The sequence below is a fragment of the Sphaeramia orbicularis genome, chromosome 1 (assembly GCF_902148855.1).
Source record: "Sphaeramia orbicularis chromosome 1, fSphaOr1.1, whole genome shotgun sequence".
Classification (NCBI taxonomy): Eukaryota; Metazoa; Chordata; class Actinopteri; order Kurtiformes; family Apogonidae; genus Sphaeramia; species Sphaeramia orbicularis.
This window is the reverse complement of record NC_043957.1, coordinates 29,865,575-30,094,908: the sequence shown is the minus strand read 5'-3', so window position 1 is coordinate 30,094,908 and position 229,334 is coordinate 29,865,575. Positions and strand designations below refer to the sequence as shown.

The window sequence follows — 229,334 nt, the reverse complement described above, 5'->3', positions numbered from 1 at the left end:
CCAACAAGAACAACCAGAAAGGATAAATAATATTTTGACAACATTGCATTACGACTTACTGATTACAGTGGATCTACAAAGGCACAAAACGTTTAGTAACAGGCATCTGGAACCGAGAAATATAGCATTTAACTTTATCAAAGCAACTTTCCAAGACTCATTGACAGAATTGACTCGTGTAATTTTTGCACTGCAAATTCATCCTTTGGGCTGGATCGAACCCTTTGGAGGCCCTGTTTTGGTCTGCTGGCTGTATGTGTGACACCCCTGGAATGGAGAAAAATATCAAAAGTGATGTGGGACAGAAGAGCCTCTGCAAGAGTTTAAGGGGTCCTATTTTGTTAAACCCACTTCAAAAAGTTTGAATTTGAACCCTCCATGTGTTGGAAAGCTACTGTATCTTTATACTCATTTTGGAAAAATCGAGCGGATTTCTACGACTTGTTCTAATTCCTGCTTAATTTGTTACATCTGTAGCTAGTTACATCACAACATTTCCACATATAAGGTCAAGACGTCCAATGAACATTTCTCAGAGTACGGCATAATTGTTTGTCAGCAGCAGCGGTTGTAGTCTGTACTGAAAATACGTCCAAACTTTGAGCTGATTACCTAAATGTTCAGTTGTTGGTTGTATTAATGAACACAAGTGGCTAAACAGGACAGAAAGCACAGCCAACAACCTGAAGGGGGTGCGGTGTGAAGTGGCTCATTTGCATTTAAAGGGCCAGCGCTCAAAATGACCTTTCTGGTGTCATTACTCAGAAATAGGCTTGAAGATGGACCTGTGGAGTTGAATTAATGAAGAAGGCAGACCCAAGCATAGCATTTACAGTTTATGTCAATCACAGGGAAATGTTTTAAAATGCATAATTCCATTTAAAAAGGCAAAATATCACTTCTTTAAAGTAAATGTTACAACTGGTTTTTTTTTCAACCTTTCTTCTTCCAAGGCCCCCCTGTGTCAAGTAAAAGGTTATTTTATACAAATGAAACACTACCCGTGCAAGGTTATAATAGTTTTGGATTTTTCACTATAGTTTAGTTTTAGTTTTGACTTTTTTTTTCTCTAATTCAGTTAGTTTTAATTAGTTTTTAGAGCAGGTTTGCTAGTTTTTATTAGTTTTCATTCCCTTCTAAATGCTTAGTTTTAGTTTAGTTCTAGTATTAGTTTTAGTTTCGTCGTATCTTTTCTCTTCCTTGCCGTCAAATTCAGATAAATCCCATACAAGGCTCTGCTGCTTTCTCCCAACTTTAGTCTCCATGTTTCCAGGTAGAGTGGGGACCAGAAGATGACTCTAAACCACAAGTGATCACAAGTGACAGATCGTGAAGTGTCAAACTAGCTAAAGTTGCTCAAGTGAAATAAATCGATTTCATATCAATCGAACATTGACAACGACGAAAACGAAGGGAATTTTATCCCTAATTTTGATCCGTTTTAGTTAGTTTTGTAAGCACACAATACAGTTTCAGTTAGTTATCATTTTTTATTTTAATTATAGTTTTTTATTTATTTGAGTTAATGAAAATGTTTTTACAGTTCTAGTTTTCGTCATTTCGTTAGTTTTCGTTAACGATAAAGACCTTGTACCCGTGGACTATTTGTTCAGTTAGATTTGGTTTCTTTCACTATTTTGTTATTAGAGTATTTTTCTGGTTTTTTTTTTTTTTTTTTTTTGAAACATCCACAGCCATCTCAGGGCCCCCTATTAGCTCTCTGAGGCCCCCTAATGGCCAGTGGCCCCCCGTTGAGAACTGCTGGTGTACAGGGTGGTACTAAGACATGTTATGTTGAACAGTTTAGAGACGGCTGCACTGATGAAAAGACAGGAGGCAGAGATGGAGGTGGGAGAGCTGAAGATATTGATGTTTTCTTTGGCAGTGATGAGGATGGACTGGATTAGGAACAAGCTCATCAGAGGGACAGCTTAGGTTGGACGATTTGGGACAAAGTGAGAGACTCCAGACTGAGATGGTTCGAACATGTGCAGAGGAGGGATGATGAATATATTGGTAGAAGGATGATGAAGATGGAGTTACCAGGCAGGAGGCAAAGAGGAAGACCAAAGAGGAGATTTATGGATGTGGTGAAGGAGGATATGCAGGTAGAAGATACAGGAGACAGGGTCAGATGGTAGTAGACGATTTGCTGTGGTGACAGTTAAAGGGAGCAACCCAAAGTAGTAGCAGTACACAGTGGTGGAATAAGTATTAAGAAGACAGATGGCTAAACACTGCTTCCATAACTCTATGAGTACTCTAAAAGTACGTTAAAGGCCCTGTGTGATAGATTCAAGGGAATTTAAGAAACTCTAACTGCAAAAATAGAAAATTATATTAATAATTATGTATTTATTGCTGTTTCATTGTGTTAAAATAGGAATCTATGGTTGTGTTAAATAAGAATGAGCTGTTTATATCAGTAGTGGGAGCAGACCACTGTGTTGTATGCCATGTTTCTATAGCAACTTGTCTCCTTTCTCTGTTTGATGGTAGGTGATAACGCTGTCACTTTCTATTGATGAGTTTATAACAGAATTAACACTTCCTTAATTTGTTTTTGTTTCTTCCTTTATGTACAGTCATATGTATAATGTAGTCTTAATCCAGCCACTGGTTCCAGTTTTAGGTCTAGTTGTAGTTCTAGTTCTGGTCTCTACTGCCAGTCACATGCCCAAATAAATGGAGATGCTTGCACCAGAAAGGGCATCCAGTATAAAATATCTGCTAAACTTAATGTGTAAATATTTATATAGACTTCAGTTAAGTTTTATGTGTGCTCTACTTCAATACTGTGAAATTTGTACATGACAGTTGAAGCCTAGTCTCAAGATGATTTCCCTATTCTGTCATACACTGTATACAGTTAAAGTTACCTTTATATTGTGTGACAGAGTGAATATGAGTGTGAAAGTGTAGCCCACATGCAGACTGTGGACAACACATGGATGTCAAGATTTAGCTCTAAATATTTGTTTTCAGTTGTCATATTGTGATATTTTGATTAAATAAACACAGGAAGCAGGGATGTTCTGTCGCCTTCACTTTTATTGTAACAAATGTGCATGAATTATTTATTATTATTATTTGTTTATTAGTTTTTGCAAAGCAACAGTTGGAAGAGTTATATACAACTTATTGTATGATTAGGAGTTCCTCTTTTCATGTAGAGTACAGGATGGATTACTTTATGTTTATGAATTATCAAATATACCAGCTGAATTATTGTTATTAATTATTGGTTGAAAAAAACTAACCTTAAAATACATTTTTTTAAAAACTGATTCTGAAGAAAAAACTTAGTCCAGTGACTTTCTCCCTGAAAATTGAGGAAAAAAGAAAAAAAATGACTTCACTGTAATCAATGTTAGCTTAAAATCAGATTGTGATTCTACTCACAGGTGATCGGTCCAATGGTCAGAGGTTGTATTGGGATGGAGTTGGCAACAGAGCGAGCATTCCTCCCTCTGCAAAACTGCAAAGTGGAACAAACATTTTAAAACTCAGTGTTTTAACTAGTATTAACTATGGGCTGAGGGTGTTGTGGTAAATGTGAAATGAGTGACTCACTGGAACACAACGGGAAATTCTGGGGTTACACAGACTGAGGTGGCAGTGAAGGTAAACAGGCCTGTATTCACCCTCTGGCAGGAAGAGCAGCGCAGAGAAACGAGCCTGGAGGGATAAGCCACTCTCAGTCAACACCACCTGTTGGGGGTCAGTGGGACACCTACAGCACAGAGGATGAAACGAGTTATTTTACACTGAAACTTTTCCCTTTTAGATTACAAACCATGTGCTGAAGCACTAGACGGACACATACTTGTTCTGGATCATATAGTATCGAAATGGGTCATTTAGGTTTGGTGTGTAAGTGCTGTAGCAGTCCTCCAGAACAGCCACAAACATTGGATCTCTCCTCGTCACAGTGACCTTCACATACATTGGTGAACCCACCGGCAGGCTGGTCAGGCCAGATGGGTAAGCGTTAATATAGTCAGGGTCACGGTACAGAGTCAGGAAGGCTACGGGTTCGCTACCCACACCTGAAATTCCACCTGAGAGCCTGTCAAGAAAACATATATTTGTATTAATAAGCCAATTCTGGTTTCCAGTTTTTGTGATTACTGTTCTTATATTCTTATATTATGGACACTTTTCAATCAAACAATTAGTCAGTTCAGTTTATACACAAAGCAAATGAAATATAAGTATGTACATTATCTGGAGCAGATAATAGGGATTTATTACCTCCGCCAAGGAGGTTATGTTTTTGCCAGGGTTTGTTTGTTTGTTTGTTTGTTTGTTTGTTTGTTTGTTTGTTTGTTTGTCTGTCCGTTAGTGTGCAACATAACTCAAAAAGTTATGGACAGATTTGGATGAAATTTTCAGGGTTTGTTGGAAATGGGATAAGGAAGAAATGATTAAATTTTGGTGGTGATCGGGGGGGGGGGGGGGGGGGGGGGGGGGGGGGGGGGGGGGCACTGATCAGCCTTGGCGGAGGGCTGCGCTCTCCGAGTGCTTCTAGTTAATATATTGTTTAGATTGGGAAAAAAATCCAATCTGAAAGATATTTAAAAAAAAAAACTCACAAAAGAAATTAAACCACCTAATCTGACCTACATACACAGTCCACACAGTGATTTGTCCTGTCACTCAAAACATCAGTTAACTCTGGATCTTTTTTTTTTTTTTTTTCAATAAATACAAACACTTGAGAAATGGCAGTAACAGGACGTTTTAATTGGACATCAAGGAGAGAAAGTTATTAGTGCCAGCTTTTTAAGATATTTAAGCTTGAATGTATTTTAGTCACAAATGCTGCCTTAAGATCTACTTGAAAACAGGCAAATATGTCGATTATGATTAATCTCATCAAAGGTCTGTTGTGGACTTCTATGAACTGCACTGAAACACTATATGTAAGTTTGCATTATAGTATCATAGTATGATGTGTTGTAGATAACTTACTCTAACGGCCTGACAGCTCCCCGCAGACTGGTGTCTACATCCAGGGAATAAGCACAGGAGAAGGGAAGACTCACAGGGATGCTGAAGGATGCATTGTTTTGAGGGTAGACAAATAGGCTGTTGGAATAGATGACGTGTGTGCTGTTGGTCTGGAAAAAAGATGATGATCAATGTGTTTACTTAATCTGTAGTTTTATCCTTTATGTATTGCTTTCATCACTGTATTTTTGAGTGAGAAATTCTCTTTCTGAGGTGAGTCAGAGCAACACTTGGAGTTTTTAAAAAACAAATGTACACACAATGTAGGGCAGTACAGGACAAACACAACACAATAAATGAAACAGTAAAGAAAAAACAGTTAATTCTTTACCATCTGTGAAGTTCCACAGTGTCCACTTCGGGCCGCCGTTTCATACCACACAATGTTACTTTGTTTTCTGGTCCAAGTGCAGTTGCGGTCCACCAGGTGTCCAGAAAGAGGGTTAAAACCATTCACTGTCACGCTAAGCAAATTCAGACCTACTTGGAGGTGATCATCAGCACAATTTATGTCGAAAATCTGGATTGGAGAGGTCTGGGCTATTGAAAGACATAAAAGAGAGAAGGGAAAAGAAAACATTTCACCCCTCCATAGTAAATTAATCACAACTTTGTGTTAAGATCTACAAATATACTCACGTTCACAAACAACGCCAGCATCTTCAACATGACCACAGTTGTGGACTCCAAATCCTGGATGTCTGCAGTCTGTTACTGATGGTTCATTTCCACGACAGGCAACATCGTCCAACCAGATGGGTCCAGTGCCCTGTCCAAAAGCTGCATTTGAAAGTGCTGAACGAGCCCGACCACAGCCCAGCTGTCTGCACACCACATTAGCATCATTTAGGTCCCAGCCATCATCACACACTGTCCCCCACTGTCTTTGATGGTAGAGCTCCACTCTGCCAGAGCAGCGGTTGTCAGAGTTGACCAGCCTCACTGGTGAATAAGCTAACAGGAAAACATGCACCACAGGGATTGTTAATGGAAGATACACATGAAAGGCTGATGTTATGACAAGTCAGTGGAAAAAATCTAATGTTAAACAAGTTAACACATGTATTTCACATTTTTTGGTGCATGTAAAAAATCAAGACTTTGTTGGCACATATGTGCATAAATTTGTGTTTACCTTCACAAACGACACCAGCATCTTCTCCGTGGTTGCAGTTGTGACTCCCAAACCCTCTGTGTCGACACTGTGTGAGTTCTGACTCGCTGCCTGAGCACACGACATCATCTAACCAAATAGGCCCGGTGCCCTGTCCAAAATGTGCAACTGATGGAGCTGACAGCACCCTGCCACAGCCCAGCTGTCTACACACCACCTGACCATTAGCCATATTCCAGCCATCGTCACAAACTGTCCCCCATCGTCCACTGTGGAAGATCTCCACTCTGCCAGAGCAGGAACCGTTCCCTCCATTGACCAGACGGACATCCCCCTCCACTGCAGTGCTGTTGGCCACTGGTGTTGTGGCTTGTGTTGGTGGATCAGGGGTGGTTGGTGCAACTGTGCTGTTAATTTGTGGATGATCTGAAAGAAAATGATATGTGAATCCACAGGACAAATGTATTTATCACAATATAAAAATACCACCCACATCTAGGCCAAAGAAAGTAATCACCTGGATTTCTTTCAACCAAATAGTTAAGATCCTTCCTTTGGATATTTTCTACAGGGATTAATGCATCAATTCTAAGTTCTTTACACCTTAAGTGATGCAGTGAGTAGCTTGTCATTTCTTCAACAACCATCAGTTTACTAGTGAGCACAAGTTTAGACAACAATCACTGAGTTCATCTGGCTTGTGAAAAAGTAGTTCAGGGACCATGAGAAATCATTTTCTCACATGGACTGGCCACTACGGACGTCAGACCTAAACTTTGTCTGTGTGCTGTGATGGTGAAAACTTTATGCAGTCATTTAACTCTCCCATCATCAATACTACAGCCTGGCCAAGTATTATTACAGCTATGGACAGAAATGAATGTTATGATATTGCATAACATTATTATGCCATAGTGAATATATGGTATAATAAAAGCAAAGTGAGGTCCAGTGAAATATTAGAGTGTGGAACTTTTTTTACCCAAGCAGTGCAGATCACAACAATAATAATAACAGTCAGATCCACCAGACTGTGTAATAGTAGTTCATTAAAGTAAAGGATCCAGTACTTCTTGGACTGCTGAAAAACTACACCCTGCTTTGTTACCAGCACTAATGAGGAGCAGTGTAGTATTCTCATCTTAATTCAAACTAAATGTATTATTATTACATTCATGACTGATAGATTTGATTTTGTTCAACTCTTTCTGTAGTATATGGTCAAAGCTGGGATTCATCATTAAATTGATTTCTGTAGTTAAATAGGACATAAATGACTACTTTAAACATATTTTAACTAGCTATGACTTACAATCACAGACAACACCAGCATCTTCATTATGACCGCAATTGTGGACTCCAAATCCTGGATGTCTGCAGTCTGTTACTGATGATTCATTTCCACTACAGGTAACATCGTCCAACCAGATGGGTCCAGTGCCCTGTCCAAAAGCTGCATTTGAAAGTGCTGAACGAGCCCGACCACAGCCCAGCTGTCTGCACACCACATTAGCATCATTTAGACCCCAGCCATCATCACACACTGTCCCCCACTGTCTTTGATGGTAGATCTCCACTCTGCCAGAGCAGCGGTTGTCAGAGTTGACCAGTCTCACTGGTGAATAAGCTAACAGAAAAACATGCATCAGAGGGATTGTTAATGGAAGATACACATGAAAGATTGATGTTTTGACAAGTCAATGGAAAAAATGTTATGTTAAACAAGCTAAAGCATGTATTTTACATTTTTTGGTGCATGTAAAAAATCAAGACTTTGTTGGCACATATCTGCATGAATTTGTGTTTACCTTCACAAACGACACCAGCATCTTCTCCGTGGTTGCAGTTGTGACTCCCAAACCCTCTGTGTCGACACTGTGTGAGTTCTGACTCGCTGCCTGAGCACACGACATCATCTAACCAAATAGGCCCGGTGCCCTGTCCAAAATGTGCAACTGATGGAGCTGACAGCACCCTGCCACAGCCCAGCTGTCTACACACCACCTGACCATTAGCCATATTCCAGCCATCGTCACACACCGTCCCCCACTGTCCACTGTGGAAGATCTCCACTCTGCCAGAGCAGGAACCGTTCCCTCCATTGACCAGACGGACATCCCCCTCCACTGCAGTGCTGTTGGCCACTGGTGTTGTGGTTTGTGTTAGTGGATCTGAGGGGGTTGGTGTCACTAGTGTTGTGGTTTGTTGGGGTGGATCTGAGGGGGTTGGTGCAACTGTGCTGTTAATTTGTGGATGATCTGAAAGAAATTGATATGTGAATCCACAGGACAAATCTAATTTTCACAATATAAAAATACCACCCACATCTAGGCCAAAGAAAGTAATCACCTGGATTTCTTTCAAGCAAATAGTTAAGATCCTTCCTTTGGAGTTCTTTACACCTTAAAGTTCTTTACACCTTAAGTGATGCAGTGAGTAGCTTGTCATTTCTTAAACAACCATCAGTTTACTAGAAAGCATAAAGTTTGGACAACAGTCACTGAGTTCATCCGGCTTGTGAAAAAGTAGTTCAGGGACCATGAGAAATCATTTTCTCACATGGACTGGCCACTACGGACTTCAGACCTAAACTTTGTCTTTGTGATGCGATGGTGAAGACTTTATGCAGTCATTTAACTCTCCCATCATCAAAACTAGAGCCTGGCCAAATATCATTGCAGCTATGAACAGAAATGAATGTTATGATATTGCATAACATTATTATGCCATAGTGAAAATGTGGCAAAATAAAAGCAAAGTGAGGTCCAATGAAATATTACAGTGTCGGACTTTTTTCCCCAAGCAGTGCAGATCACAACAATAATAATAACAGTCAGATCCACCAGACTGTGTAATAGTAGTTCATTAAAGTAAAGGATCCAGTACTTCTTGGACTGCTGAAAAACTACACCCTGCTTTGTTACCAGCACTAATGAGGAGCAGTGTAGTATTCTCATTTTAATTCAAACTAAATGTATTATTATTACATTCATGACTGATAGATTTGATTCTGTTCAACTCTTTCTGTGGTATATGGTCAAAGCTGGGATTCATCATTAAATTTATTTCTGTAGTTAAATATGAAATAAATGACTACTTCAAACTAGGGATGCACTGATACCACTTTTTTCCAGACCGAGTACAAATACAAGTACTTACATTTGAGAACTTGCCGATACGAGTACCGATATGAATACTTAATAATACTATTACAGTTCTTAGCTGCTTTTGTAAATGTGCTTTACTGTTGTTGTTATTAGTCTGACTGGAACAAAGTACTGATACTGACATTTAATGTGTTGGAATGAGCGTTTCTCAATAAATCCACCAGGGGGCGCCGCTCTTAATTAACCACAGTGGACAAATACCAGGAGAAAAGTGAAGTTTTTTGAGAAGAAGATAGTCAGTAATAATAAACATGGAGATGACAGAAGTAACACTATTGTGGATACTAATGTTTATATTGACACTGATGAAGGTAGTTGTCATAAATATGTCAGTAGTTTTTTACTAACTCACACAGTCACTCTTTGAACAGATCCTCTACCTTCACGGTTCCCAGTGGTATTCTCTGTCTGGGTACGCATCCGAGAGCACCTGGAAAACGTATGGAATGTACGCAGAGGACGGACAGAACGCTCAGCGTTACTTTTGTCACTGTCATTTATTTTGAAAAATTTTCACACTGCTGACATTACTCCTCTGTCACATACCTGCTGCACTTAGCTGCGAATCTCACACTACCGTAAATGGTATCGGTGTGGTTGTATTGGAGTACGAGTACGAGTACAAGTACACACACTGAGTATTGGACCCGATACCAGTACTGGTATTGGTATCGGTGCATCCCTACTTCAAACTTATTATAATTTGTTACAACTTACAGTCACAGACAACACCAGCATCTTCAACATGACCACAGTCGTGGACTCCAAATCCTCGATGTCTGCAGTATGCTATTGATGGTTCATTTCCACTACAGCCAACTTCGTCCAACCAGATGGGTCCAGTGCCCTGTCCAAAAGCTGCATTTGAAAGTGCTGAACGAGCCCGACCACAGCCCAGCTGTCTGCACACCACATTAGCATCATTTAGGTCCCAGCCATCATCACACACTGTCCCCCACTGTCTTTGATGGTAGAGCTCCACTCTGCCAGAGCAGCGGTTGTCAGAGTTGACCAGCCTCACTGGTGAATAAGCTAACAGAAAAACATGCACCACAGGGATTGTTAATGGAAGATACACATGAAAGACTGATGTCATGACAAGTCAATGGAAAAAATGTTATGTTAAACAAGTTAAAGCATGTATTTTACATTTTTTAGTGCATGTAAAAAATCAAGACTTTGTTGGCACATATCTGCATGAATTTGTGTTTACCTTCACAAACGACACCAGCATCTTCTCGGTGGCTGCAGTCGTGACTCCCAAACCCTCTGTGTCGACACTGTGTGAGTTCTGACTCGCTGCCTGAGCACACGACATCATCTAACCAAATAGGCCCGGTGCCCTGTCCAAAATGTGCAACTGATGGAGCTGACAGCACCCTGCCACAGCCCAGCTGTCTACACACCACCTGACCATTAGCCATATTCCAGCCATCGTCACACACCGTCCCCCACTGTCCACTGTGGAAGATCTCCACTCTGCCAGAGCAGGAACCATTAATTCCATTGACCAGACGGACATCCCCCTCCACTGCAGTGGGTGGTGTAGGGGTGGGTGGTGGAACTTGTCCTGGAAGCTCTGTTTCCAGTAAAAAATAAAATAAAAGTAAAATAACATATGCATGTATTTATGCTTACTGATATCTGTATTTGGTCATAAAATATTTTTTCCTTTTAAAGAGGTAAATGGATCACATGACAAATACTGTTGGAATGAAGCAATATAATGCAATACCTGCACAGTATGCAAGATGGCAGGCGGATGGTGCAACAAGTTTGTAGACGTAGTACTGTCCATAGCACTTCTTTACATGGATTGTGTGTGAGCTAAAATAGCAGCAATCGGAATTCCATGTGTTGCATACATGGCGGGTAACAATACTCTCTGACTGGTGAGGATGCGGTTCCGCTAGCCACATAGGAGCATGTGTTCCACATGAGTATGCTTCTATACACCTCTCTGGAATACTTGCACTGATGCCTCCTAAATACATGCGATACCAGCCTTGCCAGTTAACATGCTGGTCACAATGTACAGTCACATTATTATTTACTGAACGCCAGGCATCATCCACCACAGTGTAGTGCTCACAGGGATCAGCACAGTAGCTAGTGCCATTAAGAGTGATGCAGTCCCAACCTGTGGGACATCTAGTGCCTCCACAGTAGAACTGGACAGATTGAGAAGAGTTCCCTGATCTGGAGCTGGATGAAGGTGCCAGACATTCAAATGAGCCTGGTGTGTTTCTGCAAACCTGAGGTGATACACAGGGTGATTTGGGGAGAGAGCACTCATCAGTGTCAACACAGCCTTTCTCTGGTGACCAGTGATAGCCTGAGCTGCAGCAAGACGAGTCACTACAGAGTTTTGTATCATAACAGCTGACACCATCACCCACAAAGCCTTCTTTACAGACACAGGATAAGGCCCTGCTGGTGAGGGTATCGCCTCGCTGTTGTAACTCCTGGCAGGTGGCTTCATTATGACAGGAATCACAGCTAGTCACAAGTGTACCTGTGAAGAGTAAGCAATATCTTAAACCTTATACATCTATGTAAAGTATTCAGGAGAAACATTCATATTTAACAGGTTGTAAAATCTTTAATAATAATAATAATAATAATAATAATAATAATAATAATAATAATAATAATAAATTGCATTTATAAAGCACTTTTCATTCAGCAGAATATCAAAGTGCTACAGAGAGAAAACAGTCCAATAAAAAATAAAAATACTGTATCAGGAATAAAAGACTAGGCGAATAAAACAGAGCATCATGGTGGCTCATAAAAAGCCTGTCTAAACTGGAATGTTTTTAGCCCCTTTTTGAAGGAGTCCAGTGACTGAGGAGCTCTGAGGTGGTCAGGGAGGGAGTTCCAGATACGGGGGGTGGGAGAGGAGAAGGCCCAGTCACCCATGGTCCGAAGTTTAGTTCTGGGGGGAGGAGGAGGTTGGTGCTGTGGGGCCGGAGACTACGGGTGGAGGTGTGAGGAGGTTCTTGAGGTAGTCGAGGGTGTGATTATGGAGGCACTTGAAGGTGATGAGGCCGGCCTTATAAGTAATTCTGAAGGGGATTGGTAGCCAGTGGAGGTTATGGAGAATGGGAGTGATATGTTCTTGTTTATGGGTCCGTTTGAGGATTCTGGCAGGACTGTTTTGAATGGACTTTCCTAATGGTTTGGACAGTAGCAGGACTAAAAAACAACTTAGGACATTGCTTTTCATTTACTTAAATATCTATTGATCAATGAGCGATTATTTTTATGTTTTATATATACTGACATCATTTTTACATGTTCTATATGTAAAGCTGGTAGTTATAAACTTGTGGGAAATACAGTGAAATTTAATAAATACATACGCTATAGGGGTCACCAATTCTGGTCCTCGAGGGCCGTTATCCTGCATGTTTTAGATGTAACCCTCTTCCAACACACCTGATTCAAATGATAAGCCTATCGTCAAGCTCTGCAGAAGACTGATAATGACTGTCAGGTGTGCTGGAAGAAGGAAACATCTAAAACATGTAGGAGACCGGCCCTCGAGGACCAGGATTGGTGACCCCCGTGCTATATGGTCAAAATATTGGGACACATCGGAGCAGTTTGTTGTTTCTTCCCATTCCTGGTGATTTGGAATATTATCATGATAAAACTTTTCATATCAACTGTTGTCATTGTTTATCATGATGAATGTCAAATCAATATTTCTTTTAAAATAAATATTGCATCTTATTTATTGTCATTAACTCATTAATTTCCGGATGGAGATTCAATGTCCCCAAATCTAGGACCACACGCTACAGGAACAGCTTTGTTCCTGCTGCTATTTCTCTTTTAAATAAGCCTTGATGCACTTCACTTGATTTCAGTTCTTGGGGTCTGGCTTATTTTAACGTGGTCTTAACTTATTTATCATTTATTTATTTATTGTCCCTTGTATTATATCATTATATCATGTCTGTATTATGCTTTTTAGAGGTTTTATATTGTCATTTTTAGTGATATCTGATGACTTTTATTAACTTTCGTCAGTTTTAAAAAAAAATCTGTTTATTTTTAGTGTGTTTTAAACCATGATCAGTGAGCTGCTGGGAGTACCTGTCCATGTCATTTGTCTCTGCTGTTTTTAATCTGTTCCCTGTATGTGTCCTGTAGTTTTAATGTTTTTGTGTTTAACGTTTGAGATGCCCTTTGCAGACTGCAGAACAAATCTACCCACAGATATCAATAAAGTCACCTTGAACATTGAACCTTGATTAATTTTCTGAATTTCTTAGTCCACGAAAGGGTGATATTCCAGTTACCAGTGGCTGAGGGCGGGGTACACCCTGAATGTGACACCCACTTATCACAGGGCCGACATATAAAGAGACAAACAACCATTCCCTCTCACACTTACACCCATAGGCAATTTAGATTGACCAATTAACAATTAAGACATTAGTGCACCTCTTTGGATGGTGGGAGGAAGCTGGGGTACCCGGAGGGAACCCATGCAGATATAGGGGAGAACATGCAAACATCACACAGAAAGCCCCCACCCACCCACACATGAAATTTCAATGTCAAGTAAAATTATGTAAAAATACATTCTTAGATATTTTGTAAGTGGTTTACATGATATTGTAAATACAATCAACATTGAAGATGAAATAATAATTATCAATCTGGTTTTGTAGCCCAGCCCACTGTAGCTATGAAACGCCTGAATTCAATGTGTCCCAGTACTTTTGTCCATATAATGTATTTATCAGGTTGGAAAGCTTCATCCTTTATTTTGAGTATCAGAATTTTTAATAAAAAATGTTTAGACTGGTTATTCTGGTCTATTCACTGATGCTCACTGTGGCACAAAATAGAGAATTTTTTTTTTTCTTGGAATAAGATGAAAAAAATGTTTCTAAAAATGTCTAAATAAACTCTAGAACAAGTTAACAAATGGCTTACCTGATGTGCTTCCTGTAAAAATGTGGAAGATTAGGAGCAGTGAGAAACCCCTCCACACCCCCATGATTAGTCAGTCCAAGATGCAAACTTCCTTAAAAAAAAAATTCAAGACACAAAGTGACATAAAATGCTTCTTCAGAAATGACCAGTTGTAACGCCTCATTTTAAAAATGATCCCTCCAAGCATAAAACACATAAACTATGTTCTTTTGTTGCACTTATTTTTGTACTTACTTTGCAGAGCTGTTGTAGAAATCTAGGTGTTCACATAAAGATGCCTGAAAGAATCCAGTGGAGAGTGAGGTTCAGGGAATTTATACACTTGCATTTGTGTAATGAAGACTGTAAAACATCATGATTGGTTAAACAAAGTAGGTCAGAGAGAGCAATGATTAATATGACATCAAGAGAGTTACTTATTAGTCAAAATAATACAAAAGAGTTCCAGTCAAACAAAACTTATGATCGAACAATGTCTCCTGCCAATAGAAAGGATTTTATACTAGTGCAATAAATCTTGAACTGATGTCGAAAGACAAAATATGTTTATGTCCTCATATGTTTGCACAATGAACTAATATAAATGAGCGGCTCATTTAGAAACAGTGCCTTTACTGTGCATTTTAATGTACAGTACATTGCTTATGACATAAGGTGAAATGTTTTTATAAATCAAAAAGTTGTGTTTAAATTTTTTGTATCTCACAACAGTGCACTAAATTAGCTGACCTTAACCTTTCAACCAGTTTATGACAGATGAGGTATATTGTTTCCAACTGTTATCATTGGGGAATTTCTTGAAGGCTTTCCTGTAAATTTGAAGCATCATATTTCACAACACTCACTCTTTTATGTGTTTATTGTTCAGAGGTAAATGGTTGACTAGACGTTTTGTTCCACTGTACACTTTACTTTTATAAGAGTGCACTAATAAGATTTTTACATCACAATCCTGGGGAGGTCTAATGAAGACTGAAAGCTTTCATTATTCATTGTCAGCTGGAGCTCAGAAAGTATTTTGAACTTTGTTGAACGTGGTAAACCTTAGCAAAACATAAGTGCACCTAACATCGAAAAGTAGATATTTTAATTTTATCGGAAAGGGATAAGGGCAGCACAGTGATACAGGCACTTTCACCTCACAGGTCATGGGTTCAATTTCAGCGCCAAGGCCTTTCTATGTGGAGTTTGTGTGTTCTTTTCATGTCTGTGTGGGTTTGCTCCAGGTATTTCGGCTTCCTTCCACCGACAAGCAGAAATATCTTAATTGGTCTGTCTAACCCATGAGTGTCAAACTCATTTTCGTTCAGGGGTCAAATTCAGCCACATTTAGTCTGAAGTGGGCCGGATCAGTAAAATGAAAACATGATTATATATAAATAATGTCAACTTCAAACTTTCTTTACATGATGAAAATGTTCACATCTACAAACTGTCATTTAAAACAATGCGAATAACATGAATAACCTAAAATTTCTTAAAATAAGTGCAATTTTACAATATTATGCTTCAGTTTATCATTTTCACATGTAAATTACAACTTACGGATCACGGTGGATCTGCAAATACACAAAACATTTAGTAACAGGCAGCATATTGTTAAAATTACACTGACTTTTCTTAAGACATTTCAGGTTTTTCATATTTGTTCAGGATATTTATGTTTTTTGTAAAATGATAGTTTGTTTTAGTGTAAATACAGAAAAATTACATAAAAATATTTACATTTAAAAGAGAAAAATTTGGAGTTGTGAGTATTTAAAGGTTATTATGATAATACTATTATGATATACAAAATGTGGCTCATAATGTTGCCTTGTAGTTGTCATATTTTCATGTTTTTTCTGAAATAAAGACAGATGAGAATAGGAGAAGCTCTGATGCTTTTGATTCAAATTTTTATTACATGCTCATTTATCCATTTATTTCAACAATGGAAAATACAATTCAGTGCAGTGACTTTCCCCCTGTAAACCAAGAAAGAAAAGGAAAAAAATGAGTTCACTGTAATCAATGTTAGCTCAAAATCAGATTGTGATTACTACTCACAGGTGATCGGTCCAATGGTCAGAGGTTTTGTTGGGATGGAGCTGGAAACAGAGCGAGAGTTCCTCCCTCTGCAAAACTGCAAAGTGGAACAAACATTTTAAAACCCAGTGTTTTAACTAGTATTAACTATGGGCTGAGGGTGTTGTGGTAAATGTGAAATGAGTGACTCACTGGAACACAATGGGAGCTTCTGGGGTTACACAGACTGAGGTGGCAGTGAAGGTAAACAGGCCTGTATTCACCCTGTGGCAGGAAGAGCAGCGCAGAGAAACGAGCCTGGAGGGATAAGCCGCTCTCGGTCAACGCTACCTGTTGGGGGTCAGTGGGACACCTACAGCGCAGAGGATGAAACGAGTTATTTTACACTGAAACTTTTCCCTTTTAGATTACAAACCATGTGCTGAAGCTCTAGACGGACACATACTTGTTCTGGATCAGATAGAACTGCACTGTGTCATCAGGGTTTGGTGTGTAAGTGCTGTAGCAGTCCTCCAGAACAGCCACAAACACTGGATCTGTTTCCTCCACAGTAACACCCACATACAGTGGTGAACCCACTGGCAGGTTAACTAAGCCTGCTGGGTAAGCACTGGTGTACTCCGAGTCACGGTACAGAGACATGGAGGCTCTGGCTTTGTGACCCAAACCTGAAATTCCACCTGAGGGCCTGTGAAGAAAACATGCATTTATATGATTTAAACTAGACTTCTGTCCGTATTTTGTAGCTAGTTTTCTTTTATGACACCACTTTACAAATAGATGTGTCTTTGTCCACACATAAGTCCAAATCTACAGCACATTTTGACAGGAAAGGTTGATCTATAGATGCAGACACACAATTTTTCATTTTTCATTCTGCATGAGGACAACCTGTTTTTCAGATTTTCTCCGAAATAAAGGGAGCTATTGTTCTGAAAAAAAAAAAAAAAAGAAAAGAAACAAGTGGTGTCAGTCACAACAAACCTCGCCCCTTGCACATATTGTAACTTATTTTGGCATCGATCCAGCTGATGTCATCATGTCTATGCATGTGCTGATGTCAACATATCAGTTGCCTCTATACATGTGCCATGCGTGAAGTGAATTGAATCAAAATTTATGTTTTTATTGATATTTGAAATTTCACCCATTAAAAGTAAATGGGAGAGGAAAAAAGATTTAACAGAATTCATAAAAATTTTTAACTTTGACCTTTATTGCCAAAACGTAACCACATGTATTGTGGGTCATTGGCCGTCTATAAACCAAATTTGGTATGAATCGAACCCATAGTTTTGCTGCTAGAGTGTTAACAATCAAAGAAAGAAAAAAACTGAAACAAAAACAGTACCACTTGCCTCCCCTTCGGGGGGCGGGGTAAAAATAACATATATGCTGTATGACAACACCTGTCAACATGATCACTTTCTAGAAGACAATGCAAAACTGGCAGAATCTTTTCATTCAGTTTTATCCACTGTGTTGAATGGCTGTTTTAAACATTGTAACTTCACATTTGGTATTTACTCCTGGTGTTCATTCTTTTTTTTTTTTTTAAAGAAAGGAATATGAGATCAGATCCTGGGAGAAAGGTTTAAGGGTCAATAAACTGATTCATGACGTATGTTTCTTTAAGTGTCCCCACAACATATTGGAATCATTGGTGGTAGACATGACATGTAAGGTCCAGTTGAAAGCTTGATTGTAATTGGTCATAATAAGTTGCTGGTGACTACTTAGTCATTCTACCTTTAAAATATGCCATTTGAATGTATATTCTGCTGCTTTGACACAGATTTTGACACTGATAGAGTAATTGAATTCATTCCACACACAAGGAGCTCTGTAAATCATACATTTAAGTTTGTGTCTTTTTACCCTTAATTAGGTGCTTTTCCTGGTCTTGTATATTGAATAGTATGATGTGTTGTAGACTACTTACTGTAATGGTTTGATGGCTCCATCCAGACTGGTGTCTAAATCCAGGGGATAGGCACAGGAGAAAGGAAGACTCACAGGAATGATGAAGGATGCATTGTTTTGAGGGTAGACAAATAAACTGTTGGAATAGATGGCGTGTGTGCTGTTGGTCTGGAAAAAAGATAATGATCAATGTGTTTACTTAATCTGCAGTTTTATCCTGTGTCATATAATGCACCTTTATGATCATGCTTTTCTTTGAGTGTGTTTAGTTTGCCATCTTTGTGGCTATGTCTTTTTAGGGTGTGTGGTACTACCGGAAAGAGCATGTAAAAACAATATCAGAAACAGTCAAGTCATTACCTTCAGTGTGGTTCCACAGGCTCCGATTTGTGGCTTTACTTCATACCACACTAAGTTATTTTGTTTTCTGGCCCAAGTGCAGTTGCGGTCCACCAGGTGTCCAGAAAAAGGATTAAAACCATTCGATGTCATGCTGGGAAAATTCAGAGCTACTTGGAGCTTATCACGGTTACAAAGTAACTGGAAGATCTGGATTACAGGGGGCTGGACCACTAGAAAAATGAAAAGACAGAAGAGAGAGGAAAGAAAAAAGAAAACAATGCTTACCTATATTGTATCTTTAATTGTAATTTTGTAGAAAGAGTTCCAAATTAAAGAATACCTACATTCACAAACAACATGCAGAAAAACATGTACCACAGGGATTGTTAATGGAAGACACACTTGAAAGATTGATGTCATGACAAGTCAATGGAAAAAAATGTAATTTTAAACAAGTTAAAGCATGTATTTTACATTTTATAGTGCATGAATCTGTGTTTACCTTCACAAACGACACCAGCATCTTCTCGGTGGTTGCAGTTGTGACTCCCAAACCCTCTGTGTCGACACTGTGTGAGTTCTGACTCGCTGCCTGAGCACACGACATCATCTAACCAAATGGGCCCGGTGCCCTGTCCAAAATGTGCAAATGATGGAGCTGACAGCACCCTGCCACAGCCCAACTGTCTACACACCACCTGACCATTAGCCACATTCCAGCCATCGTCACACACCGTCCCCCATCGTCCACTGTGGAAGATCTCCACTCTGCCAGAGCAGGAACCGTTCCTTCCATTGACCAGACGGACCTCCCCCTCCACTGCAGTGCTGTTGGCCACTGGTGTTGTCGCTGTAAGGTCAGTTTGTCTTGGATCAGATGTGGTTCCTGAAAATGCCACTGTTTTGCTTGTTAATTCAGTTTGTCTTGGATCAGATGTGGTTCCTGAAAATGCCACTGTTTTGCTTGTTAATTCAGTTGGTCTTGGATCAGGTGTGGTTCTTGAAAATGCCACTGTTTTGCTTGTTAATTCAGTTGTTTTGCTTGTGAGGCCAGTTGGTTGTGGACGAGAAGTTTGTCTTGCTGGACCAGGTGTAGTTGAAGGACGTTGTCCTGTTTTGCTAACCTCTGTTTAGAATGGAGAAACAGAAACCTTATATTTAATATACTGTAATAATTAATTTATTCATTTTTAAGAGGTCAACAGCATTTATGAATTCATCACATTAACCAGATGAATGTGTTTCTGGAATGCTAGTGAGATAACAGAATACAGTACCTGTGCAGTATGCAAGATCACACATAGATGGTTTCTTAAGTCCGTAGATGAAGAAGTGTCCTCCAGTCTGCCGCTCATAGCAGCGCTTCACATAGATCTTATGTGAGTCATAATAACAGCACCTGTCAACCCACGTGTTGCACACAGAACGTTGTACAACAATACCTGACTGACTGGGATGTGGTTCTGTTAGCCACATAGGAGCATATGTTCCACACATGTATTTTTTTATACATTTCTCTGGAATTTGAGCATTGAGGCCCCCTAGATACATGCGATACCAGCCTTCCCAGGAAACCATTTTATCACAGTGTCGAGTCCCATCATATCTGTAATCTATTGCACGCCAGGCATCATCCACCACAGTGTAGTGCTCACAGGGATCAGCACAGTGGCTAGTGCCATTACGAATGATGCAGTCCCAACCTGTGGGACATCTAGTGCCTCCACAGAAGAACTGGACAGATCGAGAAGAGGCCCCTGATCTGGAGCTGGACGAAGGTGCCAGACATTCAAATGAGCCTGGTGTGTTTCTGCAAACCTGAGGTGATGCACAGGGTGATTTGGGGAGAGAGCACTCATCAATGTCAACACAGCCTTTCTCTGGTGACCAATGATAGCCTGAGCTGCAGCAAGACGAGTCGCTGCAGAGTTTTGTATCATAACAGCTGACACCATCACCCACAAAGCCTTCTTTACAGACACAGGATAAGGCCCTGCTGGTGAGGGTATCACCTCGCTGTTGTAGCTCCAGGCAGGTGGCTTCATTATGACAGGAATCACAGCTAGTCACAAGTGTACCTGTGAAAAGTAAATGCACATGTAGTTGCATTTAGCTTCATGAACAAATAAAGCATGCAAGTTCCATACAGTCATGTCCATAAGTAGTTGGACAGTGACACAAACTGTGTAGTTTTGCCTCTGTACACCCCCATATTGAATTTGAAACAAAGCAATCAAGATGTGACTGTTGTGTGGACTTTGAACAAATATTGCGTGAACCATTTAGGAATCATGACCATTTTAAACACAATCCCCCACTTTCAGAGGCTCAAAAGTAATTGGATAAACTATCCTTGGACAAATCCTTGTAAAATACAGCTTTTACTGTATTTTATGTGTGTGAAATGCTGTTAAGGAGAAACATTCATATTTAACAAATTGTGAAGTGTATCCTGACAGTTTGAGTGTAAATAGTTAGAATTAAAAAAATATATATGACACTAGTTGCCCTTAATATTTGTTACTTGAAGCCATTTTTTTTAGTGGAATCAGAAAAAGTAATGGTTCAAAGTGTCAAAACAAAAATCATAAGATGTCAGGTTGCTTACCTGAGGTACTTCCTGTAAAAATCTGCAAGATTAGAAGCAGTAAGAAATCTCTCCACATCCCCATTATTCACCACATCCAGGATACACACTACCTGAAAACAGAAAAAAAAAAATATATATATGTATGCACATTACACATTTGTACACAAATGCTCAGTTTAAAACCACATTTTCCAGTTTTCTTCATTGTATAAAACACAGCACACCCCCAACAGCCTGTACTACCTGACTTAGATGAGGCGCTGTGAGAATAGACCAGTGAGTGAGGATTGGACAATTTATATGTTGGCGTTACAAAGGCTCTACATGTTATTATTAACACAAAGCTTGTCATTGATTAGCAATGTGACTTGAAACAAGTTACTTATTAAAATGATACAAAAGGATGAAAACCAAAAAGAACTGTCACAAAAACAATGTCCTTGGTCAACAGAAGGATTTTATGATATCATCAATCTCCGACTGATGATAAAAGACAAGAAACAGTCTGTGTCTTCATACATTTACACATTCCAGTGTAAAAATGCATCTACAGAGCAACTCATTTAAGAACACCTTCTGTCAACAGCAGTGATTGAAAACAGTGCCTACAGGAAACATGTATGAATGAGACATGTATGAATGACTCTCAGTTCTGAGCTGATGGTAGTGATGTTTGGAAATGGATTCATTTGGGTTGGGTGCAAAAGTGACAAAGCAGTGTTTCAAGTTATATAATTTACGCAATGATGATTACATAATTATGCTTGCACACTCTGTTGCTGTGTCATTGATACCCCCCAATTATCAGACTGAAAATGCTTAATTATAAGGACTTACACATCCAAAAGTCATGCCTGTAAGTGAGTGGCATACAGTACATCGCATGAGACAAGAGAGGCAGTCCACTAAACTACATCTGCTGCTATCACTTATTTTTGTAATGGATTAATCTATTGATTATTTTCTTAAATTTGATTCAATTAAACAATTATTTGAATAAGCAAAATAAAAAAATGTAGAAATGTCCAAAAATTACGAACAATTTGTCCCTTTTTCCAGAACCAGCTGAAACAACAACCCCAAAAGGTATGAAAGTAAATGGATATAAAAACAAATATCTATACAGATATAACAGCAAGAACAGTATAAAAGCACATATAAAAATATTTGCAGATATATAGAAATAACAATAACATAATAGTTTATGAGTATATATACTGTATGTATATATAAACAACAAACAAGTCTTCGACAAATTTGTTTCCAACTTACTAACAACTTAAGATGGAACTAACATACAACTTTGTGTTGATCCTGGTGTCATGTGTGTCACAATAAGCATCCTTGTGAAACACAGTGCTGTATTTGGCAGCAGTGAAATTAAGGAGAATTGTAGTCCAAAAAAAAGTTTTTAATTGAATTGAGTTGATTAATCGATTAATCATTTCAGCTCTACAATAACCCATTTCATGAAACAATAAGAGACCAACAAACCACAACTTTTTTCACTTTCAAAATAATCTTAAATTGACAAAGATCATGCAAGGTGTAACTGATGGCATAATTAATATGGGATTAAAAAAAATGTTTGTGTTTCATCACTGACTGTAATACATATATTTTTTTTTAAAGTATGGTTCATGGACAGGACTTAAACACACTATTCTATCTGTGAGATCTTTAATTAGTCCATTCAAAATGAGTTCAGGCTTGGAGAACTTGGCAGTGATTCTGCACAGAATTCATATAGTTCTTCCTTCTTGTGAAGCACAGTTTCAGGCTGCCTTTTCAATATGTAATGGTGGTTTGTGTTGTGGTGTCCTCATGGAAACCCTACTGGGGATTTGTAAGACAAAATGCAATCTCCTTCAGGATGTGAAGGATCATTGGTGTGTGCTGCTACTCTACAATAAACAGATTACACTATAATTACAGGTAAAAATCTGATTATTTAGTGGTTAACTGGTTTTAGAAATCATTTTAATAAATGTTGAGGTCCCATGTTTTTATTAAGGTTTAAAGAGTTTGGTTTGAATTTTCAAATACCTAGGAGTGCACTATGTTAGATTTTACCCTTTCATGCAGTTTTTGACAGTTTAGATATGAGGCTATAAATGTCATTTCTTATCTTTACTTACAGTAACTTGCTGCAGCCCTTCCTGTTAATTATGATCGTTATATTTCCACACTCATTCTCACTCGTATTTAGGTAAATGGTTAACTAACAGCTTTGTTTCATTACATAAGGAGTGCACCAAGAAGATTTTTACTCACCAGTTCTTGTAGCATTAAATGATATATGGTACTTAATGTTTACCAGAAAGTGCAGTTGTAAATAAGACTGTGTTCTTGTCTGGTTTAATAAAGGTGAAATAAATAAAAACACAATTTTCTTCATAAACATCTCACAGTGTACTTTCACTCAAACATTCACAGGCAGTGGGTAATCAAACCAAAAGTAAACTCTACTTACATATTCAAACAGAAAGCAAAATGTAATGACAATGAACTTAGACTTGTAAGCTTTTTGAGACAAATCGGAATTGCTCCTCTCCAATGGTAGATACTTGGACCCTCAGAGAATGTAGTGGTCCACAAAAGTCAATAGGCCACTGTTTTTATTCCTCCACAATATTAGCCTATTAAACCACAAATAAACCACAGTTTTTTTTCTGTCAGTTGGTGCTTGACTGTTACAAAGGTCTTAGTTCTGATTTGTCAGTTGGTAACAAGATTGTTTATTTAAGGAAGAGTTATTATTTAACTCTTCGTTAAGTTCTCTGTTGGCCTTTAGTTCTCCAGCTATGCAGTGTCTGTTCCTTTTTTATGGTGTTTTCCCTCAGTGCAGTGGCTGTTGTTAGATCTGGAATGTATCTATCTTGTATTCAACATTGCCATGACCTTACTAAGCTGATATTCTGAGAGAAAATTATAGCTAATTTGGGACTAAATTGAGTCATAAATTAAACTTCCGAAGGTGGCAGGTTTAACTTTTGGTTTACCAATTGAATACAATTATTAGACAAGCCACTTTGTTTTGCTTTGTCAGACGGGATTATTTCTAACAGACGTCCATGCACAGGGCTTTTTTGATTTCTGTCAGTTTAACCTGTAGCGATCCAAATATTCATCGGTGACCAAAATTATTCACTGATATAAAGTGTTTAATACCTGTTGATCTAATAATCCTATCAATCCGTGTAAATAATTGGTGTAAAATACAGTTTGTCATCTTTTCATGGTCATCAGATATGACCCATTCGGAAGTTCAGAGGCTCCGTAGTGAACGTGGAAACACTGTCATCTTCTACAACATTGATTCATCCTTAAAACCCATGGAGTTGGATCAATGACAGTGGATGGAGACACTGTTTTATGATCAGTTAATGATGTATTTTGCACAAAAATTGTTCTTTTTCTTCAGTTTTCTCTGTTTTGGATATAATAACCCTCAACTTTAATCTGAGCTTTAATTAACGTCTACATGATCAGTACATTAAACATAGGAAAATACTTGATTTTCACTTAAAAATGTAAAATAAAGAGCGTAATGTTTTAGTAAACAGTGATAAATCACTTAAGAAAAGTTAAAAATAGACAAAAATTAATTTGGGAACTGTCGCAAAATCAGTACTGGGTCTTTGTGTGTTAAGTAGAGACATTTGATATCATGTACCCTTTCATCCCTCTGCTTGGATCAGATTTTCACATGCACTGGGCACTGTTAGATTTTGTTAGACAAGTGTTACAGACATAGCTATGACATCCAAGATAATTTAATACAACATATTCATGTATTGACATTTGACAGAATTGTACCTATCCGTTGTGTGCTCTTCATTTTCAGTTCTACCTGCCTTATACTCACATTCAATTTTATTTCATCCATTCATTTACAGAACCCTCTGGAGAGTTGCATGGCTGGAGCCTGAGAATGTCACCTGACATATACAGATGAACAACTATTCACTCTCACATTCACACCTTTGGATAATTTAGACTGACCAGTTAACATAACTTGACTAATTAAATCACTGAACTTTATGTCTAGAGCACCCACAGAGATACGCCATGTTGGAATTTCATTTCATGCATCTCATTAATTTACTTAAAAAAAAAAGAGAGAGAGAGAGAGAAATATACTAGTCAGCCTTTTGTGGAGAGTGAAACTTTTCTTTTGATCAATAGTACTGAAAGATTGTGCCATCCTGCTGACAATTCTTATCTGAAAACACAGTTGTTGTTTTTTTTTTTTTGGAAATGTATGTTTCTTTGCACAAATCTACAAAACAAAATATTTAGACTTTTGTTTCAGTGATGGGCAGTCTGGGATTTTTTTTAGTCACATCTTTTTATATAATATACATTACATGTTCTGTGTCGTGTTTCACAAATATGGCCCAAATACATCTGCATACACATTATCTCCACACAAGCAACACAACCAAGCACATGCAAACCAAAGGTGAGCAAAAAGTGAGTGGCAAGGTACATTTCAGCCGCTGTAAAACACATCAGATTCAGCAGACGGGAATAAATACACAAGGACTAAAGTAAATATAGGAGAAAAGTGTTGCAACATTTTGAGCCATGACTGTGAAAGCACCATCACCTCTGAATTCTAGGTTGAATTCAGAGGTATACACAGAGATAATATATTGTATGTATTACATCTAAGTATACTGTTCTAGACTGAAGTGGGCAAAACTGCCTTTGAACATACTGTCATTTGAGGGGTCTGAGAGATACCGGTGTTTTCATGCTGTAGAAAATGCACCATTTGATGCCCAGATATTGTGTAATCACAGGTGTTGTCAGATAGGTGGGAGGGTTACACACTGTACATGATTGTCAGCTGTAACTGTTACAGCTGTTACTAATTGCTGATCAGATTTGTCAGATCTGGCCTGAAATAACTCTGGTGGCATTTTTGCATAACAGCATGAAACAACATCATCTATATTTAGTGTTTTGTTTCAGACTGAGAGCAAACAGCTGCAGATGTAATGTGTGTATTTTTAAATTCTAGCATTTTTGTCCCTGATTTGATCTCCAGCAGCATTAAGGCATATGACTGACTGTGATTAAACTAGTGTGGTAAACGGCTCCATCATGTTTAAGAACGTCAGTATGTAGACCAAAGGTCAGACTGAACCACAGCTGAAATATACTATTTTTAAAAGTGCATTCTCCCAGGCTTGTCATTCAGAACTGATGACTATTTACATTTTGATTGTGTAACACCTCGTGGTTGATAAAGTTGTCAGGATGATGGATGAAGAACACAATCATCAAACCTAAAACTGTGACAACACTTGGTCCTTACATACATTTGACACAAGTCTGTGGAACGTTGAAAGATTAATAATGACTGTTGGACATTCTGACCCAAAGGGCAGATGCATTTTTCCTCACTCTGACGAACAGCTTTCAAGAAAGTAATGTTTGCTATTTATTTTTGAGGACTGAATACTTCACCTTTGAGCTCTGTAAGAGAATGTAGACTTGTGTGGAGAGTCAGCTGAATTGTAATTAATTACTCCTCTTAATTTGTGGCAGTTAGCTAGCATGAATGTTATCATCATCTTAAACACAATGTTCTTTTCTATTTCTGTTACATTCAGTCAGTTAATGTTTTACACTTTCACGCAAATACCTTTATGTTGCAGAAAAAACCTCTAAACAAATGAAATCTGAAACATTTTATTCTGTAAAAACCCCACTATATATGTGATAATTTGTCATTTAGAGCATCGTTAATATTAATAAATTAAAATAATTTTCCCTCTCTCCTAGAAACAACATAAAAACTAGATAAATCCATCTCCTCACCCTTATCTATACTTGTACAGAGATAAATGAATGATACATTTTATTTGCCGGTAAAGCTTTGCTCTCACACACAAATGTTGACATTTGGCAGCCAGACTTCATGTCACAGCCAAACTTTTACCTTTGATCCTCAAAACATAGCAGAGTAAAGTAGTAAAAAAAAAAAAAACTGGGGCAACATTATTTCTTCATTTATATAAAAGACAAAATATCCATAAAAACATGAACAATGCTATAATAAATCTGGTCCAACATTGTGCAAAGGTAATGCAGTGCTGTAATTCCACCACAAGTCAAGTTTACAGACAAGATAAAGATCTTCAAAGGTCCTTTCACTGAAAAAAGGTCATGCCTTGGCCACTTGAAACAGGTAGCAGTCAGTTGGTGGAGGTAGTTTTATCACTTCCCTGTTTCAGATCAGAAACATCATTTGCCTTTTTGTTGCATTGTTGCTTTTGCAGCCTCATCACCTCAAGTTTGCTGGTGTTCATTTCATTCATGAAGGAGAATTTCTGACTCCTGCAGTGCAGCCTCAACACTGTCTGTATGTCTGAAACCCTGCAGCTCAGCAGCAAATAGGACCTCCAAAACAGAGGGCTAAAAAGAAATGAAAGATGAAACAGAGACACAGTTTCACAGTTGTATTTTGTCATATTATATAGCAACTGGATTCTCAGACAAAACAAACAAAAGGCAAAAGGTTGTACCTGCAGCCTCGCAAAGACAAGACACACTCCTCGTAGTTTAAACTGACTGAGCAAATCTCTGATTTCACTGATGATGGTGTAATCTATGACGCTGACATGATGGCAATCCAGAACCACTGATCGTGGAGGAGAGACTGGGGACAGACACATTAAAGTGTCAGGAAAGTAAATGGAGAAATAAAAAAGAAATGGGATAGTGGTAAACAGAACATGTCATATAAAGGCTTTAACGTGTCATTAACAAAGCCTTACCCTGCAGAGCCTGAGTGTGTATGATGTGGCTGAGATACTCAGTGGCAGGGAAGCTGAGTCCACTGCCCAGCTCCATCACCAATATCCCATGATCAGACACCTGAACACAACAGACACATATTACTAAACCCAGTACAGCTTAGGGGAACATAGCAGGTTATACATGTTGAGGGGAAAAACAAGGAGGAGAATCTGCTGATGGTCCTATCTGTGATGGATGTGTCTTCTAAGTCCATTTCCAATGACAAAGGGTGTCTCTATATTGGGTATATTATATTATCTATTGAAAGGCCACCCAGCTCATTTAAATCAGGCCTGAAAACATTACTGTTTACTGCAGCTTTCCCTTAAACTCTTAAATAATGTCTTTTAAATGAATTTTAAAATCACATTTTATTGCTGATGATTTTAATGTCTGTTTTAATTTTAATGTTTTTATATTTTAACTTTCTCTCATCTTAAATGTATTTTTATGCCTCTCCTGTGATGCTTTTATGTTTTATTTAAAGCACTTTGAATTGTCCTGTACATGAAATGTGCAATACAAATAAAGTTGTCTTGCCTTGCCTTGCTTGTGTTATTCATACACTAAGATTTCACATCTGAATTTTACTATCAATCACCACATCTCCATATAATAACACAAAAGGGGAAGAAAAGAAAACATGTTCAAACAGTGTGATACTAATATTTTAACTTTGTGAAGAGTTCAGTATTGCTTTCATGCACCTTGACATGTTTTCCATCTGTCTTTCACAATACTGTTGCGTATTTTATGTCACCTCTGGCACCTAAATGCAACCTGTCCTGCCCTGTTTTACAGCTTGGGGACAGTTATTTTCATATAGATCACAGCTCAAAGGTTTTCAATGTGATACAAGTATGCAAATATAATAATACAATAGTGACAAGCATATTTTGTATTAGTTTTGAAATGTAATAACGACTGTTTTTACTCCTGCTCAATACTTTTGAGCCATTTTTGAAAACAATACGATTAGAAGGCGAATGCACAGACAATTACAGTACCTTTACTCGGGGTCTGGCCATGTTGTACAGTAGCAGGACTCCAGACATAGCAACACCACCTATGATGCCGTACTGCACCTGCCAGAAACTCATCAGGAATGTCACAGCAAAGGGCAGCAGGTCCAACTCTGTAAAACACAAGTATGACACTGACGGAAAACAAGCAAATGCATTTCTTAGACATATGTAATATCTGCATACAGAGGAGAAACCTACTGCGTATCCTCCACATTTTGGCCACAACGCGGTAATCCACCATAGGAGCTACTGCACAGATGATCACAGCCGCTAAAGAAGCTTTGGGGATGTAGTAGAAGGCTGGCATGAGGTAGGCCAGAGAAAGCAACACTATTGCACCTGCAAAACAGATTACTAATAGAGTCAGACACACCCTTTTATAATGAGATTTCAATTGCCATCATTTTTATATACCATTTTATTTTCCTTAATTTTGTGTTGTCCATAACTTTGCAAATCTAATCATGAGCTTTGAGTCTCTCCTGTCACTGTATATTATATATGTCTGTCATTTTAGTCTACAGTAAACTGCCCAAAAATGAATGCAAAAACAAATAAACAAAAGACAGAGAGACTAAAGGGACCACACAAAAGAAATGTTACGAGATAAAGGTAAAAAAGTGCCAGGTTTTGTTTCATATCTGTAAAATCTGCTTTTGTAAACAGTAATATGCCAACTCTGGGAGGTCTCAAAAAACAAGACGACCACAAGAGGGCATAAGAGAGCTGTTAATATAACATGTGGAACTGGACTCACTGGTGACAATCCCTCCAGCTGGAGTGTACACCCCTGTCTGGGAGTTCACCGCTGTCCTGGATGTGAACAGAGCAACATAATATTACCTCAATATGAAAGTGCTGCTGTTAAAATCTAGTGTTCTTTTACTAAGTGCACACACCTGCCAAAGCTGCCAGTAACAGGATAGGCTGATACGAAGGAGCCCATAATGTTGGTCACACCAATTGCTAACAGCTCCTGGTTGGCATCGATCCTGTAGTTGTTTTGACTGGCTGAAACAGGAAGTCAGCCATTACTGTCATGTCGAATAAAATAACAGATTACACTGAAAGATGTAAAGTAACAGACCTAATGAGGTTTAGATGTTCTAATGCTCAAGTGTTACATATCATCATTTAAATTAAGTTTTAAAAAGTGCACTGAAAAATATGTGAAAAATGTTTTAAATGAGCTGAAAACAATGGAACAGAAAAATGCCTCACCAAAAGCTTTAGCAATAGCAATGCTCTCCAGCAGACCCATGAAAGGAATCACTGCAAGCCCTCCTCCAAAGCCCTGCACAGGAAAGACACAGAGGAGGAACACTTCTCAGGAACTGCAGGGGTTTTAGGAAGTGAAAACTTCTATTTAAGCTGTTTCCACATATGAACTCCAAACAGTGTGAGAGCTGAACTTGGTCTGGAGTTGCCGCGTGATATGAGCTGTGATTAGTGAGAAAGGAAACTCTGACAACGAAAAACATATAAACATGATAAGGTAAAGGATCACTAGGAGAACACAAGGTTTTCCATGACATTGTGCAATGCTGTGAGTAAACATTTACAAAGTACCTGCAATATCTTCAAAGGAATAGAAAGCAACATACAGGCAAACAGAACAGAATACAAACCAGCTAAACTCCTCCACTCAACATCAACATGTTTATTTACTTAGTGCAGTAACTTTCTCTGCACACAGTCAGATCATTGAACACTGCACAGACTATCTACTAGTGGGTATAGCCTGTTGAAAGTCCAGGCTGATGCAGACATCTGCATTCATACCTAACAGTTTAGTTAGCTAAAATACATGTTTTCACCTTATACGCAATGATGTTCCTTTCTTTTTCTGTTACATTTGGTCAGCTAATGTTTTACGCTTCTGCACAAATATCTTTATGTTACAGAAAAACACTTTTTCCTAAATGAAATCTGAAGCACTTTATTCTGTAAAAACTCCACTATAGGATAATTTGGGTTAATAATATAATTTAGAAGCATCATTAATATGAATAAATTAACAGATTTTTCCCTCCGTTTTAGAAATGTATTTTACTAAAAACATAAAAACTAGACAAATCCATCACCTGATCCTTATCTATACTTGTACAGTGATAAATGAACCAACTCATAATGTTACATTTTAATTGGTGTTATAGCTTTGATCTCTTCTGTTTATTCACACACACACACATATTAACGTTTGGCAGCCAGGCTTCATGTCGCAGCCAAACTTTTATCTTTCGCCCTAAAAACAAGGCAGAATAAAGTAGTAAAAAAAACTGGGCCAACATAATTTCTTCATTCATACAACATATAAAATATCCATAAAAACATGAACAATACTGTAATGCACACGTACACCACAGACCCACTTGGTGATTTCTGGACATGTTCAGGACAACAATGTGTGAGTGTGGAAGAGAAGATAAACTGATTCTCTCTGCTTCTTACCTCTACAATCTCTCCAAAGGTGACGACAGTGCCATTGTCTGTGGTGTCTGATGTGGGCGGGGGGCTGAAAGCAGGGAGCCCCTGGGAAGTCTTCCCGGTAATTGTGAACACGTGATGACCATAAGCATCCCAGGAAAATGCTACAATGGAGGCTGCCACAACCACAAGGGCATTACGCACTGAACAAAAAACAAAAACGAGATGAAATTAAGGCCAGAGGAGTTTTCAGTTATGAAGTTAATAAGTTAAAGTGCTAATAACATACTGTGAAAATAATCCAATACAGTTAAAGTGCATTCAACACCAGTAAGAGGTATTTATAGGGTCTGTCCGTGCTATCTGCATTACATTTTGGTGTCCCCATTACGCGGCAACATGTGGAAGGCCTATGACAAAATACATGTTACCGCGTAACAGGGACACCAAAATGTAATGCAGATAGCACGGACAGACCCTATAGTAAAAGTAGTAGTGAAAAATAAAGAAAAGATTGTGGAGTTAAAAATTTTTGGTATTACATATATTTTGATTTGATATTACTCCTGAACTCATGAGTTTGTTGCACTTTACTGCTGTACGTGTTTATCACAAACCTAGAAAATCAACACATTTTTAGATACATGGTTTTCACTGCACAGAAAGGGGAGGAAAACTGTAATCTGTAAGGCGACTAAAGCTGTCAGACAAGTAAGGTGGAGTGAAAAGTATATTAGCCTTTGAGTATGACGCTGCAGAATATGGAAATACTCTACTAAATACTTTACTAATGTAAAGTAACCAGCTTCAAGAATACGGACCCATATAGACTCACACAAAATAAGACAATTAATCACACATCATCTCATACACAGTACTGACTGGTGGCAACAGTCCACACTAGTTTCTGTGCAAATCTGGAGTAGGTGGGCGCGTCATCAGAGCCCAGGTTCGTCTTCATGAGCATGAGCATGACCAGAAGAGCAAGACAGAGCACACCCAGGACCACGTCACCAACCCTGGCCTCTGGGATCTTGGCGAAGGTGTAGTAAACCTCCAAGACGAACGCCTGGGGAATGCCTTGAAGTCCCAGAATATTCTAAACACAGAAACAACTGCCATCAGCTGCAACCAGTGATGCCTCTTCACTTTTGAGCCTCTGAAAATGGATTTTATTCAAAAAGATTCTAATTCCTAAAAAGTTAATGCTACATTTTTGTTAAACCCCATGATCTAAAGCTGAAAGTCGACACTTCAGTCACATCTTGATTGTTTCATTTCAGATCCACTGTGGTGGTATAAAAAGGCAAAACAACAATATTTGCATCACTGTCCACATACTTATGGACTTGACTGTAAACTGACAACTGGTTTTATTTTTTATCCCCCTGTTGAAACATAATGTCATTTAACCCCAAAAAAATGTTCCTCCTTTTTGTCAGTTTTTGTTACAGGTCACTTTAACTATTATTACCATGGCAATAAAACTCTTAGTTCAAAGTTTATCTTTAAGCCTAAAACAAGCCTGTCTTTATCTTTGTGATTTATTCTGTTTTTAATCTACTTAGACTAATCGAAGAACTAAACTGAAAGTCAAAAGTCTGAAGCACCTTTATTGAATTTGTTCATGAATGATCTCACAATGACTTACATTTTTACTTGTTGGCAGTACCTGTATAACCTGTAGAGCAGATTTTGAGATAATGCTGGAGTTACAGGAGTTACTGTCAACTCAAAACTTCCACAGTATCAAAACATGATGAGTACAGGAACTGGTATCTAGTGATTTTGGAGTTGTGTGCATCTGTTGTTGCCTTCATTTCTGTTTTATGTGTGTGTGCGTGTGTGTGTGTGTGTGTCATGTGTTTATGCATATGTGTTTAACTTGCACCTTGACCTGGCCAAAGCCTATCGTCACTGCAGCAGAACATGTGAAGCCTTTTATAACAGGATAAGAAATGAAGTCCAGAAGGAAGCCTGAAGAGGAAAAACACAATGTAAGGATTTACAGACTTTACACCAAATCCAACATGTTTTTTCCGACCAAAAAGATATAGTGTTTATTAGTAGTCGAACAAAAATGTGATGTTCAGAGCTGATACACATTTGCTGTGAAAAAGGAGAATCTTTATGTCAAATTTTAAAGCCTCAGTAACAGAAAAACCTGTTGAAAGGCTTTTAAGCAGACTATGAAATCACATTAAAATGTACAGATAACAAATGTTTCAACAATAGTTTCCATACTGAAATGGGGTATATTAATGTTATGCTAATAGGCTGTGACTCCTGACATGTAATCAAGTCAGACAGTGCTATGGACAGGCTGCATCAGAGCTGAATGACTGTTTTAATTCAGTTATTTTATTTGTTCCGATATTTAGTTTTAAAAAATGTCAGTTGTCATACAGATAATGTGCAGTTGAAGCATATATACGCATTAGTTTATACCTTCTTTACGCCATGACAGAAGTAAAGGTCTGGATGAGAGCCATTTTTTGTTGAGGGACAGTGAAACTGTCTCAGAAACTGTGTGGCTAAACAGACCTGAAGGATGGCCGTCTGTCTTGGCCATCCTTCAGGAGTCTGGGTCTGCTCGAGGTTTCTGCTGTTAAAGGGAAGTTTTTCCTCGACACTGTCACCAGTCACAAGTGTTTGCTCCTGGAGGATTCTGTTGGGTTTCTGTAAATTGGCTTAAGATTTGATTTGATTGATTTGATCTATCTCTCCTTTATGTGAAGCACTTTGTAACATGTTGTTTTAAAAAGTGCTATATAAAAAAAGCTTTACTTACTTACTTACAGAGGAAGTCATGTATGTGCCTCTATCGCTCACAAATCTCTTAAAAATTACTGCAGTTCTTCCCTTTGTGACTAGAGTTTTCAGATATATCACATGAAAAGAATTTACAGTAAATGACAAAAAACCAAAAACAAATAATTACTATGATTGCTGAAAATGCAATGAATCTATATTTCTCTCATAAGGTCAAATGTTTTTCTTTCTTTCTTACTTTTTTTTTTTTTTTTACTAATTTAGGAAAAGCACCATAATTGGTGTCACAAGGTTTTCACATGATGACAGCAGTGCCATGACCTCCCCTTACCTAATCTGAGTAAAGCCATCACAGCCTGGATGAGTCCACACAGCAGGCTAAGCAGCACGGCTCGGTGGGGCTGACCCCCCACCACCGAGAAACACAGGAGGGACATGATGGCTGTGGGACCCAGCGTCACATCTTTAGAGGTCCCCAGGAGGGTGTAGATGAAGCCCCCCATAAAGGCAGAGTACAGTCCATACTGTGGACAGACATGTTTTTAGCAAAATTATCAATTGGTTCGTAGTACTTCTTTAATTATGTGTTTATTAAATTGGACAAGAAAATGTCAGGAGAAAATTAAAAAACACTGACAAATGACCAAAGTCTGAGACAATGTCACTTGAAAACTAGTTAAGAAACAAACGAGGCTACATTTATCAGATTAAATGACTAAACATCTAAAAAGAGCTGTAACTCATCACTTATGTTTCTTTGCTTTAAAATTAACTGACTTGTTACCTTAAAATATCAACTAAATTAAATCATTGCAAATAAAGCTTTCTGAGAATTAAAAAAAATTCCATTGTGACTTAGAAGATGCTTTGTGAGTCAATGTGGACTTTCTGTTTCAGTTTAGTTTCCCAGACCTTCAGCGTCATTTCCTCACATTTGAGAAGCTAAAAACCAGCTGACTAAAAAATGAGCCAAAATCAGCTGAAAAGCACGCTTGCTCAATTCTTTAGTCATTCTTTTTTTAATCTTGTGTTTTATTGTAATTAACCAAGTCACAATTATTACATAAACACCTTTGTGTGATTATTGTGAAGAATTGTGAAAATTATCTACACTGACTTGTGGAAAAACAAGTGGATGAAAATAATAGAAATATCATATTTCATCACCATTTCCACAGTTTAACATTAACTGGCCCTTTTTCCATGAGGTCATCTTGTTGCACTCAGTGCATCTTCAGGTGCTTAACTTTTACTATTACTTGTCATTATGAGTTTGTGGTTTGTTGTTATATATCAATAATTACGTTGGCACTTAAATTTCATAAATTGTACTGTATGTGTACAAAAAAAGCTATTGTTAGATAGACAGACAGACAGACAGACAGACAGACAGACAGATAGATAGATAGATAGATAGATAGATTTTTATCGATCCCTAAACTGGGAAATTGTAGTGCAACAACAGCATGACAGGCAGCAATAATAGAATATAACATCAGTATAGAATAATAATATTATATTAGAGACTTAAAATGAAAGAAACAATTTAAATTGTTGACAGGTAAATGTCCCCAAGCTTGATGACTGAAGCAGCTGGGACTCACCTGCACAGGAAGACCAGCTACTTCAGCGTAAGCCAGTGCCTGTGGAACAGTCGTCAGCCCAACGGTGAGACCTGCCAGGACGTCCATCCGAAGCCACTTCAGGTTGTACTTTGGCAGCCAGGAGAGAATCGGCAGCCAGGACTTTAAGGTGCTGAAGGAGCAGCACGCCCTGACAGATCCAGAGACACCACTCAGCAGAGGCTCATCCATTGCGCACAAAGGGACAGAGCTGAGGAGGGAAAACCTGGGATTCTGAAAGACAAGGGTAAAATGACTCAAGGGACAGATACAAGTGCATAATATCCAGTTATATACTTCTTTACATATTCAAATATGTATATGAGGTGATGAAAAACCTTACACAAAGCTGTCAAATATGCTCCTTCTTTAAATGATCAGTCATCAGCTTTATTTTTTGATGAGCTTCTTCTCTTTCAAAGCACAACAAAGATGTGCTCTGTGTGCACAAACGTATCAGTTGGATGTCTGTTTTCTTCAACACACCAAAGTGACCAAATGCCATGACTCCAGACACACTGTGATCTATGTATGGCAGAAGAAATAACAGCAAAGGGTTATTGGTCAAATAACTGCTATTGCACTTGAACTTGAGTCTATAAATTCCGACAGTACACAAATAATCAGTTATTACATTATACCTGTTCACAAGTTTCCTGCATTATGTAATTAAGGTGATGTAAGGAAGTCACTGTCTATTTTTTGCAGGCTTTCACTCATATGACTATCATGAGACAGGTAAGGCCTTTCATACCTGTGAGGGTTTTGCAACAGCAAGGCAGCAGAAGCCTTATGAATCATAAAACACCCTGACAAAAAAGAAATATATTCCCCTGTTTGCCTTTTGTGTGAACATGTACGAGTGTTTTATTTATCTCCTGTCTGATATGCATTTGTCATGATTAAATAATAAATAAAAATGTAAGTAAAATGTATGTGACATAAGGGCAAAAGCAGAAGAAAAGCGAACACATAATTCTGATATAAAACACATGGAGAATATATAACATTGCGTCAGATATCTTTGAAGAGAAAAATACAGTAGTTTAATAAACAAAGAAAAACAATAAAACATATCAGAAGAGCAAAACAGCAGAATAGTAAATAGCAGAATATCTTACCGAAGCAGTTTCCGTCATAGTCTGCATTATTTAGTGGCTCAGCAGTGATTTTTGGTCTTTTTTTTTTTTGAAGTTCTCGTTCCTTGTACCACTTCCTAAAAATATCTGTCGGTTCTCGGACAGACTCCCGTTTGACTGTCTATTCACGTGACCTCTGTCATATGACTGCCGGTGGGCGTGGCTCTAGTTGTTTCAGGAAGTGGCTTAGTTTTTCAGTCACGTATTGTTGTGATAGCTGGTATACACATTCCATTGCATGTTATTTGTTCTGAAGGGAATTTGTTTGTTTGTTTATCTTATGTGACGCGTATTAGAAGTAGATGAACCAATAGTATCAGTCATTTAGTCCTCAGACTGAGGAAGAAGGAGAGGTGAGCTGCTCTCCTCCTCTTCATCATGCTGCTTCAGGTGGTTTTTCTTATTCTGACATTATGTTACACCGGGGAGACAAAGAGGAGAAATGTCCTACTAATAATCGGTGAGTGTATAGTCTTATCCTACTGAGATCCAGGAAAGTGAAAGTGTTCCTTTTTTCTTTTTTCTTTTCTTTTTTTTTCACATTAAACAATTGTCTTGATTGGAAACTGCATAATGCAACATTTTTTTCAGATACATTTTTAAAATTATTTTTATTTAGTTATTTTTTAATGGAATGTCCTTTGCAGTTGACATCATTTTTTAAGTAAAACTGTGAAACTTTTGTCCCCTAGACAGGACAACAATGCATTGCTGGGTTTCAGGAGGTTATATTATGACAAGTGTCACTATTTCGCAGCCCACTGATCGAAAAAAAATCACCTACTAGAAAATACAGAGCTGTTTGTGTCCTTAGAGAGAAGTCTCTTTTCTAACTGTATTTTAGAGAACTGCTATTTAATAGTAATAGTAGTAGTAGTAGTAGTAGTAGTAGTAGTAGTAGTAGTAGTAGTTAGTTTAGTACTTGAAACTTGGTAAGAAAAAAAACTTTCCCTTTATCAGCTTAAATGACCCTACTGACACTGTTTGGTTTATTCTGCTGTGGTCTATTTGCTTGTGTCTTGCTTTATTTAACTATCTTTTATTGTTATTTTCCTGTAATTCTTATGCTTTTTTTTATGTATTTAGGGTGTTTTAGTTTGTAAAACTGTTTTCTGTGTGAAACTGTTTGTTGTTGCCATTTTGACAAGGATTCCATGGAAGAAAAGATCATGTATCTCACTGGTACCTTCCTAGATTAATAAATGCTAAATTAATTGGTTAATCAGTTAGGTGTTTGGTCTACAAAGTGTCAGAAACCCATAGGTTGTCATCTTGAAATTTATGGTTTGGCCCACACCCCAGAGATATTCGGTTTACTGTTACAGGGGAGGAAAGAAACACAGAAATAATTTACGAGGATGAAATCACACCCTACATTTTTTCTTCAAAAACACTTGAATTGATTCATTGCCTTGATGGAACAGTGGATTAATTTATTAACTCACAGTCAGTTAATCATTGCAGTTGTATGCAGCACAAGTCTTAAACAGAAAGTCGCTGACCAAAATAATTTTGTGTTGTAAAATGTCATTACACAGTGGATAGAGTATAAAGTATGAAATGCAGCTGCCAATGTGTGCTCGTTCATTCTTTCTGTATACTTGTGTTATTTGTTTACACTTAAGATAGTCATAGTATGTACCGATCAAAAGACAAGCAATGAGGTGACACAAATCCTCCATGTAATATATCGTACATCAGATTTTTAGGTTTCACATGGAATTTTATGTAGGCTATTAAACCACAAAAATGTTCCCAAACCCTATGCTTCCCATGTCACCACATGTATTTTGCACATTTTGTATTTTGTGTTTTTTTTCTGAGTGCTGGTTCCACAGAAGATGGGTTTAGTCCCTAAATGATCTGCCTCCTATTGTACTGAAGGAACAAGAAGCACTTGCATGTGAAGGATACTAAAATAGTAGACAAATAAGTTGTTTGGTTAATTTCAATACAAACACACAGTACAGGCCAAAAGTTTGGACACACCTTCTCATTCTTTGCATTTTCTTTATTTTCATGACTATTTACATTGTAGATTCTCACTGAAGGCAACAAAACTATGAATGAACACATGTGGAATTATGTACGTAACAAAAAAGTGTGAAATAACTGAAAACATATCTTATATTCTAGTTTCTTCAAAGTAGCCACCCTTAGCTCTGATGACTGCTTTGCACACTCTTGGCATTCTCTTGATGAGCTTCAAGAGGTAGTCACCTGAAATGGTTTCCTAACAGTCTTGAAGAAGTTCCCAGAGATGCTTAGCACTTGTTGGCCCTTTTGCCTTCACTCTGCGGTCCAGCTTACCCCAAACCATCTCGATTGGGTTCAGGTCCGGTGACTGTGGAGGCCAGGTCATCTGGCGCAGCACTCCATCACTCTCCTTCTTGGTCAAATATCCCCCACACAGCCTGGAGGTGTGTTTGGGGTCATTGTCCTGTTGAAACATAAATGATGGTCCAACTAAACGCAAACCGGATGGAATGGCATGTCACTTCAGGATGCTGTGGTAGCCATGCTGATTCAGGTTGCCTTCAATCTTGAATAAATCCCCAACAGCGTCACCAGCAAAGCACCCCCACACCATCACACCTCCCCCTCCATGCTTCACGGTGGGAACCAGGCATGTAGCATCCATCCGTTCACCTTTTCTGTGTCGCACAAAGACACGGCGGTTGGATCCAAAGATCTCAAATTTGGACTCATCAGACCAAAGCACAGATTTCCACTGGTCTAATGTCCATTCCTTGGGTTTCTTGGCCCAAATAAATCTCTTCTGTTTGTTGTCTCTCCTTAGCAGTGGTTTCCTAGCAGCTATTTGACCATGAAGGCCTGATTCACGCAGTCTCCTCTTAACAGTTGTTGTAGAGATGTGTCTGCTGCTAGAGCTCTGTGTGGTATTCATCTGGTCTCTAATCTGAGCTGCTGTTAATTTGCGATTTCTGAGGCTGGTGACTCAGATGAACTTATCTTCAGCATCAGAGGTGACTCTTGGTCTTCCTTTCCTGGGGCGGTCCTCATGTGAGCCAGTTTCGTTGGAGCGCTTGATGGTTTTTGCGACTGCACTTGGGGACACATTCAAAGTTTTTGAAATTTTCTAGACTGACTGACCTACATTTCTTAAAGTAATGATGGCCACTCGTTTGTCTTTACTTAGCTGATTGGTTCTCGCCATAATATGCATTCTAACAGTTGTCCAATAGGGCTGTCAGCTGTGCATCAACCTGACTTCTGCACAACACAACTGATGGTCCCAACCCCATCAATAAGGCAAGAAATTCCACTAAGTAACCCTGACAAGGCACAGCTATGAAGTGAAAACCATTTCAGGTGACTACCTCTTGATGCTCATCAAGAGAATGCCAAGGGTGTGCAAGGCAGTCATCAGAGCTAAGGGTGGCTACTTTGAAGAAACTAGAATATAAGAGATGTTTTCAGTTATTTCACACTTTTTTGTTAAGTACATAATTCCACATGTGTTCATTCATAGTTTTGATGCCTTCAGTGAGAATCTACAATGTAAATAGTCATGAAAATAAAGAAAATGCGAAGAATGAGAAGGTGTGTCCAAACTTTTGGCCTGTACTGTACATGCTCCATCATGACTCCTTGTGTTTGTCTTCGTCCAGCTGATGATGCAGGTTTTGAGACTGAAGTTTACAACAACTCTGTGGTCCACACCCCAAATCTACGTGCTCTGGCCCAGCGCAGCCTGGTGTTCAACAATGCCTTCACCTCCGTAAGCAGCTGCTCCCCCAGCCGCTCCACCATCCTCACCGGCCTGCCACAGGTTATACACACACAATGCAACACACAAATACATTTTCTCATTTGTTCATAGAAAGGACTGTGTATTGTTTGAGTGTTCTTCTAACACTAGAGGCAGAGTATTCATAATTAAAGCACACTGATACAAAAAAAAAAAAAATCAGAAAATGATGGTCAACATCATTTGATGTACCATTAAAGAAAATTAAGAAAATATTTTATATATACAATATAATGTATTTAAGTATACTTTAAAGTGTTAACAGATTATAGCATACTTAGGCATATAAATGTAAATAAATACAATTCACATAACACATAATAAATAAAACCCAAAAAGTATATGCCATATTTTGACAGATGCTTCATCAAATTTGTTGCACATTCCCTTTAAATAAATATATTCAACAGTTTAGGCATCTGGTAGATATGGTACTAGACAGTGCAGAAGAACTTTAATCATGGATGCAGAAGAATGATGTGTTTGTCCTGTGTTCTCAGCATCAGAACGGCATGTATGGCCTTCATCAAGGAGTCCATCACTTTAACTCGTTTGATGGAGTACAAAGTCTGCCACTGCTCCTCAGTCAGGCCAACATACATACAGGTAATGAACACAGTGTTTATTTTAATCCCATATTCACACATATGAACTAATTTAAACTTGCCTCCTATCAGGTATTATTGGTAAGAAACATGTTGGTCCCGGGTCCGTGTACCCTTTTGACTTCGCCTACACAGAGGAAAACAACTCTGTGCTTCAGGTGGGGAGGAACATCACCCGGATCAAACTCCTTGTCCGCAAGTTTTTCAAAACACACAAAGAGGAAGACTCTGAACAAAGGAGGAAGAGAAGAGATGAAAGCAACAGAGACTATGAAAAAGATGATGAGAGGCCATTTTTCCTGTATGTTGCCTTTCATGACACTCACAGATGTGGACATTCACAGCCTCAGTATGGAGCGTTCTGTGAGAAATTTGGGAATGGTCAAATGGGGATGGGTCGGATTCCTGACTGGACACCCGTGTATTACAAACCAGAACAAGTAAAGGTCAGTGGTTTGGTCTTCAGAGCTATGTTTTAGCTTTACTGACTCATTAATTGTTCATTTTTCATAGGATTGAATCAGAATGTGTGGTGAACCTCCAAGAGATCCTTAGATTATAATGTAAGATATAGTCTTAAATACATGTAAACAGTTGGTGCTAAAATTAAACTGATAAACTGAATGAGAAATCAATTATTTTTATTGTCCAGAATTAATATGTCCATTCGTTATCATTTCCAAATATCAATTCTGTGTGGTTTTTATGTAGTTCTACAAGTTGTTTTGTCCTGCATAAAAAAACTGACCACAGATCTGTGGAAGACCCTGCGTCTTAACTGCATAAATTGCAAACGAGCTGCATATGAATTAGACAGATTATGTGTATTTTTTCGCATCACACTGTCTCCACCTGTGTAATGTAATAGATGTGAGAAGTGTTTCTTTAATTATTTATTTTTCTCATGAAAGATTATTTGAATTTCCTTGATTGTTTTTTTTTTTTTTTATAGGAAAATGTTATCACTGATGGCAAAAAAAAAATTAATGTTGTTTTATTACACCATCATTTAAATTTTTTTTAAAATTGTTCATTTGTACAGTTAGCTACTTATTATTGTCATGAAATACAGAGACGCAGACGTAGGACACATGCAACAGGTTAATATGGGTTCATTTTTTTTTTTTTTTTGCATACATACAGGTTCCCCCTTTTGTTCCAGACACGCCTGCAGCACGAGCCGACTTGGCTGCCCAGTACACCACAGTGAGCAGACTTGACCAGGGTAAGTAACACAACCCTCGGATGTGCACTAATAATGCACACCAGATTTTAACGGTGTAAGTTTCCTCTGCAGGTATTGGTTTGGTTCTCCAGGAGCTCAGGGATGCAGGTTATGAGAATGACACTCTGGTCATCTACAGCTCAGATAACGGCATCCCCTTCCCTAACGGCAGAACAAACCTGTATCACTCTGGGACAGCAGAGCCTATGCTGGTGTCATCTCCAGAGCACAGGGAGCGATGGGGGGACACCAGTCAGGCCTACGTTAGCCTGTTGGGTAAGAGAAAAGAGGATAAAACAGAGAATTCACCCTGAATACCATGACATTATTGCATAGTATCACTTTAATCCTGAAGAAGTTTTTCCATGAAGGCTCTGTTTCTGAAGATATTCATGGCCCCAAACTGTACAAATGAGCCAAATTTTATGCTTTTATACAGTAATTATAATTAAATTAATTACAAAATAGTAGTCATGATATTGTGTAGCTGATTTAATCATGATTTAATCTTGTTACAATATAGATTTCTTAAACTAGTGGCTAATAAAAAATAAACAGAGGGTTTGTCTGATGTTCTTAATGCAGCCACAAGAGGGAGACTCGACAATGATGTATTAACACGAGCTTCTCAGGTCAAACATAACATGACAAACTGAAAGGATTAATTTAGTGTAAATATGTAATCAGTCAATAAGTCATAATAGCATAGAACAAACTATTGGAGTGAAATAAATAAATGGATTAAGATGATAAATACAAAACAACATTAAAACAATAACATTAGAAAATTAAATATATGCCCATCAGTAAGATAACTGTCTATAAAACACCAAAGAGAAATTGTAACAAGTTACCACAAACATAATGTACAAGAATGCAAATATACTTTAGATATTTTAGTGTCTGAATAAGTGAGTTTCCTGTCTTTTCTCCCACAGACATAACTCCCACCATTCTGGACTGGTTTTCCATTCCCTACCCGTCCTACAGTCTCCCTGGCAGCCCGTCCTCTCTGGTCCACCTCACCGGCCGTTCTTTACTTCCTGCTCTGGTGGCAGAGCCTGGTGGCTGGTCCACGGTCTATGCCAGTCAGTCACTGCATGAGGTCAGTTTCGAGCACCCACATTATATAATAAGCTGCTGCTTTTTTGTAAAATGCAGCTTTAACGCAATATGCAACAGATTTCCTCACATTTTGTGTTGATATATTATGATGTTTTTACAAAATTTGAGGGTTTTACTTTTTTAATGATAAAAATCAAATAACACAGTGCATTATGTAATAACTTTGTCTGTCCCATTTAACCCCCGAGACCTTCTCGAGGATAAAGCGGTTCAGAAGATGGATGGATGAATGTCTGATTTAACGCTTAAGCTTGATTAATTCTCCATAAGTATCAAATTAGACCAATGGTACTTTTATCTGATCATGTTCTAAAATGACTGCAAAAAACTGTGACTACTATAATTTACTTTTTCAGCACTTAAAACAACAATTTACTTGTCAATAATAAATTAATGACTTTTTAATATATCATTTTGTTGTACATACATAACTATGCATTGACCTACTTGTGAAATAAACTTCCCTGGGAGCTAAATGCATTGTATTTCATTAGCAGTAACAAGATGAGCTTTTTATCATATTTTGCTTTGCATAAACAGCCAAATTCAGGGATTTCATATCAAAAACTGACCTGGAAAAACTTTATTTCAAGCTTTGTTTAGTTCAACAGTGTTTTTTTTTTTTTTTTTTTTTTTTTTTTTGAGAAGGATTCCCGAAAGATCCTCAGAAATCTTCAGCGTACTCAAAATGCAGCTCCTAAAAATGTAGCTCCTCTGTTTTGTAATATCCTGTACAATATAAACTAATTTTGTTGAAGAATGCAGGGATTTTTTTTACATATTGCTTTTAAAATGTGTGTGACACACACAGTGAATTTAAAATATATTATGTTTTGTCAAGGTTTCACTTATTGCTGTGTTTTTACATAATGTGATGTTACAGTACAGGATGTTCTCTACTACAGAGCTTCACCTGTGTCCCTTTGTTTCTCCTTTCAGGTGACTATGTTCTACCCCATCCGCTCTGTCCACCAGGGGCCATTCCACCTCCTTCACAACCTGCACTTCCTCATGCCCTTCCCCATTGACCAGGACCTGTATGTGTCTCCGACCTTCCAGGACCTGTTGAACCGCACCAGGCTGAGTCAGCCAACGCACTGGTTCAAAAGCCTGCAGCAGTATTACTACAGGGAGCGCTGGGAGCTGTACGACACCAGGTCTGCTCCAGCTGCTACTCACTGTTTAACATTTTATTTCAGCATACTGTGAATGTGTATGAAGATTGATACAGGCAGAAAAATAATCATACTTAATCAGCCTATTCAGCTATAAAGACCCAGACTCCCAGATGAATTTTTCTCTACATTTAACTATTACCAAGTGATTTATCACCAATTATTATATTATCTTTTGAAATTAGGATTCTTTCCGTGAAAACTATGTGTTTTCCTATATTTGATTTACTGATGATATAGGTGTTGATAAGACCTTAGAGTAAATTCAAAGGTTGTTGTATCTAAACAGAGAAAACTGAAGAAAGCATGACTTTTGCAGCAAACTGTATCATTAATTCTACATAAAACAAGTGTCTCCGTCACTGTTATCTAATAAACTACATGGGCTTTACTGGTGAATCAGTTTTGTAGAAGATGACAGTGTTTCCACATTCACTACAGAGCCTCTGAACGTGCAATTGGGTCATATCTGATAACCATGAAAAGACAACAAACCGCATTTTATCTCAAATATTTACATGTATTGATAGGATTACGTTATTAAACATTTAAGATCAGTAGATGTTTTGAGTCTTTTAAGGGTTCAAATTAATTGAAGCTGCTGCTGTGAAAAGGAAATAACAGTAAAACAGGAGATAAAAGTACAGAAACGCTTTTATATTTTACTTGTATCTTATTAGACTCACTAAATTATATAATTAATTGTATAAATTATATCCTCTGTGACTATTAATAGAGGGGCATTTGAATCCCTGTAGTATAATAAGGACCATCATGCATCTGGAACCTCATGTGACCCTTAATCCCAGGGTCGTCCATCCCATGGGACAACAGTCACATGAAAACATCATTACTCAGAGTTAAATCACAAACATGGCCTTTTTGGCCCAAAGTGGAGTCGTATCTTCAGAATCACAAGTCTGTTCTGTTTTTACAAGCTGCACTTTGACTTTTCTGCTACTCAGATATCTTCTTCAGATATGTTTTATGAAGATTATAAAGCTCTCTCTATTTCTGAAACCATAATATTCAATTAATCTCAGTTTTATTTATATGGGACCAATCCTAATACACAACTATTATGAAGCGCTTCATGAATTTAGGTCAGTTTGTCTGGTACATGTACTGGTATCGATCATATGTTTTCATTTATGCCAGTTCTTTCTGTCAAAACATAAGTTGCTTAAGTAACAATTGTAGATATTGTGTAATGAAAATGTCCAGCTGCAGTAATGTGATATAATATTCATTCAAGTGTGTTTTCATAAGTTTATAATGACCTGAAATTAAGAATCATGCATTCATCACTTCAGTTATCTACAGAGAGAGCAGGTCCTTTTCCAAGTAGTTTGTGTGTGGAACAGAATTAATGTCACATTTACTAAGAACCAAAACAGACCAGACAGACCACTGGCTGTAACAAAGGCCTTTTACGTTTTTTGGACACAGTTGGGGAGGGTGAGGTGAGGGGTATCGCATCAGTGCCAATCTGCTCCACCAGTCCTGCTCACACTAATGTCTAAGCTTAAAAAGAAGAATAAAAGTGTTTTATTACACTTTGTTTACATCTACTTAATCATTCATTGAGGCAAAAATTAGGTCAAAGTCATTAAAGTTAGAGATTACACTATATAAAATCATTTCTCCTCAGGTTTTGAGGTTTATGTACTAACAAACCCTTCACCAACAGGTCAGACCCACTGGAAACTCAAAACCTGGTGTCAGAGCCTTCGTACAGCGCTGTGCTGGAGAGCCTCAGGCAGAGTCTGCAGAAATGGCAATGGGAGACGGGTGATCCATGGGTCTGTGGACCTGACTATGTCCTGGAGGACAAACTAGAGCCCCACTGCAGACCACTCTTCAATGGACTCTAATGGACTCTAATGGTACTTTTATTCACTCTGACTGTCACGATGTCTCCATACATGCACACATTCTTCTTACAGGATAAATGACTGATTTTATATGTATATTTTTGTATTTCAGAGCTGCATTAATGCTTCAAATAAACAAAGTCTTAAGAGTGTAATCAGTTTAGTATCATTATGTTTCTGGATCATTTCATTGTTTAGTCAGTGGTCTTTCTAATCCATTTCTATATATTTCAGCTACATTTTGCCATCATCCAGACCCTCCTAACCCTGTTTCACTGAAAGCAAACATGGTTACCAATAATTTAGCTGTTTTTAAACCATTTATTTGAGCAAATGAAGGTGCACTTCTCTTTGTGTTAGTCCCCACCATCCCATTGTTTTTAGAGGAGTAATGCATCCACTAATTGCACAGGCGGTGCAATCCATGATGCATGACCGGTGACCTCTGTAAGTCAATTGGGAAAAGCAGTTGTATTGATAAAGGTCTGTTTTTCCTCCCAACTCCACTTTGAAGTGTTTCAGAACTCGTTCATATAGAAGACTGTTGAAATTCAGCCCAGTTTGGATGTGTCAATTGCTCGTTGATGTTTATTGACTTTCTCATCTTTTTTTTATCCTAATCTGTTAATGTGAATCTTGTGAAAACATATACTAATCCGGTTTGGTTGTAATGAACAGAAACTGAACAACTTTTTAATTTAATGAGACAAAAAAGGAGGTTTTTATATATGTACAGCAGCAACAAATTATAAATTTCATTGTCAATTAATCTGCTGATCATTTTCTTGATTTATTTATTAGCTGGTTGATAAAATGTTGGAAAATGGTGAAAAATCGGAATCAGTGTTACACAAAAACCTAACAAGATGTCCCCAAATGTCATATTTGGTAAAAAACCAAATATACTCAGTTTAGTGTAACAGAGGAGGAAAGAAACCCAAACATATACAATGAAACTGGAATCAGCGAATGTCAAAAAAACAAACAAACCTATGATTAATTGTTGAACAGATACTGATTAATTAACTTACTACTAATAGTCAAGTATAGTCATGGTCAAAAGCTTTGGTAGTGACACAAATTGACTCTTTGCAATTGTAATTTATTTTCCAGTCTTTGAAACTTATACGATGTTTATAGTTTCCCTTCAGTGTATTTTAGAAACATGTAGAAAAAGCAATCTTTAAAAAAAAAAAAAAAACTGAAGCTACAATACTTGCAAAAACAAACATTTGCGTCACTGCCAAAACATCTGGCCATGACTGTAAACTTATCTCCATTTGTGATTACCAGGTTTCAGCCCAAGAACCAAAAACTCAATTTTATGTCTCCAGACACACAGTAATATGGAGGACTGACCTTGTCATATTTAATAATATATACAGAAATATAAAAATGGCTTGATAAATTAATTCATGTGCCAATACATGATCCAAAAAACGAAAATTAAAAGACATTTTCTATGAAGTTATCTGTAAAATGTGACAAAAATGCTTATTTGTATTGTGTCATTTTTAACCGTTTTAATTTAATTTTGTGTTAAAAACCCTAGTTATTTACTTTAACATTTCATTTTCCATACCATTTATTTGTTTCTTTATTTAGTTCTTTTTTAAAATATTTTTCCTTCTATAATTTTTATCCCTGGATTTATTTTTGCGTTGTTTTCTATTTACATTTTCTTTATCTCTTTATGGCCCAAAATTATTTATTTCTATATTTTATTTTCATTTGACATTTTATTAAATTATTGGCATTTTTTTTAATTCATAGTCATACTCCCCCCACTCCTCTATTTATTTCTCCAAGTCTATTTATTCCTGCATCTCCATTTTACATTTCTGCATGTCCTTTTAAAATTTCTGAACACATTTTCAGTTCGTTAGATAAATGAGGGGGGTGGTCTTCAATTGCGTGTCATGGGATCAGCTCCTCGGCTATTGGTCAATTTGTATTATGCTGTTTTTCATAGGCCCAAAGTGCAGAATCGACTTGTCATGCCTGGTTCTCCCGCTAGGTAAAGATAATAATTATGGTATGATTCCAGGGCCTTGGGAGGCAGCAAATGAGGAGGTCTGCCAAATATCCTGGTATGGTTAACAGATTTGTGCAGTAGACAAGCCACCTCCTCCAAATTATGCATCACCACAGGTTCAACCTCTGAGTCCATATGTGAAGCCAACTGAAACACTCTGACTATGAATTTAAAAAATGTCAATAAAGTAATTAAATGTCAGGTGAAAATAAAACATAGAAATAAAGAATTTTGCGGCCATAAAGAGATAAAGAAAATGTAAATAGATTTTTTTTTTAGAAATAAATGCAGGGATATAAATAAATAAATAAATAAACAAACACAAAATTAAATTAAAACAGTTAAAAATGACAATATAAATAACCATTTTTGTCACATTTTAAAAATAACTTCATAGAAAATGCCTTTATAATTTTTTTGGTATCATGTATTGGTACATGAATTAATTTATCAAGCCATTTTTGTATTTCTGTAGATGCTATTAAATACAACAAAGCTGGTACTCCGTAGACTACTATCCATACTGTAACACATTAAATGAACACTTCCAATGCTAACATGAACAGGTCTATAAGTCCTCATGCCTCTTCACATCATTTTCACGTCATTGTCTTTTATATATTTTTTGTTTGTTAAAATTTGTACCTCATTTATGTTTTTTTAGTCTGTTACAATGTTTTTGTCTTTGTCATTGTTACACTTTTCACACATGACATATGTTGGTGCTGCCAACATTTAGAAGACAGAGGAATCTGTTTTATTTTAGAAAATTAATTTGCCTTCCAAATAATTGCTCATACATAAAAACAGTTCTGTGACCAAATCCTAGTCTGACCCTGAGTCTGGTAAAGGTGCATCTGCAGTCAACAAAAATATAAACACAAAACTTTTGTTTTTGCTCCCATTTTTCATGAGCTGAACACAAAGATCTAAGACTTTTTCAATGTACACAAAAGGCCTATTTCTGTCAAATATTGTTCATAAATCTGTCTACATCTGTGTTAGTGAGCACTTCTCCTTTGCTGAGATCCACCTCACAGGTGTGGCATATCAAGATGCTGATTAGACAACATGATGATTTGAACAGGCGTGTGCCTTAGGCTGGCCACAATAAAAGGCCACTCTAAAATGTGCAGTTTTAGTGTATTGGGGGGGGTGGGGTCAGAAAAACCGTCAGTGTCTGGTGTGACCACCATTTGCCTCACACTGTACAACACATCTCCTTCACATAGAGTTGATCAGGTTGTTGATTGTGGCCTGTGGAATGTTGGTCCACTCCTCTTCAATGGCTGTTGCTGGATATTGGCAGGAACTGGAACATGCTGTCATATACGCTGATCCAGAGCATCCCAAACATGCTCAGTGGGTGACATGTCCAGTGAGTATGCTGGCCATGCAAGAACTGGGATGTTTTCAGCTTCCAGGTACTGTGTCCAGATCCTTCAACATGGGACTGTGCATTATCATGGTCAGTGTGAGGTGATGGTCGTGGATGATTGGCACAACAATGGGCCTCAGGATGTCGTCACGGTACCTCTGTGCATTCAAAATGCCATCAAGAAAATGCACCTGTGTTCGTTGTCCATAACATACACCTGTCCATGCCATAACCTCACCACCACCACGGGCCAATCCATTGACAACATTGACATCAGCAAACCGCTCACCCACATGATATCATACATGCTGTCTGCCATCTGCCCTGGACAGGGAAATCTGGGATTCATCCATGAAGAGAAAACCTCTCCAAAGTGCCAGATGCCATCGAATGTGAGCATTTACCCACTCGAGTTGGTTACGATGACAAACTGCAGTCAGGTCCAGACCCCGATGAGAACGATGAGCATGCAGATGAGTTTCCCTGAGATGGTTTCTGACAGTTTGTGCAGAAATTCTTTGGTTATGTAAACCAATTGTTGCAGCAGCTGTCTGGGTGGCTGGTCTCAGATGATGTTGGAGGTGAAGATGCTAGATGTGGAGGTCCTGGGCTGGTGTGGTTACACGTGGTCTGCGATTGTGAGGCTGGTTGGATGTACTGACAAATTCTCTGAAACGCCTTTGGAGACAGCTTATGGTAGAGAAATGAACATTCAGTTCATGGGCAACAGCTCTGGAGCACAGTCCTGCAATCAACACACCAATTGCACGCTGCCTCAAAACTTGTGTCATCTGTGTCATTGTGCTGTGTGATAAAACTGCACATTTTAGAGTGGCCTTTTATTGTGGCCAGCCTAAGGCACACCTGTGTAATAATCCTGCTGTCTAATCAGCATCTTGATATGCCACACCTGTGAGGTGGATGGATTATCTTGGTCAAAGGAGAAGTGCTCAGTAACACAGATTTAGACAGATTTGTGTACAATATTTGAGAGAAACAGGCCTTTTGTGTTCAGCTCATGAAAAATGGGAGCAAAAAAAGAAGTGTTGCATTTATATTTTTGTTGAGTGTATATTCATCCTTCTGTCTCCACATAGTTCCTCTAAATCTACCAGATCCGACAACTTGAAGCTCAGAGTATTTTTTTGCTGAAAACACGCTCTCCTTTTTAAATCAAGTGTATGAGATGCTGTTTGTCTTTCTGGTAATGTTCTATGAGCCTGTCAAGTTACAGAGATGCAAATAGTCCCTCTTCATTAAAACATAACTTATTTGGACATCTGTTTGTCTCTGTTTGAACCCATACATGAGTCTGACACGGTCCACTGATGTTAATCCATTTCACTTTTACCTCAGTGAACGTCAGAGATGGTCTGACGTTCCTATATGTTATATACACACACACACACGCACACACACACACGCACACGCACACACCTCCCCTGGCCCCGCCAAACCATCACAAACGGATCAATTTGGATCGGTGTGTTTTTTTCCTGTGCCGGAACATCATCCGCCCACCTCAGTCTTGATTTGACGAACGTCCTGGGTCACGATAACGTCGTTCATCCAGCCTATATAAGCAGCAGAAAGTTTTTCAAACCTGCACCAAAACATCAAGTCAGCCTCTGCAGAGCCAGACCACATCAGAGAATCCACCGCTTTTCCTGCGCGTAAAAAGAGTCTAGAGACGGTTCCAGACATGGAGAGGTCAGTCCGTTTTGCTGTGGTGTGCGTCGGTGTGTCTCTGCTCATCTCATGCCATCCCGTCGAAGCCTGGTACAAGCAGTCCACCGGGCCCAGCTACTACTCAGTGGGCCGCGCCTCCGGTTTACTGTCCGGCATCAGGAGGTCGCCGTACGTCCGGAGGTCCGAGTCCGAAGAGACGCTGATGGAAAGCGGAGAGACGGCAGGAAACAGCGTGATCCCAGAGGGTAACAAGCAGATCTCCATCCTCAAAAACATGGTGAGTGAAGGTTACGCACAGTTACTCAAACTGGTAGGCTGTTATTTAGTCCATTACATTTGTACCAATAATTTTAACTTTGTTGGTTTTAAAGTTTATAAACTAAATATACAAATACAAATAAAGTAAATTTCTTTCTAGTCATCACTATGTCCAGGTAAAATGTAGGCTAAATAAATAAACCTTACACAGAAATAATGCTGTATTTCTTTTGAACACCGTACAGAAGACGGAATCAACAGCTGGACTGTGCGTAAAAGGGCGCATTTTTAAGCGCAAGTGCACAGTGAATAATTGGCAAAGACTATTCATCAGATTAACTTTTTAATCATTACCTACGGAAAACAAGTGAATGAAATGTTAGAGAAAAATATAGAAATGTAATGTTTTGCTGAACCACTTCTAGTAAGTTTTGCAAACACCGTCGTTAGTCTGAGGAGGAGCACATCTGAGTGTAAAACCTGGACAAGATGAGAAAGAGCAGCTTAAGTTCATCTGTAAATTAATCTTCATCTGTAAATTTAATTTTTTTTTTTTTTCGCTACCCACAGGCCATCTGCGTAAAGGACATCTCTCCAAACCTGAAGAGCTGCGAGCTGCTGCGGGACGGGACGGGCACATTCCAGTGCAAAGCGGACGTCTTCCTCACCCTGGACTCCCTGGACTGTCTGTCCGCATGAGTCCCGCTCGGACCAGCGGGGACGGTCCCGGTCCTCCACAGATCCCCGATCTGGAAAAGAAGATGAGGGAGGAGTGAGGGATGGATGCGCCAGTGGGTTTGGGAGGAAACCCCGATCACTGTCGATGGTGGACCACTGCAGACTCTGAATGTTCTTATTTAAAACACAAACATTATTTTTGCTTTGGTTGTAGACAGGAATAGAAAAGAAAAAAAAAAATACAGCGCGAGACATGTTTGTTGAAACCCGGATGACTTTCCATCTTTATTATTAATCCCTGACATATGCCCATTCTGCCAAAATGTGTTACATGTCCAGAAAGTTGACTGCAGAGCAGATTTCCTGGAAAGTACTTTTATTTATTTTATCTATTAAAATGAACAAACACTGGTAACTTGTGTGGCCAATTTGTCTTTTGGTTTCCTTAACAGATAACTGAAATGTGTCAAAAAATAACATCAACACATGCTCATATTTATACATTTGTATTGTCGTTTGGTACAATACACTCAAAACAATAAAACCACAGCATGAGAACATGGTCTGTAAGAATTCAAGAGCAGAAAAGAACAAAAAAGAAACACTCTACATTTGGGAAGAGTATGACTGAAAAAAAAAAGAAATACAGACAAGGAAGCACTGGCTATATAAACATTAGATCAGAAGGCACTTGGGGGTGTTTTTCTCTTTTCTTTCACCTTGAACACCCATATCAGACTGTATCAACCATCACTGTATCATGTTTATTACTGAAGAACCAACACTGTGCTGTGATAAGTCAGCTGCTCAGGGGAGCCTTCAGACTCCAGCTAAGTTAATGCCATGCAAAGACATGTAGAAGATGGAGAAATGAGGCTTTATGAGTGCATTGTGTTTTAAATGTTGAAGCAAAAATCATTGGAGATAAATGGAGGGGAATTAACCAGTAAAGCTGGAACCTTCGGGGATATGATTTGGCAGCATCCATACAAACATTCTTCCCATTTTATAATGGGATATTACAGTTTTCCAGGATCATCGTTTACATGTGAGAGTCAGGGGAAGAGTGAAGGCGCTGACTGAAATGAACGGATCGTGGGTGATTTCAGCTCCTGGTGAGTAAACAAACTGAGGTGCTTTTAAGGTGATCAAGGCTTCATTAGAAGGGGGTGACGCACATAATGTGCTTGGGCTCAGCAGAGACAAAGTGATGGATGAGGGGAAAACACATGATGGTATGCATGAGTGAACACCGCTTAGAGGAACTAACGAACAAACAGTAAATCCTCACTTCCTCTGTGTCCTGCCCACATACTTGCACAGGCGGAGGTGGGCAAATAAACAGCATAAATCGAGTGTTGAAATGAGCAAAGTCAATGTTTAAAGTCTAATTGGGTTTTATAGTACAGTACAAAAATGCCCTTTATTGTAAACACAAAGCCAAGTGGTTCTTTTCCTTCGATGTGTTTTGTTATAGTTTTCAAGAGTCAGGGACAAGCAGCTTCGCAGGGGATGAAATGCAACAGTAGTGAAGAGCATTCGAGCTCCCCATTCACACTTCATGAGATAAAACAGTAGATTTAGAGATGCTGGAAATGGTTTTCATCTTCATGTTTGAGTTTTAGTCATCCAAAAAAGTATTTGATTCCATGTGCCCAGACCTCCACTGGCTGTCACAGCAGCGACACAGCCTCCAGGTTCTCTTTAATTATCGTGTCCATCACAACCTGGAAGACCACCTGGATGTTGGAGGTGTCTGTCGCCGTGGTGAAGTGGTGGTAGATGAGTTTGCTGGGCGTGTCGTTGAGTGACACGAAAGTGGCGGCGATGAAGCGAGCGGCCGAGTCGACATCACAGTCTGCACCTGGAAGAAAAATGAAGGAGATGAGACGTCAACACACACACACACACACACACACACACACACACACACACACACACACACACCCACACACACACACACACACACACACACACACACACACACACACAGGAATGAAAAAATGTGTGTAGGTCTGTATTAGTTCATTCATCATATCTGAGGTCAGTGTGAAATGGAGGCTTCTTCTGCTGGCCGACCTCAATCTCCGGAGTTTTAACATTTATATTGACATTTGCATGAGAGCAGAGGGGGCTTCTATTGAGCCCGTTGAAGGGAAAGGGGGGCGGGGGGGGGCAAAAATACCATATAACATAATGAATGCGTCTGCAGTTTGAGTTAGATATTTTTGTATAAAATACTGGATAAAGAAGTCTTGAAGACCTTAAATAAAAAAAAAAAATACCAACACAGTGATGTAAACATACTCCAAGTCCTGCATGAAAAATCCTATATAAATAACAGTATATATTAGCAACAAAATGAAGTTATAAAAGAATGGTTTGGCTCGTTTGACAGATGTGTCAGTCTATCATACAGTCATGGCCAAAAACAAAGGCATCCTTGCTATTCTGTCAGAAAACGCAACACTTCTCCCAGAAAATTGCTGCAGTTGCAAATGTTTTGATATTTTGGCCATGAGTGTAAAAATATAAGTTTTGGTGGAACCACTTCATGTCCAGTTTTATTCTGATGGACAACACAGAAATATGAACCTTCATCACAAGATTAATGAGAGAAAAGGGAAAAAGGAAGACATAAAATGTAATAGTTTCACTTAATTAGGTTATAGCTCACAGATTCTGTAAGAGAGTAATCATTACAACATTTGGAATTTTGCAGTTTTTTTTTTGATTAAATTGTAATAAAACAGTGAATTCAGTTTTGGTTTTTGGGCTACTTCTTTATATAGAATTTTAGCCTTGTCCTGAATTTGTGAAGAATCTTGAGTTAATTGTTTTTTACGGTTGGCGCTGTATGAATAAAACTGAACTGAACAAAAGGTAATTGACAACCAACATGGATGTTTTCATTTGTGTAAATTTGGTTTCCTGAGTGGATGACTGATCTCAGTACAATCCTAATCCTAACCTAATCCTCAAAATGTTCAAGAATCAAGACTAAAACCAAACTGTTCATGGATACTTTTAGTTAAATTGAGTTATGTGACTTCTTCAAAACTGCTAAATCTTCCTTTTATTTAACCAAAACATTTATTTATTATATTGTGCTTCATTGTCTTTGTAAAGAACCTTGAAGCTCTATTGTTTATGTAAAATACATTCTACATTAAAAACTGACTTGGAAAAAAAGAAAAATAAGTTGTACTTTTAACAGCCATTAGTTTGTTAATGTGTGCTACATCAGTGTTTTTCTTTCATTTCAGGGGGTTGTAGGTGCTGTCATGTTATACTCATACATAATATTCTTGATGCAACCAGCAAAGTGTGGTAGAAAACCAGAGAAAGGAAATCCCTGTATAAATTGTAAACAGTTTATGGTACAAATCTACATCCACAATGGTGAAATGCATTCAATCTGTCGGTCTGTTAGCTTTGTTAAGTGCTTATTCACTAACTTTGTTTTTTGATAAAATTTCAAAATAACATTTTTATTACTTCAGCTTTTATTCATTTATCATAATTTTCCAGATTGTTAAAGGTATAAAAATATTTTGTTAATGTTTTGTAAAAGGACTTTGTTGCATTCAATCAGTGGTCTTTATGGTCTCACCTTTAAACTGTGGCAGGTACAAACGCAGGTGCCTTCCAGAGTGTAAGATCTTGTCCTGAAAGAGGTCTATCTTGTTCATGAATAAAATCTGCAATGAAAAAAAGGGAAACAAACAGCTATGAGCACAGAAATGAGTTTGTCAGAAATAAAAGACTTCCTCTCATGTGGAAAAGAAAAATCAATCCAAAAGATCATGAGAGAAAGAAGACAATTTAATCTGGTGACTCAACCTCCACAGCACAATAACTAACAAAACAATGAAAGTAATAAATCAGTTTTTAAATTATTACCACATTTGTTTAGGGATATTTAAGTAAAAGTGCAGAATCAATATTGGTGATACCAGCGTGAGGCAATGATGGCAGATCAATCGTCGTGCTCCAGTGTGTAATCAATCATACACAGTCTCCAGGCACTCAGTCATCTCAGCTTCTACTTTACTATATCTCCCTTTCGGCTTTTTTTGTTGATGCCTCTAAAAACTAAATCTGATGCATTTCACACATACTTTTGTCTTTGTAGTTGACCAATTAAAACTAGGACCAACTTCTCTCTTCTGGTCTGTTTGATCACAACAACAAACACATTAAATGAAGCCCTGATAATAAGGAGGGAGGGATGAGCTGGAGCAGATTTTCAATGAAGAGGATCCAGAGCTTCACCTAGGTGTGTAATTATCACTGATCAGCCACAGTGAAGAGTTAATTGAGGTGGAGGTTAGAAATTCCCTCCCACGTAAAAAGGTATCATTAAACACTTTTGTTTAATGAGCCTGTTAGCCATGTTAACATGCAGGCCCACACACAAATGTGCACATAAACACGTCACACACAGACATTTAATTGCCCATTTGGCTTTAATGAATCCTTAAATAAAATGCTGTTATGGTTGAAAAGTATTTGGTGCAATATTACACATAAAAACAATTTTTAGGGGAATGGTTAATGTACTTTTATATGTGTGATTTTTCAGGCTTGAATCCCCATGAAATGTACAATTCAACACACTGGTGTATTTAAAAAGGCAAGTTTTTAACTTTAAGGTCGAATCAAGAACATCCAAAACATCAGACGCCATCAGAAAGTCCTGCAGAGTTAACAGCCGTCGACGTCTCTATCGACACACAGTGATTTGTGTTTAAAGTGGCCTTTAAATGCGAGTTAAGTGGGATAAGTTGAACAGAGTCGTTACGCGGTTGTTTTAATGTGATCATTTACCGGAAACAGGAATGGAGAAACATAGAGGGGAAAATGTCACCTCTCCAAAGCTGACACTAATTACAACTTGCCGTTTAATTATGACTGACAGAGAACGCAGAGACAAAGGGAAGATCTTTGTGTGTTTGCAGAAACTGCATTTATCAAACACTGTTATTTTTGTTTCATCGTGTCATAGACTTAAAGTGGAGTGCCAAACCATCACACTACAAAAAGACTTCTCTGCCACTCACTTGTTACTTTAATACTTAAAGCCAAAGTATCTAACATTCCTGGTTTGTGAACAGAAACATCTGTGATGTCACCCATTGGTTTTTAATGTGATAGTCACCATGTTGGTTTCATGTGTACAAGTAGGTGTAACTCGAACATACTGAAAACACTGACTATCATCAAATAACAGCCTAATAATTAATACTATAATGTAAAGTCAACTCCTTAATAAACACATACAAAAATGTCAAAATCAGTTGTAGTTAAAGCTGGAAGTAACTGTTGTTGTCATTGATGATTTATCAATCGATCATTTTAGTTTTTATTTAATTATTCCGCACCCCTAAGGGGAGGCAAGGGGTATTGTTTTTGGTTCAGTTTGTTTGTTTGTTTGTTTGTTTGTTTGTTAACACTCTAGCAGCAAAATTATTGGTTGAATTCAAATTGGGTTTATGGATTACCAGTGACCCAGAATAGATCTGATTACATTTTGGGAAAAATAGGTCAAAGTTCAAATTTTTTATGAATTTTTAAAATCTTTTTTACCCTCATTTACTTATATAAGGTGAAAATTCAAATGTCTGTAGCAGCAAAACAATTGGTTGAATTCATAGCAAATTGGGTTTATAGATTGCCAGTGACCCAGAATAGATGTCATTACATTTTGGGGAAAGTAGGTCAAAGTTCAAATTTGTCATGAATTTTTTTAATCTTTTTTTTTCCTTCCATTTACTTATAATGTGCGACATTTCAAATGTCTATAAAAACATCAATTTTGTTTCAATTTACTTCATACTTGGCACATATATAGAGGCAATTGATATGCTGACGTCAGCACATGCATAGACATGATGACATCAGCTGGATCGATGCCAAAATAAGCTACAATACGGGCGAGGGGCGGGGTTTGTTGGGCCTGGCACCACTTGTTTTTATTTTTAATTGTTACGTCTATGCTAGGAATTGCAGAAAAATGTCTCACAGTCTTGTTTGGTAACACAACCCAAATATATTGTGTCATAGAAGAGAAATCTGAAAATATTTATAGTTAATAAGCTAGAATCAAAAATGTATTAACTGTTTATGAAAATAGTTGGCCATTATTTTAACAGTTGCAAATGAATTGATTAATCATAAAATTGCTCCAAATAAACTTGACTATTATTCATAAATGACAATCAGCAATTATACTCTATATAGATAATTTAATTGGACCTAAGATAATGAGAAGATCTTAATATCGCTGTCTCGTAAATGAAATGTGTGATTAGTTTTACTATGTGGATCTTTGCTATTGAAGTGATGGACATCTCACCATGGATGTGCTGCGGAAGAAAATGTTGTTGCAGATGGAGGAGAAGAGCTTCATGCTCTCCTGCAAACGGTTCTGAGGAGAAACGACAAAAACCAATGAAGACAGAGAGCCGAGGAGCACACAGTGTGTCGTGACGTGTCTGGGAGAGACTTAGTGAGCGCTCCCTCCGTCTGCAGAGGAGCTTTGAGGCAGTGACTGGGTGCAGTTTGTACCATTGAAGGGTCTTCCACCAGGGTCATGTCGTAACCACTGAGAGACACCACAAACAACACCGCCCTGACATCCTCGAAACAACCGATCCACTTCCTCCGTTCAGTTCTCTGGCCTCCGACGTCGTACATCCTGCAAAATGAGAGAAAAAACAGAAAAGGATGAGGATCTGAGCTGAAAAGAGGAAAGACAGAGAAAAAAGAGGAAATAACATCCCTGCTGGAGTTTTACAAATACACATTTAGATGAATTTAGATAACATCCATTTCTGAACTGAGAGTCACACTATAAACCATCTACATAGAAGTCAACTATCAGTGGGTTATGATAATCTACTATTGTGCTTATTGTCATATGCATAGTGAGGAAACATGTTCCTTGTACAGTGAAATTCTTGACTTGTTGTCCACTGAATGCCAGTATATAACCCACAGTACAAATACATAAATAAACAAGTGATACCAGGCACAACAAACCCCACCCCTTGCACATATTTTGCCCATTATAAGTAAATGGGAAGGTTTTAAAAATTCCAAAAAAACTTTTAACTTTGACCTACTGTTCCCAAAATGTAATCACATCTATTCTGGGTCACTGGCAATCTAAAACCCCAATTTGGTATGAATTCAACCAATAGTTTTGCTGCTGGAGTGCTAAAACAAACAGCCAAATAAACCAAGCCAAAAACAATACCCCTTGCCTCCCCTACAGGGGGCGGGATAATAAAACCAGATAGATAAAAAAAATAGTGCACAAATATACAGTGTAAATGTAAAGGATCTAATTCTGTCTGTGTCACTCTTCTTGAGGAATTTTCTAAGGTTTTGTTAAAGTTGTGGGAGGGGGTATGTCTGTTGGCCAAAACACAAACCATTTTCACCAGGTTCAGCTTTTTACGTTACACATAGTTGCACGGAAACAGCATTACCTGTAAAATTACACATTTTAAGCAGAGACTTTGTAACAATTGCATTAAATGACATAGAAAAATTAGCAAATAGGAGTGTTGGAAGATTCTTCTACTATTTTACAAACTGACGACGTCATTATTTCTGTAAAATCCCATTTCAGTAAGGACCATTTTCATTAAAATAAAGTACTTTATACATTATATTTGGTGGTGTGGTTCTGTTCCAGGAGTTTGTTGTCCTTACATCTGCAGATGTGGAAAGTGCACACCTTCCTGCTCTTCCATGAACACATGGATGCCAGGGTACGGAAGAGCAGCAACAAGAGCAGAGCAGGCATCAACGACAACAAATGAGATTAAGTCCAATACAAAATGAAAAATAGGACCAATGGCCCTGTAGCTTACCGGCCAAATTAAAAGCTTTGGGAAATGTATCCAGATGGCATTTATTATCACCCAGTTATGTGTATTTATTATATTACAGAAATAGTCCATGTTTTGGTCATATTCCAATCAGATCTGTAAAAAAATCAAATTCCAACTTGGTATCATTGTACAGATTCAATCCACTTCCTATCTCTTATAATGGGAACATTTTTCAAAGTTGCACCAAATCCAGAATCAGATCCGGATCGAAATAATTTGAATACCTTGTGTTGACATCATCATAAAGAAGCTGTATACCAAGTTTGAAATCAACCAGAACTGGAGTTTTGGAGAAGAAGATGATTGAAATGTTTTCCCCATAAGAGCCCATGTTAAATTTTCCGTAAGTTCCCGGATCCAGAAGAAGATCCTGATCAGCATGTGGCCATTATGTTTTGGTCATCTCCCCATCAGGGCTGGACTGTAGAAATTTACACTGGATATCATTTATATTTACTGAGTTATTGCATTGATCCACTTCCCATCTCTTATAATGAGGAAATTTTTCAAAGTGGCACCAAATCCAGAATCAGATCCGGATCCAAATAATTTCACTAACTTTTGTTGACATCATCAAGAAGCTGTATACCAAGTTTGAAGTCAATTGGAATTGTAGTTTTGGAGAGGAAGACGATTGAAATTTTTGTAAAGGACGACGGACGCCGCCGGAGGCCGCATGACGACAGTAGTTTACAGCCTGTGGGCCGGTAAGCTAAAAAGTGGAACTGGGGTGGAGGTGGGTTGTGAAGAAGAACAGCAAAGCCAACAAGCTGGAGCAGCAGAGAAAATTTAGCACCTGCATGAAATTAGCCAGCCAGTAAGATGTGCAGAATAGAATCAGCTGATATGGGAGGGATTTGAGTTCAGCTGCTGTCAATCATGTACTGAACTAATGCTATATGGTATGTGCTAATGCTATGTGTGTATTTTACATGTTTTCCTGAACATTAAATGATAAATGCAAGGAAAAAAAACCTTCAATCATTTCGTAGGTGCAAGACAAACATGTTGCTTTAAAATGGAACAACACCCAATGTCAGTGAACTGAAGAGAAGTCTTGTTATTTATCTGGCACATTTGAAGATTTTCATAAAAGATGGTCTCTGTTTTTGCTCTCCATTAGTCATTTGGAAGTTAAGGACATGACTTGGTGAATGCTGTTTCACTGGGAGGGGAGACTAAAGTGTTTTGGGAGTGTTGTGTTGTGATCTGCTTAGTTAATTTCTTACTTTAAATAATTAAAAACCAATTAAATATATAATGGGGGAAAAGATAAATAGCTAGGCTGCAAGAAAGTTAGATTAAACTCAGATTCATCCACTTCATACCCAGGGTCTGTCTTACCTTCTCTTTCTTTTTTTCATTCATATCAAGATTGCTTATCATCACAAAGATACTTAAAATAATCACACAATATTATATTTTGATCAACTAAAACTAAGTTGTATGACTAGAGAACATAAATGAGGGTCAGACCAGCACCTCACTGATCATGAATCAGCTGGGACCATACATAAAGTGGGCCAGGTATTTTAACAACAGTTACAAATTAAAATGTTGGTGATAAAGAACTTACATCAGACAATATTCATCTGGGTCAAAAGCTTATATATAAAGTATAGCATTCATTCTGTTTCTTGTATCTTTTGGCATATTTGTTTGGGTGAAATATGTTTAGAGGTAGACTGAAGAAAAAGCCAACATATATATCAGCCCTGCCCTTCCCACCAAAAATGGTGACAATGTAAACACATTATAAACATTATGTCTGAAAATGTCTTTCGCTGTATTAGAAACTAGATAACTGCTGAAATGAACATCTATATCAAAGTAGTTCATCAGTGTGGAACTAACAACATCTGACAAAATCTTAGAAATGTGGGAACGATGGAATGAACCATTAGGAAGGAAAAACTCAACTACATGAGTTAAATGATGGCAGAAATGCAAACTTAACTCCAACCTTAACCCTTAAACATGTTTCTGGTCTTGTTTATTTATCATCCTGACATAGAAAGCTGCACTGTGCTTTTTTGAGTGTTTTTATATGAAATGAGATCTCATTGTGACTGACATGTCCTTTAGCAGGATTCAATTTCAGGTAGAACAGAGTACAGGTGTGCTGTGTGTGTGTTCATGACCTTACATACTGATGGTATAGCCTACTGTGGAACCGGAGGGCAACTCTAATCAATGGCAGATCGTATTGGTTTGGGATAAGGTCAGGTATTCCTCAAATATGCAATTTACACATACATACACACACACGCGCACACACACACACACACACACACACACACACACACACACACACACACACACACAAAGGAATGTGTCACGCATGTGCAGCCTGGGTCCCTGCTATTTCAATTTCCAACATCCACAACAGTTTCTCTGAGAATATCACAACACAGCAGCACAAAGAGCGTAAAGGTCACTGTTCTCCAAACGACGAGAGAGAGGACAGAAGCACATACACAGAGACAGGGATCAGTTTATCCCACTTCATCTGTTTTCAAAGCCAGATGTGTCAACTCCCACCTTCCATTTGAGCATCTATCAGCTTAATGCAGCCCTCTATTGAGAGAGGAAATGAACATGTGGAAACACAGACACACAAAGAGGGAAACAAACAGGCCAGCCACTTCAACGTAAAGCTGAGATAAGATTTCCAACGGGAATTTTCCATGGAAATTGAGGCCTGACACAGGACATGTCAGTGGAGCTGGTGCTTCATTACACAAAGCTGCTAGAAACACATGCCCACAGTGTCACCAATAATAACACACACTCTCAAAGGAAAGACAGCAGACACAGATACAGACACATACATTATGACCACAATCCCTGTGCTGTTTCCAAGCTCCTTTAGTCAGTGTTTTCATTTAGTCAAGATATCTGATTTCTGAAAGGATAGAAAAAGTGGGAAAAATGCTTAAATTAGATGAAAAATGCTTTCTTTGTACAGTTTTATGTACCTTAAAGACTTAAGGTTATCACTTGTGCATAAGTGTCTAGTAGTGTACATTTTAATTTTGAGAAGTCTCATAAGAGGTGTTTCTATTAGCTCTCTTTTTCATCTTTCACAGTATGTTTTCAAGATTTTATCATTAACAGGAAATTACTGGCTTCAAGAAGAGAGAAAAAACAGTCTTTGTTGTTTGTGCTGACAGAAGCAGTGTCTTCATTTGATTTTTCAGTCATTACACAGAAGATACTCAAACCCAGCTTAGACCCTAAAGGCTACGGTTCTCTGTAAATCAATAATTTCACACTTAATGGTGATACACACTTGCAAAACAATGACCTCCATCGATGCAAATATTCATTCAAAACAGAAACTGAAACTACAGTGGCCCACTCATCTGCTCCTTCCATACGATTAGTAAATCACAAATTATGAGCAAAGTTTTCCTCATTTCTGCCCACTGTGGCCACTGAGTATTTTACCTGTTGATGGTGATAAGATACTTAGTCTTAATTCTTCAGCTGGTGGTTAATTTATTCAGCAATTCATCTCCTGCTGCCGATCAGGGTCCACAGCCTTTCATCGCTGCATCACTTATGAACAAAACCCAGAGATACCTGAAACTCTCCACTTGGAGCTGCAACTCATCCACCACAACAGGACCATGTAGGCTACAAAAGGCAAAAATACTTAGTCAGGCCTGTGGGATGAATTTGTGAAATGTAAAAATTACACTAAAAATAACAATTAAGGGTGTTAAAATTATTTAAATTCAGCGGCCACATACAGACCAATTCAATCTCTAGTGGGTCGGACCAGTAAAATACCATCATAAAAACGTATAAATGATGACAACTCTTTGTTTTAGTGTAAAAAAAGTAAAATTACATAAAAATGTTGACATTTACAAACTATCTTTTTGCAAAAAAATGTGAATAACCTGAACAAATATGAACAGCCTGAAATGTCTTAAGGGAAGTAAGTGTAATTTTAACAATATTATGCCTGTTACTAAATGTTTTGTGTATTTGCAGATCTGCTTGTAATGCACATGTAAATGATAAGATAAAACATTATGTTATTAAAATTGCACTTATTTTTCCTGAGAAATTTCAGGTTGTTCATGATTATTCATGTTATAGTTTGTACATGTAAACACTTCATATATAATGTAACTTTTTTTCTCTGACCCATAGAGATAGAAAAGTTTGAAGTTGATTTCATATACAGGGTGGGGAAGCAAAATTTACAATGAACATTTAGTTGTTATTTCTCAGCAGGGACTACGTCAATTGTTTTGAAACCAAACATATATTGATGTCATAATCATACCTAACACTATTATCCATACCTTTTCAGAAACTTTTGCCCATATGAGTAATCAGGAAAGCAAACGTCAAAGAGTGTGTGATTTGCTGAATGCACTCATCACACCAAAGGAGATTTCAAAAATAGTTGGAGTGTCCATAAAGACTGTTTATAATGTAAAGAAGAGAATGACTATGAGCAAAACTATTACGAGAAAGTCTGGAAGATACTATTAAAGAAGAATGGGAGAAGTTGTCACCCGAATATTTGAGGAACACTTGCGCAAGTTTCAGGAAGCGTGTGAAGGCAGTTATTGAGAAAGAAGGAGGACACATAGAATAAAAACATTTTCTATTATGTCAATTTTCTTGTGGCAAATAAATTCTCATGACTTTCAATAAACTAATTGGTCATACACTGTCTTTCAATCCCTGCCTCAAAATATTGTAAATTTTGCTTCCCCACCCTGTATATGTTGTTATTTTAATGGTCCAGCCCACTTCACATCACATTGGGCTGAATGTGGCCCCTGAACTAAAATGAGTTTGACACCCCTGTTTTTAGATGTTGTCACTGTCACATGCCCTACCCTTTGTGAAAACTAGGGTAGTAGTTTTTGTGTAATCCTGCTGCTGGATGGATGAATGCATTACCAGGATTGATCACCTCACAGTTCAGTTTAAAGTTTATTGCCAGGGTAAATTCAGTTTAAGAGGACATATACCTGTGCGTACAGTCTACTGTGTTTTGGTCATTTTCCTAACTAACAGGATACAAGGAGCATACAAACCCCCGACCTTTTCAGTGTAAAAACATCATCCTTAGAGACAGCCTCTCAGTACGTCACCTTCTGTTCCCTGCTCTCCTCCGTCCACGCCTTCTTGCCCCATAATATTCACCCTCATCTGCAGAGCACTAATTATAATTATCAGAACAATTTATGTTAACGATGCAGGAGAGAATCCAAATCCTTATTACACAGTGAGTTCAGAGGTCAAGGAGGATGCCTGCATGCAAAACAGGTTATGTCGGGGTGTAAAGTTATGACACGGCAGACGATTACACACGAGCATTCATGTGTATTGAAACAGAAAAGCTCTAGACTGGTTCATAACACAAATGATGAGATAATTAAACCTAGAAAGTCCATATTTTTAAAACGGAGGTGTCAAACTCATTTTAGTTCAGGGGCTACATACAGTTCATTTTGATCTCAAGTGGGCTGGACCAGTAAAATAATAACAAAAATACAAATAAATAATGACAACACCAAATTTGACTCTTTGTTTTAGAGCAAAAAAGTCAAATTGCATTATGAAAATGTTATTATGAAAATGTGAATAGCCTGAATAACTATGATCCACCTGAAAAATAAGCGAATTTTAACAATATTAAACTTCAGCTCATCATTTACACATGTACATTACAACTTACAGATCATAGTGGCTCTACAACGGCACAAAACATTTAGTAACAGGCATCTGGAACTATAGCATGAAAAATATAGTATGCAATTTTATGATCAAAACAACGTGTCAAGACTCAGTGACACCCTTGACTGTTGGCGTCTTCTGTCTAATTTTTGTACCTCACAAAGTCACCTCATGGGCTGGATTTGACCCATTTTTGGCCATATGTTTGACACCTGTTTTAGAAGATTCAGGTGACAAGATTATTATAAATTTATAAAGGACTGGAATTCATATTATTTTCGTATAGACTTAGACCCTTAAGATCTTCAGATATTTTCATGTCAAGATGAGGTGAAAAGGAAAGCCTTTATTATTCTATAACTGAGGATCTGTTTTTCCGACAGACATTCACAGGAGGTGATCAGTCAGATCTAAGCATCCTATAAGACTGTACAGCTCGTCTATTTTACCAGCCCACACACTGAAGACATGCTCACAAAACATGACATGAGAGTGAAAAAGAAAAGTGAAAGAGAAAGGAAGAGAAACACAGATGAATAGTCAGTTTAGTTTTCTTATGGTAGAATCAAATGTGTCTTTAATTTATAGTTTTTGGGAAATGTTTGTTTAACCCATAAAGACCCAGCACAACTTTTATGGCCATTCCCAAATGAATTTTTCTCTATATATCTAACCTTTCTTAAGTGATTTTTCACCATTTATTATAATATTATCCTCTGTATTATGCATTTTTTCCGGTGAAAATCATGTATCCTCCTATATTTAATTTACTGATTATGTAGATGTTCATAAAAGCTCAGATTAAAGTTGAGGGTTATTATATCAGAAACAGAGAAAAATGAAGAAAAAGTTACTTTTTTAGTCAAATATATCATTAACTGATTATAAACCCAGTGTGTCCATCCACTGTTATTGATCCAACTCCATGGGTTTTACTGGTGAATCAATGTTGTAGAAGATGACAGTGTTTCCATGGTAACTACAGAGCCTCTGAACATCCAAATGGGTCACATCTGATGACCATGAAAAGATGAATAACTGTACATTACACCAATTATTTACATGGATTGATAGGATTTGTTAATCAATATGTATTAAACAGTTTAAATCAGTAGATGGTTTTGTTCGATAGTGGATGTTTGGGTCTTTATGGGTTAATTGTCTTGTAGAAACCAAGGGGTTGTCCACATGGAGATGAGTTTATGAGTATCTGCAAAAGGGTTGTGTTTATCATATGGGAATTTCATCCACATGGACCCAGCATTTTGGGAACCAGAATATGCACATTTTCGAAACCTGCTCCCAAAGTGAACAATCTTAAAACATCACCCTTGCATTTCTATGTTTACAACCAATACACGTTTTCTGATACAATGGTGTCGTAGTCCCACCGCTCCCTTAACCAACTTGCGCCACACTAATGTCTCTTTCCTTGCTCATTCATCCATATTCGCTGCCCTCTTCTTCTTTTTATTTTGTTTCCATTGTGCAAGTTCTTTGCACATGGTCTTTGTCATCTTCTCTGTTTTTGGCATATATTTGTGGAGGCGTTACACCACCACTAACAGCACTACTTACATTTCTTGAGATTTGTTTTTGGAAAACTTTTTTGAAATGAAAAAGAAATATATTGTTTTCATCTCTATGTGTACAAGGTCTTAGAGAATGATTATACCAATAATGTGCCTCCAGCATGAGCTGCATATTAGGGCTTAGCTTGTTAGCTTAGCACAAAGATTGAGGCAGCTAAGGATGGCAGGCTCCATTCAAAGTTAACAAAACTCACTCAAATACATAAAGGTAGCATATGAACACATGCTTGATTTGTAGAATCTATTCATAAACAGTAGTCAAACTGACCTTTTGCATTTTAGAGAAAGATATACTGTGGCTGACTCTTCATTCTCAGATCTGTATCTGTTTCTGTGACAGCTGATCTTTACTAATAAATTATTTACTTTTTGTAGGATATTCACTTTTATCTGGTTCATTTAAAGGCACTTTTTTTAAACATTTGTTTTGTTTGAGAATGAATGAATTAATGAGGAAAAGAAATACTGGATAATGTTTAGACCTAAATACATCCACTATGGAGAATGTAAATGTTTAAATAAGACCTATTATTTACCACTGTAAATAATAGGGGTTTCTGTAAATTGGCTTAGAGACTGGTTTTGACCAACTCTATATATAAAGTGTCATGAGATAACTTTTTTGTTGTGATGTGGCGCTATATAAATAAAATTTGATTGATTGAGTGATTTGATTGGTTTTCCCCTGTAAGTCGCTTTGGAAAAAAGCGTCTGCCAAATGCATAAACATAAACATAAACCACTGAAAAGCTGAGAACCTCCATTTTACCTGACTTTATAGAGTATATGGGTAAGATTAGTGAACACTTCCATATAAAATATGCCATCTTAACATATATGCTGGAGTATTTTTTCACTACAATAAACTACTGTACATTTTCCACAGAGTTTTTTCTAGTTTTACCAATTTTAACTATTGACTGTCTCCCTCCTATTTCTAGAGTAAGGTTATGGTTTCTATCATTGGTCTATGTACTTTTCTCTGATTACATTTCATGGCAACTTATGACTTCAGTGCAACAGAAAACAGCGAGAGCAGGAATAGAGGATGAGAACAAGCAACTAAGATCCCAATGCAACAAGTAGCAACCACTCAACACACAGCAATTCCACCCTGCAATAATATCCAAGTAAAAAAGATCATTTTAAAGCAGACATTGTGCACCTGCTGTTAAGAGACACAGTCCAATAAAACCCACATCCAGACTTGTTCATGTCAAGTCCAGCACATGAGTGTTGGGTGCAGATGCTGGCGCAGATGAGAAATCTCAAGTATCAGCCCATCAATCACTGAACTGAAAGAGAAAGTTTCACACTGTGTTATATGAAAGTGAATGCTTAATATTTACAAAATGAGACCATGCTGGAACTGAAATCTCCCTCTGCTGCTTCTAAACCTCTGTTAAGAAAATGTCTTTATATGTATCTTTCAAAAGCAGGAAATGAATACAGGATTTAACCCATAAAGACCCAAACATCCACCACTGACTAAAAGCATCTACTGATCTGAACTGTTGATCTACTAATACTATCAATCCATTTCAATAACTGGTGTAAAATACAGTTATTCATCTTTTCATGGTCATCAAATATGACCCATTTGGATGTTCAGAGGCTCCGTAATTACTGTGGAAACACCATCATCTTCTACAACATTGATTCACCAGTAAAACCCATGGAGTTGGACCAATGACAGTGGATGGAGACACTGGGTTTATGATCAGTTAATGACAGATTTGAATGGAAAAGTCATTTTTTTCTAAATTTTTTTTTAGCCTTTGACTTTACTCTGAGCCTTTATGAACAGCTACATGATCAGTCAATTAAACATAGAAAAATAGATGATTTTCACTGGGGAAAAAAAATGCAAAATTCAGAGGGTAACATTATAACAAATGGTGATAAACCACTTAGGAAAGGTTAAATATAGAGAAAAGTTCATTTGGGAACTGACACAAAAGTCACACTGGGTCCTTATGGGTTAAGTCAATATCCAGTGTCTTTGCTTATAATTAAAAACAGTCATTATTAGTTCATCAACACATTATATGGTTTGCCTGTACTGTCGTAGAAAACTGTTTTCCTCCCTCTTCCTTTTTCTGATGATGAAAACACAAACCACCTACTTCTCCAAATCTCTTTAATATCCTTTCTAGGTTCAAAATAATTACATGAAGTTATGCAAAGCTCCTCATCAACCCCAATGGCTTGATCTCTTTAAGTCCCAAATATTCTCACACACACACACACATTCATGTGATGCCTGTGTTAATTACATAAACTAAATTATTTATCTCCTTTAAGAATTCAGGCAGATAAGCAGAGGCTGTGTGAAAGTCATGGGAGGTGGGTCCCAGTCCTGCAGCCCCACGTGGGACTTAGATCTGACACCTGGAGAAAATGACATTGCCACAATGTCTTAAAGGGGGAAAAAAAGGCACTAACTCAACAATGACGCAAACAGAATGACTGCAAGGAAAGAGCTGCATTTATTTGTACAGATGCAGTTATGATCAAAGTGTTTCTCTGTTGGCAAAACTTCCTGATATGAGATACTTCAGCTCAAGTCAAATGTACATTTATGTGTGAGATCAGCGTTCATAAGCTCATAGACACCACATGCATAGCAATCACTGGCATCCAGAGATTTACATGAAGCGTTTAGATGTGACACAAATGCACAGACTGAGGACACCTGCTGACAAATAATGTTTTCAAACTAACAGAGATTTAATGAAAAACTGACATCTTACCATTTCCTTTCCATATGAGCTATAACATCAGTCTGGAGCGATTGTTATTGTGGGAAGAAGAAGGAGGTGCTCCTCAGGTAGACATTACTAAGAAAGAGCTGCAAAGTAATGTGATTATCAGCCACAAAAATGTATGAGGAGAAAATGTGAGTCTTATTGAATTTATTCCTGTCATCCTAGGATTACCAGTGGTGTATGAATCTAACGCCCCTTTTTTACTCAGCACTTCTATTGCGGGAATATTTCGCCTTCATTCTGGAATGACATCTGTGTAAACACAATGGTGGGATCATTTGGTCCCACTTTTATCGCAGCTCTATAATGCCTTGGGAGGTAGTAACAGAGCCGTGATAAAGGTGGAATCATGACTGCGGAACACTATGTAAAAGAGTCTGTCCTTTTGTCCAAATCTGTCCTCATCTATCAAAACTAAAACTAAATAAACTTTACATACTCTGCCAGCTCGGAACCACACCTTTAAAATTGGATTTTCTTCTTCACTTTGAATAGAAACATGCCCTGGAATGGTGTTAGGACTGAAGGGACACATGTCCACCACCTGTCGGTGGGAGGTGGTGACAAGATTGGGCAACTCCATCTGGAGCAATGGTCGGTTTCATTCAGTTATGTTGCCTGTCACAATATTGCAACTTTGACGCTTAAAGGGTTAATATTATTAGTGTTTGTCCTTCAACATCGACGCTGGTATCAACGCTCAGTGCTGCATCACCACAGCAGCAGAGAAACCGAGTTCATTAGTATCTATCAGCCTGTCAGAACCATCAGCAGTTTCAGGAAATGAGTTCAGCCATTGAAGGATGATAAACTATGTGTATTATGTGACACTGCCTCATTGATCAGAGATAAATATGGTCATTTGACATCAGCCCCCTGAGCTCTGATACCTGCCCTCTGCTGCTCCACTGATAAGACCGAGCCACTGATGCCTCTGAATGTGTGTGTGTGGTCTGCAGATGAACATAAAGCCAAATGATAGGTGACATATTGACGTATTGCCCACCTCATCTCCATCTCGCATCTTGGGCCTATCAGACTGAACTGGAGACAGAGATAAAAGTGTCAAAGCTGAAAAAGTTAAGTTAAGTTGGTTTGACAGGCGGTCTAGAAGACGTCTGTGTGCATGAAGTGTAGATGTGACAGCAGCAGCACGTCATGGGGTTTAACATCCTCATTCTGCAGAACTACATCTGAGTAAAAATCCAAATGAAACATCTCCAGCCCATTGATTCTTGTGTGGAGATGAGATTTGACAAAAATAATAAACCGTATCATAATATACAGTAAGTCTACATGCATTTGTTAAGAGGTAAAAAATTACCAAACAAAATTACAAATGGATATCATGCTTATATTTAAGATGCTGCAACTGAGAGTAGACAAAAATGAGGTAACTAGCTACTACTTCAGAACTTGCTATTCTAAACACTCAGATCATTTTAAAGCTTTGAAAGTAGAAACACTAACTATAAACCCTTTGAGAACATAGATGACAGAGCAAGAGGAAAACCAGAATGTAATTTGGTCAAGGATTGTGTTTGAGTAGAGGAGACTAAGATTTATCAGTTGGGAACTGCTGATGTGGATGTTTAAAAATCCGCCATTAATCATCCTCTAAATCAGAAGAAATATATACAACCTTGACACTTCTGCATAAGTATTAGCGTTAAAAATGTATTTTCTGTCCCTATAAGTAGATTGAAATGAATCGATAACTGGACGCACCGGAGGACAGTGGTTGGGAACCAACCTGAATATGAGGTGGTTGACTTTAAACTGCGTCTCAATCACGCCAGTCGTCCTCAGTCGTACTCGCAGAACGTCTGTCTCTGTGGGCACGTAGTCTGAAGACGTGATACGGGTCATGTTCTCAAAGAAACTACAGTTGAGGAAGGGGAGAGGACAAAAAGGTGAAAGAGAAGGAGAGAAGAGGGAAACATTTAATAACCTGGAGTAAAACTTGAGATCAAAAGAGAATGAAATCAGGTGTTTGTGGGTGTAGGTTTATATTTTGAGCGTGTGTTTGTGTGTGCCATGGTTGTGTCAGATGCCAGGCGGCAAGTGGGGTGTGCAGTGATAAGGGAGGGGCCCCAGGGGTCACAGCGGCTGATCAGGATGAATATTCACACGGCGGTTTACCAAAAAAACACACCGAGGCTAAGCTTTCAACCACAGATTAGCTATTACCAAAGCAATGTAATCAACTGGATCATGTGTGTGTGTGTGTGTGTGTGTAATAAGATGAGGCACACACATGCAGACACACACACACACACACACACACTAACACACACAGTGACGTCTTTGCCTCGCTGAACTGACTGTGACATTCTCAACTAGTCATCCTGAATCAGTTTCTTAGACAGCGACACACATCCTGCTGCTTAAAAAACACACTGCCTGTCACATGTTGCACGATGCAGACAATAAGTACGAGACTGTGTTTCTGTACCCCTGTCTTTGTGAGAACCGACTGCTCTTTTTACACCTGAAGAGAGAAGCTTCTTAACGCTTGTACATCCTTCTAATTTACTACCCTCTGGGGACCGTCGAGCCAAAAATATACACGCACAAAAAACTATAACTATATTATAAAATCATCATACACCGATAATTTTTTCAGGTTTTTTTCTGCATTAACCTCTTAAACCACTTCAGCTCTTGTTAAAACCACCAAATGCTAAATAATTTTCAGGATTTTAACCTTTAAATACCAGTTTGAATCCATGATGCTACTGTTATTTTTTTGTATTTTTTTTTTTCCACAAATGAGATATTTTTTATATAATGAGTGGGTTGATGGGGTTTTGCTGGTGATTAGAGTCTTGGATATGTCAAAAGTAGCAACAACACTGATTTCACTGCATTAGCATTTTTTATGTGAAAAATGTAAACAAGGCATTTTTTTTTGGCATAAGGGTCCTACACGATAGAAAAACTACTAATGTAATGAAGTCTGTGTAGATTCTCATTTGCCCAGGTCATCGTTCTTCTTGGTAGTTCTTTTCAGTGCAACTGGACTGGTTTAGCTCTTTTGAAAACATTTAATCTCTCATCCAAGAGACTTCTTCAATTCAGTTCTACTCGTGCAATGAATAATGCTTTGACATGTCCAAGACTCTGATATAAAAAATCTACATCCCTCCACCATGTAGTCTATGGAAAATATCTCACATTTTGTGGTTTGTTTGGGTTTTTTTTTTAAATAAAACAAATGGCATCATATATTCAAATTGGCATTTAATATGCTAGAATCCTGAAAATTATTGAACATTTGGTAGTTTTGAACAGAACTGAAGATTTATGCAGAAAAAATATTGATATATGATGATTTTATTTTTAAAAAATTGTTTTGGGTGTACATTTTTGACTTGAGGTTCCTGAGGTTGCAAAAAATGTCTGTAGTGTATAATAGACCTGTAAGAGTATGTGATATTAGATTTCCCCCCAAAAAAAGTGCAAAAACAAAGGTTCATGCAGACATTCATTCCATAAGCTGTAACACAGCCATAATGATCAACAAATTAAAAAAATAAAAATTATAAAAAACGGTACAAAAACGGTCTGAGGGTCCCTAAGGGTTGAAGGCCACTCCTCCTTTTTCACAAGGTTATTTGGAGCTGAACTATCTGAGACAGAGAGATCACAAAAAATTATATTTATCAAGAAAATTGAAATGTACATTTTGTTAACCTTGAAGGTGTGTGCACAATGTAGAGGAAAACGGATAAATCACTTTGACCAGTTCATTTGTACTAAAACTATATAATCTATATCATAATACTGGAAGGTCTCAGAGCGTTTGTGTGTGTATCTGCACAGTTCTGAGAAATTCAGATGCCTTTAACAGTCCAATTTGGCACCTACGGTTGAGGAAAAGTCCCATCTCCTCATTAATCATCTTGGCAAGTTGATACGACCAATATTTTGGGAGTCATTAATAATTTTGGAATACAATTGCCTTACAATCACGTTGCATTGCCCACAACAGTTGACGGGAAGCGCGGTACCACGCTACATGATGGGAAATGAAGTTAAAAACAGGAACAACGCATTTACTAACTTCAGTCCCTAGATATCGGTATTAATATGACCCGTGGTTCCCCACAGGTCAATGCACTGGTATAATATAATAAGCAAGATGTAAAAATCACTCATTTTGCTTAAGAACACACATATGTTTTCAGTGTCAAAGGTTTACAGGTAAACTCCAAACTATCATTATTGTATATGCCATAATCTCTTTTTATTCAGCAAAACTATGTAAAGGCACAACTTCAGTATGTAAACTGTGTTTGTGATTTACATGTGACACCAGATCCTTGTTACTGCCTTTGTTTTCTCCTCTTCTAACCCTACTCAGTGCTTCTCTTTCCTTCTCTGCAAATGTGGTGATATACACAATATATATTCATATATACAAAGGCATTTCCGTGTGCATTAAGTGTTCCTGAAAAATGTAATTAAATGAAACATTAACCATTAATCTTTCAAGTTATTAAAGAAGCTGGAAGTTAAATGCAGGTTGAAAACACGTCTCTCTCCATATGTGACGTTTATCTTTAACACATTGCACTGCAACTACAGAGTGAATTGGATTAATCACTATGGTTATTTGCTTTAATTATATTTTTCAGTATTTCATTATATCCTACCATTTAAGCTTTGTTTTCATTTAACTCTTAACACTGAAATGCCTTCGTGTATGAAATGTACTATATATTATCACATTCACAGATATTAAGAGATAAATTGTTCTAGTCTCTATAGGGAAGACTGGTCTAAATTAACAAAAAAAGATTTATTTAATAAATAAAAAAAACAAGACTTTCCCTTCAGTTTTTTAGTCTCATTTGCTCAATAAGGGTCCTCACAAGCATAGAGATAAGATCCTGTGTGTGTGTGTCAGAGGAGAGCAGATGATGAAGGTGATGAACGGGGGATCTCAGTGGGATCCAGGGGGGCCTGTCGGTGTCGATAACCCCAGAGTCGACGCCTCTCGCTGGGTAAGAGGATGAGAACAGACGGCCTCCTGGAGGGTCCCAGCTCTGTCCTACTCCTGTGCCTTCACACGCCACATCCCTGAACTTCACCCTCACCATTCTATCTTACATCAAAATTTATTTATCTATTTATTTATTTTTTACAATATGCAGTTTTTTTAAACTCTGTGTGGTTACATTTATGTGATGAATCCTCCATTGTGATTGGTCAGTGGTGACATTCTACTGTCTATTATTTCAGCCATTCCTATAAACATGAAGTTCCACCTAAACAAATAAATGCTTTTATTTAGCAAAATTAAGTATTATTTTTTTCAGTCGAATAATCTTATATACAACTGTGTAAGAGAGACAATGTTAACCCCATCTCCAAAAGTTGGGACAGTCTAACACACAATTAAAAAAAACAAGTTAATTGTTGAAACTTTATTTAACAGAGAAAAGGACATGTTCTGGTATTCTATCTGTTTTGCCCACTTTGGATTTATTTTAAAAATAGGTGTGTGTGGCTCAGTGAAATGCATAATTATGTCTAGAAAGTAATTATTTTGGACCATGTTCAGTGATGCATGACTCAGTTGCTGAAGCAAAACAACAATATCAAGCATCTCCAAAATTGATCCCTTTTAGCATGATAATGTCTATAATAGTAAGAAATAAGACCATGTATGGGGACAAAAATTAGATGTTACGTTTATTAAGCAACAAAATTATATTCTCTTCACATTTCTTTAGGACATGTTTAGGTGATCAGTTGGGATGTTACATTCACTTCTGCATGGAATGTATAATCTTTAAACCTTCTTAGTTTGCCTTAAAATTGAACATCATAGATTCTAAAGCCATATGTATTTTATGTATTAAGATAAGATAAGATAAGATAAGATAAGATAAGATAAGATAAGATAAGATAAGATAAGACAAGATAAGATAAGATAAGATAAGCCTTTATTAGTCCCACAAGGGGAAATTCCAGGTTTACAGCAGCAAAGTACAAACACACAAGAGCAAAGAAGTGCAAAAACAAGATATACACAATCAAGAATGCTATATACATTATTTACAGCTGTGTACATACTGATCATGTCACAGGTTTATTGCGCGGTTTACTGTATTGTTTATTGTACAGTTATTGCACAGAATTTATGGAGCAGTTCTTATTGTGGAGCCTGACAGCTGCACTATATACACACTACTAGTATAGTGTCTTTAACATATCTCAAGCAGTAGAATCTACAAGGTGGAAAAGAATGTTATTTTAGATTTTGAAAGTCAAACCTAATGATTTTGCTGTATTTTCCAACAAATGAGTTCAGGTCAAAGGTCACGTTTGGTCAATATATGGAGCTGGATATGTATTAAAGGCACTATTTAAGTATTATATGCATGAATGATATTTATTCATTCATTCATTATCTGAACCCGCTTTATCCTCACTAGGGTCACGGGGGTCACTTGGAGCCTATCCCAGCTACTTACGAGCAAAGGTGGGGTACACCCTGGACATTTCGCCAGTTCATCGCAGGGCTGACATACAGAGACAAACAATCACTCTCACATTCACACCTATGGGCAATTTACATTAACCAATTAACCTACCAGTGCATGTCTTTGGATGGTGGGAGGAAGCCAGAGTACCCGGAGAGAACCCACGCAGACACGGGGAGAACATGCAAACTCCACACAGAAAGGTCCCACCATGGACTGGTGTTGGAATCGAACCCAGGACCTACTTGCTGTGAGGCACAAGTGCTAACCACTGCACCACCGTGTCACCCTTTGAATGATATTTAAGTTAATAAAATTGCATAAGAGCTTTGATATGATTTTTAGGAAATATTGCTGGTGCAAAGTGATGACAAATGGGGTTGAGTTCAGCTGCTGCTGTAGCAGCATCTGGAGGTTTAGATAGTTGGAGAATATCAACATATGGCATCATAAGATGGATCCATCTTGGAATCAAAAATTCTACTATCTCTGAGGAAGTCTTAAAAAAGTAGGCCAGGTAGGGACAGAAAGGAGACAAACCCTTAGAGAAGATTTAAAATTTTTTTCACTCACCAACTTGGGTGGTCTTTATTGGTAAATTCACTGTTTCCCATAAATTTGGAAAAAAAATCATTTAACCTCTTCTCATGAAATGATTTGTTCTTGATAAACAATGTGTAACTGGGAATCAGTATGTAATAATAATCATTGCCCCTGGTTAAAGGTGATTACTGATACTAAGGTGATTACTGATTACTGTGTATAAATAAGAACAAAAAGAGGAACGTGTCTAAAAACAAAATTATTCCAACTTTATAGGCAACAGTATATAAACAAAAGATTCTGATGCCTGCAATGCACTCAAAAAGAGTGGGGCAGAGATATATTTACCACTCTGTTATAGCTCCATTATTTTTTATCCATCCATCTTCTGAACTGCTTTACTCTCGAGAAGGTCGCGGGGGTGCTGGAGCCTATCCCAGCTACCTATGGGCGAAGGCGGGGTACACCCTGGATGTGTCGCCGGTCTTTAATTTTTATTACAATTCTTAATCATTTGGAAATTGGGGACACTAATCGCTACACCCTTACAAGTATAATTTGTGTCCACTCTATGATTGTCCTCTCAATTTTCAATAGGAGACCGATGTGGACTGCATCTGTGATCATGAAGCAATGCTATTGGACCTGGTGCAGAGCGAGGCCTGGCATTGTCCTGATGAAATAACCACAGACTTCAGGGACAAGATGTCAACTTGATGGCAGCATAAACATCTGTATAATTCATTCTATATCTTCACACCAATGGTCTCTTCACACATTTTAAGGTCAGCCATGTGAACACTGATGCAATCCCAGACCATCACATATGATCTTCTGCACCTTAACCGTCTGGATGGTATTTTTCATCTTTGACAGAACGTCAGACATCTGTTTTCCTGAAAAGCTGATATGTGGACTAGTCATCCTTTCCAATTTCTTCCATCAAATATAAGCTCAAGTCCAGATGATTCAACAGTGTGTCCGCACAGAAATAATATTTTTCCCTCTGTAATCATTTCATATTGAAGTCCTGAATGCAGTCATGGACTTCATTAAGTGACATTGGTTTTCAAAAGTTCTTTTGAGCCCACGTTTCTATATTCATCATGATAGAACCCTGCCCGAGCGTCAAAGGTGACACAAATTCAGCAGCGGTTTCCGCCTTTTTCCTTTACACAATGAGACTTCAACAGGCTCCCTGACTCTTTTCACAATAATGTGTACTGTCGACGGTGGAAGATCGAAATTCTTTGGGGAAAAAAATTATTGTTTTTGACCTGACAGACAATTCTCTTACGTAGGTTGTAGCAAAGTGCTGAACCATGACCCATCATTGTAAGGACCAAGCCTTTGGCAGATCATTTTATGTCCAATCATGTTACCAATTCACCTGCTAACTGTGGAAGCTGTTACTTGTAGGTTCTATTCTCTGTCTCAACTTTTAAGTGTGTTGCAAGCATTGTGTTTACAAGGTGTGACAATTTAGTTTAGTTTAGTTTATTTCAGACACAAACATAATACAAAACACGGGGGGGGGGGGGGGGGGGATAAAACAAAATAAAAATAAAAAATAGAATAATAGAAAAAAGAACAACTGTTGTGCCTGAAAGGGAGTAGGAAGAAACCAATGCTTATCCAGTCCTACCCCTGGATTTCAGTTCTCTTATCTCTATGCTTTAGTCTGTTAAATAAAGGTTCAAACAAATTACTGAGTCAAAAAATGCGCAAATCTTTCTGGAAATGTGGATCATATATTTGTGTGCATTATCGCTTACTTATTGACATCATTACTCTTCATCATATGTCTCAGTGCTTGAACACTATCATCTAAAACTAAGAATTTAATTAACCTATAGCAGTGTTAAATATAATTACACTTTACAGGGGTCCTTCCCTCCCTCCCTCCTCCTCCTCTGCCCACCTGATTCACAGTGACAGCGAGCACATGGCCAAGCATCGTCTGCTAAGTGTAGTTAATTAGACCCCTGCATCTCCTCCACACAGCATGAGTGTGAGCTGGAACAGTACTCACTACAGTGCAGAGTCATTCAGCTCATACTCATATCCCCTGGTGGCAGCAGCCCGGACCCCCTGGTCGGCCCACAGACAGGACAGGGCGTGGCTCAGGAAAGGAAACAACACCTGTTCTTCATCAAAACACCGCCCACATGACAGGACAGAATGGGCGTGGACCTGCAGAAAGAAATGGAGACAGATATGTGGATGGATGGAGCACTGGTCAGGGAGGAGCGGAAAGAAAGGATGAACAGAAAAGTTATGGGTCTGTCTGTGATTTCTAGACTTGTTAATGAGTAGAGATGTACAAATGAATGTATCTACATGAACACACATACACTGGTGAGATCTAACAGAGGAAATACTTTGGTCATCATCTGCAGCCGGATGTGATGTGTAGGAGGAGCGCAGCCTATATGAGCTCTAATAACGTTGACAGTAAAGCTGGAATTAGATTGAATCTCACAATCAAACCACCCACTGACTGTTTAACTTTCTGGTCAAGCTCATGCATATTATCAGTGGTGTGTGTTTGTGATTTCAACTGTGGGTGAACTGTTGAAGTGCTGCTCTCTAGTGGCAAGATGGGTGTAATGCAGGTAAAGCAGGATGGGGATAAGAAAGATAAAACAGTGAGTATTAAGGGTTATTGTAGCTTTATAAATGTAGATGAGCCTAAAACCAAACCAGAAGTGATAAAATAATCTCATTAAATTAATTACAGCTACAATGAACAAAACAGACTAAGATTATATATATATATATATATATATATATATATATATATATATATATATATATAAGGGTAGAGACTGCGATCTGGTAGGATCGGCGATTCTACCAGTAGAGACTCCGATCGTAGTCTATCAGTAGAAACTCCGATCAGAGTCTCTACTGGTAGAAACTCCGATCCTGCCAGTAGAAGGGTTAGGGGTTAGGGTTAGGGTTCGGATCGGAGTCTCTACTGGTAGAATCGCCGATCCTACCAGATCGCAGTCTCTACCCTGACATATATATATATATATATATATATATATATACTTTATTTAACCAGGTAAAAAGCCTCAATGAGATTGCAAATCTTTTTCCCAGAATGACCTGGGCAAGAAAAATCAAATAGAACTGCAAGCAACATCAAGAATGGAATGGCTTTTATTGTTGTGGCAACTTTCAAATAAATGTTTTTACTAAATTTAACTTTCCTAAGTGATTTATCATCCTTTCTTATAATATTTTCCTCAGCATTTTACATCTTTCAGTGAAAATCAAGTATTTTCTTATATTTAATTTATTGATAATGTAGATAAGCTTAGAGTAAATTCAAAGGTTATTTTATCAAAAACAGAGAAGGAATAATTACTTGTTCCAGCAAAACATATGATTAAGTGAATGTAAAAACAAGTGTGTGTTACAGAAGATGACTGTGTTTTCACATTTACAATGGAGCTTCTGAACACCCAAATGAGTCATATCTGAAAATGATAAAAGCTTATAAATTGCATTTTACCTGAATTATTCTAATGTATTGATAGGATCAGTGTTTCAAAAGTTATTAAACATTTTAGGTCAGTGGATTTGTTTTGGTTGTTGATGGCTGTTTAGGTCTTCAGAGGTTAACAAGTGGTGGTTTTATAAATCATATTTGATGTCAAGCATTCTGTCACACTACTGTTCTTAGTTTTTGTAAATTAATGCTTTCCTAAAAATACCAACAAAGAGAAAAAAAAAAAAACACACAAAAAAAACTGGTCAGTTCCTCAAAATAAAAACCTAAAAAAAACCTTCACTTGTAAAACTGAAAACAAAAACTAAAACGGAGACTAAATTAAACACAAACGATAGTGAAAATGACACAGACACAAAACTCATTGATACAGACATAAATATAAGACACACCTTGTTCCTACTGTTGGCCAGGTTGATGCGGAGGACACCCATGCCATGGAGGACAAACTTCATGGAGGTCAAGAGGTTATCGAGCACTGCTGGCTGTTAAAGAACAAAAATCATGGATACTACGGCAAAGAGGCCACAACAAAAACAACAACAAAAACAGATGTCATTTTGTTTGTGGCAATACCTGCAATAAGTTATTTGAGGTTTATGATTTACTGCACTTTTGAAGGTGCAATTGATACTGATAAATCAAAATACAATATATGTCACACTCAAGGCTCCAAACCTCCTGGAAGAGGCCAACAGAATACAGTATAGGTGACAGAGAAAAACTAAGTCCAACATTAGGTTTATTGGTTGAGTTAAGTTCTAATGACCACACATGTGCATTTGTCAGTCTCTATCTTAAGATATATTCTGGGTATATGTGAATCAATCAATCAATCAAACTTTATTTCTATTGCACTTTTCATATATGGTACATGTATCACATAGTGCTTCACAACAAACCCCCCACTGTCTCGCAGTTGCAACTAAAAATAAAAGCAACAAAGTAAAGTAAAGTTTACGGTAAGAGTTTAATTAAAAGCTAGACTAAAAAGATTAGTTTTGAGTTTACTTTTAAAAATATGAACACTTGCAGCAGACCTCAGATCCTCAGGTAGGCTGTTCCATAGTTTGGGGCCATAAAAGCTGAATGAGGCCTCACCATGAGTTTTAGTGTGGACTCTAGGAACAGTTAAGTGATCACTACCCGAGCACCTGAGCATTGGAGAGGGCTCATATGTTAAAAGCAAGTTAAATAAATAAATAGGGCTAAGACCATTAAGAGTTTTAAAAACCAATAAAAGCACTTTAAAATCGATCCTGAAGCTCACAGGGAGCCAGTGCAGACACCTGAGCACTGGTGTAATATGCTCTCTCTTTCCGGTCCTCGTCAGCAGTCGGGCTGCAGAGCTCTGGAGCAGCTGCACCAGTGCAATGGTCTTCTTGGGAAGACCAGAAAGGAGAGTGTTACAATAATCAATTCGACTTGTGATAAATGCATGTATCAAAGTCTCTGCACTGGCTCGAGAGAGAATATACATACCTCACATGTACTGCTGTATATGTGAAGTATGTACAGCAGTAAAAACAAAGGTTTCAGGGAAAAACAGCCTCTATAAACCAAAGTGGTAGTAATTAGTGTGACCTCCCTTGGAACTTAACATGTCTTTAACTCTTTTGTTCAAACAATATGAGTTTGCCGCATTAATTTTCTGATGTTTTATACCAGGTTTCATTCAACTCATGTCAGATGTGTCTAACTGAGCTACTTCTTGTCATGGGGTCAGAGGTCACACTAAATAGTCTCTTTAACCTTTACAACCCATTTAGTTCAGTTTTTATGTGTCTTTTAAACGGCTGTACACATATTTCCTGTATTTTCTTGTTGTACCTGAAGAAAAGAGAATGATGAATAAATATTTATGCTAATTTCAACCCTTCAAAAACAACAAAGTGGATTTTCAAAGACTTCCACAGTAGTGTATATATGAATGTGTGTGAGTTTCAGTGTTTAATGGTAATAAGCCAAGTACCAAAATTATAAGTTAGTATAAGTAATTATAAGTATTAAGTATTATAATATTCTAAAAAATGGTGATAAATCAGTTAAGAAAGCTAGAAATAGAGAAAAATTAATTTGGGAACTGCCACAAAAGTAGCACTGGGTCTTTATGGGTTAAAGGTAGGAGTGGAGCTGAGGCTTACTTCAGTTTGCACAGCTGAAGTCCTGTACAAAAAACATTTTTGTCACTTCCTGAAAATGGTCTCAATGAAACTGTAATCTTTACTGGAAGTTCAGAAAGTACAGACAAATGGGGTGGAAAATACCTTTAGGGACACATAACAAAAAATAGAAAATGGAAAGACATAAAAATAGCTTCACTTTTAAATGTCCAACGAGGGGCAGTTTAGCCCCGTCTTTAACCTAATTCAAGAATACTCACAGGTTTTACATGTGACAGTTTATAGTTCATGTGGAAGTTGATCTGAAATTGAATGCATATATTAATAAAAAGGTGTGTGAAACATAAAGTAGCATTTCCAATGCTTGTCAGCTCACTTGAAATGACAAAAAATAGAATAATAATATAGAATTTCAACCATTTGTTACATATATGGGTTCATTTGAGAGAAAATATGAGTAAGTAAATCACAGGTACACAAAAGCCACAGTTTAACAGGAAAAGCTATTTCATTTGACATTAGTGTTAAACATTCAATGTGTGATACAGTCTTCAGTGCCATCTAGTGGTGAAGTTGCAGATTGTACTACTCTGCTTTGACCTACGGTGACCACAGAAGACAAGGACACAAAACAGGTGTATTACAGCAGCATAAAAGTTGTCTTGTAAAATTTTGTCACGAACTCCATTTCTCAACAAGATGTAGAGCCCATCCTGGAGGTTAAAAGTGATCAGCAGAAAGCTTCTTTTTTCCCCACTATGGATCCATTCATATGGGTCTGAAGTGGTCAGAGCATCAGCTGATCTGTCATTTACAGTTTCAGAGATCAGAGAAGGTGGATTTAGGAAGGTGGTGGGTAAACTACATACTAAACTATGTACTGTTAAAATAGTAATGCAGAAAAAGTCCTGCATACTGTTTTATTCTTAAAAATGATGCGTGTTAGTTTACAACCTTTAGTTGTAAATAATTTCTTCTATATTTCTTTCACATTACTATCGTAAAACAGTCAGAGTATATGATAGTGATTAGTTCATAACAATTCTGCTGCACTTTCCGTCTAAAAAATATCTATTATATATTAATATTAGGGAGTTAGGGGTAGGCTTGAACTGTAACCCAAGCCTGAAACAGTTTAAAAGCTGTATTGATAAGACTAGTATTATTAATAAAATCTTAATGAAACCCATCCCTTGTTGAGAGGATATAAACCCTGATCCACACTCAAACATCAAAATTGACACTAATGCACCTGAACACTGGATGCCTCCTGCTATAACACGAAAAAAAAAACAAAAAAAACATCAGGAAGTGTGTTCCAGGCTGCTGTAGAAACGTGGTAGTGCAACATCGGGGCTACTTCTTAGATAATGAGAAAGTTAAGACTCATATTGTCAGGAGACTATACACTAATGAAAACATAATTATGAATATTATATTCCATTTTTGCAGATAGAGCATCCTAAATCTTACACTCTGGACTCTTCTAATGTTATTCTCGTTAAAACATTAAACGATAATACAAAAACAAATTTTCAAAGATACTGGGAAAACAACAAATGGACTGAATATCTTCTCCACCATAGTGATACTTAAGGTACTATTATTATTAACTGCTCTGAGAGATAGCTGCCCAGTTATGAGTAAAAAAATTCAAATATTGTTGAAAGAAATATCAGTGCAAAAATATTAGTTAAAATCAGTTGAATATCAGAAAACAGTTATAAAACAAGTGGTGCCAGGCACAACAAACCCCGCCCCTTGCACGTATTGTAGCTTATTCTGGCATTGATCCAGCTGATGTCATCATGTCTATGCGTGTCAGCATGTCATTTGCCTCCATATATCTGCCAAGTTTGAAGTAAATTGAAACAAAATTGATATTTTATAGACATTTGAAATTTCACCCATGAGAAGTAAATGAGGAAAAAAAAAAGATTTTAAAAAATTCATAAAAAATTTTAACTTTGACCTGCTGTTCCCAAAATGTAGTCAAATCTATTCTGCATCACTGGCAATCTATAAACCCAATTTGGTATGAACTGAAACAATAGTTTTGCTGCTAGAGTGTTAACAAGCAACGAAACAAACAAACCAAACCAAACCAAACCAAAAACAATACTGGGGACAATATTGGGGAAAAATCTAGCACAGGCAAGAATGTGGAAAGGACAAAGTGGATCAGAATGTTAACATTACCAACCTGTTTTAGTGCTGAGAAACCTAACGGCTGCGTGTACTAGGATAAGTGTGTGATGGTGATTGTCTTCTACTCTCCATCAGCCTTCTGCATCAGTCCTCTGCCAGCTAAAGATAAGCTTCACATTCCATCACAATTCTATCACAGTCTGGTCGCTCTCTCCTCTGTGTGTGTTTCAGTGTCCAGATTAAGATGTGTTTCTCTCCAGGTAAAATGTGTGCTGGGAGATAAGTGTGTGAGGTGACAGGCCTTCATCTTATGAGCAGTGCTGGGCCAAGGTCTGTGACACCTCTGCATTAGGGACATGTTTGTATCCTATAAGAGAGACTCTCACAGTGATACAATGATTTATGTCCGAAATAGGATTCTTTCTGTGCCATCTCCCTCTGCATCTTCACACATGCATTTTATATCGTACCACATCTGATAGACTACATCACTTTAAAGCAACTTGATTAATAGACAGTATAGCAATAGTGGACCAGCTGTCTATGATGTCACACTTTGGTTTGTGAACTGCAATTATGAAGCCACAAGGACCATATGATTCCATGCTGCTTTTATGGAAACAAGTGGGTGGAGTTGTAGAAGAGCAAGGGATGAAAGTAGAACTTGCTACTGCTTGTCTTGATTAAGCATAAGTTTCACAACACAAGTTATGATTTTTATCATTTCAGCCTGAACTTAAGAAATTCAAGCTAAGAAAATTATTTATAATGGCATGACACAACATATTATCATATAACACATTTTTTGTTTTTTTTTAATCTGTGCTAAACTGAAGCTTCATATGTGTCACAAAGGTCACACTTGTGAGGTTTGTTTACTTCATCTGTCTTCCTTCCTGCTGTCTGTCCACCTTCAACCTCCTCAGGGAAAGAGGGGGAAACAAAAGAGGGGGAGGAGGAGGAGGCCATGGCTGAACTCATTCAACATCAGCTTTTTTTTTTTTTTTTTTTAGCTGTTTCCATAAATGACACCTAGTATGCACAGGGAAGTTTAACCTTTAAGTGACACCTGAATGACCAGCCTGTACTGGATTTTTCCAAGAAAAGCAGTTTCTAACAAATGGCAAAATAAAACCCAAAACCACTCTACATTTACACACACAACTAGTCTGGAGTTTGGAGCCACAGGTGTGTCACTGTAGGTAACCTGAATCCACCATCAGCTTTACCTCACCACTATGGACATGTAAGGAGTAAAAAGACACCCTGTTTTTACCTGCGCATGTGTGTGTGTTTGTGCACGCATTTACAAGGAAGAGAAATAGACAGAAATCCTGATACTCCTTCTCACACACCCTTGTCGTCTTTATTTCCTGGCTATTAATACTCCACTAGTACTGCCTCAGTTTTAAGCATTGTGGGAAACTCTGTGGGCACACAACGTCAGTGATATTACAACTGCCATTACAGCAATGTAATCTCTAAATCCATCCAGACACACTGCACTATTGTTCTTGTCCGAGTTACTGTTTGGATCAGCTCCCTGAACACAGAAAACTAACAGTCGTTAGCAGTTGTCTTGTGTCAGAGTATTTGCTACGAAAACACAAAAACAAAGAATGCAGCTGAACTGGCAGTGGCCCAATCATTAACTGCAGACCGTTCTGCTAACAATGTATAACTAAGTGTGTGTCTGTGGTTGTAGGTTTGCCCAACCTCACAGTCACTTGGTGAGAAATCCTCCACATTCAACACACTTTTCTCAATAATTATTGCACAAGAAACTGGTGCTTTTACACCTGAATCAACAAAGGGATTCCAGGCTGAGAAATACAAATTCAGTTCATAAAGGTTAACCACTGCAACGCCGACATGTGCACACACAGACACACACAGCATCTCCTCTGTTGACACAGAGTTGTGTGTGTTGGACGAGAATAAAAGAACAGGAAAAATCTCAGTCTATCTGCTGCAAAAACAACACCACAGCCTCAGGCTGCAAATAAAGGAGGGATGAGACACAGAGGAGCCCCCCTTCCTACTTTTCCTCCCCTTATTCCTCTGTAATGGACAGTCCTAGCGTCATCCTAATGCAAGACAAACCCCACTGGCTGGGACACAAAGAGACACAGACACAGAGAGAAGAGAGGGATGGGGGTTTGTCACTCTGCCTTCAGGGGGAATAGGAGAGTGGGGGATAACCTGCCCACTCCACAGCACAGTCGAGTTGTTTACCACAGCACTGCCTCGCAAGCATACAGGGTATTCCGAAAATGCCATGAAACTGACGTCTAAGTACTGTTTTTCACAATCACACACCCCATATTATAAGATGACAATTGACTACAGTGATTCCCTCCATTTCTTCTGACCCAGTAGCAGACACTGTTTCATTGCTTGTTGTCTCCATGTTTGTTGCTGCTGCGGCTGAATGGAACTCCCATTCCCACAATGCACTTTGCAAAACAAAGTTTCCGAAACGGCCGAAAAAAAGAGTGACATTTCGGTTTGGTATGTAAACAAACAGACTCCTTGTGATGGAGTCATCTTCAAAGTTGTTCACTGTGAAGGCAGTGATTTAGGTGTGTAAGGATGGAAAGACTAATGGATTAGTGATAATTACACTATCACTGGGTTTGACAATTTTTTTATGAAAGTCGTATGCTGCTTTAAATTCAAATCTTTCTAATTTCTTGGCATACCTCATCTTGTCCATTTATCAGTCAACACATTAAACTATTACCAATAGGATACATACGTATGACCTAAATGCTGAAAAGTGTGAAGCATCAAACACAATACTGCTGAAGATTTAGTGTATGAATATATATCATATCAAACTGTTGATGGTAGTTAAATTCTTGTAACTTATAATAATATTAGATGAAACTCACATGCTGCTGACTGAAAAGACAGAAACCACAGTGACCAAATGAAAGTGTATTAGTAAAGAAAACTATGCAGTTAATTTACTATACCGTATAACAGGTATACAATAGCTGACAAGCACACATCTCTGTACTGGAAAAGTAACAGTATTTTCCTCCTGAAGTCAGAAATAAATTGATGTTTTTAGGACTTTTCAGCTTTGTTGCCCATTTGCCAGAAATGTAATCAAAATGGTCTCACATGTAAGAAGTAACATTACTTTGATGCACTAACTTAACCTAATTACTTATTTCCTTTTAACAGAGTAACTTTGAAACTGTACCATATTGCTTTCATAAATAAAACTTCTAAACATTGTATATCAGGTAGGGTTTGAAGAAAGGAAACAGACTGATGTGTGAATCAGTGTGAATACAAGCCTGATAATGAACAATGAGCTCATGCGTGTGTGTGTGTGTGTGTGTGTGTTTGTGTGTGTGTGTGTGTGCGTGTGCGTGTGTCTGTGGACACAGGAGGGTGTGTCAGTATTTGCTGTGGGAGGCTGGTGGGATGGTCATGGAAGGGCAGGTTTCTGACTTAGTGTCATTTTTCCATTGGAAAATAAGGGCGTCCCCTGAGAGCATAGAAAAGCATAACTGTCAGCAGAAATTTGACAACTAGAATCAGTCGTATTATCAGTGTCTCATGCTGTTAGCCAGGAACTAAACTAAACCAAGCCACGATCAGCTTGAAAGTCTCAGAAGTTTTTGTTTATTTAGTCTTTCAGTTTGTTTTTGTTTTTTTTTTTTTACTACAGCTTAGATTTACAAATTAACAAGTGGTTTATATTTTGTCATTTTGAAGAATAGACTCTGTGACCAGCGGAGAAAAGCTGTGATTTATAGAAGCTGAAAGAGGGACAATGAAAGAATCCACATCACATATGATTTACAAAACCATTGTGTATTAATGGACTCATTGTGCATGTTGTATAAAATGAAAAATTATTGAGCAAATTATTCATGTCCAACATGAACCATTAGCATCAGAGGAAATCCAAGTAGATGAGTTTGTGTTGCATTGTTTATTGTAGTTTTTATTTAGTTTTCATGTTTTTTTTAAAATTAAAATTATATCACTTTTTCTCTGTTAGCTTTACTTTTTGTCTTAAGTTTCAATCCTACAACCCCTGAATTGTAGCTGTACACAAAACTAAACTGAAATTGTTCAAATTTGGACTAAATTGGGATGTATCCATGTGACATGACTCTGTGAGCACTGACCCTCTTAAGAAACAGGCCCAAGTGGCCATTTGAGGAACTAAAGGTTTTGTTTGCTTTTCAGCCCCGAAGGTTGTCACCAGGGATATGCATGGTTAAGATTTTCCTTCCAACTGTATTTTCCAAAACCACATTTAATGAAAAACAGTATGGGTAACATCACATGACAGAACAATCGGCATTTTTCAAATGAAGGTGAACCCTGAAACCATGAACTGCAAAGAAGGTGACTGTTAATGATCCATGAGAAGCAGCAGCAAGGGACAAGTGCAGAGAGAGAGAGAGCTGAGAAGCTTTTAATATCTAAGAATGCATTCAAACGTTGCAGCTGCCCATATAAACAACCGGGACCCTCATACGTTGTATCAGTGGAAATCCCAGCCAATGGGCAACTGCCAAAGGACACACAGTTGACTGTGTTTGCATATTTCTAGCACATAAATAATGCCTGGAGTACGATTACAGCCAGTTGGCTATCCAAATAATGGGTGCATCAATTAAAGATACTTCAGTTCAGATAAAACAATAATGTAGGTCATTTATTTAGTAAGTTACTATTAATGAACAAGATCATATATTGTATAGAGAAGCAAAAAAATGACAGGTCATAAGGTCAACAAAGTGCCAAACTACTTCATGAACTGCACCACAGGAGTATAAATGGTACAAACAGGACAAGAACAGCAAAAAATAAAAAAAATAAAATAAATTTTAAAAATTAAATAAAATAAAGACTGTTACAGTTGTAGACACTATTAGGTGCAGCAAAGGCCAGTTTGACTAAAAGGTCTCTAAAGTAACCATAAAGAGGTGTGAATCATATTTAGGAGGGCCTATCGCCACTGTGTTTCCCTTCAGTGTTTTCCAGTGATGAGGCTGTTGTTGGAAGGAGACAGAGCAGGTTTCTGAGGCATGAAGCAGAAAAAGAGTCTGTCTGTCAACACGTACTCATTATGTCTCTGGATAACAGAGAACGACAAGGAGAAAGTAAAAAGAGCAAAAATGGAATCAAGGGAGAGAAGAAGGGAAAGGGAGAAAAATGAAAATATAGTAAAAGGGTCAGAAGTATGAGGATGTGGATGAAGATAAGCCCTCAGTAAAAACAAGTGGATGGGGCTGAGTGCGTTGAAGCATTTCCATTCTCCCCACCCCATCTCAACCCCAAATAGATTGCAGGAATTTGGCTTTCAGTCATTCACACACACACACACACACACACACACACACACACACACACACACACACACAGAAGAAGAAGCAGACGTGAGCCAAACCACTGCGTACTAACTTGGATCTGACCCTGGATATCTGAGAAATCTCAGCCCCCCACAGGGACCGAGCTTCATTTTCCATCTCATCCCCTGTTCATCTCCATCTTTTCTCCCTCTTATCTTTAATACTACTCATTCTAATGCAGACCTCACCATGCCTGTGGTACAAACTGACCCCAATGCTGAAAAATGTTAACTCAGACCAGACTCAAACAAACAACCTGTTAGGCTTCTTTACTTCAAGTTGAATTTGTAAAGGAGAACATGTTGCTGTAACTAAGTCCACTATATGCTAATAGGGGTCATGTGATTGAAACTGGAGCTGGTTCTATAATGTGAATAATTACAAGTCCTTTTAAGTTTTGGCTCCATGAAATTCATATAACTCAATGTAAAGTCACTTAAGTCTGTGAAAACACTGTGTTTGCGTCCCACCTTGAAGCTGCTCAGCTCTTGTTTGGTGAATCCGTTGCTGTGGATGATCTTCATCTGTTTCACCAAAGTGCTTTTCCCACTTTCAGCTGCACCTGGATCAAAATGTGAACAGTGGTTAAAATCAGTATTTCTACAGGTCATTACAAATAAAAACTAGTATCTCTATAAGTCAGAGGAAGTTTGGTTAGTGTTTTATCTGAAGGTGCTGCAGAAGTGTTGAGAGGGTAAAAGATGATAACCATATTTTTATTATATTTCTAGCACATCAGTAATGCTTGTATTACGGCCATGTGGATATATGCTGTTCAGTTTAAACAATTATAGGTAGGAAGGTATATGTAGGTATATGTCGGTAAGTTATGTAATATATTACATGTCACAGTTAATGAATAAGATAATAAAAATTGTAAGAAGAAAAAAAAATATATAACAGACAGGGTCATAAGGTCAACAAAGTGCTGCCCAAGTGTGAAGAATGACCCATGAAGTGTGTCACATAGGTACGAATTAGTATAAACAGGACAAAAAAAGTAAAAGGATAACAAAATCAAAATGGTGGTTAAAATCCGTTCAGTCAATTCTGCAGCTCATTACAAAACATAACGTGCCCGCAATCGAAAACCCTCGGTCTTCAATCCACACCAAAGTTTTTGCACATACGGACGGACTAACAGACAGATGGACGAGGGTCATAAACACTATTGCTTTGATTGCTCAGAGGAAGTGTGGTCATTGTTTTATCTGCAGGGGCTGCACAAGTGGAAATAGATGATAGGTTTTTTTAGTTCACAAACAACATATTCACAGAAAATATGCAACTACACATGGAGGCAGATGAGTATTTAGCAGTACAGTAATAATATCTGGATGGAACGTGACTCAAACTTAGGTACATTTTTAAGTTATTTATAATTTACTTGAGTATTTCCAATTTCTGTAACTTCCCATTTCTACACTGTAAAAAAAATCCTGTTGTTTTTACAGGAAAAAAAATGGCAGCTGTAGTTACCAGAACAATACCATAAAAAACACATCAAACCATAAACATATTCATGGAGTAACATGTAGATTTAACATTTTAAACATATATATTTAAAATTGGATTTCTGTGATATTTACATGTTTATAATGTTGAATTGACTTTTCTATTTAAAAAAAAAAAAGCATGAACATAGGTTGTTATTTTAACATTATGGTCTTGCAATTTAAACGGCACCACATTGTTTTTCAATTCATGGTTTTATTTTCTCAAAACAATAGAAATACATAATTTCTACATACAAATCTGGTTTTGTTAACATGCTCTTCCTGTAAAAACTACAGCTATATTTGATTTAATCGTTAACACAAAAATATTTTCAAATAAACAACTCTGCATTGTATTTTTCACTTACAGTTTTTTTTTATGTTGCAATTTTACAACTTTTTGGTGTTAATCCTATGGCCATTTTTTTTTTTTTTTTACAGTGTACTTCACTACACCTCAAAGGCAAATATACTTTTTACTCCACTACAATGACCTAAACGCTTTAATTCCTTTTCAGATTGTTATTTGGAGTTTCAGTGTTTGCAATAATGTGAAGGATGGAGTGTTTATTTGCACATTGCGTTTACTTTTTAAACTTAATAAATTCTTGAATCTGCTGAAAAATGCATGGTCACTGTTTATTTTGCTCGTGGAAAGTTTATGTCTGAGTAATATGTGGTTCTCACAGGAGAGGGAACATAGGACATATGTAGAACATACAGCTGATGTACTGCTGGACATTAAACCAGCAACTCTAAACATTTACAACAGTAAAATGAATGCATAGATAAATAGTAGTAAAACATTTCAGACCATTTCACTGCACACTGAATACAGTGAGTGTCATACTTATTTGCACATAATACATAGGTTTGGATGCAAAAGCCTTCTTTGGTATTTGGTACTTTCACAGTACTTTTACTAAATTCAAACATGTAAGTACTTTCATGTCTCACCTAGCAGGAGTATTTTAACCACATTCATCTCCCGTTTGGCATACTCGTACAGGTCTCGGTCTATCTTGGCGCTGTGCGTCCTCGCCTTCTTCTCCTCCTCTGTAACTTCGGTACCGAGACACAGTCCCATCCTGAGAGCTCATCTCCTCCCCTGGCCCACCACGGAGGAAAAAATATACGCACGGTTGTTGACACGCTGCATGACCCAAGACTTTCCCAGCTATATTCCAAAAACTGCAGGAAAAAACGAGCAGGGAAGAAAACCGCAAACCGTTCCCTTCATCCTACGTGTCTCAAACCGTGCGCGTAAAAGGCCCAACTGGTTTTACGCATCACCGGTGATACTTTTCTGGTAAGTTTTCAAAGTGTCCACGCACAGCCGTGAAAAAAAAAACACACCGAAGTGTTATGTCAGAGTGCGCTGCAGCGGTTCAAACTCCGTCCTACCGCCTTGGCTCAGAGCCCACATAGTCCGGGTTTCCTCCTCCCACCGCAGGCTGCTGCCCAGATGGAAAAGTTTTGGACTTCCATGGGAAGTGACGCACCGAGGACAACCTGCTGACCGGGCAGCCCTGTTCAGTCTACCTGTGCACGCAGACAAAAACAAACAAACAGTTCTGGGGTGAGTAGATGTGACCCACAGTGGGTGTGCGCCCAGACATCCAAACCACCCACCCTTAAACAGAAGTTAACCCACTGGTTCCCCACCTTTTTTGGCTCCTGACCCCATTTTAACACCACACATTTCTGGCGACCCTAGACATTCAAAACGGAGACTTCCTTTTTTTTCTCTTTTTTTTTTTTTTCTAAAATTAATTTGTTTTTGATCATTTAATAGTTTGCTATACTATGTTGCACATAAACATTAATTTTAGACAACATTTAGTCTATATAATGTATATTATTCTGGACGGAGGCAGAAAAGCCAGGTGTAGATTACTGCACAAAGTGAGAATTTTATTTTCCTTGGTCAGGATATGTACAGTCAGTCCAACTTGGATTTACAAGGCTGACAATTAATACTGAACAAACAATAACTCAAACTATGAATTATGAAAGAGCTGCAGCATCTGAAACTGACCACAATGAACATTTGAAAGATAAACAGTACCACAGTGCTTCAGTTCCAGCTTCAGAGTTTGTCATTTCTATGGATTGTGACTGTCTCTCTTAACTCACCATATATTTTTTATTAGTAAGTTTTTATTTTTATCAATTACTAGAAATTTCAGGTGACCCTATTTGAATTCCAGGCGACCCCACGTGGGGTCTTGACCCCCAGGTTGAAAAACACTGAGTTAATCCATATCAATGCAGCTTTGGATCTGACTGAACAAATCGTACATTAGTAAATATTCAGCAACCATCCTCCTAAAAGTAGAGCAGAAAGAAATCACAGCCGAGATAGAAAACAGGAAATGTGCAGTATACTATATATTTAGAGTTATATGATTTATGTAGATATGTTTTTTAGTGGGCTAAATATATGTGGATCTTTATGGTTTCCACTGGACAGGAAGGAGATGAAAACTATAATCCAGCTGTGGATTTATCACATGTAACCATTCTAATAATTAATCTCCTTTCATCTGGCTTCTAATCATATTGCTTTTTATTATTTTTTTTTTAATCAGTTTTTTTTTTTTTGTTAAAACCTGCCCATTTTATGACTTGACTCTTATTTTTGTCTTTCATTCTGTGAAAGACAATTGATTTGTATTGGAGAACAAAATACAGTATAATCTTTATTCATGTAATTGAGGTATTTACTCTGTTTAGGAGTACTTCCACTTTGCGCTACTCTATACTTTCACATCACTATATTTGAAAGTGATTATTTCACTTTTTCCTCCACTACATTCATCTGACTGTTTTAGTTCCTTTTTGGATTATAGTTTTCATCTCCTTCCTTTCAAGTGAAACCATAAATCTCCATATATGTTGATATTTTATGTTTAAAAGTAAAAATGTCAGTATACTACACATAATAATTTTTCAAAGAGACCAGATTAGTATTTGTACTTCAACACGTGTTACTTTTTTTAAATTTTGCTGTCAACACTGGTGGGATTTGAATGACTTTTATTTTAGTGGAGTATTTTCCCTTTGTTGCATTGTTGGCTTTATGTGAGAAAAAGACCTAAAAACATCTTTTGGAACTGGAGTTTATCCAAGTAAAACAAGGAAAGTACAAAAAAAAAAAAAAACCTTTATATTAATCATATACTTCTAAACATACAGTATACTGCACATTTCATATTTTCTGTCTAGGCTGTGATTTCTATTAGAAACTTGGGAGAACAGGTTCAGAATATTTACTAATGTATGATCTGTTAATTCAGAGCCATGTGTTAACTTGTGTTTAAGGGACAATAGAAAAGCACAAGGAAAGGTAATATTACAGAACATATTGTAAATCTCTTGAGATTTGCTTGTATTAAGATACGTAATGTGGTGTAAACAGTGTTAACAGAAAACAACAGGCTCTGTGTTGACGAATTATCGGAGTAATATTAAATTCTGTATCTGTGATGACCCTAAGGCTTCTATTTACATGTGTAAGTGTGAATGGACAGGCCTGGTCTGATTTACATCTCCGTTATCAGTAAAACACACATAAGACACACGCTTTATCATATAAGAGATTTATTTAATGAAAGGGAATTTCACACGTTACAACAGGATTACTGAAAAGCTGTGAAAATTCCAACATCTAATTATTAGAAACTGATTAGATTTATTTCTCAGGCTGCCACCACTCAACCATCACACACACACACACACACAGACACACTGAAAACACATGCGCACACACACGCGCACACACACACACGCGCACACGCACACACACACACACACACACACTTGCGCACCATTTACACATCCCCTCTATGTTAAAATATCCCATATAATGTCAGAAAAGTAACAGCCTCCTCTGAGATATAACAGTCTGACAGTGAAAACGGGTCCCAAATGTTTTCAGATTGTCTCCTGAAGAAATAGAAAAGAGGACATTCTAGTTTTCTCCAACAGTTCTTCAAAGTCAACTAAAGAAGGACAAGATTGGAATCTTCACTTTAACACATACGGAGATACTCCAGTAGTTTACAGACTTTAAGATACAATTCACAGCCCTTATAATAGTTATATCTTTAGGAATGAGGCACTACTGTAATTTACAGTGCAAACACAGAGCAAATTCAGGTAGTTAGATCCCACAGTTAAAATCAGAATACTAGTCACACATAATTTTACATAGTAATGTTTTTAGTATGAACAATAGCAACTGTAATGTCCAGAAATAAACAAAAATCAGTTCTTTGCAGGTATATTAAAAATAGACCACTTTCAGATTCTGTAATGCTACTTTGAAACATTGATTTAATTTAAAAACTAATCTGGATTAAAATCATTACTGATAATGACATTAATATATTGTCAATAACTTATGGATAATTACAAAGTTAACATACCACATTTACACCTATATAGTAACACATAGTGAGTGATATAATGGACAAAAACATAAATACATGACTCAAAATTGAAAAGGTCACTGAGGAGGAGTAAAAGGGAGGAGATCTAAAGGGATTTGCAGGTTGAATGGTAGCTAGTGTTCAGATTCATTCTCATCAATTAGTATCTGTGTAGACAAAGGCTGAAACACGCTAACCCAGCAGACTGTCTCCTCTGACATGTAAAGCAGGGTTCTGCACCCACTGGACGTTTTGAGAGTGGGCTCGTAACCCCAGTCAGGTCCGTTTTAGGACAACACGGACCTTCCATCTGGGGTCAAAGCACTCCATCTTCTTAAAGCTGAATGTACCAGAATGAGCGGATCAGACAGAGATCCAGTATGATCTTTATTGTGTGGACGTTTCACTAGTGGGAAGACTCAGTCGCAGCCTCAGTCACATCCTGAGCTTCTCTCTTCTTCATGGCCTCAATCACTGCCATCTCCTTGGCCTCTTTCTTTTGGTTTCTGGCTTCAAACTGCAGCCTGAGAAATAATATTAACAAGGGATTAAAAAACAGCAAAACTATGAAGAAAAGTATCACATAGATACGAAACAAATGTAGCGACAGGGCATTTGAAGGTGCAGGTAAATAAGAAGTGGACCAGTGTGGTTTTTCAAGGCAAACACAGAGAATTAGTAACAAAGACGACTGATAACTGCTGTTTGGAATCAGTGTACATTTGTAGCAAATAAATCTTGCTGATCAGGGTTTTCTTTACCATTATAACAACTGTAGACAGCAACTAAGTGTTTTCACTGCAACTATGCCAGATAATGGGGAAAAACAATGCTGAGAGTGTTACCATTTTTTATGTTATAGTGATAATACTCTCATACATGTGAAAATGTACATGTCTCTAGTTAGAAAATAAATAAAATCCCCAAAATTACATGACCCCAACTCCAGCAGCAGCATCTAAAGCAGTCAGAAACCAAAGGAAATCCTTAACATTTTTCTTAAAATAAATGTTTTATATAATTATTATTACAGAAGTGCAGAGAACTCCCCTCGTAATTTCTGAATTGCTGTATGTTGTACAGTCCTGTCAATATAGGCATTGTTTATTTATTGTATTTAATTTTGCTTCTATGTAAAGTTTTTTTGAGGACTATGGCAAGCACCGTAGAAATAAGATGTATTATTATTAATGGGTTCTAGAGGTAAAAGTAAAATAACACCATCAATTTGTTGTCACGTTCCTGCACTACAGGATTGTAAAGAGCAAAGAGCAGCAAAAAGCAGAGCTGCTCAGTCACAGATTGTTAAAATATTTTATTACTAACAAAGAATACTGATAATTGTAAAAAATTCGGAATATTGGTTTCAATAATCGGTTGATGGGTTGCTGACCAGTCAATCCCTACTGTAGATTTAAGGCTGACTCCCACCTGTTTTCAATGATCCTCTGAACAATGTCGTCAGTAGTGAGGTTGTTTCCGCTGTCGATGGTCCTGAATACCCCGCGCTTCTTAGGCTCCTGAACACAGAACAACAATGTGGTGATAAGGCTTCTACCTCATAACCATGGATGTTTTATTACCATTTAATACAGAGGTGTCAAATATGTGGCCCGTGGGCCAAAACCAGCCCAGCAAATTGTCAAAAAACTGGCCCAAAGGATGAATTTGGGAAATGTCAAATTGGACTGAAATGTTAACAGTCACAGATGTCAAAATCCATATTATCCTATATTATAAAAGGGAAATGGACTCTGTGTGTCTCCGGCATCACATAAAATCTAGAAAGAGCTGACTGCTACAGTTTGGCATACTTTTGTATTTTTGGTCGAGGAAGAGACAAGTGAAAACAGTTGATAGGACCAATATTTTGGGAGATATTAGTAATTTTGGAATACAATGGTCTCCCAATGGCCAATCACACTGCTACATTATATTGCCGAAAGTATTGGCTCACCCATCCAAATAATCAGAATCAGGTGTTCCAATCCCTTCCATGGCCACAGGTGTATAAAATCAAGCACCTAGGCATGCAGACTGGTTTCACAAATATTTGTGAAAGAATGGGTCGCTCTCAGGAGCTCAGTGAATTCCAGCGTGGAACTGTGATAGGATGCCACCTGCGCAACAAATCCAGTTGTGAAATTTCCTCGCTCCTAAATATTCCACAGTCAACTGTCAGCTGTATTATAAGAAAGTGGAAGTGTTTGGGAACGACAGTAACTCAGCCACGAAGTGGTAGGCCACGTAAACTGACGGAGCGGGGTCAGCGGATGCTGAGGCGCATAGTGTGAAGAGGTCGCCAACTTTCTGCAGAGTCAATCGCTACAGACCTCCAAACTTCATGTGGCCTTCAGATTAGCTCAAGAACAGTGCACAGAGAGCTTCATGGAATGGGTTTCCGTGGCCGAGCAGCTGCATCCAAGCCATACATCACCAAGTGCAATGCAAAGCGCCGGATGCAGTGGTGTAAAGCACGCCGCCACTGGACTCTAGAGCAGTGGAGGCGTGTTCTCTGGAGTGACGAATCGCACTTCTCCATCTGGCAATCTGATGGACGGGTCTGGGTTTGGCGGTTGCCAGGACAACAATACTTGTCGGACCGCACTGTGCCAAGTGTAAAGTTTGGTGGAGGGGGGATTATGGTGTGGGGTTGTTTTTCAGGAGCTGGGCTTGGCCCCTTAGTTCCAGTGAAAGGAACTGTGAATGCTTCAGCATACCAAGACATTTTGGACAATTCCATGCTCCCAACTTTGTGGGAACAGTTTGGAGCTGGCCCCTTCCTCTTCCAACATGACTGTGCACCAGTGCACAAAGCAAGGTCCATAAAGACATGGATGACAGAGTCTGGTGTGGATGAACTGGACTGGCCTGCACAGAGTCCTGACCTCAACCCCATAGAACACCTTTGGGGTGAATTAGAGCGGAGACTGAGAGCCAGGCCTTCTGTCCAACATCAGTGTGTGACCTCACAAATGTGCTTCTGGAAGAATGGTCAAAAATTCCCATGAACACACTCCTAAACCTTGTGGACAGCCTTCCCAGAAGAGTTGAAGCTGTTATAGCTGCAAAGGGTGGACTGACATCATATTGAACCCCATAGACTAGGAATGGGATGTCACTTAAATTCATATGCGAGTCAAGGCAGGTGAGCAAATACTTTTGGCAATATAGTGTATGTTCAGAATCATAGATGAAGTGGGTTACCTTGCAACAGATAAACAATAGGGCCATGTTGCAATGGTGTCAAATTTCATGTGCAGAAACAGACATGCCAGCTGAGAGGTTATTCAACTGAAAATGTCAATGGAATTCATCAAGAAAGCAAAGAAAGTAAAGGAATGAATTGTATCAGAGGATCTAGAACCCGTGGTTCCCCATGGGTCAATGCTCTAGTTAAATCAATATTACAATATTATGCCTGTTACTAAATATTTTGTGCATTTGTAGATACACTGTGATCCGTAAGTTGTAATGCACATGTATAAATGATAAGCCGAGGCATAACGTTGTTAAATTTGCATGTATTTTCACATTTCAGGTTGTTCATATTTTTTTAGGTTATTCACATTTTATGTGAGAGGATAGTTTGTTGATGCAAACATTTTCAGATTGTAATGTTATGTTTTTCACTCTAAACATAGAGAAAAGCTTGGAGTTGACATTATTTATAGGTTATTATGCTGTTATTTTACTATCATATTGGGCTGCATGTGGCCCCTGAACTTAAACCTGTTTTTCATCATATAATAGAGTACATGGGTTATAAAATAGTCTCTTAAAATTCTGGCCAACCAAAGTGGAGCTAATGCACAAATATTTGAAAACGCATATCTGCTGCTTCAAAACTTGGCAGAAAATCGTTTGTCTTTAACGTCAGCAGTCTGACTGAGGGCCTGGAGCCAACTTTGAACTTGAAGTGAACTCATACACAAACACATTTAACACAGATATGACGACAGGTGTGCCACAGCTGTGGTTGTTGTGGTAACACCAGTGTACTCACATCATAGGGGTCTGAGCCATCCTTATCAGGAAACACCTCTGTCTTGCCGTGACACACCAGGTCCACCTGCATACACATGCGTGTGTGCACACACACACACATACACACACACACACACACACACACACACACACACACACACACACACACAACTGGTTAAATACTGTCACATGTAAAGAGCCATAATCTGTGATTTTGATCAAGTGGAGCATTAAAGAGTCTTGTTTCTCCTGGCTTTCTCACAGCAACTTTCTCTTTGTTATTTCGTCTGTAAACCACCGTCTCCTCTCAGTTATTTAAATATGCACTAACTCTCTCTTTGACTATAGTTACTACTATGATACACAAAGACAAAAAATTAAGTGAAACTACTTGCAAAACTTAATGCTAGAAAGACTAAATTAGGTGAGGATGAGTTTAAATGAGTTCGACAAAAGGCTCTGAAATGTTTTATGTTCTGTCCACAAGGGGGCGTCACATGGTTCACTTCTCAACCTACAACCTGCAGTCTAAGGACAGGTACATGGGACTCATCAAGACAAGTCTTATGAGTTCTGCTAGTCAACCAAAAAATGTAAGAAAAATCACAAACTTGAAGTCTCCTTAGATGATTCTAATTTAGGGTTACATGAGGTGCAGTAGACCTACTTAAAAGACTGTGTAACAAAGTGCAGACTGTCAGTGTTTACTTTTACCCATTGGGTCGTGCATATGCTCATGCACGCTGTGGTTTGACTTCCATAAGCCCAGTCTTGTTATTTACAAGCTACACCTTGTACCCTAATTTGTGAGATTTAATTTTGGCACCATTTGGAAGAGATTCCCGCAGCATTCATTTTCAGTCAGATTTCTTAGGTACTTGCACAAATAAATACAACAGAAACCACATGATCAAACTCAAAATGAAGCTTACCTTAAAATGATCCAGCAAGTCTTTGCCCACTGCATATGGTGCCCCAATTACCACCTCAGACACATACTAAAGAGAACAGCAAAGGAAATACAGGTTCATTAAGACCCATACGCTTTTGATTTTCCACAGCTCTGAAACAAACAACAAAGCACTCTAAATGTCTAAACCTGGAACCTACTGAAAACCTGAAGACTGTAATCCAGAAAAGCTGGATGGTCCAAAGGCAATGCTTGCAATTATACACCAGTAGTGGCACAAAATAGCCAAATATTCACCAAACCACCAATTCCATTAATCATATCACTAAATATTGATTTGCAAAGTCTTAAAATAATAGTATTTTGTTCTTAAAAAAGCAAGCATCATTCTAGATCTGAAAACCTTATTTTTTCCAGAGCTGAATGTATCTAGCATTACTTATCCATATCAAATCTGAATCAATAGGATACAAGAGGAGATCAAAGATGCAATTTACTTCTGCAGATAAATCTCATTCAGAGCACAAGTAATGGTTGGTTGGGTTCATGATTGCGTAACATGTTTGGTTTGTGTAATGTCCACATAACACACAGTGCAGATGGGGCACAGAGGCTCATTGTTTGCGAATGATAGCTGACCAGCAGGAATGGATGGCACACAGCCAAGTCCATCCTTGGCGCTGTGAGGGACACATCCCACCGAGTCGTACAGAATGTGTGTGAACTCACCCGACAGGCCAGGACGCTCAGTGTTCTCTCATGGATGTTCATGATTGGATAGTTCTTCCCCTTATAACGATTCACTTCCTGAGGAGAATTAAAATGTCACTGGTTACTTTTTTATGTTAGTTATCAGAAACACATGCTACAATTGGTGTCACCATAGGCCTTACATTCCTACACTACAAAATGAGGGGGTCTCAATCCATTCCCCCTTTTCTTTATGTAACTATAATTATTATATAAGCCCCAGCTTCCCTTTAGTTAAAATGGATCCAGATGCTTCTCTTTACAACCACTGACACAGCAGGGAGATGTGAAGTTGTCATTCTGGTGGGATTATGTTTGTCAGTATCTGTGGGACTCATTAGGTGTACCTGGTCAAAGTGCAGACCTACAATCACGTAGGGCCTCTCTGCCTGCTTATAGACCATTTCTAAGAAGTCCACATGTCCGATGTCTGTGAGGAGTGAGCAGTCAAGGAATCAATGGCACACACAACTGAAACACTGTTGCCTTATATTCATGATCAGTATGTTATTACAGCTTGACAAGGATACGGAAGAGGTCGAATGCCCCAGCCACATAGATGATTGTGTCTCCAGGCTGGGGCTCCTTTCCTGAGGCAAACTGAATGATTTTTTGAGACGTCTGGAGGAACTGAGACACTCCTGTCCACGGACTGCGGCCAGTAGGACCCTGAGATGCAACAAAATAGAGTTCAGTAAATAAGACATTTGTATATAATGGTATATAATCAGGATGAGATGTCATTATAGTCCTTCAGTTTTCTTGAGTGATTCTGAGTTTTGAAGCCTGACCTCACAGTTCCTATTTTCTTTCTTTATAAAACTCTAAATACCAGAATATATAAACTTTTGTGTAAGGTTTCTTTAATTGAAAATGTATATAAAACACTGTGTCTAAAGCAACTGTGACATTTTTCCTCTAAGATTCCACAAGGCTACAGAACCACAAGTAAATGGTAAAATAAAACCAAGGTTGTGGATGGAAAATTTTCTATGCAAACAAATTCCCAAATGAACTACTACTACTACATCAACTTTATCTCATGTTTACTTGTTGTTAGATTTAGCAGCCTGGCTCCACTACTGTTATGTTCGTTCATCGCTATACAATCTGGTTCTTTGTTTGTTCTTCACTCATGGTGCAGAACCTCTATGGCAATGACAATGTTAGTATGACAATTGTACCTACTGACTACCCACCAGTGGTGACTGATCAGGCTGAAAACCAGCCGATCCCAATCAAAAAATGATAAATCCGCAAATCTCTTGATTATAGGCAGTCTATTTGTACCACAAGATAAAGGTAAAACAAAAAAAAACGCACACACATCACTTACCTTTCCAAAGTTGTCTGTATGCTGCTGGTAATCAGGGTTACTCTGGAGAAATAACAAAGACAAAGATGAAGTCAATCACACACAATCTAACACACATTAGTATTCTATTCATCAAATATGCCAACTTACCATGTTGCTGTGATGAGCTTTGGTCATTAAAAGCATTCGTCCAACCAGGTCAGTGGTGGACACGCCCTGGGTGCGTTTACACTCCCGGTAACGGCCTGCATGCTTCACCTCTTCGTACGTGTCCTTTCCATCGACTGTAAGCGTGATGTCATCTGGTAACCAAACAGGAGACCAGTACGTTACACCAGCATCAACAGGATCAGACAACTGGATGTGTCAAGCAGGCCTAGTAAGACTCACCTCCATGCACACAGAAGTCACAGTTGTATTTGTCCAGAGTCTCCAGAGTGGTAACATAGGGTGCTCCTTCCACTATCTCATCCACCCACTTGATAGCCCGCACCATCTTATAGCGTTCCTCCTGAGTGAAGACAGGGGGACCCTTGTGCTTTGCAATCTCAGCTTTTAAGGAGGAAGCACAAGGGTATGAAGAGGTTAGCTACTTCATAATGACACATGACTAACATCTACCGTATGCAGTGTTTAATGAACAAAATGATATGGTTTTGTCTTCATGGTACAGCTGGCGATTTTAACTTTAATATTATATACTGATAGTATACCTTAATAAATGAAGAACAGCGCTATCAGTACAACAAAAATCAACCAGTTGAAGGATCAGCTTAAGATGAGAACTGAACAGGGAAGACAGAGTGCCCTCCCCTTAACCCCATGTACAAGAAAACTGTTGTCAGACATCAACATAAAATCCTCTAAGTCTCATCCCACATTCTACATTCAGAATATGAAATGTTTCCCTCAGGAGGATGCTACGGAACCAACAAACACAAAACATAACATAGCTAAGCTTTCTTGTCCACCATTATCTGTAGCACTATTAACCATACTATGTAACAAACAACCATCACTTTATTTATGTGTGTATGTATGTATGTGTGTATGTATTTGTTTATTACACTTTTACAACACAAAGTCCCTGCAACATTTGGTCTGGTAACTGCAGTGACAGGAAAGCAATGCCCTTGTAGCTCGTAACACAATGGCGCATTGATTCAAATGTATAAGGGAGGAAACAAAGAAAATGAGACTATGTTTACTCAGTAATCACTAATTTAAAGTGTCTAAACTAATTGCATATGTATTAATTGCATACTAATTGTGTATGTATGTGATTTTGAAGATAAATATGTGTGTTCAGCTGTGACATGCTCTTACCATCTGTATGCACTCCCGCTATGAGGTAATCTCCCATGCCTTTAGCCTGCCGCAGCTGGTTGGAGTGACCGTAGTGCACCATGTCATAACTATAGAGACACAAAAAGTGAAAGTAAGCAAACTGAGATACTACAACTGTTCAGCCAAAACAACACACGTCAGAGGAAAAGCAAAAAATAAATACTTAGCCACCCTGTTTTGTTTGCTTTATCTCTACTCCATCTTAACTTTGATCCTGAATAGTGGACTTTAATGATTAGCCTTTGTTATGAGAATATTGCCCATACATGAAACAGGTTGAGAGTGTCATTGACCTACCAGAGGACAAAGATTACTGGGTGAAAGGTAAAAACCCACACAACCTTTTACTTGTAATCATATTGTAACTTCTATGTTAGAATGTTTTTTTTCTTATCTGGCTTCTCTTTAAAAAAAAAAAAACAGGAAGTAAATGTGGGGTGAGAAATGTCATTTCACTGGATGTTGATCACTGGGTTTTGTGAAAAAACAAAACAAAAAAAAAAACAAAACAAAACACTGTGACATTGCTCAGACCTGGTTAAGTTTGTTCAGGTTTGGATTATAATGTGCTGTTGTTCAGCGCCCTGCAGGTATACATTCATAACCACAGACTCTGAGCAGTGTCATGAAAAGTACCAGGTCGACACAGACACCTGCAGTTGTGGAGACATTCTGACCTAGTCATCACTGTTACAATATGGACCTGGTCAAAGCCACTCAGTTACTTATGTTGTTCATTTTGCTGCTTCCAACACATCAGCTTCAAGGACTAAATGTTCACTTGCTGCCTTATATATCCAACCCACTGAAAGGTACCGTTATAAATAATAAATATTATTTACACTTCTCCTGTCAGAGGTCTTAATGTTAAGACTGATCAGTGTATTTAACTGGCTACTCAAGCATTTTATCTCAAGGACCTTAAAGACAAAAAGTCTCAGATTTAAAGATTTTCACATTTTTCATATACCTTGTCTCATAATATTTTGTTTATCACTACAGACAGCCTGGTGACAAATTAGAGGAAAAACCTGATAAATGTGGATGAGTCTAAGGATAAAACTACTCCCATCCATAGGACACACAGCCTCACAATATGGTGTGATACAACCATTCCAAGAGCTAGCAGAGTTGTAGAATCAATGCCAATGAATAGTGAAGCTTTTTTGGACCCCCCAGCCCCCCCAAAAAAGAGGACTGCCCAAAGCACACTGTTTAGACATCACACTGAATGACATGTTCACTATGTCAGTTATTTATAACAACACATGAGATGGGCCATGTTCACTAAGCTATCAGCAACCCAGTTACTTCTTGTGTAATGACTGAGTCCACCAAGGAATTCATGATGTGAGAGTAAATTGCCCGTCCAGCTGCAGCCAAATCATGTGAGGATCATGGTTTCTACTTCACAGTAATGTAGCTTGACACTAGAAGGTAAAACTAGACTTTCTGAGGATGCATACTACTAATAAAGGTCCAAAAGCATTGAAATCACATTAAAAGCCTTATCTCACATAATGTTGGAAAATGTGGGTGAAAAAATCCAAAATACACCCCATTTTCTGGAGCTTCTCCAAAATTTCATAGGTACTGTCTTGTCCCCAGCACTATTCTTCAACTTTTCATGAAAATCAGTACAGTAACTTTTGCATGATCCTGCTGATGGACAAACCAACGCATAGCAATGAGAACATGCCTTGGCAGGTCGTAACAACAATCATACAGAGATATGTCTTTGACTGACTCATCATCATGTTGTTTGGGTACCACACCCAAATTCCAGATATTGTGAAAGAATGAATTTATGTGCTCAAATAACCTCCCACATAATAAGAATAAACATGACCCCACCTTTATGGATCAAACTACCCATGTTGCTGAGATGTGCAGACTGTGACAGACCGGAAGGTTTGCAGATGAGATTTCAGAGTGAGATCTAGATACAGCAGATGTGATATGGACATCTTAATCATTTACACATTAAAGGTGCTTCTTCTATAAATAAAATTATAAGAAAATCAACAAAATCTATGAAAACCAATCAGAAACTATTTCACTGCAAGTTCTTTAAAAATGGTCAAAGATGAAAATACATTATTACTTTATAATTATGAACAGGAAATAAATGCTGCAAATGTTCAGTCTTTACAAGTTTCAACCAAGGAAGAGCTGAATAGTTTGCTTGACAAGTGGTTTAATGACTGCTGGCTTAATTTCTTGCATCTTTCATAGGCTGAAAGGCGAATTAATTTCCCCTAAGCAGAAATACAGGTAATGTAAATCTGAAGTATCCTCAACTATTTACAGCTTGTATCTCCCACTTGTTTGAGTCAGTATTTTATCATTGCAGGGTCACAATACAGTATAATTAAAGTTATCAGTTTATGGACCCCATTGGACCTTGGTCCCTGACACTTGTATAATTGCCGTAAAACAGATGATTAGTCTATGTGACAGCAGCCAGAGTAGGACGATAATGATTTCCAGATTGTTTTTACAATGAAAATACTTAAGGAACTGACTAGGTAATAAATCATTAATAGCCCATCCTCTTTAACGATGCCTGCCGAATTCGTGTGGGGCTGCAAGGGCACGTTACAATAAGACAAATACAAAAAGAGAAAATTGCTAACTTAGGTTATCTTCAGACAGATCAGCTTGAACAAACGGGAGTTATTTAAGGAGAAGGTTTAGCTCCAGTCACTGCTTAGGTTAAGTAACGCTAGCTAGTTAGCATCAGCATGCTAACCCACCAAAGGGTCACTATCAGGTGTGTCTTACATATCAGAACCACGACAGCTATGTTAGGAGATTATTTTAACAAAAAAGTATCACGTGTCAGTGGAAGAGACTCAACTCACCAGCCGTCACACCACAGCCGCACGACGCGCTTCCTTTTCTCCGGGCTACACACCGCACCACCCGGCTTGGTGCAGCCGGCTGCACCCTTCTGGTCGTCCGTAGCGTGGTGGCCGTTTTTGATCATTTCGACAGGTTAAGTCAAAAGTAATAGCTTCTACAAAATTAAAAAAAAAAACAATACAGAAGTAAAGTTAAGTTTTAAATAACTCAGTTACCGTAAAAGACGTTTTCCCAGAACAAATTAGTGACTGAACCAACCGGCGGACAACGCCTCCCGTTCGACGTCACATCGAACGAATCCGCTCAACTGACGTAGATTTGCGTAATGACGCACAACACGTGATATGACAGCGCTGATAAGCCAAGCAAGGACAACTATGTAAAGTATGTCTACGTTCATTCACTTCTCTACGTTACTATAGTTTGTACTCATCCTAAGTATTTTCATTTTTGACAACTATTACATGTATTTACACAGGTACAGTTTTTCTGCAACTCTGGGACACTATATTGTGCAGAATAAAGTCTATAGTAATTACTTGATTATATGTATCTTCATCATCATCATCATCATCATAATAATAATGATAATAATAATAATAACTTTGCATCAAAGTGTGTACAGTGAAGCAGATTTTAACATCATTTTAAATATATAGTATAATAACAATTTCCAAAAAACTGTATATCATTGTGATAGTATGCCCACCTCATGCATTCAGTACTGCAGAAGTCGTAGACCACTTGGTGTTTTTGCAAGGTTATAGTGATGTTTTCGTCAGATATAGGAAATATGTGCACTGTATTAAAAACCCACAAAAAAATCTAAATTAAAAGACTTTTACAGGCTGAAGTCATTATTTGGTGTGACCTGAGTTCCCATGACAAAAAGTGGCTGAAATGAGTAACATTTGACATGTGTTGAATAAAACTTGGTGTAAAACACCAGAAGATTAGTGCAGTAAATCTCATGTCATCCTATTGTTGTAAGTGAAGTCACACTCACGCTAAATACTTGATTCATTGGTCGACAAAGTTTTTTTTTTTTTTTGTCTAAAACTGTTGTACATATATTTTATTCATCCTGGTTGTGTCTGAATACAGAAACTGAGAACTGGGTGTGATCATTAACCCAGCAAACCTAATGGTGACCTGAGACATTTACACAGTACTGTAAAGGCTATAATTATAGTTTTGATGAGAATTTACAAATACTGTCTGTGGTAAACACAAAAACACAAGAGGGCAGTTGATTTAAATGTTCTATTTAACTATTGTTTGTATAGGTTCTTGTTATACGTAAATTTGTTTAGTTAATTCTATATATATAAATATCTATCCACCTCCTCATATGATTGTACTTCATACTCCACACACTTGTAATATAATCATTTTTACACTTTCTCCTATTTCTACATTGGAGTAAAATAGAAATGTACTGACAAGATATATTAATGTTTACATTTGTTTTAGTTATGGCGTCAGCAGCAATTTCTAGAAGTCAGCACAATTAACAAGAGTCAACATAGTTGTGTACTATTTACGACTATACCCTTTACAGTTGAATACAGAGCAGTAGAAAATAACATCATATCTCAGTGGCTCTGTTTCTCTTTACGTCTCCTAGATTTCCAGATACAAAAATATTTAAGCCTTACAAAAATGAAAAATGTCATTTGTCGACCTATGGTATAAAGTACAGCTCAAATACTGTAAATCACATCTGCTATATAAATACTGACATTAATGCACTGCCAAAGTAAAATGCTTTGCACTTAAATGCAGATGTAGGGACCATTTTATTGTCACAGCATCTTTTTTTTTTTTTTTCAAAATACAGAGGGAATCAATTAATCCACATCCACTTTCAGTACTGATGATCCTTTTTTTTTTTTTTTTAGAAATGCTGGCTCACTATGAGTAGACTTACATAACCCCTGACACGTTACAGACAGAATGTGAATATTAATACTGAATCTTCCTGAGAAAAAAAAAAAGAAACTATTTGGTCATTGTCTAACTAACACAACTTAGCATACAATAAACAAAACTGCAAGTCAAAATACAGGTTAAAATTTAAAATAAGCTCTCCTGTATGAAGGATTGAGAGCACCCAGGTCTCGGCATTGTCTTGAATAGTCGAGATCAAAATGTAAACAAATTCAGTGGATCAAGGTTATAGCTGCACATCAAGTAACAACCACAGTGCTGCGAACCTGAGGGTTGGTGACAGCAGAGTGAAGGTCAGCAGCGAGTACAGGACACAACTCAAGTACCTTTTAAAATAAACATCAACATAAACAGGCCATGTTGAAAAATGAACATTCAGCAATGCATGTTTTAAATGTATGAAACAAGGCTACAAAAATAATTAGAAAGTGACCTCTTTATAAATCTCATAGATTAAAAACTGCAGCAGCTTATACAAAATGTGTTTCCATACTGCTTTTTTCTGTACATTTAAGTGTCATGTCACTCAGCTACTTTACATGACAATATTCAGTATTAAACCATAATATTTCAGTGGCTACTTTCAGTGGCATGATACACATTCACTTAACTTGTGTAATGCACCTTCTACTGATTTGGTAACAAAAATAATCTAATACACAATGAATACGTCTGTGTCCCATTTACCTAAGCTTCAGATGTGGCTGGAAAAATGTTTCATGTTGCTGAAAATATCAGTGTTACTGACAGATTGAGCACACAAATGAAAAACAGACAATGGAGAAGCTGTAGGAGCACTTTACAATTTTTCTTTGTGCAAGTTTCCTTTTTTCCAGTCTGAACAATGACTGTAAATCATGATGACTGTCTGCACTAAAGCTAAACTTAAAAGTGATGAAGTAGGAGAAGGAAACTTTTACCAGCCACTTTTAAAGCCTATGGAGTGTGAGATACTTGAGACCACACTGAGCTGCACAGGCTACAGGTCATGGTTTTGAAGTCAATAAACCTTTTAAACTTTGTCTGACTGACTGTACTGGTTATATGATCCACACTCAGCAAACTTCAGCTCTGGCTGCCTTATTATGAATGTATCAGCATAAGGAAAAGCTGATACTGAAACCACAGTGGCTTATCAACAGCCACTTTTAGATTTTGCTGAATGTTGTATCAAATAATATGGTACATTCCATTCTCATATGGCAACTTATTTCCTCTTCAGACACACCACTGCATGTAATTATAACAAAAAAAACCTTCAATAGCACCTAAAGTCCAACTCGTCTTCACTGTGGAAACAGTGAAATCCTCACTGGGATCATCACTGGCAGCTTGCAACATAGCTTAACACAATATCAACTTAAGTCTATCAGGCTCTCTTGACTACGCGGCTTTTTTCCTTTAATTCTTCCTTTCCATAGCCACGTCCAAACCAGCCTCCCTGCACGACTGTGGCTTCTGTTTGACCCCCAGGATCAGCCGCGGAGACCTCCTGCCCAGAAGGGGGAGAGATGACCTCACGGGAATGACTGTTGACTTCTTCTGGCTGCAGAGGAGTGGCGATGCTGAAGATGGGATCCTCTGTCCTGATGAGGAGAAAAAAGAAAACATTTGTATGATTTTTAAGATATATTTATTTGTTACACATAAAAACAGATTATCAGAGACCAAAAAGCAGAGAGAAAGAAGACTGAAGTTCAGGTTAAGACTAAAAACCCCTATCTGATCCTCTCTTTGTCTAAAAGGAGAGATTAAAGAAAAGGAAAAATGTTTTGCTAAATTGTTTGTACATTGTACAATATAGAGATCTTTAACAACTACCACATTTGATCTAGACTTTCAAGCTTTTCAGTTTGATCCAAACCAAAACTGCAGTGAAAACAAAAATAAACCAACCAAATGTATAGGCTACAGTGCATTAAAAATCTGGTTAACACTTTCAGGTATGGAAAGTGCCTCATATCTCATGGCACTCACCTATCGTACGAGGGAATCTGAATATTCAGCTCCTCCATGAGAAGCTCCATAACATCATCACACTTGCCATTAATTTTCAGCACAGCTAGATCATCCTTTGGTGTCCACTAAAGTGAAGAGCACAACTGATTCTTTAGTATGGAATTCACAGGTTACTCAAAATTATTTTCTTTTTAATCACCTGAGAGATCAAAATCAAGAGTACCTGGAGGTTGACGATGTAGAGTTTAGGCCTCTTGGCTGCTGGCCTGTTCATGGACCATAGACAGGCATATTTTTTCAGCACCTACAGAGAGTAAGAAACAGAGCTCATTATACTGAAAAAGATGCAACAATCAAATTAACCGTCATCCACAACTCATCGTGCACACTGTGCCTTGTTAAACACTTTGGGAAAACAGTCAGTGTGATTTATGAAGCCTACCTTCAGACTAGAGCCCAAGCAGATGATAACATCTGCCATCTTGGCAGCCTCTGCAGCCCCTCTCCAGTTAAGAGGCTGTTCAAGAGTCCCACGTTCCCCAAAGTGCACTATGGTGTCCCTGAGTTCACTGCTACAGTGGCTGCATTTGCGGCCTGTCCCATGGCGATGCAGTGACGTCCGCTCCGTCACGTCAAATAAACGTACGTACTCCCTGACTGGTGAACAGATTGTGCACACCTGGGAAACCAAAACCTCAGGGTGAATTCTTCACCACCAAAACTAAAGAATATATGCTTGGATTGAAACAGTTAGACATAATATGACGACGACAGAAACAGGTCCATTAGAATTTATTATTATTAGCAGTTATTTTGTCATGCTGCAAATCACACTGTTTTTTCCAAGTTTTTATCACTTGGATGACACTGTTGGATACGTCTAAGGACAGGAAATATGCATGAAGACAACACAAACAAATATGGAGGAGAGTGAATATGACACAGAATGTGTAACCCCAAACAGGAGAAGGATTCTGACCAGCCGAGCCAAAACAAGGGGGTTGTACATAGAGGAGTAGTTTTGGGGTGGTGGATCAGAGAACTGTACTCTATAAATTATACCACAAAACAAAAAAATTACATGTGGATGTCATGTATTTTGTTACATGTAAAATTTTAAATGTGCACAAAAATTCTGAACAAACCTTTCCATGTGGTGATTTATATATGCTATAGATAAATTTACAACATAATATATGTCAGTGTGGATCATTATCTGTGTATCAGCTTGTAAATAAAATAACAAAAGTCAGACAATGAGTGCATCTTACCTCAATAAACATGTTTTCCATGGAGTTCAGATAGGCATGTCTCGGAAGACCACTACGTAAGTGAAGTCCCATCAACAGTTTGAGAAACAACATGTTGACCTTAGGATCACAACACACACAACACACACACACTCACACACACACACACCACACACACACAAATAATATCACCTTATCCCTACCAGTGTAACTAACAGTATCTCTCTAGACATCACATACATGTTTTCCTTATGCAGCATCCTTATGCACATGTGCGGAACGTCGGCTCTGCTTTAACTCAGGTCAGATGAACTGTTTGTAAAGAAAAACACATAGAGTTGTTTTTTCACTTCGAAAGGACTTGAGACTGAAATTCCATCAAGGTAAAGACAACACATGCCTGATTGTATGTCCCTTCTGTAGCTGTGTCCACACCCCATTAGGACCTCTGTAGTCAGGGATAGATGCTGCCTGAGGGGAAAAGATAATCATGAGTCATACAACTGTTTACAGAGGGAAAAGGTCACCTCAGATACAGAAGTTCACCTACCGTACTGATACCAGCTCCAGTGTAAACCACCAAGTTTTTAGCTTGTTTGACTGCTACAGCTAGCTGCCTGACTTTGCTTTTCAACTCATCAGTATCATCAAAAACCTGTAGACAGAACAGGGGAAAAATACATTTCATGTGTATTACTTATTTATTACTAAACACTTAAGTCCATTACTTTACTCATTACATTATTCTTAATCCCAGATCTGGATAAAATATTTATATCGATATCACAGTTACGAAGAATTTACTTTACTGATCTGACAGTGATGAAACAAAACCTGACTTGCTTGCTTATGTATGTGTAGATATATGAGGAAGTGACTATGGAACAAAGGCATGACGTAGGTTCTCCACCATGTAAGAGTCGGGTGTCTTTAAGTTTCAGCTCCTTCAATGAAAATATATATGACATAATCACAAAAGTTTCTGAGCACATTCATGCTAGCCACAAGATGTAGATTTCCTGTTGTCCATGCAGAAGCAGGCTAATGGTCTCTGACAGATGACCTCACACCTGCAGTGAATTTCGGGATCGTTCCGCCATATTAGTGGGTTAAAACAATTAATCGCAGACATAGACATACCTTAGCGTGGATCTTTCCTTCTTGCTTGAAAAATGGGTCACTAGTGTGTGTGAAAAGCTGTACACCAGTAATTGGAACGGTCGAAAATTCAACCATAGGATATGATTTTTCACTTTTCCCACCTGGAAAAGGGGTTATGGGCAGCAGATGGAGCACATATTAAAGAGACATCGGATTGCCTGAGTTGCTACAGTAAGATGGAAGGATGTCACTTTCAACAAAATATCTTCTTTTGTGCGAGTTTGCTCTTGGCATTTTCACAAAGGTAAATAAAAGTTTTTGTTTGTTTAAATAATGACTCCATGGGCCGATTGGGCAGAACAACTCCAATACAGTGCAAGTTTTTGACTCAACTGATTAGTTCTCTATCAGTTGGACAGACAACTCACTATGAAAAGTGAATGACAAATTAATTAAACTGATAATGCATTTAATTCAACCCTTTAAAAAATAAATAGTATTCTTTTTTTATACTCTTTTCATCAGAACAAGTTAGTGGCTAACCGAGAATTCTAAACATTGGCAGATGAGGAGAATCTTGTTTCATCAGGGTTCAGATCACAAGTCAGCAGTTGCCATAATTACTGAGTATGACTGTGGTTTTGAACTACAACTTGGCTGATTTATCTTACCTATAATCATAGATGTAGATTTCACGGTGGATTCAAGGCATGGAACCCCACCACCACCACCACCACCACCCACCCACGCACAAATACTTAAGATATTGACATGATTACGTCTGTACACACAGCATCTACTGGAGTGTCCATCCATCCTGGAGGATGGTTCCCTCAACTGTGGCTCTTCCTGAGGTGTCTACCATGTTTCCCAGTGAATATTCTTTGGATAACCTAGGTGGCTCTCGCTTCAGCAGAGGGTGTCATCTATTCTGCAGATTGTACAGCAAATCCCTGGTTTGTGATACTTTGATCAGTGTTGTATAATTGGTTATGGCTTATACGCTTGTATGTGGTGTGTCTACTTTTCAGTCAGTAATAGCATTTCCAGAATCAGGTCAAAGCAAAGAAATATGTATGGCATGTTTTGAATATGCAGAGTATTAAATATGGGCACAAAATCCAGCTGAACTCCACATGAGCAATGAAAGTCAATGGGTTTATGAATTTATGTCAATGAAATGGTCAGATTTTTTTGACCGGTCAGACTGACCAATACAGTCTTTCCTTGCAGTCTTGATGCTTATAGTTTATAATCTTGCACCGAACACTGTAAACATAACTACAAAATACTTATACTTCAGGATGCTTATATTTTCAGTTCTACTAATGTAAAACCTTTGTCGTTTCTCATTCGATCTTCCTCATTCTATTTTCACTCTTTTCATTTAAGAGACCTGCAGTGTTGTTTACTCTGTCTGGGCCTCACCTCCTCCTGCTTCCTCTTCAGGATATTTCTGCGGATCTGTCTCCTGCACAGCTCGTCCACGGTGTCCCTGTGCAGCTGCAGCACCGCGGCCTCCTCCTCGGACCGCTCTGCCTCTGGTTTCTTCAGGACCTGACCAACCTTCATGAACATGATGCACAACCTGTCAGCCTCACGGCTAATAAATGAACACGGCTAGTCTACTATGCTAGCTTAGCACGTTTAGCTCGTTACACCGGCTTTAAATGTAATGTTTTTCTTCGTTTACCTGTCTGAAGATCTTCCTCTCCCTTTCTCGTTGCAGTATTTAGCTTTTTCCAGAGCTTTTCTCTCCGACCGCGAAGAACCACCGGCATCCTCTGCCATTCTGTGTAAATCAGCTGAGAAGCAGCTACTAATTCAAAACAAAGCAGCAAACTACAACTGAGCGGATGTTTCACAACCAAAGACCTCACTAGCGCCCACTGCTGTTCGGAGGCTGCAGGGTCTTCAGCAGTTATAGCAGGGGTCACCAACCCTGGTCCTTGAGATCTACTATCCTTGCATGTTTTAGATGTATCCCTCTCCAACACACCTGATTCAAATGATAAGCCTTTCACCAAGCTCTGCAGAAGCCTGATAATGACCATTAGGTGTGCTGGAAGAGGGACACATCTAAAACATGCAGGAGAACCAGGGTTGGTGACCCCTGAGTTATAACGACAAACATCACAAGTGAGGAGAAAAATTTATTACAAACCACATACAAATAAATAACATACAAGTCATGACGTTTGTAGAACTAAAAAACATAGGTGTGCAAGTAATTCATTTATCAGACAGGGGCAGTCAAGCAGGTAAACAAACAACTGCCCCTGTCTGATATAAATGAATTACTTACACAGCTGTACTTGAAAGACAGTATGAACCTTTACTACAAGACTACAAAAACATAGGTCTTAATGTATTTTGGCTAGGGATTCAACATCCTAATACCCTACTTTAAGGCAACACTTGGGGTAACAGACTATTCAAGTTTAGATACACATAAGACCTGAGCATTAAGGTGTTTGTGATGCTGTAAATATTATACAAAACAGTTCAATATGTACGAACATGTGTTTTTGGTGGCAATGAACCAGGCACTTAAATCTTTAGGGATATCTAGGGGGGGAGTTACAGATGGCACCACCCTGCCTTCCCCTCACCCTCCACTACAATGGCCACAAAAACAGCTCTTTATTTAAGGTGATATTACCTCTGATCACTCATAGTAGGTCACAGTGATGCACAACACTGGAGCCACTTGCTGTAAAATGTTAAAGAAAAAGTCCATTCAGAAATACTGTAGAAACATGCTGCTACAATGTGCGCACTGACAAAGGGATTATGGTTTTCAGGTGTTTATACAATTACAAAAACATCACTATGCATACTATATATTCCATTTGTGTAATTAAACCCCCCTGCATCTTGCAAATTGGACTTTTAAAGCAGTGTAAGTATACTTTATAGCCGAAGTGTCACAAATCCGTTCGTCTTTCCGTGATTATGCACCTGAATCACTTCCCTCACGGTGAACAACTTCAAAGTTGACTCCATCACACGCAGTACATTTGTTTACATACCAAACTGTCACTTGAGCCTTTTCGGAATTCCACTCAGCAATTCCAACTTGTGGCCTCAATAATACCATTTCCTCCCATGCTGACTTGTTTAGAGGTGTTTCCTAGAAGCCTCCAGAGGTAAAATTATCAAGTTACTCAAAAAAAAAAAAAAAAAAAAAAAAAAAGCAAAGATTGAAAAGCTAATATTTGGTGCATTCTTATGCTAATCAGTCCAGACACCCTGGTTTAGTGGAATACCTGAAAGCATCATTAATTAGTGTTATTCATTTCAGTTGTGCGTCTCCTGCCTGTCATGTCCTAAGAGGAAAACAGTCTACAGCCATCTCTCAGGCTTCGTGTGCACAGGTTTCACTGTGCAGCTAAAGGATGTGAGATTCTTTTTTTTGCCAACTCGACATGTTCCCTGCTCAGATCTTCAGAAGTATACTAAGAAGTGGTAGAAAAGGGAGGAAGCAGACCCACTAAAGAATTCTGCTAAAGTCTGAGCAGCGACAGTGATGTTTTACCTGCAGCTCTGTGAATCTTATCACGTATGATGAAAAACCTCTAGAGAAAGAGTGTTAAAACTTGACAGTGACGCCCGATATAAATTACAGCGATACACTGGTAAGCAACAGGCATCACTTTGTGTCAAATTCAGGTTTTGAATGTTGAATTTTACTCTCAAATGTAAAGCTATTCATGTAATGGCTAGAGGTCTTATTAGGGTTCCTCAGTGGGGCCAATTAGAGAGGTGTCATCGGGGTCTGGAGGAGTAAGTGTTCTTGGGGACCCTCTGAGGATTTGCTCTGAACTGTCCTCGTTTGGTGTCTAGCGGCTGCTCAGCAGAAACTCCGCTCCTGTCCAGTCTCGGGTGATCTAATAAGACGTTACTGAAAACATGTGCTGACCAGCTTGGGCACATTTTTTATATTTTTAATGTCTCTTCTCCAGCAGAGTGCCAGTCTTACGGAAGAAGTCCATAATGGTGCTCGTTGCTAAAACAAGCTGCCCCTCCACTCTCAATGACTTTCAGCCAGTGGCCTTAACCTCTATGGTTATGAAACAACTTGAAAAACTAGTCAAAGAAGAGCTACTCTCAAAGACTGAGTGCCTGCTAGACCCTCTTCAATTTGCTTATAGAGCTAAGGGGGGTGTCCAAGATGCGACTGCCACTTTACTTAATCTTGTATATAAGCACTTGGAAGGTAGTAAGAATCATGCCAGGCTGTTTTTTTTTGTTGATTTCTCATCAGCTTTTAACACAATCCAGCCTCACGTTTTGGTGGAGAAGCTTGTTAATGTCTTTGGTGTCGATACGTGTCTTGTGAGTTGGATCCTTGATTTTCTTACAAATCCATCACAAGTCAGGGTCAACGGAGCACTGTCCAGCCTACTCCCCTCCTCCACCGGATCACTTCAATACTGTGCTTTACCTACCCTTTTATATACTTTCTACACAAATGACTGTGTCAGCCGCTACGCTGATGGTAATTATCAGCCTGCTTGATGATGAAGTTGGACATGGGCAGGTTCTTGATGATTTTATATTATGGTGCAAAGGAGCTTTCCTTCAGATCAATGTCACTAAAACAAATGAGATCTGCATTGATTTCAGACAGTCCCCCCCAGCTCCTCAGTGCCGTGTGATCCGTGACAAGCCAGTGGAACTGGTACCTAATTATAAGTATCTGGGTACTGTAATCGACAGTAAACTCAAGTTTGACATAAATTGTGAATTGCTGGTTAAAAAAGGTCAGCAACGATTATTCTGTCTGAGAAAACTCCCCAACTTTCAGACTGATAGGACCCTGATGAAGCTCTTCTACTGTTCCTTTACCCAGTCAATCATTTCCTTTTCCATCATATGCTGGTATGGTAACCTTGGCAACAAGGACAAGAACTCCCTCAGGAGGATAGTAAACGTGGCCTCTAAAGTAGCTAGGGTGTGTTTTAACAGTCTTAAAGACATTTTTAATGCACCAGGTAAAAGGAAAGCTCAGTCTATTCATATGGATGTTACTCATCCTCTTAATCCGAAGTATAAGTTGCTCCCCTCTGGCCTTCGTCTGGCAGTACCCCAGGCCACAAAAACAGGTACAAGTTCTCCTTTGTGCTTACCTCCATCTGAGCTATAAATGCTGAGGAGGAGGAGGTAATGCTCTGTGTTTTTGCTGTTGTACTTTATCACGTACTGTGCTGCACTCTATCCTGTTTGCTGCTCTACTTCTCTTTATTCTGTATTGATACTGCTGACTAAGCGACAGTTTGCACTGAATTACACCTGACTAAATGACCAAGATTGCTGCTAATGCCCCTGTCTATCTTATTTGTGTGATTTTTTTTACTGTTTTTACTGTGTTTTATTGTTTGTTTATTGTGAACACTACATTAAAAATCACCCTTCAAGGGACAAATAAAGTTGAAGTTCAAGTTGGAGTCTCTGTCGCAGCTCTCTTGTGTCTTTCTGCAGCCTTTTTCTGGATCCTGGTGGAAAAAGAGAACTGGTTTAAGTCAGTGACAAAGGTACTGCCAATGAAAAAACGATTCCTTAGCCTACGTTGCAAGAATTTTAATTCTGTGCTGACATTAAGCCGAACACTGCTACATTTTATCTGCTTCTAACACTACAGAGAATGGGCTTGAACTGAATTATAACATATCAGACAATATCTAAATAAAATTGGATGCAGATTTGTAATATTTTGATAAGCTTTGTGTACATATACGTTTTAATCAATTTACTAATCTGTCAATAACTGAGTATGTGGTTACATCTGGCATCATGGCACCATTACATTCATCTCCAGGTCCAAACAGTCTATTACTTATAACTGGGATAGTTTAAAATATCTTCTCTTTAGTGAGGCACAAGTTAGCATTCAGAGGGGGCTTACATTCAATTATTTATATCAAATATAGTTACTGGTGCAGATTTCCATGGTCACTTTTTACCTGCAGCAGATCAAGTGTCTTAAATACTGTTTAAGCTCTTGAAAGGCTTCATGCTTAGCTGTTTGCTGATATAAATTTTTTCATTAACCTTCCCCTGCACTCAAAAGTAGAGATAAAGGACTGACAAATGAAACATGAGGTGTAAAGATGTTACATACCACACAAAAGCCTTGTTCTGTATCAGGTTATTCCATACAGATCTGGTCTGACAGACGCGATGGAAACTAATGTTATTTAGCTAACATGCGAAGTTTATCAAACTTCATTTTCTCCTTTTATTTAGAATGCAACTTTACTTGTGGGCTTCATCCACTTCCCCTGCTCTAAGTGGTAGAATGACAACTGGATCTATTTTATGGACTAAAGGAGACAGTACTGCACCTGATTGAATACAGAGGAATGAAGAGGTTTGGAAATAGAAAGTGACATCATGACTTAACCAGGTAATAAACACAAGACGTTTTCCACCCACAGTAATAAGAAGTAAGAAAACTTACATTATTCCTCTTTTCCTCTCCAGTGTTTTTTGTGTTGCAGCTGACAAAAACCTCTTTCCTCTGGGATGACCTGTGAATCCACTCTAAACAAGCACATACACACCCACATGTATACACTTGATTATTCTCTTCACACTGGAACAGAATTAGGGGTTGACTGATTATTAGCCCAAGAAAATTAAAGATTAAATTCTCAGAAATATTACACAGGAAACAAAAAAATAAAATTTTCATCAATTTTTACCTTATAAATCTTTGGTGGGTTATTTTGTGTATTTATTAACAGCTAAAAGTTAACCTTATGAATCACTGCTCAGAGCCCCCTGCGCCTTTTAGTTTTGAGAAAATGCTGAAAAGTTTTTTTTTAATTAAACATATTCTTAAAAGATTCACTGAAATGTTTTTATGTTAGAGTTTGTGCTGTTCCCAGATTTCACATTCTGGCTTTACATATAATATTGGCCACACATCAGTCAACCCATAACCTGAATAACATAAAAAGTTAGAACGACGTGTATGATAACAAATATAAATCAGTGAACTGAGTGTTATTGCCATCCATAAAACTCATGAATAAATCCCAGTGGTCTTTCCTCTCCCCGCCAAACACATAACTGCTTTTTCAGTACAGACCGAGGTACTGAAAGGTTACCTGTCGTTTGAGCGCCCTCTCCCTGTTCAACTCTCTGTCCCAGCTGATCAGCTGCATCCTCTCTCCGTCTGACAGGCTGAAGAATATATCATAGACCTCATAACGCGCAGCACGTAGCTGGAAGAACATGCAGTTACAGAGCAGACAATGGTACATTATCACTCTTCTCTGTTGTCATAACTGCTAATATTCATGGTAAATGCTCATTGACCACGTGGAAGAGGAGAGAGGTTAACAGACGGATACAGCATGTGTTTGACATCATACCTGCAGAGTGACCCTCTCCTGTAACAAAAAGTCTTGTTTGTTGCACTGTTCTCCTCTCCTGAAGGCCAGCAAGAACTGCCATGTGTCCTTTAAACACACACAAAGCTGTATTCAGTGAACAAAAAGAGTATTTGCTCCTCTTATGACAACAACCGAGTCCTGCTATATAAAGATGTAACACTGCTGTCTCAAGAGCAAAGATTCAAGATTCACTTAATTGTTCCACATTGAAGCAAATTTGGCATGGGCTTCCACTTGTGCTGACAATTAAATTAAATGCAATTTCAGTGTCAGTCTGTGTGATTATATTCTCACAAAAGACTGCAATTTAAAGAGATCCAGTATTTGGTGATATTTTAGACAGAATTTCAATTTTTAAGGGCTTTGTATTTTTTTTAACACTAGCTAAGTTTCCATGTTTGACACATTGAAAAATGATCCATTACTTGAAAAAAAAAAAAGAAATCACAATATGACTTTTTCACAGAGTGCAGCCTTTGCTTCTACATGTGCTGAATCCCCAAAAATCATTAAAAAACAGTTAAGATGCATAAAGAATATAACAAGAAATCTATAGGGAAAAAGGAAAAATGCACCAATAAAATAATGAACAGAAAAAAAGATTAAATACAAACAATGTTGGGTAAATAGCTACAAAAAAACAAAACAAAACAAAACCACTCACTCTGATGGTGCGAACCAGCTGTGCCACTCGATCCGTCTTCAGGAGCCTCCGAGTTAGAAAACCCTTCACAGCTGCTACCAGTAGGGGGCGGTAACGCTCTGGGACTGAACTCAAGGATCGGGAAAGCGAAGCCTGCGAGCGATCAGAGGGGTGAATAATGAGGACCAGAGGGGAAGAGAGAGGAGAATGCTAATACCATCAATGACATCCAATTAATTTCCTGCAAAGATTCTCAAGGTCTTTTGGTTGGCATCTGTTTAGAGCATCAACTCATGCAGACTTACGGTTCATCATTGTAATAGGAAATAATAAGCTGAATAATAAGCAGGCAGTGTGCTGGCTGTCACTCACTTGTTGATTCTAACACGGCAAAGGGGCATGTTTGTTAGACAAATGTAGTAATGGAGTTCTTGTACTGGTTTAGTGCTGGCGTGGGTTATTGATAAGGATGAATGACTGATCACTTAGGTGTGTAAACCTACAGGTGATGAATAAAAATGCTACAAGCACATGGGATGAACTGGACAAGCTTTTTGCATCATAGACATCAGCAAACAAATGTGATCCTGATACCTGAGAGATGGTAGGAAAGGTCAGCGTGTTCCCAAGATGTGAGGTTGACATGGAGCAGGGGAAGGACACGCTCTGGAGGAGACGGCAACGCACAGCCAACGCCTGAGAGACAGAGACGGGACGGACAGATAGGAGGAAAGAGAAGGGGAGATGTGGATATGTGCACACGCAAGCGTGCATTTGGGAGCAGGCAAGGTTGGAAAATATTGAATTGGAAAGGACAGCAAATGAGGCAGGAGGAAGAAATTAATTGAGGGTAGAGAGAAAGAGACAGAAGGGGAGAGACGGGGCACAGGCAGACGCAGGAGGGATGAGATTGGGGGGGTGGGGGGGGGTGACGGGGACGAGGAGACAGGAGATGGAGGAAATTAATACAGCCAGGGAGCAAAAATGATGGTGGAAGAGGTATGAGACAAAACAAAGCAAGCGGGATGAGAGGAAGGGGGGAAAAAAAGAGAAGGAGAAGGGACCATTAGTGGTGGCACTCACCGGGACGATCTGGCACTTAACCACAGACGCTCATGAATTAAACAAATTATCCTTTCCTTTTCTGTGTCAATTCCCTCGACCCCCCCCCCCCCCCACTGAAGAGTCCAGGCTGCCCGCGCTCTCATCATATCACAAATGATGGAGGGGAGTCAAAAGAAAGTCTTTTTATTAAACAGCTTATGTTAATTATATTGTTGTTAAGGATACATTAATTAAACAGAGACAGCGATTAATAGGGCAAGGACACTGGCCAAGAACAAATACAGGCACGAGCTAAAGAAACAAGAACCAGTTGCCAAGGCACAGCTAGCGTCCTTGAAGTCTTGCACGTGCGCACGCGCACATACACACACGCACACACAAACACACACACACACACACACACACACAGAGAAACGAGCGACCGTGCCAGCTCGACTCTTAGGGATGTAATGAAACATTTATGGTCGAATCTCTGTGTTTTTCTTTCTCACAGGGGAGAGTCTGAAGGTCTCTTGTAATGAACAGATGTCTGTAGTCTGTCCACGACCCAGGTCTCAAAGCTCATTCAAACAGGTAGGTTGACCATATGTGCATGTATATACTCAGTGTGTGTGCATGTGTGTGGGCACGTATCTGCCGAATCTTTTTCGTCTCAAAACAACATTTACTGTGGGGTCAATGAAATCACTGCTTAGGATAAGAAACTCTTCGTTTATTCTGTCTGCAAAGGATCGAAACACTGGCCTCTACATTAATTTTTAATTTTTCATAGGTGACTTTGGGAGGAGTCAAAGCGATGGGGGGAGTGAATTATGGCTAAACCTGTACTGTAGCATGATGCAATCTAATGAAAAAGGGGACCAGCGGGACAGAGGACATATCAATGTGAACGCATTAGTACCATGTTGAGTGTTTTACTACATGTCTCATACATGTCTGACAACGTGTTTTATTCAACAACAAAAAGGGTGACCTATTTCATCTCAGCAGGTAAAAGCTGAAACCTGCCGGTATCAATAATTATTATAATAAATGTCAAATCATTTTTTCTTTTAGGTTTAATGGCATAAGAAGTTATGACTTTAGTGGAAGCTAATGACGCTAGATGTTATTTGTGGTTTAATATTTTTTGTAACTAGACGAAATTAGACAAAAATGACAAAAGAAATAATATGAAAACGATGTACAAAATAAGACAAATATAATGAGTGACATAAATGATATCAGACAAAACAAGACAAAATATGTGTCGTCACTGATTTTGTGATTTACTGCTTATTTTTTCATTCAATTTATGGGATATTAAATCAAAATAGGGGCAGAACATCCAAAATAATCATACATATCATGCACAGAGCTTTTTGCTTTGTTTCAGGTCACACTATCCACTTGAGCGGCCACTCTCTCACCTGTATTAGTTCCTCCTGTTGTCGTCTGTGCTCCTCCTGCAGGGCTCTGACCTGAGCGGCGTGGACCTGTTTTAGTTGTTCCTGCTTTTCCCTCCTACTGCCATGGCCTTCACGCCACCACACTGCAGCTACAAATCAGTAAACACAACAGTTCAGTGTTGTTGTTGATATCCTGAGGCATGATAACACTTTACAGAGGAGACGATAAAGGGCAAAGCTTTGCACACAGGCTTTCTGCAGGTTTCAACAAGTTAAATTTGACTCCTTTTGTTCAATTTAACTCTGAGATCTTTTAAGAGTGTTGACAATGCATTTTATGACCAATTTTACACACAATTACTCACAAAATACATGAATCTATTCACGTTCAGTAAGAACATGACCACACATAACTGTGTACATTGGGTAATCCGAAGCTCCCAACATGAATACATAACAATGTTTAAAGAGTGCATTCAGTGGTGTTTTTTTGTGGGGAATTTATGTTTTTTTTTTTGTTTTTTTTTACGTCCCATAATGACTTTGTATCTAAAGTTCCTCATTTGAACATTTTCTTGCACAAGGTGTAATATACTGTTTTGGGACTAAAATGAGCTTACACTCACCCGTATTAAATGAATGTCACAGTAAAATTTTTAGTTTTAGTGCAATTTCAGTTTGGGACTTTTTCCTTCACTGGGAAAAAATTAAATTATTACCTTTTAGTATAGTCTGACAAGAACCAAGGCTTCTGCACCTCTTCTCTTTTTACAGGCTGTACCAATCTGTGACGTAGGGTTTTTGAGAAGATTTTCTCTAATCACATACAGCTCTGGAAAAAATTAAGAAATCACTGCAATTTCCTCTGGAATCAGCATGTCTGCATGTATGACGGCCATTCCATTCCTGTCTGTTCAATTCCATCACAAGCACACCTTATTCTACTGAATAAACACCTGATCCATGTCTTATTTAAGGAGAAGTATAAACACCACTACTGTGGCCATCACTATCATCTTACATTAGGCAAAAATAGTGCCATTCGTACTGCAAAAGTAATTGGAATCAAAAAATAACTACTGAAAACTATTGGACTTCTGCTCTGACAATGTTCCCAAACTCTGAGGACTGGTTCTTCTATCACGACAATGCAGGTGTGGATCATGGACCACCAGATGAAGACACTGTCATGGCCAGCCCAATCTCCAGACCTGAACCCACTTTGAAAACTTCTGGAGGAAGATGAATGGTCACAAGCATTTCTGAGCTTCTTGAATTTCTCTGCCAGGAGCTGCATGAAGTCATCAAACAGCAATGGTGGAGAGCAAAGACACATGAAAGCTGTCATTGAAAATCAGGGTTATTCCACCAAATACTGATGTCTGAACTTTTCCCAAGTTACATTTGTATTGTGTTGTTTGGAAATGAATATGAATTGGTTTTCTTTGTATTATTTGAGGTCTGAAAACACCTGCATCTTTTTGTTATTTTGACCATGTATCATGTTCTGCAAATACGTGTTCTAAATAACAATATTTTTATTTGGAATTTGGGAGAAATGTTGTCAGTAGTTTAGAGAATAAAACAAAAATGTTCATTTTACTCAAACACATACCAATATTAGTAAAATCTGAGAAAGAGATAATTTTGCAGTGGTCTCTTTTTTCCAGAGCTGTATGTTTTCAGAGGTAGAGAGTTAAACATGTGATTGACAGCTTTAATTACCAATCACTGTTAAGTTCCTCTGATATGACTTTATTGCTCTAGTTTGTGGTTCATCACAGAAGAAATGTGGCATCTCCCAAAGTTGTAATATTTTGGTTTCGCTTTTCTACAATGACATTAATGGTGTCTTATCTGTTTTTATATTCGGTCATTTCACTTACAGAGAGAGCTGCAAAATGAAGGTGTCTATTCTTTCTCTTTCTCATTTACATTTGTTTAGCTGGAATGATTATTTGAAGCTCTTAATAGATGATATATATTTTGTGCATCAACTGTGTCATACCCTCACCTTTAGGAGTGCTGGAGGTGGGTCTGGGCACTGGACTAGCTTTTCTGCTGATATTTCCTCCTCGTTTCATTATGTCCTCAGACACGTGCATGAGCAGTTTACGTTTGACCTTAGATAGACCGCTCTGATCTTCGACCCCATTCTCTGGGGTCAGATGTTTTTCCGGAACCAGATGACCTTTTGAGTCTGATCCAGATCCCTCCTGAAGCCACAGCTGCGATGGTGTGTCAACATCGTATGACTGGTTGAGAGACGGCGAGCGGGTATAGTCATGATGTTCCACATCCACCTCATTCCTCTGTACTAGATGGTTACTAGTGTCCGACAGTACACAGAGATTATGTGGTGCTGTGGTTTCAGAGGGACGAGTTCTGAATATGTCGGGGACGCGCATCCGCTGTGCTGTAGAGAGGATATGTTTACCCGGTGGCTGCTGCTTTCTGCAATCGCCATCCTGTCCACAACTCTTTGTAAATCCTGTACCTGTACTACTTTCCTTTTCTCTCTCTGTTGTTAAGGTTTTAAACAGCCTTATCTCTCTTAAACTAATTGCCTCCGTTTGTATATCCTGCTCCACAACAGGAAGCTCATCTGTTTGATAAATACTCTTTTCCTCACACATGTTCTTACAACTGTCCAATGACTGTCTACTTAGGAACTCCCTGTCCTTGTGGTCTTTGTTGCTGCTATCATTATCATCATCATCCTCCCCATGGACAGAATCATTCTGACCCAGCTCTATACGCTGACCAGATTCACAGCAGGTGTTACTTTTTAGGCTGCTCTCAGTTTGGCTGCAGTTCTTGTCCATGTTCTCTGTAAGTGTTGTCTCCAAATCTGAGATCAGTACTTTCAGGCCGGACAGGTTGAACTCCAGCTGATCTAAGTGCTGTGAACGCTTTGCCAATATGCTTGTTACATCAGATTCAACTACAACATTCACAGTGGAAAGAGCTGCTGTAGGGCTGCTTTGTTGTCCACCATTACCATCTTTGACCTTTTGGTCTACATTTCTTTCACTAGTGATCAGAAGCTCCCTCTTAAAGGTATTGTCAATAGCTCCTTCTACAGATTTTGAAGAGCCTTTGACTTTACAGTGGACAGGACTCCTACAAAAAGTAGGGGCTGGGATAGTGTGAAATTTCCCTGCAACTTTAAAAGAAGGTGCGAGGCAGGTATTTTCTGTCCATGTAGGCTCTTGCTGAGGGAATGAATCAATACCATTAAACTCTGTTGCATTTAGCCTGTTATTTCTGGAGGCTGTTTCCTCCTCAACACTGGTTATAATATCAAAATGTTGTGTGCTTTCAAATGTGAAGCGTGGCTTTACAAGTATTTCCTCACTCTGACTCTTTTCCCAGGATTTTTTCAGTGACATTTCCACTCCTGTGGGGATAAAAGTGCCACATCTTTCTTTACTTTTCTTTTGCTCTGCAGTCACTGTCCCCATGTTAGAATACTCATCATTCTCCTTATCTGAGAGACTTTGCTCCTCCACCTTTCCTTTTGGCTGTTCTCGGGTTCTCTCCTGGATTTTAGTGTTTTTGGCTTGGATCCTAAGCATCTGCTGGCGCTTCCGATACTCCTGAGATTTTTTCAGCAAGGCCTGCAGGCTCAGACGATAAGGCTTCTTAGATAGCTTTGAGTCTGCTTCATCTACTGGGTTGTCTGCTGGTTTTGCTTCTCCAGGCTGAATGTGTAGTTCTGCCAGCGTATAGTTATCCATCTGTAGACTATTTGTAACCTCACTGTTTTTTAATGAAGGGCCTATGCTGTCATTTCTGTCCGAATCTTGATCAAGTACAGTGGAAAAAACTGTATTTTCCTTCGACTCAGCACCATCTAAAAAACTTGTGGTGGATTTTTCAAATGGCAAATGGGCACAAGTGACTGAATTATCCTGGAAAAAGGTGCTGCAAACATCTTCTACTGTGTCACCTGCTATTACATGATTACAGATGGATAATTCCAATCCACTTTTCTCCAATTCCTGTCCATCTACAGGAGGGTAGCTAATAATGTCTGGCATTTTTGCAATTGTGTCTGAAGTGTTATGTAGAAAGAAGCCTCCCATGCTCTCACTTCTTTCAGTAGAGACAAAGTCATGGCTGTCACTCCTTGTGTCAATCTGTCCAGAGACACTGATGGTGTTTTCGACATTCTCGTAGGTCATATAACCTGAGGATATTGATTGGTGGCTCGCATCATTAAGATGGGTTGGTAGTGATCCCTGCTGGTTGTCATGTTGGTTAATAAGGCTTCCTTCACAGTTACTCAGATGAGATTTTATATGAGAGGTGAAAAAGGCACTGCATGTAGTTGATGTCAGTGGAGGAAGAGACACAGCATCCATTTCTTTTTGTTCAGATGGTGGGGATGACACTAAACTATCCTTTGAAAAAACACTATGTGACACTGATCCACTGTTGCTCTTACAGGAAGATAATTTTGAGCAAATTTCTGATTCTTTAAGCAATTCCTCCAATGTTGGCATCTTTCTCAGCTGCAAATAAAAGAGCAAATAATAACAAACAAAAGATTATTACTGTCAGAAGATCAGAGTTTTTCATTCCATTTCATTTCCATATTGCAAATAAGCCACAGCTTGGCATGCATGTTCCAGACTTTGACTAACTGTATGAGAACATGATATGCAAATGGACAACACATTATCAAGAAGTAAATTATTTAAATGGTATCTGTAAAGAAATTACAGCATCCCAAAGTTTTTAATCCATATGTGGTTAATCATGTAAACTATACTGTAGATAGTAGTATGTGTTGTTTATTGTTTGGATTTTAGCATTTTCCATAGGTTTGTTGGTAATGCGTTTTCTTAAGTCTAAAGGTCCTACATATGCAATTGATCATTGAGAAAGCGTATGTGTGAAAAAAATGAGGAAACCTCCAAAACATAAAAAAAAAAAACTGGGCACTGCAATCATTACATCTTGTAAATCTCATTCATTTTGATGCTCTCCACAGTAATCTTACATGCATTTAGAGTAGCTTTAAAATAGTAGAGAAAAACTGCAATACATGTATGCAATAATAGGAGAGCTCAAATACAAGCATGTTAAGTTTGTCAAGTAGAGTAAATGTTAAAGCAGGACTATAGTTACCTGAACACTGTGCAGAATAGTTTGTACGGCAGCCATTCTTGGGTCCTCCTTTGACTTTGTGTGTTTAGCAGCCTTCTGTGCTTCATCTCTGTGTCGCTGCATCTCCTCTCTCTGCTTCCCTGACAGCTGTTGTCATCACACAGAAACACGAGGTTAATTTGTCTTAGCTTTTGTTCTCCTCTGTTTAAAATACCCGAGGTAGTATACTTCTATTATCAGACAAGTAGGCTAAATTCACACTGCATTACACTGCAGTAATTAAAAACAGAAAAAGCATCACAGTCTTATATATTAAAGCTGGAAATGTGTGCGTCTCTTGGCTTCACGTCTGATCAACTGTCACAATACTTTTTATAACCACTTCCAGCACCAGGGTGACGGTACACACACACATACAGATATATATATATATATGTATATATATATATATATATATATGTATATATATATATATATATATATATATATATATATATGTAGATATATATATATATATATATATATATATATGTATATATATATGTATAGATAGATAGATAGATAGATAGATAGATAGATAGATAGATAGATAAGGAATTTGAGATTTTAACAAAGAAATTACACATATCATCTCCTACCACGGGAGGAAGGATGGGCTTTCCATAGAACCGAATGATAGATGATGCAAATATGTGTCTGTTGCTGTTTTCTTCCTCTTTCTTTCTCATCTGGGAGAGATAATACTCCACGAATTTGTCGTAGTCCTCCATCTAGTTGCAACAGAATGAAAGGTTAGTAAAGCTGACCTAAGGCCCAACTGACGTCTATATGTTAAGGTTATCTAGCTAGTTGTCTTGTTGCTAATGCTAATTGTGTATTAACGCTAGCTGCTGAGCTGTAACACTAGCTTGCTAGCCAGCTAACGCCTTATCTGTCGTTGCTGATATTATTAACACCACAGTGGTGGGTGAATTAAAGACAAAAGACCAACATTAACCGAAGTTGATAATTTCAGCGGTGAAATACCTTGCTAAGACAGTAAAGGTATAATGTGTATCACACAATAACAGCCGGATAGATCAGTGTTTACATTTTTACCCGCCTCTCCTCCTGAAGCAACGGTGATGATGACAGTTCACAAACCGTCAGGACAGTCACAAAACCCGGGGTGGATTTACAACACAATACTGAAAATCCAGTTTTAATACTACCTAAAACACAACTTGAAACTTATAATAACATAAAAACTTCTCAACTTTTGCTGTTATTCTTCTCAAGCGCGTTATATGACCATCATCTGCTAAAGGTTTGTCTGACATATTGCAATTCCACTCTGTTGTAAATATGTATATAGTCTGTATAGTTGTATTTATTATTATTATTATTATTATTATTATTATTATTATTATTATTATTATTATTGCATGCACATTTTTCTTGCACTTTATTCTGTTGCTGTCGTGACCGATGAATTTCCCCGTTGTGGGATCGATAAAGTCTCGAATAAATATTATAGAATAAACTCTGAATCCGCTCCATACTAAAACTAACTCCGTTCCGGATCTTCCAGGGCGCGGCGGCTCATATCTCCACACCGCCACCTACAGACTGGACTGAACACAAAGGAACATATCTTTCGCCCCATAGGATGCTTGCCTAAGTCATATTTTTGGCAAAATTGTGATGTATGCGTAACTTACTTTCCTAACACTGCTTCATTTTATGTACATATCAGAATGTGGTCAAAAATATGACTTAGGCAATTATGTTATGAGGCTAACAATATGCAGGAAAGTCAGTGAGAGGATACTTTAACCTACATTTTGTACTCAAGTACAATTTTAAGCAGTTCCACTTCTCTTGATAATTTCATTTTCTTTATACTTTATGTTTTCACTCTATTACATCAAGTACAATACAGTACATTTTACTCCACTGTATTAACATGACAGTTTGAGCCACTTTTCTGATAGAATAGATCTTTATCACAAATTTTTCTACAAATTTGTAAAACCAAGCATGGAAAGACTAACGGATTAGTAGTAATTAGGCTATCACTGGGGTTTAACAAATCTAAAGAAAAATTTGTGATGAAAGTCATACGCTGCTTTAAAGAGTGTCAGCAAGAATGAGATGAAAGGTGTACAAGACAGTGGTGAGAACAGCCATGTTATATGGGTTAGAGACAGTGACACTGAGGAAAAGACAGGAGGTAGAGCTGGAGGTAGCAGAGGTTAAGATGCTGAGGTTCTCTTTGGCAGTGACCAGGATGGATCGGATCAGGAATGAGTACATCAGACGAGCACCACATGTTATTTCGGAGAAAAAGTCAGAGGCCAGACTCAGATGGTTTGGACATGTACAGAGGAGGGATAGTGAATATATTAGTAGAAGGATGCTGAGGTTGGAACTACCAGGCAGAACATCTAGAGCAGTGGTTCTTAACCTTGTTGGAGGTACTGAACCCCACCAGTTTCATATGCGCATTCACCGAACCCTTCTTTATTAAAAAATAAAATATGAGTTTTTTCAAATTCAGGACACAGGTATATGTTTTACTGGTGCACAAAATGAACCGTGCATTAACATCACTGTGTTCAAAGAACAAAACCAATACAGTGCATGAACTCACAACAAATTACATACCTTTTCACAAAGACATTACCTTTTTTAATACTACCACAATGAAATGGTTTTAATTTTTAACCTTATGTATTCCAATAATGAACTTATTGTATTTATGCTATTTATCATTTTTAACATTTTAACACACACCCATCACCTAATTTCCATCAGGCTACAATAATAATGAATATTTACTGCAAATCAGTGTGACATCTGCTGTTGTCGAGTGTGTGTCTTGACCTCTGCCGAACCCCTGAGACTGACTCACCGAACCCCTAGGGTTCGATCGAACCCAGGTTAAGAACCATTGATCTAGAGGAAGACCCAAGACCAGATTTATGGATGTAGTGAAAGAGGACATGAAGGTAGTTGGTGTGAGAGAAGAGGATGCAGAGGATAGAGTTAAATGGAGGAAGATGATTTGCTGTGGTGACCCCCGAAGGGAACAGCTGAAAGGAAAATAAGATTGTCATTGCTACAGGAACAATGAAAATTAATTTAGTAGTTCTGTCTCTGTTTATCAGCAAATGCTTAAAGTTCAAAAGAGACTGTCTCACAAAAGAAAGACATACCAATATACCAAAAACGCCAGAAATAAAATATTAAATATACAATTACTATTAAAATATACCAAAAGCTAACTCTATACTATAGAAAAGAAATATGTACAACATAAGGATAGTTACAAGGTAAAGTTTAAAACAAGATGCATAGGGATGATTATTGCACTGAAGTAGGGTGAGTATTGCACAGGCTGGGGGTGGTAGTTATTCAGTCAGTGGGAGGTGGGTGGCTACATTTAACCACTTGTGGGTCAAAACCACATGAGTCGGTTTGTTTTTGTTTTTAGTGTCCTATATCACCTTCCAGAGGGGAGGGGGTAGAAGAGAGGGGGGGATAATAGATAATAAGCTTCTGACTGTATCCTCTGATATTAGTTTTTCAGGTGTTTGTTGCATATTGCTCCATATGGTTAACTTTGCACACTTAAAGTAAAACAAACACACAGGTAAATGTACAATTAACATGTTCCAGCACTTATTGCCATGTAGTTACCACTAGTTTCACCTGTGTACAAGGTATATTTGTATTTTTGGCTGCGAAATATCACAAAAGTAAATATGAAACCAAAAAGTGAATTAAGTGCCTAATTTCTTGTATATAAATCTTATGTAAATAAAATGTACAAATATGTATGCTTCTTTATTACATAGGAGTACATAAAGCACTCATGAAAAAGTATTCCATTTTAAAACATGTTTATTGGTCATATACAAAATAAAGTAAGCTGTTATTAACAAACATACAGTATATACATCAATAAATTAAAAGATGCATCCGACCGATGATGAAACAGTTAATTTCATGATTACCAATACCTTATCATCATCACTTACATATCTACAAATTGCGAAAAAAAAAAAAAAAAAGAACATTAATTTAGTTGAAGATAAATACTTACAAAGACCGTCACATTTTAAGTATTTTCCCATAGAAAGTACTGTTGAAGAATAATTTATTACACCCCATACAGAAGTATTACAAAACACAGAATTTCCTATTACAAGGGCATTTCTGAATAGGCGACGCCATATTCACACAAACTCACTACTTTTCTATAGCTTTAAACTGACCATTATATGCTTTGGAAACACAAAATATCCCATCAGTGACCAGGTAGACCACATGCCAAATGACACATGGTTCAATCGGGGGGATTAGAGAAGGGGGGAAAAAAGGAAATAACTTCATGTGATATGTAGAATATGGATCTGTAACTGATGAAGGCAGGGCAGAAAAGAGAGAGAGAGAGATCGCAACAGATAAAGCAAACAGTATTATTGATGAAAACACCAAATGATCAAAAGAATCCCTGGTTCATTTACTCTTCAGCGAGGTGGGTGAAAGGGCTTTTAGAGTGTGGTGGCGTGATTCACTAGAAACACAAACAACTGCATGGCCGTGTTCTGATTGGCCGAGCATCAGGATGAGGGTTAATAATTTGCATCTTCTATGATCAGATGTTTTGAAAAAGGGCTTGGTCTTGGCTTGCTCTGCTGACTTAAGTTGCAAAACACTTTATGGATAAGTAACGAAACCGCTCTTTCCTGCTACTGTAAAATATTTATGGATGTGGTTCAGGAGTGGTTGCATATGGTTGTGATGAAAAGTCTTTTCATAAATGGGGATATAACCCTTGTACAGACACTGAGAAATAAGGTCAGTGTGTCTTTGAAGCTCATAAACTCTGCTAGGAAAAGCTCATGATGATCACAAAAAGTACTGTTATCAGCCAACTGTCTTGCGAGTAAAAACTAGGAGGAAAATATCTGCAACACTTCACCTAACTCTCACCTGCCCCAACACATGCATTACACGGGGGAAACACCCAACAACCACAACAAATCAAGTGTGGAAGACAGAATAGTTACATTTTCAAGTTTGACTGGAAGCCTTGCACTGATGCTACAATATGTTCTGCATCCTGTCTTCCTTTGAGTTAAGAAACGGATAGAAAAATTCACTGGAATACATTAACAGACACTGGGGGGAAAAAAAAGCAACACAGGCCACAACATATAAGCCAGATTTAAAGAGAGCAGCTGTTACTCTGTATAGAAGCTCTTTCACTACATCACGCTGCACCTGCAATTACAAATACAGACAACTTGAAACATCTATAGCATCACTGTTCCTGTGCGGCAGGAGTTTTGCCGGACACCTTTGCATAATTAGAGATATCTGTTTAACACTGCGTTGACACATTTTACACATTACGCACCCTTTTGGAAACCAGAGAAGCATAAAAATACAAACTAAACATGTTCTGACAGTGGCAGGTACTGTACATTAGGCTTATGTCTACGTTTCTGACGAGCACCAGGAAGTTTCGGGCCATTTTTGTACAACTGTCATACCTACATGACCATACAGGAGTGGTCAAAAACTGAGCAACATTGGTCAATGATCAAATATAAAGAGAGACAGGAAACAACGGAAAGAGTAAAAAGAAAAACTCCATTTGTACAATGTCACAGATCACAGATAAAAAAAAAAAAGAAAATGGATATTACTCTGCCCTTATGAAACAGGGAAAGTCTTTTAAAATGTATAAATAAGCGGGGTGTGATATCTATATTTGCTTTAAATACAACCACACATACTCCTGTGATAAGATATAAAAAATGTATTAGACATTTTCTTTTGACAGTTCTCTGGTTTCATGGTTGGATGAATGTGCAAATGGTTATTGGTGTAAAGATTATGGGGAAATACCATTTTAAAACCTCAACCCCTGTCCGCTCTTGTTATTCCCATTGGAATTTTATTTCAGAATAATGAAGTATGCAGATGAAGACGTACCTTTCTAATCTCAATAACCAAGCAGATATAGGCTTTCCTCACAGTGGAAAGTAGAATGTCATGTAAATGTATGAAATGTATGAAAATTACATGTATTTCTGTAAATTATTAAAATAAAATCTGGTTTCTGAATGTTTAACAAACAAACAAACAAACAAACAAAAAAATCACTTAATGGTAAACCTCACTCTTTGACAGATAACCCATTAAATAGCAAAACTGATATTTTCACTTCATAAAAACATCAAATACAATGACAAATTAGGTTCACTTCCCTGACACGTACAGAATAGCTCAAAAACAAAACAGGAACAACATTAAATATACATTATATAAAATATACACAGCAAAAACAAAATATCTTTATCACACACTACAAAAATAACTTATTAAAAGAGTAGAGGTGATGAAGCCAGGAAGGCCTGTTGTTGAGTTTCACATCTTTGTTACCTCGCCAGATGACCTGAATTCACAACATCATAAAGCTAGTGAGGTTAACCATAACACTTCCTCATCTCGTCGGCCAATTCATCTGTGATAATGAGCCTTGATCGCTACAAACACCTAAATGAAGCCACAAAGGCCTATTTGGAAAGATCTGGGTCAGCCAGAATGCAAACTTTTTTTTTTTAAACTAATCATAAGTGCAGATTCATGGGCAGATAAACGATATGCGAGCCAACATGTCTGTAGTGCTGGAGCTGGGGCGACAGACATTTTATGATTAGAGATAAAGAGTGCAGTTTCCCAGGGTGTCATCACCCACTTCGGCCTGAAATCAAGCACAGATCAAAAGTCATATCCATGAAATAGTGAACATTATAATTACCTCGTCACATAACCTACACAGCACACCACACGCTAGTTCACGGTTACACACACGTGCCTAGTCACTAGAGAAAAACAAAGCTATTCAGTAGTTAAGCCACTTTTGGTACAATTGCAAAATAGAGAGATACTGTATATCAAACAGATTTTGTTATACCTTTTTGTTTTTTTGTTGTTTTTTTTTTTTACAGGTCATTACAAACAATGCAAAGATAATTGTCTTTATAAAACTCCAGACTCTACCGTACATAGACAAAGATTCTTTGAGTATAGAACACCACAGAAGACTACTTTAATGGTAAAGCTTGTGTGAAATGACATCCCATTTATGTGACTGGATCTTCAGTGGAATACGTAAATATGTCAGTACAGTTCACGTCACAGTTGCATTTACACAGGCAGATTTGTAGTTAAAAGCAAGAGGAATGCAATAAAAACCCTTTTGACTTAAGGTAAAAAAAAAAACAACAACAAAAAAAACCAAAAACAAATACATATATATTTTTTTGTAGGTATAGTAACCTAGATTTTTGATCCATCAGCCAATCAGATTCATGAATGTAAACCATAAAAGGAAAGGTGGAGTTTTACATTTTCTAAAGGCTGCTTCTGTGCAAGGAAAACCATCTGGTAGATCACTGAAGAACTGCACATAAATGGATGTTATTGTTATTATTATTATCATTATTATTATTATTGTTATTAATAATAATCCTGATGGGTACTTCACAGCTCATACGACAAAGCACAGCGAGAGTTAAATGCTGCCACAAACTGATTCCTGATTGGTCAGTGTATCCCATTAAGCACAGGTACAAGCAATGAAATCTCCACTGTCCTTCCACAATTCCCCGTGTCCTCTTGACTTCATCTTGATGCATATCATAAGGAGACCAAGGCACTTGCCCTTCCAAATTTCTTGAATTGAATTTTGAGAGGAACTTACACAGACAATGGATAACTTAACTTAATATTAATTCAGCTCTGGTGTCCAAACAACCATTTCCCTGAAAATTACCACCAACTCACTGAAACTGAATAGCTTTATCTTCTTTATACTACAGCACTTTTTCAGCTTTTTTGGTAAATAATAATATTTACCCTTTTTCCTCTCAGTTAGTATCGTATGTAACAATGGAAGCCAGTTGGAGTTGAAAAATGGAAGGACAGAGAAATAGATTAGAGAAAAGTCAGACACAGAAATTGAAGGGACCGTAGAAAAAATACAGCTAACTAAATATAGCAATACCAAAACGAACACGCCTCACAGAATTTCACAGAATTCCTGATATATAACAATTCACACACAGAGAATACACTTTGGACCTCATGTGAATGACAACACAGTACAAAACAGTAGAAATACAGTTACCACCATTGTATAATATATATTTTCTATAGTACTTTTCGGAGAAAAAATGTTCTTGGCCTTGGGGAGCAAGATGAGAATTCTCTGCAGGTGCTAAAAACAGCTGGTCACATGAAATTTAGTTTGTTGCTTTGGAAGTCAGGGATCCAAAACCTTGTTTGTGAATCTAATCCGACAATTTCTCTCTGAAGAGTCCATACTATCCTGCTCAGTAACAATGTTCCATTTGTGTTATACATAAAGCTCTGCCAAAAACGAGTCCACTTTGCATTTATAATATTTCCATAGTATTACATATTAAATTATCTAAAGCTTTCCTTTGCAAAAAAAAATTACAGGTAGTCAAAAAAAATACTAGTCTTCTTTTATTTCCGTGAAATACTGTAAAGAAACCTATTTCATATTAATTTTAAAAACACAATACTGATGTTTTAACTTTGAGGTAAGTAATCCATATTTGGTGAATAACTATGCGATCCAGTCACAGTTTATGACTTTTGGCATGTGTCTTCACCAGTCTTTCACTTTGCTGTTTTTTACCTTCTGATATAAGCAGCTCAGCTTGATGACTTGTGATACATAAATTTCCTCTGGTCCCTTCATTTTTTCCAGAGCTTTATGTATATATTGTTACTTTAGCTAATTTAGATCTAAAACTTTGTTCAAGAAAATGTGTGAAGGGATTGCTATATACTGAAGACTCCTAAATCTGCTGGACTGATTAACACTGCAACTGAACAAAACTGCAAAGAGCTTTGGGTGTTGGTTTAGATTTTTTAAAAGAATAATGGTTTTGTGGGAATAAAACACATTTTATGACAAATTCAATGACTTCTCAGGCTTTCAGTGACCGTAGGAACCCTGTGTATCTTCCCTGTGCTAAATGACCACACTCTGACCAAAGGTGTCAAAGTCTTCTGCTGCTTCCATCCTTTCCTTTGCCTGCACTGATCTGATCTGGGACAGGTGACAGGAGGATGCTGAGGCGATGTGATCGATACTGCCCAGCTGTGAGTGTCAGTGCAGGTAGAGGAGAAGCGTTTGGCAGAGAAGACGCACCTGAACTCCATCCTGACACACCCTCATCCTTGTTTCCCCTCCCTCAAGACCGTGCATCTGTTTTTGACTTCACTATTGTGATCACGCTCGTAGCTGTTGCCACCTTCCCCGGTATGAGTGGACCAATGACTGATGATGCCACCCCTCCCCCTCCTCCTCCTCCCCCTCCAGCTCTGACCCCAACCCCGACGGTGGGGCTCCGTGCCACAGTCCTTGCGAAGGTCTGTAATGCCTCATACTTAGACCTCAGAGCGTCCAGCTCAACGCGCATTGACGCATTCTCATTGGCCAGTTTGTCCACCTCTTGCTGCAGCTGGGCCTTCTGCTTTTCCAGCTCCTCCTTCTGGGTGACTCGCTTCACCCGGCAGCTGGCAGCATAGCCCCTGTTCTTCAGGGTGCGCCGCCGCTGTTTCAGTTGTAGGATCTCTTCTTTGGTGAGTCCTCGGAGGTGCTGGTTCAGTTCCCGCACTGACATAGTCACCAGCTCCTCGTCTGTAAGGCTGGTGCCATTTTCTCCCGGCTCACGCTTCACCTAAAGGAATCGGGGGAAGGATGGGAGTGAGACAGACTCAGACCATATGCAAAGACAACTAAAACTGTGGCTCAGAAGATAGAGCAGTTTGTCCACCCCCCACTGGTAGGTGGTTTGACCCCTATTCACATGTTGAGGTGTCTTTGGGCAAGACATTGAACCCCATCTTGCCTCAATTATTATGTGTGAATGTGTGTATGATTTTGTGCACAAAATGGTTAATGTGTGGTGGATAGGAACTGGATACAACAATGTCATGTTAAAGTTGCATGTTTCTTTTTGTGCATTTGAAAACTGAAAATAAAAAAAAGACCCTGATCAAAAAAAAAGGTTAATGTGAAAAAGGGCTTTGGGTGCCATTAAAGGTACAAAATGTAACATTTGTGAAGACCTGCACATATAATTTTTTTGTCTACCGTGCTATCAGACCATAATCCGTCTTAAAAAACTGAGTACCTTCCCCAGTGCTCATAGTTAACGTACATCCACAATAGCAGGTCTACACTGGCTTCAATGTCCTGGGTGTGTTTTTCTGTGAAAATCATTATGCTGCCCCCAGTGTTCTTCAGTTTCATGTGCAGTGTGCTACTACTGCTACTGATAGCTTAGAAACGTATGGAATTTTTTTTGTGCCAATGTATTCAAACAAAAGTTTTTCATTCTTAAACAAAATATATGAATTTGAAAGAAAATAAAACTCACCCAAGCAAAAAAAAAAGTCATTGCAAAATCAAAACCTATAAATTGCAAACAAATTTTCTGTGTTATTGTGGAAAGTATTTGCATTTTGTTCATTTCACAACATGTCCTTTTGTTTACAGTTCTCTGTTTCTCGCTGCTAGTTTTGCAGTTATGCTCCCTGCTTTTTCGTTTGCACCTTGTGATTCTTTGTTTACAGTTTTGGCACAAACCTCTTGGGCGGGTGGGTTCTTTAAGAGATGTATCCTCATCGGCTAATATGTTTTTGAGGTCTCTGTGTTCGCGTGTCCACTGGATGGATAGTTCGGTGACGCCTGAACTCGATACACACAACTTCTGGGTCACCGAGTAGCTGCTCGATGGAGCTGTCACTCAAAAATGTATTAGCCAATGAGGATATATCGCTTAAAGAACCCACCCACCCAAGATGTTGGTGCCAAAACTGTAAACAAAGAATCATGGAGCGCAAACGAAAAACCGGGGAGCATAACCGCAAAGCCAGCAGCGAGAAACAAACAGAGACAAACAAAAGGACAAGTTGTGAAAAGAGCAAAATACCAATACTTTACACAATAACACAGACAATTTGTTTGCAACTTTTTTTTTTTTTCTTGGGTGAATTTTATTCTCTTTCAAATTCATATTTTTCTTTAAGAATTAAAAAGTTTTGTTTGAATATATTGGCAAAAAACAAAATTCCATAGAAATGCAGTTGGGTAACAACAGCAAACAGAATCCAACACAAAGCAAACCAGCATGCACAAATATCACAAAAACATTGAATAAATATAGTTCATTTACCATTTCAATGACATTATTTCATCTACACTGAGATACTGTATTGAAATGGTTTAAGGAAATTGCAAGAAATAAAATTTACAACCAAATTTATACATTTGCTAGAGGTGCTTTTTTGCCAATTAATGCACATAAGTGGAAATGTTCGACTCGCATGACTGATCAGGTGTCCCTCAGCATCTTGTGAAAACATGGCTGTTAATGGTACCAAGAAGTATAAACTAATGAGACCAAATTATTCCTTGTTTTCATCACCACTTAATAAAAACGTACCTTATTAGCATTTTGTTTTCGATCGTATTGTAGCATTTCAAAGGCCTGCTTCAAATTCACTTGACAGGATTGAGCAGGTCCATGGGTAAATCCTGCTGCTAACATGTTGAGGTGTCCTTGGGCAAGACACTGAACCACGTTGCTCCCAGTGGTATTGGTGGTGGGAGCATATGTGAATGGGAAACACTGTGTACCAGCAATGTAGAAAACGCTACACATGAATGAGTCTCATTTGAGCCTTCTTACCTTCAAGGCTTTGTTTCCTTTGTTAGTCGTCGTCATGCCACAAGAGCCTTGCTCTTCTGAACAGACCTGTGGACATGCAGGAAAGCAAAACATTAACGCGGAAATGACAGGAAAAAAACATCTTAAGTTCTGCATAAAGCTGTGATCGGAGCACTTAGAACCTATTAATGTCTTTCAAAGGGACACTAGTGCAGGTCATATCCCACCAGAAGCAGCCGAGACATGTTGCGTTCAATTTGCCTGTTTGAGCTCTGTTGCGTGAGCTTGTTATATTAAGAATCTGCATCAGGGTATATGAGTGAAAGTAACACCAGACTTTTCTTAGAATTTCCCTGACTTCCTGTTTCTTGGTGGTTACACTGACAGTGCCCACTACCTTTGTGTTGTTGAATTCTTATTGGTTGACTTTAAGCCAAAACCAAAGAAATTAGTGTAAAAGAAAAAAGAAGTGGTAAAAATGGTGGGAGAGACTGCAGGGGAAAACCAACTGTTCAAGATAAAACCTACATAACCCTTTCCAAAGAGTGTTGCTGCAGGTTTCAACCAGTTGACGTAAAGACATTTTAAGATGTTTTTACAACAACTAACACTGAACACCTATTTGACGTCAGCTCAAGCTTAAGTTGGACTTTGATGTGGATACAGAATTAGCTTTCAATGTGACTAATAATAGCTTTATATACAAAGTTCAGAAATTGAATGCATCTCGAATAAGGTGCAACTAATACAAGCCTTAAAGTGCTGTAGATCATATTAAAGACATTTTTAAGCCTAAAACTCAAATTATCTGATTTTAAACTTTTTATGGACCTGCAGAATTGCTACAGACAGCACGTATAAACCTTCGGTTACTAGGGTTAAATGTAAATACAAACAAGTTAAAGCAAATAAAACAATGCATACACAGCAGTGGAAACAAAAGACAAAAGGATGGAGAAACAACAGTGTGAATCAAAAGTCAAAGAGAGAGCAGGGAAGTGAAAAAGATGAGATCAGTCCTTAGAGCGCACAGCTCCACTGATGAGCATCTCCACTAGCTCTCAATGCAGTGCTTTGTGCAGTTGTGCGTTGGTCTGGCTCTCATCTCTCAGACCTGTGTGTGTGTGTGTGTGTGTTCAGTAAAGAGCAGCTATTGTTGCTGCTGCTGAGCGATCATCATGAGACCAGTCATGATGACTCAGCAGATTCCTGATCTCACTCTCTCACCACTCCCTCTCTCTCCTGCCGTGCAAATTTCTGCTCTCCTCCGTCACTTTTTATTCCCCCTCCCTCTTGGTTTTTACACCCCTTACAACCCTTTAACTACTTAAATGTTAGGATTTGTGCATCTGCAGCCTGAGGATGGCCTATAGAGTCCACACCACAATGTGCCAGTAAATGACTGGCTGTCTAACAGACAGTGAAATGCGGTTGTCCTCAAAGCATAAAACCTGCTTTTTAGCCAAACCTCACACCTGATACTGCTGAATCAGAAGTTCAGTTAAACCAATCTGCTGATTAAACACAGCCTGTTCTCTTACTGTACAGATTTTGACGAGTATGAATTTCACACCAGGGCCTGTTAAAAATGAGCAGTACAGGGAATTAACTACTTACGTGTAACATTATTTTATGGGTTTAAATAACCTAACTGTAAACACTATTAGTTATAAGTTCCAATTAACACATATATCATTGAAGTACGGTTACTTTATCAAAAATACTGGAGATTACAAATGGTTACTTCCAAATATCTCCAATCATATTCAGTAAAAAGCTTATACTGTTGAGAGAATATCACAGATGGCCATGTTGTTGGAAAAGAACACTACTCAACACTAGAAAATGGGTCTAAAGTTACTTACAGTAAGGGCGGACTCTAGTGCTTTGTCTGGAGAATAAAACCTCAAAATGTAGATTGTTTGTTGTAATATATTAATTATGAATATGTTTTTCCAGTCAGTGTGTCACACCATCATTCCTCACAGCCTTGAGGTGCAGGGTCCGATCCTTGTGTGTGGACTTTGCATGTTCTCCTGTGTCTATGCGGGTTTTCTCCAGGTACCCCAGCTTCTTCCCACCGTCCAAAGACATGCACCTTAATGGGTTAATGGATCTAAGTCACCCATAGTTGTGAATGTGACAGTGAATGACTCATCTCAAAATGTCTGCAATGGACTGGCGACACATCCGAGGTGTACCCCGCCTTCGCCCATGGGTTGCTGGGATAGGCTCCAGCATCCCTGAAATTCTCCAGTAGATTTGGAAAATGACTAAATGAATGAATGACTTTCAGATTATGTTTTATCTTGAGTTCATATAAACACAAAATACAATTAAAATCATGCATCATCTGAAAAACATGTATAATTATATTTCCCAGTTTAATATTTTTTTTTAGAGAAGTAATCAAAAATCAAAAAACTGTTACTGAATAATGTACCTGTTATTCCTAAAATGGATTTTCTTTCTTTCTGTCATATAGTCCCTCTCTGTTATTTTACACACATCTTTATCATGCTTGACTTTATGAATGTTGCATGGGCTGGTGTGCCTCTTGGGCAGGTCATCCTCAACATAGAAATTTAATTATCAGGGCATATCCTGGTTGAATAAAGGTTAAATAAATGTAATAGGTTAATTCAATGACTGCACATTGTTACATTACTTCCCAACACTGTACATAATTGAGATGTAAAGGCAAATTTTTAGCAGAGTTCTGTTTCTTCAGTCATTCACCACTTAAAAAGCTCTGTTGTTTGGGGAAGTGATGAAGTTCAGATGACATGAGGCAAATTCTCGTTTCATTCTTTTTCTTTTCTGTCAAAGGCACAGCATTAAGCAACTGTACCTCCCCCACAGTGCACCTCTGTCTGTCTGTGAGGGTTTCAGCGTGTGGTGCGCCTCCACAAATCCAACTGTTATAAATAGGTGCAGATCAAAGAAAAATGCACCTTACTCCTAATGTGTGTGCACAACTACCTCTGTGGAGCCAAGCACACAGAAAAAAATAAACAACTCATGATTTTTGTCAAGCATTCGAAGAAATAAGGGAAAAGATATATATATATATATATATATATATATATATATATATATATATATATATATATATATATATATATATATATATATATATATATATATATGTATGTGTGTGTGTGTGTGTGTGTTTTGTATTACTTGAGGCTAATGGCACTTCTTTAACAGCACTTCTTTACACTTACAGCTTTTTTAAGAGGTTTGTATGAGCCAATAATAAACAATTTTCCTCTTAAATGCGTTTAGTGCACATAGACCTTGCTGCTTTTTCCATGAGCTTCCTTTGTCATCTTCTGTTTTGTTGGGATGCGGCGTACCCTCCTACAGCTGGAGGTGCATCGTCGCACAATAGATGGATCAAAGACGCGAAGACTGAGGGGTTGTTGTTGGGGGTGGGGGTGAGTGAGAAGACAGAGGGGTAAAAAAAAGGAGGCTGTTTTCCTGCCAGGCATTGGTTTATTTCCCTGGTGCCCAAACCCCATCTACATACAAACAAAAAATGCGTGCACGCACACGCACACCCATACAGCACACATCCCCTGCTGCCATGCCAGCGGGGCACAATAAAACACACATGCAAAACGGTCCACTGCACATACACAAACGTGCAAATGTATTTATTTTTAAAGAGCTGAAAGACGCACAGGATGAGGGGAAATTTGTGAACACAGTAGAGATGTCTGGTTCCTTATTTCACAGCATGCTCTGAAAAATGAGGTAGAGATGTTTCTAGTTGATTCAAAGGCAGCTCACTTTTTTTCACTTTGTCAAAAACAACAGTTAGGTTGGCACCAAACAGGAAGCTCTAGATTTAGCTTTTATTCATCATTATTCCAATTAATAAAAGTATGAATGGTAACAATTGAAAAACAGATGAAAAGTAGCAGCTGCTGATTGTTTTTCAGCACCACAAAAGTGTGGAGAGCGACAAGGAAAGACTGCACTGTGCTACTATTATTTCAGCAAAATTAGTGTCACACTTAATTGCGGATACAAAAAATTTGCCCAGTAAAAGAAAAGATTCTTTGTTAATTTCTCTTTCATTCAATAATTAATTTAAAACATTTCATATGGTGCGTGATTCAGCTTTTATCTGGCAATACCCTTACATGTAAGAATATAAAGTGCAGTCAAGAAAGTTTGTTTTTTCTAATCTTTATGACTGTGGGTCTTGAATCACTCATATATTAATTATACATAAATAACAATTTAACACACAGTCATGATGAAGACGAAAACAATATATGGCAAAAGCAGAATATTTTCATTTGAGGTCATTAGATGATGGATTTTTAATGGCTGATATAATTTAAAGCCCCCAAACAATTCCAACATTATCTGAAATTCACTGTTTTTCACTTTATAAGAAAATAGCCATTAAACTAAACATCTAAATGTGATTTGAATCAATCAATCAATAAATCTGAAATTGAAAATCAAGTGGCAAAAATAAAGATGCTTTTAATTGATTTTGTTTTTTTTCCATCAGCATCCCCATTGGAGCCCAGTTCTGCTCATAAAAATATCTTACGGGTGCTGTTTAATTGTCCTACCTCTAATTGTTCATATTTTATAAACCTCCCAAATTCTCCCGTTTCCAGAGGAGTTCATATCTTAAGAGCTCCAACTGGCCCCTCTAGACTTTGTGATCAGAAGTGGATTTAAAATAGTTAGAAAATGTGAAAAATTACAGAAATTCACAGCACCCAAGGTCACATCTCATCTCACTTGGATGGACATCCAATCTAAAACCTAACCTATAGTATTGTGTGCAATGTCATGCAACAAGGAAAATAAGAACTACAATTTAAGGCAGCAGAAGTGGAACTGTAAGTTAAAATTAACTTATTATGGCCTCTTATCTGCATTAACATGCTTACATCTGTTTAATTTTTTTAGTAATAGTAGTAGAAAACACATTATCTTTGGATCCAATTCATCAAGGTTAGACATGCAGAAAAAAAAACAAAAACATGACCTATGCTGCAGGAGAAAACTGCAATAAACTAGTTAGTGGGTGTTCTCAGTGACCATGTGCAAATCACCAAGGTTAAGGATCATCTGCTGACCAAAGACATTGCCATTCATCTTGACCATGCACGCCCAGACACACACTCATACACACACACACACACTGCACGCAGCAGACGGCCAGAGGTGTCCTTCCCATAATGCTTGCGAGGTGGTCGTGGCGATGTGGTCAATGCCACAGCGGCTGTTGCTACAACAGACAGCTTTTTTTGCTGTTGCAGGCTGTATTTTTATGGAGCGACTGAAAGAACGCTGACAACTCAAGAGCAGAGCTGCTTACAGTTACAGTGGAGAGACAACACACACACACACACACACACACACAGAAGCAAGAGAATAGGACACAGGGACAGAAGATGAGGTGAGAAGCAGGGGACATTTACAGACAGAGGAGAAGAAATGATAAGAAAGAGAACAGAAAAAAGGGTGAGGAGTAAGGAAGCAAGACAGAGACAGACTAAGAAAGAAGAAGGACTGAAAGAATGCTGACGTCTCCAGAGCTGATTAGCGTTACAGCGGAGACATCACACCCACAGTCGAGAAAAATGCTGAGTATGGAGAGAGGGTGGGGTGGGATGGGATGGGGGGGGGGGGGGGGTTGCAAATGACAAGGGAGAAAGAAGAGAAGAAAAAGAGAGAGGCAAGTGAGTTGGGAGGAGGATAGAAGAGAGGAGGGGGACAGAGGTGGGCACGGAGGAACGGCGATCCGATGAGGAGGAACGGGACGGGGGAGGGTGCTGAAGGAGGAAGGAGAGGGGGTGGGAAAGCGTTTGGGTGAAAATGCATCCTCAACACATTTGTAAGAGCTTAGCTGCTGGGTACAGAGGAGGCGGAGGGAGGAGGGGGTAGGAAAGGGTGGAGGGAGCGGTGGGATGGAGGAATGGATGGAGGGGGATTGGGGTCGAAAAAAAAAGCCCTGATCTCAGCAACGACCACGACTAAAACCTCCAATTAGAAAAGTTCTGAAGCTGATCCAGAGCAATGAAACTACTGCTGACCGTCTCGCTCTCTCTCTGCACCTACTGCTGTCTCTCTCTCTCTCTCTCTCTCTCTCTCTCTCTCTCACACACACACACACACACACACACACACACACACACACACACACACACACACACACACACACACACACACACACACACACACACACACAGGAAAAAAGCCTCACGTCCTGTCTTGTTGACAAATCAGGTCCTGGAGAAAGGAATGAAAACCAGAGTAATAGTGTGGCAGAAGGTGAACACAGCGATCATGGGGCTTATAAAGATGGATCAAAGAGCACAAGAAACTGCTCTAGACATATAGCATGATCTCATTCTCCAGTGTAGCTCAGATGAACAGGAAGATGAGCTCAGTGTGTGTGTATGTGTGTGTGGCTGCAGACGGAGCGCTAATTAATCTTGTTTGAGAGAACCTTTTGCTCCGGCCACTACCGCCACACAGAGAGGAATTTCTTAGAAAGAGACTCGCTACTTAAAAGCCGGTGGCACACTCTACACACAAACACACACCAAGAGAAAGGGAAATAAATAGCCAGATTAGACGCTTCAGAAACAACCCGGGGGCTGGTTGTGTGTGGGGGCGTATACGTGAGTATAAACAAGCCCGAATATAGAGAAAGATCAAGAATAGATTGTCAGAGTCACAAGTCATTTGTGATACAGAAGCAAGTCTGTCTTTATCGAATAATCCTACCATAACAACTGCCTTAACTGTGCCTGCTCCCTCGGGCGACTATCCGAGCAATAATGGAGAGCAGGCAGCGGAGTGAGACAGTGTAGACACAGCAGGACATGATCAGAGGGGACGGAATGGAAAAGACACAGAGGGAGGAAAATGTAGAGAGCATGAATTAAAACTCATATTTCAATTTTGTTTTGTCCTTTAGGTTTGCTTGTATTGTCTAAAGCTAAAACAGAAAATGCTTCAACGTTTCCCTCTTGTTGACTAAGAGTGCAGATTGCATGAAATGTACTTTTCCGTCATTATTTTTTGTTGTGTTTCATCTCTTAAGTTGTTTTCTCCTCGTTTTACATCTCATTTGTCAACTTTTTTCATGCTTTGGTTCTTTTACTTCACCTTCATCTTGTTTTCATCTTATGTATTTTACATTATTTTAATTTTGTTTCACCTTTTACCCCCATATTTTATGTCATTTTCATCTCAGTTCCTAATTTTCATCCTGTTACATCCAGGTATTCATCATTTTTAATGCTAATAAGGATTTGTGGTTCTAATTGATCTTTTCTGGCTGCAAGAGCTAAAGATAAAACAAGATTCAGAAGTACGTTTTTTTTTTTTTTTTTTACTAAAACTACATGACTGGAGAAACACATTCACTAATATATAACAAAAAATAAACAGGCTGTATTGTGATTTTTTTTCGTTGAGCAAGAAAGTTTAACATCGATTTTGAGATTTAGGATTTTTTTTGGATTTACTTAAAGAAAACTTTGATTAATCAAATCAATTTGATATATTGCCCATGCTTTATTTCATTTTATTCCGTTCTGTTAATCTTTTATGCTGTTTTCATCTTATTACATCATTTTCATCTTCCATCTTTTATACCATCTTCATCTTCTTTCGTTTCATTACGTCATTTTCATCATTTCATCTTATACTCCATATGGCTTTTACACTGTTTGTCTTAAGTCGTGTAATGTTGTTCATGTTGGTTCTGCCTTGTTTCCTTTTCATGTCATTTCCGTGTTGTCCTGTCTTTTACAAATAATTTAATACCACCAACAACCTACTGACTTCATCAGCCATAGAACTTGAAAGAAACATTGACTTGTCAGTGTTTGTTTATTGTATTAAAAGTCATCAAATTTTTGATCATAGAAGCATTATTGCCCATTTTGCCCTTATAGCACAGCGGAATGGCAGCACACCTTGCCTGCACTTAAAAAAAAATTTAAATTGAGTAGTGCTCATTGATCCAGTGTGGGTTGAGGGTGTTGAGGGAGCTGGTAAATAATTAACAATGAGCACTGTGTGGAGGCTAATTGAGAATTAGGAATCAGATCAGCGATAATGGCAGCTTGTGTATAGAGAGGGAGCAGGCTCACAGCGAAGATATAGGGGTGAGGAGAGAAGACACTAGTTTGGGTTGTGTTTGTGTGCGGAGGAAGAGGAGGAAGCTATTAACTGAGAGGTATGCAGAGCGTGAAATAAGCATGATAACAGACAGAGAGGGCAGCCAAAGAGATGCAGAAAACTAAAGAAAAAGTGAAGGGAGAGACTTGCAAAAGAGCAGGAGTCAGTGTCCTCATATGCATATTATAATGTATGTAGAGAGAAGAGCGATCGCTTTCACACTTTTCAGAGTTCAAAGGGGGTATTGTGTGTGTGCGTACTGGTTAAGTGTGTGCAAGACTGTTTGTGCAAGTGTGTTATTAAAGGCGAGAAAAAGTCCTGGCGTCGACACGTTTTTCCCATTCCAGGTAGTAAGTCGGAGTGTGATGACAAATTTCCCAACACAAGCAAAAAAACTGCACTGTCAGGCAGTTGAGCTCTGGCTCCCTTTTTTTTTCATAAGTGCTTTTTTTTTGTGAAGAGGAGAGAAAGCATGTACTGTAGGTTAACTCGGTTCTCCCTTTGTGTGTGTGAGGGAGACAGCGATTTGTTAAATGACATGTTAGGTTTATTTCCCCCCCAGACACTGTACATCCACACGGTCAGCAGTACTAACTTAGGACAAAGAGAAAGTTTCAGTGCAGCAGCAGCAGCAAAGTAAGCACAGTGCGACTCGATGAGGATGCATTCATCATTATCAGTCACATAATGGGAAATTTCATCTAAAACTTCCAGGCAAAAACACATGAAGCACAATAAGCAGTTTGGTTTGTAATTCATAGGCTTTGTCCACCCTACAGAACTTAGTGCACATTTCAATTACTGCACAGGTACATTTTTTTCAGTTGTATAGATTATTCTTGTGGCCAATATCAGATTCCAGTGTAAAGTAAAGGTATACTTTATTGCCTTGCAGGAAAACTCATCTTGAGATCCAAGTCACAGCATGTTGCAACAAATACAAAAATCACATGTTGGGAGTGAGGCAGTGGTCTTATACTGAAAGCAGATAAACTTGTGGTTGTTTGAAAGGTCTACTGTGTGAGATTCGGAGGATTTAAGAGGATTAAACTGCCAAAATTATATATATAAATAAGATTCTTTTCTGGCTTCTGTGTGTTTAATATCATTTATTTCTTTAAAGGTTCAGTGAATGTTGACCTGCTGGTCATTTTAAAGTAATGCAAACACAAAGATTCTTATATTTATGTGATTTATACAATGCAGAAATCATGGTTGTTTAAAGGTTTGTTGTGTGAGATTTTGGGGATTTAGAAGGATGCAATTACAGAAATGAATATAATGTTAACAGTTACATTTTTCTTACTGTATAATAATGTAAAAAATAAGAATCTTTGTGTTTCCGTTACTTTAAAACGAGTCCACCATGTTGTAGTGCCATATTTCTACAGTAGCTAGGCATTGATAAATATCACATATTAAACCTTTAAAGTTATAAATCATAATAAGAACATAATAAGAGCCACAAAGTTTAGAAATGTTTTTTGGTGATAGTAAGAAAATAGTTAAGACAGTATTTTCAGATCATGCATGATCCAACCAGTAGTAGCTAATTGAGATGATAGACCTAATAACAATTCTGAACTGACCGACCAATAAAAACAAAACCAGGAAGTGTGTGTGTGCAGATGATGACAAGGACAAATAGAGCCAGACTTTTAATTAGGCTTTTAGTGGATCAGTTGCTTCCACAGTCACTCCCGCCTGCACATGATTGTGACAAGTGTCACTCTAGAGTAAAACAAACATCATATGAGATTAGATCTAAGGTCACATTGCAAAATCTGACCTGTATTGGTTTTAGAACCACATAGGGAAGGGACCTAAATCAGATGTAAAACAATCAGATTCCATTCAATTTGTGCTGTTCATACAGTCATAAACATCCCAGCCCGAGTCTGTGGCTCCGTTTAGTCTGATTAGAGATGTCATTGGGAGCAGTGGCCTTCTGTGCCGGAGTATTCCTGCTGCTGTCACTCATTCAAGAAGGTATGTCAGACACTGTACCACATACAGGCTTTAAAGTGCAAGTGCAGACTCCAACTTAGCAATTTTTTTTTAGTTTTTCCTTTTTTCCTTTTTATGTCATACACTGTTCATTCCACACAAGACTTCATTATATGAGGACCCACAAAAACTTTATTGTAAGAAAAATACATTACTAATAACATGACTTCTAAACTCATTTTATGTGTAAAATGTGTACAAAAGACATGGAACAAACCTAAGGTCAAGACTTTAATATTTTTTTTTAAATGTCCAACACCTTAAATAGACATAAAGTTAGTTTTTAACTTGCTTTGACTTCAAGGGCACAATTCTTCCAACTAGAACAACCTGAAATAAACCAATTTTCACTTTCTCTGAGATCCCACTGAATAAATCCACTTTTATGCTGTTATGCTGTGAAAGCTGACTCAGACAGAAGGGTAGAGAAAAAAGTTTCATAGTTTAAAGATCAACTGAAAGTGCTATGACACAAACATAAGAATCTGCTTAAAAGTTAAACCTGACTCCAGATCCAAACACATCATCGTCCATTCAGTAAAAACTGTTTATTGTCAAAGCTGGACAAGATGGTCCATAAAGGCACCATCTTTTTTCATCTTAAAACCAGACTTTTGAGGATTAAACACAGTTATGTCAGTATCACTGCAGAGAAATGATTTAATGCCAAAGGTGAAGACAAAGAGCTGGGACTACATTTGAGGTGAAAGACACTCATCTTTGTTTCCTGCCCCGCTGACACTGATGTGCCGTGTTTTAATTTTATTTCTGAAAAGGTTCAGAAATTCATAACACAATTCAGGGATCGTCACACTGCAGTTGAAAAATGCGGCAAGTTGGCGCATAAAGATGATGCAACTGGTAGACAACCACTGGTCCGGATACTCCTGTTACCACAGCCTTGCATCTCTACAGTTATACACGCCATTCTCAATATTTCATGCAAAACAAAATTATCACTATAAACTGCATGTGTGTGTATTTGTGTGTGTCTGTGGTGGGAGAGAGGAGACTTGTTTAGCTGGAGTCTTCTTAAAAATAAACTCAGACGGAGGGAAAACATGAGAACTCTACTCAAGGAGGACTGATTAGACTACAAGTATCGATACAGATAAGCGTGTCTGCTGTTTGATCACGCCATAATCATTTCAGGATGGACGGATGGATAGTTGGAGACACTTAAAAGTTTACATATAAATTTCATCTCCTAATCCTTTTTGACTTTCCATGTGTGTTGCAAAAAGATTTGTCTAGATTTCATACATTTTGCAGTTCTCAGAGAGGTTATGCAAATAGGACTTCATGGACACTTGTGGAGGAAGGGTACACTTAACACACACATAGAATTAAAAATAACGCAAGGACAAGCACACTCACACAGCGACGGGGAAAAAAAAAAAAAAAACAGTAGAGCACAGCAATGATTATGCACCAGATCTGCTTACACCATATTTCATCATTACTGTGGAGAAAAAACACTCGACTATTGATCTGCCCCACTGCTTCCCTTTCTCTCTCAGCCACTCTCTGATTCTGTCTTTTATTCCTGCTTTTACTTCTCTCTTTTTACTTCTCTCTCACTCTCAGAAATTTGCAAGCATAACAAGTCTTTCTTTTTTCCCCGAAACAGATCCCAGCAGTAAACAAGATCATAAACATGCAGACACTACTAAGAAATTATCTCCCCAATGCCAAAACTCTCATGCGCAACGCAGAAACAAACACATGTAACATACACAGGAGGAAGTGGACACAAAATTGTGAACACCTGTGCAATCTAATGCAATCCAGTACAATAGGCCTGCAATGAATACTGCCTTTGTGGAGCGTCCTCTTTGATCCAATACAAGAAAGTGGAGAGATATATAGCAATACATGAACATGTTACACTACATGCACCATCCCCAGTGGGTCATGAATCAAGAATCTTTAACCGTTTCTTGTTTAATGAGGCACTTCCTTATTTAAACTTTCTTTTTTTTTTTTTACTGAAGGAAACATTTTTACACAGTTGGCTATTACTGGAGTGTTTGCTCAATGACAGAAGAGGTTAACACTTTCACATTCTTCAGTTTTCACCAGCAGTGAAAACAAATACCGTTATCGAGTTGAGTTGTGTGCTTTGTTGTACTCCACTCTTGCTGCTGTAAATTTCGAATTTCCCCTTGTGGGACTAATAAAGGAATATCTTATCTTATCTTAGAACCATGTTGTTCTAAAAAGAAAGTTAGATGAAAGTTGAACGCTTCAAAGAATTATTAATGCTTTGACTCTCTTATAAGAACTTAATCAGACAAGATGTTTCAATTCATCACCAGAGATGATTATGTTGGTAGAAATTGTTCCTCCAAATGCCATACAAAAACACACAGTCAAATTCCTTGCCAATTAATTCTCTGTTGATCAAATAATCAATAAATCACAAGGTTTTCTAGTATTAGTGCCTTCTGATTCACTCAAAAGTTCCTGTTCCATCCGTCCTCTTCTCATATCTTGCTTAGAAGAGGCTTTGCACAGTGTTTCATCAACTTGGCTGGGGACATGGAGGGAATCAAACTACTTTATAAAAGCATACGCCCACTTTGATGTGCGATGATTGATGTTACACCTGCTAATAGGAGATTCAGCTCTTACAATGTGAAGGAATGGAAAGGAATGAGATGTATGCAAAATGTTGCAACATACATGAACTTCCTATTGTTTTATCTTCTTCATTAAGCAAATGCATCTATGAACTTAGTTGGTCCACAGTTTTTCAACCTTGTGCTACTCTGCTGCACTTTATAACAACCAGCTTGTGGCATCTTAAAGGTGTTTCATATCTCCTGCTCTCTTTGTTCACTCTCTCACATGCACGCACATACACATTGACACACATGCACACAACAAGGCAAAGAAACTAGCTGTGGTAAGTAACAAGTGAAAACGCCATCTGTCAAGCGAGAGCGCATTTGCTTTGCCTCAGCATTTTCAGGGGAATGCCTTGAAGACAAAAAGGTCCTTGTTCTCAATCTCTCCGCAAATCCCATCTCTCATTCTTCCTCCCTCTTCCTTCATCCCCCTTGCTCCGTGCGCCTTGCCGCTCCGCCACCATCAGCAAAGTTGCACACATAAGCATTGGTCAGCGTTCAATTACCGTGAACACCAGGGAAGGATGGGGAAAGTACTTGACAGAGAAATGCACTTCAAGCACTGATTAAATACTGATACCAAGTATAAAAAGCTTAGCCCCTAGGTTGTGTGTGCGTACACACATTGAGAAAAAGGAAATGGGAAAAATGTGTGTGTGTGTGTGTGTGTGTGTGTGTGTGTATATATGCGAGCGAGAAAAAGGGAGAGAGAAAGTAAGGGTGGTGGTGGTGGTGGTGGGGTGCTCCTCTCTCCAATACTGATACAACTGTTTCATCATTATGACCCTCTATTACAGTACTTGCCAACTTGCTTACTACATACTTTTGATACACTCCGCAGAGTGCTGACTCTAACTAAAGCTGCTGATATGGAGTCATTAGGGGGTGAAGTTTCTGTTTTTCTTGAGCCCTCAGAGCTTCCCTATTACTCTTCAGTGTTTAAGAGTTGCAATGCTCATAGGCTGTTACCAGGCAGCAGATAATGGGCCATTTACTAAAGATCAATCTGAAGATATTTGGTTGCAACCCATTACACTTCACTGGAGTTGTTTCCTTTTTTAGCTGCACATATGTTTGTCTGAGTTGGTGAACAGTCAGCGCTTAACATTAACTGTCATCATAATCCACCCCCCCCCCCCCCCCCCTTTACAGATTTCCTTTGTTTTGTCCAAATATTAACAATCATACTACACACAGCTGCAGTTTATGGAGAAGAAATTTCAATACAAGGGAGGTTTCTGCAAAGTGAGAAGCACTGATGCTTGTGATAGTGAAGCTGTTTTGTTCAAGTCAAGTACTGTGTTTCATAAATAAATGATGGGCTATACAGGCTATATTCTGCCCGTTGTCTTAAAGAATGTGAAGGGGTATTTTAGCTGCTGAATAACTAGACCTTAAATAAAAATGAGCAAATGTAATAACATCCTTCCTCGGCCCACATGAGCTGTAATTATCTCATAAACACGTCAACATCACTACATGAGCGGTTCTGTTCCTCTCACAACCCCAGTATAAACCGAGCTCTTCCTTCCCTCGCGCCAGACCTTTGTCCGCCCGCCTGCCGCCGGTGCCATGTTGCCATGGCTCCCTCATGCCTCCGCTCTGCTCGCGCAAACGTTGAGAAATAACAACGTTGTGATGAATCAGCATCTCTGCGGTGAGCCCAGCCGGTGTACGAGCAGGCAGGCCGGGATACAGGCTCAGTATGTCTATTTAACCCGCCGGAACAAGTCACTTCAGCGTTCAATGTATCCGTGAATGTGCATACAGACACATGAACTGAAGGCCTTTCGGAAGAACAGCGTCTGACACAAAGCAAATGTCATAACACAGTCTGTAGTCAGTAGCTAACCGCTGGACGCCTGACAGTCCCTGAACACACCACCGACACAGCTGGGCTGCTTTGTTGTCGCCTGCTTCTGCTTCCCCTTCTACGGTGTATGTGACTTACGACAAACCGCCCTGTAAGCAAGCAAGCCAGCGGTGGACGGCACACTGTAAAACGTGCCGCAACGCAAACAAAATAATTCCAGAACAGCTGACTGGTCGTCTTACCTGAAGGAAGCAACAGACGAGTCAGTTTGAAACGCGGTGGAGGGTCAGTGTCCACCGGTCAGTCCGACAGACTAACGGTAACGGTTACGTGTCTGCTGCCAAGGGTTCTGCGGTTGGAAGTTGTTAGAAAATGTTGTGTGTTTCCCTCGCTGCCCTTAGTTTACCTTTCTAAATATCAACCCATTTAGCGGCGTTAAAACGAGGGAATTCCCGGTCAACACATTGGAACGGAAGCCGACTAGCTCGAACTCCCTCACGGTCTTAATTCCGACACATGGCTTCTGTTTTCGGGTTGACAGCCGCCGTACGATGCCTACTCCCCCCTTTGTCTGTGTTATTATGAAATCGCCGGCGTGGCCGTGAAGCCGACCGACCCAGCCTCGGAGGAGCGTGTACACAGCTGGATGTCAACCGGATCGTGATGATTCAGCATTACGAGACCGGAGACCTTTAAACGGCTGCGTCGAACGGGACAGCGGCAGAAGCGGCAGCGGTAACGGCAACGGCGCGGCGGCGGTGCACACTCAGCAAAACAACGCGTCCACATTCAGCACTTTTTGAAGGAATTTTCAGTTTGTATACGATCGAAAGCTGACTCACCAGAAGTCGAACCGGCGCCTTTCTCCACCGTACCCACGAAGGCTGAGTTCACCGATGGCTGGTTGAGCCGGTTGTGGACAGACAGTTGGAGAAATGTTTGTTCCGCTCACGCCTCCTCGCAGGTCTCTAGATATATCCACTCCTTCCTTGCTTGTTTTAGTCTATGGTCGGAGGCGCCAGACGTCAAATGATGTTTAGATCACATGGTTTCATTCATGAAGCACCTACGCAACCCGCATTTAAAGAGACATGAGACGGTACTGCTTAGTGATGGACAACAGTCTGCGTGGAAACTGTGACAAGACAGCCCCACCTCTCTGCACACTTCTAAACTTAGAGCTAACATTTGAAGTACTGATAGGCTCCAACTCCACTAGAAAAAACTAAACAAAACAAAAAACTAAGCTGGAGGGCAGATGATGCAGTCATTCTTCATTCTTCTAATCCTGATGATGAAGTAGCCTAGTTAGGGATTTAATGCAGGGGTGTCAAACTCATTTAGTTCACACACACATACAGCCTAATATGATCTCAAGCGGGCCAGACCAGTAAAATAATAGTGTAAAAATCTATAAATATTGCCAAGTCCTATTTTATTCTTTGTTTTAATACAATACAGTAAAATTACATCATGAAAATGTTTCCAATTACAAACTATCCCTTCACAAAAAATGTGAATAACCTGAACAACCATGAACCTGAAGCTTCTAAGAACAATGTTAAGTCTTACCTGAGCATTTACACATGTGCATTATTACAACTCACAGATCACAGTAGATCTTCAAATACACAAAGCACTTAGGAACAGGCGTAATATTATTAAAATTGCATTTAGTTTTCATAAAAATTTTCAGGTTCATAGTTTATTCACATTTTTGGTGAAAGGAGAGTTTGTAAATTTTTCACATTAGAACAAAGGGGGTGGGGGAGTGTTGGACCCTTTGATGGGCCAGTTTTGTCTTAGGGGCTGTATGTTTGACACTCCTGGTATAGGATATAAAGTAAAGACGTAGACACACTGTTAAAAAAAACAACAAACAATCCTGTTGTTTTTACAGAAAAAAAACTGGCAGCTGTGGTTACCAGAACAATACTGTAAAAAACACATCCAACCGTAAACATATTTACAGAATAACATGTAGATTTAACATTTTAAACACATGAATTCAACATTGGATTTCGGTGATACATCTTTAAAATGTTAAATTTACTTTTTTATTACTTTTTTTTTTAAAAAGTATAATAGGCTGTTCAGCATTGTGGTCTTGCAATTTAAACGGCACCATATTGTTTTTCAGTTTACAGTTTTATTTTCTCAAAACAGTACAAATACATAATTTCTACATACAAATCTTTTTTTTTTCTTTTTTTTTTTTTAAACATACTCTTCCTGTAAAAACTACAGCTATATTTGATTTAATTGTTAACACAAAAATCTTTTCAATTAAACAACTTTGTATTGTATTGTTACTTACAGTTTTTTTGTGTTGCAATTTTACAACTTTTTGGTGTTAATTCTATAGCAATTTTTTTTACAGTGCAGAATGGCCTAAGAGTTATTTTGATCGCTGTTTGATTTAGTTCTGCCCCTGACTTGAAATATTTGCAATGTAAAGCATATAACACTGAAAATAATCCAACCCAAATAAAATAAATGTCTTAATACATGTTTTACACAAATAAACCAATCCTGTTTTTTATCTTTAAAATGCAAATGACTTACAGATAAATATCAAAACTTGTACTTCCTCTAAATGGATATCATGTAGCTTTTTCCAAAAAAAAAAAACTTTCTTCAACAAACAGCAAAAAGTGCCAGTTTTCACATTTACTACTACTTTTTCTCAGGTTTTGGACTTGTTTCATTTAATGTAAACCATGTAGTAGTCCAGTGGTTTTTATATGTTTCTGTACAAATATTAAATTAAGTTGAGAGTTATTGAGTAGAGATCAAACAAATACATTATGGCAACAAACTTTGTCAAAAAACAAATAGTATAATTGTTTAAGTGAATGTAACTAAATATTATATAAATTTTACAATTTACATTTAATTTTATTTCATAAAACAAAGCTGAACGTTTTCAGATGGTTGATAAATAGGGTAAACCTAAAAAACTAATTAATCAGTGTTCTAGGACGTAAAATTGACTGTGATATCGTGTCAGTTTGACCAATTTTCACATTTTTTATGCCTATAAGATTGGTAAAAATGTAAATTAAAGAGGGTGCATTGTGGTGTTCTACTGAGACAATCTTAGGTGTACATGATCAAGAAGAGCTCAGTCATTTGGTTATTGTGGATTTTACAGGCATCAATGAAGAGTAGATCATCTGGGAGAAATACAGTATGATCTCTTGTTTCCTTCAGTCCTCTCTGTACAGTGTTTTTGGATTAACCTGACATTTTTAAGGGCATTATCAGGACATCCAGGTAGTGACAAATTACACCAGCTCAACCTCAAACTAACAAATGCACGGTCCAATTTTTACTAATTTTGCCAATAATGAGCAGATTTGGGTTGATCGATCGAGCAGAAGATTGTTGCCAATTCTCCTCCTCCTCCATTCTGAGGAACATGAAAATTAATATAACAAAAGGAGGGACTGGGCTCAGTAAGACAAAACAAATGAATCTGATGGACAGATTTAGAGATCAACAGACATGATATTTACTAGTCCACCTTTTCATTGGGTTCTAATGAGTAACTCCTCCTGTGATCATTTTTGTTTTGTACAATTCAGAGAGACTGATTTTTAGGGAGGTAGTGGCTATATGTAAAATGCAGACTCTGCCTTCTGGATTGTATCTATCATTTAACAGTGGGCTATAGAATCAAAATCATTTTAAAGCTCTGCTATCCAATACAAACAGCGGTATTTTGTGAAATCTTAATTATGCGTCCATTTGTTGACTCTGCAAATGATTTCCAGTTGTAATGATTAGTCGACAACTTCAAAACGCCACTGTTGACGCTGACAGACAGATAAATAGTACCATCAACCTTTATAAACTAATCATAGACAATTACATATATCTATAATACACCATTCATCCTTATTTACAGTATCATTTAAGACAATACTAAACAATTAGGACCAATGTACGGCCATTTATCAATATTCCATTTCCATCTGGGAGCATCTAATGACTTCCCCTACATGAAAGCACTCAACCAGTATTAGCCACCCATTTCCAGATAATACCACTCAGTTTATAAAAACAAAACTGCTGGCAATAAATATTATCTACTGGTATTGGATCTGCTTGTTCACAAAAAGTTTGTATTCATTTAAAACTTTCACTTAACTTTGGCATGTGTTAGGTTTAAAATTGTGGACATTATATCGTCTCAAAACCTTTATTTTACATCTGAGGGATTTTCAGACATTTAATCACCACCTATTCACTCAGAGATGAAGCCATGTTTAACTGTATTAAAAAAGATGATGAAAACGTCCCAGCCAACATTGCTGATTAATGAAAGAATGTGTAAAATTTCACACTTGTGTAAAAGGTGTCGGTATAAATGTTCATTTTACCGGTGAACTGTAAATTATCATTTGACCTCAATACGTCAATCTGTCAGTGATGCTGATGCTGTAACATAAAGCATACATTATCCACCATTATGTAAAGCAGTTCACCTTGAGCAATACTTTGTAGGCTGGGCTTGTACGTGACAGAGGAATAACCTGTTTTTACATTGTTGTGCTGCTATTTTCATTTGCGTTTATTATGTGTCTGATCCATTGGCAGAATTGCGCAAAAAATAGTCTACTGCACCAATTTTTGGATAGTGGAAGTTCGTGGAAGGATAAGAAAATAGCAGGACACAAATTATTTATTTTCTGGAGCACATCCTTTAAAAGAGAAGGATCATGGAACTGTTTTGCACTTTTCTTAATTCTGAAGAGCACCAGACAAACATAAAAAAAAGAAAACTTTCAGGCACCCAGTTTGTTCTGTGCTACTTCCTGCTACCAGTAGAATATTATAAGTAATTTACATCAGTTTTTAATGACAATGGATAGAAGTATTAGCTTTGGTTTTAAGTTACAAAGTACATAATTTTTAATCAAATATACAACCTATATGTTTTATTTATTTACATCTACACATTAGCTAGTGAGCTAACTGAAGTTTTCCAGTTCAATCAAACAGAGCAGAAGCTAAAAAATAAAAATTATTATAAAAATCTAAAGATGTCTCTTAAATGTAAAAGATCTATGAATGGAGGCTGAACTTGCTTTATTCATGCTGATTTAATGATGTGACACTTATAACTGAATCAGCAAAATTAACAAAAACGAATTAAAGTAATTAAAAAAATGGAGAAATATGAACAAAACAATCAAGAGAACTAGTCAAAATGAATGACATAAATCAAGAAAACTAACAAAAAGTAATAAAATATTCAGGAAAATGAACAAAATAAATCTGAACATGAATGAAATAATCAAGAAAAAGACATAAAAATGAAAAACATAAATGGGCAACCCAATAAAAAACTGTCCACAACTATCCATGATCCATGATGATTTAATGCATGAATATAGGTGTTTTCGGTGTACTTGAGTCTCACTGCTCCTTAATTTCCTGAGAGCTCTACCCAAAGGATCTATAAAGTTCTATCTAAAGATTACTTTATTTATGGCATATCATCAAGATAATGATGCTGAACACTATAAGAGATCACAGATTATCCTTGTATGGAACAGACCTAATTTGGTTTAATAACAAAATGGACAGAAAAGAGTAGTCCACTGTTTTGATGGAGGTATGTGCTCTCTGATTGCACTTCTAATCCCTGAAGCAGTAACCCTTATACTACTTGTCCTGCTGCACAGAGGACAGTCAGTGTTCCCCCTATCACATACACCTGTGTTCATGACTTATTCCCAGATTACTGTCAGACAAACAGTCTCTGGAGCGGAGGAAGAGGAGTGTTCTGGATCTGTTCATTGCACATTGTCAACAGAGGGAAGCCCATACTGCAGATTCATTGACTGCATGTGGTAACTGTCAGAGCTTCCTCTTTTTATGACAGTTTCACCACGCAGCTGCATCGAGCTGATACTGTATCAGCACAGAGATCACATAAACACACTCATACAGACAACACAGCAGCACACAAACAGTCAAACAGAGGAACATGGAAGACCGACTGCCCACAAACACACAGGCACCTCTTCCTTAGCTCCACTCAAGGATTTTTATGTTAGAGGGGATTAGGTAGATGTTTGATGATGATGATGATGACAAATGAGTAGAGAAACAGAAAGAAAAAGCCCTTTCACCTGTTCAATCATCTTGCTTTCTAGCACTCCTATTTGCCTTTATACAATATGCAAACAACCATGTTACTGCAAAGGTCAGTGATTACATTGATTGAATGGAGATGACAGGTAGCATCTGGCCTACCTGTGGATAGAAATCCCATGCTGGGCTTGAGCGTGCGTGCACACACAAACACACACACACACACACACACACACAAGTGTAAACCTCTCTCTTTCTTACACACAGTCCCAACTTTCCACTCAGGATTATCCGCCACTGAACTGCCATCATAAACCTGCTGGCGGTGTCAAGATGATTGACATAGAGCACATCTCCTACACCTGAGGTGGAAGAGGCGCACAAAGCTCAACCTACGAAAGGTAACACAAGTCTAATAATGAGAGGCAAATGGAAGTCTCTCCAGGAATGGCTAATCTTAACGGACAGCGGCAGGAGCAAGCGGAGAATAACCTTTAGGAATAAAAGGGGGATTACCAAAACACTTCAGCGGTGGAGGAAAAACCATTGCACGCACAAATAAACAGCCTGGGAGCACTGAGAGCATGCAAGCTGCAATTTAATCAAGGGACACTGGTTGTGTGTATTGGTTTAAGGAAAATAAACTAATCCTACAACGGCTATAAATTGTTCAATTATAATGAGAACATGGCTCTTCACAAACCATCACTTTTCTTCCATCATTTTTACTCTACCATTATGCACCTGTGCACTGCCTGAATAGATGCACAGACCTATCTCAGTCTCACACAAAGTGGCATCTGTTAATCCAAAATGTAGCAACCTGAAGGGCCAGCATGGGCCCAAATAAAAAAAAAAGTACTTCAAGTTGAACTAAGAGTTTCTGTAGCTACTGCAATCTAATAACATGGCAAAATTCAACAACACTTTTCCTCGCACTATCACACTAACTCTGAAGTGTACGATGGCCTGGTGTTTCTCAACTTGTCAAGTAATAACTATACACACCTCTAAGACGAGGTGGTGGGGGTCAGAACTGTAGAGGTCTCTGATCTTGCTCTGTGGTCATATGTCCTGTTGACAAGAAAGCTTCTAAAATTGGACTGTTTCATCTCAGACCAGCCAATCAGAATTCACCTCCAGGACAGACATGTAAACACATTTATGTTATTGTCATTATTTATGTTGTATGAGTTTGTGAGATTGAGAGTAATAAGAAACTCAAGGTGCAGCAGAAGTGAAGGTGTAGATTAAGACTGTGGGTGTCAACAAGTGTCCAAAACATGCAACAGAAGAACTCCAGCTAATGCTGCTCACTAATAAGTCATGAGGTACAGTTATATTTGATGCTGGTCACTCAGTTGGCAGCGATGTGAAGAGTGGAATGTGATCCTCAGGGACATGTGCTAATGGGTCACATTGATCACAGAGCGCCATCTGCAGGCCAGGGGTATGTCAATTCTTAACGGGTAATAGAAAACTTGAGTAGCTCAACTGAATGAGGCCCACATTTGTACTATGAGGACATTAGATTTAACTTATATGACAGACAAAAAGGACATTCCTCATGTGGTGTTTGGCATGAATTTCCTGTTACCATGCAATTCTGGAAAAAAATGTAGGCCTTTAGCTTTATTGCCTAGTTTGCCAGTTTGTTTTTGCACAGCCATGTTCAAACACTGAAGATTTTTATGCTTTGTAAGCCACTGGTGACAACATACGTTACACAGCAAAACACTACCTTTGTCCACATACAAGAATACTTATTTTCCATAAGCTACTTCATTATCAAAGAAAATGCTTAGTTTTTATACTTTTAAGATTTTATCTATACTTATGAGGAATTAAAAACACACAGAAAACAAACGTCCAGGTATAAAATTGAAAACAGACTAAACAGATCTGAGGACACTAGTAGAGCTAAAGTAACAGGAGCACAACAGTACTGATCATTTACAGACAAACTGAACCTTTAATTAGGACTTTTTGAATAGTGTACCAACTTGGGTGTCGGTATACAAAAAAAAAAAAAAAAAAACCTGTAAAATTACAGACAAAATACACAAAACGATGTGGACGGACTGAATTCTAATGCAATGCTTTTATATTGCATCTACATGAATATTTTTATATTTGAAAAGAACTTTGTTGAAGCACTTTAAGGTAATAACATCATAACCCCATGAGAAGAAGGGTTCAAAGTGCTTCCATGGTATAAAACATCAAGATTTATGGTTTAAGATCCACAATGTCCTTAAAAAAAAACCAACAAAATGAGGAGGTGACATAATCATAAACGTTTGAACTGCCCTTGATATGTGAGCAAAGCTGCTATCTGAGAAACAGGGTCAAAAGGCATCAAGTTCTTCATGTACAACAAACCCCTTTGACTGTTTATACATAACACGCCTATTTTGTTCAGCTGTTCATCTTTGTTAGCAGTATAATATTGTGGTTCTAACAGTGCGAGTTTCTGTACAACAAAACAACTTTTTGGCTTGATTTGACCACTGAAGACATATATTAACAGCTTGACGGTATCCCAGCAGCCATCTGGTGCCTGGTATCCCATGATGGCCGACTGGGTCATTACAGTTTAACAGCCCTAGATAATGTAGAGCCCAAACACAGACTGACAACAGATTGTAAATGCACTTTTTCTCCTCATTGTGTATGTGTAGACAATAATCCTGCGTCAAACATAAGGCTATAAACCATTAGAAAAACAACCAGAATCCACCTGTGGTTGTGTGAAACACGGTGGTAACACCAACAGATCCATGATTCATTCCTGTATGAATAAATTATTTGTCAATGGAATTTGTTTGAGATTCCAGACAAGTCCTGAGTTGGAATTCAAAGTAAGTGTCTGAACAACTGTATAAGATGCATATATGTCCATATTTGTACGTCACTATACACATACACATGTCAACAGGTGCATGTGTGTGTGCGCCTGCCTCTCTGTGTGCTCAGTTCTTCTTCTTAATGCCAGGAGTGCGAGTGTTGAACAAGCTGAGCCCCGCTCTGCCGTTCCCGTTAGCCACTCCACTGACTGTGACTCCGGGCTGCTGCAGCACTTTATCCAGTGTGGTTTTCTTAATGGCCGCTGGAGAAATACGCTCCTGATCTGCAAGAAACTGCAGCTCCCTAGAAGAGGAAGAAACACCAGTGTGAGGTATATAGAGTGTGTGGGTCCTTAATACACTATTCAATCATGTGTTAAGACTGTAATGGATTCTTACACCCTGGGAACAGGAGGCCTGGATAACGTGCAAATATTCTTTGACACAGACACAATCCAAGGTCACACACAGTAGTTTGTTCAGTGCCATATTAAAATGAACAATAATACTTTTATTTTCAGCTCATTTACTGAACTCTGAATAAAAGTGTTAGTTCGAAATATCTAATCTACTTAAATATGTTGGAGAAATGACTGAACCCTTTCTTTGTCAAAAAATAAATAAATAAAAAAATTAAAATTTGATCATTGTCCTAAAGTATTTATTCAGCATAATTTCATCACTTGCATCATAAATAAAATACAAAGACCTGCTGATTTCTCAAAAGATCTCTCCACTTGGTAGATCCCTATAAATCTAATAATTCTGTACTGATCAGAAATTATCACCAATCTGAAGACATTACTTCATGATAATACTTCCATGTATGAGTGTTCAGACATTTCTAAGGCTGAAGAGACAACCTATTTTGCAGAGGGTAAAAGCTTTAAGCTCTATCTATCTATCAATCTATCTAGAAACATGACACACTGATCTCACCGTGTTCTGATGCATGAAGCCTCGACAGCATTAATCAAGAGGCTGCGGAAGCCACCGCTCTCCAGGACGTGTAGGGCGTGGATAGTGGCGCCCCCTGGGGAACACACATTATCTTTGAGCTGACCAGGGTGCTGCTCAGAGTCCAGGAGCATTTTAGCTGCTCCCTGAAAGTCAAGATGAGGAAGACAGAAATTAAGAAAGGGATAGATGGTAATTTGTATGAACGAAAATCATATCAGCAGTGCTGATACTTGACCAAATCTCAAGCGAGAAGTACATATCTGAATTACAAAAAATGTAAATACATATAACAATACTTTGCACAAAAATCATCACATTAAAGATTTTTCAGGCAGTTGTCTGATAACGAGTTAAGCTCTGACTACACATGCATTGACTCTTTAAGTTTCCACAAATAAAAAAGGCAAAGAAACATTCAGAACATGGCTATTTATGTCCCCAACACATAACAACATCTGAAAAGTCCACAGCAGGTAAATGACAAACGGAGAACATAATTTGTAAAACTGCAGGAAGGAGCTGCAGGAATACTGAGCAGATCAGATAACATGAAGCAGCTGCTACAGTTACAAAACAGTTTGTAAAGAGTTATTACCACTTACTTACATCATAAACAGGTTTAAGAAAATAAGTAACAGCAAAATATTATGCAGCTTAGAAAATACCAGATCTAAAATTTATGATTCTAACATTGTTTGTACAGGTGCTGTATTAAAAAAGATTTTTTTCCTTTTTTTGCAGTAGCTCAGGGGACCCAGCAGACTCACATTTTTCTGGGCTTTTGTCATTTTTATTGATTAGAAGCCAGACAGTAGAATATCTGGTGTAATGAAAGCAGCGCCCGTGTTTTCTGCCACCAGTGGATCAAAGAGGCTTAAATGTTAAGGGTAAGAAAAAAAAAAAAAAGAGACAAAAATTATCTCTCTCACACATACACATACACACACACACACACACACAAACTAACCAATAGGGCCTGAGCTCCGAGTCTGACAGCCAATCTCCTGGGCAGGCCCATCTTCACTCCTCCGTCTGCTAAAGCATCCAGGGCGGTGAACGCCTGTTGGAACACACAGTTTATACTTCATATCACCAGACAGATTTGTGCTGTCTGGAAATACTGTAAAAATTGACATTGAATGCAAGCTGACATTCAAAATGACAAAACTCAACTCAGCCTCACAAACAGCATCTCTGTGATGACTGACTGTCAAAACCACAGTTGTCAGGAACTTACATAAGCAGGTCCACTTCCACTCAGGCCAGTAACTGCATCAATGAGGTCCTCCTCCACCTCTGTGCAAAAACCAACACTGGCCATCAGCTGCTCCAATAATTTGCCATCCTCCACCTGCAAGGAGATGCAGTGGTTAGGTTTACATTTACAATATATTTTGTTTAATTTTTTCTGCATGTTCTATTGTCTAAACACAACCTTTCTTTCATTCCTTCAAACACCGTCTTGAAAAGGCTGTTCTATACTTGCTCATATCCAAAAACTGTCAATATAATTTATTACAGGGATTACAAGTAGGTGTGTTTTTCCATTCAACTACAAACACATTTTTCTTTGGAGTTTGCATCTCTATCAGAGAGGATCTTTGTCTCTACTTCAGTTGACTGTACACAGGAGGCTGTGTATAACAGCTTCCTGTTCACACATGATTGTTTTTATGTGAAAGCACACACTCTATAAACTGATTTATTTGTCTAACAGCCCAATTTTTGTATCTATCTTCCATCCTTTATGTTTACCTCTGCATGTGTTCCCGTGGCGTACACTGTAGCTCCCTCTCTCACCACCACTGGAGTGTTAGTCATACACCTCATGACTTTAGGAGCTGAGCGATACTGAAGCAGTTTCTATGATTGGAAGTACAGAAAAAGTGTTTAAAGGAGAATGCAGGAATGCTTAAAAAAAACAAAAAACAACCTTGATTAAATGCCTGCCACACCAGGAACGAGTCCATAACTTTGGCTGAAAGATCAGTGAATGAGGCTGACCTTCTCTATGGAGCTGATAGTAACACCTGCTGCACAGGAGACTATGAGGTGACGGTCCTCAATGTCTGGTCCGATCTCATCAAGAACAAAGGGGATGATGTGGGGCTTCACAGCCAGAAAAAGTACATCACTCTTATTAACTGTCTCTTTGTTACTAGTTGTCATGGTCACTCCCATTTTCTACAGGAGGAAAATAGAAAAAGAATAATGTGAACAGATTATAACCTCCCAGAACCACATACATACACCATATTCCCCACCACTTCCCATTTTCAAACACCATGCAGCCATAAACAAATTTGTTATCTCACCCTCAGTCCCGCGACAGTGGGCAGGTCTGTGTCTGGGGAGCTGGCTGTAATCCTCTGAGTAGCAATCACACCTAAAGGGTAAGAGGACAGGACTTGAGAGTGAGGTGTTTCTAATGAGTATGGGTATGAAAACACTTTGGAGGATTCCTACACATTTTCCAATTTCAAAATTCCACACTATTCAAGACTTAAATTTCCAGACTTTCCTCCACATTCCTCCATATCAGACTTCAAAGGAGTGAAATAGGTAGATGGTTGTGTAAATTATTACCTTTAAATTACAAGTAACACTGACTTTGTTACATTCTGACTGTATTTGCGACATAACTGCCAGGTGATTGTGGCTTGGCTGTGCTAGTTTTCTGCTCCATGGCTCAGAAAATACTGTAAGATTAAATTAATTTCTCAATTTTTCTAAAATTGACAGGAAAATTGAACATAACTATAGATGTTTTTGTCAGACTCAGTGTGGGACAAGGTTTGCACAGGAGGTTGTCTGGCCTCACCTGCAGCTGTGAAACCCTTCACAAGTGCATGAGCCAGCTGGCCCGCTCCAATGAATCCAACGCTCATCCTGTCAGATGATGTGGCCTCTATGTCCTGTAAAACAGCAAAGAAAAATACAGTGAGCTTTACATGTATTGCTTCTGAATGACTGCAGAGCCCTGTCTTCATTTGAATAAATCTGTTCTTAGATCAATCTGCAGAGACTTGGTGATGTAATCTGGAGACAATCCTGGATCTTGTCCATAGAAAGTAAATGATGATGAAACAACATGTCTGAAAATCTGACTGCACCCAGGAATAATTTTAAAAGGATAAGTACAAGTATTATGTATATGAAGTTCTATGTAAAGGTATATGTTCTACATTTAGATAGAGTTAAACTGAATCTATTCATCATACAAACAATCCAAGACTTTAATAAAAACACGAGCAGATTCAATCCAACGTTACTGTTAAAGGCTAAATGTTTGCATTATCACACTTTACATTGTGTTATGGCTCATTCAACGTCATAACACTGGGGTAATACTTGCTAACTACCTTGTTTATCCCTTGCTAACAGTAACATTACAGGTGATGTAAATCAGGATGATAGCATCTCCTAGCTAATAACCGCTCATCATCGGCTAGCCTCTGTTAGCAAGGTTTCACTGCCACAAAATCAATGACAAATACGACAACTTTATACAATGAGGAGATAGTTACCTTCCCCGATATGTTTCTGTTGATGTTCTTGGGTTCACAGATGTGACTTGCCTACTGATCGTTGTCTCCCGGGGAAGGAAAAAACCCAAAACACCACTTTTTGTGTCAACGTGGCTTCCCCAACTACCATGCATTGAGGAAACATAACAGACAATAACTATGTCCAATCACAGAGAGAAGCCTCGAGTTTCTAGCCAATGAAAATGTACATTTTTTCCAATAGGGCGGGGTTCTGAGCTCCGTCACGCCTTGTTGCATCAGTCCACCGGTTAAAGCGCGATGAGGCTCACGGGAAAGATGTAGGTCAAATACTACATAAGAAGCAGAATGTAGGTTCTGTACACACAAAGACTGTAGAGCCATTTTCAGACCAGCATGTTTGGTCAGTTTCATAAAGGTGTTATAGACTGCCAACATGGCATCTACTATTAAATCAGACTAATGCAGTAAATTTCCCCAAAATAAAGTCCTGCTTATTTTACACCAAAAGAGTTTGCAAACCTAATCCTGTGACAGCATCACCAACAAACAAAAAGGTCTAAAACATGGATCATAATTCATGCTTTAAAAATGCAATGATATGAGTCACATATGAGTCACTTATTTTCTTAATTATATGTAGGTGCATATATTTTAACAGTAGTGTGTTTATTTTATCCTTACCACAGTACTTTTTTTTTTTTTTTTTTTTTTTTACTTTATTTTGGCACCTGTCACCAAGATCATTTCCTTGTACTTTAAAAGTGCTCTTTACTTTACCTGGCAATAAAAGTGATATCTGGTTTTAATTCTGATGTAAGAAATGAGTAAATTTTATTTTTGAAACCACATTTTGCACTCATGTCTCTCTTTCACATGAGATCCTCACTGAATAAATAAATGATTGAATCAATGAATGCTGCTTTCATGTTTTGCAGGAAATACTTCCATATGACTTTTAAAAATATGTACTAAGTCAGTGTAATATACAGTTTAATATACAGGAAATTACACAATAATTAACAGCGCTGTAAATTAACCACTTTTCATCTCTTTCATGAGCCACTTTTCAGTTGATGTCTCGTAGCTAAGTTTATGAAGGTAGAGGTTGACAAATAGTCAATTTAAAGGCTGATTTAAAAAGAATAGTTAGGAGCAAAAAATACCAAGAGTTGAATATAAACCGATATCACTGCAGAAAATATACACTATCAGAATTTCTTCGACTGTATCAGAAAATGGAAAACTGCTGAAGTCAGAGAAATGTATGTGAAATAAATACATCTGGATCACTGAGCATCACAGTCAATACATTTAATCAGCAAGTGGTGCCAATGCCAGACACAACAAACCCCAAACCCTCACATGTATTCTGCCCAAGTAAATGGGAAGATTTCTTAAAAATCCTAAAAAATTTGAACTTGAAAATGTAATGACATCTATTCTGGGTCACTGGCAATCTATAAACCCAATCTGGTATGAACTGAACAAATAGATTTGCTGCTGAACTGTTAACTAACAAACTGGACCAAAAACTATACCCCCTCCTCCCCTTGAATATCAAGCTTTACTATAAATAAGGTGATTCCAGGTGTAGTTTTTTTTTTTTTTCTTTTTACATTTTTTGACTCACATGCGGATGGTTTTCAAGACATCCTATTGATGCTGATCAATCAGTCTATCACTAACAGTTAGCCAAAACAGCAAGTTACTACAGGAAAAGCAGATTTAAAAAAAAAATATATATATACAGGAATTAAACAAGTACCATACAAAGAAGAACATGTTTTGCACACAAGGTCCTATTAGGTAGTTATAAATTGTGTAATCCCATTAGCCACATGACTAGAAGCAAAGTTTGGAGATCACATGCAAAGGAATAAATAGCAAGAATCGCTGTATGTATTCTAGTATGTTATTGTGAAATTGCTTGGCTGTACTGAAAAGTAAATACGAATGACTCAATGTATTTCAGTCCACCCGAAGTGTGTAGTGATATTTGAGGGACCTGAATTTGAATGAAGGATTGTTATTCTAACAGGAGACTGCAGACCAGGGCTTTTTCTTTCCCCTTAGATTTGACAGAATTTGAAATAAAGCAGAGTCGGGTGCTGTGTACACTAATGAGCCATGGCATTTGAATACAGTTTCTTTTCATATCTCCTGGTAGTTCACTAATGCATATTCTCAAAATTAGCCATGAACTTGGCCTGCTACAGTCAGTTTGATAGTAAAATCTCTCCTGTGCAGATTTTAATAGGACTGACCCTGCTGTCCGTCAGCCTGTGCCTTCCTCGGCGTGCTTTTCATGCCATGCTGTCCTAAATTTACACTCCAGGCCAAGAGGTACTGTATGTCTCCTGTCGGGACCCCACTTATTTTCTCACAGTGCCGCCTGGCCTGGAATGCATAGTGACAGATTGCCTATGCTGCTGTCTATATATAAAGCAGAATGCATGGCCTGGTGATGTGCTCCAAAGTCACCAGCTGTTAGAGTGCTCTTCCTCTTCAGTCAGCTGGGCACAGTGATATAATATCAACACTTAATTCTCAACAGGTGTACAACCTCACCACTCCACTTAGATGTGGATTTTACACTGCTGCCAGATTTTTAAATAAGACGATTAGTAATTTAACATGGCATGTTCCGCCAGTTTATATGGAACCCCATTACTGTTACACATCTCATAATTATGACAATGTTCCTCAAACTTTGGCAATACCATTGTAGGTTTGCTGGTTTAGTAAACCTATAATAACCACAAATAACCATTTTTCAGTCTCTCTATTAACCCTTAAAGACCCATGACTATTTTTGTCACAACTTCCAAATGATTTCTTTTTGCCTTCCCAAGTGATTTATCACCATAAGCTATTTTCTTACATTTAATTTACTGACCATGTAAATGTTCATAAAACCTCAGAGTAAATTCAAAGGTTATTAGATAAAACCAAAAAAAAGAAAAAAAAAGTTACCTTTTCCACAAGATATATCATTAACTGAACATTTAAACAAGTGTCTGCAACCACTGTCGATTGTCAAGCTACATGGGTTTTATTAGTGAATCAATGTTGTAGAAGATGACGGTCATTCTACTTTCACTACAGAGCCTCTGAACGTCTAAATGGGTTATATCTGATGCCACTGAAAGATTGAGAAACTGCATTTTATCTTTATTTATATGCATTGAAAGGATTAGTGGTGGATCAACAGTTATTGAACATTTGAGATCAGTAGATGCTTTTGTTTGGCAGTGGATGTTTGAGTCTTTATGGGTTAAGATCCAATAGATATATGTGAACTATGTACAGCATTAAAAACAAAGTTTCAGGGAAAAACAGCTTCTATAAACCAAAGTGATAGCATTTAGTATGACCTCCCTTTTAATGTTTTTTTTTTTCTTTTACAGACAATGTGACATTTATTGCATTCATTTTCTGATGTTTTATACCAGGTTTCCTTCAACACATGTCAAATGTTTCTAACTGTTTGTGCTGCATCTTGTCATGGGGTCACACTAAATAATGACTTTAACCTTCAGAATTGATTTAGTTCAGGTTCTTGTGCATCTTTTAAGGCTGTATTTTCTTGCTGTAAAGAGATTAAGAAATAAATATGCATGTTTATTTCAACCCTGCAAAAACAACAAAGCTGGAGGTGGCCAAAGACTTTTGCACAGTACTATCATTCTGAGACAGTACAGTTTGAGATATTTTATAAGATATTTTGTCATCCCATCCGTCCATTACCTTCCATAAAACCAAGTCATAAGCATGGACCACCTCCTGTGTCTTTTCAGCTGAGAGACATATTCTGCTCAACTTGCCTTGACTTGACATGGCTTGGCTCAGTTTAACCACCAGCTCGCTGCATTTTAACTGAACGTTTAGTAGTACTATGTCAGCTGGAATGGCTGTTATAGTGAGACAGCATAAACTACTGTGACATTTCCTTCAATACAATTGTAGCTAGGCAACAATGGAGGAAGCAGAAACTTGGAATTATAAGTTATAGTTTCTGACATAAAACATTATTTTAAGATTTTTTTAGATGACAAAATAGTTGTTTAGACTCAAATCTGTGGTTAAGACAGTGCTTACATAAGAATCTACTCCTATACGTTTTAGAGATCCCCTGCTAGTGTAACCGATGTATTGTTGCATTTCATCAAATACATTTTTTTGCTTTTTTATATTTTGTTGTTTTTCTTTGTGGTTACACTTATTTCTTCAAGTTTGTTTCACTTCTGACATTTCATCCCCTGTAGTTTTGTATTATACCCCTCACTCAGTTTTCTAACCCAGTGAGAAGAGGCGTGCTTTTGAAAAACTGGTCATTAGAATTTGCTGTACTGATTTTGATGTATTTTCTACAGAGAATAAATCCCCCAGTTGGTAATGCAGGAGTTGTTCTTGTCTCATTCCTCATCATCTACATAAAAAACACAAAGCTACTACCAAACAAAGTGCCAGCCCACACCAACTGCATTAACCCATAAAGACCCAGCACTACTTTTATGGCAGTTCCCAAATGATTTTTCTCTGTTTTTAACTTTTCTTAAGTGATTTATAACCATTTATTGCAATATTGTCTTCTTTATTTTGCATTTCTTCAATGAAAATCATGTGTTTTCCCATTTTTAATTCACTCACCATATAGATGTTCACAAAAGGTCAGATTAAAGTTGAGGGTTATTGTATTAGAAACAGAGAAAACTGAAGGAAAAATGACTTTTTCAGCAAATATGTCATTAACTGAACATGAACCAAGTGTCTCCATCTACTGTCATAGATCAAACTCCATGGGTTTTACTGGTGAATCAATGCTGTAGAAGATGACAGTGTTTCCACGGTAACTATGGAGCCTCTGAACATCCAAATGGGTCATATCTGATGACCATGAAAAGATGATGAACTGTATTTACCACAAATTATTTAAATGGATCAACATATTAGTGGATATTAGTGGATCAACAGGTATTTAACAGTTTATATCAGTAGAGGGTTTTGGTCGATGGTGGATGTTTGGGTCTTTATGGGTTAAGTCCAACTAGTGTAGCAACATTTCAGCATGAGACCCAATGAAGCAATGATCACATATCAATCAGTCTGTGATCTGCAAGTTTTTACATCACATTTAGCACTGCTTTTGCTTGCGTGTGAATGTCCTGGGTCCTGAGGCATCTTAACCACATGCTCAAACCACTTCAGCTGGCACCTCTTGATGTGGAGCAGCGATGACTCTACTCCCAGATGAACTCTTCACTGTATCTCTGAAGAGGAGCCCAACCATTCCGCAGAAGAATCCCATTTCATCTTGTTCTTTCTGTCACTATCCACACCTCATGATTACAGATAAGACTAGGCATGTAGATCGACTGGCAATCGAGAGTTTTGCCTTTTGGCTCAGCTCCTGTTTCATCAAAACAAGCTGGCACAGTTTCTACAGTGTAATGCAGACACTCAATCTACAAATGCTGATTTCCAGCCAAGCAAAATATGGAGATTGTCTGTTTTTTGTTTTTTGTTTTTTTAACATTTGTCATTATGAAATAGCAAGTCATTATTTAGGCTAACATATTTTTTCATCACAATGGTGGGAAAGAGTCTCCAAAGCTTCGCCTGCCAGGACATAGTTCTTTACATGGGTTTGATTGTTTAACATTATAGTTTTAGTAGCCTTTAATACTAATACAATATTAGCATGACACAAAGATAGTTAGTCAGGATTATCACTGGTTGAGACAAACTTAAAACATTTGAAATTAACTTTTGCTAATTTATACATGACAAAATCCAATATGGAGATTAGAAATGAGTCACTATGGAAACATTCCCATTTGGACAGCTAAGGTAGTCATTGTATCAGCAGCTGAATGCAGCCACATGGCTTTGTGAGTGTGCTATTAACTTGTTTTTGTTATTTTCCTGCCTTGACATCAACTTTGACAGACGTACACCATAAGTTATTTCTTTGTGAAAACATCAGAAAACAGAGTCTGTACGAGAACAGAACACATTCAAATCAATTAAATGAGATGTTTGAGTGTAACTAAAATTCCCAAAGACAGCAAACATGTGTTGAAAGTTTTACTGTTGAAATCACCCAGTGTGTGTGAACAGTAAAACCTTCTGATCCTCCTGAAAAGTGTCCTAGACTAGTACAGTTTACAGGTGCAATTGTCTCTGTTTTTTGCGCAATTTCTCAAAAATTCTAAGCATAAGAAGTCAGAGGATTGTCTCACCTACTCTGTGAGTTGCTACTGAGGGATTATATGTTATAAATTATGAAACAAAGTGATGGTTTAGTCTCTTCTGGGCTTTCAAAGTACATGAAATCTGTATTTTATGAGTATATGAGCTGAAGACAACTTTGAACCCTAATGGACAATATTCTATTTTATGCAGTTCTACTTTAGTGTTTCCCAAGCCTGAAACAAGCTGAAAATTTTAAGTGATGCGCGCACACACACACACACACACACACACACACACACACACACACACACACACACGCACACACAAAGTCAATTTACCACCGCATGCCTCTGTTCTATCTATCACTCAGACTCTGCATGTGTGGTGAGGCGTGACAACACTCATTCGGTCTTTCTTTTTTTTTGACAAAACCCCAAGAGATTTATTAAAAATACCCAAGCACACAAATCTTTTTTTTTCCACATCCTTTTTTTTTTTTCCTTTTTTTTTTCCTTCTTGGTACGCAGCGACAAGTGGATCGAGGTGAAGCGTTCACAACAATTTGTTGCTTGCAGTGATTGTAGCCCAGAGGTGTGTATGTATGTGTGTGAGGTAAAAACAAGAGAGTAGGATTCAGAAAATTCAGGAGAGACAGTGAGGGAGGGAGGAGCAGCTTTATCGAGGAGAGGAGATGTGCATATTTAATATCAAAGACAGACAGAAAATCTTTCCCAAGTGTTCATTTTTGTATCCAATTGCAGGAGGGAGTTTGACACAATGAGTGACAAAGGCAGAACATGACAGAAAAGACAGCAAGGAAGTTAAAACATCCAACGCAATGTTAGTATTTAATTCTGTGTCAAACCAAAAACTGATAAAGGAAATCCCTGGAGCTCATCACAAAATCGAAATATGAATGAAAATCCCAAAAGGACATGTAGAGGACAGAAGGTGCACAATATGTCTTACTTACAGTGATGCAAAAAATGGTGACAGGAGCAATGCAACAACATAGACGTTTTATTTATGATGGTGTTGAGGACGGTTGAAGGAGGCAGGAGGTGTAGCATTTGCTGTTTCTACACCTTTTGTGTTTAATCTGTGATGTCCACCGATGATCACTCGCCATCTCTGTCCCTCGACCTTTAGGTGGCAACTGATGCAAAAGCTGTTCTGCATGTTTGAAAACCAAGAAATCCTTGAAATAAAATAAGAAATAAGACATGCACACAACACATCTTTTTTGTTTCATTCATCTGATTTTTTTTTTACCACTACAGATGGATAAGAAGAGAATTTTAAACAGTTCAGTGTAAATTAACCCCTAAACAAAAAGTTATAATTTAACCCATAAAGACCCAGTGCTACTTTTGTGGCAGTTTTCAAATGGATTTTCTCTCTGTTTAACTTTTCTTAAGTGATGTATCACCATTTTTTATAATATTATCCTTTGTATTTTGCATTTTTTTCAATGAAAATCAGGTATTTTTTTCCTATATTTAATTCACTGATCATGTAGGTGTTCATAAAAGCTAAGACTAAAATTAAGGGTCATTATATCATGTAATGGAAATATTACTTATATTCATATATATTCATGTATTTCATATATCATATGGGTTTCTAACTTTATTTCAGATAGTGTGACTTGTTCTGTGTTGTGTCCAGAGTAGAAGGCCAGGCCAACACCTGAGTAGAATAGAGGCAATTTCTCACAGGGGTATTATCTCTAAGTTCCTGACACTAGCCAAAACACTTTCTACATATCATAATTTTCTCATGGGAGACAGAAGACTACAGGGTGATTTGTATTTTTGGGTTCAGACCGTCTCAGTCTTTGTCTGAGTGATATCTCTTTCTATGGAGCTCCAAATAAAGTGATTTCTTTGACACTGAACGTTTGATCTTATCCTTCATTATTATAGATGAATTAGTAGAGTAACATTTTTTCCATAACAATCAGAAGCAGAGAAAACTTAAGAAAAAGTAACTTTTCAGCAAAGATAATAATAATAATAATAATAATAATAATAATAATAATAATAATAATAATAATAATAATAATAATAGGTAAAAACAACTGTTTCCATCCACTATCATTGGTAAAATTCCATGGGTTATATTGATGAATGAATGTTGTAGAAGATGACGGTGTTTCCACGTTCGCTACGGAGCCTCTGAATGTTCAAATGGGTCATATCTGATGACCGTGAAAAGATGACAAACTGCATTTTAAACCAATTATTTACATGTATTGATAGGATTGGTGGATCGCCAAGTATTACATATTTTCGATCAGTAGATGGTTTTGGTCAGCAGTGGATGTTTGGATCTTTATGGGTTATATCCCCATAAAGTCAAGGCCTAAGTATTTTTTAAGTATAGAGAATGTGGACAAAATACCACAAGGTAGTTGTGATGTAGTGCAGTCTAATAGATTAGTCCATGTTGGCTTCATATTGTCAGATCATTTATTCTGTCCTCCCTCAGACTGATACTTTGAACTAAATGTGAATCAATATGATGCTCCTCCATAACGACTGTGATGCTACACCAGCCCCCTTCAGGACACTCAGCTCAGGAGCTGGCATAGACTCACATCCACAGGGACCTGAGACTTAGACTTAGCGTTCGACAGTGTTCCACACAACATTTGGCAAAACAAGAGCCAAGAGCTGCTCGGGGAAGCTGACATCAGCAACATGCGCCATGAGAGATTAGATAGGACAGTGAGCCAGCGGTCCCCTGTCCCTCCTCGTCCCCCTGGCAGGAGAATCAGGGAGACACAGCGATGATGGACACCTGTCTCAGCTCATCTGTCTCAGACAAGCTCCTTCACTGTAGGCTAAGTGTGTGAGTGGAAACACTACTATGTTTAAGACAGATACCCACGGGAAGCGAGAAGTGAAACAAGTGCCAAACATGGAACAGCTGCTAAATGGGGATCCACAGAAGAGCAACACACACAGTTCCTAATGCAGTTACACAGCTCTGTGGAAACACCGGCCATCACTTCCACTGATGTTACATCTCACTCTGCAGTTTTGGGGGTTTTTTGTGCAAAGACCAAAACAGAAGTGCCAGGATCATGAGTGGTGGAAATAGAAATGACAAACACAGGATAAAAAAAAGAAAAAAAATAATAATGAAAGTGTAACTCTGGAGTAATTCACCTAGATATGAATAATTTCAGAGGCACTCCATAAAAACAACACCCATTAAACATAATCCCCACATTAGCATGTGCTGATTTATTAATTTATAAACTTGGCACACTGTTTAACATTGCAAATCTCCAGAAAACAAACAATGACATTTTCTGTGTTTTAGACAGATTTGGACACAAGCACAGCCAGCTGGTTTTGGATTTACTGCAGAGAGCTGAGACCGTTTCTACTCTACATATGCAGTGCACAGGGGCTTCCTGAGGACTTAATACAATACATCCACAGTATCCGCAGATGTGACAGAAGAATACATTGATCCTGGATTAGAGAGATGAGATTCACTGAGGTGACCAAAACAGAGAGGAGTGAAGGCTGGAGAGGAGGGGGGAGGGGGGAGGGGAATGAGCACTGTGACATGAGACAGAAGGATGGAGGATGGATTCATATGGACAGTTAGACAGAGTGACAGGGAGAATAAATGAACAGAAATGGGGGTGGGAGTGGAAATGCACTGTGTGGTTCAAGTGATGGGAGTGACCACATGAATTAGCTTTAACTGAGCCTGAGAATCATACTGGGAAGAAACTGAGATATTTGGTATCATGATAGAGGGGTTATGATTCAGTATTGACCAGTCAGCTACAATATTCTATTATATTCTATAATACTGATTAATTCATTATATTGGCACCTTTCACTGGGTTAGATATATTACGCAGCAAGTGAACGTTTAGTCTTTGAAGATGATGTGTCGGAAATAGCAAAATGGACAACACAAGGACCTGAGTAGCTTCAACCAAAAACAGCCAAAAACAAAAGAAGTGACAGAGGATCATACATAATATGAGACAGGTGGTCATACTGTGATGCCCCCACAAATGCTCAATAATATTCATAAACGGTTGTCCTGGAAACGCCCAACAAGACCTGCAGTCATGGAGATACTCTGACCCTCACTTGACCATCACAATTTGGCCTCTGTCAGAACTACTCTAATCCTTAAACTGCCCAGTTTGATGCTTCAAAGAATCTGAGGATTCAATTTTCATTTGCTACCTAATATATTCCAACTTCCAACATGTGGCATTGTAACCAGGTAATCGATATCATGACCACTTCACCTGTTACTGGTCATAATGTTATGGTCAATCAGTGTGTTGTAGGTTGTGCTGACCGATCTACCATCTGAACATGAGTATCAGCTGATTTTCTCCTCTCTGACTGTTATCAGACTATTGATAAATACAATCAACAATGATCAAGCACAGACCAATGCTGATCTGTTTTTATAGGATAGGCGTCAGTCTGCAGCTGCACTCCAATGTAGGTTCAACCTGACAACATGTAATGATAAAAGAACATGGTAGAGGTGAAGAAAAACCATGAGTAAATAAACACTAATGTAATTTTTTTTCTTATCAGTGTATTTTTATTGAGTCTTTCAAACATACAGAAAAAGTAAGACAAGCACTGAGACATATAACAAAGGTATAAGATGTCACAAAACCAAACAAACAAACAAAAAAAAATTAAAGGGTTCCACAATGTAATTAACCACTGTGATTTTTTTTTAACCTGATTGGAGGAAAACTGTCAAGGTCTAAGTGAAATATCTAAGTATGTGCAAAACCTGAGTAAAAATGTAGGCTAAAGAAGCTTTAAGAAAAAGGAACAGACACAGTTTGCTCAGTTTTAAGATAAATAAATCTTTTAAATACATCTTTTTATATTTAACTTTTTTTTTTTTTTTTTTTAATTTAATGTGTGATAATACTTTGATGAACCCTCCAGTATCCAGGTGCACCTTTTAGGCACACTTTACACTTCGTTTTAAAAAACTTCATGTTATTTTTCACAATTTCAATAAAGTTAGAATTCAAAAGTTGTTCATTTTTGCATGATCTTTAAAACTCTGGCCACCAGTTAAAATTTGCACATTGTAAACAAAAGAAAATTACAAGACTAGCATCTGTCTTCCAAGTGTGCCTAAAACGCACTATTACTTCCATTTGATATGTATGATTAGGGCTGACTTTGAGTTACAAAAATAAAATCAAATTAGAGCAGAAAAATAAATCAATATATAATATTTAATAGTTTGATTTATAGATGTGCCTTTTTGGCACACTTGGTGACAGATGCTAGTATTTTTGAACATTTGACCTTGCGCCAAAAATAATAATGCAAATTAACCAATGTTGGAGTTATTCATTGACATATGCCAGGCTGCAAAAATCAAATAATATGTGATCCACTTTTTATGTAGTATACTGAAAAAAATTAATATTTTGTGGTTTTTTTGCATCCCAAGAAATAGTTTGTTCACATTACAAACACGGCATCTAAAGGGTTAAAAAATGTGACAATTTTTGAGTATCTGGTATTTTTATTTATGGCTCAAGTTGAAGAAATAGAAAAAAGTGTAAAAGAATTAAAAACAAAGTGTATGAAATTTTTTTTTGACATTATTCCACAAGTGTGCCAAAAAGGCACACTTGGTGTGCAGTAAGGGCCTTGCTGGACGGGATACCAGAGGGTTAATAAATGTTGTGGCTGCACGCTAGTTTCTATACATCATATTCGATTTAGATGATTAAACCCTTTTTATAAACTTTTTAAACTCTTTTCCTGTCTCCATAAACATCTGGTAAATTTGAAGTGAACTTAAAAAAAAAAAAGAACAGAAAAGTGAATTATGTGTGTTTGCATAAACTGCTTTGGAGCGAGAAAAAAAAACAGCAGTTGTCAGCAGGAGGCAAGTTGAACAAAGTACAAGTGGAACTCTGTCATGTTGTTTGTGTCTAGAATGGCTGTGATGTCTTTTTACATGATGACAGAGGAATAATATTGTATCCTCACAGTTTTTTGGGGGGGACATTTGACAGAATCTATCTAAAAGATGGTGTTTCCATGTGCAATTAAAAAAAAAGAAGAAGAAGAAAAAAATAATGGAACCAAAAAAACCCCCAAAAACCTGAAGAATCGGAGAAGTTTTCTTGAATTTTTCCCATAAAAATTTTGTTTCCATAAATATTTTCTGATCTTTTCCAAATGTACATTTAACATGTTTATAGAAATTCACCTCATGAGGGACATCATTGAGTAGAGTGGGAAATGATCTGCGCCAACAGACTGATATTTAATTACTTATACTTTACAATATTATTGAGTAAATTTCAATCCCTCAAAAAAATTTTAAATATACAAATATTATTTTGCTAAGTCGTGGAGCTTTTGTAGGTCTAAAATCTAAATATCCACACAGAAAATCTAAACTTATTATGTTAAATATTTAGAACATTTTACTAAATTTCAGACAAATATTAAACATTTACTTTTATCTCCTAGGTATTATGAAGTCACCAGTGGCTATATATTTTACAATGCAGTATCACAAAACACAATATTGACTGATAAAGCATATTGATGTTTTCCTCCAGCCCTTAGAGAGAAGTATGTTTTTGAGATGATATTTACATTTTATTAGACTAAAGGAGACACCAGCCTGTTATAAATGCTGTCTCATGGCTGGAGCATGAGTGCAGACAGCTCATGTTATTTTTGGCAGCCAGGGTGATGTCTGCAGATCCCAAGTGTGGGATTTGCAGATGACAAGCATTCCAGAGATTCCAATTCCAGATTAACTATTTATAGTATTTAAGGCTTTTATGTGTTATTTGAAAAAGAGGCAGCGGATGTTCTCCTACAGAGCTGTGCTGCAGGTTTAGTGCAGGGTTAAGAGTCTTGTTTTGAGGGGATTTAATGGTGTCTGGTCTGGTGAGGCTAGATGAATACCCACAATCTTTCACAGGGTAGAGGGGTCAGCAGAGGGATGGGGTGTCACCTCGGTGGGGTGTGTCTGGTGGGACTTAGTGGGAACAGTTCTTATTCACATTCCACAGAGCTTTTCAGGTTGAACTTGGGAAGCCTGAGTGTCTCAGCAGCAGATGGGTCAATCCACAGAGACGTCTGATTCACTGTCCCCAACCTGACATTCATTAGACTTGAAAAAAATGTAGGGATACAATTCATTCATAAAAATTAAGTTAAATTAAAACAGTATCATATGTAAGCAACTACACCTTTTGAGCCATGAATTTGTTGATATTTGTTTTTTTAATTAAGTTGATAGAATTCCAAACATCACACAGTTGCATGTATCCACAAACATGTACAGGGGTTAAGAGCTGTCTGGAAACAATATTTTCTATCATTTCAACCACAAAAATGTGTACATCATTATAAGATACATGATGAGATATACTATATGATTTAAATTACATTTTAAAATAAATTGCCACGTTATGTGATTTGTAATAAATATAGTGGTCCCTTACGTGTGTCACTTAAGCTACAAAAATCTCTTATTATGAAATTAAATTCACACTCATTGTATTTTCTTCTCTTTACTTATTTCCCAAAGACTGGTGTCACTGGTATGACCTATTCTGTTCCTAGGGAATGGAAAACACTGAATACAAATCTATCAAATTCCCATAATTTTGTGGATATCCCCTAACTGACAGCTATTGATTGTAAAATGTAATTTTCATTAATTCTCAAAGAGCTGCCAGCAAACTAAAAATACTGATTGATCTAAAACTAACTTTAGAATCATTAATCATATCAATATATTTAAATGATTCTGCTAAAATGCAGTTACTCAGGTTTTCAGAAGCATTAACTCTTTCTTTTTTGGCATTCAGACCCTCTGTAATGAACATAGAAACATCATCCCCTTCTACAACACTGATTCACCTGTAAAACCCATGTAGATTTATAAATGAAAGGGTACCTGTGCTGGTCATGCCAGGTCCTTAAATATAGGAAAACACCAAACTTTCACTGAAAATTTTAAAATGAAGAGAATAAAATTATAATAAATGGTGATATATCACTGAAACTATTCAATGTAGCGAAAAAAACAACAACAAAAAAAAAACAACAACATATCTATCTATCTATCTATCTATCTATCTATCTATCTATCTATCTATCTATCTATCTATCTATCTATCTATCTATCTATCTATCTATCTATCTATCTATCTATCTATCTATCTATCTATCTATCTATCTATCTATCTATCTATCTATCTATCTATCTATCTATCTATCTATCTATCTATCTATCTATCTATCTATCTATATCTATATCTATATATCTATCTATATATAGGTTTTTTTTGTTTTGTTTATATATATACATATACATACATACATACACACACACACACACACACACACACATATATATATATATATATATATATATATATATATATATATATATATATATATATATATATATATACACATACACACACATACATACACACACATACATACACACACACACATACATACAGTATATAAAATAAATCAATATAAATAATATAAAATTCATAATTTATTTAAGTCATGACAGAAATAGCTCTTGGTTGTTAATCATTAACACGTTGGTGTTAGACAATGTTTAACTGTCTACTGTTTTTTGGTGACACACTTTACGACATTTTTCCATCCCCAAAGTGAACATTTCTGCAGAATAACTCAAATACCTTATATTTTTGGCACAAATCTACAGACTTCCTTGAATGTTTGCTGTGCTATTAACTATTGAAGTCAGTTCTAATATTAGTCACACTCATACCGCTAAGCACAATAAAGGTGCTTTTCATAAGGTAGCTATAAAAATAGATATACATTATTCTATTTAACCAGGTAAGTTAGTTGAGAACTGATTCTCATTTTCAATAACGACCTGGACATATAGAGACGAACAACCAATCATTCTCAAACCTTTGGGCAATGTAGATTAACCAGTAAACCTACTAGTGCATGTGTTTGGAGTACAAGGAGAGAACACCAACAGAGAACATCCAAACTCCACACAGAAAGGTTCCTGGTGTTGGAATCGAACCTTCTTGCTGTGAGGCAACAGTGTGAACCACCGCACCACCATGCTGCCCTTATTAATATTAACTTCTGCTTTTATTGAGGTAATTTCTTTTACCTACATCTGACCTAATTATTGATATAAAGTACTTATTAATATTTAAATATTTTATGCCTTTAAATGCAAAGTTTTTGTCACCATGCTGCTATGATTCCATATACAACAAAATTTTTTTGTGCTGAATTATTACAGTCAATAATTAGCAGCACCACTGATTTAAATGCATTATTATTATTTTATGTGCAGTGTCACATACCGCTGAGCATAAAACGTGTGTTCTATCATTTGTACACTGATTTAAATGAAAGTCAATGACATATTCTTATACTGAACAAGTTGAGTGTTTCAGACCTACTGTGGGTGCTGATCTGGAAATAAAAAGACAAAATAAAAATACACAAATAAAATCATCAAAAAATGAAGACTGAAAAGCGTAAACAGTCCCCAAGGATTAAATATCCAACAAGTGGTGCCAGGCACAACAAACCCCGCCCCTCGCAGGTATTGTATCTTATTTTGGCATCGATCAACTCTGTCAACCATATTCAATATTTGTTAAATACAAAAATTATATATGTGCCCAATTTGAAGTGAACTAAAACAAAATAGCTGTTTTTATAGACATTTGAAATTTCGCCCAGTATAAGTAAATGGGAAAGGAAAAGATAAAAAAATTTTACAAAAAAATTCTAAAATAAGATATCACTTAGATATTTTGCAGAGTGATGTCTAAAATTAATCTCTATATCTCTGCAATGTTTTAAGTAAATTGAGTTAAACTGACGTTTTTATAGCGATTTGAAATTTTGGCCATTATAAGGAAATGGGGAAAAAAAGAATTTTAAAATTTATAGAAAATTTGAACTTTGACCTACTTTCCCCAACATGTAATCACATCTATTCTGGGTCACTGGTAATTTAGAAACCCAGTCTGGTATGAATTCAACCAATAGTTTTGCTACTAAAATGTTAAACAACTAAACAAACAAACCAAACCAAAAACAATACCCCTTGCCTCCCCTTTGGGGGACGGGGTAAAAAATGCAAAATACACAGATAAACCCAGTGAAGCTGAACTTAAACCTGCTCAGCCAGTGATGCCTGATGATGATCCATTAATGTTAAACTCGTGAGTTTGTGGACAGACGTGAGGGGACGAATCGTATCCTCTGGGAATAGATCAGGTCTACCATATACAGACTGAAGTTGATGAAGGAGAACACCGCCACCACAACCTTACTGTCCCATGGACACTTCCCCCGGGGGCAGGACGAAGGCCGCCACGGGGAGCCATATTTAGTGTCAAAACAGAACACTGGCCACACCACTGATGCACTGAGGTAGAGGAGGACCTCCAGGAGGGTGCACACCACCACAAACCTTTCAAAGGGCATGCAGCGCATACCCTTGGTCTTCCCGCACACCGTCATTATGACCACCACAGCGGTCAGGGCAAAGCAGAAGGCATACACGGCCACGCAGTAGATAGTGGCGCCATAACGGGAATACTCACTCCCATTGGCCAGAGCCCCAAAAATGATACAGGCCACAAAACCCTGGACAACTTTAAGGAGGCCAGAGATAGTAGCCATGTAGCCCACCACAGTCTGGCCTGGCCTGGCTCGGCACAGGGCCACTTCAGCCCCATAGGCCACAGAACCCAGGATGGAGCACACGGTGACGGCGATGCGGAAATCCCGGACATGACAGCCGGCATAGGGACACTCAGATCGGACAAAGAAGAGGGGGTAGACCACTGAGGCCGTCACATACCTGGAGGAAAAATAGGATAATCTACAGTCACAGAGGGGCTGATAATGATACTGATACAGGACTGTAATGTAATGTAATGTAACACAACATTGTACTAAATCAATTATAAAAGCACAAATCCAAATTATGCCCATTTTGTAAAATTAGGATTAATTTATCAGGATCTAATCTCAGAAATGGGATATAATGCTAAAATTAGTCTATAATCACAGCAAAGTAAGAATCATGTTTTTGCCTTGAAATTAACGTGTTAATATGTAAAAAAGGAATGGGTCACTCTCCAAACTTCCAAGGAAACCAATAAAATATGTGTGCGTTTTAACCTTAAAAAGTCTAGAGCTGCACTAAAAATACATAGTGTTAAAATGGCACTGAATTATAACTTTCTTCATTTGATTTGAATTGTAGCAAATGCAGATACAATGACAATGCTACTTCAATATATACAGTATGAATAAATTGTAATGCCACTTAAACATGATGATGCTGCAGACCTGTACATGAGGAAATGTTCTCTATTTCCTCCTTTAATCACAACTGACTCACCCTTGAACTAAAGGAACTTGAAAACTCCTAGACGTACTGTATGTCTTGACTTTAGTACTTTTTCATAAAAATACCCAAATAGCAAAAATATGGAGAATCAAAGCCTTCTAATGACATGTAGCATACCTGTTTTGGCACAAGTAATATGCTTATGACTTCATGAACATTGTAGGGAGGGTCTATGAACTGGTGGCGTTCAAAGGGCTCCAGTAAATTGGGTAAACCACAACCATTATAAATCGTACAACAGTTGTACTTTCAATCTCCAGTCCACTCCTATGGCAGCTACAAAAACCAAATAGAAATAGTCAGTGTTGGTTTAGTCTCTTTTGGGCTCCTCAGTCAGGGGTTAAGTCAGGGGTGTCAAACTCATTTTAGTTCAGGAACCAGATTCAGCTAAATTGACCTGCAGTGGGCCGAACCAGTAAAATAATAACATAATAATATATAAATAATCTCAACTCCAAACTTTTCTCTATGTTTCAGTGCGAAAAAAGTTAATTTACATTATGAAAAGGTTTACATCTACAAACTATCCTTTCAAAAGATGTGAATAACATGAACAAACTGAAAAAATAAGTGTAATTTTAACAATATCATGCTTCAGTTTATCATTTCCAAATGTACATTATAACTTACAGATCACAGTGGATCTACAAACACACAAAACATTTAATAAAAGACAGAATATTGTTAAAATTGTATTTACTTTTCTTAAGACATTTCAGGCTGTTCATATTTGTTCAGATTATTCACTTTTTTTTTTGTTGCAAAATTATACTTTGTTTTAGTGTAAATATATGAAAATATTTACATTTACAAAGTGAAACATTTGAAGTTGTCGTTATTTATATGTTATTATGATAGTATTTTACTGGTCCTACCCACTTGAGATTGAGTTGGTCTGAATGTGGAACCTGAACTAAAAGGACTGTTAATATTGTCAGTAAAATTTTTGCATTTCACAAATTCATCCCAAGGGCCGGACTGGACCCTTTGGCGGGCTGGATTTGGCCCCTGGGCCGCATGTTTGACACCTGTGGGTTAGATGATTAAATGTTTAATATCTCTGGTCCACACTCAAACAAAGTAAGTGGCGATGATGCATTTTAACGATGGATGCCACCAGCTATGAAAAGGGAATATGTTCTGAGCTGCTGTAGAAACATGGTGGCCTAACACAGAACTCCATGGAGGCAACCTTTTCCCTCTGTAGACATAAACAGCCCATTATATGTTAATGAAAGCACTGTGATTTTCATTTTCATGTGATTATACACTAATGAAAACATAATTATGATTTTTTTTTTTTTTTCATTTCTGCAATTAGACCCTCCTAAATCTTACACTCTTGACTTTTTACTCAGAATTTAGATGAGCAAAAAGATTCCACATCCAGCAGTTAAATGTGAAAACATCCAGGCAGCATGCACAGTGAGATTATAAGGAAGGACATGAAAAGATACAGCTTTTGAAAGGAAGGGGGGCGGCTTATTGCATAAAATTTGAATCTGTAGTTGCACTTTAACTTTTCTCTAAACGTCTTATTTTCATTCCACTAAGACACCACATTGAACTGAAGATCATGAGCCAAAAGTAAAGATGTGACTTACAGGAGTGTCGCAAATGCAGCACACGTGACTGTGAAATTATCCCAGGAAACAGGGAGGCAGCTGTAGAGACGGGTTGCATCTAGGAAGAACACCACCACAGACATGGCAAAGCAGAAACACCATGTCGCCATGCAAAACACACCGTGAGAGCCACTGTATCCGGCACTGTGGGTTACCATGGCAATCACAGCACAGCCCATAGCTAACTGGCAGAGACGGGCAGCACCCAAAGGTGAGCACAGTGCCCTTTTGTTGAGGTATGGACCACCCTGGGGATCCATAAGTGAGGTGGAGTGGTAAAGACTTCAGGACCTCTAAGTGGTTGTAGAATTGTTTACTAAAAGCGCAGATCCGAAGTTGAGTTCAAAGTTGATGTTTTTAACTCCAGGTTGGTTGTGTAACCCTGTCACCCAGAGAGTCTAATCCAAGTGTTTCCTCCGTCAGTGTCTCTACCAAGTTTGTCAAAGAAAACCTCACCTCTCTCATGAGTCCAAGTGTCACTTTTTACCTCTGTGTGTGACCTTTCTTCAGTCACTTCCACTTTTGCTTTTCAGCCCTTTAAATAGATTCACGGTGCAGTCTCGGAACAGTCTCGAAAAGCACTGCTGTCTTCAAAAGCCTATCTTCTTTCTTCTGTTTTGACAAATGTGTGGTCATATATGTGGGGGTTCAGCTGTTTCAGAGTGCTTTTGTCACCCTGTGTGGTAAAAGGCCACTTAGGTCTAGCTGAACTCTCCAGGGTCACTTTCCTTTCATTCACTCTGTTGCGTTTCCTGACTTTGTTGGGACTTTCTAATACTCTATTTCTGTGCTGGTGAATCAGAGCATCTCAGAAAGTGAAATCTCTCATCTGTAAGAGCTCTGAGAGATGACACTGACTCAACATCTACAAATATCCAGACTCACTACTGTGTGCTCCTCCAGAAAGCAAGGTTGGATTCCCATGTGACAGTCCTGGTTTTGATGAAGTCGGCTGTTTTCCCTCTGATGATAACTTGTAAATCTTGTAGAAGGTGTGGGTTCTTACAGATGTCCAGCTGTGTCAACAGGTACAGTAGAACCTGTCCCAATTTGATCTTTTAGCTATAGCGATCTGGTCCATGCTCCATGTGAAATTTGGATCGGTTGCTGTAAACATCCACGGGGGGAAACCATGTGGTCAGTGGAGTTAAAGACACCATCAGCAGCCCTCCTCCTCCTCCTCCTCCTCCTACTTCTTACTTACATCTTCCTACTTTTCTTCGATCACACTCTTTCTGACACACTGTCTCCTTCGTCACCGTTCCTCCCTCTCTCTGTGAGGAGGGGGTGCTGCTGGTCAGTCAGACTGGAATGGGAGTTATTTGGGGTAGGGCCGTCAACAGATGAACGTTGGAGGGATGTGTACATGTGGTTGGGCGTGGAGACGCATAACAGACTGAAATGAGAGGACTGAAGCCATGATGTGAAAACAAGTGCGCAGATGAAGGCCTACACGTGGCAGTATACATGCAAAGGAATGTATTTATTAATTTTTTTTTTTACTTTATCTTTATTTGTTTTATCAGCTGATGATACAATACAAAAACTTGGAGTCACTGGTTGAACACAAAATATTTAAATGACCCACAGTAGTAATTATGCATTGTTTTGTTTATAGTCCGGCCATGCATGCAAAGGTATTTTAAGCACATTTAGATACTGTGGTTTTTTTTTTTTTTTAATTATTATAAATTTTATTCTCATCCCTACTTTATGAACTTGTTCAGGTCTGTAGCCAACATGACAGATAAAAACAACAACCAAACCTCTGAAGCAGCACCATCCTAACATCAGAGCTCATGAATCAGTGATGTCAAACTCCTTTTAGTTCAGCGGGCACCTCCAGCCCAAAATGATCTCAAGTGTATTCAGTAAAATAATAACATAATAACCTATAAATAATGATAGCACCAAATTTTCTCTTTGTTTTAGTGCAAAAAAAAAGTTGCATTAAATGATGACAGTGTTTATATTTACAAACTATCCTTTCATAAAAAAATGTGAATAACCTAAACAACCATCAACAAACTGAAATTTCTACAGAAAAAAAAGGTAATTTTAGCAATATCATACCCATCTTATCATTTATACATATACATTGCAGATGTCAGTGGATCTCCAAAGGCACAAAACATTTAGAAACTGGCAACAACTGACACTTTATTCACTGTTGCTGTTGCTCATGCTGCTGCTATATGCACCACCACTTTAACTGGACTTTTGCTCCATACTGTGATTTTGTACATATTAAGAATTTCTTCCTGTTTTTTTTTTGTTCTTTTCAATTTTTTTTCCTCCCATATTTTTTATAATTCATTCATTTATTTTCTTAACCTCACTAGGGTCATGGGGGTCACTTGGAGCCTATCCCAGCTACTTATGGGCGAAGGCGGGGTACACCCTGGACATGTCACCAGTTCTGACATATAGAGACAAACAGTCACGCTCACAGTCACACCTATGGGCAATTTAGATTAACCGATTAACCTATCAGTGCATGTCTTTTTATTTTTTATTATAGTTTTTTTCGACCCGACTTACCGTTTATATATTCTATTTTAGATTTGATTCTTTATCTTCTTATGCTAAAACTGAGACCTGGGTAATTACATTTCATTCATGTATCATGTACCATTGATCGAATGACAATAAAACTGAGTCTAAGTCTGATAATATTGTTCAAATTTTCAGAGTTTGGATTTTGGAGTTGTCATTACTTATAGGCCATGATGCTATTAATTTAGTGGTCTGACCCACTTAGGCTAAAATGAGTTTGACACCTTTGACACACCACTGTAATTTCTGCATGTTGCAAATTCACGTTGGAATGTTTGGCAGGCCAGTTTGAGGCCACGTGTTAGACACCCCTGTTATGAAGAATTGTTAGTTTTATTTTTGGCCACTGGGGGGAAGCAAAAAACACCCAACACTGACATGTCGTTTTTTGGCCAACTTCTGGCCCAAGGGGTATTATAACTGTTTTGTCGTCTGTCTGTCTGTCTGTCTGTCTGTCCATTCAATGACATAACTGCATTATCTGAAGAATGCATTGAGATATCTGCACCAAATTTATACTGTGGACGCATCTGGGCATGAAGCAGAAGCCTATTGAAAATAAGTGACCTTGACCTACTTTTTCAAGGTCAAAAAGCCTTGTGCCATTTGCAGGTATAATATCTGAGTACTTTCAGATATAAGTATGTATATCATAAATTTTACACAAAGACAGTCTAATATAAACTATAGGGCAGTAACCTTCAACAGAAGCTTATATTTGGCCGAGGGGTATTAAAAGTGTGCAGCACGTTATGTTAACATCTAGTAAAATGTTTGCATAAATATTCAGCACACGTTGAGCTATTTTACTATTAACTAAAAGTCCAGTGTGAGAGATAATCACCTCAAAATGAGAATGCTTGTGTTTTCATTCTCTTACAATGACTTTCATGTCAGAACAGGCTTCCTCTTCTTTTTCTTCTAGTTTCTATGGGTGACATCCAGTGTTGCGGTGTATTAACATCACCTGCTATGTGTGAGTGTGGACTGGAGTTATTAATCATCCCCTTAACTAAAAATCCCAGAGAGAACAAAACAAATGTGGAGGGGGGGAAAAAAGGGGAAAAAAAGTTAATTATGTGTATTTCCATAACCTGGTTCAGAGTGAATGTTCTCGGCTCCATTGTGTTGTGAACAGGTGGTGCTGTAGACTATGATACACATGGGTCTTAGTCTCTTTTGTCCAGATTATACAGCTCTGGAAAAGAATAAGAGACCACAGCAAAAATGTCACTTTCTCTGATTTTACCATTTATAGGTATATGTTTGAGTAAAATGAACATTTTTGTTTTATTCTCTTAACTACCGACAACATTGCTCCCAATTTCCAAATAAAAATACTGTTATTTAGAACACGTATTTGCAGAACATGACACATGGTCAAAATAACAAAAAGATGCAGGTGTTTTCACACCTCAAATAATGCAAAGAAAACCAGTTCATACTCATTTCCAAACATCACAATATTAATTTGTAACTTTGGAAAAGTTCAGACATCAGTATTTGGTGGAACAACCCTGACTTCAATGACAGCTTTCACGTGTCTTGGCTCTCCTCCATTGCTGTTGGATGACTTTATGGAGCTCCTGGCAGAGGAATTCAAGAAGCTCAGTAATGTTCCATGGCTTGTGACCATCCATCTTCCTCCAGAAGTTTTCAAAGTGGGTTCAGGTCTGGAGATTGGGCTGGCCATGACAGGGTCTTCATCTGGTGGTCTGTCATCCACACCTTTATTGACCTAGCTGAGACCAGGAGCATTGTCCTGATAGAAGAACCAGTCCTCAGAGTTTGGGAACATTGTCAGAGCAGAAGTCCAGGAGATTTCAGTAGTTATTTTTTGATTCCAATTACTTTTTCAGTACTAATAGCACTGTTTTTGCCTATTGTAAGAGGACAGTGATGGACACAGTAGTGGTTTATTCTTCTTAAATAAGACATGGTTCAGGTGTTTATTCAGTAGAATAAGGTGTGCTTGTGTTGGAATTCAACAGACATAGGAATGGAATGGCTGTCATACATGCAGACATGCTGATTTCAGAGGAAATTGCAGTGATCTTTTAATTTTTTCCAGAGCTGTAGGTATGGCTGTCACCATCCACAATTGCTCTGAAACAGGGGTAAAAGTTAACTAGATTGTTTGTCTAGTTCTTGAGAGATTTCTTTCTGATTTAATCTAATAACCTTTGAATTTACTCTGAGCTTTTATAAACATCTACATGATCAGTCATAGTAAATAGTAAGTAGTAAATAGATGGAAAATACCTGAATTACACTGAAAAATCCAAAATGCAGAGGATAATATTATAATAAATGATGATAAATTAGAAAAGGCAACAAGAAAAAGTCATTTGAAGCTGAAAATAGTTGTGGGTCTTTAAGGGTTAAAAAATACAACACACACACACACACACACACACACACACACACACACACACACACACACACACACACACTATAATGGAGGGTCCACACCGACTTTTGTACTACACATATTTTTCACTTTCATACATGAAGACACAGCAAAAATCTGATCACTCCCATTAGTTAAATGTTTACTTTGTCAGAATTTATTCGAAAGAGGTGTTTTAATTTTCTCTTTCCTTAAAATTTCATAATGTGCATTAAACACATTTATGGAAGCGCTAATGAGGGACTAGTGAGGTCAGATGCACTGATGTCACAGAGTATTACACACTGAACTTCTTAAAAGTTCAGTGTGTTTAATATTCAATCTCCTTTAAGCTTGGGTTTAGTCCTCACTGAACCACTGAAAGCATAGCTGCTAAATAATAAATTAATAAACTATGTCCAGCGGTCACTTTGTGTTGGACAAATAATCTTCTGAAGTTCTGTGAAAGCTTTGATGAAAAAAAAAACAAAAACTACCTGTTACAGCTAGAGACGAGGCTGAATTTTACTGTGGTTCAAAGATCCACAAGTTAACACTCCAAACACTGCTTTTTTATGATCCTTCTCTAATGCTTGTTTTTCACTATTAATTGATATGAATTTGACAGCAAACAAGGTATTATACAAATATATGGAGGCAAATGTCACACTGCCTAGACTACTGTGTACCTCATTCAGTTTATGTGTATGATTATGACACTGGCAATCAGAGCTCCCAGTTCAGACGTGTATTCAGACGTGTATTTATTTATTTCATTCATATTTTTATTAGTCCATTCACTGAACAGGCCGCTGCACTCTGGTCCTCAGGTCTCTGTCTCCATCTGCAGGTTATGGCACATGACTGTTTAATAGTGTATGTATGAATAATTCTCGTGTTTCTTTAACCGAAGAGAACCTAAATTCCTTGATTAAATATATGTGTGAATAACGGTTCAGTGATTTTCTCCCTTTATTTTTTTCAGTTTCTTTGTTAAATGTTAGGATTCAGACATCTTGGATTTGGTAAAAGAGTGACTCTGAATTGCGAGTATAACCATACTTGCATGGAAATGTCATTTTTTAAGTTATCATAGGTGTCGTGATTTGTCATTTGGTCATTTGTGTTCATGTCTGTGTCTACACTCGATGGACCAGATACTTTTCATTTATTTTAATTATTTACATTCTGTTATTTAGCTCTATTTAGATAATCTTTACTGTTGAAATCATTTAATCCACATAAGATCTATGATGAACCACAAAGGCACTGAAAAATATCTTATGAATTAGATCTCTTGAGGAACCGTCTGTTGTTTTCAGCCACTAGGGAGTGCTATTGTCGCAAATTATCATCCCAGGTCCAGGTTCAGGTCTCATCAAGCCCCCCCCCCGTCATGAAATCTAGCCTAAAATCAGCCTTTGACTGTCCAGAACTGTCCATTGAAAAAGTAAAGTAAATTAAAGGCAAATTATGCAAAGGTTAATAAATCTCATCTGGAAAATAGTTGTTGATGTGTTCTGTAGTTTTTCTGTGTTGAGTAGATTTAGGGGGAAAAAATCTGGTTGTATAGTTGTAATAGTGAATTCATCTTCCCTCCATAACACACAACTGATGCAAACAGCCGCTCTCAATGTCCTTGGCTTTATTTGGCATCAAAGACTCCAGGGGCATTTGGAAGTAATTAATTTGCAAGAGGGATACATAGTGAATGTGTAGTGTCTGACAAGTGGATGGAATGCGCACGCACACACACACACACACACACACACACACACACACACTCTGAATCCTACTCCCCTCTGTGTTCAGCCTCTTTTTGAAGTTATTCCTGCAGCTAAATGAGTGGATGTTGAAGGGGCAGCTGGGGATACGACGGAGGAACGTGTTGTAAATGTGTGCAAAAATGACCACATGTGAAAATGTGGCCATACGCTGCCCGTTGAACAGTACCTGTGGAACGGTGCAACATGTGAGAGGCAGGGGCTGAATGAATGAACAGTTGAACAGTGTCCTGTGGTCTCTGTAGTTTAGAGATGGCAGCTTTTGAACCCTAATCCCACTCTCGGGGTACCTTCAGACCCCAGAGTTTACAGTTTGTCATATCAAAAAGGTGTTTTATTCCACTTTTTCATGGGACTCTTTACTAAAGTCATGGTTACCAAAAAAAAAAAAAAAAAAAAAAAAAAAAAAAAAAAATATATATATATATATATATATATGTGTGTGTGTGTGTGTATATATATGTATAAATGTTAGCATTTTGCCATTATATCTTTGTTTAAATACATTGTTGCCCATTAAGCTGGAATAATTTTCTTTTCAGACACATTACTCTTTTTATTCCTATTTATACACTTCAGTAATCACCTTTGACCAGATGTAATGATTGTATACCGAGTCCCAGTTACACTTTATCAAGAATAAATCACATTGTCACAATCATTTCATGTGAAGAGCTAAAAATATCTTATTCCAACTTTCTGGGTGACAGTGCATTAGCACTTCAATTAATTCTCACTTTAACATTATTGTTTTTATGGAGACTGAGGTTTTGCATTTTGAAAAACACCTACAAACTGCACAGAAAACAAAAAGCTAATGTTACTAAAAGTTTAGCCTGAACTAGACAGAAGTCAGACCCTATGACCTGTAACTCAGTCTGACGGTGATAAAATGCATAAAAGAACATAAGGTTAATGTTCCCTCCCAAAATGCAGACCATTTCCAGTAGAGGTCCAAGGTCAAACCAGAATTAACAAGGACTGTGTTTCTGGATTCAGTAAGATGAGCTGATCCGTTTTTCTGAGACCTTGTCAAACCCAGGAATAAAACTGCTACACCTGTTTCCTTCAGACAGGTTATGTTAGGTGTGTATGAATTGAAATCCTTGGGTGTATTAATTTTCTTAATTCAAATGGAATTCAGATATTAGTGATGCTATGATACAGAACAATCCTGTACACCACACATGAAGTACCCACTATAGTAAACAAGTGAAACACAGAAGGTGCAAACTATAAACAAGACAATGAATTTTTCATACAACAGTCTTTATTCACTCTGCATGTTCCACTGCTGAATAAACAGCACTATTTCTTCTAACCGGAATGAAAAGCATCAACTGTCTTTGGCCATGAAATATTCACTGTTTACTCAATCATGAATCTTACAATTTTGTTTAAAGACCTAATTGTGTGCAGGCTTCCTCCAGAATGGATCGAGTCCACTGCAGTCACAAAACTCAGCTGTTTCTTGAAGCGCAGTCGAAGTGTAAGTGCTCTGCTCGGTCCGAGCGGCAGAGCCTGTTGGATGTCTGTCATGGCCAGTCTTCCAATCAGCACGCAGCAACAACACCAGCAGATTATTTTTTACCTGTTCAGGAAACACAAAACACCTATTAAGTGCACAGATATTAAAATTAAGTAAAAGTATACGTACAGATTTTAACTTATAACATCCAAGCTGAAGCAAATGGCTATGACTAATTCAAGCTGAGAGGAACCAGAGATATCTGCGCTCACTATAGCCAGATGTTTTAAAACATCTGCTCTAATCAGCACTGTGCAGTTTAAGAACATGTTTTTGCATCAGCTTTCGTCCAAGTACTGTTTGTTATTGCAGTTTGCCAAATTCCTCCATGTTTTTTAACTGCAGCCATTAAGGATGCAGATTCTTCTGACATCTACTATTATTGTACAATTCATTCTAATATAAAAACAAGAAAAAAAATAGTAGAAACATAATTCAGACTGTGTTTCTGTTAAATACACTCACTGGCCACTTTATTGGTTCCACCTTGCCAGTGTCTAGTGTACCTAATGAAGTGGCCAGGGTGTGTATATGCCGCCGATGTCCATCTGCTTCAAGGCTCCTCAAGTTGTGCGTTCAGAGATGCTCTTATGTTCAGTTGTAAACAGTGGTTATTTTCCGTTGCCGTATTTTTTAGCTACTTTCCATCAGCTCAAATCATTCATGTTTTTCTCATTTGACATCAACAAAGTATTTTCACCCAGAGAACTGCTGCTCATTTTCTAAATTTCAGATTAGTGTCTATAAATCTTAGACACGATTGTGCATGAAAATCCCAGTAGATCAGCCATTTCTGAAAACTCAGTCTGATACCAACAACCACACCACACTCAAAATCACTTTGATCAATTTCCTTCTCCATTCTAATGCTTGTTTCAACTTCAGCAGATTATCTTGACCACATGTGCAGGCTGAAATGTATGGAGTTGCTCCCATTTGATTGGTCTATTAGATATTATTGACCAGAAAAATCTAATGAAGTGGCCCTTAAGTGTAAGTTACATTTACTTTTATAATAATGCCACTTCCTATATAGCAGGTACTTTTGTAAAACACTGGATATGTATTTAATAAAAAATCTATGGTGATACAAGCATATGTTTTTGTTCGAACATCCTGTACAACATTTGACAGGCAATATATCCCATCAGCACTAAGAAGATCAATAAGGGTGGAGAAGGTTACGAAAAGACACAAAAACTGTATTTCTGCTTGTGAAATGTAAATATCTTTTTAATTAAGTAAATGTAGCATGTAAGGAGTGTGTCTACATCTATCTGTGGAAAAAGATCCTGATCAGATCGGTTCAAATCAAAGGATTAAATAAAAACACCAGCTGGGAAAGGAACAGATCAAGTGTTTAAGTTTTCCTTCAGAAAAAGTGACACATGGCAGACAATGGAAACAAGAGATGTCTGAAAAGATGTGAAGACCATTTATTACCCCTGTAAAATACATGCACCTGTCAGATACTGTGGATGACAAGGAGGAATGGGTAGATTTGAGGTAATGAAACACAATTTTTTTTATTTCATTGTGTCTTTCAGGAAGTCCTGGAGATGGTTTAATGACTGAGATGCTGTTTTTTCTTTGTAAGTGTAAGAAAAAACATACTAAACATACTGTCAAAAAAATCATGATTAAAATAATTATATGGCTGTGCCTGCAGGTCACCAGTGGACTGTTCACTCAAAGTACAATAGCTCCAATCTTGTGCCATTTTGTTTGTTCAGGGTGCATCAAAACACTTGGGCATGTATTTCTAATAAGTCCTCTGTAAGGTTCCACACATGGACTCTATAACTCCTGATTCATTCCCCCTCCCCTCTGCCTTTTGCTTTTAACTTTCCTCATGAAAGAGAAAGCAGCCACAACTTTCTTAAGAGATGCCCATGGACACACACAGAGATCAGCCAGAAATAAAACGCACACAAAAACACAAACAAGGCAGCGGGGGAGAAAAGGGAGCAATATTCTAAACAAAAACATCAATACGGTGACCACAATAGAACAACAGAAAAGCGCGGTGCTGGGGCTGACCACAGGGGTTCGGACCGTGTGATGTGGCCCAGAGCAGCCTCCCTCCCTGGGCCTTAACTGTCTGTAGTGGTCTCCTGAGCCAGAGGGGGTGACCATCCTGAACTAATTGCTTCACCCTAACATGCATCCTTATCTTCTGAGTCACAAGGAATTCAGCTTTCAAAAGGCCATTTCCTATTGACTGTGGTTTTTGGACTTTGTATGCATGTGTTTACCACAACAAAAGCTGAGTGGCTTGAAGCCTTTTGTCCCTTCTGCATAAGAGAAATGAGAGGAGTTGATCTCTGAGGAGAGAGGATGGAGAGTGGACTTTTTTTTGTTTTGTTTTGGTGAGTCTGTGATGATTCTTTCACACTTGATCTGTTTGTTTGCTTTGTCCCATTTGGTTTGCTTTATTTCGGCTGATATGAAAGCTGTCAATCAGACTTCGGTCCACACAATCCAAATGAAACCCACCTTCTCAAATTGCTGCTGTTCATCTGTGATCAACAAAAGCCAAAAAGTCTCCTGTGACTGGAGACATGAGTTTATCATTAAATCAACAGCAAAATATATCAATAAATTTAGCTGCCGGTTATGGGAGGAGTTAATCAAACTATCTATCCTGCTGCCCGTCAACAGGATTTTAGCTGTACTGATATATTTCTGGAACGACAGTAATAAGATGTTCCTCTAGTGAATATTAAAACAGGTGTGTTGTACTCATGACAACATCAAAACTGTCCAGTCACAACATTAAAATGTATGCAAACATGTATATTTTATGAGGATTAAGATGTTACACTGTGGCATGTCAACACAGGAAAACAAAGAAAGCCTTTTCTGTTGTGGCCAATGAGGTACCTTTAATCATAGCAAATACATATTCAATATGCACCAGTGATGTGGAAATACAATGCAAGGGTAACATAAATTACTGATGTGGATGCATACTCAGACATTACTCAGCTTCTTACTCTGCAACGGAAATGAAATGTCTGAAATGTACACCAGAGTTGTGGTTTAGAGAAGTCCAGTTTAAGGCTACAGAGTGCTGAAGGAGGTGAATGACTGACACTGAAACTGAAATTAAATGGGATAAACTGAGCATCATCATGACGATGATAACTGCCATTAAGGTGAGCCATAATTCAGTCTAATAGTTTGGTTTGTGAGTTCCACAGACTCTTCCACTTGGAACAGCAATATCTAAAAAATCACAGTGCCTCAGACTTCCTATTAGAAAATAGGAACAACAGAGACAGGTATTTGTGTGCTAACATACCAAAAGGAGATCTTAAACCAGTTAAGCTCTGGGCCATTCATTTTGAGTCGGAATCATTTCAACACAACACAAAACAATGTATTAGCCGATACCAGAAGCTTCAATCATATAAAACCAGGTAATGATCGGAAAACAGCAAAGGTCAAACAAAATACTCCACCATTTCTTCATGACGCAACCTTTATTTTTGCACTTCTTTGGCTCATTCAGTGAGTTTTAGCAGTAGAGACATAATACTTGTACTACTGGATCTGCTTAGCGCTGCAAAGTTTGTCACACTGGACATGTTAAGTGCTTGCTGTTTGAGTTGTGTTCAGTTTTCAGAAAATTGGTTTTATTAAGCTTTTAACTGATGTTTATCTGGTTACGTGGCTGTATAGCGTATGTATATTACTACAAGAGTCGCGTAGCATTACCATGGAAACACAGTCGGAACAGAAGTGGCAGCAGTGTGTAAGAGGCCACAGGTGCAGTGTGTACGCTTTAGGGGGCTTTATGGAACTCTACAGAATAACTGTAATGATATTCATAAATATGTTTTAGTTTGTGGATAATCAGCTGAACATAAAAATCATAGTGTTTTTGTTATGTTAGAGTGAGCTGTTTGTATCTACAGATGGAGCAGGGGTCCACCATGTTGTTTCATCATGTACCTGTGTCTGGTATCATCCATTGTTAAGGTGCTTTACCGTCACCCATTATGTTTTTACTAGCATGTGCCTCTCCATGGGGATCCACAGGTTCTAGATGTGGTAGTTTTTATGCTGTTGTGTATTCGTGCATCCTGTACCGCATTTGTCCAGCAGTCACTACCAAAGCGTTGTGGGCATAGCAACATGATTGTAAGGCTATTGTATTCCAAAATTACAAATATTTCCCAAAATATTAGTCCTATCAACTTGCTGTTTTTGATACTGTCTTCCTTGACCAAAAATTCATAAGTATGCCAAACAGCAGCAGTCAGCTCTTTCCGGATTTTGTGTGATTCCTGAGACACACACACATACATGCATGCGTTTAGAGGCCACTTGGATTTTGTAATATAGACTGTGACCCAGAGTTAATATCCACTCAACTAAAAAGCCCACAATGAACAGAGCAAACACTGACTCCAATAATGGATTTTTGTATATTTACTGGAAACTGTAGTGGAGGGTGAGGCGAGGGATACCATATATATCTAGCACTGAAAATATACATTATTTTTAAAAGTATTTATGCACAAAATATTTAAATAGTTAATTGTGCAACTACTGTTCCATATGCAATTTAAAGCTTTAGCATCATTGGGAAATTGTCTATAACTACCTTTCAACATGTTGTAATTCCAGTGACAGGAAACTAAGTTTCTGCACCAACTGTTGGCTATAGTTTCAGAGTGTGAGAAATCAACCATGTGATGAAGGTTCTGGCCATTTCATAGGTTTTCAGGTAAGTCTCAGGGAGTTTAAATGCACGATTGATGTAATTGTTAATTGCTGTTAAGATGAAGGTGTGATTCTACTGCTCCAGTCTGTGACGCAGAAGCTCGGGGAAGTGTCATCATTTCCACTGTGGTGTGATGAGGTGTGAGGTCATCTATATTTTTATTTGAGCAGAGAGGAGAAAGCTGCAGGGGTGTGCATTTCCCCTCTCATTTCAACATATGCAACTTTAAGTGTAATAAAAAAGCAGTAATACACCTGTCCTCACCTGGAAGCTTTAGCCACTTAGGCACCTTCCCGGGGTCAGATCTGGTGGGTTTAGCAGCCTGGCTGTGAGCAGATGAGTCTTCTTGTGCAGACCCACTAGTGTCTGGCTTCATCTCTGGAGGGGGCTGATGTTCCTCTGAGCCCAAAGAGCTGGATGAAGGTGTTGGGGGTGGAAACATGCAGCTGAGGAGGAGGCGGAGGGTCACAAAGGACAGTTACCATAAGAACATGAACTGATTGGACTGACATCTTGTGCTTGAGGTTTTCCTTGAGAGTTTCAGGCTGCTCTTTCATGTTTTCTTAAGGAATGTGTGTATGTACTTAAAGCTGCATTATTTTGCTGACAGAGAAGCTGAGCCAGAAATTAAATAGTTATGTGAGATAAAGATCTAAAACAGAGGAGTGATGACCTTGTTAAAGAAGCAGAGGATAACAGGTGGGGGTCACATTTGGGAAATGGCCTCTATCTTTAGAAGGACTGGAAAAATGTTTTGTGTGTGTATGTGTGTAGGTATGTTTATGTGTGCGTGTGTGTGTGCATGTGTGTGCGTGCGTGGAGGAAATGAGGGCGCATGGGGGCACCTGCTGTTTAGGCAGAACCTCAAAGGGATTCCAATGATGACAGCTTTGTGACAGGAAAATAAGCTGGTTGCCGCGGGATACAAGTGCACATACACACCCAAGTGCACACACAACTAAACGCACATTTAAAACACACACGTGTGTCTACACATACCTCGCAATGGACTCATTTGCTTGTGAAGCCGAAACAGAGAACTGTAGCAGTTCCTTCTTTAACCAGCAGCCTGTGGAGAAAACACACACAAAGTAAACCGCTGTTTTGTTATGTTGCATTCCTAAGTAATACACCAGTATCTAATTCATATGAAAGACAGGAACTGAAAAGACACAAACCTGTCTTAGCATCAGACCCCAAGTATACTAGCGCACCAGGAAACAGGTTGGCCTGCAGACAAGACAGAGAGAGAGAGAGAGAGAGAGAGAGAGAGGAGAGAGAGAGAGAGAGAGAGACAGAGAGACAGAGAGAGAGAGAGAGAGAGAGAGAGAGAGAGAGAGAGAGAGAGAGAGAGAGAGAGTAAACAGAAGCCTTTAAAAATGTTTGGCACACATCACAATTTCTGCAAAACACGGAAAATACCAAACAAAACTGCCTCCTACTACACGCAAACCAAGTGTAGCCACCACATCCAAGCCTGAGTCAAGTTCATTTTTGAAGATGATTCATTGCTCTGGGATCTGAACGAGTAACCATGGTTCTTTGAAGCAGACCACAAAATGAGCGCCAATCAAATGGTTAGTGAAAACACTTTCACCCCTGAAGCACAACACTCCTCTCCAGTGATACTCTTAATGGTTATAATGGACCAGTCTCAAGCAGATATTATCAACCGTACAATTATGAGGCAGAAACACAGACAGACAGGCAGGCAAGCCATGCTCGTGTCTGTGAGGCTTTTTTCATTTTGTTGTAATTCTTCAGGTTTTGGACTGTACAGAGCTCTGGGGAAGTTTAGAGTTAGTTTGGATTTTTTTTAAGTGGGGTTGTATGAGGATCCTCTCCATAGATAGTGGATTACCTACAGTGGAAAGTAGTGGACCACACCACAGGTTTGGAGAAACACAAAACATTTCCTCACTAAAATATAAAAAAAAAATTGTAAAAATGACAAGACGTGTTATGTATTTTGTTGACTTAGATTTCATCAAATGTTTAAAATAAGAAATCTGCCTTTTTATTCAGTGCCACTGCCTTCTTATTTTGGTCACCAGACAATGTCATCTTTTCATTACTTGATGTTACTTGTGGCTATTTCATTTGAGTGAATTTACATAAGAATGGATATACATGACTACATCTAATGTGAGTAAAACTTGAATAACTTTATTTCTGTCCAAGTCCTGTCAGATGTTTTTATGTGCGCAATGGTGGTTTAAAAAAAAAAAACTCCCATGGCCAAAACGATGGTACGAGAATATAACACGCACCACTTCATTTTTTAGCTGTTGAACAGAAACTCGAAAACCTACAGGAGTTTATAAGCACTGTGCCAGAAAAGAAAGTCTAATCTACACATTTTATTCCCCTAATCACACATCACTATTAAATAAACGAACATTAAGTTAATATTTTCTCAGACTCTTGTAAATCTAAGGCAGTCTGGCATCCAGTAGCATCAATAACTGCCAGAATCCTTCTCTTCATGAACAGACAGTAATGTCTGATTGGAATTGGACGACCTCAGACTGGCCGGTTTACCTGGTCTAAGTCAATCAACAACATCAGCTGCATTGAACTGTTACTGGATCTTTGGATCCTTCATGATCCAGACCAGACCAAAGCAGACCTGTGACCATGATCCTCTGCTTTCATCAGCCATCCTGACAGCGATGTGGATTATCATTTTCTGACCTTTTAAAAAGGGACCAGACGCAACTCAAGGATGATCAGAAAGAAAAGGCCCTGTCCACATTAGTTCACTGTTTAGTTTCTCATCTGTTTCTTCAAACCAGTGGACAGCTGCCATTAAGACATTAAAACAGCTGTCTTAGAAGTGAAGCCAATGCCAAGTATCCTGAAGTGTAATACCACTGATGCTCACTAGATACTGACTCCAAAAAGGCCTTGGACACTAAACTTTTTCCTAAAAGTGACTTTCATAATTATTTTTTTCCAGGAGTCACTCTGGTCTTCTCTAATATTAACAGACTCTGATAAGAATTATTTTGTTCCATCTTTAAATCATGGCCCTGTTACTAAGATTTTAGAACTAATAGGAGACTTAGATGTTTGTCACTTTGGCATAATGCATGAAACTTATTTTAATCTTTTCTGCAACAGCTCTTCTGTAGTTGATCAAATGAGTTTGTTATGCAAACTAACCTCTGAAGAAGAATGCAAAACAGAGTTTGTGAGACATTTTGACACATTTCACAGGTCAAATAAAATATTCAAAAAACAGTCAAACCAATCAGACAAGATGATGACTGAGGTGTATAAAAATAGAAGATGGCATGGCTACCACTAGGATTAGAAGGGTTTACCCTCAATTACAACCTTACACACACTGTCCTTTCTCCATTGGCCCCCTCATCCCAACTAGTTGGTTGCTAAATTGGGACACGCTGGCCTAATTGCTATTATCACAGCCCTGTGAGCAGGAAACAATGTGTTACAGTGAAACAGCGAGCATTCCAGCTACTGGCTCCCTCCAACATCCGCACCTTCAGTCAGGATGAAACGAGCTGTGTGTCGGTGTGTGAAAGATGGTCTACAAACATAGAAGAGACAGACGTGGAGAGACAGGGAAAGAGAGGCAGAGCAGATCCTGATGGAAGACAGAGGGAAAGACGGATGAGGGAGGGGACGCCGGGTATCAAAGGGCTTCTGGGTTGGGAAACATTCCTTTCCTGACATGACACAAAGTGATTAAAGTGTGCATGCGTTTGTGTGTGTGTGTGTGTGTGTGTGTGTGTGTACGAGACTGACAGAGACACAGACAGTACATATGCATGTGCACTCACGTCTATGTGACATGGCAAAAAAAATTATAGATTAAAGTTTCCCTGTGTCAAAGATTGATGTATAGACAGGGAAACAGGGACAGACACAGTGTGTGTGTGTGTGTGTGTGTGTGTGTTGAACATGACACCAAGGGGATTAAAGATTTTGTTTTTGTGCACTTTAACGCTTTTAAGTCCCTAATGGATAGAGACGTGGGGGTAAGGGGAGGGGTTTTGGTGTGTGTTGGGGGGGTGAGGCACAAGAGAGGGTCGGAGTGAGGGACAGTAGTGGTGGAGGGAGCAAGAAAGAACGAAAGAGAACGAGCCGGAGCTGGGGTACAGGAGAGGGAAATGTAGAGGAAAAACAGGCAGAGAGAGAGTTCAGAGAGGGACAAAAAGATAAAAAAAAAAACAAAGAAAGTCGACTTACATCAGTACATCAGATTTGATTTTCAGAGATCATGGCACTACAAGGACGCACACATACATTTCAAAGTGTGCTTTTGAGGATCGTTATCTTTTCTACCAGTTCCTTTGAGGAGCTGAATCTTGTTCTTCATCACAACACGACATCACTTCAAACAACTTTCTCTTCCTCCCCGTTGATGCCTCATTTTCCTTTTCATCGCCATATTTCATGTGTCCTTTTTTGTTTTCAAAGTGTCAAAAGAGAGCACAAGTTATTCTAAAAAAGCATCTAAAAATGAAAGCAGCGAGAGAGTCGGCGAGAGAACAAAGTGATCAACCGTACCATAGATCCGCTTTTTTTGTTGTTACTCATTCTGCATATTTTAATTCTCAACTGTTTCATTACGCGAATAGCTCAGAACTCAAAAGGCAACAAAGCATCAAGGCTGCCCGTTGCTGTGTGTATGTGTGTGAGTGCGTGTCAAGATCAAAGTGAGGCCTGTATTAACCCCATGTGCCAGTCTGGGAAAAATCAAGCCCAGCTGGGGTCAAGGACAGTGGAGAGGGGGAACAAGTGTGAGAGTGTGTAGGAGCGAGAGAAGAGGGGGAGAAGGGGAATGTGGTAGGGCTTTGAAGAGGAGCAGCGACCAGCCGATCCATTTTACTGTAAGTGCATGTTGAAATACTGTAGAATCAAAGAAGGGGAGTGAAGTTCTGCTGCCTGTCAGGGTTGTTTTCTCAAGTATGACCGTGATGTGTTCAGGTCAGTCAGTTTACTGATTAGCTGTGCCTCAGGGATAAAATGACTCCTTACCTGGAAAAGAGTAGTTGAAGGGTCACTCAGAATGGTTTTGGGGGGGGTGATGACTGAAAGAAAGTTTACAAAGTAACTTTGTAGAGCACAACTGTAAAGAATAGAATAGAGGAGACTTTATTGTCATTGCACCAGTTCTGCAACTAAACTGAAGGTCGTCTCTACCAGCGACAGTGCACTTACATCTAAATAACACAATAAAATACAGGCATATTGGAAAAATATACAATAGTGTGTATTTGAAATATGTTCAAATTAGACATATAATGTATGAAAGGGTAAATTTATTAAAATACAAAATTAGTATAAAAATGTGCAAATGTAACAGTGCAATGTAAACATAGATGTAGAATATAACTATTGCTTTCCTAAAACACTACAATGAACTCTCTCAACCATTGTGTATGAATATTCTCAAGTAAGTGTCTCATTTTCAGTAAAACACAGAAAACAATTGTGATAAGAACAATAAACACAGCAAACAAAACTTAAACATAAGTGAATGAATTACAAAAAGAAATGTAAGTAAATAGTGGTGATAAAAAAAGGCAACTGAGCTATTTTCATCCAAGACATGTGAACATAAGAGCACACCAAATGGATTTACCTAATTTACAACAAGTCAGAGCTTACGTTTGGTTACTGTCTTTAAACTGACTCCGATCAGAGATTGTGACTCAAAAGCAAAGTTTCCTCAATCTGTAAAAACTGACAAAATTAACACATAATTTTTTAAAGATAATTCCAACTTTACTCATTAAAAATGTTACAATAAGTAACTGCTGAATTTGGCAATACCTTAGAAATAGCAATATTAGAATTAGTTTATTGTAGTTGTTTTATGGCCATTTTCTTCATGGAAATAGTGATTTTATTAGAGCTTTGAGTATTTCATCAAACTGCTCCGCTGTAAAATATTAGTCAAGGTGGATGCCTAATCTTAACAACAAAACAATTCTACATGTGTGTAAAAACAATATATCCTAGGCCTCATCTCTAAAATTGAAGGTCAATAAGACAAAAAACATGAGCAGTCCGATGATGTGGAAGGTTAACAGAACCAAAAAACACTGATATAAAGTAAAAAATAATATTATGCAAACTGATAACTTTGAATACTTCTACACCCACCATTCTTTCTAAATGCAAACTTAGTTGTGAGAAGTTGGGGTGTCCACTTACAGGTTCATCTCCAAAAATGAGTTCAGATAGTCAGACTAAACTTTAGGCTTATTAGAACATGTATGATTGTATTTGACTCACACTTCATGCTGTGTTGAATATGTGTCTCTTAAAATACTCGTTATGACTTGTTGGAAACAACATCTAAACCTATGAAAGTAAGTCTTATGTTGTGATTAAGTACATGTGTCTTTCTTTTTTCAAGTGGAATGCACATGAATATATTTGTATCTACTTCAATGTTAGATAATGACACTTACATAGGTAGAAAGACAGCTTTGGATCTTCCAAGTGACTCCTCACAAACTGTCTGACAGCAGCAACTGGACACAAAACACACAAATATCAAATGATTTCCACAGAAACAGATGGATCTGCACCTAGATCAGTAAATGTTCAGAGCATAATTCATTTTTTCAACCGGAATTTCCCTCATTTCTGTTGTTCTGCTGGTTATCGTGTTGCCGTTAGGGCTGAGGTGAATCTTATCCCTGGAATTACAGACCTGTCTCATACTTTTTGTCTCTGTGTCACTCTGGTGTGGCTACAGTCATAAATGTGGTGAGGGAGCCGCAAGTAGCTTTAACATTGCAGCCATACCTGTGGCTAGCCAGCTGAAATGAACACTGTGCAAACACTCGTGTCTGCAGACGCACACACCTGTCTCCAGGGGCCTGAAGAAGCCCTGTAGAACATGTCTGTCAGGAAACTGGACCCTCAGGACCACCTGGAGACACACAGCCCCAGAACATTACTTCAATCATACGTATGAAATAAAAAGAAGGAGGATTTCCTGTTATGAGTCACTCACTTTGGGATATCTGTCCATCTTCTCCTTCATCTGGGATTCTCTCAGAGCTTTAGTCATCAGTGGAGATTCTTCCAACAACTTCCTGCAGGAATGAAGGATAGAGAGAGACCGAATAAAATAAACAACAGGACAGAGGAAGAGAGAAAAGAAGAGTCAAAGCCCTATCTTTGAGGCGTACTCGTGTGTGGCCATGTATGTGCGAGAGCCAGAGATGAATTGCTGTGGTCTGCTTAATTCCACCCTCTGTAATTGCAGTCATTGACACGGTAGTAGCGTAGCCATGAGGCAGCCAGCTAAGTCAATGTAGACAGAGATTAAAGGATGTGCACTGTGAGGTCTCAACCTGATGGTGTTTGGTCGATGGCTGGAAGATAAACGTCTGTGCTTACTAACTGCTCCCTGCATGCCGTATTTAGAAAGCTTTTGTAGTATGCGTGGTGTCTTATAAATGAGAACATGTTTGCAAACACACACAATGTCTCAGCAGCTGTGGTCTGCTGTGGCCACATCCAGAGAACGCAGAGTAAACTCGTACGCATCTGTTTTGAAGAAGCGCTCATAAATAAATAAAAAGTTCAAACTCATAACAAATAAAAACTTCAAAACGCACGCAGTAATGCCCAGTATTTCCCTGCCTCTCATCACTGCTATGGTATTCTGCAATTAAAGGTTATACATCGACAAAACACCGCAGGACCAAATGCCAAACTGACTAATTATCTGTGAGCAATCTGTAACAAACATCTGATCCAGACGTGCTCCTGCAGCAACAAGGGATTTGCACTAAAGATATCACCCACCGTCCCTTGACCCAAGTTCCTGGACCACTTTCATTCACTTCCTCCTTCCTACCTCTCGCTCTTCAGTTGGGCGAAACGCTTCCGCACATCATCCATCGTCACCTCAAAGAACTCGTCGGGCAGATCCCTGTTGTCATCCATGTGATGAGACAAAGAATCCAAGTGGTAGATGAGAGGCTCCCTTTCCACTGGCTGCAGGAAACGTTTGTGAATAAAAGTGTTGATACAAAAATATATGCACAAGGACTTACATTTAACGTACTGTAAAATATCTTAAAATTGGCAGCAGGAGTTAAAATCTTTGTGTGTGGATGACTGTGACAAAAAACAACCAGCTGTTCATTTACCTCCAGGTATTCCTCTCCCTGGTCCATGTCCTCATCTGGGTGATGGGAAGTGGACTGAGACTGTGACACATGAGAAAACATAGAGATCTCAACAAAATTACATCTCACTATTTTCCTTATGTCTACTTCTTTTCCGCAAAAAAAGCAGGGAATATAATGTCCAATTTGAAATAATGTTTAATCAAAAGAAGTACAAAAATAATAAGTAAAATTAACCAAATACGATGATGTCACAGTAACCAACCACTTCTATGGATCTGCAATCATTTAGTCAGTTTGTGGTGTTCTGTGAGTTGTTTTTTTTAATTTTTTTTATCATATTTAACAGGGGAAAGAAATTACACTACAATAATTAATTTTTTTATCTATTCCCATGATAATCTGCCTTGTAAAAATAATAAGTCACTTTCTATATGTAAAAATCTTGGTCTCTTTGAAACTGCAAAAACAGCCTGATGAGATGCAGTAGTAAATCTTGGTATTCCTCAGGCTACCTCATGTACACTGTTCAACAACAATTTCCACACTTTGTTAGTGACACTATCCACTATCATTCTGGAATAGGGGACAGGACACAGCAGTGGGTTTGAAAAATGGTGTTAGGGAAGATTGGGTTTTGGTGAGACACAACTGCATCCCTGCAAAAGAAAACAGTATAAAAAAAGACAAAAAGATCCATGTCTTTGTCAAAACCAGCTCTCTTAAGTGTGCAGTGGCTGTATCAGGACTGAACAGCATTAACACACAGATATGAACACACACCACATTAGTTCTACAGAGCCTGTAATATCTTAACATTAGCAGTAGGAGTCAAAAGGGTCAGACAGTTACAGAATCAGACACTAAAACACTAAAACCACTGTATTTGTTTAAAACCTCTAATAATTACATTATCAATAAATGCACAGATAAAACCAAGCTCATGCAATTTGTTTTAACAAGATTAAATGATATAACTGTACTCTGTCTCCCTGTGTTTGCGTGGGTTCTCTCCGGGTACTCCGGCTTCCTCCCACCATCCAAAGACATGCGTTAACAGGTTAATAGGTTAATTTAAATTGCCTATGGGCGTGAATGTGAGAGTGTTTGGTTGTTTGTCTCTACATGTGAGCCAGAAAGTGAACTGGTAACTCATCCTGGTTGAACCCCGCCTTTGCCCATACGTAGCTGGGATAGGCTCCAGCACCCCTGCAGCCCTCTCGAGGATAAAATGGTTCAGAAGATGGATGGATGGAACTGTACTCCGATTTGCTGGTCACTGACTGAGTCTCACCTTCTGGGTTGAGCTGTGACTGGACTTGGCTTTCTTGGCCTTAGGTGATTCTACAGCAGCGGTCAGAGCTGACAGTGACGACGATGAAGGCCGAGCACCTCCCTCTGGACCTCCGAGACGTTGACCCCCTCCAGAAAACGGAATGAATGGAGCCGAAGGAGCAGAGGAGGAGGAGCAGGCGGAAGAGGAGGTGGAGGGTGTTTCGGCAGGAGGGGGCTCCTTAGGTCGCACTGCATCCTGGACATTTGGGGGCTCTTCTGGTCTCACAGGGAGCGTGTTTATGGCATCGACAGGACTTGGTGCATGTGGGGTTTCCTCTGGCCTATCAGGACCTGAATTACTAGCTGACGTCTCTGTTGTTGAAATTTTGGGGTGTGATGGAACAACGTCAGTCTGGGGCGATGGGCTGGGTGTGTGTTCCTTGGCAACAGGGGTGGTTGACACAGCATCTGGCTCAGTAGCATCCCTGCCATCTTCCTCATCCTGTGCTTTGTTATTTTTAAGCAGAAACCTATGAGAAAAACAAAAACAAAACAAAACTACAGATTTAGTATTTTCTGCTGAATTCAGTTTTAATTACAGTTGCTGATGGCCTGGATACCTTGAGAGTAGACCTGAATGATGATGACCGATGTCGAACAAAACAGTTTAAGAAAATATTTTAAGATTTATGACATGCAGATAACCAATCATTTACAGCTAAATATAAAAATAGTATAAATGGAAAAATGATACAGTTACATAATACAGCAGTAGTCATAACAGTTTTTCGGTTACAGAGAAGATAATATATGGACTGAAAACAGGCTTTAAGAGGAGGTGCAGAAGTCTTGTTGCCTCTCAACTGAAAGCTTGTGTAGTACATGTTGTTACAGTATGTTGTTCATTTGCACCACTGACACGCAACTCAACAATAGCAACATACTGAGGAGTGAGAACATGAGCGCAGACAGTGAGGGAACTGTGGATGAAGGCAGATGTTCTGATCAATATAAGAACAATATTGTATGTAAACTGAACCAAGAGGAGGAAAACAACAAGCTTATTTCATCCCATTAGCTGCTTCTATCCATTTAAATATGGAACAACCTACATCTGCTATTTCTCAAGAAAGATTCAACATAACCTGTGTACATTCAAAGTACAATGTTTAAATTAAACCTTTAGTCTCGTGGTTTTTTTTAATTAAGAATAGGTCATTAATTGTAATCATCATTAATGTCAAGTGAAATGACACATTTTATTGTGATACAGTTCTCAGCTACATTTCCCAGCTGTAATTCACACTGTATTACTATGGTTGTGTGACCCGGGCTGATCATGAAAAACATAGTGTTTTTTTTAATTCAATTTTTTCTTGCAGAATTATCTGGTCGTATCTTGGCTCTGTAATAAACGTTCAGAGGTCCAGGTAAAGGGTAAATGAAAAAAAAACAAAATACCTGACAATGGCACTTCCTCCTGTGAGACCCAGAGACTTCAGTGAAGTGTTTTTGAGGGCTTCCTCCCCACACACCTAGACACAAACAGAGCTACATTAACATAAACCTCACACTAATCTTTTATTCAAGAGGCGTTACAGGAACATTACATACCTCATCTCTCATGTACACGCAGACAGGGGTGGACTGGCTCATATCCGATGTGCTGTAGTGATGTGGTGACATTAAGAAAAAAAAAAACCCAAAGCAAAACATAAAAAAAGCACAAATTAAATTTATGTCAAGTTTTTTTTTTTTTTGCTTTAACTGTGACAGAAGTGAAATCCCCTTGTTCAGGACAATCAGCTCTGTTTTTACAATAAAACCTCATGTGATGCAGTGGCATGCTGTTTGCATGTGTAACCCATGTGTGCACAATCCCCTGTAGAAACTAATTGAACCATAAATGTTTTACTATTGTTCTCTTCGATACAGAAAATCAAAGCTTCACCCCTGCTTCACAACATTCCTGGAGCTTTTTATGTTGGTGTGGAGCTAATATTAATTTCATGGAAGTGTAACTTCCTTGGAAAAGGATCAGGATACGGAGTGATGTCATTTAACAGAGATGAGATGAGGGCTGGACAGATGCACGAGCACCTGGGACCGCACAGCTGGAACTACTGAGCAACAGCTGCATGTGCATGCGTGTCTGAATGGGGGTGGCGATTTGTGGGAAAACTTCAGCTTCAGTAGAAAAGTACTGAGAGCTGTTATCCAAAACAATGATTGACTGCACAATGATCACCTTCACTTTCAGGAGTAGTGGGAAGTGAATGAGATGAGTGTGACATGTGGAAGTGCTGTGTAAGACATAAAGCCAAATTTTTCATGTAAGTAAATAATTCCACTTCAATTTGGTTTGTATCAATTATGGCTAATTACTTAACAACTATAGACATCATTTGTATAACACCAACATTGTATGCCTGCATAATTCAACTGAGAGTATACATGTAGCTAGTCCTCACAGTGATGCTGTTAATGTGCATACGACAATGTACATGCAAACTGCACATGTACCTGATCTGAGGGAAATGTGTCAGCAGTTCCCACAGACTCTGTCCACAAGAGAAAGAATCCTGGAGACGAGAGCCGTCCTCCATCTGCAGGGCAATCCGCACCTGAGGAATACAACACCACAGTATCACAAGATATTATACAACACCACAGTATCAAATATAATACAATGCTACAGTATAAAACATAACAGTACAAGAGACCACAAACACACAAGAATTAGGTTCCATAATTGGCATATGTACTAAAGCAGGTATTGTTTTTGCTCATGACTGTGTGACTGTTATGAAACTTTTTGGGTGTGTTGACTCAGTATTTACCTAAAAGACAAGAGATTATGATGAAACTAGCTTAAAAAAAAATACAGGCAGAAAAAATGCATTGTCTTTTCCTTCGTTTTGAATTATTAGGTTGATGAAAGATTGAAAGAACAAGAAGAACAACAAGAATTTACTAACTGTTCAAATCAGAAATGTATTTGTTGAAGTCACAACTACATTGACCTTTTGAACATGTTATCACATCATCAAATTAGCAAATAACAAACATATTTGGGTGTAGCTGTTTTTTGTTTTTGTTTTTTTTTTTTGGGGGGGGGGGATAAATAGCATATAAAGTCTGAAGTTAAAGCCTAAAATATTTAATGTGAGTTCAAAGTGACTTAATATTCAGCAACCAAAATCTTTTCAGTTCATCTTTCAGTCCTAGTGAGCTTTAGTACCAAATTCTAAACATTCTGGAATGTGGCTCTGAACATGTGTCTTAAATGGAATGAGACTGTCTCATTGATGGACAAACCTTATGGATGCATTGAAAAACAATCATCACTACTTCCTTAACTTAAGCTCATCTACATTTCACATAAAGGGTAAAACTAGCGTGTACCTTGAAGTGTCCCTACTGCTGGAATGTGTGGCAACAACTTTCCTTGAATGATGAGAAGGATATTCATTTTATTAACTATCAAAGCCAACCTGGGTGGCCATTTGTTAGTACTTTGCTCTACAGTCTGGAGCCATTTGCACAAAGAAAATTCTTTGATAATCGAACTTGATTAAGCTGCACATGTGGGCCCACCTCACTCTGAAAATGAGGAACACCAGGCATCAGTGCAAGTCTCTGTTGTTCTTTCTGTCTGAGTCTCTGTACGAGTTGTTTATGTTTATGCAACAACGTCGTCTGGCGGGGAGATGCACGCTGCACGTCGGCACACCGGGAGAGATGAAAAGAGAGCTTTGGCTGTCAACAGCCAAACACAAAACACTCTCACAAACCAGTCGGGCTTAAGTGGCTGTTAGCAGGGAGGGAGTGTGTTGTCTGTGCTATGTGGACAGTGTGTGTGTGTGAGCACTGTCTATAAAATCTGTGAGGTATCATCAACAGTCAACCATCCATCAAATGAACAAGAACAACAGATCAAACCCAGCCGGGATTTTACTGCTCAGATTATGAACCCATGATGTCATAGGAAACTACAGCTCAGCTACAAACTGTTACATTTTTTTTTCTTAATACAAATCAGATCAAAGAGGACTCACACAGACCACAGATGGAGTTCTTGTGTATTTCCAGGTACTCACAATAAAGCATAACATTTACAGCTGATAGAAATACACTACAACACTGCAGCTCAGATGCTTTTAAGTCATAATTGAGGTGGTTACAGATAATAAATGTCTGAATCCAATTTCACTTGATATACTGATACACAAGGATCTGAAGGTTTTTAATTGTGGTTTATGGCACCGCTGCATTGTTCCAGTTTGTTTTACATGTTTAACATTGCAATGCCAGCATGTGTAACGAAGTTCAATGCTGAACTTTGACACAGAGAGTTGCATTTACATTGCTGTTTCTCAATTTAATTAAATATCAGAGAATATTTCCTTTCATTTATATTTTTGTAGATTTGAAATGAACTGCTGAAATAATAATAAAAAAAAAATATTAAACTCGATCTGAAACAATTTCTCAAATTTAATAAACCCATACCAGATGATCGCTGTTTTTTTTTTTTAGCTTGATGAATATCTTCATTAAATATTTGACTGATTAATTTTCTTTTAAGCAAATAATGTAGTCATGGTTTCAGGTCTGACACAACGGGAATCAGGGTAATCACCACTTCACCAGTATTATGATATGAAGCCCATTATGTTTTGATGAAAACCCCACTTAATGAGGAAAGAAGAAATGCAGACGCTTCCATACATGAAAGAATGGCACGATGAAATCATCAGTCAGACACTGTACACAACACAATCACTACATCAAAACCTAACATGATAGATTAGTGTCTTAGATGACAACTTCAGCCTTCTTATCAAAGCACAACAACTGAGAATGACCATTTGAGAGGAAAGAGTCAATCTCCTCATAGTCTGGGCTTTTGAGCTATGAGGCCATTCTGATTACCTCTGGTGGTCCAAGCATTGTATTTCATCATCCATTTATAGCTTAGTGTCTGATCTGGTATTAAGGTTGACTGGTGTTAACTGTTCACCCAAATACCTTTAGGCCACAACAACATTATTTATGTAATACCTCATAGGAGCACTTTTTCTGAAGTATATACTCCTTTTTTTCAGTTTTACAAAAACAGACCTGACCCTGCTACAACTAGAACTGCAGTAAGGATACCACAATGACCATATGACTTATAATCAATTAAAAGAGGAGTCATCAGTTTGGCCAAATGATAGCATGCCAAGTGTAAACACTTGGTAGAAGTAAGTAATAAGAATGATTTTTCTTATTCACTGCATTTCAGGCAGTGATTTGTGTGCATTTACTGCATATGTTTATGCTGTGCTGGTGAGGAAAATACAGTTTTTCAGTCAGTGCATTCACACATTAAAAACACAAAACAAAACAAAGACCGAAGGGCCATCTACCCCAAGAAATACAATAACTAAAACTACTAATTTGTAAATAGAGTTAATGAGTTCACACTACAACAATAATACCAGTGGAGAGTTGTAAACTTGAGACCATTTTCAAAATAATTTGATGAATAGTACAAAAACTTTTGCACTGTTTATATTTATCGAGTCTTCTTAATAAGAATTTAGTGAATAAGAAAAAAGTGAGAAATTACGTTTATGACCAAATAATTGCAGTGACAATCGAGAAAAGCATCAGATTTATGATCTTATAAGGGCATTTATGTGAACCTTTGTATGGATTTTTTGCAGTCACAGTTACATTTTTTATTGACATCAATAAAAACAATATTAATATTGCCTATTCTATGGTGTGAATTTTCTGGACAAACAGTAAGGAAAACCTGTTAACTTAAGGATTCCACTCTGTACCCAGTTTGTATCTTAGAGCATGTGATTAGTATTCATTCTGTTCTTCAGATACAACTGGTGCATACAGTGTATATATAGAATACCCATGTTCATCCATGTAGGTAGTTAGATTGTTATTTTTAAAATCATTGGTGTGCACAATCCTTAACAAAATCTACAAGAGGGTGCTATGTGTGAATAAACTTAAAATGTATTGTCCATAAAAAAACTCAAACCTGTACAATGAAAATACATTTAGATATTTGTAAGGTATTAATGTACAATATGGGAAAAATGACTTGTGGTGTACCATGACAGTTCTGTGACATTCAATTGCTCTTGCTGGGGAAGTCTGTCAAATACAAACACACACTCTATTTAGACTGACCTGGCTGTCAGCTACTGCCTGTTTTCTAGCACTTGGCACCATTTCCAGTTTAGCATTGTTTGGCAGGTTAGCAAACCTCCATGGCATCGTCAGGTCCAGAACAGTCCTCTGAAACCTGTTATGGGCACCAACACAGAAAAGAGGTAGGTAAACATCAGCAGGTGAGGCACAGTCAAATGTTGCTTATGATTATGCAGGTTTATCTGTATCAGTTCATCACATTGTATTAGTGCAACATTCATTCCAGGGGGTTTCAGGTTTTAACTCGTTAAAAAATGTGCCATTGTATCTCCTTTTAATTTTTGCTAATGTTAGTCTATCAAATTGTATGCTGAAATATCAGCAATCACATCAAAACACGTGGTTGAACTATCTGTCTAGTGTTTTAAACTTAAGTCTACATTCAGGCTTTAGTACAAAAATAAATCACAGCTCTGCATTAAATTAGCTTTGATGCCAACACATTAGCGGCATTAACCATCTGATACCGACTTCAGACCGTGATCCTCGGGGTTAAATCCATGCTTTTTGGACACGTCCTCCAGCACCTGAGGATGACAATATAAGATGAATATTACAAACTGCAGAAGAACTGCAGAATCACGTCATTGTTTATTAACTTCTTTTACACGAAACAGAAACTGATCTGTCACTGGCTAACAACAGTTAGCCACAAAAGCTAACTCAACAGAATCCGGTTTGCTCTGGTTTGGAAACAAAACAAGGTTAAAACAACGCGTCCTTCTCAGTGAACCTGAAATGTATTTCACACATTTGTTACCTGTAACAGCGGTGTGTTAGGTGACACTTTGACTGTCTGTCGTCTCCCATTTGGAGTCAGAACTGTCACAGCTGAGCCGCTGGCGGCCATTGTTATCCGTGACGTCACGGTGTTTATCTCAAAAAACTTTATTGAGTCGACGTGAGTTAACAGAACGGGTAAGTAAAGGGTTAATGGGCTCTATGCACAGCCCCACTTTCTGAACTTCAGGTGGCTCCTTTATTTCCTGTCTTTCATTATTGGACACACTGATTAATCCAGGTGTGCCTAATTAATCAGTAGTCACGACAAGAAGTAGCAGGTACACCTGGAGTAACCAGTGTGTCCAATAATGAAAGACAGGAAATACAGGAGCCACCTGAAGTTCAGAGGTAGTGGAGCTGTGCATACATGAGATCAACATACATGAGATTTAAGAAATACATTATACTTCAGCAAACACAAACATTACAGCAGTACAATGTGTATTTTTACTCAAGTACAATTTTTTACACATTGTACATCTAGATAAGTATTCCTATTTTATGATACACATGAGCCTAGTTCTGTTCCACTACATTTCTGCAGAACATATCGCTCTTTATTTACTTCAGTATATTTATTTTACACTTAACATCTTATCAAATGGATACTTTCACATTATATTATGCTACTATGTTTTTATTACTCATGAATATCCTGCAGCTACTTAAAAAAAAAAAAAAAAAAAAAAAAAAAAAAAAAATATATATATATATATATATATATATATATATATATATATATATATATATATATATATACTGTGCTTATATGATATTATAAAGCTACTGCGTTACTACTATTATAATAAATATATAACATTAACTAGCTAGCTCCGAACTTCAACATAAAAATATTCTTATCTGCAGGATATTCAAAAATGTAGCCTATTATTAATATTATATAAATAATAATTATTAATAATAATAATATTTATTTTGTGAAAGTATCCATCCTTCAAGAGTGCTTTAAAGAATATTTTTCTAATAATAACAATAGCCTACTTCTGTAGTTTTACTTAAGGTTTCAAATAAGGGTTTTTACTTATACTGGAGTACTTCTACTGTGGCTCTGAGTACTTCAGCCTCTTTTTAATGATAAATAACCCACTGTGTAAATGTTCCCACAGACAACTGACAGAGAAAAAACTGAAATACATTTCACATTATGTACAAATAGCTCTGAATCTTGACCAAAATGAACACCTTTTGGAGATTTTAGAAAACAAAGAACACCAACTATTTCACATCTTCATCACTGCAACATATAATTAGGAATTTCATGCAAATTGTTGTATATTTCTTTAACCATTACTTACTGCATTTCTTGATTTAATGTCTTTAAAAGCAAATACACACATACTCCAAAGTCACCTTCTAGTTTTGACAGCATGCATTTCAAGTTCAGTGACCCCCTCAAGAGAAAAAGATACATCCTGTCTATAAGCTGGCAACAGCATCTCCAATCTGTTTGCCATATGGACGACTTGATATATGCACCATATGCAGGATGATGGACCTGTAAGTGGAGAGTCAAGGCTGTGTTCTTAAGGCAAGAATCAAATTGGATCCAAGCTGGAATCAGACTGGACCGACAACATGAATCCAACAGATGGAGAGGTGTGAGGTCAAAGGGCATACGACTGACGGACCAACTCTGCGATATTTAAGTGTCAGTCCACCTGGGAGAGACAGACAGACAGAGGTGAATACAGTTCTCAGTTCTGGGGGAAATTGCCACCGTCTGAACAAACAAACAAACAATCAGTTTCCTGTCTCACTCAGCAGGCTAGAAACTTCAAACCTGCCTACACGGAGGGCAGACTTTAAAGACACAGAAAGCATCTGTGCCACAAGTTTCCAGGTTTCATAGAAAATGTTTGATGACTGAGAATGATTAAGAATGTGATATGTAATGAAAACTAAATAAACTATTCAAATCAGACAACTGATTTCATAGCAGGAGGAGTTGCAGACATTACTGTATTTATGCAGTACATTTCTTTTTTGAAACTTAAATCTTTTTTGCGTTTTATGGACAACAATTATAACAACAACCAAAAAAGCAAAACAAAACAAGACACAAAAAAACAAGAGTACAAAAGAAAACAATGTGCCTGGGTTGCAACAGTCAGTCTATTGATTTTGTGTAAATATAGCCCATTTATTCTACTTTTTATCTAGTTGTGGTTCTTGCAGTCTCAGTCTGTGTGTTCATTTTTCCATTAGATATCTACTGGTCCTTTGATGGAATGGTTGCCTTCCCCCAGTTCCTTGTTATAGTTTTTTGCAGCTATTAAGAGTATTTTAACCAAATATTCATCCTTTTTCAGAATGCTAGTGTCCCGAAAATTACAAAGATATTAAATATCAGGAATCAGTGGAATTGAATAACCCAACACATGGTACAGTACGTCTCAATCATCTTCCAAAACACAGTAATTTATGGACATTTCCAAAATATATGTGAATGGTTTACATCAACTTCACCTCATTCATGCCAACACCTTTGGTGCATCTGCATATGCAGCACATTTCATTTCAGCACAAAGTGTGAGGTACGAGTTGCATCCAAAAAAGTAATGTAACGTCAAAAACACAGCGAAGACAAACACATAAATCACTGCAGTAAATATAAACAAAATAAAATGTAACCAAAACCAGCAACTGACCATTAACTTTATTGGAAATCTGAATCAAAATTACAATTAAGAGACAATAAAAGAAGAAAAATAGAACAAAAATAATTAATATCAACAGGAGTGCTAAAAATGTCCTCAAATAATCTCTGTGGATAATGAGGAGGATGGAATATGTAAAGGAACAGTGGAGAAATATTCACACACAGGATGATCCTCTGGGTTTCCACTCAAACACCTTGACCTTTCAGATCAGTGTAAGAACATGAGCAGATCTTACCACAGGGAGCTTCATTTGGATGTTGTTTGCTGTTCTATGTCTTCTATGACATCTGACTCCACATAAGGATGAAGAGGAGAATATCTGAAGCAGCAGACGTTTTATTTCAAGAGTTGCAGTATTAACCAGTGGACGTGTGTGGTTATTAACTGAGTGGAAGTGGAACTGCATCTGCATACCACAGTCAGGTTCAAAGCCTTCCGTGACCTTATCGCTACCACACATTTCCTCAGTTCTCCAGAAGGGACTCATCTCATTAAAATGATCTCAACCACAAAAAGAAAACGTGGTTTGGTTTTTAAGGCCACAGAGGTTTAGTATCTCTGCGGACTGTGTGTTGTTGTTGTTGTTGTTGTTGGACTCTGGAGACGCGGTGTGACCCTCCGCAGCAGTGACCTGTCCAACTGCGACTTTCCGTTCACACACCACATTCAATCAAACACACTTCAAAGGCTGCGTGGTCATATGATGACACAGCTTCAAAGGGACTGGGTGCATGAGAGAGCCCACTGAAGGAAGGGGCGTGCCGCACATACGCGCGCTCTTGGTGTGAGACCGACGCCCCGCGGGGAGCATCAGCCAACGATAATAACGATTGGCCCGCAGGAGTGAGAAGCACGGGGCAGGGAACAGGAGGAGGAGGAGGGGTGGGGGGACAGGGAATAAAATCCCACTTCGTCCGCAGTCACTGAGGACTTGAATCAACAACCAACACGACTCCTACTCCGGTAAAACTGAATCCACGGACTTCAATACGCGCGCGTAATGACGCGTTTACCGGGTGGACTGCACATGACTTTATGTCTGAAATGATGTTGGATCAGCACGTGCATTCGGGATAAATCTGGCCATCCCTTATATCATTATGGATGACCTGCATCTCTTCCGTTTATTTTACACAAGTAGTCGTTTCCAAGAGTTTTCCTGCTTTCATAGAACTTTCCAGGTTTCTAACGCCTTGTAGGACATGCTGGTTTTATTCACAAGCATCGCTGATATTTGAGAGCTGTTTTCCAACCGAATGAAAATGCAGAGCCGCGGTGCAGTGAGAGGCTGGGCCGGTGTGTCCGCGGTGCGCTCCTGTGTGCTGCTGCTCTTCATCCACCTGAGTGCGCCGGTGGAGGTGAGGAGAGTGCGGGGCGGCCGGGCGCAGTCTCGGCGTGTGCAGCAGGCTTTGACGTACAGGGAGCGGATGGAAGGAGCGGAGAGCTTCCCTTTAGACTTTACAGCCGTAGAGGGCAACATAGACGACTTCATGGTCCAGATCAAGAAATTGGCGCAGTCGCTGTACCCGTGCTCTGCGCAGAAACTGGACCAAGACATGAAGCTGCACTTTTTGAAGAATGAATCTGTGACTTGTAATGACGGGTCACCAGCTGGGTGAGTGTGATGTGCTGCTTTTAACGTCTGAAATCTGACTTCTTAAAACCCCTGTCATCATTTTGTAGCCTACATGAGCTTAGATCCATATTACGCAGAGGCTCGGGCTCGCTCTGCTTCACTAAACATCCAATTTGTGTGACTCTGGCATTTCGTTGCCTGCCCTTCATTCCCTTGTCACTCCGGATGTGACCAAAATGGATCAAAGGGCCAGATCAGAGAGAAGGCATTGCGCGCTGCCGCTGAGTGCCATAAGTGAGAGAGGGAGAGCAACAATGCGCGCACCCGACAGAGAACCAAACGCCTTTCATCTCATGACTATCAATGGGATAGACCAAGACTGTGTAGACTAAGCTTTTCAGCAAAAATAAAAACTTGGTATGAAAATGTTTGCAAGAAAAAGTAAATGCATGTTTCTTCAGAAGGTTTTTGGCCGTCTTTTGGTGAAACAGTTCTGCAGGCAGGTGTTCAAGTTCTGACAGATTTGCGCGCAGACTGTTATTTGTAGGATGTCAGTAGAGTTGTTTTTTTTTTTTTTTTACTCCACGCCAGACATTCTGGCTTGTCTCAGCAGGAAAACACAGATGATCCTAATAACATTGATGATCAATCTGCTCCATGTTGATGTCCCAGAAAGCCACGCCAGTGAACCAGCATATACAAAGCAAAACTGTACAAACTGATGCGCCTGCTACATGGAATGCAGCCATGGTGGATTCAAGTAATAACACCTGTCCGTTTCAGCTGCAATGAGTCAAAAGGTCACGTGTATGGAACCAGTCCCAGCAGTTCACCATGTATAAATGTCAAGATGTTTTAGAGTGCAGACAGAAACAATGAGTACATGTTCACTATTCCCTTGAAAACAGTACAGGTCTACATGAAATATAAAGATGCAACCATTAATCGATTAGTTGTAGGCTATTAAATGAATTGTCAACTATTTTTATGATTGGTCTAAGAGTAAAAAGATGAGCAAGAATGTGAATTATTTTGTTTTCTCTTCAATGACTTGGGTTTTAAGCCAAACAATACATTGGATCACATCCTGTTAAGCTTTGGTAAACACTGGTCCATATCTGAGTAATAGAGGGAATGACTGACAGTGAAAATACTCATTAGTTTAGACTCTAAACTCTTAAACTTGAGGGTGATACACACTCAGTAGGAGCCTGGTGCCAGCATGCTGTCAGGCCTATGTGAGTGTGATGAGTATGTTATTCAACCCATTAGCTCTGAAAGTCTCTAAACAGGCTCCTGCAGGGGTTTTGCGGCAGAGCCATCAGAGCCAAATCTTACATGTGGGGATTAAAGGTGACAAGTACCCATTCTACTGAGCTTCATATGCATATGTAAACTGAAACACACTCACAACACACAGTAAAGCATTCACAACCCTTTTGTTTTTCATGCAGGTACTACATCAAGGAATCTAAAGGCAGTAAGAGGTGGCTGCTGTTTTTAGAAGGTGAGGAACCAGCATGTAGGTTCAACATAGCGGAACACTACTGGGTCACCTGTTAATAAGTGCATGTGTGTGTGTGTATGTGTATTGGTCAGGTGGATGGTACTGCTTCAACAGACAGACCTGTGACAGCAGGTATGAGACCATGAGGAGACTGATGAGCTCCACCAAGTGGCCAGCAACCAAAACAGGTGACAAGATATATGTTATTTTCTACACTGACAAAATATATTCATGTAGCGCAGGGGCCACCAATCCTGGTCCTCGAGAGCCACTATCCTGCATGTTTTAGATGTTTCCCTCTTCCAGCACACCTGACGGTCGTTATCAGGCTTTTGCAGAGCTTGATGATGGGTTTATCACTTGAATCGGGTGTGTTGGAAGAGGGATACATCTAAACCATGCAGGATAGTAGCTCTCGAGGACCAGGGTTGGTGACCCCTGGTTTAAAGGACTTAAATCCTTTAGTAAAAATACAGACATTGTAATGTAAAAACACTTGTCGTTTTCTCTTCCATTTCACTCGTATGGGCTCAGTTACATCAATGTTAGTCAGTACGAAAGTAAATGCCGAAAATCGAGATCCACATCAGTATCCAGATAATCAAAACCTAGACCTGTGAGCTATAGTATGAATACTATGCTGTTCTACTAAATCTAGCACATACATTTAATATTTGACTCAGCAGTTTTTATCTGTACATTAGTTGTCATTTAAGTTCCAAACAAACTACTGATATTCACATAATTTTCCCCTTTGTGAAGAATCAAATAGTCACACCCTGCCAGATTTGTTTATATAAGCTTCAATGTTATTTCTGTTAGTCTAAAAAAATCCACTTAAGTAATATGTTTTTTAGTAAAAGTACTGGTTTGCTCCCCAGTTTCATATATTATTATTATAGGCCAAGTATCATCATTACATTATTTATAGTGAGCCTCAGTGTTATTGCAGCATGTTACTGTTGTTTCTGCTGAAGTGGAGCTGGTTTGAAGTACTTTATATCCAGTTTTAAGAACAGAGACATTAGATAAATGTGAGTCCTCATCACATGATTAATGGGAGAGGAAAGAAGAAAAAACACAGCTCTGATACACAAATCTGTTTTCACTTTGAATGTTTCCTCTAATATTTGATTTTTTGGTGAGATATTGGATGATTTGAACATTTATTGAAATGAAACCATGTGGGGAGTTTAGAGGGAAAAGCACTATTTGGCTGTACTGTTAACAATTCAAAGACATGTGAAATGTGAACTGAATGTATTACTTTTTGGAAGATGTCAAAAGCCAAAAAAAAAAGTATTGTTTTTACTTTATCCATGATGTCAAATCTTCATCTTAAAAGTAAATGAAGCTGACAAATAAAGGTGGTACTGTAAACGCAGAGGAGCAAAAGTATAAAACCGCATGAAATGTCAGTACTATAAATTTTTACTTGAGTAGAAGTAATTAGTTACTTTCCCCCACTGAAAGGCGTTACACAGTTCGCAAAGATTTGGTAAAAACGTCTTTGCAGCCTCACAGACCTTTTGCTTTCGTCAGACGGAAAAAACTTCCTGGTGAATGAAAGAGTTTCATAGAAATGTTTGCGTTTGCTCTTGAGCTGAGTTTGCATTAATCTTTCAAAGTCAAACTCTGGTTCTTTCCTCTCGGCCATCAGGGAACCCCTTGTTTGTTTATGTGTCTCCATCCACCACCGTGTCTGTGTGGACTTTACACCGGTGGCCACTGCAGCTGCCGCAGGCCTCTTTGCTGCATGAATGTAATTGCTGAGCAAAGCAAGGAAAGTTAATGACTTATTTGCCTCAGGGAAAACACAAGCATGCACGCTGTAACATATATCAAAACACACATATACATCAAGTCTGTGAATTTTACATGGCTCCCTGAATCATCATTTAATCCCGTCCAGCCTCTGGTGTGACTGTGTCTCTTCGTCTTTTACATTCATGAGGACGTTTGTCCTGACAGTGATGACATGTCTAATCTTTTCTCCTTGGTTTCTTGTTTTTCCTTCTTGCACAGGAACTGGAATTTTGTCTCCTCAGCCAGAAGAAAATCCTCACTGGTGGAATGCCAACATGGTGTAAGAACTGTCTGTCCTTCCCCTAATGTTTAATGCACTCATACAGTAACACTCATACTTTAAGTCCATTCTGTATGTAGAGTAAACATGCACAAAAACTGAAACCTCCGTTTGAGGTGTCTGTTTTATAGACCTAGTTTCTCCTAAAAGTGTTGTCTTTCCTGTATAGGTTCATCCCATACTGCTCCAGTGATGTGTGGAGTGGAGCAACACCGAAGACAGAACATAGTAAGACACTAAAAAAAATTGACTCTCACCACTTGAGCTGACTATAGTTTTATACAGTTGTGACATAATTTACCCTAAAATATTACAGATTTGAGTGACTTGTATTTTATATCTTTATAATTCTGAGGCAAATAAATCAGATTTTATTCCTCGATCTTTGTTTGGAAGTCTTAGTTATTTTTCAGATTACAGGCTTTTATTTCCTTCCTGACCAGTGAAAAGCATGTATCAAAATTAAATGTGTATTTTGTAAGATTTATGGGGATCTCTGAGGATCTAACTTCAGAAATGAAATGTAATATATATAATTATGCTTTTGTTACCTATTACATTAGAGTGGGAACCAGAGTTAATACTCCATCATAATGAGGGACTCCCATGTTTCTGGTAGATGAGGGACTGGGGATATTCAGTTGGTTGCAATTGGCAACTTCACCACTAGATGTCACTGAAAACACTAAACCTTTAAGTGTTTTAAGTGAAATTCTTAGTTTTCTTAAGATAAATGAGCTCTTTAAAAACCTTGGAAAGGCGAGAAAGTCCATTGTGACTAAAATGAAAACAGGTCTGTTTTTCTGAGCTCTTAGAAATGTGGTTCTCGCAGGACAGTAACACCACAAACACGTGATGATCTTATAGAATATGATGCACTGCTAAAGATTAAACTGTAAATAACATTAAGTTGTCTAAATAAGTTTAGCCTTCAAATGCTACGTATTAAATACTCAACTCACAAACGTCTCCTTGAGTTAACTTATGTCTAAAGGCCTTTTAATTGTAGATATTATATTGTATTATATGAGGTATTATAGACATTGCAGATATAACTGTAGTATATTCACGTTACACTACAACTACATTCCTCTAAAGCACAGGTGTCAAACATGCAGCCCGGGGGCCAGATCTGGCCCGCCAAAGGTTCCATTCTGGCCCGCAGGATGAAAGTTTAAAAATGAACCTGAACAGTCAAGATTGTCAAAATCATTTTGGTTCAGGTTCCACATACAGACCAACGTGATCTACAGTAAAAATAACAACACAATAACCCATAAATAATGACAACTACAAATCTTCTTTGGGAAAAATTATGTGGAAAAGATCTAAGTGAAAAAAATAACATTACACTGTGAAAATATTTACATTTACAAAACTATTTTTTCACAATAAAATGCAAATAAATACATAAATAAAAACAAAGATGAACAACCCGAAATGTGCAATTTTAACAATATTCTGCCTGTTACTAAGTGTTTTGTGCATTTATGTATCCACTGTGATCTGTAGTTGTATTAATAATAAGAGATGTAATAGTGTAGAAATTGTTCAAATTTTAGTTCCAAACTCCAAAATTTTAACAATATTCTGCCTGTTACCAAATGTTTATGTAACATTGTGCATAATGTACATGTATAAATAATAAGTCGAGGCATAATATTGTTCAAACTGCACTAATTTTTCAAATGAAATTTCTGTTTTTTCAGGTTATTCACATCTTTTTTGTAAAATGTAAATATTTTCAGAATTTGTTTTTTTTGTACTAAAAAAAAAGAGAAAAACTTGGATTTGTCCTTATTTATAAGTTATTAAGTCATTATTTTACTGGTCTGGCCCGCTTGAGATCAAATTGGGCTGAATATGGCCCCTGAACCAAAATGAGTTTGACACCCCTGCTCTAAAGTGTCTGAGGGAACAGAAACAGATCTTGTCATAGAGATCTTAGTGTATCATATGCATGTTTCCTATTATTCATTGGTGCTTGATATTGAATGACTATTATTATTTTCAGGTGACTATGCTTTCATGGGCTCTCTGATCATTCGGGAGGTGGTGAATGAGCTCCTGACAAAAGGTCTGGACAATGCCAGAGTTCTCCTTCTGGCAGGAAGCAGGTCAGTTCAGTGCACAAGTGTATCTGCATATGTTTGAATAAAAGCTCTTTAAAATGTTCACACCTTGACCCCCACTTTTGCCTCACTAGTGCTGGAGGCACAGGCGTCCTGCTAAATGTGGACCACGTAGCCGAGCAGCTGGAGTCTCAGGGCTACAGAGGGGTACAGGTCCGCGGTTTGGCCGACTCTGGATGGTTCCTGGACAACAAGCAGTACAAGTTCACTGACTGTCTGGATACAATCAGCTGTGCCCCCACTGAGGCCATAAAGAGAGGCATCAGGTTAGAAAAAAGAAAAGATTCTGTTCAAGAGAGAGAAGACAAGAAGCATTCAGATATTTTACTTGAGTAAAAGTATAACTATCACATTGTGAAAATACGTCACTATATTTAAAGGTTCTGCATTCACAACCCTACTTTGGTAAAAATATGTAAAGTAATAACAATGAAATGTTCTTAACTTATGAAAAGTCACTATAAAAAGGTCCCTATCTGCTTTTAGATTCATTGTATTCCTATGTTAATATTTATATTGCATTTTACTGCTGTACTGTAGATGTTTAAGGTTTGAGCTACCATTGGTAATGTTATCTATAGTAAACAGACAAAATTATTCTATAAGATCATAACATGTTTGTAGTGTCACTGTTCTGTGAGAACCATTTATCCTAAAACAACAGGCCTGTTTTCAGTTATGTGACATTTGATGCATTTTCCAGTTACTCAAACATTAATTTCCAAAAGTCAGAGATGTAGGAGAATTTCCTTAGGCCATAAAGTCAAGTCAAGTCAGGTTTTTTCTTACAGCCCAATATCAACACTCATAAATTTGCATCAGTGGGCTGTACAGTATATCATGATGTTCTCTGCACATAGATCCAAAGAAACCTTATGCTATGAAACAGCCATAGAGGAGGAATTCCCCTTTCAGGACAAACAGAAAGGGCAGTAGGTGTCACATGTACAGAAATGAACACCAATG

The 229,334-nt window shown here is 38.2% G+C and overlaps 13 protein-coding genes across 20 annotated transcripts in view; 3 read left to right on the top strand and 10 right to left on the bottom strand.

Annotated features, from left to right (window-relative positions):
- Positions 1 to 1,730: 1,730 nt before the first annotated feature.
- Positions 1,731 to 20,112, bottom strand: LOC115417633 (deleted in malignant brain tumors 1 protein-like). The gene is made up of 14 exons (XM_030131646.1): positions 19,818 to 20,112; positions 19,043 to 19,666; positions 10,933 to 10,938; positions 10,508 to 10,825; positions 10,012 to 10,380; positions 7,929 to 8,385; positions 7,436 to 7,810; positions 6,125 to 6,534; positions 5,653 to 6,021; positions 5,345 to 5,553; positions 4,975 to 5,123; positions 3,827 to 4,069; positions 3,574 to 3,733; positions 1,731 to 1,898 (listed from the first exon to the last, which is right to left on the bottom strand). The coding sequence occupies exons 1-14, from the start codon at positions 20,089 to 20,091 to the stop codon at positions 1,731 to 1,733; spliced, it is 4,131 nt and encodes a 1,376-aa protein (XP_029987506.1). The 5' UTR covers positions 20,092 to 20,112.
- A 6,705-nt stretch (positions 20,113 to 26,817) lies between these two features.
- slc26a11 (solute carrier family 26 member 11) lies at positions 26,818 to 37,052 on the bottom strand. Of its 2 annotated transcripts, none has more exons than XM_030134921.1 (15): positions 36,911 to 37,052; positions 36,133 to 36,314; positions 35,772 to 36,023; positions 34,499 to 34,691; positions 33,287 to 33,372; positions 32,278 to 32,494; positions 31,420 to 31,598; positions 30,190 to 30,262; positions 29,868 to 29,979; positions 29,726 to 29,781; positions 29,167 to 29,307; positions 28,951 to 29,078; positions 27,922 to 28,021; positions 27,670 to 27,803; positions 26,818 to 27,559 (listed from the first exon to the last, which is right to left on the bottom strand). In XM_030134921.1, the coding sequence occupies exons 3-15, from the start codon at positions 35,979 to 35,981 to the stop codon at positions 27,455 to 27,457; spliced, it is 1,734 nt and encodes a 577-aa protein (XP_029990781.1). In that variant the 5' UTR covers positions 35,982 to 36,023; positions 36,133 to 36,314; positions 36,911 to 37,052; the 3' UTR covers positions 26,818 to 27,454. The 2 variants fall into 2 exon arrangements, with proteins under 2 accessions (XP_029990781.1, XP_029990791.1); XM_030134931.1 differs by having other exon boundaries at positions 35,772 to 36,028; positions 36,141 to 36,314.
- A 52-nt stretch (positions 37,053 to 37,104) lies between these two features.
- sgsh (N-sulfoglucosamine sulfohydrolase (sulfamidase)) lies at positions 37,105 to 46,870 on the top strand. The gene is made up of 9 exons (XM_030134940.1): positions 37,105 to 37,388; positions 40,561 to 40,721; positions 41,201 to 41,306; positions 41,378 to 41,751; positions 42,449 to 42,530; positions 42,603 to 42,806; positions 43,469 to 43,635; positions 44,595 to 44,812; positions 46,521 to 46,870. The coding sequence occupies exons 1-9, from the start codon at positions 37,307 to 37,309 to the stop codon at positions 46,702 to 46,704; spliced, it is 1,578 nt and encodes a 525-aa protein (XP_029990800.1). The 5' UTR covers positions 37,105 to 37,306; the 3' UTR covers positions 46,705 to 46,870.
- Positions 46,871 to 51,666: 4,796 nt separating this feature from the next.
- Positions 51,667 to 52,982, top strand: npb (neuropeptide B). The gene is made up of 2 exons (XM_030134985.1): positions 51,667 to 52,083; positions 52,635 to 52,982. The coding sequence occupies exons 1-2, from the start codon at positions 51,820 to 51,822 to the stop codon at positions 52,761 to 52,763; spliced, it is 393 nt and encodes a 130-aa protein (XP_029990845.1). The 5' UTR covers positions 51,667 to 51,819; the 3' UTR covers positions 52,764 to 52,982.
- A 505-nt stretch (positions 52,983 to 53,487) lies between these two features.
- On the bottom strand, positions 53,488 to 93,851 carry gnav1 (guanine nucleotide binding protein (G protein) alpha v1). Its single transcript, XM_030134975.1, has 9 exons — positions 93,381 to 93,851; positions 91,398 to 91,489; positions 81,665 to 81,757; positions 79,785 to 79,945; positions 72,469 to 72,597; positions 59,313 to 59,442; positions 59,101 to 59,172; positions 56,356 to 56,443; positions 53,488 to 54,606 (listed from the first exon to the last, which is right to left on the bottom strand). The coding sequence occupies exons 1-9, from the start codon at positions 93,508 to 93,510 to the stop codon at positions 54,416 to 54,418; spliced, it is 1,086 nt and encodes a 361-aa protein (XP_029990835.1). The 5' UTR covers positions 93,511 to 93,851; the 3' UTR covers positions 53,488 to 54,415.
- A 2,549-nt stretch (positions 93,852 to 96,400) lies between these two features.
- Positions 96,401 to 108,284, bottom strand: pcyt2 (phosphate cytidylyltransferase 2, ethanolamine). The gene is made up of 12 exons (XM_030134963.1): positions 108,030 to 108,284; positions 105,145 to 105,233; positions 104,209 to 104,370; positions 103,969 to 104,120; positions 103,840 to 103,881; positions 103,034 to 103,172; positions 102,851 to 102,933; positions 102,483 to 102,560; positions 101,776 to 101,841; positions 100,863 to 100,928; positions 98,288 to 98,376; positions 96,401 to 97,380 (listed from the first exon to the last, which is right to left on the bottom strand). The coding sequence occupies exons 1-12, from the start codon at positions 108,152 to 108,154 to the stop codon at positions 97,263 to 97,265; spliced, it is 1,209 nt and encodes a 402-aa protein (XP_029990823.1). The 5' UTR covers positions 108,155 to 108,284; the 3' UTR covers positions 96,401 to 97,262.
- A 1,529-nt stretch (positions 108,285 to 109,813) lies between these two features.
- On the bottom strand, positions 109,814 to 116,212 carry sirt7 (sirtuin 7). The gene is given in 11 exon segments (XM_030134951.1): positions 109,814 to 111,566; positions 111,958 to 112,064; positions 112,163 to 112,243; positions 112,382 to 112,618; positions 113,211 to 113,310; positions 113,430 to 113,501; positions 113,590 to 113,660; positions 113,740 to 113,844; positions 115,719 to 115,856; positions 115,984 to 116,021; positions 116,024 to 116,212. Coding segments are annotated over 11 exon segments (1,224 nt in total). The 5' UTR covers positions 116,082 to 116,212; the 3' UTR covers positions 109,814 to 111,349.
- A 1,487-nt stretch (positions 116,213 to 117,699) lies between these two features.
- Positions 117,700 to 131,035, bottom strand: cp110 (centriolar coiled-coil protein 110). The gene is made up of 11 exons (XM_030140983.1): positions 131,003 to 131,035; positions 130,543 to 130,674; positions 129,926 to 130,051; positions 126,804 to 129,306; positions 124,811 to 124,938; positions 122,931 to 123,032; positions 122,358 to 122,489; positions 121,673 to 121,759; positions 121,406 to 121,522; positions 120,754 to 120,836; positions 117,700 to 119,788 (listed from the first exon to the last, which is right to left on the bottom strand). The coding sequence occupies exons 2-11, from the start codon at positions 130,672 to 130,674 to the stop codon at positions 119,731 to 119,733; spliced, it is 3,468 nt and encodes a 1,155-aa protein (XP_029996843.1). The 5' UTR covers positions 131,003 to 131,035; the 3' UTR covers positions 117,700 to 119,730.
- Positions 131,036 to 133,771: 2,736 nt separating this feature from the next.
- Positions 133,772 to 157,588, bottom strand: mafgb (v-maf avian musculoaponeurotic fibrosarcoma oncogene homolog Gb). Of its 4 annotated transcripts, none has more exons than XM_030142177.1 (3): positions 157,140 to 157,588; positions 141,697 to 141,762; positions 133,772 to 139,680 (listed from the first exon to the last, which is right to left on the bottom strand). In XM_030142177.1, the coding sequence occupies exons 2-3, from the start codon at positions 141,730 to 141,732 to the stop codon at positions 139,192 to 139,194; spliced, it is 525 nt and encodes a 174-aa protein (XP_029998037.1). In that variant the 5' UTR covers positions 141,733 to 141,762; positions 157,140 to 157,588; the 3' UTR covers positions 133,772 to 139,191. The 4 variants fall into 4 exon arrangements, with proteins under 4 accessions (XP_029998037.1, XP_029998045.1, XP_029998054.1 ...); XM_030142185.1 differs by lacking the exon at positions 157,140 to 157,588 and adding an exon at positions 156,540 to 156,902; XM_030142194.1 differs by lacking the exon at positions 157,140 to 157,588 and adding an exon at positions 141,858 to 141,974.
- A 6,763-nt stretch (positions 157,589 to 164,351) lies between these two features.
- Positions 164,352 to 169,890, bottom strand: pycr1b (pyrroline-5-carboxylate reductase 1b). Its single transcript, XM_030144146.1, has 9 exons — positions 169,736 to 169,890; positions 169,030 to 169,123; positions 168,524 to 168,594; positions 168,213 to 168,392; positions 167,964 to 168,071; positions 167,446 to 167,559; positions 167,176 to 167,268; positions 166,188 to 166,351; positions 164,352 to 165,552 (listed from the first exon to the last, which is right to left on the bottom strand). The coding sequence occupies exons 2-9, from the start codon at positions 169,094 to 169,096 to the stop codon at positions 165,375 to 165,377; spliced, it is 975 nt and encodes a 324-aa protein (XP_030000006.1). The 5' UTR covers positions 169,097 to 169,123; positions 169,736 to 169,890; the 3' UTR covers positions 164,352 to 165,374.
- Positions 169,891 to 185,974: 16,084 nt separating this feature from the next.
- LOC115427504 (myeloid-associated differentiation marker-like protein 2) lies at positions 185,975 to 189,408 on the bottom strand. Its single transcript, XM_030146083.1, has 2 exons — positions 188,971 to 189,408; positions 185,975 to 186,811 (listed from the first exon to the last, which is right to left on the bottom strand). Exons 1-2 carry the CDS (start codon positions 189,249 to 189,251, stop codon positions 186,160 to 186,162), a joined length of 933 nt encoding a protein of 310 aa, XP_030001943.1. The 5' UTR covers positions 189,252 to 189,408; the 3' UTR covers positions 185,975 to 186,159.
- Positions 189,409 to 196,979: 7,571 nt separating this feature from the next.
- Positions 196,980 to 218,467, bottom strand: aspscr1 (ASPSCR1 tether for SLC2A4, UBX domain containing). 4 transcript variants are annotated; one of them, XM_030144826.1, is made up of 17 exons: positions 218,364 to 218,467; positions 218,075 to 218,130; positions 217,583 to 217,697; positions 213,905 to 214,005; positions 212,996 to 213,047; positions 212,843 to 212,916; positions 211,401 to 211,911; positions 210,128 to 210,187; positions 209,833 to 209,972; positions 208,981 to 209,062; positions 208,830 to 208,896; positions 208,430 to 208,492; positions 206,988 to 207,040; positions 203,159 to 203,210; positions 202,980 to 203,049; positions 202,245 to 202,426; positions 196,980 to 197,311 (listed from the first exon to the last, which is right to left on the bottom strand). In XM_030144826.1, exons 1-17 carry the CDS (start codon positions 218,451 to 218,453, stop codon positions 197,301 to 197,303), a joined length of 1,779 nt encoding a protein of 592 aa, XP_030000686.1. In that variant the 5' UTR covers positions 218,454 to 218,467; the 3' UTR covers positions 196,980 to 197,300. The 4 variants fall into 4 exon arrangements, with proteins under 4 accessions (XP_030000686.1, XP_030000694.1, XP_030000703.1 ...); XM_030144834.1 differs by having other exon boundaries at positions 202,245 to 202,423; XM_030144843.1 differs by having other exon boundaries at positions 210,128 to 210,181.
- A 3,531-nt stretch (positions 218,468 to 221,998) lies between these two features.
- notum1b (notum, palmitoleoyl-protein carboxylesterase b) overlaps positions 221,999 to 229,334 on the top strand; it is a 10,548-nt gene continuing 3,212 nt past the window's right edge. Inside the window, exons 1-7 of the mRNA XM_030134843.1 lie at positions 221,999 to 222,682; positions 224,098 to 224,150; positions 224,243 to 224,338; positions 226,176 to 226,236; positions 226,406 to 226,464; positions 228,251 to 228,353; positions 228,443 to 228,634. Of these exons, the coding sequence (XP_029990703.1) occupies positions 222,324 to 222,682; positions 224,098 to 224,150; positions 224,243 to 224,338; positions 226,176 to 226,236; positions 226,406 to 226,464; positions 228,251 to 228,353; positions 228,443 to 228,634 (923 nt within the window). The 5' untranslated portion in view covers positions 221,999 to 222,323. The remainder of the gene's footprint in view (positions 222,683 to 224,097; positions 224,151 to 224,242; positions 224,339 to 226,175; positions 226,237 to 226,405; positions 226,465 to 228,250; positions 228,354 to 228,442; positions 228,635 to 229,334) is intronic.

Bases quoted from the DNA above. Each gene is read 5' to 3' on its own strand.
- npb (XM_030134985.1), top strand. From the start codon at position 51,820: ATGGAGAGGTCAGTCCGTTTTGCTGTGGTGTGCGTCGGTGTGTCTCTG. The intron at 52,084-52,634 runs GTGAGTGAAGGT...CGCTACCCACAG, and splicing joins TCTCCATCCTCAAAAACATG to GCCATCTGCGTAAAGGACAT.
- LOC115417633 (XM_030131646.1), bottom strand. From the start codon at position 20,091: ATGTATCTAGGGGGCCTCAATGCTCAAATTCCAGAGAAATGTATAAAA. The intron at 8,386-10,011 runs GTAAGTTGTAAC...AATTTCTTTCAG, and splicing joins TGCTGGTGTTGTCTGTGACT to ATCATCCACAAATTAACAGC. The intron at 5,554-5,652 runs GTGAGTATATTT...GTCTTTCAATAG, and splicing joins TGCTGGCGTTGTTTGTGAAC to CCCAGACCTCTCCAATCCAG.
- gnav1 (XM_030134975.1), bottom strand. From the start codon at position 93,510: ATGGGACTGTGTCTCGGTACCGAAGTTACAGAGGAGGAGAAGAAGGCG. The intron at 81,758-91,397 runs GTGGGACGCAAA...GTTCTTTAACAG, and splicing joins AAGAGCTGAGCAGCTTCAAG to CCAGCAGTGCTCGATAACCT. The intron at 54,607-56,355 runs GTGAGACCATAA...TTTTTCTTCCAG, and splicing joins GTACCTGCCACAGTTTAAAG to GTGCAGACTGTGATGTCGAC.
- mafgb (XM_030142168.1), bottom strand. From the start codon at position 141,669: ATGTGTAGCGTTTTCTACATTGCTGGTACACAGTGTTTCCCATTCACA. The intron at 139,681-141,450 runs GTACGTTTTTAT...CGATTCCTTTAG, and splicing joins GAAAACAAAATGCTAATAAG to GTGAAGCGTGAGCCGGGAGA.
- slc26a11 (XM_030134921.1), bottom strand. From the start codon at position 35,981: ATGGATGAGCCTCTGCTGAGTGGTGTCTCTGGATCTGTCAGGGCGTGC. The intron at 30,263-31,419 runs GTAAGAAGCAGA...TTTCCTGTGCAG, and splicing joins CCTTTGGAGAGATTGTAGAG to GGCTTTGGAGGAGGGCTTGC. The intron at 29,782-29,867 runs GTGTGTGCACTT...GTTCACATCCAG, and splicing joins GTTACTGGCAGCTTTGGCAG to GACAGCGGTGAACTCCCAGA.
- pycr1b (XM_030144146.1), bottom strand. From the start codon at position 169,096: ATGAGCGTTGGATTCATTGGAGCGGGCCAGCTGGCTCATGCACTTGTG. The intron at 168,072-168,212 runs GTCAGCCTCATT...TTCCAATCATAG, and splicing joins CTATCAGCTCCATAGAGAAG to AAACTGCTTCAGTATCGCTC. The intron at 167,560-167,963 runs GTAAACATAAAG...ATCTCCTTGCAG, and splicing joins CCACGGGAACACATGCAGAG to GTGGAGGATGGCAAATTATT.
- sgsh (XM_030134940.1), top strand. From the start codon at position 37,307: ATGCTGCTTCAGGTGGTTTTTCTTATTCTGACATTATGTTACACCGGG. The intron at 41,752-42,448 runs GTCAGTGGTTTG...GCATACATACAG, and splicing joins ACAAACCAGAACAAGTAAAG to GTTCCCCCTTTTGTTCCAGA. The intron at 44,813-46,520 runs GTCTGCTCCAGC...CTTCACCAACAG, and splicing joins TGGGAGCTGTACGACACCAG to GTCAGACCCACTGGAAACTC.
- pcyt2 (XM_030134963.1), bottom strand. From the start codon at position 108,154: ATGATCAAAAACGGCCACCACGCTACGGACGACCAGAAGGGTGCAGCC. The intron at 103,173-103,839 runs GTAAGTGATGTG...GTTGCATCTCAG, and splicing joins ATACAGACAACTTTGGAAAG to GGTCCTACTGGCCGCAGTCC. The intron at 102,561-102,850 runs GTACACCTAATG...AATTCTCCTCAG, and splicing joins TAGGTCTGCACTTTGACCAG to GAAGTGAATCGTTATAAGGG.
- aspscr1 (XM_030144826.1), bottom strand. From the start codon at position 218,453: ATGGCCGCCAGCGGCTCAGCTGTGACAGTTCTGACTCCAAATGGGAGA. The intron at 209,063-209,832 runs GTAGGAAGGAGG...TCATTCCTGCAG, and splicing joins GCCCAACTGAAGAGCGAGAG to GAAGTTGTTGGAAGAATCTC. The intron at 202,427-202,979 runs GTATGTGTAGAC...CCTCCTCCTCAG, and splicing joins GCAAATGAGTCCATTGCGAG to CTGCATGTTTCCACCCCCAA.
- cp110 (XM_030140983.1), bottom strand. From the start codon at position 130,674: ATGGAGGACTACGACAAATTCGTGGAGTATTATCTCTCCCAGATGAGA. The intron at 130,052-130,542 runs GTAGGAGATGAT...TGATGACAACAG, and splicing joins AGCCCATCCTTCCTCCCGTG to CTGTCAGGGAAGCAGAGAGA. The intron at 122,490-122,930 runs GTATCAGGATCA...GATCGCTCGCAG, and splicing joins CCTTTCCTACCATCTCTCAG to GCTTCGCTTTCCCGATCCTT.
- LOC115427504 (XM_030146083.1), bottom strand. From the start codon at position 189,251: ATGGATCCCCAGGGTGGTCCATACCTCAACAAAAGGGCACTGTGCTCA. The intron at 186,812-188,970 runs GTAAGTCACATC...TTTTTCCTCCAG, and splicing joins GCTGCATTTGCGACACTCCT to GTATGTGACGGCCTCAGTGG.